Consider the following 288,358-nt stretch of genomic DNA (forward strand, 5'->3'; position numbering starts at 1 on the left):
GCGCAATAGACTGCAAGATCCGAAATTTCACTCTCGACCTACATGGCGATGTCCATTTTTGCCACCACTACCCCATGCAGCGCGGTACAGATGGGCCCAAGAACATGCCAAATGTACCGCTCATAATTGGCATCCTGTTCTCTTCACCGATGATTGTCGCATATGCCTTCAATCAGACAATCGACGGAGGCGTGTTTGGAGGCAACCCAGTCAGGCTGAAGGCCGAGTGTAGCTGTTTTGGGGTGGCATTATGTGGGGCCGACCTGCATCGCTGGTTGTCACGTAACGGCTGTACGATACAAGAATAGCATCCTCTGACCGATAGTGCAACCATATCAGCAGTATATTGGCGAGGCATTCGTCTTCATGGACCACAATTCGCGTCCCCGTCGTGCACATCTTGTGAATGACTTCCTTCAGGATAACAACATCGCTCAACTAGAGTAGCCAGCATTGTCTCCAGACATGAACCCTAGTAAACATGCCTGGGATAGATTGAAAACAGCTGTTTATGGACGACGTGACCCACCAACCACCCTGAGACATTTACGCCAAATCGCCGTTGAGGAGTGGGACAATCTGGACCAACAGTACCTTGATGAACTTATGGATAGTAAGCCACGACGAATACAGGCATGCAATAATACAAGAGGATGTGCTATTGGGTATTGGAGGTACCAGTGTTTACAGCAATCTAGACCGCCACCCTTGAAGGTGGCACAAATGTAATGTGTGGCTTTCATGAGCAATAAAAAGGACGGAAATGATGTTTATGATGATATCTATTCCAATTTTCTGTACAGGTTCCGGAACTTTCGGAACTGCGGTGATTGCAAAACTTTTTTTGTGTGTATATTATAAGTATGGCTTTACCATCGGCCACTTGAACCTAGGTAACTGAATTATGCTTGGCTTGTTTAAAATGGGTGGCTCAATGAAACTGTAGGGTGAATCCATATACATCTCCTTTCACACCCAGCAGCTAACTCACTGCAAATAACAACCTGTAGCTGTTATCCTGGAGTAAAATAATCTATGTGTTGGCTAGAGTTGCGATTTAATAAAATAATAAAAAATATCAAATAAAAGATAAATGAATAATAAATGAAAATGGTTCTACTATAACATCTGAAATTGATACATATGACACCAGAAATTCCGTTGAATAATGTTTATTCAAGAAAATAATCTCATATCAATGAAAAGTTGTCCTACGATTACCAATGATAATACTGACAGATGGATAACCTCATTAAAATACAATGATGTTGTGTTAAATGGATTACAAGAATGGTAGCGGCAAAATAGCCATGCTACAATGTCATCCAAGATGGATGAAAAACTAAGGTTCTTCTATGACCATACTACATGAAATATTCACCAGCTCAAAATAATTCAGAATATAGCACCCTTATTTACATCTCAACACATTAGGGATAATAAGTGGAAACTCATACTCCGTCTATTCTTACAAGGGAACCTCCCCATCGCACCCCCCTCAGATTTAGTTATAAGATGGCACAGTGGATAGGCCTTGAAAAACTGAAAACAGATCAATCGAGAAAACAGGAAGAAGCTGTGTGGAACTATGAAAAAAATAAGGAAAATATACCGACTGAGTAGTCCATGTGCAAGATAAGCAACATCAATAATTTAGCATCAGAGTGCGGTGGTCTCGTGGTTAGCGTGAGCAGCTGCGGAATGAGAGGTCGTTGGTTCAAGTCTTCCCTCAAGTGAAAATTTTAGTTTTTTATTTCCAGACAATCATCAAAGTTCAGGCTCTCACACATAATCAACTTCGCTCTCCAAAATTCCAAGTTCATGTTCAGATTTGCTTGGACATATGCAGGATTTGACGGTCTACACACAGAAAAATTTGAAAACGTTAAAAACATATGTTTTGACAGAGCACAGGGAAAAATGTGCGACTGTGAAACTGTTGCATTCATTTGTTGCAGTTTATGTGACAAACACGTATGTTTTCGTCACTTTTTTGGGAGTGATTATCACATTCACAAGAAAACCTAAATCGGGCAGGGTAGAAGAATCTTTTTACCCGTTTGCCAAGTGTACAAGTTAGGTGGGTCGACAACACATTTCTGTCATGTGACGCACATGCCGTCACAAGGGTCGTATACAATATATCAGACGTGTTTTCCTGTGGAGGAATCGGTTAACCTATGACCTTGTGATCAAACGTTTTCGGTTCCCATTGGAGAGGCATGTCCTTCCATCTACTAATCGCATGGTTTTGCGGTGCGGTCGCAAAACACAGACACTAAACTTATTACAGTGAACAGAGACGTCAATGAACGAACGGACAGACCATAACTTTGCGAAAATAAAGAAAGTAAACTTTTCACCCGAGGGATGACTTGAACCAAGGACCTCTCGTTCTGCAGCTGCTCACGCTAACCACGGGACCACAGCACTCTTTAGCTCATATTATCCTTGATGTTAGCTATATTGCACATGGACTACTCAGTTTGTATATTTTGATTATTTTTTTCATAGTTTCACACAACTTCTTCCCATTTTCTCGATTGATCTGTGTTAAGTTTTTTAAGGCCTATCCACTGTGCCAACTTATAACTAAATCTGAAGGGGGTGCGATGGGGAGGTTCCCTTGTTAGTTCCTTAGTGCCAGGGAAAAGTTATAGTTTTTCACTGGAACTCATTAAAACCTAGCAAAAGTAAAGTGCTTCAAAAGTTAAACTTTTCTTGTTGCCATTCACCACCCATAATCTATCACCCACATGACCGAACCTCATGTGTTGCCTCAGGCAGGTCTGCTTTCTTCCAGATCAAACATGAAAGTGTCTTGAAACACTCTCTTGAGTTCACCTCTCAAGAAGTGTTCTGCCACTGCCTACTTCTCCATTGGCTGAAGACTGTCACCACCTAAAATAGATCACTCTTGTGTTCTAGAGAAGTGATTTGACTTAGCTTGATCACTTTCTACACTAAACTGATACAGTATAACAATATTTAATGAAGAAATGCTATAACATTCCATAAACCACAGACCATTTACAATAAATACAATAAATAAGATAGCATTCTCGCTCAGGTGCATTCGTGTTAAATGGCAGCAAAATGTTGTTAAATAGTGTTTAAACAATTACATATGTCTGCTTGATAGATGTGTCTTTTTGCATTCTTTTCAGAGGTAGTGTCAGCTAACATATGCAATTTACCACCTTTATATCACCATGGTTTTTAACATCGACTGTAATCATAATTAAAGAAAATTAATGGCGAAATTAGTAACAGATTTCTTAGATACCTACATAAGTATGACAAGATACGAGGTATTCATGCTGCATTTGGTTGCTGTGTTATTTTGGAGGATATGATGTTCTGACAAACATTTGCATAATGAAAAAGATATAAATATATAATAAATCGATAAATAAAATAGATACAGATGTGTAGCTTTCAGGGTTGATATCTATAGCACAATGCTATCACCCAATTCATATGTTGAAATCATGTGAAGTGTTTGGAAACTGTTAATTTCAAGATTTATTGTGGATAACTTTGGTCACCAAAAAATATTAACTTCTGTAGTTTTTAAAATGTCGAAAATATTATTGTTTCATTGGGTGCACCTGTTTTTTCTAAGATCACAGATAAGATTTGCTTTAATACATAACTAGCTTATTATGTAACTGTGATTAATTATTGAATATCTTATAGTTATAAGTAGTAATATTTCTGATTGCCTTGCCATGAGGACAACCAACATCCAAATTTCCTGCTGTGGGCTTTATACATTTCCAGCCACTTGCAGCTTGCCATTGTACCTGAACTGACCAGTATTGGCTGCTCAGTCAGGTAACACACGCCGAGACCTGCTCTCTGTTGCTGCCAGTAGTGTTCAGCCAAACGAGCAAATTCATCCTGTCGCCTCCAATTCTAGGCAGATGAATAACTTGCATACTACTTGTAATGTTACATGCCCCCACTAAATGTGGCACATCATGTTGTTAACTTGACACATTAATTCCCACCAAATCTGACATACTTAAATAAAACAATAAGTAAAATACATTATATAATAAACTGAATACACTATTTGCGTGTCAAAACGAAAGTGTACGTATCTTTATGGTGGTGTGTAAAGCAATAAATGTCACCTAGGACATGTCATAACATGTTTTATCTGTAAACATTAATTCTAAATCGACAAAAATAATAAAATAATGGAATATTAAATAAATGCCCAAATAAACATAAAAGACATAAATTTAAGGAAACTTTTGGTCAACTCGACTTTTAACAAATGTTCTTAGTGCTGTTGCATTCATTTAATGCTTCCACTCTCGCAGGCATACGTTCAGTCAGGTGCTGAAAGGTTTCTTGGGGAATGGCAACGCATTCTTCACGGAGTGCTGCACTGAGGAGAGGTATGGATGTTGATCGTTGAGGCCTGACACGAAGTCGGCGTTCCAAAACATGCCAAACGTGTTTTATAGGACTCAGATTAGGACTCTCTGCAAGCCAGTCCATTACAGGGATGTTATTGTCATGTAACCACTCCGCCACAGGCCGTGCATTATGAACAGGTGCTCGATAGTGTTGAAAGATGCAATCGCCATCCCCAAATTGCTCTTCGACAGTGGGAAGTAAGAAGGTGCTTAAAACATCAATGTAGTCCTGCGCTGCGATAGTGCCACGCAAAACAACAAGGGGTGCAAGCCCCCTCTACGAAAACCACGACCACGCCATAACATCACCGCCTCCGAGCTTTACTGTTGGCACAACACAAGCTGGCAGATGACGTTCACCGGGTATTCGCCATATCCACACCCTGCCATCGGATCGCCACGTTGTGTACCGTGATTCGTTACTCCACACAGCTTTTTCCACTGTTCAATCGTCCAATGTTTAGCTCCTTACACCAAGCGAGGCATAGTTTGACATTTACCAGAGTGATGTGGGGCTTATGAGCAGTCGCTTAACCATGAAATCCAAGTTTTCTTACCTTCCACCTAAATGTCATAGTACTTGCAGTGGATCCTGATGCAATTTGGAATTACTGTGCGATGGTCTGGATAGGAGTTACTGTGCGATAGTCTGGATAAATGTCAGTCTATTACACTTTACGATCCTCATCAACTGTTGGCAGTATCTATCAGTCAACAGACGAGGTCGGCCTGTACGCTTTTGTGCTGTACGTGTGCCTTCACGTTTCCACTTAACTGTCATATCGGAAACAGTGGACCTAGGGATGTTTAGGAGTGCGGAAATCTTGCTTACAGACGTATGACACAAATGACACCCAATCACCTGACCACGTTCGAAGTCCGTGAGTTCTGCAGAGCGCTTCATTCTCCTCTCTCACGATGTCTAATGACTACTGAGATCGCTGATATGTACCTGGAAGTGGGAGTCAGCACTCTGCACTTAATATGAAAAACGTATGTTTTTGGGAATGTCTGAATACTTTTGATCACATAGGGAAGATATTTTAACACCTTACTCTCAACAATTTAGATTTACAGTTTAAAAAATCTATATTTACAAAACCTTTATAATCATACATTCTTAACCCACTTCCTTATGTGATTAGTGGGTCCTAAAACTTTATACAAAACATTGATTGCAACTAATTACAATTTTATAAAGTGAGCTAGAGCCAGAACTAATTAACAATGGGCAACTTATTTATTGTTAGTATTCCCTGTAGAAAGCCTACCTATAACTAGTCTCTACTGCCTGCAACGTCACAGGTGTGTCAACAATATACAAACCTACTTATGGAGCTTTGCTCATCGAGCTAACCACGATTAGCATGCCCCTGACACTGGGCAGGACAAGAATGTTTATCACTGCAGTTTCCTAACTAATTTTCCTAATTCTACGTTCTACTAACTAAGTCAGTTTTATGTCATATCCGTGATTGTCCTACGTCGGTTGTGTTGTACCCCCCTCCCCCTATTCCTGTATGTGGCGGATTCCAGACTGTAATGAAAGTTGGCCTGTCAATGCACGGGTGGTTATGGGAATAGGGCACTGGACTCAGTTGGTATTAGATATGCCTCAAATTGTTAATTAATTAATGTCCCTCAGGTATACTATCAACACTTTTCGTGATACCTCGTTAGCCAATTTCTTCAGAGCTTGAAAAGTGTCTTCTCATCTAAGTAAGTTGTAAGTGTCATGGTTGGGTAGTTGGTCTCGTAATGTAGGTGCTACATAACTGAAAAGGCGGCACTCGTAAACCACATGGTCGGGAGTACCCTCTGATGCACCACATTCACATGTGGGCATAGCCCTCTTCCCAAACCGACATAGATATGTTGGGTAGGGCCCATGACCAGTGAGAAAGTGAAATAATCCTCAGGATGGCTCAAAGTACTTCATGCTCAGTCATTCCCTAACATCCGGTAGAAATTCAAATGTTCTACGACCTTTTTCTTCTGTTTCCCACGATTCCTGCCACAACCGCTCACCTCTTCACCTTATCTCACCCTTATCCTCAACCCTAATGCCTAATATGTCCTCTGTTTTCGCAGTATTCCCTTTTTTGCCCCAGTACCACGGAGCCTGTTCTCTGATTTTGATGTCCATTATGACTAATAGGCTCGCCCTGGAGATGTCCTGTAGGCCCCCACAGATCTCAATATCATATTTCTCTGAACTCTTCTCACTCTCATGGTGGGCACTACCCTTGTGAGCCTGTGCGCCAAGACTCCTGAGCTGTAACCCACTATTGATGTCAGGATGCTAATTTTATGAGACGTGGGGGAAGATGAAATCTTTTATGTCCTATGGAGATGAGATTGTTTAATACTTGAAGGGCTGTCTAGGTTATGGTGTCAATGTGTTTCCCGAAGCTCCACCTTTCGTCAATGATGATTCCCAGGTACTGCGTCTCACGTCACCAAAGAACTGGTGAGTCCTCAATTCTCACAATTGGATTTCTTACCAGCTGTCCGCTTAGCAGAAGGTATGTGGATTTGTTTGGTGAAATTTTCATCTTTGTGTTTTGGCACCATAGTCGTAGTTTATCTAAAGCCCTTTCTATTTTGGGCTCTATGTTCTCTCAGATACAGCCACCAACCAACAGGAGGAGGTCATCCATGTATGCTACACCTCTATCACTTCTTTACTTTGTTGTAAGTTATCCAGTAACGGCTCCAATTGGATGTCCCAGAACAGGGGACCTAAAACAGAACCCTAGGGGCGACCCTTTCTTATTGATTTTCCCACTCTTCCGCTAGGGAGTGATAGCCAGATCTCCCGATCCTCGCAATAGCTCCTCAGACAACCATATAGTGGCTCTGCACACTCTTTTCCCTGCAAGCAGGAGAAGAGCAAAGGCCACTACAGGTTGTCAAAGGCACCACTGATATCCATCATGATGCCAACTACATACTTGTATGGGGTAGAGCCACAGACCTCAGCCGCCAGGGCGATTGCATCAGATGCCGATCGCCCAGGCCTGAAGCCGAACTGCCTGCTGCTCACCCACACAGCACTCGGTGTGCAGCCAATCTGTCAATCAGCAATTTCTTTAAAATCTTCCCAAGCAGGTCCAACAAATATATTGGTCTGTATGATTTCGTTTTTGCCAGGTCTTTGTCAGGTCCTTTTTTGATGATTACAATATTTGCGATTTTCCAGATCTTCGGGAACTTCCTCTGGCTGAGGCACTCATTAAATAGATGAGTCAGTGGTGCAATTAGCTGGGAGGCTAAGAATTGCACCACCTCCGCCACAACGCCGTCTGGCCCGGGAGCTTTACCTCTCTTCAGCGATCTTATGTGGGCAGCCACCTCCTCTTCAGAAAAGGTGTAGACTGCTGTCTTATTGTTACGTTCGCCAAGGTCATCATATCGTAGTTGTCGTTGTCTTTCAGTTCCCCAACCTTATTGTCGCCAAGCAACAGGGACTGGAGGAGGACCTCTGCAGTCTCCTGCCAAGACTCCGTCATCCTGTCCCCAAGCCTGACTGTTGACGATTCCATAGGAGAGCGGATTTTCTCTCTAACTTATAAGGTGTACCCCATGGGTCTAAAGCCAATTGATTCAGGACATAGCTCTCCCAGCTTCTTGTCATTATCGCTCGTAGTTCCTTTTGGAACCTCTGCTTGGACTCCCAATACTGCAGCAACCATCTTTGCCGTTCCAACCAGAAGGCATTGCGCTGGTAGTGCCTCCTCAGCCTTCTGACAGACTTGCGCATATCCTCCAGTTTGGCTGACCATGGTGATGGAGAGGCCGCCAAGGCCTTCCTCCTAGTTGGTACAGCTGGTTTCACCGCTCTAGTTATCACACTCACCAGTTCCTCAGTTCTCTCGTCCACGTCTATGTCCTAGTGTACATCACTCTCTGGCAAAGCAGGAATGTCGCACTCCCTCGCTAGGCGTTCCCAATCAGCTCTTTTATAATTACGAGGGCAGTTCAATAAGTAATGCAACACATTTTTTTTCTGAAACAGGGGTTGTTTTATTCAGCATTGAAATACACCAGGTTATTCCCCAATCTTTTAGCTACACAACACTATTTTTCAACGTAATCTCCATTCAATGCTACGGCCTTATGCCACCTTGAAATGAGGGCCTGTATGCCTGCAAGGTACCATTCCACTGGTCGATGTCGGAGCCAACGTCGTACTGCATCAATAACTTCTTCATCATCCGCGTAGTGCCTCCCATGGATTGCGTCCTTCATTGGGCCAAACATATGGAAATCCGACGGTGCGAGATCGGGGCTGTAGGGTGCATGAGGAAGAACAGTCCACTGAAGTTTTGTGAGCTCCTCTCGGGTGCGAAGACTTGTGTGAGGTCTTGCGTTGTCATGAAGAAGGAGAAGTTCGTTCAGATTTTTGTGCCTACGAACACGCTGAAGTCGTTTCTTCAATTTCTGAAGAGTAGCACAATACACTTCAGAGTTGATCGTTTGACCATGGGGAAGGACATCGAACAGAATAACCCCTTCAGCGTCCCAGAAGACTGGAACCATGTCTTTACCGGCTGAGGGTATGGCTTTAAACTTTTTCTTGGTAGGGGAGTGGGTGTGGCGCCACTCCATTGATTGCCGTTTTGTTTCAGGTTCGAAGTGATGAACCCATGTTTCATCGCCTGTAACAATCTTTGACAAGAAATTGTCACCCTCAGCCACATGACGAGCAAGCAATTCCGCACAGATGGTTCTCCTTTGCTCTTTATGGTGTTCGGTTAGACAACGAGGGACCCAGCGGGAACAAACCTTTGAATATCCCAACTGGTGAACAATTGTGACAGCACTACCAACAGAGATGTCAAGTTGAGCACTGAGTTGTTTGATGGTGATCCGTCGATCATCTCGAATGAGTGTGTTCGCACGCTCCGCCATTGCAGGAGTCACAGCTGTGCACGGCCGGCCCGCATGTGGGAGATCAGACAGTCTTGCTTGACCTTGCGGCGATGATGACACACGCTTTGCCCAACGACTCACCGTGCTTTTGTCCACTGCCAGATCACCGTAGACATTCTGCAAGCGCCTATGAATATCTGAGATGCCCTGGTTTTCCGCCAAAAGAAACTCGATCACTGCCCGTTGTTTGCAACGCACATCCGTTACAGACGCCATTTTAACAGCTCCGTACAGCGCTGCCACCTGTCGGAAGTCAATGAAACTATACGAGACGAAGCGGGAATGTTTGAAAATATTCCACAAGAAATTTCCGGTTTTTTCAACCAAAATTGGCCGAGAAAAAAAAGTGTTGCATTACTTATTGAACTGCCCTCGTAATTTGCACTTCCCACCCCATGGCCCAGCGGCACTCTCTGTCACCTAGGATGAAAGTTATAAGATTATGCTCGCTAGTGGTGGTATTTTCTTCAACATTCCAATGTTGGATGGTGTTGGCTGTATTTGGCGTGAATAAGGTCACATCAATGTTTGTGCCTTGTCCTCCTCCCGCTGCGTAGGTAGGAGGGTTGCTGGACTTGTTGGCCACAACTAGTTGATAAACTCTTCTACCTTTTCTCCGTTAGTGTCCGTTGTGCCGCTGTACCATAGGGGGCATTTTGCATAGATGTCAGCAGTTATTGTCATTTTTCACTCCTGTAACCCCGTGATTTCTGTAGTTAGGAGGTCAAGATGTCTCTCGGTGTTATCACTGTAGTGGAAGTACATGTTTACAAGTGTAATTACTCCTATGGGAGATTGCAACTCCACGACTTTGCAGTGACTAGTAGTGTACTGTGAGAGTACCGTAACCTCAGAACTTTGTTTGTTATTACTATCGCCGCTCTTGGGTCTTCCCCTCTGCTGACAACTTGCCATGTCGCGGCTGCAAATGCTATTTTCCCAGCTTGAGAATGCGGCTCCTGCAGGCAGAGCACGTCCAGTCTCTTCTCATCCACCTCCTTACGCAACTCCTGCATCACTAGTCTACTGTTGTGAGTATTAAGTTGGCCAATGGTAATTTCGGTCGTTATGGAAACTACGTATGGATGTGATCGTTTTGCCAAGTCTTACTCCAGTCGAAAGTAATTCGTCCATTTGCCAAAACTGATTGTTCGTAAATTCATCGAGGTCGAATTACTCGCCTTGTCTTTCAAAGACTTTCTTTAGTAAGTCCCGCAGGGCCCCGAAGTCGGTGGGGAGATTCATTGACTTTAGCTGTATTCTGTCTACAGCCTCCATAACCGAGAAGGTGACCCTTCTGCCGTTCCCATGTCCCACACGAACCACATGTCGTAAGGCAGTCGTCAGGGTAGTCGGCTGCTCCAGCGTCGCCAATTGCATGGTGTACTCAATATTAGGGTACACCCTAATCGGGTCAACAGGCGGTAGTCTGACACAGGGGTGTCTTGTGTGGTTAAATGTGCACTTGAGCTGGTTACTGTGCTTTCTTGGATTGGTTACTGCTCTGGTTTGCTCATTTCGCCTTTCGGGATTGCCACAGGTGGGGCCACTCCACAGGATGCCCTTGCCGCTGTTGGTCTTTGATTGGCCTCATTCCCCGCCTATGGGAGGAGGGAGCTGTGACCGTCAGGGGGAACTCAGTTTGAATACCTTCATCTGTCGTGGGGAACTCTGTTTGAATACCTTTGTCAACTGTTTCAATTTTGGTGGCGCCCACAAGTGACCTCAGAAGTTCTTTAAATTTATTTGCCCTCATGACATTCCTCCTCCTTTTGCTAGGGGATTTTCGCCTTGGCATCCTGTTCACTTTAACATACTCAGCCATAATCAGTCCTTGAAATCAGTCTTTGTTCGAGCATTCGATAGGTGGGGCAATTCCGTCCAGTGGCTCCACAAGATCTCTTGCCACGTCTGTTGCATGGTATACAGACTCCTGTTGCCCTTCAATCTTTCTGGGTGTGACCATCTTCACCACACTTGGAGCACGCCGACCCCCTGGTGCAGTGCCTCAGAATGTGATCTAAGTCACCACAGCTGTGGCAACGAGGTACCACGAGATAATTCCTTGTGTTGATTGCATGAAAACCTACGTATAATCTGCCCATTGTCATAACTTTTCTCCACATTGGTGTGGTAACCTCGGCAACGTGATGAACAACATCACTTTCCGAAGGCCCCGTTTTGGATCTCAACTTGAAACAATTTTTAAACTCCTCATCATTCATGTCCGCGAAGTTCTGTCCCCTTATTGTTTCATATAGTTCCTCATTTGTCATTATCGTGGGAACATCATATAGAATGATTAGGGGGTTTCTTTTTCTAGGTGGTTCACACTTGACCACCGAATTAAACTTTTGATTGTTTAGCAATTTTTCCTTTTTCTCCTCAGTGGCATCTTCTATAATCACCATGTTTCTACTGGTTTAACCCTGTTGATTTTAATTTTATCTTTTACAGGATCAATAGTCGTTGTCAGAAGTTCTTGAATCTTTTTAACGCTCATATCTTGGCTAGGCAGGGTCCTAAGGAAGACTGCCGTGTCTGGCCGCTTGGTAACTGTTGCAATTGTATCTTTCATGGTTTATGGCTTGATTGGCACTTGCGCAGCAGCCACTCCCGCCCAGGTCTTAGCTGGTTGCTTTCTCAACCTATCATTCTCTTTCTCCAATTCCTCGATGCAGCATCCAAGTTTAGCATTAGCAATAGCCTATGCAGCCAACTCATTTTTAATGATAGACAAAGCTGCTTGACTTAGCTTACCGCTTTTAATACTTTGTTCCAAGAGCATCATGATTTGCATGCCTCTGGGTAACAGTCTCGTCATCTGCCTGTCCAGCTCGTCCTATGGAGAGGGATCAGGAATCACAGATGCCCACTTAGATGCACTCGTATCACTCGTTTCAGATCCAGCCATGTTGATTACGAGTGCTAAAAAGGTGGGAGCCTGTGTCTTGCCCCGGACCGGGTCCTCTGGCATGGGGGGGGGGGGGGGAGGGCAGCTGCAGCTCGCCCACCGGTCTCGCCCCAAGGCCTAGGACACTCCTGAGCTCATGCCAACAAACGAGGTCGCCGGCATGCAGAGCATCTGCTGGTCTGTGCTCTGCGCAAAGAGAGGTATAGGAGCAGCAGCCGTCCAGCCCAGAGTGGTGAGCAACACCTCCCGCAGCCTAGCAGCCCCATGTCTCAACCCTCCCCCTCCCCCCCCCCCCCCCCCCCCCGCCCAGGGACAGATCTTTGGTCCCTCGACACAGCTCCCTCTGTGCCATGCATCCTTCGCTTTCGCATCGGGTTGGGTCGGAGCTCTCACTTTTGATGCAAGACAACGTTCAGATGGGCCCGAGAAATGCCGAGCTTGACGTCTGACACCACGGGAAGGCGGAAAGAGCCACTTGGGAAGGAGAGGCTGTATGAGACGCAACACTTCCCCTTGAGAGGCCTGTCGCGGCACGCCCGACTAGAAGCGATACGCCCTAGTGCGACATTCTGTGCCTTACAGCGCGCCAGCAATGGGCAGGGCCACACCAAGCGCACTGTCAAGAGGCTGAGGAACTGCAGGCTTGACCTGCGCTCGACTCCTTCGGCCTCACGCCAGACTAGAGCTACAGTTACAACTATCACGATTTCCATTAGATACGTACTGCTTCTTGTGATGCTGCTGGATGGCTTGGCTGGAGTATAGTGACCTTATCATTCGCGCCGGCTCCTGCTGCTGTTATCAAGCCCATAACCTTGGCTTTGTGTATGGACAGTGAAGCATGTCCTTGTGCCCACCATCTGCTCCATGTCAGCTGTGGTTCTGCTTGCCTGCTCCTCCTATCACTGCCGGTGACGCCACTTCTGCTGCCATCAGCCTTTACTTGCTGAGACCTCAAAACAGGATCTGTTCGAGCTGTGTTATCATGGAACAGGTTTATATCTGGTTGAAAGTTGTGAGTCGCGACAACTTCCTGCTGTGTGTCACAGACGCTGTAGTGAGCTCACTCAGTATACTTCCCAAAACCCCTTTTCCATAAACTTTTTGTGTACCCTTTTTCCATAGTCTCACACCTGGCACCAAAAAGAAATCCTATTTTGTTGTGCCCCTAACATGAGTGTTGTTGGGGATTGGGTTGAAGGGGCTCGCTAGGAGTGAATTAGCCGGTTGGCCTGTTTGATAGGGAGTCTTCAGCTAGGTATGTCTCCTTGCAAAATATGATAAGGACTGGACGGTAGCTTGAAATGATCTCCACAAGAAGTGCGTTACAATTCCTAGTTTATTTCTTAAAATGATTTCTATGCTGCTATGATTTCTATGCTGCTACTCTTACTTATTGGGCTTTTTACACACAAAGAGCAACTGACAGCTTCAATAATGGATAGGAAAGGTCATTCCCCTCCCCACCCCCCAGTGTTGTATGTATGAACATCACTGTTCTTCACGAATTGAGATGGATTATTTGTAACGAATTTCATTAGCGAATATATGTACTCTGATGGTGCAGTTAAAATACCTAACTCCTTGGAAAGTTGCCTACATGACGTCCTTGGGTGAACACCACTAATTATTCTCACTGCTCTCTTTTGTGCAATCAATACTTTATGTCTAAGTGGTAAGTTACCCCAGAAAATTATTCCATAACACATTATTGAGTGGAAATATGCAAAGTATGTTAGGAGGCTGATCTGTTTATTACCAAGATTAGCGATTATACGAAGAGTGAAAGAAACTGAACTTAGTTGTTTGAGAAGCTCAGTAATACGCTTCTTCCAGTTTAAGTTGTCATCAATGTGAACACTCAAAAATTTGGAGAAATCTACCCTGTTAACTGAGCCCTGTTCATATGCTACATCAATTATCAATGTGACTCTATTCAGTGTACAGAACTGGACATATTGAGTTTTTTCAAAATTAAGGAAGAGTCCATTTTCTGAGAACCACTTATTAATTCTTTGAAAGACATCCTTGACAATATCTTCAGCTGCTTTTTCTGGAATGGGATTTATTATAACACTCATGTCATCTGCAAAAAGTACTAGTTCCGCTTGCTGAACGTTAAGTGGGAGATCATTCACATGATAAATGAACAGTAGAGGACCTAAAATTGAACCCTGTGGGACTCCCTTTGTGATAACTCCCCATTCACTATAATTTACCACCCTCCAAACATTATTTGTGCTATTCAGCACAACGTTTTGCTTTCTGTTCATTAAGTATGATTCAAATCAGCTGTGTGTATAGCCTTCAATTCCATAAAACCTGAGTTTTTCTTAGAGTGTGACATGATCCACACAGACAGATGCCTTTGAAAGGCACTGGCGATAATTTGTTATTTAGGGCTTGTACTATGTGATGGGTATATGTGTAGATAGGATTCTCAGTCGACTAACCCTTCCGGAATCCGAACTGTGACATGCATAGTAAATTATTTTCACTTAAATGTGAGACTACTCTTGAATACATAACATTTTCGAATATTTTAGAAAATGAAGTCAGCAATGAGATTGATCTATAATTATTTAAGTCACTCTTGTCCCCTTTCGTACGAAGAGGTTTCATAATTGCGTATTTCAATCTGTCTGGAAAAATTCCCTGTGCCAGTGACGCATTAGATATATTGCTAAGGACTGCACTTATTAAATTAGAACAACACTTCAAAATTCTGTTAGAGACTCCATCAACACCAGATGAGCTCTTGTTTTTTAGTCTATTTATAATTCCCTTAATTTCAGTGGGAGATGTTGGTGCTATTTCTAAAGGACTAAAGTCCTGGGGAATGACGCTTTTAACATATTTTTTGCTTCTTCAACTGAACCCTTTAACCCTATTTCTGCTTCTACATTCAGAAAGTGATAGTTAAAAATATTTGCATCTTGTGAATTATCACTCACAACATCATCATTTAGCTTTATTGCTATGGTATGCTGTGCACTGTCAGGCTGCCCCATCTCCAATTTGACAATATACCATATAGTTTTAATCTTATTATTCGCATTATTAGTTTCTGTCATAACACATCAGCTTCTCGATTTCTTAATGACTTTCCTTAAAATATTACAGTATCTTTTGTAGTAAGCAAGAATGTCGGATCCTGACTTATTCTGACATGTCCATCCCTCTTTCTCTTATCTTGCTACTCCCTTGAGGAGTTCCATGCTCCTTTGATTTGTTCAGTTTTTCCCCTTTATCTTCATCTGTCTCTGTTATGTTCTGACTGGCTGTAATTTGCACTCATTCCAAGCCTGTCATTGGCTTTGCATGAAGTATATGTTCCCTTCCCAGACCACAGGTCCTCTTCTAGTCTTGTGCTTGCTGTTACTTAGGAATTCTTTCTGTCCTTTTACTTTGTAATGCTGTTGTGTTCACATCCCATCCTGTGGTCGCTGCCGACCTGGTGCCAGCTGTGCACTCACTGTTGCATGACAAAATGGTTCAAATGGCTCTGAGCACTATGGGACTTAACATCTATGGTCATCAGTCCCCTAGAACTTAGAACTACTTAAACCTAACTAACCTAAGGACATCACACAACACCCAGCCATCACGAGGCAGAGAAAATCCCTGACCCCGCCGGGAATCGAACCCGAGCGTGGGAAGCGAGAACGCTACCGCACGACCACGAGATGCGGGCTGTTGCATGACATCTGTCACCCCACTGATTCCTGCTAATGCACTAAATCTGACTTACTTTTTTCTTTACAAGACTTAGCCCTTATTTCTCTGTGGATACAACAGTACTTCTACTGAAAATAAACGCTGGTTGTAAATGCCCTCAGAGTTATTGGTACAAGTAAAGTCTAAATGCAGTGTTAAAAAAACCTGACTAATCATTTCCATTAATACAATTCTTGTTATGTCACAAAAACAAATGCACTTGATTGCTCAATTTACTATCATATGCAACCTATGGGAATGTGTTTTTGATTGTCAGTCTTTTATAACTGGAAATTTACAATTACACAAATCAGAGAAATTAATGAAGTAAATACTAAGTTCTGCACAAAATGTTATACCTACTGGGTAATGTACAACAAACTAATTATTGTTCTTAGGCAGGAACAATAAAATGGCAAATTGGGAATAAAGTAAATAGGCCCTATCGTAAGGAAGTGTGTGGCTGTGGAATGACATAGTTTCAGATTCTAATTCCAATATGTCTAAAGAAGTAAGACGTGAGAAACACCAAGAGTTTAAGATGTCACCACAATACATTAAATAATTGGCCTAAAATCCACTGATACATGTAGATTGTATTATTCCTGTAGTCACCAAAACACATACAAAGTGTTAAACACAAAGCAGTACCATGTAAACCTCTCCATCAGATCCTACAATTAACACAAGAGCAATCGAAGGATAAGTATCCCACATGAGCATTCTGAGCATTCATTGAACAACACATCACAACAAAATATATTAAGCATTTGATTTTGATGTCATGGAAGCAACATAAACTCAAAATAAAAGAATGTAAAACCTTCGCAGTAGTGCAAGCTTAGTGTGCAGTGGTTATGTACAAATAATATAGAACCCACAGAAATGAAATTCAAGATTAGCATTCCCAGAATTCTTTGAGATACGAGTAGTTTCAGTCTGCATGCAATATGTGAGAGGCGAAGTTATTATACAGTCTTTCAATTTACCATTTTGTACAAGAAATCCACAAATAGCAGTACACCAGTGACTGTAAATTGCTCATAATGGAAATGAAAAGAAAGCACCAAACTTCCTGTAAAACCCTGAAATATGTTTTTATGTCTGGCTTAGTGCAGCAGAGGCAAACGTGAAACTAATGAGAAGTGACCACATGGGTGGCGTGGCAGGGGGATGATACACTCGTGACACTGTTAAAACTGTAATGACCACATGGGAGGGCTAGCAGGGAAGGGGTATTCCTCGCATTTTAAGACATTGTGCATGAGGGGAGAGAGAGGAGGTGTAAAATGTGGCTCTGGGTGGCACAGAGCACTGTGTGGTGCAGAAGACTGGGAGTAGATGGAGGGAAAATGGTATTGCATGAGCAGTCATTGGACAGTGACTAAAAATCGGAAGTACATCTGGCACTCGTCTGAAATCGGAAAGCGGTCATGTGATGTCCATTGCTCGCTACTTTTGAGGTGCCAGATAAATCATATTTTGGTTGTTTCAGTATTATAACTTGCCTGTTGTGACAGTATGCCGTATTAATACAAAACCACAGAGAATTTGTATCACTCTAGGAGCGATTTATTACAATTATTTCGGTCACTGACATGCCTTCCTTACAAACCCAAGAAAACTTACTATAAACAGTTCTAAATCTACACTCTTCATATGTTTCCTATGGTCATGCGGTTGAAGATTTCAGTCGAGTGCCAGATGTACTTCCAATGTTTAATCACTCGTCTAGACAGATTAAAAACTTGAATACACATTACTGATGTTTCACAATAATATTTATTTAATATTCACTATGAACTGACTTTCGGTTTTCTAGCCTATTCTCAAATAACAAGGGTAGGTCACTCTCGCCGTCACAGCCCCATTACGTCACCGCACCATCACTTCAAGATGTATTCACACTGTCCGTCACGTCATGGAACACCAAGTCAATTCAAGTCATGTAGTCATGTGATCTCAACTTGCACAGCTGTCCTCAACTGTTCTTTTTGCGGGAACTGCAATCTTCGCAAGATCGTTTTCAAATGTTTTTATGCACGAAGTGCACATACACAACGAGGTAGCTAATGTATGTGGATGCTGGAGTCCACATCTGTACGAAAACGACATTAATGGGATCAAATGGTTTACGGCTTGCAGGGATAGCGAGTGTATTAGAGAAAGAAGTGCAAAACAACACAAAAAAGAGTGTGGGTCTGAAAAATGCCATTAATTTCACACACTATACAGACAGCTCAAGGAAGAGGACTCTTCACTTTATATTTTATGAAGTCGAAGCATCAGTTTTTTCATTTGTTACGTCAAATTTCACCCAGAATTACTAAAAGGAACACAGAGTTACGAGCTGCCATCACATCCCACGAAAAACTGGTTTGCTTATGCTCACGTTTAGTCCTGGTCCAGTGCAAATTTTTGTGCAATAGTCATGTCTCCCTCAATACCTTCCCTCTAAGATTTATACATTTTCTTTGCGTCTTGTATTTGGTTTTTATAGTTCAAGTGCTTATTTGTACTGGAGTCAGCTAGTGGAACGACATAAATACTGATCACTGATGCTTCACACAATGGAGACAGCTACTTAACAATAAATCAGCCTGTCTCAGAGATATATTTAAACAAACAGCTCGCAGTGTCTAAATGTTTCAGTCTACTTCTTTATGAAACAGCACAAATGCCTAGCAATATAAAAATAAATTCCACCTATTAATCAATCTGATTCTATGCACAGTACTTTTCGCACTTTAAATTGAAGCCATAGTGCAATAAATTTCATTGTAAGACATTAACTACCCAACTGGTATGCATTAAAATCCATTTTATATATGTAATAGAGAGCTGTTAACTTAGTACTTCCATGTGTGGCTGGATTGAAGAGTTTTTAGCAAACAGTACACAGCATGTTGTTCTCAATGGAGAGACGTCTACAGACGTTAAAGTAACCTCTGGCGTGCCACAGGGGAGTGTTATGGGACCGTTGCTTTTCACAATAAGTATAAATGACCTAGTAGATAGTGTCAGAAGTTGCATGCGGTTTTTCGTGGATGATGCTGTAGTATACAGAGAAGTTGCAGCATTAGAAAATTGCAGCGAAATGCAGGAAGATCTGCAGCGGATAGGGACTTGGTGCAGGGAGTGGCAACTGACCCTTAACATATACAAATGTAATGTATTACGAATACATTGAAAGAAGGATCGTTTACTGTATGATTATATGATAGCAGAACAAACATTGGTAGTGGAACGATTTGAAGTGGAATGATCATACAAAATTAATTGTTGATAAGGCGGGTGCCAGGTTGAGATACATTGGGAGAGTCCTTAGAAAATGTAGTCCATCGACAAAGGAGGTGGCTTACAAAACACTCGGTTGACCTATACTTGAGTATTGCTCATCAGTGTGGGATCCGTACCAGATCGGGTTGACTAAGGAAATAGAGAAGTTCCAACGAAGAGCGGCGCGTTTCGTCACAGGGTTATTTGGTAATCGTGATAGCGTTACGGAGACTCTGCAAGAGAGACGCTCTGCATCGCGGTGTAGCTTGCTGTCCAGGTTTCGAGAGAGTTCGTTTGTGGATAAGGTATCGAATATATTGCTTCCCCCTACTTATACCTCCCGAGGAGATCACGAATGTAAAATTAGAGACATTCAATCGCGCACGGAGACTTTCCGGCAGTCGTTCTTCCCGCGAACCATAAGCGACTCGAACAGGAAAGGGAGGTAATGACAGTGGCACGTAAAGTGCCCACCGCCACACACTGTTGGGTGGCTTGCGGAGTATAAATGTAGATGTATATGTAGATGTCATGCAACTCATTGCCTCACTGCTTCAATTAATTTTTCATCAAACTTTTACCTATTCTGGATTTGGAACACTGCGACTGTCTTGTTAAAGGTTTCAGGAATTACTGCAACCAATCGCCGTTTTTTCTTCCCTCTTTATTTATTCATGACCAGTTTCGAATCGCCTGGCGATTCATCATCAGGTGATACGATTTAGTTTGTAATATTTAGGGGGTCGTGCATTGTTTTTACTTTTGTGGCAGGCATTGCTCTGGAAAACATAATGTGTGCTTGCCAGTGTCGTTGAATATCGAGTGAAACAGGCACTTTTCCACTGATGGCGACTCCCACATACTTAACAAATATAAACAAACCAAACCTAGAATGGGCTTGAGGGCCACTTGAACAACAACGGGCAGATGATGTCAACTGGCAAAACGTTCTTCCTGAGATACATTGACCTTGATATAACGGGACGGGATGGCCAGTGTGGATGCCGCCATTTGAAATGCATTGCAGAAGGTTTTGATGGGATGACACATGACGTGACGTGATAGCCAGTGTGAATTGGCCTTATTGCAGTAATAAGTATCTGAGGATGGTCTACAAAGCCAAAAGCTTGTTCATAATGAACTATTATTATTTATTTAATAAAGGCCAGTTCACACTGGCCATCACGTCACATCACATTCCATCCTGTCAAAACATTGTGCAATGCATTTGAAATGGCGGTGTCTTCACTGGCTGTCCCATCACATCATGCACTATACCATTGAGGTTTCTTGGGAAGAAAGTTTTAACAGTTGACTTAATCTGTTTGTTGTTGATCAGTGACCTCCAAGCTTATTTCCTCCCAGTACATGGCTATGCTGAGATCTCCATCTTTCGTTTTGACATGGTTTTCGCTGTTGATATCAGTTGTTTAATATTTATTTTGAATTTTTTGTTTCGTTATTTCTTTCATTAAAATTTATAAGAAATGGCGAAAGATTAATTGAAACATTGAGATAGCAGTCTGAATTGTACGACACGAGCTTACTACATTCCTTGTCCTCTAATACATTTATAAAATGGAATTTTATACATATCGGTACCATATTTAATATTTTAATATAATATTTTTCCCCCCATGAACCATGGACCTTGCCGTTGGTGGGGAGGCTTGCGTGCCTCAGCGATACAGATAGCCGTACTGTAGGTGCAACCACAACAGGGGGGGGGGGGGTATCCGTTGAGAGACCAGACAAACGTGTGGTTGCTGAAAAGCGTAGCAGCCTTTTCAGTAGTTGCAGGGGCAACAGTCTGGATGATTGACTGATCTGGCCTTGTAACACTAACCAAAACGGCCTTGCTGTGCTGGTACTGCGAACGGCTGAAAGCAAGGGGAAACTACAGTCGTAATTTTTCCCAAGGATATGCAGCTTTACTGTATGGTAAAATGATGATGGCGTCCTCTTGGGTAAAATATTCTGGAGGTAAAATAGTCCCCCATTCGGATCTCCGGGCAGGGACTACTCAAGAGGATGTCGTTATCAGGAGAAAGAAAACTGATGTTCTACAGATCGGAGCGTGGAATGTCAGATCCCTTAATGGGGCAGGTAGGTTAGAAAATTTAAAAAGGGAAATGGATAGGTTAAAGTTAGATATAGTGGGAATTAGTGAAGTTCGGTGGCAGGAGGAACAAGACCACTGGTCAGGTGAATACAGGGTTATAAATACAAATTCAAATAGGGGTGATGCAGGAGTAGGTTTAATAATGAATAGGAAAATAGGAATGTGGGTAAACAACTACAAACAGCATAGTGAACGCATTATTGTGGCCAAGATAGATACAAAGCCCATGTCTACCACAGTAGTGCAAGTTTATATGCCAACTAGCTCCGCAGATGACTGAGAGATTGATGAAATGTGTGATGAGATACAAGAAATTATCCAGATAGTGAAAGGAGACGAAAATTTAATAGTCGTGGGTTACTGGAACTCGTTAGTAGGAAAAGGAAGAGAAGGAAACGTAGTAGATGAATATGGAATGGGAGTAAGTAATGAAAGAGGAAGCCGCCCGGTAGAATTTTGCACAGAGCATAACTTAATCACAGCTAACACTTGGTTCAAGAATCATAAACGAAGGATGTATACATGGAAGAAGCTTGGACTGACAGGTTTCAGATATATTAGATAGTGATAAGACAGAGATTTAGGAACCAGGTTTTAAATTGTAAGACATTTCCAGGGGCAGATGTGGACTCTGACCACAATCTATTGGTTATGAACCAACTCGTGGAGATAACATCTTGGACCTACTGATAACAAACAGACCCGAACTTTTCGATTCTGTAAGTGCAGAACAGGGAATCAGTGATCATAAGGCTGTTGCAGCATCCCTGAATATGGAAGTAAATAGGAATATACAAAAAGGGAGAAAGGTTTATCTGTTTAGCAAGAGTAATAGAAGGCAGATTTCAGACTACCTAACAGATCAAAACGAAAATTTCTGTTCCGACACTGACAATGTTGAGTGCTTATGGAAAAAGTTCAAGGCAATCGTAAAATGCGTTTTAGACAGGTACGTGCCGAGTAAAACTGTGAGGGACGGGAAAAACCCATCGTGGTTCAACAACAAAGTTAGGAAACTACTGCGAAAGCAAAGAGAGCTTCACTGCAAGTTTAAATGCAGCCAAAACCTCTCAGACAAACAGAAGCTAAACGATCTCAAAGTTAGCGTAAGGAGGGCCATGCGTGACGCGTTCAGTGAATTCGAAAGTAAAATTCTATGTACCGGCTTGACAGAAAATCTTAGGAAGTTCTGGTCTTACGTTAAATTAGTAAGTGGCTCGAAACAGCATACCCAGACACTCCGGGATGATGATGGCATTGAAACAGAGGATGACACGCGTAAAGCTGAAATACTAAACACCTTTCTTCAACGCTGTTTCACAGAGGAAGACTGCACTGCAGTTCCTTCTCTAAGCCCTCGCACAAACGAAAAAATGGCTGACATCGAAATAAGTGTCCAAGGAATAGAAAAGCAACTGAATCACTCAACAGAGGAAAGTCCACTGGGCCTGAATCGATACCAGTTCGATTCTACACAGAGTATGCGAAAGAACTTCTAACAGCCGTGTTCCGCAAATCTCTAGAGGAAGGGAAGGTTCCAAATGATTGGAAAAGAGCACAGGTAGTTTCAGTCTTCAAGAAGGGTCGTCGAGCAGATGCACAGGATTATAGACCTATATCTCTGACGTCGAGCAGTTGTAGAATTTTAGAACATGTTTTTTGCTCGCGTATCGTATCGTTTCTGGAAACCCAGAATCTACTCAGTAGGAACCAACATGGATTCCGGAAACAGCGATCGTGTGAGACCCAACTCGCCTTATATGTTCATAAGACCCAGAAAATATTAGATACAGGCTCCCAGGTAGATGCTATTAACCTTGACTTCCGGAAGGCGTTCGATACAGTTCCGCACTGTCGCCTGATAAACAAAGTGAGAGCCTACGGAATATCAGACCAGCTGTGTGGTTGGATTGAAGAGTTTTCAGCAAACAGAACACAGCATGTTGTTCTCAATGGAGAGACGTCTACAGACGTTAAAGTAACCTCTGGCGTGCCACAGGGGAGTGTTATGGGAGCATTGCTTTACACAATATATATAAATGACCTAGTAGATAGTGTCGGAAGTTCCATGCGGCTTTTCGCGGATGATGCTGTAGTATACAGAGAAGTTGCAGCATTAGAAAAGCCCGCATCTCGTGGTCGTGCGGTAGCGTTCTCGCTTCCCACGCTCGGGTTCCCGGGTTCGATTCCCGGCGGGGTCAGGGATTTTCTCTGCCTCGTGATGGCTGGGTGTTGTGTGCCGTCCTTAGGTTAGTTAGGTTTAAGTAGTTCTAAGTTCTAGGGGACTGATGACCACAGATGTTAAGTCCCATAGTGCTCAGAGCCATTTGAACCAAGCATTAGAAAATTGTAGCGAAATGTAGGAAGATCTGCAGCGGATAGGCACGTGGTGCAGGGAGTGGCAACTGACCCTTAACATAGACAAATGCAATGTATTGCGAATAGATAGAAAGAAGGATCCTTTATTGTATGATTATATGATAGCGGAACAAACACTGGTAGCAGTTCCTTCTGTAAAATATCTGGGAGTATGCATGAGGAACGATTTGAAGTGGAATGATCATATAAAATTAATTGTTGATAAGGCGGGTACCAGGTTGAGATTCATTGGGAGAGTCTTTAGAAAATGTAGTCCATCAACACAGGAGGTGGCTTACAAAACACTCGTTCGACCTATAATTGAGTATTGCTCATCAGTGTGGGATCCATACCAGATCGGGTTGACTGAGGGAATAGAGAAGATCCAAAGAAGAGCGGCGCATTTCGTCACAGGGTTATTTGGTAATCGCGATAGCGTTACGGAGATGTTTAGCAAACTCAAGTGGCACACTCTGCATCGCGGTGTAGCTTGCTGTCCAGGTTTCGAGAGGGTGCGTTTCTGGATGAAGTATCGAATATATTGCTTCCCCCTACTTATACCTCCCGAGGAGATCACGAATGTAAAATTAGAGAGATTCGAGCGCGCACGGAGACTTTCGGACAGTCGTTCTTCCCGCGGACCATACGCGACTGGAACAGGAAAGGGAGGTAACAACAGTGGCACGTTAAGTGCCCTCCGCCACACACCGTTGGGTGGCTTGCGGAGTATAAATGTAGATGTAGATTAAAACTGCAAAACGGAAAAAGGTTGGAATTTGAGGAGATGAGACCTGGATAAACTGAAAGAACTGGAGGTTGTAGAGAGCTTCAGGGAGAACATTAGGGAACGACTGACAAGAATGGGGGACAGAAATACAGTAGAAGAAGAATGGGTAGCTTTGAGAGATGAAAGACTGAGGGCAGCAGAGGATGAAGTAGGTAAAAAGATGAGGGCTAATAGAAATCCTTGGGGAACAGAAGAGATACTGAATTTAATTGATGAAAGGAGAAAATATAAAAATGCAGTAAATGAAGCAGGCAAAAGGGAATACAAACGTCTCAAAAATGAGATCGATAGGAAGTGCAAAGTGGCTAAGCAGGGATGGCTAGAGGACAAATGTAAGGATGTAGAAATTCATATCACTAGGGGTAAGATACATACTGCCTACAAGAAAATTAAAGAGACCTTTAGAGAAAAGAGAACCACTTGCACGAATATCAAGAGCTCAGATGGAAACCCAGTTCTAGGGAAAGAAAGGAAAGCAGAAAAGTGGAAGGAGTATATAGAGGGTCTATACAAGGGCGATGTTCTTGAGGACAATATTATAGAAATGGAAGAGAATGCAGTTGAATATGAAATAGGAAATGTGATACTGCGTGAAGAGTTTGACAGAGCACTAAAAGACCTAAGTCGAAACAAGGCCCCAGGAGTAGACAACATTTCATTAGAACTACTGACAGCCTTGGGAGAACCAGGCCTAACAAAACTCTACCATCCAGTGAGCAAGATGTATGAGACAGGCGAAATACCCTCAGACTTCAAGAAGAATATAATAATTCCAATCCCAAAGAAAGCAGGTGTTGACAGATGTGAAAATTACCGAACTATCAGTTTAAAAAGCCACAGCTGCAAAAAACTAACACGAATTCTTTGCAGACGAATGGAAAAACTGGTAGAAGCTGACCTAGGGGAAATACAGTTTGGATTCCGTAGAAATGTTGAAACACGTGAGGCAATACTGACCCTACCACTTATCTTAGAAGCTATATTAAGGAAAGGCAAATCTACGTTTCTAGCATTTGTAGACTTAGAGAAAGCTTTTGACAATGTTGACTGGAATACTCTCTTTCAAATTCTGCGGGTGGCAGGGGTAAAATACAGGGAAAGAAAGGCTATTTACAATTTGTACAGAAACCAGATGGCAGTTGTAACAGTCGAGGAGCATGAAAGGGAGGCAGTGGTTGGGAAGGGAGTGAGACATGTTGTAGCCTATCCCCGATGTTATTCAATCTGTATGTTGAGCAAGCAGTAAAGGAAACAAAAGAAAAACTCGGAGTAGGAAGTAAAATCCATGGAGAAGAAAAACTTTGAGGTTCACCGATGACATTGTAATTCTGCAAAGGACCCGGTAAGTGTGATAGCGTTACGGAGATGTTTAGCAAACTCAAGTGGCAGACTCTGCAAGAGAGGCGCTCTGCAACGCGGTGTAGCTTGCTGTCCAGGTTTCGAGAGGGCGCGTTTCTGGATGAGGTATCGAATATTTTGCTTCCCCCCGCTTATACCTCCCGTGGAGATCACGAATGTAAAATCAGAGAGATTCGAGCGCGCGCGGAGGCTTTCCGGCAGTCGTTCTTCCCGCAAACCATAAGCGACTGGAACAGGAAAGGGAGCTAATGACAGTGGCACGTAAAGTGCCCTCCGCCGCTTGCGGAGTATAAATGTAGATGTAGATGTAGAAGAGCAGCTGAACGGAATGGACAGTGTCTTGAACGGAGGATATAAAATGAACATCAACAAAAGCAAAACGAGGATAATGGAATGTAATCGAATTAAATCGGGTGATGCTGCGGGAATTAGATTAGGAAATGAGAAGCTTAAAGTAGTAAAGGAGATTTGCTATTTGAGGAGCAAAATAACTGATGATGGTCGAAGTAGAGAGGATATAAAATGTAGACTGACAATGACAAGGAAAGCGTTTCTGAAGAAGAGAAATTTGTTAACATCGAGTATAGATTTAAGTGTCAGGAAGTCATTTCTGAAAGTATTTGTATTTAGTGTAGTCATGTATAGAAGTTATACGTGTACGATAAAAAGTTTAGACAAGAAGAGAATAGAAGCTTTCGAAATGTGGTGCTACAGAAGATGGTTAGATCACATAATTAATGAGGAGGTATTGAATAGAATTGGAGAGAAGAGAAATTTGTGGCACAACGTGACTAGAAGGAGGGATCGGTTGGTAGGACATGTTCTGACACATCGAGGGATCACCAATTTAGTATTGAAAGGCAGCGTGGAGGGTAAAAATCGTAGAGGGAGACCAAGAGATGAATCCACTAAACAGATTCAGAAGGATGTAGGTTGCAGTAGGTACTGGGAGATGAAGAAGCTTGCACAGGATAGAGTAGCAAGGAGAGCTGCATCAAACCACTCACAGGACTGAAGACCACAACAACAACAACATTTAATATTTTACCGTGAAATGGACTGTAATGTGGCTAGAGCTTTAAGTGAAAAAGGTATTGTTAGTAGACTCAAATTCATTAGTTGGTCAAATTTATTTTAATGCTGTCATGCATTTGTAGTGTTTCATAAAGGAATGGACTGAAAATTCAGACACTGCAAGTTGTTTGTTGAAATATGTGTTTGTGGCAGGCTTATTTACCTAGTATCTCCCTGGAGAAACAGTTTTGGAAACATCAGTGGTCAATATTTATGTATTTCACTAGCTAACCCCAGTAGAATCAGGCACTTGAACTATTAAAAGATGTAAACAAAACTTATAAATCTTGGAAAGAAAGTTATTGAGGATAATATGATTACTACACAAAAGTTTGCACTGGACCAGGAACTAAACTTGAACAAACCGATGGCAGCTCGTAACACTGTGTTTCTTACTCTAGTCTTGGATGAAATTTAACGTAACAAATGAAAAATCCGATGCCTCGACTTCCAAAAAAATAAAATATAAAACGTTCTTCTTCGAGCTCTTTCTACTGCGTGTGAAATTCCTCATCTTTACCACATAACAACGTTTTTCCGACCTACACTCTTTTTAATGTTGTTTTGCACTTCTTTCTTCCTTCTCTAATATACAAGCACAACCACAAACCACTTGAGTCCAATAATTGTCATTTTTGTACAAATATGCACTTCAGCATTCACGTATATAAACTACTGCATTTCGCGTGTAAAAGAAGTTCGAAATCATCTTGCGAAGATTGCAGTTCCCGCGAAAAAAACAGCTGATTAAAGCTATTCGATTTGAGATCACGTGACTAGTACTGACTTGACCGGCCGTGATGTAGAGGTGCTGTGACGACCTGTTTGAATTGACCTTAGTTCATTACAAACCTGCTTTCTGGGTCAGCCTCGGATGATACAGTATTAATTTATCTGAAGATGGACTGGAAAGCAGAAAGCCTTCCTTAACGAACTATTAAGTAAATATTATTGTGGGAGATCAAACTGTTTATTGCGTAAAGATGGCCAGTAGCTATATAGATATATTATTTTGTAAAAAAAATAAGCAAATTATTTGTATACGTTGCGTAATTCGTAAGAGTTTAATAACATAGTTTGATAATTTTAAGCATGTGTCACTCGAAGATCACTGATTTCTATTAAGTTCAGCGATAATTAAGATTTCAGGTTTGCATAATATCTTTGGCAGCTTGTATTTATTTACTACATGCTGATCTGAGGCGGATGTAATGGTTAAGAACGAGAGTTCGTGATTATCCAGAAGCTATAAGAACAGTGGCTTTACAACTTTAAAAATGTTCCATAGATAATACTTCCGTTCCCGATTTTTAGATGTTTTGTCACGAAACAAAACTTATCCGACACCTGATTAATGAATTAAACTATTCTTTTTGAATAAAAATAAATGTTATTCCGTTTTTAATAATGACATATGAATCCGCTTAATTATGTAAACAAAATCGTAAAAATAAATAATTCGGATTTACCTTACAGACTCGTATGCCAAATACCCTGGCATTTTGCGATGCGAAAGTTGTGAGGTCTGCGCATGCGTAGGTCACGTGATACGATATGTTTTAACTTTTTTTGTAATTCCTGGAACGTGCAGATTGGTTGTGTCATATTTTCCAGGTACTGCTGGATAGAGAAAGTTTATTACTCATCAGACCAGGAAAAACGACAATTGCTTGAAAAGAGCAGTTGAACGTTTCGGTAAGTCTGTGTTGCAGTGTGATGGATACATTGACATCTTCTTTAGAAGAAAACATAACTTGAGCGTCCCACCGTCATCTAATCAAGCGCGTAGATACAGAGTACAGAAGGCGCAAAAGCTTGGTTGGGTTATGTTTTGAAATTTCAGTGAATAGTGACAAATTTGTGACTGTCTAAGGCATACTTAGAAATTATCATTGTATGATATGTATGATTTAAGCACATTTTGGTTTTCCGCCTGTGCAGTTGGGGAGTGCATTGTTTATATTTCTCGCTGAGGTCGAATGCCCGTTTTTTAATAATAATAAAGTATTTTTGCGATTCCGAATTCTTGTACAACCTTCGTCATGTCAGATGACAGTAATGAACGGCCTTCTTGTCGCTTTGAAGAGTCAAGTGAGTATACAGAACACAGTTTTCCTTGTGAGAGTGTTGTGAGCATTTTGAAGCTGAAGGGGTTGGGTATTTTTTTTAGATCGTTCATCGGACGACAGCTCCATGTCGTTGTGGACGAAAGCTCAGCAACTACAAGGCGATGCGCTCCTCCAGGTGCGCGCCGTTTATGGAGAACACTTTCCAATTGAAGTTCGACATTTTTTGGCAGCATGGTTAGAAGAGAAAATGTGGTAAGTTAATTGGTGTACCGTACCAAAATATCAGTTGTTCCTTTAGCATAAATTACCTCAAACAATTTTGATATGTACCATGTAGGATAACCAATTTTTGTTGTGCTAATGTACATGAACGACGCATCAGATACTTATGTATGAGAATGATGCAAGACCATTATGCCATCTGTTCAAACCATGTTTTTATTTCATGTGTTTTTTAATCAATGTAAATGGGGTTTATTTTGGTTAGGTTATATTTTTATGCTAATGGTTTCGTAATATGCATTTTTTCTCTAACATATAACACACAAAAACAGTAAGGCTCTCGGATGCAATCTTACGCTTTTCAGACATTTCTTAATTGTGTTCTGTTTGATACTCAGCATGATGTTGGTGTCTGGTGTTCTTGTTTGAGTATTTTCAATTTCCGTTGCTACCTTTGTTCAGACACATACAGTCTTTCATAGATCATAGCGTTAATGAGACCTTCTTGATATGGAGCGAGTTTGGGACTGCATTACTAAAGGAAATTAATTTTGTAATCTCTTTAGTGGTCGTAGTGTTCAAAATTGGGTCCATAGTGATGCATGGAGTGTTGTTTCTAGTGATTACAGTTCACTGGTATTTAAAGGTTAAGTTTTTGGCCAGCAATTTAAATCTTTCTTGGGGTGGTATCTACTACGAGATAAATTTAATTTGTTCCACAGCTTTCATTAGTATCCAGTTTAGTAAATCTTACTGTCACTTTGGTATTTGAGTTTTTATGGTGTTATTATTTGGTTAGATGGTGGTACATACCCTTTCATGTTATGGTAAATTGAGTTTTTGATGCTGTAGGTGTGGTTATGATTTGTTCTTTAAAGTAAGGAAATTAAGATTACAGTTCAGCTGTGAACTGGAGACCATTTTGCATTTGTTTTTACTTAAATGCCAGAGAGCAGCTATCTTCTTCAGCACTGTGTTAGGTTTGAGTAGCTAAGGGTAAATGTACTGTTTGCTAGGGTGATCATTTAGGAGTCCTTCATTCTGACCAACAGCGATCTAGCAACAACAATAAAAGCAGAGAAAATTGCTGTCAGTAGGAAGAGGAAAGAACCAGAGGCTGCTAGTCCATACAGTGATTAATTGGCTACTGTGGATTGCATTACACCTTCAAGGAATTAAACACAGAGAGAGAGAATGACCTGGCTGAAGTTAAGAATTGGGCAGTTGTGTTCCAGGACACTTTTCTGCTACTGATTGATGTTTGGATGCATCTTAGTTTTGTATAACCAATTAGAGGATATTTTTAATCATTGAGATGAAAGAAGTGGTACTCCATTAGTACTGGAATTGATGGCTTACAAATGTTGAATACGCCTCATGTGAGTGTGATGACTTTAGATTGGATTTGATGGCCTTGATGAAAGAAAGAAAAAAGAAAACAGTTCAGCAATGGTTGTTATAGGTTTTTTGTTCCCAAAAATATTACACAGCCCAGGGTTGTAGTTAGAGTGGGACATGATAGGCTGTTTTAAATTCAGCACTACGAAATACATCCTGTGCATGGTATTTTCTTTTTATACCTTCGTCACTTGAAACTGCATATCTAGCTTACTTGCATTCCTGTCATCTCATATTATATGTTTCTGGCAATATCCCTCAGAACATGTACATAACAACAGTGGTCCTGTCCTCAGCTATTACCAATGATTCTGGTAGATTGGGGGGGGGAGTCACTTCATTCCTTGGGTCAAGGGAGGTACACTTGGAGCTGGCTGTAGATGAACTGAGAAGTTGATAAGAAGCAATACAAGGTGAGGTACTGAGTACAGATAAGTAAGATGGGTCGACAGAAGTGTCCGATCCCACGTGTCGGCTTTGACCCGTGCCGTAAGGGTGTTGTCGTGTGTGACGTCATGACGACGCAGAGTTTGGTTTGTGAGTGTGGCGTGTTTGTAGATGTCGTCGTGTTGTGGTTTGTTGTGCTCTCTGGTGGTATGTTCAGGGTTTTCATTTGTGTGGTGTAATGGGCTCAGTTTGCTTTTGCTCATTATTCAGAATTGTTAAGAGTGTCGGCTGTGTTTGTAGTGGAATTCGTTTCAGTGAGTTAACGATTTTGCGTGAAGGTTAATTTAGTGTTATTCGCTGTACATCGTGTGGTAATTTCAGTAAAATTAATCGGTTGTTGTTTTTGTTCAGAAATGGATATGACGGATAAAATTAACAGTGCGCAGGTCAAGGGAAGTGTTTGATCCCAATGTGTGGCTGTGTATGTTGATATTGGTATCAGGAGATGTTTTTGAGCTATATAGGCCAAGGGAAATGTTTGATCCTAATTTATGGGATCGGGAGCTGCTGTTGAGCAATATAGGTCAAGGGAAGTGTCCGATTCCAGATGATATTGTGATTAGTGGTATTTGGGGAATTTTCTGATGTCTGTTTTTTCGTCGTTTTGTGTGGTTTTGTATGGGGGTGGGTGTCTAAATTTGTTTTTATTTAGTTTGCCCCCACCCAAAAACACCCCATTTCCCGCGCTTGTCCCGTTAGTGTCATTAGGCTTTTTGTGGAAAGTGTGTGTGTTTGTTTTTCGATGTATTTTCGTCCTCATAATGTGTACGTACCAACTTTATATGCGCCATATTGGAATCGTGGTTTATGGACGTTTCCGCCATATTTGTGACGTCATGGGTCAAAGCAGACGGGTGGGATTGGACGCTTCTGTATTTCCAGTAAGATGGAATGTGGAAAAAAAAAAATGGGGTTGGTAGAAGTGCCCAAATATGAAGGACGGAGAAGAAAGCAGAAATGTTTATGTGGAACATAAAAAGGATATGGGGTAAAAAGTAGGCAACAGCAGAAGGGAGACTGGAGTAAGTTTTAATTCCAGTGAATGCTGATGAAGCAAATTCCTACAAGAAAAGAGCAACTATTTTAGTTCACTTATGCATTTGTTCTAATTTGTTCATCAGACGCTCTGTTCGATAGTTATTTTTTAGGAAAGCATTGTGTCCTTAACACATCTGTTTTGCAAGACATACGACTGCTACCTCCCCATCTCCCCTTTCCATATTTCTGTACTGAACATCTAGGTAAAAGTGCACTTACAGTGTCAGCTGCTTTTCCGTTGTCTTGCTACTGGTAATAAATGATTTGCATGACGAATCACAGCAAGTAAACACAAGGAATTGTGAGTCAGTTGTAGGTAGCCAATGAGGCTTAACAGAAACGTCTGATTCCACCCGTCTGCTTTGGCCAATGACATCATCAATATGGCGGAAACTACCATTCATAACTACTCCCATATCGTGGTTATGACGTCATAATGTAAACATGACAACAAACACAAAAATAGATCGAAAAACCATCAAATACATATTCCTCCAAAAATATAATGAAACTAACGGGACAAACAAGGGAAACTGTGGGTTTTTGGGTGGGGACAAACTAAAAATAAACACACGCCACTAAAGCAAGTGATAAAATAAAACGGCCGCAGCCTTCTCAAAATCAACTAGCCTAAAAACAATATCCACTGGAATCGAACTCTTCCCTTGACCTATATAGGTCAAAAGAAAATACTCATACCAAATCATGAAACCCAAAACTACAACCACGTCCACAATCATCACTACCTCAAAAAGCTCAACAAAACAACAAAATTGGAATGGAACACTTCCCTTGACCTGTTATCCTCACGACATCTCCACATATGGCCATCCCTGATCCGAGATGCCGGAACTTTAGTAAGCCTCATTTCTTCATGACACACTGAACACTTCACGACTTCAGCCAACAGGCCGAATAGCTAAAGAAATATTATTAGAGACAACACAGTGTCTCCCATCATCACCGACAACTGAAAACTGTTGACCTTATCAGTCATATCCACACCTACCAAAGACATAAACAAAGCGATTTACCAAAATTCACACACGACGAACAGAAAAAAAAACTACAATAATGTCGACATAACAAAACCAAAATTGTTAACTCGCTAAAAAATATTCCACTGAAAGCACAGTCACCACCGACACCACACACGTGCAATGCTGCCACGCAAATCAACCCCATATGCCACACAACATGCTAACCATAAACACACCACCAGAGAGAACCACCGACCACAAGAATATGCCACCTATAAACACACCACACACGCAAACTAAACCAAAAACATCACCTAACACACAACACATAAACACACCACCAATCATATCAAAACGACACCTACAAACACGCCACTCTCACAAACTAAACTCCGCGCCGTCGTGATGTCACACAACACAAAAGCCTTATGTCATGGGTCAAAACTGACGGGTGGAATTGGGCACTTCGGTTAACCCGCCAATGAGATACGCCTTCATAACTTTCTATGATGTGTAATTAAAGTTAGTTGATATTTTGTATTGTTCAGTTGATATTTTGCACTGTTGACTTAGAATTTACCTACATAATCAGAATTTTTGGCTAAATTAAAAATAAGATGTATACGTGGGTTATTACAGTGATTAAAATGTATCATGGGCTATGTTACACATCCATCAATCGTGTCAGTTGTATTTTTGTGTTGAGATTTATTGGCTTCACCAGCTCACAAGGAAGTTCTCTTGTTACAACCTAACTTAGGTTTGGGCTATGCTACATGTCAGTTTGTCATACATCTAATTTTCTTCCATTCATATTTGTTGGCTTCGCCAACTTGCACCCAAATTATCATATTCCTACTAACCTAGGCTTCAGGCATCACAACAGGTCAGTCTCTCAGCTCATTTAGTTTTTCCAATGATAGAAGAGTACAAAAATCAGTAGTCACCTTAAAATTCATAGTAACCAGATCACAAAAACTTATTGTGGCATTCTCTGCATCAAAAGTAAAATTAATCAAATTTTGTCTCACACAAAAAAAAAGGTTCCATGATATTTTCATTGGATACTGTATACTATCACCCAAGTGGCTATGACCAATGTAAACAAATTGCCAAATTCAGCATGCTGTGCAGCAGCCATTGACACTGTAAGCGCACATTATCTGAGCACTTTGATGCTGATTAGAAACCTATTGAAAAACATTTCAATCTTTCGTGTTGTTCTAGTGTGATAGGTATCCACATACAGTCAAGCTGCACATAAAAATAGTACACAGTAAAATTTAACAGATGTCTCTCAACAACTCAGTGTGTTCAACATCATTTACTGAAAATCTCTATATTATTGCACTGAACAAAGACAGATGTACTTCATAAATTAATCTGTTTCTTCATGCAAGGAAAAAGGAAGCAACAATAAATTTTGGTTTTAAAAGTCTGTTCTGTTGTGTAAATGTTTGCTAACTTGGGCAGTGGCTGCTCTCACACCATGTTCTCCTCAAGATAAGCAACTTGAAAGAAATGCTGTTCAGTGGCAAACATTGTGTTTCATAGAAGGGTTCTGTACACCTGCCATACATTCTTTGTTGTACTTCCACCATGTAGAAAGTTTTGTTAGTTGGTAATTTTCAGTGCACTTATAAGCTGTAATCACTGCTATGTGTTGTGTAATATAGAGGATCTCATGCTATGGGTACAGCAACAGTTTATTCCAAGAAACTGAGATCAGAAAAAAAATGTGAGAAATTGTAAGCCTTTCTGTTGATAAGCACAGTGCAGAAATGTTCTAATTATTGTGACTGAAGCTAGCTGTAAAAAAAATTAAAAATGTTGATGTAGTTGCCTTTGTAAAATGTGAAAGTTGCGATGAAAGACATTTGAGATGGAAATAATGTTATCAGAAATAATCTGAGAAAATGTAAGCCTTACATTATTTTATTCTAAGCCTGATTAGTTGCTTCAATGTTTTGTAAGGCAGTTGGATCAGAATTGGCATTTTATGTATGACCAAAAAATCTCCACTTCCGGATTCTGTATCTCTTTATTTTAAAAAGTTTTTTTTCTAGGACTGACATAGACCCAGAAAATCCCCAACATGAGCAATATGTTGCCAGCCTTGTCAGTTCACTTATTCAAGAACTGGAAATGAAAGCAAACAGTATGACAACAGAAGAGCTGTTTCTCACAAAACTAAAGTTAATGGAGGCTGCAAATACATTTAGAGTAAGTATTAAGAACTTGCTGTATCTTTCTTGTAATTTATGACATAAGTTTTAAAACAGTAAGTTACTTACAGAAATAGTAAAGATTTGCTATATTATTGTTTAATTTATTTTTGTAGGAAAGATACATGCATAACCCCCGAAGGTTGTTTGAAATAATTCGAAATTGTCTCAACACCGAAATGAAGTTGGTGCAACAGGTAGGAAATGTAAGTCCTGTGTGTTGTAGTTAAGTTTCAGTATAGTTAAATATTTCTTAACCCTACATTATTACTGTTTGCTCTATCTTTATTTTCTTCAAATCATTTATCTATTTGTTTTAGGCTAGCCTGGGCCGGGACTTGATAATGCCATGTTTGCCATTTACCCCAGATCTTAATACTGAAATTGCTCAGCAGCTGGATTATTTGAGGAGACAGACCCACGAAACAGGAGAAGATCTGAGAAGGATTGAACAGGAGCAGGAAGCTTTTGCCCTGCAGTATCATGAATGCACGAAAGTAAATGGTACATACCCTCTACATGTTACATTTGATATGCAAATACATATAAGACAACAATTTCATATCTATGAAATAATGTGTAATAATCTGTGCTTTAAGTGATTTGAAGCTGTATATGATAAGCGGGCCTCGGGGAAGATCAGTTTGGATTCCGCAGAAATGTTGGAACACGTGAGGCAATACTGACCTTACGACTTATCTTAGAAGAAAGATTAAGGAAAGGCAAACCTACATTTCTAGCATTTGTAGACTTAGAGAAAGCTTTTGACAATGTTGACTGGAATATTCTCTTTCAAATTCTAAAGGTGGCAGGGGTAAAATACAGGGAGCGAAAGGCTATTTACAATTTGTACAGAAACCAGATGGCAGTTATAAGAGTCGAGGGACATGAAAGGGAAGCAGTGGTTGGGAAGCTAGTAAGACAGGGTTGTAGCCTCTCCCAGATGTTGTTCAATCTGTATATTGAGCAAGCAGTAAAGGAAATAAAAGAAAAATTTGGAGTAGGTATTAAAATTCATGGAGAAGAAATAAAAACTTTGAGGTTCGCCAATGACATTGTAATTCTGTCAGAGACAGCAAAGGACTTGGAAGAGCAGTTGAATGGAATGGACAGTGTCTTGAAAGGAGGATATAAGATGAACATCAACAAAAGCAAAACAAGGATAATGGAATGTAGTCTAATTAAGTCGGGTGATGCTGAGGGAATTAGATTAGGAAATGAGACACTTAAAGTAATAAAGGAGTTTTGCTATTTGGGGAGCAAAATAACTGATGATGGTCGAAGTAGAGAGGATATAAAATGTAGACTGGCAATGGCAAGGAAAGCGTTTCTGAAGAAGAGAAATTTGTTAACATCGAGTATAGATTTAAGTGTCAGGAAGTCATTTCTGAAAGTATTTGTATGGAGTGTAGCCATGTATGGAAGTGAAACATGGACGATAAATAGTTTGGACAAGAAGAGAATAGAAGCTTTTGAAATGTGGTGCTACAGAAGAATGCTGAAGATTAGGTAGGTAGATCACATAACTAATGAGGAAGTATTGAATAGGATTGGGGAGAAGAGAAGTTTGTGGCGCAACTTGACCAAAAGAAGGGATCGGTTGGTAGGACATGTTCTGAGGCATCAAGGGATCACCAATTTAGTATTGGAGGGCAGCGTGGAGGGTAAAAATCGTAGAGGGAGACCAAGAGATGAATACACTAAGCAGATTCAGAAGGATGTAGGTTGCAGTAGGTACTGGGAGATGAAAAAGCTTGCACAGGATAGAGTAGCATGGAGAGCTGCATCAAACCAGTCTCAGGACTGAAGACCACAACAACAACAACAATATGACTTCTCATTAACAGAAGAGTGGCACAACATTCTTATTAATGCTTTTGGGGTTTTAACCTCAGACATTCTCAGAATGCAGTCCCATGCACCTTTTTATGCTTCAGTTGAGCTATCTTAGTTATCACGTTCACTTACTTGTACACCCACCCACCCACTCACTTGCTCATTGTGTTCCATAGATCACACCATTTCAATTTAAAGAGGATGAGTCAGTAAGCAAGGTGACAGGACCTCTTACTGGTGTATAATTACATCTTGCGAATTAAATTCCATGTCTAGATAGAAGAGATGACCAGAGCTTTCAAACAGTGTCGGCAAATAAGAGATAACAGTGCTGTTGCACTTCAAAATAGTTTCAAGTTGGAGTTGTTGACAGGTACAGGGTTGGTGGTTGCAGTGCAAGTTTCTGTGTTTAAAGAAAATGACCTAGCAGCAAATCATCATTAACTAGTGGAATTTTATGAAGAGAGAGTGATGTCCCATAAAACATATTGTTTTGGTGTCTCAGTTGAGAGGTCATTTGGTTAGGTCTTTGCAGCAGACTGTATAGGAACACTGTCTGTACAACTTGGATCTTGCACCAAGTGATGTTTATTTCTTTGAACCATTAAAGAAGTAACTGTGAGTTCACCACTTCAGAACCAATGCTGATGATCTGAGGAGACTGCTGTTGTAGCTCCTAGACCTGTTGTTCCCAGCGGTTTGGTTTATTAATTGAAGAAATGCTGAGACAACTATGGGGATTGTGTGCAAAAGTAATATGTACCAAAGACTCACTAAATTTGTGTATCTCTTTAATTTTGTGACTAAACCTTTTCTTGCAAAGGACTTGTTACCTTGAATTTTGAGCCACCCTCGTGTTATCAAGTTTACTTAAGTGTACGTCTATTAATATCAGCTTGTGGTGCTATCAGTTCTTTAATGCCTGTTCAAACCTAAATAATATTAGTAATTATGAGATTAAGACTTAATCAGTTTGTTGTCGATCGGTTGTAAGCCTGTTCATCTTTCGTGAACTGTGGTTACTGATGTTGAGTTTGGACCCTCGATTAGCATTCTCGTGTCATCAGCAATTTACTACGTTTGAGCTGCCCTTCAGAGTTGTTGGAATGCCATTTCTGTAGGTTAAGAATAACAATGGATCCAGTATTGATCTTAGTTATACTCACCATTCTGAGGTTAGTTTCGTGTTTGTGACATCTGTTAATGAGGCCCTCTGCTATCTTTTATGGAAGTAAGACACCACAGACAAAAGAGGATTTCCATAATGCTTTAATTTGCCAAGTATAATTTTGTGATCTAGGTAGTCAAAGGTTTTGGCAGGATCAAAAAGTACACCAACAGGATAACTCCACCAGAACTTAATTTATGATGTCTTGTGTTGCTTTCTTGATAGAGAATCGTTTACGAAAGCCAAACTGCAAGCCAGTTAATAAATTCTGTTCAGATAACTGAGTCAGTACTTTATCAAAGGCCCTACAGAGCACGCATTGCTCCACAAACTGCCTCCATTCCTTTCTGGTTTGTGCTTGGTTTCTCCAGATGCCTTCAGACCCCAGAGCTGCCAGGTTGTCCATTCAGCACTGTCTTGGTCAAGCTATGATTTTGGTTTCCTCTTGAGTGCGTTCTTCGCCTGTCTTCTGGATACAGCTTACATGGCCAACCTATGGTATTCTTGTTCTTGTAAGCTTCTGTAGGATTGTTCATTGTTACACCAAGAGGTGGATTTCCTCATTATTCTTCCTCCTCCATTCACCTCTACCAAAGATTGGTCCCCATATCTTCCTCTTTATTTTTTTTATATTAACAGTTTTTTTCTTTTCTTGTTTAATCATGTTCCATGTTTCTGAACCATTCATGACTGCTGGGCGCATCACAGTGTTATATATTCTCATCTTAGTTTTGGATGATATGGACTTTGATGAGTGTCTCCAAGAGGGAATACATGCATTTTATTTCCACGGCTATTCTTTACTTGATGTCCATTTCTACACTTTTGTTACTGGTAAACCAAGTATTTTAAATGGTGAATGCTCAGGAACCTGATGCCATCTGTCTCGAGAAATTCTTCCTGCTCTTATTTTGTTCCTCGTTGCATAACTCTGTTTTGCCTTGATTCACCTTTAGCCCAACTTTCTGTGCATGGTTGTCCATTTTCTGGCACATGTCTTTCAACTCATAGTTTGATTCACTTTGTAGTACTATATCATGTGCATGTGCGAGACAATTGAAATTACCATCCATCTGTACTCCAGCCCACTCCTGGTGCCTACATTCCCTTCTTACTTTCTTGAAGATTGAACAGAATACATTTGAGAGTATCCCCTTCTCTAATACCTGGCTCAATCTTGACCATTTCTGATTTGGCCCCTTGGAAACGCACTGCTGCCCCCTGACCCATTCGTACAGGTTTGCACTGTTCTCACTAGCTTGTCAGGGAATCTGAAGTCACACAACTCATTGTACAGGCTATTCCTGTGGATGCTGTTGTATCCACATTGAAAATCACATTCCCAGTGTCCTAGTGTTTTGAATAATTGTCTTTTAGTAAAAATGTGACCTATTGTTGTTTGATTAGATTGAAGGTGGCTTGGTATTCCTGTGTGTTGTTTTCTATGAATGATTGTAATTTTTTGAGGGTAATGATAGAAAATTACAACTATTCATAGAGAACAACATGCAGTGACACCAAGCTGGCTTTTGACCAAACCTGTTGTCAATAGAACACATTTCCTCTCTAAGACTTTTGTTTGAAAAACGCTGGGAATATGTTGAAGATATTGACAGTCTCTTCATCAGTTTTCAACTTGCATATGACAGCCTAGACAATATACTGCATGACTTCAGAACCCCTGAGAAGTTCATGAGAATAGTGCAGACTTGTATGGATGGGTCAAGGACAGCACTTTGTTTTGGAGGGGTCAAATCAGAAGGCTACTTTGTCAAAAAACTTTCTGAAATACTGGAAGTAATGAAATAGGTCTGTATTTAGAGATGATTAGCTTATAATTAGTTTTATAGGTGGAGTACTACTACAACATATTTAAGGCTGTCAGGAAATACACCTCGAGTTGACTGGTAACAAAAACATGATCATACGTCAGTAGCATTACTACTACTTAGTAACCTGATGAATTTTGTTGTGTCTGTAGCGGTTGTTTTTTGAATCTAATCTTTGTTGATAATGCATTCAGTTTCTGCTCAAGTAAATGTAATGCTTCCTTATTGCTTGTTTATTAGTGGTGCATTGCTTGCTGCTGCTGCTATGAAGAAGTAGTAATTGAATTTGGTGGCTACGTGTGTCACCATATTTGCCAGAGCAATTTTCTGGGAAGCTTAACTTGCCTCTGTATTGCCAATTTTGTTTATTTGTCTTATGATGTTGCAAATCATCTTTAATTTATTGTAGAGGTATTTTATTTTTTATGTATAGTGCATAGTTTCAAATCACGCCTGTCTAAGGGTAACAGTTCCCTACAAGTTATTTTTATCTTGCAAGACTTTAAGGGCTAAATTTTAATTTACACCAGGTTTATACTATATAATAATTTACGAGGAAAATTTATAGGAACGGGTGATACAGTTATGATTTTAGAATATATTAAGCAACTGTTGCAACTGCACAGAAATGCCCCTGCTGTAGAACTGCAGAATTAACTTTTAGATTTTTTTAAAAGTATCCCTTTTAGGATCATTTTTATTGTCATTTTTGGCTTTTTATAATATACCATAATGCGCAAAGGTGGATAATGATCTGAAATATAGACCTGTATGTCAATATATAGCTGACTTTTTTTTTTTTTTTTTTTTTTCATTGTAATGTGCAGTTTTCAAAGAGAAAGGGAAATCAAGACAAAGTATGAACATCGAAGTATTTAACAACTTAAGTTTTACCATCACTTTACCACATGTCCTGTCAGTAGCAAAGAAATAAGATTAAACTGAAATTTTATTGTGAGTTGCACTTTGTAAGTGTTCAAGGTTTCTTGCTATTTAACCGACTACTGGGCCCTCCCGTGTATAAAATGTGCAATCCACAAACAAAATTGTTTTGCACCATCCCATTATTGTTTCAAGTTTCAGAGATCATACCTATTCCTTCTTTATTGCTTCAACTAACACAGGGACAAGTTGTATTGTCATACATCCAAATAAGCAGTATAAAATAAACATTGAGCTAGGTGCGAAAAAAATATACGTTCCCTGCAAGAAAATGATCCAGATCATGAGCTAGTAGCACAATCTGAGAATGAGACAATTGTCTATGAAATAATTGATAATCGAATAAGCAGTTGGCTGGGATATGATGCACCTGCACTGTTTAATGCATGAGTGAGTCATTACTGTGGGATAACAAATAATTATTGCAACAAAGTGATATAATGAAATGTTTACACATGTACACAGTACATCGCGTGCCTGCTCATGTTACGAAAAACAGCACTCCCGCTTGTATGTGTGTAATATTGCTGTGTTGCCTAAATGTGGAATGAAGCGTTCTGTAAGCTAAGTAAACTTTGTGTGACTTAAGACTTTTAAATTATTTAATTTATAAATTCTGTTCCATTTTCTTTACAGCGCACTTACAACACATACAAACACAGCAGAGAACTCCACAGATAATTGAAATGGAGAAAAAGTTAATGAAGCACAAAGAAACACTAGAGCAGTTACTAAATCAGAAGGTACTTGTAACATTTTTTGCAAGCATTGTGGCAGTGTGTTGAAAGCCTCTAGAGCTAACACTTTCTCTTAAGAAATCTTAATTATCGATGAGTGTATTGGTTTTCTTGTGTATTGTTTCGAAATACCATGTGTGTGGTGGGTAGGAAATGATGAAGAGTTTGCTGTATGAAAACAATTTCCAGTGGTTTGCAGAAATGAACATGCATTATGTGGAATAGAACTAATGTATCTGAGGCTGTATGTTATTTGGATAAAATGTTTTATTCACTATCCATCAGCCAGTATCAACTAACTGTCGTTTTCGAATTTGTTAGTATATAAGATTACTCATATCCTGTTAGCAGATCATAGATCAAGTTAAATATAATGTTGAAATTCCAAGACGTATTCCAAATACATTGCCAGTCCCGCTAAACAAAAATCACATTGCAACACTGTTGTGTCTATTTTAGTTATTTGGGACTAATTACTGTGTTATGTTAATAGGTGGCATCAATGATGCAATTAAGACTGACATTTGTAGATAAATTGAAGGACACGATAGAAAGTCACCTAACAAAAATGCAATCTAGAGTTCTGGATGAAGAACTAATTCGATGGAAAAGGGAGCAGCAGCTTCAAGGAAATGGGGCACATTTTAACAATAACTTAGACAGCATACAGGAGTGGTAAGTGTAAATAACTTCTTTCTTATAATTTTTGTGGGTGTTCATAACGTATACATAACTGTGCGCTGTTCAGGGAATCAGCAGCACTGTTACAGACACAATCTTTGTTGATTGTTCACTAGTTGGTGGGCATAGCCTAAGAAAAATTAGTAATGGCCTGTTATGTCATTATTCATACATAGTAGTAGTGAAAAGAAAGAAGGCAGTCACATCTCAAAGTAGTGAACAAATGATTTATACATAGGGGCCACTTGCAGTGCAGACATTTAAAGCGAAACTAGAAGGGCAATCATGGTAAGGTGTCTGCAACACCATACATCCTGAATGACAAATACAGGGTTAGCCAGCGAAACGGGCATATTGGAGATGGCCTTGACAGCTGGAATGTGAGTGGTGGGGGTAATGGTGGCCGGCTCCGTTCTACCTGCATGTCCTGCCATTTAGTTGCGATGGATCGTTTGACGGGTGAACATCATGGTTAAAGCATATTATACGAATGGTGAGAGTTTGGTGAAAACGCGACGTGCTTTTCGACCCCATTTCAACATACCGCGCAACAAGCCTGTTCCCTCGGATAACACAATTCGTTCGTGGATAAACAACCATGAACAAACTGGATCACAGTCTAAAAAACGAGGTGGGAGTGCAAAAACCGTTCAAACCTCTCAAAACATCGCTGCTATTCAACAGGCAGTGCTCAGAAGTCCACGCCGATCTGCCAAACAACATGCTCTGTCTTGGAATAAGTAACAATTCGGTGAGAAGGATTCTTCATCAAGCTTTATATTTTCACCTATACAAAATACAGATTGTGCAATCTCTCAAACCAAGTGACTATCAGAAATGATTACAATTTTGTGAGGAAATGGCCAGAAGACTTGAAGAAAATGACGACCAAGTAAACCACTTGTGGATGAGCGATGAGGTGCATTTCCACCTCTCTGGTTTTGTTAATAAACAAAACTTCAGATACTGATCGGAGGAAAACCCTGGCACACTTCATAAAAAACGCCTCTTCATGCTCAAAAAGTGATGGTTTGGTGTGCAATGTCGGCAAGAGGAATCATAGGCCCATTTTCCTTCTAGGATATCAATGGAAGTGCTGTGACTGTTAGCTCTGTGTGTTATGTTGCAATGATCCAGAACTTTCTTACACAAGGACTCGCCCGTTTTCCAGTGAATGAGCTCCGCATGGTAAAGTCGTCCACGGCCATATGGAACTCATCCTTGAGGAGCACGCATAGGGACTCAGTTGTTCTCTGCTGCCTCCGAATTGGACATACGCGGTTGACCCACAGCTATCTCCTTCGCCGTGAGAACCCACCCAAGTGTCGCTGTGATGCAGGGCTGACAGTGGTCCATCTTCTGATGGACTGCCCCCTTTTAGCCCCCTTGCGGCAGTCCTTTAATTTACCAGCTGCACTTCCTTCAATTCTAGGTGACGATGCCTCTATAGCTGACTCTGTTTTACGTTTTATCCGTGCAGCTGGGTTTTATCACTCACTCTAGTGTGGGCACTTTTTCATGATTTCTCAGGCTACACCCACTCCAGTGACTTTTAATTGTGATGTGGATACCAAAATAGTGTCTTTTATGGTAACAAGTTGTGTTGGTACCTCTATTAACACTTTCCAGCTGGAGGTTCTTCATTTGTAGTTGAGTGGTTGACCTTTTACCTGATCCATCAACCACTGTAGTCTGTTTTACTCTAGTTAACTATTTGCTCTGCTTCTTTTAAGTGTCCTATATTTTGTGTTATTGTGGTGTTCATTTTAGCTCTGTACCCCTTGGTGTTCTCTCCCTCTGGGTGCAGAGGTTATGCTTTTACTGTATAGACCTTTTACAAGTATGTCTGTCAGGAACGGGGACTGATGACCTCAATGTTTAGCCCCCCATCAAACCCCAAAACCATACCAAACCAGTGAATGAACAATGTTCCAACAAGCCACACTGCAAGAGTTGCCATGAATGCTGTGAATACTTTGTTTCCAGGTGGCATCATTTCCCAAAACGGGGATCTCTCTTGGCCCCCTCACTCTCCAGATTTGAGAACCTGTGACTTTTTTCTCTGAGGTGACTTAAAATCAAGAGTTTTTCAGAATGATCCACCCAGAACTATCCCAGCCCTAAAACAACAAATTTGGGATGAAATTGAAGGAATACCAGTCAGTATGCTGCAAAATGTCATGGGAAACTTCCAGGCCCGGCTGCAGAAGTACGCAGATTCCAGTGGATGACATTTGGCAGATGTTATATTCAAAAAATAATTTTTTCACAGTAAATGGCTACCTCTGTAATTTATATTTATAACCATTAAATTAAAAAAATAAATTTTCTTGACGAATTAGCTACTTATTTAACTCTTCCCGTTTCACTGGCTAACCCTGTGTAATAAATTTAAACAATGAAAATCCAGGATGGAATAATGACAATATTATGAAACGGTTAGATTAGTACTCATCATATAGTGGAAATGTTGAGTTGCATATAGGTGCAACAGAAGACTGCTATCCAAGTAAGCTTTCGGCCAAAAAGCCTTCTTTTGAATTAGACACACACACACACACACACACACACACACACACACACACACACACACAAGTGCAACTCTTTCACACAAAACTGCTGACTGTGGCTGCCAAAGCCAGACAACAGTAGCTAGATAATAACTATTATATTGTTGTACAGCCTGCACAGTATTGTTGTTATTGTTAGTGCAGTGGTCAGGCACAAAGCATATGCAACCTGAAGTCTTGCAGTTTTTATCAGTTCAGAAGTAAGGAGTCCAGCAATCGACTAATTTACAAACAGTATCTATAGTGCATGCATATTAACTTGGTTGATTTTAACTGGGGGTGCAGAGTTTGGGTGAAGCAAGTGTCACTAAGCAGAGGAATGGGACAGAGAGGGCATGTTTTGCAACAGATGTATATTCTTAGTGTGGGTAGTTAGCTTCCTTTAATGAGGATGATTGTAGATACCATTTGTGATGTGCTGAGAATTGTTTCATCATTCTATAAAATAGGTAAGCTGTTTCATTGATTCATTAGTTTGTGGTGTAATAAAATGCCTACTAAAACTAAAAATAATTTTGTCATTTTAAAAATAAAAGGCTTCAAAGAAAATTCTTTTTCATTCCAAAGTTTAGTTAGGTGCTAATGCTCATGACGACGCAGGAAAGGGGGAGGGTGTGGCAACTAATATCTGACTGCATTCAGAAAGGTTGGGAACCCCTCCTGTGGAAGTAGAGAGAACTGTACATACTGCACAAGGCTCTTCCTAGGTCTTGAAATTCTTATGCTAACTTCTGAGGACACTCACTCATCAATCGTATTTGTTGCTAATAACAAAAAGCACTTGCAGTTCAAATATGATTTTCACAATACAATACACAAAATAGTTTGCACCTACAATTTTCTGCCTCATCTGGTATTCAAAATGAAGGTGATCAGGTTAGATTGATTAGATTCAGATTTAATTCCATAGACCCAAAAATGAGGACTCTCATGGGTATGAAACAAGTCAGAAAATCTAAAAAACGAAAACATACAATATCTAAACATAACTCACTACCGTGATCATTTGTCAGGAGATTGTTAGAATATGTGAATACATTACAGTGAAATGGAACTGCTAATATTTACAGAATTAATACCCTGTTGGAATGAAACATAGTTACGCACTTATAATAAATGTGTCAAAGACAAAATACCTAATCTTGACTGTTGTGACCAAATGCTGTCAGAACTGAAATCTAACAGACATTTTTATTTAAGCTGATCTAACAGTCCCTGTTAAGATACTCATCAATAGAACAGAAGGAGATGCCTATCAAAAAGTCTTACAAGCTCTGTTTAAACTATACTTTATCTGAAACCACGTTTTTAGTGGTTGTTGGCAATTTATTGAAAATGTGTGTTCCTGAATATTGGACCCCTTTTTGGACCCAAGTAAGTGATTGTAGGTCTTTATGTAGATTGTTCTTATTCCTAGTATTGATACCATATATTGAGCTATCGGCTGGAAAGACACATATTACTGGTAACAAATTTCATTAAGGAATAAATATACTGAGAAACAGTGCTTAGGATACAAAGTTCCTTGAACAGATTTCTACCTGATTTTCTTGAATTTACCCCACAAATGAGTCTTATTACACACTTTTGCATGCTAAAAACTTTTGGTCAGTTTGACGAGTTACTTGCACTTCAGCAATGCTGTGATATGCCCTTCCCAGCTGAATTTGTTATCGAGTTGTTATCCCAGAAATTTAACAGTGTCAACCGATTCAATTTGTTGTGTCTTCATAATATATGCTGGAAGAAAATCTCTTAAAAGTTCTGAATTGCATATAATGGGTCTTTTCAAAGTTTAATGACAGTGAATTAGCTTTAAACCATTTATTAATGTCAGTGAAAATTTGATTACCTGCCATTTGTGAATCTGTACTTGACTTGCTACTTATTGCAATGTTTCTATCATCTGCAAACAAAACAAACTTTGCATGTGGCTATGTAACAGACAAGAGGTCATTAATGTACACAAGAAAAAGCAGTGGACCCAAGATGAAACATTTAGGAACGCCACGTGTAATTAGCCCAATCAGATGAAGATTGACTGCTTACTCCACAGATATTTTGCAGTGACCCACTTTGTTTCTTATTTGTTAGGTAAGACTTGAACCATTTCGGAGTACTGCCGGTGACACCATAATATTCTAATTTGTTTAAGAGATTGCTGTGATTCACACATTCAAAGGCTTTTGACAGATCACAGAAAAAGCCAGTAGCCTCTAATTTGTTATCTAATGGATTAAGGACTTTCTCACTCTACATGTCAATAGCCTTCTGTATATCAGATACCTTAAGGAACTTGGACAATACGTTATTTGCAGTCAGAATCTTAAGTAGAGGCTTTAACACACCCTTTTCCGATACTTTTGAAAAAGCCAGCAAAAATGAAACTGTTCGATAGTTTGACAGTGTCTCTTTATACCCTTTCTTGTAATGAGGCTTAACTTCAGCATATTTTAGCCAGTCTGGAAATGTTCCGCTGATAAGAGATTGTTTACACAAATAACTTAAGATAGATCTCAACTTGCATGAGCACTCCTTGATTAACTTAGTTTATATGTTATCATTCCTCTAGAATACTTTGATTTCAAGGATTTTATGATGGATGCCTCTTCTTTGGGAGATGCGAGTGTCATTTCCATTTTACTGAAATTATTTGTAAAAACTGGTCTCAGATACTCCATTGCACTGTTTACTGAACCTGTTAACCCCAAACTGTCAGTAACAGAAACAAAGTACTTGTTTAAGAGATTTGCAACACTATATGCACTTGTTATCAATGTCTCATTTATTTTTAGAGCTATTTGTTCCTCTTCCTTTTTGGCCCTACCTGTCTCTGTCTTCATTATATCCCATACAGTCTTTATTTTGTTGCCAGATGTAACTATCTTTTTCTCATAATAAAACTGCTTAGAATTCTGCATTACTTGCTTCAATATTTAGCAATATTCTTTGTAATGCATTACAGTGCTAACATCAGAGCTTTTCCCAGATAGTAGATACAGTCTCTTTTGTCCCACATGATATCTTTATTCCTCGTGTAATCCAAGGTTCATTTTGAGACTTCTGTTTGATTTATGCGTAGAGGAAAACAATTTTCAAAAGAGGACATAGCTTTATTAATGAATGCATTTGAGTCAAGTATTGGTAAACATCTATCCAGTTCATGTTTTTGAGCACTCTCCTAAAATTCTCACTTTTTGACTGATTTAGTACCCTCCTGTTCTTAGATTTTACAGATTTTTTTTCATCCTGGCAAGTTTCAGCATAATCAGATTGTCCGTTTACTATTAGTTTTGTGATATGTCTTTTTCCCTAGATTTGTCTATGAAGATACTGTCAATAGCCATCTCAGAGCATTTACGTACCCGAGATGCAAAGTTCACAGTAGGAATTAAATTTAATGACAATGTTTATGATTGCAATACAGTGGAACTTCAATTTTACAGTCTCCGATTTTATGTTTTTCGCAATTCTACACAATAAATTTGTAGCTCCTGTGATAAACCCATAAGATCAATGCTAAAAATTCCCCGATTTTACATTTCTTCCTAGGAAGGTTTACCTTGATTCTAAGTTCTTACTCAACATGGCTCTTGACTTCATGCAACTTTCTTCCTATTGATATTTGATGTGACTGAACAGGTCATAAGTGACATAAGACAGATGGTTCGCATCATAGGTAGAGACAGAGTTAAGGAAATATTTTAGGTCATTGTGGAGAGGGGAGATGCAAGAGAGGAAATGCTGTTGTAATTCACAATCAGTGTTGCTAACACGACTTGGAATATTTAGCTTGACCGTGTAATTATGATATAACTACTGCTAAATTGCAACAGTCAGAGAAAAAAAGTCAATCAACACAAAGTGTTACAGACCAAGCCAATACGTGACGGAGGGGCCCAGTCACCACATATTCTTGTGCCACATATGACTCAATCTCATCTTTTTATGTGTATTTCCGATGTACTGTATTCAGCAACAATATCAGTCTTCACCCTTTTTAATTCAAACACTGAGTCTCGAAGAATATGCTGGTCATAATCAAGGAAACGTCATCCATTGCCGGGTAGTGAACTATTATTGGCTGGCGACCCAGTAGCCAGCACAGCCAGCACACTACACTCACACACACAAAATGAGCTCGCCTACTGGATGCGTGGAGAGGGGGAGTGGCCCTATAGTGATGGTAGTGCTGGCAGGGGTGAAAGCATTTTGTGATGCTGTGAAAATACACTTTTAATACAGATGATGTACTATGACAGATTTCACATGGAAATAGAACAAGGGCTTCGCAATAGCTCATTTTAAAGACTTTCATGTTCAAATCTGACACGATGCAGTTGCAACTACTACGTACACTACTCGTGTATACTTTGCACTGCAGATCATAAAGATTGGCATCAGTGGTAGTGGACATGAAGTAAAGCTGTAGTACTCAAGCTTTCTTTCAAATTCACATTTTATACAGTGTACATAAATTCACCGAGCTGACTTCTAATAAGATTGTAATGTCAGTTGGGGAAGGTAACTCATATTTTCACATCTGTTTTTCTCATCAAGCGTAAAAGAACACTAATGGTGGTGAGCATATGAAGTGCAGCTCTTAAGAAAAGCATAAAACAATAATGGCAATGGTGACAAAGTATGTCATTAAGCAGATGTCTGTGTTTATGCATAAGGTTTAATCACTTAGCTGCTGAGATGTTTTTGGTTTAATTCAACATGTTCATAATTTTTGCTTTTTCCTGGGTGGGCACAAAGGGTGTGTGTTTTGAACGTATAATTTGTGATTGTAGCATGTCGGAAAACAGCTCGATTACCTTGTACCTGCATACCAATTTCAGTTTTTTTGGTGAGTTCTTACTTGCTGTTACACATCTGAAATTTTTTAAGAACTGATAAAATTCATTACCACACATTATTGTATAAACATTGTATTGTACATTTAATATCCTTCACTTGACAGATTTTATACAAAGTATTGGAGAGGAATGCTATTTTTAATCATATATGCCAATTACATATGTTTTTGCTCATGTTTTGGGTGGTTTTAACATTTTCCTCGATCGGGTTCTATTGAATCCTTGATTCTATATTTTCCTCAGTTTTGAGTTTTTTAAATATGGACGACTTGAAAATGTAAAATATGGGTTTCACTGTAATAGTTTACTGACAGATCTTTTCAGTGAATCAGTATTAAAATCACCATCAACCACTGTTTCCTTGTATTTTACTGTGAGAGGGGACAGCATGTTTTTTACTGTGAAATGGAACAGCAGTGTGTCCATATTTTTTATAAAGAGGTTAAAGTTTCCCGACAGTGCCCTATATATACTTATTATTAGAAAGGACTGTCCGCCCCCGGTAGCTGAGTGATCAGCGCGACAGAATGTCAATCCTAAGGGCTGGGGTTCAGTTCCCGGCTGGGTCGCAGATTTTCTCCGCTCAGGGACTGGGTGTTGTGTTGTCTTAATCATCATCATTTCATCTCCATCGACGCGCAAGTAGTCAAAGTGGCATCAAATCGAAAGACTTGCACCTGGCGAGCGGTGTACCCGATGGGAGACCCTAGTCACACGACATTATAAAGGACTTATCATGAAATACTACATTCTGCTGTGTAGTTCTTGAATGAGCCTCGGTTAGACAAAAAGAAGAATATTGGGAATCACAATTGTCTTATTATCTAAATTTAAGGATTAAAGATTCCTTATGGCTTAATGACAAATGATTAATATTCCTTCTAAACAGGCCTCTGTTCCTGTATTGTGCATGTAAATTTTCGATGATAAATATCAGTGTGGCTATGGAGATATCAGTTGGAAATAAACATTATCTGTTGGTGTAACCAAGAAAGTATCAACTTTTATTTGTACTTACTATTTTTTTTTCTTTTTTCTTTTTTTCAAAATAACAATGCAATGAAAAGGATAGTTGCTGCTCACCATGTAACAGAGATGCTGGGTCACAGAAAGGCGCAACAGAAAGAAGGCGCAACAGAAAGACTGTCACAAAATTTAGCTTTTGACCAACAAGGCATTTGTCAAAAATAGATAATGCGTGCGCCCGCATGCAGAGACACACACACACACACACACACACACACACACACACACTTGCGCGCGCAACCACAGTCTGGCAGCTGGAGCCAATAAATATTTTAAAATATATTTTTCAGTTGATGAGTTACTATGTAACATATTCAAATCATCTGAGGACTTGGTAATTAGAAACAACAGGTAATATCATCATTTGTGTGACCTGATGTTGAAATACTTAATAAAAAAGTTACAAGATGATCACCATATGTCCTTCAGACAGTATACTTAATTTGCATAACGGTTTGCCGCAGTTTAATGGTAGTTAATTATTAATACAGTTTCAAACAGCTGCTTTGTTTTGTTTAAGTGTAACTTAACTCATTCCGCCAAAAAGACTTGGACCTAATACCCAGCTGTTGCTGAAATAGAATTTGAGGGTTTGTCCAGAGCTAAGGTTGTACACAAGAGATGGTGTGTGTGTGTGTGTGTGTGTGTGTGTGTGTGTGTGTGTGTGTGTTGGGGGGGGGGGGGGGGGGGTAGACAACAGACCAAAATGATGCCTGCATGTCTCAGTTAGATTTGAAGCAAAGACTTTCATAGATAAATAAGGCAGATTGACATAGTTCTACCTTAAGATTTGGAATAGCTAGAAGGCTCTCCCCCATTATGGGAGTGCAGCAAAATACAAAGTATGTCAAGAAAATAATAAAATTATTTTTTTAAATCACTCTTGTTAGACTCATTGTATTCAGAGCAATGGAATTAAGTGGGTGAGGGGGAATCAATCTCTCTCCTTTCCATCAGTACCTAGTTCAGTCTGCTCCAGGAGCTCAGGGATTGCTGTTTACACGAACCTCCTGGTAGTACATGTGTCAGAGTATGCAGCAAAGTCAACTCTTGGTTGATGGCACTAAACTCAATAAGTTCTGCTGACACCTACTAGATAATTCGGCAAATTTACTGCTATTCTGTTGTGTTGTATTCTCAAGTTTCATGTTGGTGGGAGTCGTTCCTGGAAGGCTGGGAGAGGCGAGTTACGAATTACACTTTTGACAGCCATTGCCCAACGAAAATGATGAAAATGTGTTAGTTGCTCTTTATCGTTTGAACAATGACTGTCGAATGAGTGTGCATATGATAGCAAAGACTCTCGCTACTTCAAAAACTACTGTGGCTAACATACTTAACAACAACTTGGAACATTGGAAAGTGTGGGTCAAGATAGCCCCCAAACTGTTGATAAACAACCAGGTGGAGATTATGAATGAACTTTTGGAATGTGTGGAAAATGAACCTCATTTATTAGGCAGTATCATTACTGATGACATAACACAGCTGTTTGAGTACATTGGAGAGATGAAGCATCAAAGTTCCAAATGCACATCTCCAAGTTCCCACACCTCAAGAAGGCAAGAATAGGCAAACCGAAAGTGAAAGCCATGCTGATTGCCTTTTTCAGTGTCATTTGTGTGGTTGACCAAGAATTTGTATCGCAAGGGAAGACAGTCAATGCTGTCTACTACGTGAATATTAGAGAGATTAATGAGGAGGATTGTCAAGACAAAAGGAGATCATCAATACCTGGCAGTTGCACCATGACAATCTTCCCTGCCGAATCTCTGTATGCTTCTGGGAGTTTCTGACCAAGATAATAGTTTCAATACACTGCCTCAGTTCTCCTAAAGGCCTGATCTGATTTTGGTGATCTTTTTTATTTTTTTTCTACCGAAGATGTAAGATGGTTCTGAAAGGTTCAGGCTTGGGATTATCAAAATAGTCCAAACTGATGTGCCAGAATCTAAATGAGGTTCGTGGTGATGCATGCAGTCAATGGCTGAGTCTATGGGAAGACTTGTAGATGCCAAAGGGAACTATTGTGAAGAATTTCAACATTCTGAATATCTCAAGTGAAAAAATTTTATAGATGTTATTACATTACTCTGGACACACTTTGTAGAGGAAGAAGTGTTTGTAAGTTAAATTTGTTCCAGTGGCTGGATAGAACAGTACAATCATGAGGGTTCTCATTTTCCGTCAGGCAAGCATGATAGATTTTATGTTTGATGGAACATACATAATAAAGTTAGTTGTCCATAATAAAGATAGTTGTCCAAGAATTTGTTTCCAAAACATAGATTTGCAGTGGCTTTGTCATGTTACTCAGGATAGAAAAAGATAAGAGACAGCAGCAGCTGCACTGGTATGTGAGAAGGGCTGAATCACATTTTTGAAATTATGAGATTTCATTTTATTTGTCAGCCACTATATAAAGGTAGATGGAAACTTTCTTTAGGAAGAAGATATTTTTGTTGAAAGAGACTTAGTCCCAAAAGTCAGTCTGCATTGACCAAATTACTTGTTTTTATGATTTTCTGTAGATCCCAACGTGAAGAACTTTCATGGATATCGAAGGAGTCAAGCTATACATTAACATAAAGGTGCAGCTATTAGATACCAATTGAGTGCACTGTAATAATAAGAAACTATCAATACATTTCTATATACTACTACTTTTTGCATGTATTAAATTTAATCATAGTAAAATAGGCAGGAAAGCTGCTTTTTCAGTTGTTATTTACCTGCTTATCATCAATACTGCTTTCTTAATATTCGTGTAACAATTTTGAAGTTTATCAGATAACATTTATTCATATTTGTAATATGCGTCAAATTTTTTCGGAATGTAAGTTAAAACTTATTTTTATCACTCTTTCCATATTGTTAAATGTTAAGTAGAGTAGGGAACTAAAGGATAATAGAGTACATTAAGTGTTGTACAACTGAGTTCTTGCAATAAGTAAAAACAGGAAACAGCAACTTTTAATTGTCGTATTTATTAAAAACTACTGATATCACCTGCTTTGAACCAACATTGTGATCTTCTGATATTTGTTCACATTCATCTTATGTCATTTACATGGTACCAATCAAATGATGCCTGTTGGCAGCTATTATGAAAGTAGGTGTGATATTGCCACACAGAAAGGAGCAATATTAGAAAAAAGTATCATTTTATGTAAATGTTATGTGGAATGTTGGGTGAAATACAAATAATGAAAGGAGTAAAGATAGCGGTTCTCTGTGTAGTTGAGACTTTGAGTGGTTGATGTGAGATAAACAAGAATGAAAATTTTGCAAATCGTTTGGACCTGGTGAGGTGATCTGACCTGTCCACATTGTACAGAAAATGCAGTTTACCTCATTTTTATTTTTAACAACTCTAACAAAGAGCTAAAACAACCTAACTGGTATCTCAAGTAAATAATTTTGTGCTTAGGATGTAGAAAAGCCTGTGTTTTTGTGCAGCACTCCTGGTTCTACTATTGGGATATTAGTATTATACAGTTTCGCTGTAATGAATGGAAGAAACCTAGTTGTTTTTGAAATCTCAATGTCTTATGTTGTATCAAGTGGCTCATGTTTTTTATTCTTTAATGAATATGATAGTAAGATAAATAAGAGTGGCTGGTTGGAGTTTTTATTTTCCGTAAGAATTTCCCTGTATTTCCACACGGCTATGGTCTTATTATGTCACTTTTTGATACAAAAGCTATAACTTGTAACTTTCAGCCCTACTAGTGCTGAATGAAAGTCGTGTCAGCAAAATTATTTTTGTTTTGCAGTAAAGACGCCACAATAGCTGCAGATAAATTTTGTTGTTAAATGTTGTATTAATTTTAATTCTAGGTGTGAAAGTCTTGCTGAAATTATTTGGATGAATAGGCAACAAATAAAAGAAGCCGACAGGTTAAAGCAGAAGTTTGACTTCGATCCACCCGTGGTTTCTGAGAGACTGCTTCATCTGAACACAGTCATCACACAGCTTTTATCATCTTTAGTCACAAGGTAAAATATACTGGTACAGTCATTATCCAACATTGCTTACATACCATGCTGTTGAAGTTGAGACTAAAGACTTTGTTTAATAATTATATGCTTATGTGCCCAATAATTGTTTTCAACTTTAAGAGAAAGAGGAATTACGGCAGTTCTGTAAGTTATGTAATTGTGGAGGTAGGGCATTCTGAACACTGAGGCACTTTGATAATGTAAATGGTTACTTGCAGTTGGAAGCCAAATGAAGCAACCTGTGGATATTTTACAATCTATCGTTCATTACTCTTTGTTTTTAAGTCACTTTAATCACACATTGTTATTTGTGTGTTATTCATGCTTTCACATATTTTTTGTAGTGCTTCAGTTGTTGTTCGCTATATGACTGCATGAAAAAACAATGTTCCATAAGGTTTCCACTGGTTCCTACATCTTCACATTTTGTATTTAATGTACTCTTCTAATTAATCTTTTAATTGGTTTTTTCTTTTGATTGCCTGGCTAACAACTGCACTATCATTCGTGACTTTGCAGTAATAGTGTGTGAGACATTTTGTAGCTAATGGAAGAATGCATAAAATTTGTCTTTGGCCAGCAACAGTGGATAGTGGGAAGGCAGTGTTGTTTGATTTTGCCATGAGAGAAGTTGTGAATGGACTGTCAGTGAGAGACATTGTCTGTCTACGTGTATTGACAGTCTATAGTTTTGGAATGCTATCTGCTTTACTGTTAATGTAATTAGGATGAGTTTCTGCATGAAGATTCCAAAAAAACTTAAACTTTTAATGTGAAATGTGTGTTTGAATCTAGTAGCTTACTGCAGTATGCAGACTTATGTGAACTTTCTTCAGACTTTATTTCATTACAAATATGAAGTAATTGTGAACATGATATTGCAGTGCCTGTGATTTCCAAAGCATGATGTAATGCTTCATGTCTGAAGGAACATATCATTCTTCTGAACTGCACAGGTATGGCAATATCATATTTATCCAACGATACCAGGCAAGCAATTTTCAGTTGAAATATCTCCCCTGTACGGGAGTATACATAATGGATGTATGAGTGCAGGTTGTAGACGCATGGTTGATAGCATATAGAAATTTGGGTCTGGCCGTGAGGCGCACTTGGGTAACCTAATAATAAGACGCGATAAGCAGTAAACATGGATTCAAGTCCCAATCCGGCAGAAATTTTCATTGCCATTATTCCATTATGCAGCTGATGGTGGTCCATATTCGTAATTGTGGATAAATTTCATGTATAATTGTGATGTTTCTTATCTTAATTATCACTTCTGTCCATTTTAACCTTTACTTCTTACATCATTGTCCTTGAATGAACATTGTCATTAGTATAAAGGAAATAGAAGTATTTGTGTCTGAGATGTCTCCAGACACTTCTTCGGTATGAAATCTCATTGGCTGGAATAGAATTGTCTTCAGTGATGAATCCCACTTCAAATTGAGCCCAGATGACCAGCAAAGACATGTCTGGAGATGCCCTGGACAGTGGTGGAATGCCTGATTGGTGCCTGCGATGTGGTCCAACAACCAGGAGTAATGGTCTGTTGTGCCATTTCTTTCCATAGCAGGACCACTTTGGTTACCATCCACAGCACCTTCACAACACACCAGTATGTCGATGATATTGTATGCTCCGCTTTGTTACCTTCCATGGCAAACCATCCCGGGCTTGCATTTCAGCAAGATAATGCCCACTTACATACAACAAGAGATTCTATTTCGTGGCTCCGTGCGTACCCAACCCTATCTTCGCCAGCGAGGCCGCTAGATCTCTCCATAGTTGAGAATATTTGTAGAATTATGGGCAGAGCCCTGCAACCAGCTCAGGATTTTGATAATCTAATGCACCATTTGGACAGAATTTGGCACAATATCCTTCAGAAGGACATCCTACAACTCTGTCAGTCAGTGCTGAGTCAAATAACTGATTGCGTAAGGGCCAGGCATAGACCAGTGTATTATGATTTGGACAATTTGTGAAGCTCTTTCTCTTGAATATATCATCCAATTTTTTCTGAAATAGTAATAATTTGTTTGTCTGTATATGTACATCACATCTACCAGTTTCCACCTCGTTCGGATAATTTATTTGTGGTGAGTCATTTTATTTGTCTTAGTGTACATATGGCATTTGATGATGAACACATTTTCGTCTGTCTGCCACTTGACCTAATCACTGCTTCGTAGGCCAGTCTCTTAAAAATCTCCTCTGCATGTGAGCTTTCTGGAAAAGTGATAGTTATTAGATGCTGTGTTGGAATAGTGCTTGCCACATGGAAATCTACTTCATGTTGTATTGCTTTGCCATAGAACATTGTTGATTAGACATTTCTAGAGTATTTTTATGTGGTGTTAGTCTATGATGTAGGCAGTTATATGGAGGATAAAATTTCAAGAAGTACTGCCCTCAGATTTTTGACATTTTTACATATACAAGTGAAACATTCTAAATTTCATGACTTTTGTTAAAACCCATTTATGTTATTAAAAACCACCAGTTTCATATTATTTGTCACCTTATCATTTATGTCAAATTTCCATTTTCCGATGAATAACGGTATTAAAGAGAATGTAAAGTTGCATTTGCTTTTCACATTTCAATGCTGCCTTCTCTATTAGAAAAAAAAGAGGCTAAATAATCTAGACATGGTGTACCTATAATCTGAAATTTCACTTACTTTACCAATGAAAGAGCCCCTTACATAAAATTGTTACATTACTTTGTTTGTTCAAACTCTGGTGCTTTAATGTTAATTTGAGCAGCTGAATAATAAAGATAATCTCTTTGAACAATGGTAATTCTTAGTTTTGTACTGTATTTTTTCCTCATCTCTTACTTTGTGCATTAACTGTAACAAAACTTCCAAACTGCATCTATCATTAAGTCACCTGTCACTTCATTGTTTTCTACCTGCAAATTACTTATCTACATAATTTTCTCATTTAATTATTTTCTCCCCCCCCCCCCCCCCCCCTCCCCGTATGCTGCGAAGTTTGCGTGATTAGTGTCATAACTGCAATCTGCACATAAATGTTACCTTTTTACCTGGAATGTTCCTTTTTTACTTGAAATCACTGCATACAATTAATGAGATGTTACAGTAACACCCTTAAATCTGATTGCACTATTAGCTTTTGGTGATACACAGTTTATATCTGAATGGAGAAAAAAGTTGGTGGAAAAACTAATTCAGGACTAACTGGAGAAAGTGCTGAAGAAGAGACAGCGAGACACTACATTTGTGCATTATTACTGAATTGTCAGCAAACAAGGAGATTCTGTTGTGGAGGTCTTGATTACTGATGCTGATGGCAGAAAGCGTGCTTGTAATTCACATGGTGGTGTAGCATGTTTGCTGTCTATATCCTTTAAGGATTAAGGTTGTTGATAAAGCCAACAAAGGAACCTAACCAGAAGGTGCACACTGTCTGTTATGCATTGTGGATTAATTTGTATGTGGGGCTGATGTAGTTTGTGTTGGAAAGGTGCTTTGGACAAGTTTGTTTTCAACCAACCATTTGGAAATGTATTGAGAAGACCCCCAGTTAGACCATACACAGAGTACTTATTTCATTGTATTTCCGTATGAGAACACAAATTAAATAACAAATTAGAAAGTACTGGGATTGTCCTTGTATGCAGGAGCGCTTAATAAATGTGTATATGATGTCGAAGGCAGATTCATATTGTTAGATTCAAAATGTGTTACAGTGGGAGAAGTGTGAGCATTGAATAAAGACTGTGTTTGTAACTCCTAAAAATGTAGAGGTACGCATACCAAATGAGTAAGGAGATGTCATTGTAATATTTAGCTTCTCTGATTGGCACAATTATTAATGTCTACATTATAATATAATTGACAGACATATAGTTCTTATTTACCTTCTTTTCAAAAAGATATTTTATTTTTCAGCACATTCATAATAGAGAAACAACCACCACAAGTTATGAAGACAAACACACGTTTTACTTCTACAGTAAGGCTCCTCGTTGGAGGGAAGCTGAATGTCCATATGACCCCACCTCAGGTATGACTGGCACCGCATATGCATCAATGTGTTTGTTTGTTGCTTTGTAACAGTGGATCGTTTCTTGCACCTTTGCTTATTATATTTCTACAAACAGACCAAAAAATCTCATTTGTGGTGGCTGTAACACTGTCAGTTGGCTTTTAAGCAGTTTCAGTAATTCATACCTAATTCTTAAGAATAGTTTTCAGAATAGTCTTTCTGTTTCACATCAAAATATTTTATCAATAGCCTTAGTTGAAGTTCTGTGTAAAGATTCTCAATGCCGTATTGCATTGTAATTTATATAGTAGCTCACAAGGAGAGATCCTCAGCAGTGCGATCGACTTTTTGCAACTATCTATACGGTGACACAGGTCAAGATCCCAGGTATCAATCACTGCAGCCATTCACCCTTGTGAGCCCTCATTTGCGAATAACTGAGGAAAAAAATGTGTAGAAACTTCGTGTGACACTCAGTAGTGTTGCGTGGAAAAGGTTTAATTTTTTATTCTGATAGCTTGGTGTAATGAATAGGATACTTTGCATGCAGGAGGTTCTGGGGTCGAAACTCGTCAGGTGCACATTTTTTTTAATTTTTAAATCTTTATCAAAACTACTCCATCATTTTTATTCAAATAATTGATTTAAATGCAATTTTTTAATTCCATTCCTTTGTCACACAATTTTAATCATAATATCAACTTAACTTGCTCTCATTTTTCTTTGTATCATTCTTTCTGGACATGAAATTTTTGTCCATGTGTTTTTAATTGATTTTATGTGGTCTTTAAATATGTCTGCTTATGTCTGTATATGTGTGGATGGATATGTGTGTGTGTGCGAGTGTATACCCGTCCTTTTTTCCCCCTAAGGTAAGTCTTTCCTGATGAGGCAACAGTTTGTTGCGAAAGCTTGAATTTTGTGTGTATGTTTGTGTCTGTTTGTGTTTCTATCGACCTGCCAGCGCTTTCGTATGGTAAGTCACATCATCTTTGTTTTTAAATATATTTTTCCCGCGTGGAATGTTTCCCTCTATTATATTGATATCATTTTTTGTATTAATTTTGATTTAACTTCTTTTGTTTTGTCGCTTTGTTTTTTTAGTCCATATTTAGTGTTTATTATATCTATTTCTCATTTTGCTTGAATTTTGTGTTACTTATAAACCTGTCTTTTGTTTAACTTTTCACCTGTGGTTTTTTGTCCATAATTCAGTAGATATTTAGGTCATATTTTACATCATTGGGTAACAAAAATACATTTCTCACCACAAATACAAATAGATTATTTCATTTTTGTTTTTTAACTATAAGATCTGAATTTTCAAATACATAAATACGAGGTGCGGCTAGAAAAAAACCGGACTGATGCTGGAAAAAACATTTATTTACAATTATTTACAATTTCATGTTATCTCCTTCAATGTACTCTCCTCCTCAGTCTCTACACCGCTCCATACGAATTTTCCACTGTTCATAGCAATGCTGCAGATCATTTTCGGTAAGTCCGTACATTTCTTCCGTCGCTTTTTCTTTTACTGCTTCAACAGTCTCAAATCTAGTTCCTTTCAAAGCTGACTTGACTTTAGGGAAAAGAAAAAAGTCACAGGGGCCCAAATCAGGTGAGTAGGGCGGATGATCTAAGATGGGGATGTTGTGTTTTGCCAAAAACGTCTTCACTGACAACACACTGTGAGCTGGGGCATCGTCTTGGTGAAGGATCCATGACTTTTTTCTCCACAAATCGTTCCGTTTTCTCCGTACTCGCTCACGTAGGGTAGCCAGGACGCTAATGTAGTAATGCTGATTCACTGTTTGTCCCTCTGGTACCCAATCAATGTGCACAATCCCTTTGATGTCAAAAAAAAAACAATCATCATTGCCTTGAATTTCGATTTTGACATTCGTGGTTTTTTTTTGTCATGGAGAACCAGGAGTTTTCCAATGCATCGATTGGCGTTTAGTTTCGGGATCGTAAGTAAAAAATCACGATTCATCGCAAGTAATAACATTTTGTAAGAAGGTGGGATCACTTTCAATGTTTTCCAGGATGTCAGAACAAATCATTCTTCGGCGTTCCTTCTGTTCAATTGTGAGACACTTTGGAACCATTTTTGAACACACTTTGTTCATGTTGAAACTTTCATGAAGAATCTGCCTAACACTTTCCTTGTCAACTCCTGTTAGCTCAGACACTGCTCTGATCGTTAAACGGCGATCTTGTCGAACAAGTTTCCCGATTTTTTCAATGTTTGCATCAGTTTTTGCTGACAATGGTCTGCCAGTGCGAGTGTCATCACTGGCGTCTTCGCGGCCATCTTTAAATCGTTTAAACCACTCAAACACTTGTGTTCGCGATAAACAATCATCGCCGCACACTTGTTGTAACATTAAAAACGTTTCACTTGCAGATTTTCCTAGTTTGAAACAAAATTTGATGTTAACACGCTGTTCTTTCTGTGCACTCAACATTTTCTGACGCACAGACAAAACGTCAACTACTTAAAACAGACGCCACGGGCAGACTGAGTGCAGGAGGCAGATGAAACTCGAGCAGTAGGCGCAGCGAGAGTCATGTGACAGGCCACGCGACTTTCAGCCTTATTGCATTCGTTTTATTGTTTCACCAGTACTAGTCCGGTTTTTTTCTAGTCACACCTCGTATTATAATAGGTAAATATAATTAAATTCATATTCAAAAAAATTCTGTTTGGAAAAAAAGATAGATAGAAAAAATTACACAAATGAAAAAGCTCAAATGGTGATTGAACTGATGTGACAAAGGAATAGAAATAAAAATTATATTTAAACCAATTAATTGAATAAAAATAATAATTGAAGTAATTTTGATAAAGATTAAAAAAAAGTGTGCCTGATGACATTTGAAGCCACAATCTGCAAGCGAAGCTGTTATCCTATCCATTATACCACACAACTGGAATATATAATGCAAATTTTTTAATGCTATTGAGTATTACACAAAATTCTGAAATATTTTTCATGAGCTACTCGCAAATGAAGTCTCACCAGCGTGAATGGCTGCAATGTGTGACACCTGGGATCTTCATTTACATAACCATATAGATAGTTTCAAAAAGTTGTTTTGCGCCGCTGGGGACCTCTTCTTGACAGTAACATTTGTGTTCTAATTATACATATATAAATATGATACTACACTTTATCACTTTATGTAATAGATATCCTGTCAGTTAGCTGTTACATTTCCTCTTTGGAACTTTCTCAGTAATTTAAATTTTTATTCCGTACGCAGAAGACAGATTTGGTACAGCACTTGATGCTAGTATATTTGTGCTCGTCTCTGCATCTCTGCACAACTACTCCAAGACTCATGCACTTGACCTGCTTACTGTAGTCAAGCCTTGGTCTCCTCCTAGAATCCCTCCCTCCTTCCCTCAAGCCCCCCCCTCCCCAGTTTTCTCCATTACTAAATTAACTATTCCATGATGCCACAGGGAATGTCCATCAACCTAACCCTACTTTTAGTCAAGTTGTGTCGTAAATATATTTTCTCCCCATTCAATTCTGTACCTCTCCATCGTTTACCTAATCTATCCATTTAATCATCAGCAATCTTATGTATTGGTTCATTTCAAAAGCTACTATTGTCTTATTGAATTTACTGTTTATCATTCACATTTAACTTCCATAAAAGGCTGCACTCCTGACAAATACTTTCTGAAAAGACTTGCTGACATTTAAATATATGTTATAGCTTAACATATTTCTCTCTTTCAGAAAAGATTTTTCTCATGATTGCTAGTCTGCATTTGATATCTTCTTTACTTTTGCCACCATATCTTATCTTACTCTGAATAATGAAGCTCTTCTGTAACTTTCAGTGACATATTTCCAAATTAATTCTCTGAGCATCACCTAACTTACTTGGACTACTACTTTGTTTTATTGTTGCTGATGCTAATCTTATGACAGTTTTTCAAGACACTATTCATTCCGTTGTTGGACTGATCTTCCAAGTCCATGGCCGTCTATGACAGATTTACAATGTTACCAGCAAACCTCAAAGTTTTTCTTTCTTCTCCCTGAACTTTAATTTCCTTTCCAAGTGTCTCTTTCATTTGCTTTACTGTTTACTCAGTGTACAGGTTGAATAAAGTAGTCTACAACACGTATTTAACTACTGCCTCCCTTTTATCTCCTTCAATGGACTAACATTTGGGAGGATGTGTTTCAGATCCCCGTCTACTCGTCCAGATTTAGTTTTTCCATGATTTACTTAAATTCTACAGGCAAATGCCAAAATGGTTCCTTTGAACAGATTAAAGCCAATTTTCTTCTTCATCCATTTGTGATTCGAGCTTCTATGCCATCACTAATGATCATGCTGTCAATAGGATGTTAAACTCTAATCTTTCTTCTTCTATGTTCGTAATCTCTTATGACTGCAGTCTAGTTTCTGTACAAACTGTAGCTTTTTGCTCCCCTTATTTTATTCTTTATACCTTTAGAATTTCAAAGACAACTTATTCTAAATCTACAAATACAATGCTTGACATTGAAATCACACCTGCATTATGTATAGAAGGAAAGATTACACAACAAGTTTTGTATTTAGAAATCACATACGAACATGCATCGTTTGTGGGAAGACGACGTTAGGCCCAGTGTAAAGCTCGTCTCATGAGGAGTAAGATTCATTGTGACCTTAATGGCCTGTGTGGTGGCTTCCTGGCAGGCTCCATTGTCTGCTAGCTGGCTTTCGTGCAAGGAGCTTTACATGTTTTCCTTGATGGTTCTAGTGCTATTTTCCTTGTATGATACCCTGAAGGCTACCTATGGCAGCCCGTAAGAAATTCTAAAAGTTTGCAGTGAAAAACAGGGGTCACTATGAATTTGAACGTAGATCATATGTGAAGTAATGTAATTTTTAAAGCGCATTGATAACTGGCGAAACAAGAATTTCTGTGTTTTACAACAATATAGGTGAAGAAAATACATTTTCATTTTCATACCAAGAATAGACTTTTTCATAAACTTTTTACCTGCTATGTCCTCTATTGCAAGTTTAATAATACTCTGTTTTAGAATTCTGTAGTGATTAGAATGTTAGTAAAATGAATTTTTGTAAACTCTGCTGTGATTGGCAAAAGAAGCAAATGTTAAAATGGCAACAAGAGAGATTATGTATTACTCAAAACTCGTCACTGATGACATTTTTCTGAAGGACAAAAAAAGGAATAAAAAGTCCGTGGAAAATAAGTTGCTATGTCTATTGAAATTTCGACAGAATCCAATTCCACAGTGTATTTTTAACCCTTTTAGTGCCAAATACGATCTGATCGTGATCCAGATTTTCGGCGAAAAATGCCAGTAACGATCTGATCGTGATGCCTTTCTCATTCATTTTTTCCGCGCTTGAAGGCAAAGTTGTTAGTATTTCCTAGCGAATGAGAAAGGCATCACGATCAGATCGTTACTGGCATTTTTCGCCGAAAATCTGGATCACGATCAGATCGTATTTGGCACTAAAAGGGTTAATAATGGAATGAAATTGGCCAAAAGTCCACCCCTCCTAAGTGATATGAGAAATTGCAAAATTCTGTCACCTAGCCATCAAGTGGGAATGTATTATCAGTATATTTGATGAACTAAAATATATTTTAGGTGATAAAGTACAATCCTCTTCTCTGCATATAAACTGAAGGATGGTATACTAACTATGTGCTGTGATTTGTTTTCATATTTGTCATATACAGTGAGACCCTGCTTGTACACTTTTCAAGGGACTTCAGAAAAATGGTGTAAAATGTGGGTAAATGTGATATGTGGGGAAATAACATTTTCAGTTGTAAAACTTATGTATAGGATACCCTCTTGCATTTTCGCACTTTATGTATGATATATGTACATAACATGCATCAAAAGACTTGTCAGGGACTTGTGTATTATCTAACAAAGATTTATTATCTAATAAAACCATTGATGTAACTGGAACTGATAACTGTATGAGAAGTAAGAACATTTGCCTCAATTTCATACATCATCATCGATGGTTTTGAATGCCTGCAGCTGTCACTCATTATATTTATGCAATACTGCACTAATTAAATATTTTTTCATGCTTAGCACAACGCTTTTCGAGAATTTTTTCTTGTTGTCAAGTGCATATATGTGCATAAGCTTTTTGTGTGGTGTTTAAATATGTGTTATTCTGCGTCTCTTGCACTGTAGTTGTCCTTTTGAGGTTATCAGGTGTTGTGCCTCCTCAGTTATGTATAAAACCACACACATAACCAATCACTCACATTGTTTGTGTAACAACACAAAAAATACAGGGTTATTACAAATGATTGAAGCGGTTTCACAGCTCTACAATAACTTTATTATTTGAGATATTTTCACAATGCTTTGCACACACATACAAAAACTCAAAAAGTTTTTTTAGGCATTCAAAAATGTTCGATATGTGCCCCTTTAGTGATTCGGTAGACATCAAGCCAATAATCAAGTTCCTCCCACACTCGGCGCAGCATGTCCCTATCAATGAGTTCGAAAGGATCGTTGATGCGAGCTCGCAGTTCTGGCACGTTTCTTGGTAGAGGAGGTTTAAACACTGAATCTTTCACATAACCCCGCAGAAAGAAATAGCGTGGGGTTAAGTCGGGAGAGCGTGGAGGCCATGACATGAATTGCTGATCATGATCTCCACCACGACCGATCCATCAGTTTTCCAATCTCCTATTTAAGAAATGCCGAACATCATGATGGAAGTGCGGTGGAGCACCATCCTGTTGAAAGATGAAGTCGGCGCTGTCGGTCTCCATGAGCCAATTTTCCAGCAAGTCCACATACACATGTCCTGGTTTTTTTTTTTTTTTTTTTTTTTTTTTTTTTTTTTTTTTTTTTTTTTTTGCAGTAGAAAAAGGGGCTGTAAACTTTAAACCGTGAGATTGCACAAAACACGTTAACTTTTGGTGAATTGCGAATTTGCTGCACGAATGCGTGAGGATTCTCTACCGCCCAGATTCACACATTGTGTCTGTTCATTTCACCATTAAGAAAAAAATGTTGCTTCATCACTGAAAACAAGTTTCGCACTGAACGCATCCTCTTCCATGAGCTGTTGCAACCGCGTCGAAAATTCAAAGCATTTGACTTTGTCATCGGGTCTCAGGGCTTGTAGCAATTGTAAACGGTAAGGCTTCTGCTTTAGCCTTTTCCATAAGATTTTCCAATTCGTCGGCTGTGGCACGTTTAGCTCCCTGCTTGCTTTATTTGTCGACTTCCGCGGGCTACGCGTGAAACTTGCCCGCTCACTGCAGGCCGACCCGTTGATTTCCCCTTACAGAGGCTTCCAGAAGCTTTAAACTGCGCATACCACCGCCGAATGGAGTTAGCAGTTGGTGGATCTTTGTTGAACTTCGTCCTGAAGTGTCGTTGCACTGTTATGACTGACTGATGTGAGTGCATTTCAAGCACGACATACGCTTTCTCGGCTCCTGTCGCCATTTTGTCTCACTGCGCTCTCGAGCGCTCTGGTGGCAGAAACTTGAAGTGCGGCTTCAGCTGAACAAAACTTGATGAATTTTTCTACGTATCTGTAGTGTGTCGTGACCATATGCCAACGAATGGAGCTACAGTGAATTTATGAAATCGCTTCAGTCATTTGTAATAGCCCTGTACATACATAAATAATGCACTTTACATAGAGAATAAATTCTCAAAATATGTTTTTCTCAGCATGAAAAAAATATGTAACCGGTGCTGTGTTTAAACTAAAAACATTTGAACAACGCAAAGTGAATGATGGTGTCAACTAGCACTACAAGTGGCCAAATGCCAAAACACGCTAAATTGATTCTTTATCTAAAAACAAAGATGATGTGACTTACCAAATGAAAGTGCTGGCAGGTCGACAGACACACAAACAAACACAAACATACACACAAAATTCTAGCTTTCGCAACCAACGGTTGCTTCGTCAGGAAAGAGGGAAGGAGAGGGAAAGATGAAAGGATGTGGGTTTTAAGGGAGAGGGTAAGGAGTCATTCCAATCCCGGGAGCGGAAAGACTTACCTTGGGAGAAAAAAGGACGGGTATACACTCGCGCGCGCGCGCGCGCGCGCGCGCGCGCGCACACACACACACACACACACACATCCATCCGCACATACACAGACACGAGCAGACATAATCATATCATTAAATTGATTCTTTGTCGAAGATGTCATGTGGTCACAACAATCATGAAACTGTTTGCGCATTAGGGACTGTCTGGAAATGGTTGTGATTGGCCATAATATCTTTATTTGAATGAACCTAGTTACTCCTATCAGCCATCACGCCAAGTAGAGCTTGGCAGCGGCAGGAGATACGGCAAGAATTGTTCCAACTTTTACACATTTACCGGTTCAAACCCGCCGAGTAGTGTGCCCTGGTGTCAAGAAACTTAAACACGTAATATTTGTAAACACTAATGGACGGCCAACATCATGCCAGCATCATTTTTTCTCCACAAACACTTTTTGATAATGCATAAACCGTGGAAAAATTATAAACATGTTATCACAAAGTCGGGTGCAAATTATCATTGTGGACGTAGAAAATTTGACAGGAATGATACAAAATGTCATAGATGGTAGGAAAATGTTAATTCTGGGAACGTAAAAGCAGGGTTATATGTAATTGAGATAAAGAAATTAGATCCTTTAGCCATTTTCAGTAAAAACGTTTATAAGTTGCTGGCAGTTAAAATTGTAACACCAGGAAGGACAGCAAAAACAAAATTTTACTTATTGTGTATACACAGTATAGTAGGAAGGAGGCCTGATTACAATGGTAGGTGATTTGGGCATGTATAGGGCATGAAATTTAGTGCACAGATCTGCTTGTGCTGGCAGCAACAGTGTTTCTAAACCAGCTGGGCATCAGGCTGAACTAAACTTAAATGATATAATGTAATCAAACGGTCCCTTCCCTACGGCCTAGGTCTTCGTGGCAAACAAATCTGCTCCAGTCCGGAATCCCTGAACCATTACACCAACAACCTGATAACAGCTTTCGCATCCCGTAACTACCCTCCTGACCTGGTACAGAAGCAAATAACCAGAGCCACTTCCTCATCCCCTCAAACCCAGAACCTCCCACAGAAGAACCACAAAAGTGCCCCACTTGTGACAGGATACTTTCCGGGACTGGATCAGACTCTGAATGTGGCTCTCCAGCAGGGATACGACTTCCTCAAATCCTGCCCTGAAATGAGATCCATCCTTCATGAAATCCTCCCCACTCCACCAAGAGTGTCTTTCCGCCGTCCACCTAACCTTCGTAACCTCTTAGTTCATCCCTATGAAATCCCTAAACCACCTTCCCTACCCTCTGGCTCCTACCCTTGTAACCGCCCCCGGTGTAAAACCTGTCCCATGCAACCTCCCACCACCACCTACTCCAGTCCTGTAACCCGGAAGGTGTATACGATCAAAGGCAGAGCCACGTGTGAAAGCACCCATGTGATTTACCAACTGACCTGCCTACACTGTGACGCATTCTATGTGGGAATGACCAGCAACAAACTGTCCATTCGCATGAATGGACACAGGCAGACAGTGTTTGTTGGTAATGAGGATCACCCTGTGGCTAAACAGGCCTTGATGCACGGCCAGCACATCTTGGCACAGTGTTACACCGTCCGGGTTATCTGGATACTTCCTACTAACACCAACCTGTCAGAACTCCGGAGATGGGAACTTGCCCTTCAGTATATCCTCTCTTCTCGTTATCCGCCAGGCCTCAACCTCCGCTAATTTCAAGTTGCCGCCACTCATACCTCACCTGTCATTCAACAACATCTTTTCCTCTGCACTTCCGCCTCGACTGACATCTCTGCCCAAACTCTTTGCCTTTGAATATGTCTGCTTGTGTCTGTATATGTGTGGATGGATACGTGTGTGTGTGCGAGTGTATACCCGTCCTTCTTTCCCCCCTAAGGTAAGTCTTTCCACTCCCGGGATTAGAATGACTCCTTACCCTCTCCCTTAAAACCTACATCCTTTCGTCTTTCTCTCTCCTTCCCTCTTTCCTGACGAAGCAACCTTTGGTTGCGAAAGCTTGAATTTTGTGTGTGTGTTTGTGTTTGTTTGTGTGTCTATCGACCTGCCAGCGCTTTCTTTTGGTAAGTCACATCATCTTTGTTTTTAGATATATAATGTAATTGTATAGATAAAAAAATCTACTCACCAAGTGGTGGCAGAACACAGGCATAAAATGAGGTTATAATTAGGCAGACTTTCAGAGCCACAGGCAGAAAGGTTGAAGGGGAAGGAAGAGGGGCAAAGGAAAACATCTGGAGAGGTCTAGGAAAAGGGTTAAGTTCGAAAAAGCCACCCAGAACCGCAGATCAGGGGAGACTTACCGGATGGGATGAGTAGGAAAGATAAATTGTAGGGCACTGCACCAGACAAGATTTGAAAACCTGTGAGCTTAAAAGTGAAAGACAGGGTAATATGAAAGGTAGAGATTACTGCTAAAACATCATGTATGAGTTAATAAGAGTAAGAAGTGAAGTGCATTGTACGTAACTGAGGTGTGACAGAGATGGCAAAAAGTTGATAGGTAAGAAAATGAAAGACCTAGAAAACTAAAACGGAGTGAAGAAAGGATAATTTACTGTGAAGAAATGCTGAGACGGAAGAAGCTAAAGTAAATTATGGCCAGGTGGGGGGGCAAGAATCAAGGAAATGTTGTTGTGCTAGTTCACACCTGCGGAGTTCTGAGAAACTGGTGTCTGGGGACAGAATCCAGATGTTGAATCTGGTGAAACAGGCACTGAGGTCATGACTGTCATCTTGCAGAGTGTGCTCTTTCCTTCTGATCCCATCCGGTAAGTCCTCCCTGACCTATGGTTCTGAACTCTAGCTCTTTTCCTAGACTTTTCCAGACCTTTTCCTTCACCCACTTTCTTTCCCTTCAAACCTTCTACCTGAAGAATCATTATCTTCTATGAGTGTATTCTGCCGCTGATTGGTGAGTAGATTTTTTTGTCAGAGTTCATCAATCGTAGTGGGTGGTGAGTGATGGCAAGCCACTCTTGGTAACCCCTTGACCAGTTGTTTCCAGCGTTTGAGACTTCTGGAGAAAGTGATTGGTAGGCAACAATCGAACACCCTCTGTATGGAGGTAGGTCAAGACAGCTTGATAACAAAGGACAGACTATGTGAACTGGAGATGATTGTATTGTGTGTATGGTGGCACCCCATACCACCCAGCTAAGCACCAGTCCCATATGAAGATGACAAATGCAGTCTGGCAATGTTTGTTCTCCTCGGACCCTGCATTACAGATACACCCATCTTGATGTCGTATATAGAACAGAGATTTACTTGGGAATGTGTCGCAGTACTGCTTCTGTGTCCACTGTTGTTGTTGGACATTCCACTGCCTGTGCAACTGTCTGCTTCCACAACAATGACCACAGAAAGACTGTGGTGTACAGCTGTCTCACTGTTCAAGTGGATACTTATCTTACTGCAGATGAGCCCGTTTCTGGACTAAATCCTGCATGGTATTGACTATGGCCTTCCAAACTCCAACAATTCCACATTTGCATGACAGCCATGGAATCCTGACCAATACAAGCAGCAATATCGCACAACAATAAACTGCAGTCTTGATACCCCACGATGCTGCTGCAGTCAAACTCCAATGGCTGCCGGCAGATGTTTCTTCTTTTAAGCCCATCTCATATGGAGTTAGATTTGCAGAGTTTGGTAGGTGGTGCGCTTGACTTCTGACTTATAGGGAGGGGAGATGGCTAGCTCACATGACCAATTTCTCCTGTGGTGTAAGATTTAGCATGGAAGCCGCAGGTTCGCTTGACAGTCTGAATGAATGGTAATGTGCTCAAGCTGGCTGATCTGCAATCTTTCTCAAATGAATTTAAAGAAACTTTTCATTAAAAAAATCAGTTCATGTGCGTCTGGTAGCTTAATTTTTCAGCTTCATGATGAACTCTGCTTATCATTTTGTTAATTCTGAAATATGGTATGGTATGATACGAAACTAATCTTCTTAGAGGTTGTCCTCTACCAGTTTTTGCATTCTGATGTAAATAATTCCTATCAATATTTTGCAACCATGACTTATTAAACTGATGATTTGGTAATATTCAAAACTTTCAGCACGTGCCTTCTGGAGATCGGATGTATTACTTTCTTCTTGAACTTTGAGGATATTTCACCTGTCTCATATATCTCGTGTACCTTTTGTAATAAGTTTTTAATGGTTGGTTCTTCCAAAATTGTTAATAATTGTGAGGGAAAGTCAACCATATCTGCCGCCTTGTCTTGCTTAGGTCCTCCACGGCTGCATTACATTCTTATTGCAGTATCACATCCTTCCCCTCTCTTATGCATGAACTTTCTTTTCCATAATGTTGTCTTCAGCTGCTTCCCTTGTGTAGCCATTTGGTACATTCATTCCCTATTTTATACTTCCCTCCTTTGCTTGACACTGGCTTGCCACTTTAACTGTTAGTGGTCATACAGCTGCTTCTCTTTTCTCCAAAGTTTTCCTTTGTTTTTGTTTACTGGTACGCAATATGCATATTTCCTGTATTAGTGTGTGCTTGTATAGTCTAGTATTTCTACTCTAGCCTTTCTTGCTTTGCCAGTTTGCACCGTCTGTAAATTTATTTTTAGATATTTTCTGGAATATTGTTCTAGGAAAACATTGATTTCAGGTACATCAATAAAATTTGCTAAAAAAGGTCTTGATCGCAAGACTATTTGTAGCAAATTTTACTTTTTTTTTAGGCACCTGTGTTCCCTTTTGCCTACTTCATTTAGTACGTTTTTATGTTTCCACCTTTCATCAGTCAAATTTAAAATCTCACGTAAATATCCAAGAATATGTAATAGGCATTCTACCTTTGCTCAACTGTTCCTCTGCCACCTTCATTATTTCTTCCCTCAAAGATGCCCACTCATCTTTTCTTGTATTTGTTTTGCGTATTTCAGTTAGTCATTCCCCAATGTTCTGTTTTAAATTCTCAGTAAGCTCTTATTGTTGGAACTTGTCCAGGTCCCATATTTATCCTCTGGTATCTCCCATTCGCTTCCAAGTATATAATCTTTTGTTATAGTTTGAAACCAAATGTTTGCAGTGATTAAATTATACTTTGTGCAAAATTGTGTGAGGTGGCTTCTCATTTCATTTGTTTCTGCTGTCCATATTGTTCTGCAATTTATCCTTCTCTTCTTTTTCCTGCAGCTGGCTTGCTTCATGTACTGAATAATTTCTTTTATGTTGTCAAACATTTTTTTACAATCTCTTCATCATCTGCAGTTATTAGGCATATATATTTGTACTATTAGGGTGAGTTGTTGGGTTACTATAGTTAAGCTATCCGTATTTGTGTGTTGATCATGGCCAAAAATTCTGTTTGTCCCGCCGTTACATTTCACAAGTTTCACCTACTTCAGCTTGCTCATTCCCTCTTCATGTTCTCTAATGTATCTGCATGACCAAAAGATTCTACACTCAGACCCATAGAATTTCATTTTCTGATGACGTCCTTCTGAATAGCCCCTGGCTGGAGATACACATAATTGGGAGGGGAAAAGGAGGGGGGGGGGATTATTTTCCCCTATAGGAGGTCAACATTAGACTGTACAGTAGAGTTACATGTACTTGGTACATTTAATGGCTGTAGTTTCCCCTTGCTTTCAGTTGAGTTCCAATACCAGTACAGTCATGGTAACCCCGTGTCTCTGATGTTATGAGGAGATACCAGCCAATCTTCCAGACTGTTGTCCCCTGTAATTACTGAAAATTCTGTTGCCCTTCTTCAGGAGCCATATGTCAGTCTTGCTGTATACAGGCACCCTTCTAATGCAATTACTCCTATGGTATGACTATCTTTGTCTTTAAGACACACCAGCCTCCCCACTTTTTCAGGGATAGTGGCGAGTGAGTGGTTGTTTTGTGTTTGTGACATAAAACCATGCAGTCACCCATTTCGTTCCCTGTTTGTCTTTAATATCAGATGGATTTGAGATATCAGTCTGCCTATTGCTGCTTGGTTGTAGAAAGCAATATTTCTTACATTGTGGTAAATATCCCTTGCTCAGTCAATAGATATACCTTGCTGTTCATGGGAAATACTGCGCATCATTACAACAAATCAAATCAATTTTGATACAAGTTTTCAAGTTAGGTTCATAAAGAAAAAAAGAATAGCTGGATATACTCAAATATTTTTTGGGAGATTTGTAAGCAAAAATGAAGTCATCTGCGAGTTGACAATCTTCTCCTTAAGGGGATCCGGAATCGGATTTTGGGGAAAAAAAAAAAAAAAAAAAAAAAAAAAAAAAAAAAAAAAAAAAAAATTTCGTTTTATTGACATATTATATTCCGCCAAGTTCCCTCTTTAAAATGACGTATCATACATAGCTCTACTAAAATTAACAATTTTATTTTTATGGATTTGTGAGATCGGGTATTGTGCATTAATTATACATGTCTCTCATGGTTGACCACATAAACTTTTTGGCAGTACATTTATATGACTTCAATTCAAATATCCCACTTTCCAGCGACTCTTTAGAAACTATTTGTCCGAAAATGTTTCCCCTCTGGTTTCCTCAAATTACTCTTTGACTTTGTGACGGGATTGTTTGTAAACAGTGTGCTATGTGAAAGTTGTTGTTGTCGAGTTATTTTGTATTTAATGCTTCATTTTTCATAGTGAAAATGCTTAGAGGTAGAGCAAAAGTGTTTAAAAAGTGTGTGAACTGGCAAAAGAAAAGAAATGATGATTCATTAGCAAAGCAAAGCAGTTCATCATCATCACTGTTGGAAAATGAGAGTCCACTTACTACTGATCTGCCAAATGAACTTACTCCAAATGAAAACAGTGCTTCTCACAAAAAACCAAGAGATTTGGGAGAGAAATATAATTTACTTGATAAAGGGAAAGAAGTTTTTGAACTCATTGATACGAATATATTGTGCAAAGCTCTTGAAAACAGTGTGTGCTGCAAAAAAATGTCAAGGAAACGTTTCTCTGAAAGTAGAATCCCATGTTGGCCTGGCTGCCCAGTTTAACTTAATATGCAATGTTTGTAAGTACAGCTGTAAGTTTCCAAGTTCTGCTTCAGTAACTGTAAATAATGGATACAAGAAAACTGAACTTTATAGTGTAAATATTAGGTTAGTTTATGGATTTCGAGCAATTGGTAAGGGCAAAGCAGCTGGTGATATGCTATGTGGTGTTCTAAATCTTCAAAGTGTACCTTCAAAGTTTGATGGTTACAACTATGTACTAGGAGCTGCAGTTGAAGATGTAGCACAGAAGTCAATGCAATGAGCTGTGGAAGAAGTAGTGAAATAAAATGATGGCAATCGTGACCTCTCATAGCTTTTGATGGCACATGGCAAAAAAGGGGCCACACCTCCAAAAATGGTGTAACAGCAACTAGTGTTGACACTGGCAAAGTTATTGATGTTGCAATAATGTCTAAATACTGTAGATGCATAGACAGGCTGAAAATTGAACATAGTGATTACTCTGTTGCTGATTATTATGGTAGTAGTGGTGGCATGGAGGTTGCTGGGGTGAAAAAAATTTTTCGCCACTCTTCAGAGTGGTATAATGTTAGCTATGTCAAGTATCTGGGAGATGGTGACTCTAAAACATTCAAAGAAGTTTTGGAAAGCAAAGCATATGGGAACAGTGTAAATATAAGCAAACTTGGAAGTATAGGACTTGTGCAGAAGAGAATGGGAACCAGGCTGAGAAGGTTAAAATAAGTTCAGTTATGAAAGGGGAAAAAACTAGATGATGGGAAAGCCTTTCATGGCAAAGGAAGATTGACTGATTCCATAATAGACCACATTCAGAATTGCTATGGCCTTGCAATCAGGCAAAATACAGGCAATCTTGAAGAAATGAGGAAAGTTATATGGGCTTTGTATTTCCACACCGCATCCACAGATGAGCATCCAGAACATGGTTTGTGCCCCAAAGCTGGTGTAAATACAATTGGGGGCTAGCAACTGGAGAAAAATACATTCACCACCACAGTCTACCATTAGCCATCATGGAAGAAATAAAGACCATTTTCAGAGATCTGGCTGACAGAAGTCTTCTGATGAAATGTCTTCATGGAAAAACGCAGAACCCCAATGAGTGCTTGAATAGTGTGATATGGCATCGTCTCCCAAAAACAGTGTTTGTCGGAATTAATACACTACATTTTGGTATGTCTGATGCTGTGGCAACCTTCAATCTTGGGAATATAACTAAATGCCAGGTCCTTCAAAAGTTGAATTTGCATGTTGTTTCCTGCACAGTACGTGCTATGTTGACTTTAGATCAGCACAGACTAAGGCATGTTGACAATATAATCAAGACATTAGTGAAATAAGCAAGACAAGTGCAGAGGGGTGCCACAAGAAGACTTGAAGATGATTATGAAGACTGTGAAGGGGGTATTAACTATGGATCAGGAATGTTTTAGTCTTCTTTCTCCATTTCCCGTAAGTTTGCTTTTTTCTTCTTCTAGAAACATTATCTCAGGTACTGGTGAACCTAGAAGCCTGAAATTTTTATGACATATTCACATGGGTTTCTTTTACACGCGGAAACAACAATTTTTTTAATTACTTGATTTACAAAAGACTTAGGGGTGATAATCTAGTAGAAAGTGATGGAAAAAAATGTACTTAAAAATAAATGTAAAATATCTCTGTAAGAAAATACTTTGACAATAAACTGTTGTTTCAGGATTGTTATAACATATCAATGCACGTACAGTAAAAATTTTTATCTCTCTGTCTCCAATAGTTTGTGAGAAAATGTTGCCTGTAGTAGGCATATTTTAACATTGCAGGGATAGGCGATTCCGTATCCCCTTAAGGCACTTTCTCTGTTTATAGGATGTTTTCATTATTCTTGACCTTGTGGACCTAAACAGCTGTGGGGAAGTGCATCTGAATCACTCTTTCAGAGTCTGTAGCCATGATGTACACTTCTTCCTGCTGATATTTTCCGTATAACTTATCCTTGCATTATGAGTCTTGGAATATTGTACTTTTCTCCATGATGTGTTCTTCATTTTCTTGTTCTTATTGATTCATTTTAGAACTTTTTCATTGGTAATTCTTTGTGTCCTGGGAATTTTGACACTCATCGATATAACCACATCTTGAATGGCTCAATCTTCTTCATTGTTGCCTTATTAATTGCTCATGACTTTATTACATACAAGAGTACTGGGATTACGTAACATTTAATCAGTTGGAATCTAAGTTGCAAATTTAAAATACAGTTGGTGGAAAAGTCTCATCTTAAAAAAGGCAACTCTAGCTTATTCAAGTCTGCTGTCAATTTCCTGGGTCAGGTCAAATTTACTATTGATTTAAGTGCTGAGATATTTATATTTTGATACTCTTTCAGTGAATATGGTGTTAATAATAATCCAAACAATAGTTAAATATGAATGTTGACAGACCACACACTTGTCTTACTCCTTGCATTTTCTTAATATCTTCTAATGTTTCTCTGTTGCAACTGATAATAGCAGTCTGTTGCCAGTAAAAGTTTTTAATTATTCGAATGTACTGCTGGTCTATTTGATTTTTCATCCAATAGACTCCCAAAGTTATCATGTCTCATTTTTGTCAGAAACATTTTCATAATCAGTGAGCTCCAGCACTGCATCTTGATTCATATGTAGGCATTTTTGTATCAAAATACTCACTGCAAATAAGGCTTCTCTGGTTTCCATAGTGTTATGGATTCCAAACTGATTGCCACCCGGGGTCTGAGGCGCCTTGTCATGGTTCGCACGGCTGCTCCCGTCGGAGGTTCGAGTCTGTGTGTGTGTGTGTGTGTGTGTGTGTGTGTGTGTGTGTGTGTTGTCTTTAGCGTAAGTTGGCTTCAGTTAGATTAGGTAGTGTGTAAGCTTAGGAACCAATGATCTCAGCAGTTTGGTCCCATAGGACTTACCACAACTTTCCATTTTTTTTTTTCTCTCCCCAAACTGATTTTCACTTAAACGATTCTTAATCATTTAATCACTGTTTAAATAAATGGAGCTGTTATGCTTAATTTATATCTCTCTAATGACTAGTTGTGTGTGATGTTTTATGCCAGTATAGGTGTCTTGCACCAATATAGTTAAGTGTAATCAGACATAAGTATAGAAACACCCAGAAATCTGTGAAATTAATGTTAACTGAAGTGTGTGATTAATGTTGAAAAGTGGGAAACAACTAACTGTTTATATGTGCCGCTTCAGTTTCCCTCCCACCCCCCCTCCCCCCCCCTCCCCCATTGTTCCCTGTCCTGTGGTATTTCACTTAATGCATGTTTTAGCAGATTGTAATTTTATAAAACCAAAAGTGAATTATTTGTTCTTACTGTGAGTCCCCCAAATACCACAAAATAACATTAAACAAACTTATACCCACACATGATGATACCACAATCCAAGCAGTTAGAAGAAAAAAAATGGAGCATGGAGAAAGTGGTGGAAAACTAAAAATGACAAGGACCATAAAACATATATAGAGGAAAAGAAGAAGTGCAAAGAAATAGTGGAAACAGCAAAGAAATGGGCTACAAAAACAGGAACTTGAAGATGTGAAGAGGAATAAGGAAATGTTCTATAAAATGATGAAAAATAAAAGGAAGGCATCTGAAGTATCAGTAAAGATGGAAACAGAGGATGGCACTGTGATTGGAGATCCAGGGAATAAAGATCTCTGGAAAGATAATTTTAAGAAACTGTTAAATGCTGAGAAGCAGGTACACGAGGAAGCAATAAATGATGGAGAAATTGAGAGAAATTGGGAAGCAGAATGAGGACAAATTACATGGGAAGAAATGGAAATAGCTGTGAAGAAGATGAATTGAGGGGGGGGGGGGGGGGGAGCCTCAGGACCTGATGAAGTATCAGTGGACATGATGAGAGCAGCTGGTCCAGTGAGAATGCAGTGGCTGTATAGAGTACTATCAAGTGTGTGGAGAAATAGTACAATACCTGATATTGGAGAAGAGGAGACATTGTTCCCATCTTCAAAAAAGGCAATAATAGACTTTGTAAAAACTACAGAGGAATAACCCTTATGAGTCATACAGCCAAGATTTTTGAAAGAATTTTACTAAATCAAATAAGTGAAAAGATAGAAAAGGAGCTGAGTGAAGACCAGCATGGATTTAGGAAAGGAAGAAGCACAGTCAACCTGATATTTTCTATCCATCAACTGGTGGAAAAAAGTTGGGAATATAACAAAAGGGCGATAATAGTTTTTATAGACATAGAAAAGACATATGACTCAGTTAGCAGGGAAAGAGTCTGGGAAGAAATGAAGAAGACACATTAATGTAATAAAGATAATGTACAGAGGACACAATTGTAGAATTAGAACACCATTGGGGAACTTTGAATACTTCGAAATAAGACAGGGACTTAAACAAGGAAGTATTCTATCTCCTGCACTTTTTAATGTTGTGATGGAGGGAATGAATAGGCAGTTAAAGATATAGTAAAAGAAAAAGACAAAAAGATGATTTCTGCATATGATATGGTAATATGGGGCGATAAAGAGGTAGATGTACAGTTTTAACTTGATGCGTGGAAGGAAATAATGAAAAAGTATGGGTTACGAATAAATAAAGATAAGAGTGAAGTAATGGTATTTCGAAGAGACAAAAGAATCAACGGAAATATTACTTTGAATGGAGAACCCCTCAAAGTGGTAGACAGTTCCACTTATGTAGGGAGTGAAATATCTAGTGGTGGAAGAATAACCAATGAAATTAATAGTAGGTTACAGAAGGGAGGCAATTTCTACGAAACAATAAAACACCTGATTTGGAATAAGGAGGTTTCAGAAAAAGCAAAACTCCTTATGCATAAGAGTTATTACTTCCCAGTTGTCACATATGGACGATGACAGAAAGGGACTGGAGCAGACTGCAAGCAGGGGAAATGAAATTTCTCAGAGCAGTTAAGGGGGGAAAAAAAAGAATGGACAGAGTAAGGAATGTAGGTATTAGAAAGGACCATAAACAAAAAAGTATGAGAGAAGAAATTGGAAAAAAAAGAGATTAAGATGGTACGGGCATGTTAAGAGGATGTGTGGGTAGAGACTCCTCAAAATTACGGAAGAACTAAAGATGGATGGAAAAAGTCCTAGAGGGCGTCCAGGAACACAGTGGAAAACGGGAGTTGAGAATATCTGTAGAAAGGAGAACTGTGATCCGTCAGCAAGTGGAGGAAGAAAAGTGGTGGGAGAGGACTCATCAGCACCCAGACCTGGCAGTAGCTGGAGCAGGATCCGGACATAGATAGATAGATAGATAGATAGATAGATACATACATGGATACCCACACATCTTGTATTAAAATCATAAGCAGTGACTTTGTAGATACCAGTCTTAAATCTAAAAACTATGACACATTTCATAGTAAGTTATATTGATTGACAAATAGGCTTTGAGTGTAAGTAAAAAATGTTTCATGAATTTTAACCCTCTAAATACCTGTAATACTAAAGCAGGACACTACCATTCACGCTAAAAATAATTTTGACTTATCTGAAATATAGTCATTTTAAAGTTCCTCTCTCTTTCATATCCAGTTTTATTCTCATCAGTGTCAATTTATTGCATTGAACATTGTTTTTTCTCTCTCCCAGTCAGTTCCAGTTTCTATTAGCAATTATCTTCCACAGTGTGCTTTCCTGTGAGCTTTTATTAACTTCAGGTTCTTAAATTATTATTTGTCCACCAAATATCTTTCTCAATATAATAGAGGGAAACATTCCACGCGGGAAAAATATATTTAAAAACAAAGATGATGTGACTTACCATACGAAAGCGCTGGCAGGTTGATAGAAACACAAACAGACACATACATACACACAAAATTCAAGCTTTCGCAACAAACTGTTGCCTCATCAGGAAAGAGGGAAGGAGAGGGAAAGACGAAAGGAAGTGGGTTTTAATGGAGAGGGTAAGGAGTCATTCCAATCCCGGGAGCGGAAAGACTTACCTTAGGGGGAAAAAAGGACGTGTATACACTCGCACACACGCACACATATCCATCCACACATATGCAGACACAAGCAGACATATTTAAAGACAAAGAGTTTGGGCAGAGATGTCAGTCGAGGCCTCAATTGTATTTGGTAAGAATGAAATTGAAATCCATGTTTAGTCATCCTGATTCAGGTACTCTATGGTTTTATAAATAATAAGCAAATGCCAAGATGATTCCTTCAACAGATCCACAGCTGATTCCACCCCCACCCTCCCTCCTCTCCCATTCTTCTGTAATCCAAGCATGTACTCCATCTGTAATGCTCTTAACTGGATTGGGATATTAAACTCTATCCCTTCTTCCTTATCCACACTTGTCAGTCAATATAAGGCTGAAACTGAGAACAATGTTATTGATAACAACTTGGAAATATGACAGGAAGCTTATGTATTCATTTCACTAAATTTCCACCAAAAGCACTATAGTTGCATATTATTCAGACCTAGACTAACACCATATGATAAATGAAGTGAAACAGAAGATACAGTTCTTGAGTATCACGTGCAGTATTACTACTTTTATGTATATTGTAATTATAATATTCATATCTTAATGAATAATTTTGGCACTGCCCACAGAAGTTGTTATGATTGTGTATGTGAAGAGATACGATGGTTGTTTCAAAAATAAGGTTCCCACATTTTTTTTAAGACACAAGGAATTTTTTATTCGAAAAAACGATTACACCCTTGGAAACATTGATCTTTAAGCTATTTTTCCACATAGTCCCCATTTTTTTCTATGCATTTTTTCTGTCGAGTAATCCACTTTTGCATTACCACCTCAAAGAAGTCCGCCGCCCACCCGTTGAGAAACTTGGAAACTTCTTCTTGCAACTCCTTCACCGTCTGGAATTGTAGACCACCTAGGTGCTCCTTCAATTTCAGAAGCAGATGGAAATCGTTGGGTGCCAAATCGGGGCTGTAAGGGGGGGTGGTCAATGACATCCCAGCCATATTTCTCGATTAACTCCTTCGTTTGTTGTGACACATGTGGACAGGCCTTACGCCTTTGCTGAGTTTTCCCCTACAACGATTTTGGATTGCCCATCTGAGCTTTTTCAAGGACTCGCAATAACCTGTAGAGTTTATGGTGGTCCCTCTAGGCCAGGCTGATCCAACCGAGCTCCAGGGAGCCGGAGCGCTCACTGTGGCTGCTCGGAGCCCGTGTGGAGGGGGAAAGCGAACTGACTGCCCCCTGGCCGCATGCAGCCGCAACTGACGCAATAATCTGTGTTCAATCACAGCTATGACTAGCCGCGGGAACTCTGTACCTCTATTGGAGGATACCTTTCTATTCATTAAGAGGGATGGTCATCCGCAGTGTCTTGTATGTCATAAAATATTTAATTATGCGAAGAGGTACGAAGTACAGCGGCATTATACACGTCTTCACGCAGCGCACTACGATCAGGTAGAAAGCGTTGCACGCAGAGAACTGGTAGCCAGGCTTAAGAACGACATACCAGGAGGCGTAAGTTTAAAAACGGTTTCGTAATACGGAGGGTATCAAAACATGTGACATAACTCGTGTTCTGTAATGCGTTTATAATTTTCAGGTGAATGAGAGCGGAGAAAACACTACTGAATCTGCAATTCGAGCAAACTACAGGGTGGCTCACATCTATGCGACGAGTGGGAAGCTGTTTTTGGTGGTGCCACTTGTAAAATCGTGCATGATAGTAGTTGCAGAATGTTTGTTTCCAAGGGAGGTGCTGGCAATTGAAGGGGTTTGCCTGTCGAAACAAACAATTTCTCGTCGAACCCTGGACATGGTATCGGATTTAGAGGAACAGGAAAAAGGCGGAGAGCTTTGTTGCATTTTCGCTAGCGCTTGACGAAAGCACCGACATATCGGACTGTGTTCAGCTTGCAGTCTTTGTGCGTGGTGTCAACATGGAACTGCAAGTAACTGAAGAACTCTTGGATGTGGTACCACTCGATTACACCGCAACAGGACGTGACATTTTTGAAGCTGTTTGTGAATCAGTGGACAATATGAATTTGCCGTGGGATAAGCTCCATTCAGTAGCGACAGACGGTGCACCACAAATGATCGGGCGTCACCAACGTTTTGCTTCTCGTTTGAAAAACGATACCAGACCAGATCAAAGGGTTCATGGAAAAGTTGCGTTTATTTGAGAGGCAGATTAATGGACATTTAACGGTCTTCAATCGTTTTGCTTCTTAAAAACTACGTGAAGGTACTACCTTCGGCGATTACCAAGCAAAGTTAAAGCAGCTCATCACGTCGTTTGAAACACGATTCCGAGGCCTCACTAGTTTGGAAATGGAACTTAAGATGTTCAGCACTTCCTTTTCAGTTTCCCCCAATGACTTGTCATCGTAACTTCAATTGGAGATTATTGATTTGCAAAATTCAACTTTGTTGAATGAGAGGTACTACAACACGTTGGATTTTTCACGATGGTATCGTTCATTACAGCAAAAAACATTTCCCAAGCTGCACAACAATGCCGCTCAGATCATGTGCATGTTTGGATCTACGTATAGTTGTGAGCAGCTTTTCTCAGCAATGACAAGAGTAAAAAGTAAGGAACGATTGTTTCTTCAGGATGCAACAATGAAGGCCATCCTCCGCATAATCGCTGCGAACACTTTTACGCCTGATATTTCTGAGCTTGTAGTGAAAAGGAAATGTCAAGCTACAGAAGCCCAATAAATTTAGTATGCAATAACTTGTAAAACAGTTGTTTCTTATTTATTTACTGAACTTCGTATTTCCTGGTGTAGCATGTCACCACGTCTTAGCAGTTACGAGTATGAGGTTGTCTATCTTGTAAGACGCAGCTGGCACATCAAAACGCTTGCCTTGCCACCTGCCTCAGCCAGCCGTGCCACGTGCCCGCGTGCCGGCCCACTTGAATGGTCACAGCGACACGGCTCCCTGGAGCAGGGAGCGCTCCGCGGCTCACAACGGAGCCGACGAGCTGGAACAGACTGCTCTAGGCATAAAATCAATGAGCAGTACACCACGCTGGTCCCAAAACACCGATGTTGTGATTTTTCCTGCTGACAGCTGCTGTTTAAACTTCTTTGTTGGTGTCGATTCGGTGTATTTCCATTGGCGTGATTGTAGTTTTGCTTCCGGAGTAACGTAATGGCACCACGATTCATCCCTCATAACAATAGAATCAAGGAAGTCTTCCTTATTCTCATCGCATTCACTCCAGAACTTACAAGCAGTCTATCCGCTGCTGTTTGTGGACTTCTGAAAGCATGTGCGGCACCCAGCGTGCACACACCTTTTAGTAGCCTAGCTTTTCATTGAATATGCTGTCAATTGAAGCTTCAGAAGCCTCAGAAATTTGAGCAGCCAGTTGCCGCATGGTGATTCGCCGATCTTCGAGCAGGATTTGCTCAACTTTTGCCACAACTTCACTGGAGATCGACAGCCTCCCGCTTCGTTGTTAGTCGTGGACGTCCATATGGCCGTTGGCAAACTCTCTACAAAATTTGCGGACATGTTGAATGCTTATACATGTTTCCCCATACACTTCACTCAATTGCCGATGAATTTCTACAGGTGATAACTTTCTTGCGTGCAAAAATTGGATGACCGCACAAATTTCACACATGGCGGTGACGACGGGCTCCATGGCTTATGGCTGTCAGGCCGGTACTGACCATTGCAGGGCCACGCTGGTTGTTGGAATCGGTGGTGGGGGATCCAGCAAACATGGTGGTGTTGCCAGATTTCGCATTGCACCATGCATGGTAAGGGTACAGAGTTGGGAACTTTATTTGTGAAACAACCCTCGTACCTCTCCTTTTTAGTTAGATGTGGCATTGAGTAGTACACAGGCATCTATAATGGTATGTGACTAAGAAGGCTGCTGTGTAATGCATCTGCATGAAGAGAGAAGGAGCATGCTTTGTGGCTTTGCCAGTGTGGTCTTCGTCTCTGTCCCATGCCTTACACTCTAACCATTGCCTACTCCGGGAACTGGCAATGCTGGGGTAAGGTCCACACAGGGCTGGTGTTTCTGTTTCTGACTCTCCCTTCAAACATGTATATGCTCAGAAAACAGTTTCTGTCATTTCGTATAGAAATACATGTCTTGTTTTAGCTTTAGGCCAGGGGCATTCATAATGAACGCTACAGTGACTATTTACCTTTATCATACCCAAACTAACATGGAAATCAACACTAAAAGTTCTACACTAACCCCAAAGTGCATACTACAAACAGATACTGCAGAATGATGCTGTTGGCTGTTCCTTGCCACCACTGTGCATTGTGCCACCACCACCTATCTTATGCACACACCATTATAGGAATTGACAGTGAAGTGCATCTTCAGAGCTGAAAACTAAAAACTCCTTATCTCTCTCTCTCTCTCTCTCTCTCTCTCTCTCTCTCTCTCTCTCTCTCTCTAAAATGTGTGTTTGTGTGCGGGAGAGGGGGGGGGGGGGGGGGCGTGTTTTGAGAATTGTTACACGTGATGCAGCTAAGAAGTTGTGCAGTAGAACACAAGATATAATAGCAGAAAACATAGCTTTCGATTCTGACAAGAAAGAAGGTACATTTGCAATTGTTAGCAACACAGAAATGATTTTGTATGAAAGTGCAAAACAATTTTGCTATTATGCAGAGGTGATAGTAAAGTATGACCTTTTAACTAACTAGGAGAAGCAAGATAAAACATGTTACAAAACAGTGACTAGCGCTGTGACATCTACAGCAGCTAAATTATTAGATGTACATGCTTAGTTCTTAACAGCATACAAACAAGCCACTCTTGCAAGTGCTGTGAGATAAGAGGAAGAGAGGTTCAAAAGGATGAGTTTCTTCAACTGTCACTTACATACTTCTTTTTGTGTGGGAAACTAAATGTTTTAATTTCAGCCTGTAAATGAAAATACACATAATATGAGCTAATTTTGCACTTGAAAAGAGTTTTCTAAATACACTTACATTCAAACTCAATGTTCATAAAACCATTAATTTGGGATTCCTAATTTAATATGACATTGTCATAGTGCTTTGTCAGATGTGTTACAGATACATAAAATCGTTGTCAGTCAGTGCACAGTAGCACATTGTGAGGATTTCGTCATTCTGTGGGAACTCCATTGGATTTTCAAGTTTTGAGAGACTGTCCGTTGTCATAAAAAAAACTTGGGTTCTATGCATAATGCTGTGAGCCCTATGTCCTTCACATTTCTGTATAATTCAGCAAATTCATAAATGATACACTGAATGTATTCAATCCAGACTGATGACACCTTGTTCTGCCTGAATAGAATGACTGATTTGTAGACTGATTGAATCGGCTTGGTGTTTCATTACTAATGAGAGTTGCCTCTATTCCTGATGATCTGTGTCATTGCATCACTCTCTTATATCGCATCATATAGCTTTTTGTTTCAGCTGGCTTTATTTGACACTTGGGCTACTAATATTTTTTGAAGTAGAAGACACATAAATGATCTTAAAACAAAAAGGTGGAGCAGATCCAAAAATCCAAACAAAACATCACTAAATGTCAAGTCTTCATAACCAGATATTTCCTTTTTTTTTTAATGTAGAAAAGTAGTCTTCTTGGAAGTTTATCATTAGATGGAAAAATCACTATCATTCCTGGTCAAAGAAAGACACTGCAGTATAAGGGAGAATGGAATGGAATGCTAATTTAAACTGTTAGTGTGTTCTGTAGGTTTCTCTCCTTCTTCTGCTTCCCTTTCAATCATATCTCACTTCTCAACACTATTTCATGATTCTGTATATTTTACGGACTTTGTTCTGCTGTTTTTGTCCTTTATGTACACCTGCTCCTTACATTTCACTCCACGTAATACTCCAGGTATCCCCATTGTGGTGGATTACTTTTTATACTGAAATACTTTTCTTGACATCTGAGAAGTCTTGTTTTGTTTGTTTGTCATTGTTGTTACATTACCACTGTATATTGTCACTCTTCTGTGTTTCCGTTCAAGGTTAATAGGAATGCATTTCTTTTCTAAGCTTCTACAGCAATCAGGCTACTGTTACTTTTATAAGTTTCAGATTGAAGGATGTGATGTTACCTTTCATATAATTTTTGTAAGCAAAATACTTCATTATACTACTGATGTTCATTTTATTTTTAAAAAATCTGTTTGAGGCTCTTGGGTTAGGTGTTATACATACTAAATTTTCTTCTGTTTCATTTGCATGCAGTATTCCAGTTATTTCTTCAAATAGATTTTTCTTTAAATTAACACTGTAACTTTTTTGAAGGTGAGGGTGACAATAATAAGTGAAGCACAAGCCAATGCACTTTTAAAAAGTGATAAAGTTTCAAAAGGTGATGCTAGTGGTGAAATTCTGAACAACACTGGTACCATGGAGTACCATCAGGCTACGAGACAACTTTCTGTCAGCTTCAGGTAGGAGCAGTTTAAGAGATCCCTTACAAGTAAGAATAGTGAAATCATTCACTTTGTTCTCCATAATGAAATGTTACATTTATGGTGGCATCTTTCTGTATATTACTTTAGAAGTAGTTTTGGACAGTACCAAATAAATTTTCATTAAAATAACTTTGTAAATGACGTTTCACTGAGCCAAGTGGCAGGGGTTTGCTGCCAGCCAATCATAGTTGTTTCTTGAGTGCCATTTGCTTGCTGTGTTGTCTAATTTGGAGGTCATGCAAAGCCTTGTTTTGAGTGGCTGGCTGCAAGTCAACAACACTGCTCCTCAACTCCGCATCCTGTCAGTTACAAAATTATTTAATTTGAACAATACCAGCTACATAGTTTTGATTATAATTTTGTTCACTAACAGAAAATTCATCATTCTTTTGTTTAGAAATATGCAGCTTAAAAAAATAAAACGTGCGGAGAAGAAAGGTACAGAATCTGTAATGGATGAAAAGTTCTCATTGCTTTTCCAGTCACAGTTCTCAGTTGGTGGTGGAGAGCTTGTATTCCAGGTACTATGACATACACAGCTATGCTACTTGTCTTTGGTCCTGTTACATATTTTTGCTTACATATTCGTAAATTCATGTTTAGGTGTGGACTCTTTCGCTACCTGTTGTTGTGATTGTTCACGGTAATCAAGAACCTCATGCACATGCTACTGTTACTTGGGACAATGCTTTTGCTGAACCCGGAAGAATACCATTTGCAGTACCAGATAAAGTACCGTGGTCAAAAGTTTCAGATGCTCTCAATATGAAATTCAAAGCAGCTACAGGGCGTTTTTTGACAGAAGAGAATCTCAGATTTCTTGCAGAAAAAGCCTTCAGGTAAATACTTTATCACAGTCTCAAAAAGTTTCTCACAGGTATATATTTGCCTTTACTTTTAGAAATAAGAATGTATAAAGTATAAGGATTGTAAGGTGCTGTAGCCATTTTATAAAGTTTTGTTTTTATTTTTACTTGGAGTTCTTTTTTAAAGCAACTCGTGGATTCAGCATCAAATATTGCAATTCTTTTTGAATCTGTTCTATATGACACTGTTATAAATACATCAAGCTGCAGTCAACAGATTCTGACTAGAGACCCATAAAACTTGTGTGAACATCTTTTTCCCTCAACTGAAGCTGTGCACAAATGTGTCCAAACTCAGTTAGGTAAATCACTCCCATCACTATTGCTATAGGTCCATTTCGTCTCTGTCTTGATCAGGCGGATTAATTGTACATAAAGTATTTCCACCACCATTTTCTGTTGGAACTGTATACACATGAAGCTGTAGTGTATTCAGCTGATTGGGAATGCACGTCCTTCTTTTCTCCCTGTAAGTGATAGTGACTGTGTAAAGGTGGAGATGTTATGTTAGATACAGAACAATTGTTAATGAGTTATAGCGCTTCATTTATTTCTCTCACAGTTGCGGAAAGACACAAATAATTAAGAATTTTTTTAGCTATCGGAGCCATCTTCAAATTTGGAAAACACAAAAATGAAAAATATATAAAAAGAGCTGAATGTTTTACTGTATGATCACCTACATAACAGCGTCTAAAAAATGTCATACCTCAAATGGTCAATTATAGTGTAACACACAACATCCAATGACATGAATTGCTATGTTGGCATTAAAGTAATGGGCAGGTTAGTGTTCAGAACTAAGCTCTGCATAGTGAGGGGCCTGGGAGGAATAGGTGGTAGAGACGTGAGCTTAGACTGGGCAGCATGTTACAAGTGAGGAACATTTTTTACGTAAAAATGGGAAGTACAATTCAAAAATGCTCATTAGGAATAATATGAAAATTAAAATTAAATTAGCTGCTACCCTTTTAAAATTAAAGTAATTGGTTGGTTGTAAGACCTCTCCATAAAAACAGGTAGCTTTGTAACCTATGTTAAAATAATGTAAAATAATTAATATTTCAAGTTTGGTGTTGCTGGAGGGCCTTGTCCAAATTTAATGGAGTAAGCTGTTGTGTCAGTACTTACAGGACTCTTTGTGGCTCCAGCAGAAACTGTTTAAACTGTCTTCTTGCCCTGAAATGTATTCTGGTTGTAACTTATTACACAGATTTTTTGGTCTTTTTAATTTTTCTGGTGTTTTTGTGATGTACATTCACAAAATCAAATATTTAATGTTTTGCTGTTACAACAATTTTCAAAGTTTATTGGCAAACATTGATACTCAAAATTTTTTCTTGGACTATATACCATCTAGTAATGATCTTTAGATACTGATTTATCATTTCAGTTTCCACATATGACATTGAACACACGACATATGGTGGTGAAAGAAAGAAGGGATTTTTTTTTTGGGAAAGGGGGGGGGGGGATGAGTGAGTACAGGTTGGGTGATGGTAGAGGACATTGGAAAAATACTACTGCTGTTGCTTTGACCATGCTTACATGTAATGCATTTTGGCACCTGTGGGTCCCACATTAGGTGTACTTTGCTTCTTACATTATTTCCCATGCTTTTGGGTGATATTACATTTCAGGATGGGAAAGTGTATTCCATAGAAGGTGAAAGGTATATTTCTGAGGTTGTATTGGCACTTAGTGGAGAACAACAATTCACATTACTTCACTTGAAGTGCCTGCTTTAGCATAGATCAACACAGTTAATCCTCTTTGCCAGGGACAGCCAAAAACTCTGCATGCATGTGGACCTCTTCCATCCATGTGGATCTCTCTCACTTGATTGCAGTCTTGAGAGGGAAGTAGGGAAACTGCAAAATTTTCAGTATTATTTAAGCATTTTTGGTGTTCTGGCAACATAATAAATTTTATGTCTGGTACAAAAGAGTTGGCATGCAGCCATACAGAGTTTCTCAGATTTTCATCACTCGGGTTACTGTGTAATTTGTAACTTACTTTGTTTCGTAATAAGAACAAATGCCTTTCATGCATATATGTTGATCGAAACATTGATATCACATTTGCAACTCCCCCCAGGGGGTCCACAACTCTTTTGTGGATACGTGCGTGGCAAGCACGGGGCCCCGAGCCATTGCAGCCTTCTTTTTCTCCAGGGCTGCATTTCCTTTCCCTTCCCATCCTTTCCCCTCCTTGCTCCTTTCCCATCGCCCTCTCCTCTCCCTCTCTTGGTGTCCCTGCTTATGTTGGCCCCGCTATCCTCCTGGTTCTGTTGGTTTTCCAATTTGGCTTTGTTGCATAATCATCTCCTCCTTTTGGCATTCCTTGGTCCCCCTCTGGGGTTTGACCTTCATTACAAAATTTTTCCTCCGTAGTGTGAGCCATTTGGGGAAGAGCACCTTACCTAGTGTCTCCGACGTGCGCCCTCCTAGTACATTCCACCTTTTCTTTAACATCGTTGTCTGATACTAGGGTGCATAGCCAGCACGGTAGCCAGCCCGTGTGGTGGGGTCGCTATGTACCCTTTTGGTTGAGCCCCCTGAACACACAGGGATCACACTTCTGATACCTGAACTGTGACCTCCTCATGCATGACTTGGAGTGGTTGCTCGTCATCCTGGAGCATCGGAACTCTCGGCAATGGCCGCCGTGCCAGACGACCCTTGCTGTGGCTGGGTGGCGCCCGTGAGGAGAACCCCTGATCGGAGTGGGTGGTATCAGGGCGGACGCTATGCAAATGAAACGCATACAGGTCCAGAACTCTGGCCGTTCTTCTGCGGCCGTCTCTCTGCGTGGAACTGATTCCTCAAGTGCTGCTTCTCTTGCCCCTTCGGCCTTCCCTGGGAAGAGGGTCAGACCCGTCGTCTAGGGGCAAAACCTTTCCTCCGTTATCTAGTTTGCACCAGGACTGATGGAGATACTTTCACCAGTGTCAAACCTTTATTCTTTGTGGAACACATTGAAGACAAGTTTGGCGAAGTGGACTCCCTGAGCAAGATGCGGTCGGGTTCGTTGCTGATAAAAACTACTTCAGCTGCCCAATCTGCAGCCCTTCTTGCCTGTACCCATCTTGGCACAATTCCTGTGTCCATTACCCCCCCACCAGTCTCTAAATATGGGACAAGGTGTGATTTTTCACAGGGACCTCATCCTTCAAACTGATGAGGAACTTCGGGACAATCTCGGACGGTGGGGTGTTCACTTTGTTCGGGGTGTTCAGAAGGGTCCTAAAGACAATCGTATTGATACTGGTGCCTTTATCCTGGCCTTTGAAGGGGATACCCTCCCTGAGAAAGTTAAGATTATGGTCTATCGCTGTGATGTGAAGCCGTACATCCCACCACCTATGAGGTGTTTCAAGTGCTTGCGTTTTGGCCACATGTCTTCCCGCTGTTCCCAGGCCCCTCTCTGTGGTGACTGTGGACGTCCACTCCATGAGGGGAGTCCCTGTGTTCCCCCTCCTGTATGTGTAAATTGTCATGGTAGTCATTCTCCACGTTCACCAGATTGCCCAGTATATAAGAAGGAAAAAAAGATACAGGAGTATAAGTCCCTCGATCGTTTAACCTACACAGAGGACCCTTAGAAATATGCACGACTTCACCCTGTGTCCATGACATCTAGTTACGCCTTGGTTACACCTTCACCCCTTCCTCCCCCTTCCTTACCCCCATCCCGGACCCCTCTCCTCCGCCCCTCCCCTGCGGCTCCCACACCTTCTCCTATGGGTGCTGCTCCCCCTCCCCAGCTGGAGAAGTGTCCCACTCCTTTGGCGTCTGCCGGTCAAGGGCGCCTCTCCCGGGATGCCCCTTCCAGGCACCTTCCAGGCCAAAGGTCTGCTGCCGCACGACGACCGCGAGAGCCGCGGTCTGTCAGCCCCCAGGTCGCCCGGTCTCTTTCTGTTCCTGATCTTGCTGCAGGTGGCTCCTTTATGCCACACAGCCCTCCTCAATCTCAGCCTGAAAAGAAGAAGAAACATAAGTCCCGGGACAAAGAGCCTCTGGTGTCACCGGAGGTCCCTCCCCCGACTTCACAACCGGATTCTGACCTGTCGTTCATGGATGTCGCCCCCTTCTTGTCGGTGACAGGTGGGGACCCGGCAGTATGACTGGATTTAGTGTGTTCAGCCCCCATTTAACCCATCGTTCTGTGGTTCTCCAATGGAATTGTAATGGATACTATTGTCACATTCCGGAATTGAAATCCCTTCTTTCGTCCTACTCTGCAGCTTGTGTGGTTCTCCAGGAATCCCATTTTACTGATGCTCACTCACCGACCCTCCGTCGGTTCCGTGTTTTCTGTCGAAATCGGGTCGGACCCCTTCGGGCTTCTGGTGGCGTTTGTACATTGGTCCGTACAGACATTGCTAGCACATGGATTCCTCTTCAAACTACATTGGAAGCGGTTGCTGTTAGGGTCCACCTAGACTCTGCAGTCACAGTTTGCAATCTTTATCTCCCTCCTGACAGGACTCTTACACCTGCTGTCTTAACCGCCCTTCTTCAGCAACTTCCTCCTCCCTTCCTCCTCCTTGGGGATTTTAATGCTCATCATCCTTTGTGGGGCAGTGCCTTTCCATCTAGACGAGGTCTTCTTATAGACCAATTTATTGCTGACCATGACCTGTGCCTTCTTAATGATGGCTTCCCTACTCATTTCAGTGCCGGTCTTGGTACCTTTTCTGCCATTGATCTTTCTCTTTCTTCTCCCTCTCTCCTCCCTTCATTACACTGGTCGCCACACGACGACCTTTGTGATAGTGACCATTTCCCTTTGATTATCACGCTCCCTTCCCGCTCCCCGATGGACAGGTTACCTCGTTGGTCTTTCCAACGCGCCGATTGGCCTCTATACACTGCACAGGTCGTGTTTTCTCCCTCTTTGTCAGGTTGTATTGATGACGTCCTACATGACATGTCTGACGCGATTGTTCGCGTTGCTAGCCTTGCTGTCCCGCACTCATCTGGACCATTTCGTCGTCAGCAAGTCCCGTGGTGGAGTACGCCCATTGCCATTGCCATCCGTGATCGCCGTCGAGCTTTGCAACACTTTAAGAGGCACCCATCCGTAGCCAGCCTTACTACCTTTAAACGCCTTCGCGCTAAAGCTCGTTATTTAATCAAACAGAGCAAGCGGATATGTTGGAAACGATTTGTTTTTTCCCTTAGTTCTACTGTCCCTCTGTCACGGGTATGTGACAGAACATCTTGCGACCCATTTTGCAGTGGCATCAGCACCAGCCTCCTATCCAGCTGCTTTCCGTCATCAAAAACAGCGGGCTGAAGCTCCCACCTTATGTTTCACCACTTGTGAGTCAGAATCTTACAACGAACCATTTACTGAATGGGAATTTCTTTCTGCTCTATCTTCTTCTCATGATACGGCCCCTGGCCCAGATTCCATTCATAACCAACTGCTTCAACATCTCAGTGCTCCACAACGGCACCACCTTCTTCGGGTGTTTAACCGTATCTGGCTCCAGGGTGACTTCCCTTCTCAGTGGAGGGATAGCAGTGTGGTTCCTGTCCTTAAGCCTGGTAAGAACCCCCTATCTGTTGACAGCTATCGGCCAATTAGTTTGACCAATGTTGTTTGTAAGTTACTTGAACGGATGGTAGCCCGTCGGCTCAATTGGATCCTCGAATCTCGGGATCTATTGTCCCCTTACCAGTGTAGCTTTCGAGAGGGACGATCTCCAATCGATCATTTACTTCGCTTGGAATCCGCAGTTCGGCAGGCTTTTTCCCAGCGCCGCCATTTGGTTGCAGTGCTTTTTGACCTTCGCAAGGCCTATGACACGGCCTGGCACCATCACATCTTACTTCCCCTTCATCAGTGGGGTCTTCGGGGCCCACTCCCACCATTTCCTGATCCATCGGTCATTCAGAGTTCGAGTTGGTACTGCTTTTAGTTCTCCACGGACCCAGGAGACGGGCATCCCACAGGGTTCTGTCTTGAGTGTCCTTCTTTTCCTCATTGCTATCGATGGACTTGTGGCCTCTGTCGGTCCCTTGGTCGCCCCTGCCCTGTATGTGGATGATTTCTGCATTTGGGTTAGTTCCTCCTCGATGGCATCTGCAGAACGGCAGCTCCAGATGACTATACGACGTGCCTCTGCATGGACCCTCTCACACGGGTTTCAATTCTCTCCTTTAAAATCGCGAGTGGTCCACTTCTGTCGCCGTACTACTATCCACCCTGATCCAGAGCTCTATCTCGCTGCACAACGATTGCCTGTGGTCCCACAGTTTTGTTTCCTGGGTCTTCTTTTCGACAACAAGCTCACTTGGCTGCCCCATATCAGACTCCTGAAGGTAGGATGTTTCCGTAAACTCAATGTCCTTCGCTTCCTTGCCCACTCCTCTTGGGGTGCGGACCATTCCCTCCTCCTCTGTCTTTATCGTGCTCTAGTTCTGTCTCGCTTGGACTATGGTTGTCAAGTTTATGGTTCAGCTGCTCCTTAAACATTGCACGTGCTGGATCCAGTCCACCATCGTGGTATCTGTTTGGCCACCGGTGCCTTCCCTACTAGCCCTGTTGATAGTGTCCTGGTTGAAGCTGGGATTCCCCCCCCCCCCCCCCCCCTTTCTGTTCGGCGGTCCCAGCTTCTGGTGTCTTATGCACTCACTATCCGTTCCTCTCCCACTCATCCTTCCTATTCTATCCTGTTCCCAGGCCATGGACGTCGCCCACCCGACTCCCACCCTCGAGCGGGTTTACCGGTTGGGCTGCGTCTTTCGTCCCTTTGCCGTGATTTTCAGCTTCCTTCTTTGTCCTGTCTTCCTCGCTCCCTCCCCTCCACTCCTCCTTGGTTAGTTCCTAGGCCTCGAATTCGGATGGATCTCCGCCGAGGTCCAAAAGATTCCATCCCCCCCCAGTGGTGTTCCGTTCCTTTTTCCGCCAAATTTTATGGGAGTTTCGGGATGCTGTTGTTTTTTACACTGATGGCTCTAAATCTGCTGATCATGTTGGGTATGCCTTCACGTCCTCTGTTGGAACGGAAAGTCATCTGCTGCCACCCACAAGTGGGGTGTTTACTGCGGAATTGATGGCAATTTCCCAGGCCCTTACCTTTATTAAACAATCCCAACACAACTGCGTTTTGTTATGTACGGACTCGATGAGTGGCCGCCTTGCTATTGACCGGTGTTTTTCGCGCCATCCCTTGGTCTCTGCCATCCATGACCATCTCGCTGATATTCACCATGCTGCTTGTTCCATTGACTTCCTTTGGGTCCCTGGCCATGTGGGTATCCCGGGTAATGAGCTCGCTGATCGTTTGGCTGGGGGAGCAGTTACTTACCCCCCATTTTCTGTAACCCCTCCTGCAGCGGATTTACGGCTTCACATCAAATCCCACTTCACACAGTCATGGGCCAATTCTTGGGAGGCTACTCCCCTGTCTAATAAACTTCGTGCAATTAAGGTGACGCCAGGCCCGTGGCGTTCTTCCTTTCGCCTCTCCCGAAAGGACTCGGCCACACTGTGTCGGCTCCGCATTGGCCATACCAGGCTGACCCATGGTTTTCTTTTGCGTGATGAGCCACCCCCACTATGTGGTTGTGGAGCCTTCCAGTCAGTAGTTCACATTTTGGTTGAATGCCCCCTTCTTTTGGCTCTGCGTGCTAAGTACAGACTCCCCCACACTTTACCTTTGATGTTGGCTGACGATTCCCGGATGTTCTCTCTGGTTCTCGGTTTCCTCCGGGAAAGTGGTTTTTATTCTCAGTTGTGAGGTTTTTAATCTCTCTGGTGTTGGGGCAGGGCGGTGAGTGGGTGTCTCCCACTGTAGGCAGTGTTCGGAGATTCCCAATTCACCTCCCTGACCTAAATCCTCTTTTCTTCCCCTTTTTCTCTGTTTTTACCCCCCCCCCCCCCCCCCTTTTTTTAATTTTTTTTTTTTTAAAGGCTTGGTTAGTCTTTCTATTCCCATACGTACCTTCTACATTATAGCAGTTGTACCTTTTAAGTCACAGGTGGTCTTGCCTATGCTGCTTCAGCGTAGCGTTGGGTTCGTTCTCTTGCCAACTTCCCTCATTTTGTTTTTTTACCAGTGACAACGTGACTGCCCTTTTACGTTTTTCCCTTTTTCCGTTTCATTGTTCTGACTTTACTGAGATGTCCCATTAGCGGAATGGAGCATATTTGAAACAAGGGACTGATGAGCTTGCTGTTTGGTCCCTTAAACCTCAAACAACCAACCAACCAACCAACATTTGCAACTTCGTTAAGGAAACTCTTCCCAGGGAAAACATTGTAGAACTCCTGGACAGCTTTAATGTGAAAGTAGTAGTCTTTTAAATGGGAGTTACATGGCAGATTGATGAATTTCATCTGGACTTGCATAGGGGCACTTTAAACTGAAACGGCAAATGGCCTCAAAAACAGATGTAAGATTGGCAGTATCATCGAAATATTTAGAAAACTGTTCCTGTAATGCTTTCAACACCATATTAATGAATTCTTTAAAATTTGCATTTTCCTTAATGCCAGTGAGCTTAGGGTTTATCAGAAGTTATCCCTTCCACAATGTGACTCTTTTTAAATGTGCCCACTTTCAATAAAAGCAGAAATATGTTACTTTTAGTCTTGCAACCTCTTGCTGAGGGCAATCTGCAGTCAGCATCATCTAAAATGCAAGGTCTTCAATCCATTCCAGATCTTCTAATTTTCTTTCCTGCTTTCCTTTCTCCTTCAGAGATTCAACAGCAGTGGGTCTTAAATTGAAAAATGGTTCCAGGCATTCATCTTGACTGATCCAATGTACTTCACAGTGGTATATAATGTGTCCACGCTCTTCATTCAGTTCCTTCAAAAATGATTGCAAATGATAGTTTAATAATGCAAGTAAATTCAGAATAATATTTGTACCACCAATTTCATCACATGCACCATGCCTGAAAATTTAGCACAAAATGCTTCTTGATGTCCAGAACAATGAATCCTGTACAATTGTTTATCAGTCATAATTTTTTAGTTTTTCATGGCCAACTAAGTCTTTAAATTCTTTCTGCATGGTGTTGTAAAACCATTCCACACTAAATTTGTTGTTCTTGTCGATGGTGCGACTGTATAATAGGTATTGAAAATTCAACTTTTTCTCTTCTGTAATTGCCATTCATTTGTAAAGGCTTATGATGATAGATTGCTAGACAGCCTCTCTTCGTGCAGGTAAGAAGTAGATCTGTGGACTTACTTTATACCACAAACAAATAGTGAAGGATGAGCAGTGTTGGCACCACAATTCTGCCAAACTGAAGAAAGTAGTGCCCACAAAAAAGACACACCAAATACCATAAGAAACAGTGCCACATCATGCTGCTAAATCAAATGTCGCATTGTACCAAGTAGTTCCAAAAAGGACTGAGCAAAACCAAGATGTATTAAGCAGTGCTGAGACAGACTGAGGCTCAGAGTACATGTGTGCAGCACATTATGCGTGTGTGCAGTTTGGCACACCGTTGCCAACCGTGATCTATACCATCTCTACTGCTACTTATTTTCTACACCGAGCGGGATAGCGCAGTGGTTAGCACACAGGTCTCGCTTTTGGGAGGCCAATAGTTCAAACCTTTGTCAGACCTTCCTGATATAGGTTTTCTATGATTTTTCTAAAGTACTTAAGTCTAATGCTGGGGTGTTTTCCTGGTTAGGGTATGGTTGCTTTCCTTCTCCATTCTTCCCCAATCCGAACTTGTGCTCTGGCTTTGATGACTTCATTGTTCATGGGACGTTAAACGCTAATCTCCTCTTCCTCCACTTACTCTCCACATCAGGTTGGTACAGTGACATTTGGTCACTGATTACAATTTTGAATATCAGTAGTGTGGGTCGGTGGCTCAGTCATTGAGTGTCAGACTATGGTCTGTGGTCGGATTTGTGGTCAGTCCTTGTATTTTTATTTGTCCCTTATCTTTTCTGTTACCTCTGGCAATGTTCATAAAGCTTAAAATGCTGAGCTGGGCTGCGGTTCAGAGTATTCGTTTGGCTGTAGGTCCCCTCATAACTGGCTAGATAAGTCAGCCAAAGGTCAGAGCAAGCCAAGGGCATACCACTTCCAACAGGACCATTCCTAATGAAGCGTCATGTTTGTTAATTGACTGCTTTATTATTTTTACCTATTGAACATAGATACTTCAATCATTTCCTTCTGGTACTGTACCTGTTGTTCTTGTAATATAATTGCAGGATGAACTCTATTAAAACTCATTGTGTGTAACAAATGCACTCTTGGCTGCAGTGAATATCCTCTTCAATCATTCTGTAAACATAAAATTCTTTTTCTTTGCCAGTAACTGTTGGAGGCAGGCATTGCAACTTTCATGTTAAATAGAATTTGTTTTGCATCTGAATTAATTTAACTAATGAAATTCTGGGACGATGCAAACTGTGGTCATTCATGTTACTAATTCAGGTTTGAACCGCGTTTCAGAATCGAAAAAAGGTCTTTCACAAACGTGTTGCTCGAAATATTATAGCACTTTCACAACCTCATTATGGACATGTGGAAACACTTATCTGAAGAAAACAATGTAGACATCTGAAGAAAACAATGTAGACATTCTGAACATTTTTAATGTAAAAGGATTTGCCTTTCAAATGGAAATTACACTGCAGATCAATCAGTTACACCTGCACATGCCCAGGGACACTGTCTACTGAAATGGCAAATGGTCTAGAAGACAGCTTGAAAACAGATGTAGGATTGGCACAATGCCTTCAAAACGTTTAGAAAACTATTCTTGTAATTCTTTTGAGGCCACAATGAATTCTTCAAACCTAGCATTTTCTTTAACGCCAGTGAACTTAGGGAAATGGACTGTGTTTGTCAGTATTTGTCCCTTCTGTAGTGCGATTTTCTTTGTAAATGCATTCCCATCAAATGAGAAATAAGTTGTTTCTTAATTTGAAATTTGGTACTGTAGGCATGGTGCAGTCAAGTCTACTTAAAATGCTTGGTTTGCAATCCAATTCCAGATGATCCTGCCCTCCTTCTTCCTTTATAAATTCAGCAATAGCAGGTATTAAATTGAAAAATTGTTACAAATGTGCTCAGTGATTTAATCAATGTTCTTTGCTGTAATATATAAAATCTCTATACTCTTCTTTCAGTTCCATCAAAAACTATTGCAACTGACAAAGGAATAATGTGTGTGACTTCAGAAATTTTACTATTCGTACCACCAGTTTCTTCATGTGGTCCATGCCTGCAAATTTAGCACAAAGTGCTTCTTGATGTACAGAACAATGAATTCCGTCTGTAGATTGTTGTAATTTTTTGCTCTTTCATTGTCAGCTAAGTCTAAATTCTTTCCGTATGCTACTGTATTGTCATTTCATAGCAGATTTGCAGTATCCATCATACAATTTTAGTATATAATTTGCAATATGTATTACTATATAAAGGCAAGTTATTCTTTAAAAAAGTAGTTAGCAAAAATCTCAAAGTTCTTCCCCAACCTACTTCAAACTTTTACATTATACTCTAGTAAATGAAGGGGCAGCATTGTTAGCAAAAATCATGAAAAGTTCTTGACCAATTTACTTGAAATTTTTGCATGATACTCTAATTAATATTTGGACAGACATAGACTATATATATTTTTTTAAACAACGATGTACAGGTTCTGTTAAAACCCGTTGAGATACATAAAAATACAAATTCTGTGACAATGTTCTCCATAGAAGACAGGCATGAGGGTAATTAATGTCTAGAGAAGGTAAGGTGCAAATTTACTGGAGTAAGGGGTTTGCATTGTATAGGGAGAAAAGTAAGTTTATGAGTCAGTTTCACTATTTATCCTTCAAGGTTTTCTGCATATGAATTTCTTACCCATACCTATTGCTTCATTTGCATGTTTGTTTGGTAATTAAAATTATTCAATGGTTAGAGCTTGCTTAATTGTGTGGATGCTAAATTAAAAAAGAAGTAATGTTTTGCTATGTCAACAGAACTGTGATTTAAATATACTCTTTTCATTCTTTACTTGGAGGTGTTTTGTTGGAAAATGTCACTTTTAAATGATTTAATCTTTCACTTTTCTATTTTCCATACTAGGAATCCCCAAGTGGCAGACTACAGTGGTATGCTGCTTAGTTGGTCACAATTCTGCAAGGAACCACTTCCAGACAGAAACTTCACTTTTTGGGAATGGTTCTTCGCTGTGATGAAACTAACAAAGGAACATTTAAGAGGCCCATGGATGGATGAGTAAGATGCATTTTATTGCCTGCACCATTAACTCATTTGATAGTGTAGAGCTGTTACACAGATACATATCTTTCAGAATGAAATGTTGCATAGATACTGTGTAGAGTTATCCAATTCAAAACTATGTGGTGGAAGAAGAAACATATTCTCACTTTGGAGACCAAGTCCAAGCATAGCTCGGGTCACAACTTAGTGTTAAAAAGACCATGCCCAAATATAGGTTGGGCTGCAGTTTTCTCGGCATGCAAGCCACCTATCATTCAAAAAGGGACTCATTCATATGAAAACACAACCTGCCCCTTGACTGATACTGCCTTCTGTTGTCAGTTTCTCTAGTTGTTAAGAGGGGAAAAAAATTAGCGAACATAACAGCTGTTGTTGTGTCATGAATGGCTGAGCCAGAATGATCGCATTGACATAATTCAACGTTTTTTTCTCATTAGATTTTTCAGTTTGATGTAATTCTGCTGCAAATACATCAGGTTTATTGAGTGAGCAAGAAATTTTGGAAGCTCAAGAGTAAGAATTGCGTAATAACTCGCATCATAGTTTTTTGTTGGGAGGATAATAATACTTTCTGTTTTCATTATTTTAAAATTTGTAATGTGTCTAGGAAGTACAATAAATATGAAAAATAAAACATGAAGCCTGCCCATTTTTAGTATGTATTGCTCTTGATGCTACGTCAATTGAATATGTGCCAGTAATGCTTTAAATAACAGCATAAACGGCCAGTTCCTAGGCGTGGTATTCTTCTTAAGTGGCTGGTCTTCAAAGTGTTAAACACTGTTCACTAATGTAAAAATATGTGACTGGGCTTCCAGATTGGAATAATTGAACAGAAACTCATAAACTTCACTTCTCTAAGCAAAATAGGCAGTATAATTTAAACTTTTAAATGTTTTCATATGGAGTATCCACACTATTAGGGAGCAATGAAAGTGATGGCTGGTGGGGTGGGGAGGGGGGGGGGCAGCTAACCAGCCCATTGTCTTCCCTCTGTTTCTGGTGTCAGTGAGAAACCTTTTGGCCCAGTCCAGCTTGGCCAGTGTATCTAAGCGTACATTGTTGCCACAGTTTCATTTCTGCCACAAGTGCTGTCCAGGTAGCATCATAAGAAGGAACGACACCTGAAAGAACATCTGTCATAAAAGGGGTTTATTTAAGGGGTTGATATGGCAACACTGCTCTTAATTCATATTACCCTTAGCACAGCTCAGCTATAGTTTGCCTGGTTTGGCTTTTTGTGCAAGTGGAAGTCTTCTACCTTGTGACAACTGAAGTATAAGCTGAGAAAATTAATGGGGGAAGCATTCATTGTAAAAGATTGTTAGCCTACACATCCCTTTTCTGTGCAAAATTGTATAAAATACTACCATCTGCTATACATGATTGCATTTGTTGATAATATTTGCCGTGGTGCCATGGAACAACAGCAGGTTAACAAGGAATATGATACATAATACACAGTCTCACTTGCATATTATAATTTATTGAAGACCAAGTTTGGATGACAGTTATCCTTTATCAAGTTTGAAAGTTAATAGTGTATGTTTGCTGTCCGTAACTGGATGTAAATAAATTGTTACGTGCAAGTAAGACAGTGTGCCAAGTACTGCATTCATTGATACCAAGGTGAAGACAAACTATCTTCTCTACCAATGGCGGTAATGCCACATGACATTAAACAAATTTCTTCTTACTATAAGTGTTTGCATATTATTTTTGTGTAGCAGTATTATGCTGGGAAAAAGACGGGAGGGGTAGTGAGAGAGAGCCAGAAAAAATGTATTAAAATCTGTTTCAACTTTTATTTTTGGAGGTGAGGAAGAATGTATGCAGAGAATGGAAAGAATGACCTTCAATATGAGAAGAAAAGATGTAGTTAGTTGTAAGAACAGGCAGGATGGTTAATTTTTCGTGGCACGATGGCAGCATGGTGCTAATTAAATATAACATTTACAAGTATACTGTAAATTTAATATGGAAGGATGAGGATAGATCCTCAGCCAAATTTCACATACCATTTTCCAGTTCCGTTTGATTTCCTTAGAACTGCTTATAGGTTATATGTAAAGTGTGTGGATGATATTTTAATATTCAACGTTTTGTGTTTGTTGTGTTACAGTATATACATTTTGTAGATTCTCTGCTGAAAGCAATAAAATGTGTACACTCAGAAAAAAATTTGAACATAGTACTGTGTGGAATTCTTTGCTTCCATTAAATTTGTTTGAAAAGATTCATGTTATAACTCTGCCCGAACAGGCAGTAGGTATCACCTACTGTCGTGTCATCCTCTACCGATAGGCACAACTGGATGCAGATATGGAGTGGCATTTGGTCGGCAAACCTATCTCACGGCCATTGTCAATTTACTTCTCAGTCAGGTAACTACCCAGTTGGCATCACAAGGGCTGAGCGCACACCATTTGCCAACAGTGCTTGACAGATCCGGACAGTGATCTATCAAAGTTCTAGCCAAGCCCAGCAGGACTTGAATTTGGTGACCTGATGGGTATTGGTATTACCATTGCAGCATGGCTGTTGACAATGTTATAATGAGTTATACTAAACAGGCAGTGCATTGTAAATGAAAATTCACATTTGTGGGACTCATCACTGCAATTTATCTCTTAGTTAAATGTGGGAATTTCTGCAAATCATATTTACCCATTAGGTTTAGTTCATCAGAACTGGATTAAATGTATGAAGTGGGGTTAGAGATCAGTTGCAATTTGATAGTTGGAAAAGAGTTTACTATTTGGAGAAATCCAAAAAATAAGTAAAATTAATCCTAAAACTACAAGACGCATCACATCTCCATCATCAGTCTCACAAATGGTTTGCAGCTATCCACCTAGATCTATTAATTTATGCATAATCAGATACCCTTGCACCATGTGCAGCGTGATCTAAAAGTGCCACTCTTGGTCAAACTATCTTCTCTTGTAATGTTCCCTCTAAGACATTCACAAGGAACAGGTTGTGTCGTAGTATGTGACCAGTTCATTTGTGTCTCCCTTGCTCTGTTGTTCTCCTAAATGACTTTTCTTCCCACTTTTTTGCAGGACTTTCTGGTTGGTGGTTTTATCTGTCCACTTTATGTGTAACAGACACGTCTGGCATCACACCCCAAATGCTTCGAGAGGTTACATTTCATTTTTGCCTGTTGTCCACGTTTCACAACTATGCAGTGCTGGTGAAGGCTATGTAATGGAATAAAATGTTTTTCTTAGACAATGCAGTATCAGCTGTAGGAATATAAGTGTAAACAGTTTCGTGTATGCAAGGTAGACAGGCATAGTCAGCACTGATGAAATTGTATAACTAAAATCAGGATAGGAGTGAAACTTAACAGTTTTTCAGTCAGTGAGGCAACAATCAAAATTGGTGTGTAATCCAGCTATGAAGGGTATGTAGTGTGTTACATAAAAGTAATTAATTGAGCAAAATTGGAGTCCAATAGAAAAATTAATTATCCATTGTAATCATCCAGAATTATCTCCATTATGTAAATTTCAGTATAATTTTCTTCCAGATCGTTGTAAAAAATTGTTAAATATGATTAACTTTTGATTGGTCTTTCAAAAACAACTTTCTTCTAACACATTTTTCAATCCTTTGTGTGTGAAAATTAAACACTGTCGGTACAATACAGTAACTATTTTTCACATTACATCCAGTCTGTGAGCTGTCACACACAACCTCCTCTCATCCTATTCCTCCTCCAAGACCCACCCTGCTGGTCTGGGGGTTAGAATAGGCCCGAGGTATCCCTGCCTGTTATAAGAGGCGACTATTTTCGGCCCTATAAATTCAGGTCCCATTTTATGGTTTGACCTGCTATTTTCCAAATTCTACAGAAGTGCGGGCCTTATGGAGAAGGAAGCCTTACGTGGTGCATGAGTTATCCATAGTGCCCTTATACAATCTCCTGAACCTTTTGTCATGGCTTTGCATCTCCACCTGCAATTCAACTATTTGGATGAAGACACTTTCCGGGGTATGTCGTATTCTTCTGTTGTCTCCTGTGCTGTTTTGCCCCCATGACAGTCTTGGATTTCTCTGCACGCAGTATCCAGCATGGTAGTCAGTCCGTTGTGGTGGGGCCATCATGTACCCATTCACTGCTGACGCCTGAGTTGTGAACTCCCCACGTATGGCAAGGAGTAGATGCCTGCCTCCCTGGGGCATCAGGACTCCCGGCAACTCCCATCATTCCAGATGACCTTTGCTGTGGCTGGGTGGCGCCCGTGGGGAGAGCACCTGATTGGAGTGGGTGGCATCAGAGTGGATGACCTGCAATGAAGTGGACTAAGTCATCTCTTTCTGGTGACCATACGGTGCCAGCAGTCTCTAAGAAGGGCAAGATTGAGTACAATGCTGACAGATATGACCTTAAATCATTTCCCTCCCTCGCTACATCATGGGAGGAACATAGGGTTACAGAAAGAAGAGAGCCATATTTGCCTCGGTATTTAGTCTGTAGTGAAACCAGAAAATCTGAAAAGGGAGATGCAAAGGCTCAATCTAGATATAGTAGGGGTCATTGAAGTGAAGTGGAAGGAAGACAAGGATTTCTGGTCAGATGAGTATCGGGTAATATCAACAGCAGCAGAAAATGGTATATCAGGTGTAGGATTCGTTATCAATAGGAAGTAGGGCAGAGGGTGTGTTACTGTGAACAGTTCAGTGACCGGGTTGTTCTAATCAGAATCGACAGCAGACCAACACCGACAACGATAGTTCAGGTATACATGCCGACGTCGCAAGCTGAAGATGAACAGATAGAGAAAGGGTATGAGGATATTGAAAGGGTAATGCAGTATGTAAAGGGGGACGAAAATCTAATAGTCATGGGCAACTGGAATGCAGTTGTAGGGGAAGGAGTAGAAGAAAAGGTTACAGGAGAATATGGGCTTGGGACAAGGAATGAAAGAGGAGAAAGACTAGTTGAGTTCTGTAACAAGTTTCAGCTAGTAATAGCGAATACCCTGTTCAAGAATCACAAGAGGAACAGGTATACTTGGAAAATGCCGGGAGATACGGGAAGATTTCAATTAGATTACATCATGGTCAGACAGAGATTCCGAAATCAGATACTGGATTGTAAGGCGTACCCAGGAGCAGATATAGACTCAGATCACAATATAGTAGTGATGAAGAGTAGGCTGAAGTTCAAGACATTAGTCAGGAAGAATCAATACGCAAATAAGTGGGATACGGAAGTACTAAGGAATGACGAGATATGTTTGAAGTTCTCTAACACTATAGATACAGCAATAAGGAATAGCACAGTAGGAAGTACAGTTGAAGAGGAATGGACATCTCTAAAAAGGGCCATCGCAGAAGTTGGGAAGGAAAACATGGGTACAAAGAAGGTAGCTGCGAAGAAACCATGGGTAACAGAAGAAATACTTCAGTTGATTGATGAAAGGAGGAAGTACAAACATGTTCCGGGAAAATCAGGAATACAGAAATACAAGTCGCTGAGGAATGAAATAAATAGGAAGTGCAGGGAAGCTAAGACAAAATGGCTGCAGGAAAAATGTGAAGACATGGAAAAAGACATGATTGTCGGAAGGACAGACTCAGCATACAGGAAAGTCAAAACAACCTTTGGTGACATTAAAAGCAACGGTGGTAACATTAAAAGTGCAACGGGAATTCCACTGTTAAATGCAGAGGAGAGAGCAGATAGGTGGAACGAATACATTGAAAGCCTCTATGAGGGTGAAGATTTGTCTGATGTGATAGAAGAAGAAACAGGAGTCGATTTAGAAGAGATTGGGGATCCAGTATTAGAATCGGAATTTAAAAGAGCTTTGGACAACTTACGGTCAAATAAGGCAGAAGGGATAGATAACATTCCATCAGAATTTCTAAAATCATTGGGGGAAGTGGCAACAAAACGACTATTCACGTTGGTGTGTAGAATATATGAGCCTGGCGATATACCATCTGACTTTCGGAAAAGCGTCATCCACACAATTCCGAAGACGGCAAGAGCTGACAAGTGCAAGAATTATTGCACAATCAGCTTAACAGCTCATGCATCGAAGCTACTTACAAGAATAATATACAGAAGAATGGAAAAGAAAATTGAGAATGCGCTAGGTGACAATCAGTTTGGCTTCAGGAAAAGTAAAGGGACGAGAGGGGCAATTCTGACGTTACGGCTAATAATGGAAGCAAGGATAAAGAAAAATCGGGACACTTTCATAGGATTTGTCGACCTGGAAAAAGCGTTCGACAATATAAAATGGTGCAAGCTGTTCGAGATTCTGAAAAAAGTAGGGGTAAGCTATAGAGAGAGACGGGTCATGTACAATATGTACAACAACCAAGAGGGAATAATAAGAGTGGACGATCAAGAACGAAGTGCTCGTATTAAGAAGGGTGTAAGACAAGGCTGTAGCCTTTCGCCCCTACTCTTCAATCTGTACATCGAGGAAGCAATGATGGAAATAAAAGAAAGGTTCAGGAGTGGAATTAAAATACAAGGTGAAAGGATATCAATGATAAGATTCGCTGATGACATTACTATCCTGAGTGAAAGTGAAGAAGAATTAAATGATCTGCTGAACGGAATGAACAGTCCAATGAGTACACAGTATGGTTTGAGAGTAAATCGGAGAGACGAAGGTAATGAGAAGTAGTAGAAATGAGAACAGCGAGAAACTTAACATCAGGATTGATGGTCACGAAGTCAATGAAGTTAAGGAATTCTGCTACCTAGGCAGTAAAATAACCAATGACGGACGGAGCAAGGAGGACATCAAAAGCAGACTCGCTATGGCAAAAAAGGCATTTCTGGCCAAGAGAAGTCTACTAATATCAAATACCGGCCTTAATTTGAAGAAGAAATTTCTGAGGATATACGTCTGGAGTACAGCATTGTATGGTATAGTTGAATTCTTTTATCTTGGTGGCTCGCGCATGCCCGCCCAGACACGGGAGAGTGCTGCGTTGCCAGTTGCACACGACGCACGCGCCAATAGAAGCAGCGCCATAGTATAGCTAGTTTGCAAGCTTACGTTTAGGGGGGAGCGTGCAGTTCATGAAGTAAAGCCACCACGGCCGCATTAACCCTTTTGCTGTTACAAAGACGTGCTCCCTGCATTCCGCGCTGTGCGCGATTTTGTCACTGCACTGCTCGCCTGTGCAGACACACGGTGTTCCCACTGCTTTGACACACTTATCATTCGATTCCACAAATACTATTTGGCCCAAAAATTAGATTTTTACATGTCTTCTTGACTGATACCTTCCCCCCATAAATGATTTAATTTTGTTTCGATGTTCAACGCAGTTATTATGCAGCATTAAATGTAGTAAACCATTGCACGGAATTTTGAAGAGTTTGCAGAGGTAGAAGTCCGTAGCGTATATTTCCGTATGGTCGATTTTAGTTGCCACAATGTTGAGAATGAAATGTGGACAAGATACCTAAATTTCATATAAAATTTACTGTATAACAATATCTCATTTAAGTACCACATAGGTGTCGTACGTAATATTGAGAAATATTCCGTCTTTCGCGACTGTAACAAAAGTTTTATTTACACTGAGCATGTTTGGCTTTATTTTAAAGCACTTCAATGAATCCAAAGGAAGTAGACAAAATACATTAAACAAAACTGTGGACTTACAAAAACATTAGGACTTGAATATACCGTCTATCAGTGAAGTGCTCTGAGCTATGTCAAATATAATTTTTGTGTGTGGTACACACAAACATAATTTATTTGCTAAAACACTGATCTGCCAACACAAACGTTGAATATTGTGTTACCGCAGCACAAAACTACGAAAGGTGACTTGGCAATGGAGGAGACAAAATACTGTCCACTGAAGATGCTTCAAAAGCGAGAAACGCGTCTGGTCTAAATAAGTCGCTTATTACAGTTGCAGAAGAGGAATATATTTCAGTACCATAGGTGAAACTGCGACTGTGGAACAAAAACAAGAAAGAGAACATGAGTACCATTGTGTATGTGCCATACCTTTCATTGATTGAAGTGCTTTAAAATAAAGCCAAACGCGTCCGGTGTAAATAAAACTTTTATTACAGTCGCGAAAGACGGAATATTTCTCAATATTACATACGACACCTATGTGGTTCAAATGGCTCTGAGCACTATGGGACTTAACTGCTGTGGTCATCAGTCCCCTAGAACTTAGAACTACCTAAACCTGACTAACCTAAGGACATCACACACATCCACGCCCGATGCAGGATTCGAACCTGCGACCGCAGCGGTCGCGCGGTTCCAGACTGTAGCGACCTATGTGGTACTTAAATTATATGAGATATTGTTATACAGTAAATTTTATATGAAATTTAGGTATCTTGTCCACATTTCATTCTCAAGATTGTGGCAACTGAAATAGACCGTACGGAAAGTATACGCTATGGACTTTTACCTCTGCAAACTCTTCAAAATTTCGTGCAGTGGTTTACTACATTTAATGCTGCACAATAGCTGCGTTGAACATCGAAACAAAATTAAGTCATTTATGGGGGGAAGGTATCAGTCAAGACGACGTGTAAAAATCAAATTTTTGGGCCAAATAGTTTTTGTGAAATCGAATGATAAGTGTGTCAAAGCAGTGGGAACAGCATGTGTCTGCACAGGCGAGCAGTGCAGTGACGACAAAATTGCGCACAGCGCGGAATGCGGGGAGCACGTGTCTGCAGCAGCGAAAGAGTTAATGAAGAGACAAAGCACTAGAAATTTCAAAAAATTGCATTCAAACGAATATAATTCATGAAGTAAGGCACTTCGATATTGTTTTTAAATAATTAAAAAAATTAAGTTCCGCACAAGGTTTGAACTCATAACCTTTCACATAGAAGTCCAGCACCTTAACCATTACGCTAACGCAGATCGTTTGCCTACAGTACACAGTGAGGAGTCTAACACGTTACGCAAAACACTGACAAACACTTTTGGTATGACTATGAATTACTCACGCTTCGCCGAAGTACAATAGGAAATAAACAATTACTGCTCTTCTTTAGTGCGAAAAAGCGGTTCGTGAGATTGATACAAACACCTTTCCTTCCTATCGCCTGAATTAGGAGTCTTATTGCTTGTTTGGTTTAATTAATTAATAGAATATGAAGCAATTGGTATAAGGAACGCTTTTTCCAAACTTTCTATAAAAGAAAGTCTGCTATCAAGACATTGCTTTTGTTCTATTACTTTATTTATGACTGAACGTTTCTAATACTGAAGACACTCATCCATGCTATGCACTCCAGTCGAGATCTGGCAACGTCATTCTCTGTTCATTGGCTGACTGTGTTTTGTGACGTCAGATGCGCAGAACGAACCTAAACTCGGCCGCCAACATAAATGACGCGCACTTTAGTGAAACATGGACTGTGGGAAAACCGGAACAGAAGAGAATCGAAGCATTTGAGACGTGGTGCTATAGACGAATGTTGAAAATGAGGTGGACTGATAAGGTGAGGAATGAGGAGGTTCTACGCAGAATCAGAGAGGAAAGGAATATGTGGAAAACACTGATAAGGAGATGGGACAGGATGATAGGACATCTGCTAAGACATGAGGGAATGACTTCCATGGTACTAGAGGGAGCTGTAGAGGGCAAAAACTGTAGAGGAAGACAGAGATTGGAATACGTCAAGCAAATAATTGAGGACGTAGGTTGCAAGTGCTACTCTGAGATGAAGAGGTTAGCACAGGAAAGGAATTCGTGGCGGGCCGCATCAAACCAGTCAGTAGACTGATGACAAAAAAAAAAAAAAAAAAAAAAAAATTATTAGTCTGTAGCAGAAAAGATGGGGACTCGTTTCTACCTATGAAGACTCAATTTTTTGTTGAACATCGTGAGGGTAAGTTTTGGGGAAGTGAAAGCAGTGCAGTCTTGATTCAGAGAGCATCCCCAGCCCAATCCCGGGTGTTACTCGCTTGTGACTGGCTGATATTCCTGTATCTGTCACTCCCCGTAAAAGCCTCAACATGGTCCAGTGGATTATTTTCCATCACAACCTCCTCTTGCAGTCTGACAACGAGCTCCACACCAATATAGAACAGTGGGGTGTTCATTTCATCGGGTGCGTTTACAGGGGACTAAAAGACAACAGGGTTGCTACCAGTGCTTTCATCTTGACCCTTGAGGGTGATTCATTGCCTGAAAAGGTCAAGGTGATGGTTTACTGCTGTGATGTTAAACCATACATCCCTCCCCCTATGTGATGCTTTAAGTGCTGGAAATTTGGGAACATGTCTTTCCGCTGCACTCCCAATGCCACATGTCAAGACTGCGGATGTCCACTGCATCCAGATACTCCCTGTGCGCCTCCTCCCACTTGCATCGACTGCAGAGAGCAGCACTCCTCCTGCTCGCCAGACTGCACAGTACTCCAAAAGGAGCGAAAAATCATGTAGTACTAGACCCTGGACCAGTTGACTTACCAAGAGGCTAAACGTAAATTTGAACGTTTACACCCGTTCGGTTGACGTCCACATATGCTGCAGCTATATTACCATCGCCATCAAAAATACCAGTCGTACCACATTCTATGCCACAAACAGTGGGCCCTCTGTGCCTCCAGAATACATCCACCTCCATGGTGGTAGGGGGCAAACGTTGCTCCCAAAGTACCTACTTCGGGAGCTACGCCCCCACAAATGCAGGGGACATTGGTCCTCCCCTCCACCCATCTGGAGAAGCAACAGCCTCCTCCGGCTCCTCTGATGTGGAAAGCGTCTCTTGGGACCCTTTCTCCCGAGGTCTGCACTAATGTCACAGCAGACACTCACCAGTGGCTAAAGGAGCCAAAAACCGCTGGACAAAGAGCTTCACGGTCTTCCTTCGTGCCTGAAGCTACTTAGGAGAAGTCCTCCCAGCAAGTCCCTAAAGAGAAGTGAGAGGGCAAGCAAACAAAGAAGTCTGCTAAGAAAAAGGACCCTCTGGTGGCCCCAACACCACCACTCCCTACCAGTTCTACACCTGCGGATGAGGTGGAGGTCTCAGCGTCCCCTGAGGACCTGGATCTCACTGATGCCTCATCAACAATAGGAATGGATACAAATACTCAGTTGGTGGTGGCAGGTGATCCTGAGGTGTAACCTGCCTCCTTGCGTGCTTCATGCCTTCCCATACTCATGATAACGTCATCCTCCAGTGGAATTGCTGTCGCTTTTTCCACCACCTGGCTGAGCTACGCAGCTGTTCAGCTTTACACCTGCTTTGCATTGCCCACCAGGAAACCTGGTTCCCGGCAATGCCGACCCCTGTCCTTCGTTTCTGTAGAGGATATTAAAAGAACTATAGCGACTATAATAGAGTGTCAGAGGGAGTTTGTGTCTATGTCCTGAACTCAGTATGCATTGAACCTGTGCCCCTTCAAACCCCTCTTGAAGCTGTGGCTGTCAGAATAAGGACGGCACAGGAAATAACTGTCTGCAATGTATATCTTCCTCCAGATGGTGCATATCCCTGAATGCATTGGCTGCACTGATTCATCAACTCCCTAAACCTTTCCTACTTTTGGGAGATTTTAACACTCATAACCCCTTGTGGGGTGGTACTGTGTTCGACTTCTGCCTCTTAAATACTGGGGTCCCCACACATTTCAGTCTGGCTCATGGCGTGTACTTGGCCATTGATTTATCCCTCTGCAGCCCAGGACTTCTCCCATCTGTCCACTGGAGAGCCCACGATGACTTGTGTGGTAGTGACCACTTTCCCATCTTCTTGTCACTTCCCCAGTGCCATTCCCCCGGACGTTTACCGAGATGGGCTTTAACCAAGGCAGACTGGGAAGCTTTCACCTCTGTTGTCACCGTTGAATCTCCCTCACATGGTACTATTGATGTGGTAGTTGAGCAGGTCACTAGAATGGTCATTTCTGTGGCAGAAAACACGATCCCTTGTTCTTTAGGGTGCACCCGACGAAAGTCAGTACCTTGGTGGTCGCCAGAAATCACTGAGGCCATTAAAGAGCATCGGCGAGCTCTACAGCAATACAAGCATCACCCTTCCCTAGAGAGCACCTTAGCTTTTAAATGGCTCCGTGCCCGCATTCGGCAGCTAATAGAAAGGTGGAGACAGGAGTGTTGGGAGCGGTACGTCTCGACCATTGGGTGCCATACGTCATCTTCCCAAGTCTGATGAAGATCAGATGTGTTTGTGGATACCAGACCACAACAGGTGTTACTGGCAATAACATCAATGGCGTGTTATCTACCGATGCAAACGCAATTGCCGAGCACTTTGCTGAGCACTGTGTTGAGCCTGCGCGTCCGAGAATTATCACCCAGCATTTCGCATCCTCAAACGATGGATGGAAAGGAAAGCCCTCTCGTTTGCTGAACATCACAGTGCTCCATTTACAGAGTGGGAGCTCCTCAGCGTCCTTGCACATTGCCCCGACACAGCTCGTGGTCCAGATTTGATCCACAGTCAGATGGTCAAACATCTCTCGTCCGACTACAAGTGACATCTCCTCATCTTCAACCGGATCTGGTGCGATGGCTTCTTTCCATTGCAATGGCAGGAGAGCACCATCATTCCAGTGCTCAGACCTGGTAAAAACCCGCTTGATGTGGATAGCTATCGGCCTATCAGCCTCACCAATGTTATTTGTAAGCTGTTAGAATGTATGGTAAGTCGGCGATTGTGTTTGGTCCTCGAGTCACATGGCCTACTGGCTCCAGGCCAGGGCGGTTTCCGCCAGGGTCGCTCTACCATTGATAATCTAGTTTCCCTCAAGTCTGCCATCCGAACAGCCTTTTCCAGATGCCAACACCTGGTTGCTGTCTTTTTTGATTTACGAAAAGCTTACAACACGACCTGGCGACGTCGTATCTTTGCCACATTATATGAGTGGGATCTCTGGGGCCCGTTCCTGATTTTTATCCAAAATTTCATATCGCTCCATACTTTCCATGTCCAAGTTGGTGCCCCCCATATCCAGGAGAATGAGGTCCTGCAGGGCTCTGTATTCAGTGTATCTCTATTTTTAGTGTCCATTAATGGTCTAGCAGCAGCTGTCAGGCCGTCGGTCTCACCTTCTTTGTATGCAGACGACTTCTGCATTTTGTACTGCTCCACCAGTACTGGTGTTGCTGAGCAGCGCCTACAGGGAGCCATTCACAAGACGCAGTCTTGGGCACTAGCCCATGGCTTCCAGTTTTCAGCCATGATGTCGTGTGTCATGCACTTCTATTGGTGTCATACCATTCATCCGGAACCAAAATTTTACCTTAATGGCATTCCACTCACTGTAGTGGAGATATGTCGATTCTAGTGGCAACAGGAGCTTTTAGGACAAGTCCGGTGACCAGCGTCCTGGTGGAGGCCGGAGTCCCTCCATTGAAGGTTAGGCGCGCACAACTGCTTGCCAGTTACGTTGCACACATTCGTAGTTCTCCTGAGCATCTGAATTACGGTCTCCTTTTCCCGTCCACAGCAGTTCATCTCGCACATTGGAGGCCCAGGTCAGGGCTTACGATTGCAGTTCGCGTCCGATCTCTTCTGTTTGAAGTGGTATCCTTGCCTTTACCACCTATACTTGATGTCCATTCATGTACACCACCATGGTGTACACTGAGGCCGAAGCTTCACCTGGCACTAAGGACTCTAGTTAACCCCCATTGCTCTCCGCTGTCACTTCCTATTGATTCTTGACATGTAGGGACCATGAAGTGGTTTACGCTGACGGCTCTATGAATGGTGGTCACGTTAGCTTCGCGTATGTTCATGGATGACATATGGAATAGCACCCCTTGTCATATGGCTGCAGTGTTTTCACTGCAGAGCTGGCGGCCATTTTTTGTGCTCTTGAGCACATCCGCTCATGCCCTGGTGAGTCATTTCTTCTCTGTGCTGACTCCTTGAACAGCTTACAAGCTATCGATCAGTGCTACCCCCACCATCCTTTGGTAACAATCATCCAGCATCTATGCCCTGGAATGGTCCAGTCATTCCGTAGCATTTGTGTGGACCCCAGGCCACGTCGAAATCCCAGGAAATGAACTTGCAGACAGGCTGGCCAAACAGGCTACATGGAAACCACTTCTGGAGATTGGCATCCCTGTAACTGACCTGCAGTCATTATTACTCCACAAGGTCTTTCAGCTTTGGGAGACGGAATGGCATAATCTCAGTATGCACAACAAACTGCGTGCCCTTAAGAAGACTATGAATGTGTGGAAGACCTCCATGTGGGCCTCTCGCAGGGACTCTGTTGTTTTCTGCTGGCTCCGCATTGGCCATATGTGGCTAACACATGGCTACCTCCTCCGTCGCAAGGATGCACTTCGGTGTCACTGTGGCTCACATATGACTGTCGTCCACATCGTGCTGGACTGACCACTGTTAGCCACTCTGCGGCAGACTTTTAACCTTCCCAGCACCTCACCTTCAGTATTGGGTGACAATGCCTCAACAGCAGATTTAGTTTTACGTTTTTTGTGAGAGGGTTTTTTATCATACCACCTGAGGGTGGGCATTTAGCCTTCTCTCTGAGGTCGCCAACCTCGTCTTCTTCCCTACGCGTGTTCACCTAGCCTTGTATTTTTGTGGTGGACATTTTAATGTGTTGCCGAGTAGCTGAGTAGTTGGCTCATCCTCTTTTATTATTGTGATCAGCCAGGCCAGATGATCTGCTCTATGGTTTTAATACCTTCTTCTACTTTTCCTTGTGGAGTATGTTTTCCCTGTTTTTTGTTCGTTCCATTCGTTTTCTTTTTAGGTGTGGTGTTGGGTGTTTTTATACCTTGAGCCTTGCTTGCACCGGGAAAAAGGAACTGATGGCCCTGTAGTTTGGTCCCAAACCAATCAACCCTCCAAGAGCTAAAAAACAAAACATGTCAGTTGAAGTTGCCATGAAAATAAAGTTCATAGATATTAAACACCAGGTGAACATAGATATTAAACTTAAAAATTGGTCTGTAAAATACGCTGATTTTTATTACAACTAAGGTTTTTTTTTCCAGAGTAGTTTTCAGTAAATCATTGCCTTTCCTTTGGCAATGGATATTTTTGGTTGTGTGTTTATAGACTTCGAATTGATGAGTTTTATAGTTATAAATGTGTTTTGAATAGGGTGTTTGAATGTTTTCTGGAAATTGTCTTGAATGATTAATTATGCCAGTTTACGCTCCTAACATGCTTTTTTCCCTCGTGAATTTCAGTATGCTTCTATAAAAATGGAAAATCAAATTCAAATATTTGAAAGCCCACTAAAATGCTCCATTCAAGTCCTGTGTTGTCACTGGCTAATTCACTGCTCTTGCTGTCATAGAGCTCATTCACAGTGATGTCTTTTTTGAATTTACGTTTCGGAAAAGGGTTACAAATGGTGTATAGTATCGTACCGTACAAACACATCTGTAAAAACTCCTGAAAAGTTGTTTTGAGTGTTCCAGAGAATGAGAAGGTGCATAAAATGTAGTTGCACAGTGCCAGCAGATTGCCACCACATCACCGCACAAGCTCACAAATTTAATTAAAAATGTGTTGCACTATGAAGTTGACATTAATTTACCTTTGAGATATGTTTTCCCAATTTCCAAGGAAGCATAGCTTCATTCAGTGAAATTAAACTATTAGTGAAAATTGTCAAACCTACCTACATTATTTTGTAGCTTAGTTTTTAGAGCGGTAGACCGTTGAATGGTGTTCAGAGATCCCTGGTTTGAATCCAACCCGAAAGAATATTTTAACTTATTTGTAAAACGACTCAACAGTCCTGTCATGTGAAAACCAAATCACAATTATAAAACTATACCACACCGATCAGAAACATAATGTTATTGTGTTTTCCTTGCTGTTTACATGCGCTTACAATGGCAAATGTTGTTCGCACATTTCGTGATATTTTATAGTTAATGTGAACAAACACTTTTTACTTTATTAGAAACAATGTCCTTTTCATCTTCATACTATCCAACTAGGATCGTTATTGTATAAACTTTTGAAGTTTCACCGTCTTGCTTAAAGATGAAGTAAATCTGCCACAGACACTGATGTTAGTTTGCGCCCACAAACATCACAGCTTTCACGTTTATGGTAATGCATGTTGTACATGCTTTATATATCTCTGTATGGAAATCTAAGCGTCAGACACTTCATTTTTCTGTGGGAGTACGGTTATATCTTCACTATTAGCATTATTTCCAAAGAAGTGAATTGTTTGTTTGCAAAGTAAATTAATTTTTCCTCTGTTGTCCATTTCTCAGACTAGGATTAATGTGAAGCTATATATAAAATATATCACCATCGAAACAACTATTACAATCAGTTCTTGCAAACGCTATTCTCGTGTTTTGTGTAAAATTTTTAAAAATATATGACCCTTCCAGGAATCGAACGCACAACCTCTTTAGTTTCTATTCATTACGCCAGCAAGTGCATGTTCGGCACATTGTCTCTGCTAAGTGTCTTCTATAGAGGAAATCAGCACTGAGGTTTGCCAAGAATAATTTTATTGTGCTTTTGGTCATAGCAAGAAACAGTGTAGGTAGTGCAGTGGTGCCAGTTGAGTCTATCAGTAGATCGGGTTTGACTAGGCATGGCCTACACCTCAATAAGTATGGGAGGGGGAGGCTGGCAAAGCTTATAGGTGTCAGTGTGATGGGTAGTGGTGGGATCACTCATGGAAAAATTCCTGTAGTAATTGGTGTTAGAGCTGCACCTTTTCAGATTGAAGTCAGCTGATAAGTATACCTGCTTAAAGGAAGTCCCTCTAACTAAGGGCTCACATTCAGATGATGTCATGTTTCCAAGCAGAGAAGAAATTAGCATATTTCATCAAAATATAAGAGGTGTTAGAGATAAAGTTAGTGAACTGCTTATAGTTGTTGACTCTGTAATTATTGGTATATTGGAGCACCACTTAAATAATTTGACAATTCAGAGACTTCCTTTACCAGGATATAGATTAGCTGGCTATTTTTCAAGGAGTTCTGTGTGGCGTGGGGGAGTGGCCATGTACGTAAAAAAACAGTATTCCATTTGAGTCCATAGACATATCATGGCACTGCACTGAACAGATATTTGAATGTTGTGCAGGGGAAGTTGAATTTAGTGAAACTAAACTTCTAATTTTTGTTGTTTGTAGGTCCCCTAACTCTTGACTTCAGAGCATTTCTGCTCAAGCTATAGAGGTTTCTTGATTCACTTTATGGGAAGTACCAGAAATTAGTTATATGTGGTGACTTCAATATAAATTTTGTTTATGATGTTGCAAGAAAAATGATCTTGGTAGATCTCCTACATTCATATGATCTGATGCGGACTCTGTTTTTTCCAACTAGGATGCAGGGGAACAGTAGCAAAGCCATAGACAATAATTTTTATTCATTCTTCATTTCAATTTGGGCATTCTGTTAGTAAAAAGGTGAATGGCTTTTCAAACCACAATGTACAAATTTTAACACTAAAAGGCTTTTGTACTCAAACAAATGTCACATATAATTACAAACTATTAGGAAAGTTAATCCAGCAGCAATAGAGAGTTTTTCAAACCTTATCAAGGAACAAGAGTGGCAGGATTTTTATAGTGCCGATAACATAGATGACAAATATAATGCTTTCCTTAACGCATTTCTCATGCTCTTTGAGTATTTCTTCCCATTAGAACATTCTAAATGGGGTACTAGTAGTAAAAGGCAGCCTGGGTGGCTGACTAGTGGGATAAGGATATTATGTGGAAGAAAAGGGGAATTATGTCAAACTGTTAGAAGTAGTCACAATCAAGCTACAGTAGCCCGTTACAAACAGTACTGTAAGGTGCTTAAAAATGTTATTAGGAAGGCAAAGAGTATGTGGTACACAAATAAAATAGCTAATTCATAGAATGAAATTAAACCCATATGGTCAGTTGTGAAGGAATAGTCTAGTGAGCACAAGGGTGACGATATAAAGTCAGTTCGTAGTAAAAACATTTCTGTTACTGATCAGTTAGTTATATGTACAATACTTAACAATATTTTCTGAACATTGTTGGCGAATTAAATAAAAATTAACTTTCTCCAGGGAATCGTGTATGTCTCTTGGCAAATGACTTTCGAGATTGTCTGAAATGCTCCTCTGTGATACAGACAAGGGGGAGATTGAATCAACAATTAAATCACTAAAGGCTCTCATGGATATGATGGAGTTCCTAGCAGAATATTGAAGTATTGTGCTACACATTTTAGCACTGTATTTACCCATATTTGTAATTTTTTCTTTAGGAATGGTCAGTTTCCTGAATGATCAAAGTACTCAGTAGAAAAGCTGCCTTATAAAAAGGGAGAAAGGAATAACCTAGACAGTTTTAGATCTACTTCTATACCATCAGTGTTTGCTAAAGTTATTGAAGAGGCTGTGTATGTAAGGATAAGTGATCATTTTATATCACCCGATTTGCTATCAAATGTACAGTTCGCCTTTAGAAGTTGTTTAACATCTGAAAATGCTATATTCTCTTTTGTCTGTGATGTACTGGATGGGTTAAAAAAAAGGTTTCGAATGCTGGGCATATTTTTTGATTTAACTAAGCTGTTTCAATGTGTTGTTCACAAAATATTGCTCCAGAAGTTGGACCATTACAGAATACGAGGATTAGCTCACAATTGGTTCACCTCTTACTTTAGCATCAGACAGCAAAAGGTCATTATTCACAGTGTAGTGTAGAGATTGGCTGTGATCTGGGGTCTGAGTGGGGTACAGTCAAATGGGGGGGGGGGGGGGGGGGCAGGGATCAGTGTTGGGGCCACTCCTGTTCCTTATTTGGATAAATGATACACCCTCAAGTATTACGGGTAACTCTAAAATATTTCTGTTTGCTGATAACACTAGCTTGGTAGTAAAGGAAGTTGTGTGAAAAAACCTGACACTATAATTTCACGGAATGGGCATATGATTAGTGAAGCTGAACAGTTTGAATTTCTAGGTGTTCACATAGATAGTAAACTGTAGTGGAAAGCCCACATTCAGGATCTTGTTCAAAGACTTAATGCTGCCATTTTTACTATTTGAACGGTTTCTGAAGTAAGTTATAGTTTGACACCAAAAGTTCTACTTTGCTTATTTTCATTCGTATATGTCGTTTGGTATTATATTTTGGGGTAACTCTTCCCATTCTAAAAGGATATTTTTGGCTCAGAAATGGGCAGTTCGAGCAATAAATGGTGTAAGTTCGTGAACCTCTTGTTGACCCCTTTCACAAGTCTGGGTATTTTGACATTGGCCCCTCTCTCTCTCTCTCTCTCTCTCTCTCTCTCTCTCTCTCTCTCTCTCTCTCTCTCTATATATATATATATATATATATATATATATATATATATATATATATATAATGGAAGGAAACATTCCACGTGGGAAAAATTATATATAAAAACAAAGATGAGGTGACTTACCGAACAAAAGCGCTGGCAGGTCGATAGACACACAAACAAACTGTTTGTGTGTCTATCGACCTGCCAGCGCTTTTGTTCGGTAAGTCACCTCATCTTTGTTTTTATATATATATATATATATATATATATATATATATTCTGCTTGTGTCTTTATATGTGTGGATGGATATGTGTGTGTGTGCGAGTGTATACCCATCCTTTTTTCCCCCTAAGGTAAGTCCTTCCGCTCCCGGGATTGGAATGACTCCTTACCATCTCCCTTAAAACCCACATCCTTTCGTCTTTCCCTCTCCTTCCCTCTTTCCTGATGAGGCAACAGTTTGTTGCGAAGCTTGAATTTTGTGTGTATGTTTGTGTTTGCTTGTGTGTCTATCGACGTGCCAGCGCTTTCGTTTGGTAAGTCACATCATCTTTGTTTATATATATATATATATTCCTTACTATTATTTCTTGTTAACAATATCAGTTTCCTCATGGGTCACTCCTTCTATTCTGTTGAGGATTTCCTTGAAAAATTAAGCTGATTCCTATTGTATTGTTGATTGCTCTTATGGCTTGACTTTTTTCGGGTTCATAAACATTTTATTTTTATCTGTTATTACTTTTACATTGTAATTTCATGTACTGCCACGTTCGCTATGGAACTTGACGTGTAAATAAATAAATAATAAACAAATAAGTGAAGGACTGTCATTCTGCCATCGAGAGAAATCGGTATGATGTGATTCACTGATGACACAGCAGTAGTGATTGCAGAAATTGAACAGAAATATAAGGCAGAACAGTATGCTAGTTGCCCAAATGTTAAATTTGGCCAAGAGTCTCTTGAAGAGATGATGAATTTTGCTACCTTGGAAGTCAAATACAGGAGGAGGAAGATACAATGAGAAGTAGCTGGTACTACACAACACAAAAGAGCTTTTAAAAAAAGCTCATAATGTCTAAAAAATAAATAAATATTGAGAACAGGAAAAGATTCTGGAAAGTTAAATTTGAAGCACAGCTCTGTGTGGGTGTGCAAAATGTGGACCGTGGGGAAGGTAGAAATAAAACAATTAGGAGCCTTTGAAATGTGTGGAAGATTGTATGAGTTGATTGAATAATGAATTAATAAGTTCTGTAAAGAGAAAAGCAGAGGAAAAAATGCCGAATAGGGACCATGAGAGAGACAGAATGGTTGGACACACATTATGACAAAGTCTTGGCTGAAAACTGTAGTTGATAGGATCTTGAAAGGAACGAATTGCAGGGGTAGACATAGGTAGGAGTTGGTTGATGATTCCATTAAAAAAGGCTCTAGCAAAAAGACAGATTGAGTGCATAAAACTAACTCTCTCTCTCTCTCTCTCTCTCTCTCTCTCTCTCTCTCTCTCTCTCTCTCTCTTTCTCTTTGTGTGTGTGTGTGGGGGGGGGGGGGGGGGGGGGGCATTTGCAGGAGGAGAGAGAGAGCATTTGAGTGAGGCTGAACTATATTGTTTATGTGCCTGTCTACCATTCAACGTCTCAACCATATGGCGGGTTAACATTTTACCTTCTGTTATGAAGTGGGCTGTGAATGAGTAAATCATGTTGATTTGATTTGAACATTCTCCTTTATCACTGGTTCAGTTTAATCACAGAATGTGTGAACTATTAAGATTTTTTGATGAAATAGAACATTTCACTTCAAACGCTTACTTTGTTCACTCTCTTAACAGACAAGCTGAAGTCTTGTGAATGGAGCAAGCGTTGTTCAAATCCCTATCTGACTATACAAATTTAAGTTCTCTAAATGTCTCCCTTGAATATGTCATTACCGATTTCTGTGTGTTTGACTGTCTTGATGTCAAAAGGACAATAAACACTAACCATCCTTTCTCTCCTTTTTTCTTTGCTAGACATATAATACAGTCAACATCTAATCTTTCATGAGACATTGATAATTACACTTCCATTGTATATGTTATGGACCTATTTGACAGATTCTTTGCACCCCTTCTCAGTATTTTAATTGTGTTTGCTATGTGTTAGATTATACTGATATATTTAACGGATTTTCCAGTTTTACACACAAAGTCAGTTGAACATTGACCATAGTGCTAAAATGTAAAAATGTGTTTTCATTGTTGCTACAATTATGGTGGCATTTAACATTTACTTATGTTCTCAGAACATGTGTGCTATGTGTTACCTGATGTATTTTTGTTTCTTTTTTATTGTAGAACTATATTAGGTTTTATTCGGAAAAGACAAGCAGAAGAAATGCTTGCTGGACGTCCCAGTGGCACCTTCCTTTTACGCTTCTCAGACTCGGAACTTGGGGGTGTAACAATTGCTTGGGTTGCAGGTAATAATCTATTTTCATAAACAGTTTCCATTTTGGCATTAACTCAAAGATTAAAAACATGTGTACAAAGTCAGATTAAAAAAGAAATTCATGAGAACCCTGAATGCTGAGATAATGGCTTTTGATTATTTTTAGTTAATGTTTGTTCTCATTTCTTTATTGTGACAGTTATTTTGATTTCATTGTATGTATTATTTGCAAAGTGATTTCAGAAATAACTTTAATGAGGTGTGCTTCAGGCAAGTGTAATAAAACCATTAGTGTTCATGCTATATGTAATGACATAGTAGATAATGTTAGTTGCAGTCTTAAGACTTTTTTTTCAGATGGTGCAGTTATCTAGGAGGGAATTGTCGCTGATGTAAGTTTTAGTAATATCCTGTTAAATCTTGAAAAATGTTTCTCTCTCTCTCTCTCTCTCTCTCTCTCTCTCTCTTTCTCTCTCTCTCTCTACATTTACATAGTTATTTTGCAATTCAACTTAATTGCCTGGCAGAGGATTCATAGAACCATTTTCATACCACTTCTCTACTATTCCACTCTCGAATGGAGTGTGGGAAAAAGGAACACCTAAATCTTTCCGTTCAAGCTCTGATTTCTCTTATTTTATTATGATGATCATTTCTCCCTACGTAGATGGGTGTCAACAAAATATTATCGCATTCGGAAGGGAAAGTTGGTGATTGAAATTTTGTAAATAGATCTTGCCACAAAGAAAACCACCTTTGTGTTCTCTCTCTTTGTCTATCTATCTATCTATCTATCTATCTAATCCAGGCTGGAATAACAACAATATGAAAAGGCTAGATTGCCACTCGCCACATATGGGAGACATCAAGTGGCAGTCAGGTACACACAGGTACAATGAAAAAAAGACTGCTAGATATTGGACTAAGTCCTTCATCAGATGTAAAAAAAAAACACGCACACACACACACACACACACACACAAAAAGAGGCCCCAGGGACATGGCCACTGTCGTTGCCAGACACTAAGGCTTGACTGCGTCTGAGAAGAACAGTTGTCTTTGCTTGAGTGGGTAGTGGAGGTGCAGAAGAGATGTGGAATGGGGAAGAGAAGGGAATGCAGTGTCGTGGTGGGGGAAGATGCTAGTGTTACCTGTGGGAACATGCAGAGGCATTATGGAGAACAGATGCATGCTGCTAGGTATGCTATCGGGAAACACTGAATGGGATAAGAGGAGGGCAGAGCGGAGAGGAGAGAAGTAGATAAGGGGAAAGGACTACGCAGGTGCATTGATGGGATAGAAGGCACGTATAGAGTTGAGTGGGAGGAGGCAAGGGTGCCCATACCTTGGGCAAGGGGGGAGGGGGAAGGGTGAAACACATCTCACCCTGCCATACCACCAGCTCTCAAGGATAGGAAAATATATATGAAGGCAGGTGTTTTTCTTTCAAGAAAATTATTTAGAAGTCGGCATTGAGCAAGTTTTAACATGTGTGGAATGGAACCTTTTTATGGGTATTTACAAGTCAACATTCATCTTCGAAAATATTAAAAATACTCCATACCCCCATCCTCCCCCCTCCCCCCCCCCCCTTACTAATTGGGAAGAGGGGAAGGGGATAGGTTGGTGAACGACAGGGACCAGCTAATATCATGAGGTTGGGGGAGGTTAAAGGGAACACACAATATATTTCCAGAATGAATTTTTCACTCTTTATAAGAGGGTGTGTGTTCATATAAAACTTCCTTTCAGATTAAAAGTGTGTGATGGACTGAGAATTAGACTGGGGACCTTTGCCTTTAGTGTGAAAGTGCTGTACCAACTGAGCTACCCAACCACAACTCACAACCCATCCTCACAGCCTTACTTTCACCAGTACCTCATCTCCTACTGTCCAATAAGGATATGTTGCATGGAGAGTTCCTACCTGCATGGTTCTGAAAAGCTGGTGTTGGTGGGAGGAATCCAAATGGCACAGGCTCTGAAGCAATTGTTGATATCAAACACTTGGTGTTGGACGGTGCACTCAGTGACTGGGTCTCCAATTTGGTAGGGCCATTCAAATGGAGATACAGCAGGCACAACATGTGGCACAGAGGTTGGAATTAAGTTGGTAGATTGTAACGGTGGTTTCACAGGCCTTTGATGGAAGTGGGATTTGGCTTTGACAGAACTGGAATAAGTGATAGTGGGAGGATGTGTGGGACAAGTCTTGCATCTAGGTCTATTGTGGAGATATGAGCCATGTGGTAAGATGTTTGGTGCAACAGTGAAATGGGGACTGACAAGGCTATTGCTGAGATTCTGTGGATGGTAGGGTACCACTGTGGGAGGGATGGGGAGGATACTTCTCATTTCAGGCCACGCGGAGAGGTAATTGAAACCCTGGCAGAGAACATGATTCAGTTGCTCTAGTCCTGGGCAGTATTGAGTCACAAGGGAGGTGCTCTTTAGTGGCTGTAGGGACTAGTACATGACAGGGGAGAGAAGGCACAAGAGATCTGTTACAGACCAAGATGGGGAGAACAATTTTGGCTTGTGACGGCCTCAGTGGGACCCTTGGCATATTTGCTGGCTGCTGTGGCCGAGTGGTTCTAGGCACTTCAGTCCGGAACCGCGCTGCTGCTACGGTTGCAGGTTTGAATCCTGCCTCCGGAATGGAAGTGTGTGATGTCCTTAGGTTAGTTAGGTGTAAGTAGTTCTAAGTCTAGGGGACTGATGACCTCAGATGTTAAGACCCATAGTGCTTAGAGCCATTTGAACCTTGACATATCTGGTGAGGTACTATTCATCATTACACATGCGATGACCACAGATGACTAGGCTGTGTGGGAGGGAATTCTTGGTGTGGAATGGGTGACATCACTCCAAGGGAAGTATTGTTGGTAGTAGGTAAGTTTGATGTGGCTAGAGGTACTGATGTCAGGGTTGCCACACGTTCTGGAAATCAAGGAATTTCAAACATGTCAGGGAAATCTGAGAAATTCCAAAAAAAAAAACCTCTGAAAAAATCTTAGTTTTGTTTCAGGAGATGAAGTAGTTTGTTTACTGAGATGTCATGCATCGTCACTGGCTGGGCGCAGCTTAGTATGTGTGCCGCTTCCCTACTCCCTCATTCCTAGTGCTTCTTCCCTTCCTACCACTCCCCTCAGCTTGAGTCAGTGCTGCCACCACTTCTTGCCATTAGCGTAGGAGCTGCTGATGACAGGCAGGGAGCCATGAGGAGTGTTTTGTTTGGATCTGATTCTCAGAGATTGTTGAAGCAGTGGCCGGAGACAGGGGTCATGTGTGCACGAGTTGTGTCTGAGTGATTGCATGAATGTGTGTGTGCTCTCTGTTTCTGACAAAGGCTATGGCTGAAAATTTAGTTCTGGAAGTGTGATCGTCTTTTCTACATGCCTGTGTGTGGCTCAGCGGTCATTATTATGCCGAGTTGCTGCCTTTCCACTTTACTATTGATTCTCAGAGTATTTGTGTGAGTTATTTGTTTCATGGGTTGATAACTGCAGTCTTATTTCATCAACATGGTGTATGTGACACTTGAATAGCTGACCACACAAGTGGATTTCCACAATGGGCCAAAACCGCAGGTCATTTGTGAAGAAGGTATCTCCAACAGATTGGGCCTGCCAGTCTGAAGCCCTTTGTTTCCCACTAATGTACAAGCCCTGCCCATTGGATCTAGTCTCACCAATCTGTCCACAGGCCAGGTCTGTCTGTCTGTATGGTGTAATGCAGTGGATGTTCATGGTTTATCCATGGACCCAGGACAGTGGTGCTCCTTGGCAGGCCAGAGGCCGTGGGCGATGGATTTAAAGAATCGTGACTGTGTCACCACAAGTACATTGTACAGTGTGGCATTTTATATACATTTTATTTATTGTACATTTTGGCTCTTCAGAAATAGTTTTATGTATTAGAAAGTATGGACGATAAGAAGAAGAAAATTGCAGCATTCGCTAGTGGTTTATACGCTGTGTACTCTTCTACTTCGCGAAAGAAAAATCACACTACACAGTGGGTAATAACTGACAATAACGAACATAGTCGAACCAACATCTTATCAGTGGTCACTTACAGTGTTAATGTACACTTCTTTAAAGAGGCCTAATTTTTTCTGAGGTTATTTCTGAAAACAGAAATCTGTCTTGCGACTCCAAGAAAATGTGTGTTTTTGCACCAAATGTGTTTCATTTTATTGAAATTAAATAACAGTGGCCTTAATGAAACACACATACCATTTTGCTTGCTTTCTCCATCTAAAAACAGATCATTACAAAAGATATTGATGTTAGAACTAAGATTTTTGCACAGACAGGGGAGAAATTCGGAAGTCCTTACATATTTTTGAGATCTTAAAATATTTTAGGGGAAAATGCTATGTCTGGGAATCAGGAAAATATCAGGTAATTTCGTTTGTGAAAACTCGTGGCAACCCTGGATGTAGTCGTCCTGGAGGTGGAGGTCGACGTTGAGGAAGATTGCTTATTGGGCTGAGGAGGTGTTGAGGTTTTGGAGAAATGGGGATAAGGTGTACTCACTCTAAGTCCAGATCATTAAGATGTAATTCAGTGAATCTGAATGAAGAGAGATGTTTGGGATCCTGGGTGGTTAGGAATGATTTCTCTAGAAGGCCCATGAACATGTTGGCAAAGGATTTAGCTATGTGTGTGCCCATTTCTGTACCATTAATTTCTTTGTAGGTGATGCCTTCAAAGGAGAAGTAATAGTGAGGATATACACACAGTGCACCAATAAGTAATGAGACAGCTAGCATTACTGAGAAATTTATTTTAGTTTCGGAGTTACATGGATTCAAGATAATAGGCATTTGACTGTTTTCTGAAAATCCTCTTAAATGGTTAATTATGTCATTTTATACTCATAACATGCTTTTTTCCCTTATGCTCCTACTGTCGTAAAGCTTATTCACAGTGATATCTTGTTTTGGAATTTACGTTTCAGAAAGTGGGTTGCAAATGATTTGTAGTACCACAGCGTATCACAGTATGGATTGCAAATGGTGTGTAGTGCCACATTGTACAAAAAGAAAATCTATAAAAACTAATGAATAATTATTTTTGTGTGTTCCAAAGAATGAGAAGATGCATAAAATGTGGTTGCAGCTCACTCAACAAGTTCTAAATGAGATAGTGGTCACTACTTGTATTTATTTCTGTGAGGATGTTTACCATTAGTAAACTCTTCATCTGACCATACTGTCCCTTGCATCATAAATGTAGTGTGTTGGACCCATCATGCTGAGTTCACAAGATCAATCCTCATTTGGAGTTTAAAAAAAAAATTTTCTTTTGTTCTCTTCACTTCATGTTGCCATCCTCTTAAGTTTACTTAAGTTAGGTAAGAGGTTTAAATGATATATCCTATTACATTTTAATATCTCATTTCATTTGTTAGCTTCATTTTACACCTGATCAATCAGAGATGGTGATAAGAAACTATTTTTCCTGCCCAGTTCTGAAGAATCTGAGAAATCTTTAAAAATTTCCAACCACATTATTCTTCCCAAACAATTCACTGAAAACAATAATTTGCCACTTCCAGCTGTCTCCACTGAGCCTGTTGTAAAGCTGTATGATCTTGACAAAGAGAAAAATTGGACATTGCTTGGAACCTACGAGGAGAGATCTGAGCCTGTTGTAAAGCTGTATGATCTTGACAAAGAGAAAAATTGGACATTGCTTGGAACCTACGAGGAGAGATGATAATACCATGGCATTACAGTACTATGAAAGTTAGCCTCACTTAAGCACTGTTAAATTGTAGTGTTTCAGCAGCAGGTAAATATGCAGTAGAACAATAGATCCTTTAACGTTCCACTGCACTAACTGCATATTTTATAGACATAATTTACCAGTGTCTTCAGTTAATGATCTGGAGGAACAAAAAACAGCAATTTGTAAAGTTGTTGAAGGAAGACATGATGGTGCTATGCAGTTCCCCACTAGTGTTATAACACTGTCTGAAAATTTTAAAATTGAGAAAAGAGGTACGTGGAAAACAGAAGTAATTCTGGCATCAATCACAGCAGTTAACAATCAGAATTATATTTTGAATGAAACAGTTTACACTGTGTTTTATTGTGCAGGCATTCACAAGTTGCTCTGGAAAATCTTTACAGCATGGTCTGAGCAATTAATTCCCCTTATTTTCTGTGATCACTGAAGAGGTTTTCCAGGGCAACATGGGAAAGCCTGCACAATAAAACACAGTGAAAACGTTTTCATTCAGAAGATAATTGTGACTTAATTGCTGTGGTTGTTGTTGGAACTACTACTGTTTTCCAGGTACCACTTTTCTTAATTTTCAGATTTTTGGACAGTGTAATAATGCTAGTGGGGAACTGCAGTGCATCATTGTGTTTGTCATCAACAACTTTACAAATTGCAATTCTTTTGTTACTCCAGGTCATTAACTCAAAGCAGTGGAAAGTTATGTCCATAAAATATGCAGTTGACGCAGCAGAACCTTAACGTAGGTTCCAAGCAGTGCCCTATTTTTCTCTTTGTCAGAATCATACAGCTTCACAACAGGTCAATGGAAACAGTTGGTAGTGAACAAATTATTATCTTCAGTGATTTGCTTGGGAAGAATAATGTGATTGGAAATTGTTAAAAGATTTCTCTAATCCTTCAGAATCGGGCATGAAATACAATTTCTTAACACGATACTTGTCATTCATCTCAAATTGGCAGGTGTAAAATGAAGCTAATAAATGAAGAGAGAGATTAAAATGTAGTATGATATATATAATTTACAGCTCTTACATAACTGTATTACAAATAAAGTAATCTTAAAATTATGTCCATAAAATATGCAGTTGATAAGTCAGAACCTTAATGTAATTTTGCTCCAAAAGAGGATCAATCTTGTGAACTCCATAAAAAGAGCAGAGACTAGTAAAGATTAAGGCCACAGGGGTTAAAGAAGGGAATGAAGGGTATGTTGCAGGTATGGTTCCCACCTGTGCAATTCCAAAAAGTTGGTTTTGGCAGGAACGATCCAGATGGCACATGCTAAGAAGAAGGCACACACTAAGTAGAAGTAAAGTGCCTGGTGTTTGGTATCACACTTGGCTACCAGGTATCCAGCTGTCTCTTGGCCATATTTTGGCAGTGGCCATTCATTTGGACAGACAGGTTGTTAGTGGTCAGGCAAGAGTAAAATGTGGCTCAGTGGCTGCAATTAGGTTGTTAGATCAGAACAATGCTTTCTCAGGTGGGCGTTAGGAAGATGTATGGGAGAGGTCTTCCATCTAGGTCTGCTGCAAGAGGTTGGGATTGGTCGTGGAACAGGAATAGACTTAGATATTCTGTAGGGTGTGTTGGTGGTGGAATACCACTGTGCAAATGGTGGAGAGGATATTTTTCATTTTAGGCCAGAAGGAGAGGTAGTTGAAACCCTGGTGGAGTACCCGATTCTGTTGCTCTAGTCCTAGTTGGTACTGGGCCAGGAGTAGGGCGCTCTTTTGTGACCAGATAGTTGGCATGTGAGGGATGGTATGTGACTGTGGAAACGAGGCACAAGAGATCTGGTACTGGACAAGGTGGTGAGGGTAATTTTAGTCTGTGGTGGCCTCATAAGACCCTTGCCATATGGAGGGGGCTGTTCATCACTACAGATGCAATGACTAGGCTGTATGAAAGGGGCTTCTTGGTGTGGAAGGGGTGGCAGCAGTCAAAGTGGAGCTATTGTTGGTGTAGGTAGGTAGGTTTGATGAGGATGGAGGTACTGATGTAGCCATCCACGAGGTGGAGATCAATGTTGAGGAAGACAGCTTGTTGGGATGAGTAGAACCATGTGAAGCAAATGAGGGAGAAGGTGTTCAGGATCTGGGGGAATTCTTGGTCCAGATCATGAAGATGATGACAGTGAATACGAACCAAGTGAGGGTTTTGGGATTCTGGGTGGTTGGGAAGGATTCAGCTAGATGGCCCATGAATAGATTGGCACAGGATGGTGTTATGTGTGTGTCCTTCACTGTACCACAGATTTCTTTGTAGGTGATGCCATCAAGGGAGAAGTAAAGTGGATTTCTGTGTAGGTGATCCTTCAATGGATAAGTAATTTTGGTTGAGGGTATAGCTGGTCATGGTGCCAGGTAGGTTTGGAGTCAGTCAGACAGCATTGACAGTGAGGAACGGGGTGTCAGGTGGTAACAGGAACTGTGGAAAGCTTGTAGAAAAAATGGTTAGTGTCTTTCGTTTAGAGTATTAGAATACAGGTAATAGGCTGAAGGTGTTGGTCTGCAAAGGCATGCAGCGTAGTTGGGTTTGTGTGTTTTAGGAAGCATGTAGAATGTAGGAGTGCGAAGAGTGGAAGGAGTGGGGAGGGAGGTGCACTCAGGTGAAGAGTTCTGGTGGATCTAGGGAACTGAGGATGGACCCAAGATCTTGCTGGAGCTCTAAAATAGGATCAGTGTGTCAGAACGTGTAGATCGACATACAGTATAACCCCACTTTTATGTTCCCAGAATTAACATTTTCCTGCCATTTACCACATTTTTTTATTGCTCCTGTCAGATTTTCTGTGTTCTCAGTGTTAATTCACTCTCAATTTTTCATTAACGTATTTATAATTTTCCTGTAATTTGCACTTCATGAAACAATGTTCGTGGAGAAGAAAGTGTCTTAATGGATATAAAATTATGCTGATTTAGCATTGGCCTTCAAGTAGTGTTTATAACCGTTACATGGTTAATTTTCTTGACACCAGGGTGCTCTGTTCTACACATATGAATCGGTAAGAGTCAGAAGAATTTGTGCTTTATATCTCTTGCCACTACCAAGCTCCATTCAGTATGGTGGTGGATGGGAGTAACTAGGTTCATTCGAATGATGACAGGCTAGAATTTTCAAACTGTTTCTTCTATGCCACAGTTTCATGATCGTCATGAGGTTTCGAAAGCATATTTATTGTGTTTCACTGTTTGACAACTTGAAGTGCTAATTGACACTTTTGTCCTTTTTCTGTTGCTCAAATGTTCCTGGTTTAAGTAATGAAACACTGCACCATTTATGTATTTTTTCATCCTTAGCAAAATGTCTTTTGAGAATTTATTCTCATTGTTAAGTGCAAATGTTTACGTAAGGACTTTTTGTGATGCTTCACTCACAATCAATGTGTGTGTGTGTGTGTGTGTGTGTGTGTGTGTGTGTGTGTGTGTTTGAGAGAGAGAGAGAGAGAGAGAGAGACACAGACACAGACACAGACAGAGACAGAGACAGGAGAGGAGGAGGAGGGGGGGGGGGGGTCTGCATAAAGGAGTCACCACAATACCTTAGAACCTGAAAACATGAATACAATGAAAGTGGCACATGACTTGCACATATGCAAACATCACACAAAGTCTTACAGAAATACTTCCACTTGACAATGAGAATAAATTCTGAGAATTGTTGTACTAAGCATGAAAAAATTGTAAGTGGTGCAGTGTTTCATTCCTAAATAATGAATGAATGACACAACTGCAGGCTTTCCAAAACCATTGATAATGATGAATGAAATTAAATCAAATATTTCTACTTGCCAGACAGTTCCAGTGACACCAACAGCTAAAGATAGTACAAAGTTAAGATAACCTTCTTGGATAATAAACAAATCCGTGATGATGAGTATTTTGATGCCTATTACGTACACATATCATACATAAACCACAAAAATGCAAGGGGGGATGATATATGTAACTTTTACCACGTAACAAGTTATTTTCGCCATTTTACACTTTCCTGCATTTTATGTCAGTTTTTTAGAATATGGCATCTGGCGGAGTCTCTCTACCAGGTAATCCTTGTGCTTCATGACCAAAGTAATGTAATCTTCTCAGCAGGCAGGATTATAAGGTCAGGATTAGTTTTGAGGTGGTGATTTGTTATTATTTCTGCAGATGAGAGATTGGTTTTCATGTTGAGGGATTTAGGTGATGCTAGTGAGGCAAGATTTGAGGATAGGAAGTTCTGTTTGGTTAACAGAGCATGATTTATGGATAGCAAGTGCGGATTGTGGTTAGATGGAGTATATTGAGTAAAGCAGGGTTCAGTATTTGTTTTGGATTGAGTCCAATTTGTAGGGTTAGTGGCTGAATAATTTTTCCATTGTAAGTACGAGGAAAAGGAGAGAAGATCTTTAACAAACCCAGCATGGTCGAAATTGGAAGTCGGGCAAAAGGTAAAATCCATGAAAAGGCGTGATACGTCTGTGGGACTGAGGCTTTTTGAGGATGGCAGGAGGGAATTTCTGAGGATGTGGCAAATTTAGTATGTCTGCAGGATGGGTTTGGCAGTTGCAGGGTGCAGGAGAAGTTTGATGGAGGCCCTTGTAGTAATGGGGGAGAGTAGTAATTAAAGGTGGGAGTGTGATGAGAATAGATTGACAGTTTTTTTGGGCAGAACAAACTTAGATATCGGGAATCTTGCATCCGGAAGCTGGTACTAGATAATGCAAGATGCCCACATCACATGACAACTGCCTTCTTGTTCACAGTTCTGTAATGGAATGTACATTTGCATCCACAGTATTGGATAAATGATGAAGCACTGTAACAAGTGTGGACTTGTGTATGTTGGGTGGGATGGGGCAACATTCCAATGTACAGAAGATACAAATGCATCATACTGTGACAGACATGGTCTGCAGCTTTACAGTGCTGTCAAAACTGAAATCTAACAGCTGGCTTTAACAGTCTCTTTAAAAGTCTTTCAGACTGCATTTAAACTGTGCTTTATCTGAAACCAAGTTTTTAATGGTTGCTGGCAATTTATTGAAAATGTGTGTTCCTGAATATTGGACCCCTTTTTGGTCCAAGGTAACTGAGTTTAGGTCTTAATGTAGATTGTTCTTATTCCTACTATGTATTGAGCTATTGGTTGGAAATAGAGATGTATTACTTGCAACAAATTTCATTAAGGAATAAATATACTGAGAAGCAGTGGTTAGTATACAAAGTTTCTTGAACAGGTTTCTACATGATGTTCTTGGAATTTACACAACAAATGATTCTTATCACACACTTTTGCTACCTAAAACCTTTTGCTTGGTTTGATGAGTTGCACCAGAATATGATCCCGTATGACATAATAGAATAAAAGTATGCAAAGTATCCAAGCTTTTTATATTTATATCTCCTACATCTGACATCATTCTCACTGAAAATACAGACTTGTTTAGGCACTTAAGCAATTCTGTGGTATGCCCTCCCCAACCAAATTTGTTATCGAGTTGTAATCCCAGAAATTTAACCCTGCCAACCTCTTCGATCTGCATGTCTTTATATGTTACACATATGCTGGAAGGAAATCTCTTACAGGTTCTGAACTGCATATAGTGGGTCTTCTCGAAGTTTAGTGAGAGTGAATTAGCTTTAAACCACTTATTAATGTCAGTGAAAATTTGATTAGCATCTATTTCTAAATCTGTACTTGGCATGCTACTTATTGCAATGTTTGTATCATCTGGAAACAAAACAAACTTAGCATGTGGCAATGTAACAGATGAGAGGTCACTAATTTACACAAGAAAAACCAGTGGACCTAAGATGGAACCTTGAGGAACACCACATGTAATTAATTCCCAGTTGGATGAAGACTGACTGCTTACTGCACAGGTATTTTGCAGTGACCCCTTCGTTTCCTGTTAGATAGATAAGACTCGAATCATTTCGCAGCATTGCCAGTGACACCATAATTTTCAAATTACCTGAGAGAATGCTGTGGTTCATACAGTCTAGGGCATTTGACAGGTCACAGAAAATGCCAGTAGCTTCTAATTTGTTGTCTAAAGAATTAAGTACATTCTCACTGTAAGTGTAAATAGCTTTCTCTATATCAAAACACTTAAGAAATCCAAAATGTGACTTGGCCAATATATTATTTGCAGTCAGATGCTTAAGGAGACACTTGAACACAACCTTTACAAATACTTTTGAGAGAGCCGACAAAAGTGAAATTGGTTAATAGTTTGATGGTATCTCTTTATCCCCCTTCTTGTAAAGAGGCTCAGCATATTTTAGCCAGTCTGGAAATGTTCCGCTGATAAGAGATTGATTACACAAATAATTAAGATAGAATTCAACTTGCGTGAGCACTCTTTGATTAACTTCATTGATATGTTATCATACCTGCTGGAATACTTATATGTTAAGAATTTTATGATGGATGCCTCTACTTTGGGAGATGAGTGTGTCATTTCCATTTTACTGAAGTTATTTTTAAATACTGGTCTCAGATACTCCATTGCACTGTTCACTTCGCCTGATAACCCCAAGCTGTCAGTAAAAGAAATGAAGTACTTGTTTAAAAGGATTGCAACACTATATGACTTGTTACCAAAGTCTCATTTATTTTTAGAGCTATCTGTTCGTCTTCCTTTTTGGCCCCACCTTTCCCATACAGTTTTTATTTTGTTGCCCGATGTAATTATCTTTTTCTCATAATAAAGCTGCTTTGATTTCTGAATAATTTGATTCAATATTTTGCTGTATTATTTGTAATGCATTACAATTGTAACATCAGAGCTGTTCGTAGATAGTAGATACAGTCTCCTTTTTGTCCCCCATGGTATCTTTATTCCTTGTATAATCCACAGTTTATTTTTTGACTTCTGTGTGATTTTAGTTACCTTTAGGGGAAAACGATTTTCGAAAGTGGAGATAACTTTATTAATGAATGCTTTGTATTATCCATTTGAGTCAGAAGTATTGTAAACATCTATCCAGTTCATGTCTTTGATCAGTTTCCTGAATTTCTCAATTTTTGACTCATTTATTACCCTCCTGTAGTAAAATTTAAAATTTTCTTTATCCTGACAAGTTTCAACATTTAACACAAGATCCTGCATGTCAATATCAGATAGCCCATTTACTATTGGATATGTGATACAACCTCTTTCCCTAGATTTGTCTACAAAGATATTATGAATAACAGTCTTGGAGCATTTGCATATCCTAGTAGCAAAGTTCACAGTAGGAACTAAATTGAACATGAGATGGGATAGCAGAGCTTCCAGATTTTTTATGAAGAGGTTGAAATTTCCTGAAGGTGATCTGTATATACCTACTATTATAAAGGACTTATTATGAAATACTACTTTTGTTGCACAAGCTTCTAAGTGCTGCTCTGAGCAAAATTTATTAATATCAATATTCTTGAAGTCAAAACAGTTTCTGGGTAATATGGCAACACCTCCTTTCTCCTTATTTTCTCTACAGAAGTAAAAAGCTAACTTGAATCCTGTAACATTTAACATATCTGTACTAGTGGTCACATGGTGTTCGGATAGGCAGATTATATCAACTGGTTTGCTCAACTCTAATTCTTCAACCCAAATAAGCAACTCATTAAGCTTACCGCTCAGTCCTCAGACATTCTGTTGCAATAATGATAACTGATTTTGTGCACTGGCTGAATTACAACTGGATGAATCTAATTTTCCTGCCAATTTTGTAGCATCTCTAGTTTTATCAGTGTGAATGTCATTTTCAGCCTGTCTCTGAACATCTTTTGTTTCTGCCCTACCTCTACCTAACCTAAAAAACCTACTGATCTGTCAAGTCACATGTAACCACTGGTACTTTACCACTTGTGACAGCCCCCCCCCCCCCCCCTCGTGCCTCCCCCTCATGCCCCCCTCCCCCCCCCCAAGTTATTTGCAGTTAGCCCGAACAGTTTTGCCTTTCCTGTTGAGGTGGAGGTCATGCCTAGTGTAGTCCCACCTGCTGATAGAGTCAACAGGAACCACACTGATATGACACCCCATATCTGATCGAAGCAGCCATTCCACCTCTAAATTAACTCTCCTGACAGAAGAGTTTAAACGAGGCTAGTCATGGTCATACACCAGTATGTCTCCTTGCTGAAGCTATCTTTACCAGGTCACTCTCAATTGAAGAATTAGGGTTCCTATCTATGCTGTTGCCTACCCCACCCACTATTACCACGGTGTCTTCCTTTGTGAAGTCTTTGCAAAGCCTCTCACATGACACAGACTTATACTAGGTTTAAAAAATCTTGTGACCTGGTAACCTGACCCTACTTCATCCTGCACCAGCTGGCCAATGCTTCTCGCATGTGAACTACCTAACAACAAAACTTTCTTCTTCACAGCTTTTTCTGACTTCTTACATTTCAAACACATTTTGAAAGTTTGTTGTGTCCTGTCTACTCCTACATCAATTTGTGGCTCATTAGTTTCCAACTGTGACAACAGATCAAACCTGTTTTCCACATTCACAACCATACTGTCTGAGAATGTTCTATTCCTATTTCTTCTATAACCTGTTGTCACTTCCCACCTCTCTTTTCCCTTCTCCCCCCTTAACCTTTCCAGATATTGTTTTGTTTTATCTAGTTGTATCCGAAGGGCAGTAATATTCTCGTCCTGTTCCACTATCTTCCTATCTCTACAGCAAATCCTACACAACCAATGAGCCTTGTTTATTTCCCTAATTCCCATGCCACTACAGTTACCCACATGAAAGAAACCGCAACAACTCTCACACAGCACCCCAGAACTAACAATCCTACGGCAAGTTATACACTTCTCACTCATGGCAAACAAATTTTAGCTTTAGTCTAAGTTAAAACAAGAATAACTTCGTAGACTACTCAATTAATACATTAAATTTCTATGAAAGTTTAGGCCTAAAGTTCGGATACTAATTCAAAACTTCTGGAGAAACAAAAAGATATAACTTGTATTTTTTACGCGATGAAACGAAAAGCAAACAAAGAACTGAGCCTACACTATATAAACTTTTCACTTATGGATAGTGTATAAGAATACTCTAATTACATAAACTTTACTTTATTGAAATAATCACGTAACTTGTAGTATATAAAAACATAAACAAATCCTAGCCCAAAATTCGCGCCTATGAAAGGTTTTCTATTTTCAGAAAATACGCCAAAAAATGTGAAGCCTTCAATTGACAGCTTACAGTAGGTATTAATTTACTTAATTATGATGTAATACTGCCTTAATTAATTGTTATTTCTCAATTAAACACTTATCTTTACAAGAGCTGTGAATGTGCACAACTCGTCAACCAAAGATGCTAGTAAAAATCATTACTTGATATGTAGCTAAAACAACTTCTTCGTACTTGAATTTAGATATGCAGGTAATTCGTAGAAAGAGTGGCCAATTATGTATGTTGGTAATTTTTTGTTGAATTGGTTGAGATTCCCAATTTCTTGCGTTGGACGTATGTTGAATGAGAAAATTAAGTGGATGCAGGTTTCTGATTCTATTTGTCCTACAGCGAGGACTGCTGCATTTGTGTAAACACTACTGCCCTGACTATATTGTTAAGTGGCATAGTGGCGAACACCAAGATGGATGGGTTGAGGCTCCAGTTAATACAAAATGTAACGTCAACTGCTGCATATTGAGGGCAATTTCGACGGCTTTCAAGCATTCATTCATTCATGTTACAAAGAGCCCAGTAAGGAAAGAATCTGCAAGGATGTGGAACTAGCCATGCTATAAATTAATCAAGAAGCAAACAAATCGCAGAAATTTAATTTTACACTGTATTAAGAGTAAAGAATCACTGTCCTGCTCAATGTATTTATGCTTGTGCCAGTAAAATTCACTAAGTAGATTAGAAAGAGAGTTGCTTACTTGAAAAAAGCTGTTGTCTTCTCAGTTGTACTAAGTAGCTGCTGTTTATTTCATGTTGATAAGTTTATATTTAATTGATTACATTGGAATTCTGTAAAGAAAATAGTTAAACCTGCATCCGTAAACACAGAGTCCTGTTACTAGTTTATAACTACACTATGTGATCAAAAGTATCTGGACACCTAGCTGAAAATGACTTAAAAGTTCATGGCGCCCTCCATCAGTAATGCTTGAATTCAATATGGTGTTGGCCCACCCTTAGCCTCGACGACAGCTTCCACTCTCGCAGGCAAGTGTTCAATCAGGTGCTGGAAGGTTTCTTGGGGAATGGCAGCCCATTCTTCATGGAGTGCTGCGCTGAGGAGAGGTATTGATGTCGTTCAGTGAGGCCTGGCAAGAAGTCGGCATTCCAAAACATTCCAAAGGTGTTTGTATGATTCAGGTCAGGACTCTGTGCAGCTCAGTCCATTACAGGGAGGTTATTGTCATGTAACCACTCTGCGCTGAGGAGAGGTATTGATGTCGTTCAGTGAGGCCTGGCAAGAAGTCGGCATTCCAAAACATTCCAAAGGTGTTTGTATGATTCAGGTCAGGACTCTGTGCAGCTCAGTCCATTACAGGGAGGTTATTGTCATGTAACCACTCTGCCACAGGCTGTGCATTATAAACAGGTGCTCAACCGTGTTGAAAGATGAAATCCCCATCCCCTGATTGCTCTTCAACAGTGGGAAGCAAGAAGGTGCTTAAAACATCAATGTAGGCTTGTGCTGTGATAGTACCACGCAAAACAACGAGGAGTGCAAGCCCCCTCCATGAAAAACATGACCACACCATAACACCGCCGCCTCCGAATTTTGCTGTTTGCACTACGCATGCTGGCAGATGACTTTCACTGGGCACTCGCCATACCCACGCCCTGCATTCAGATCGCCACATTGTGTACCATGATTCGTCACTCCACACAACATTTTTCCATTGTTCAATTGTCCAATGTTTACACTACTTACACCAAGTTAGGCGTCGTTTGGCATTTACCAGCATGATGTGCGGCTTATGAGCAGACACTCGACCATGAAATCAAAGTTTACTCACCTTCCACCCAACCATCATAGTTCTGGCAGGGGATCCTTATGCAGTTTGGAATTCCTGTATAATGATCTGGATAGATGTCTGCCTATTACACATTACAAGCCTCTTCAACTGTCGACAGTCTCTGTCAGTCAACAGACAACGTTGGCCTGTATGATTTTGTGTGTACGTGTCCCTTCACGTTTCTACTTCACTGCCACATCGGAAACAGTGGACCTAGGGATGTTTAGGAGTGTATGACACAAGTGACACTCAATCACCTGACAATGTTCGAAGTCCGTGAGTTCCGCGGAGCGCCCCATTCTGCTCTCTCACCATGTCTAATGACTACTGAGGTCGCTGATATGGAGTATCTGGCAGTCGGTGGCAGTACAATGCACCTAATATGGAAAAAGTATGTTTTTTGGGGTGTCCGGATACTTTTGATCACTTAGTGTATGTGGCTTGCAGCTTCGCAGATAAACCAATACTTGATATGTAACTAAAACAACTTTTCAGTATTTGAATTTAGATGTCAGATAATTTGCAGAGAGAGTGGCTAATTAGATATGTTTATAATTTTTAGCTGAATTGGTTGAGATTCCTAATTTCGTGTGTTCTGTTGTATGAGAGCATAATGAATACCTTTGCGCCACAGTGTAAGAACTCCACTCTAAATGCTAGACAAGGAGGCAAAGTGTACATCAAAATTGTTACTGTCTGATGTTGTATTTATGTAAACCAAGGTTCTGCTGAAACCGATTTTTTATTGTCAGCAACAAATCCATTAAGAAATAAATATATTGGGGAGCCAAGTGTAAGTATTCAAAGATCCTCAAAAAGGCTTCTGCAGGATTTGCGGTGGAGTAATTTTAACAGTATTCTTAATGGTTCCTTCTGCAGTATAAAGACAGTGTGACAAAATAAAACTAGTCTGTAAAATATGTATAAGTCTGATGCAAATTATCCTTGTTAATGAACTGGAGAACTGGCTATTACAGAAAATGCTGTAATCATGATTTGGTGCACCAATCTGTCCCGAGTGCTTTTTTGTTACATTTGAGTGAGTGAGAGGAGCAGACGTGTTCAGTGACCAGCTGAATTCAACACAAAATGGTGCTTACAGTAAAATAATGTGTGCTCATTGTTGAGTGTTTTGTGAAGCACAATTTGTGGAAAATGTGTTTGGCATTGTTTGCATAACAGTTTAGGACTAGAAGTGGTTTGACAAAACTTGCAGCAGAGTCTGCAATGCAAAACTTAGTGGAAAAATGGCACGAAACATACTCAGTAGTGAATAGAAATCACAACTATCCGGAAATAGGCCAAATACCTGGAAACATTGCTTGAATGAAGGAAAGTTTGCACAAAGTCTGATGAACTCTGTGCTGTTTATTCCTACCAGTGGGAAGTAACAGATCATCATGTAAAATAGTTATAAAATATGACCTGCATTTGCACCTGTATCTTTACAAATTTACTGTTTGGCATGAGTAAAAGCACCCAGTTTTGCTTTGGCATCTGCAGTTATGCCAGTGGTTTCTAAGTGAACTGGAATCAGGACTTTCGGACCCTCAATTTTTCAAGTCTTCAGATGAGGCCTCGTTCAGTCTGTCAGGGTATGTGAACTCGGAGCACATGTGCCATTAATGCATCACAATATCCCCACCAGTGCCTGAAGAGCTGTTGCATAATCTCAAGACTGGTGTTTGCATGATAATAGGGTTCTTTCATGGAACTGTTAATGCTAACTTGTACATCCAGAGACTGTTTAATTCATACGTGGATCAACACAGAGATGATGAACAACTGTATGGATATTTTCAGCAAAACAGAACAGCTCACACTGCCTTGACAGCCTTCTCACAAGTGCCAAGGTGTTCAGTGAGGAGAGGACAATCACATTGGTCACCTGATCTCTCTGTGATTGTTACCTGTTGGATTGAATTGAAGGGTCAGATGTTCTCAGATAATCTTCACACATAGGAAGAGTTACAGCAAAAAATTGAAAATGCTGTTGCTGCTCTCCCTGAGGCAGAGCTGACACACGAGTCTCATAGTTTGATAAATCTAGATCAAGGATCAGCAGCGGCAGTGTCCAACATCTTCAAGTTTTTGCATTTTAATCCTGTGTCAATCTTATTGTAAATATTTTAAAGCCAGTTTTATTTTGCCCACTCTGTATTTATTTACCCATAACTATATTGCTCCAGATGTAATACTGTAAGACAAACAAGGAGTGAAAATATGCAGAATAACGCAGCACCTCTGTATTTACATCAACATAGTGAGAGAAGCTTTTAAGGGCAAACATGCTGAATTAAGCTACTTGTTCAGTTTATCTTTGTTGACTCCATTTTAATTTGTTGTACCACTGGGCCTCAAGGAATTCTACATCCATTGTTTTATTTAGTGCATGACCATTAATGCCTACTTCTGGTACTAGCAGGTAATTTATTAGTTTATGAAAACACATAGGAGTGAGATTAAGGCCTAAAATAGTTAGCTGTGAAGCAGCTGTAGGCCTGTTCACCTGTCATGTGATCTGTCTTTTGTAAGGTTGAGTATGGCCCCTTCATTATAGCACACATACGTCATCAGCAGTTTTTGAACCACCTTTTAACGGCACTGGAAGATCATTTTGGAACGTTAAGAAAAGATTGCACCCAGTACCGATCCATGTGGGACACCACATAACGCTGCATAGTTGCGAGGTTAGTTTCACACCTGTAACATAGTCTGTCGTAAGACCTTTCCGCTTTTTACTATGAAGGTATGGTTCCATCTAAGTGAGGGGGTACTTTTGATGCTATAATGCTTCATTTTGCCAAGTAAAATTTGTGATATACACACAGCATACCAACAAGATATTTTTTCTTGTTTGGCTATTGTAGGAATTTGTAACTGAGATCAGGTGTAAAGTTCTGTGTAGATAATTGAGTCAGCGTTCTGATCTAGGCCATTTTGTAAAAAAGCGTTTCAAAAGACTGGAAGGAGTGAAATAGGTCTGCGATTAGAGTTGGTTTACATATTGCTTGTGTTGTAGATATGTTACTGTAACATATTTGAGGCTGTCAGGAAATATGCTCCAAGCTATTGATTGAATACCAAGAAAACTTCAGGGTAATCCTGTAAAGCCAGCACAGGATTGTGTTACCATGTTATTACCATGTTAAAACACCATCATAGACAGCAGTCCCCCTCCCCAGATTTAGTGGAGTCTTATCTTCATAACAGAAGGTGGAGAGTGTTATTGATGGATTGTGTCAAGGAAGGAATTAATCATTGAATTTTGTGCCCAGTGATATGAACTAGTCGCCATTTATGGTAGAACAATTTTCTGGAGGCCCAGTATTTCAGAAGAATTTTCAGTTACATAGCTTATTTTGAACGGCTGCTGTAGGTGAATAAGCACCAGTGTGGCTTTATCACTATTGCAGTGCTAAACAACGAGATCTAGTAGTGACTGTTCTGTTCCCCCAGTTAGTCTCCTGCACGTATCTCCATTATGCTCTGTGGAGTCGTAATCTTGAGATTTCAGTGAACCATCCACATTATGGATATTTTTTTCTGTGAGAAATTCATCCATGAGAGCAATTTGACAGAGCATAGTTAACTGCCTGTTTAGAGGAACTTTGATCCTACTATAAATCTTAAAAATTGTACCTGTTTTTGCATTTTATAGCTCTTGGTGTTAACAAAATTACTTCAGGCATCAACATAACTGGGAAGCTTTTTTACACTGATTCAACATGATGATACCTCCTCACACCACAAAGCTACCATTGCCCAATTTTCTTCTTTCTGGATGTTCCTGTATTTTTACAGGTTTAAACTTTTGAGGGAGACCAAGAGATGAGTACACTAAGCAGATTCAGAAGGATGTAGGCTGCAGTAAGTACTGGGAGATGAAGAAGCTTGCAAAGGATAGAGTAGCATGGAGAACTGCATCAAACCAGTCTCAGGACTGAAGACCACAACAACAAACTTTTGCTCCAGATAAGTGTGTGATGGGAATCATTTTGCAGAGTGATGTGAGATTAATATGTGAAGAGTGTACTCCTTCATCTGTTCAAGCTTGAGTCTTGGTGCTGAGAATCTGCCAGAAAGAGATCTGCCTCTGTTCTACTAGGAGTGAGATACGCACTGCCAGGGGCGCCGACTTATAAAAGATATGGGGGGGAGGGGGCGGCATACTGGGGATTTTGCTCTGGAAAACTTTTTTAATTTGTAGATGAAAAATAGTGAGTTTGAAAGTTTTTGAAGCATTTTAGAGTCATATGATCAACATTAGAACCCTGGAAACTGGGCTCTCAATAACTTGACACTCTGGGAAACTCCACAAGCCTGACATTTTTTGGTAAAAAGGTAATTTAATTTACAGTAATAATCATGCTTATAGACTATTACAGAGCAGTGAATATATAGCTCTGAAAAGACTGAAATTATATTTAAATAAATCCTAAACTATCATTAAAGGAATAAAGCATAAAATATTGCTGTCACACAGTAATAGCACTTAGATTAATAAGTGAAATAGCTAATTTAAGCTTGCTTTGAATGAGGCTTAGGGTTCATTAAATAAAAACAATATCTCAAAGTTAATGATTTTATAAAGTTAATACAGTATGCCTAATACTTTGTCTAAAAGTATGTAAACAGCAGGTTTTAATTGGATCTTACACCCTAAAAATATTTAAGTATTTGAAAATAACTAATACAGTACTGTAGTAATACAGCACTAAACTAGTACTAATATTTCAAAACTGAAAATTTAACATTATGTATGCATTTAATTCTCTATTTTAATAAAGATTTTTAATGTTGCTCTAAATGCCATTATTAGGGCTAGAGTGTGTTTAAAAAGGTGCAAATGTCGACTGTCTGACTGGATTACTGAATATGAAGTCGTTGATGACTGGTCAGATATCCAATTCATCCAAAACATCTCAGTGGGCATGAAGAGCAACCAAGTTGTTCAGACGTCTAAGGGTGCTAAGTGACCATTCTGCTGTTGCTGTCATGATTGGAATTACTTGGAGAAGCTTAATGCACTTCACTACTTCTCACATTATTTCTCCAACGGCACGCTCTTGTGTAATGTACTTTCTTACATCACACGTTTTTTAAGACCAGTTGTTTTTTATTAGTGATATCGGTTAACATATTAAAGTGTAAGCACAGACTCTGTGTCTAGGTCATTTTTTAAAAATTCAGTTGATTTTTCCAAATTTGTTTCACCTCTGTTTACTAAAAGCAGGCACTCGTGTTCAACTGCAATGATCTGTGCGAGTCCAGTTGAAGCAAACCACTCAGTAATGCAAGATTGCACCGCTTCACAAACTTCGATGTAAATAGCTTTGTAGTATTCCTTTGGGGTTTTGAAGGTGTGCAGTGAGCTGGCTTCATTGTTTTCATACTTTGTAGGTATACTTCGATTCCGAGGAAGTGAAGGATCAATAACTTGTGAATGTTTTTCTTTTAAACACAATTCCCAAAAATTGTTCAAAACTATCATGCTTTCCATTCAATATACAAATCAAGCCCTCATATATTTTTTCCAGATCAGCAACACTTAGATGAGGGCATTGAATTTTTTTGTTGACATTCTCTACTGTGTTCATTGCATGGCAATAAAGACGTAAAAAGAAATAAGTCTTGAATTGCAACATTGACTCAAGGAAGCCTGCACATTTGTAACTTGCCTCTGTTTTGTCCTCTGCAGAAAATGTTTAAAAAAACTCTTAAAAGTTCTTCAAAGTTTTTCAATATTCTCAAGATACTAGAAGCTTGCATAGTACGAGTCGGGCAAAGGGGTCATAGACCAGCTTGGTCGTTGGTGCTCTCACAGCGTATGCTTCTGAAAAATCCCATCCTTTTGTTGGATTCCCTTACGGTGTTTATTAAGTCCTTGACTAAAGCCATAATATCCCTCATAGATGTAAGATGGCGGAGACTGTCCACAACTGCCAAGTCTTAAACTGTGAGCAGTGCAGTGCACTAACGTGCTTTTGATTGTATATCCAAAACTAACTTTTTTAGTCCTTTGAACTTACCTCTCATATTCGAGGCACCATCATAGCACCGTCCTCTTAAGTTATCCATTGACAAATGAAGACGAGCAAAAACGTATTTTAAAATACTAAACAGAGTTTGTGATTCAATGTTGGGGATCTCATATAAGCCAATAAAGTCTTCGTTGATGATTAAGGAATCATTGACAATTCGAATACAAAATGACACTTGTTCGTGAAGTGCATTCTCATTGTTTCATCAACCGTAATAGAAAAAAAATAAATAAGGGGGCAGATTATAAGTGTGCCCGCAGCACCGTAACACTATCATGATTCACCCTGCTCGTTTTCAGTTAACATGCTTACTACCGTAATAATTATTTGTTTTAACTCGTTACTGTCTGTATTTTAAAAGGTAAGTATCGTCAAACAAGGAAAATAAATTCCAACATAATTTTGTGATTTTACAAAGCATAATATAAGTAATAATTTCCTTAAATTATTGGGGGGGGGGTCTGCCCTCCCCCCCACCCCCACCCCCACATGAATTTTTGAGGGGGCTCGGGCCTCCTCAGGCTCCATGGTGTGGGCGCCTGTGCGCACTGCAGATGTGTGTCTTTAGATCTCGGGGCACAGCTTGTCAAGGGACTTTTAATACAATACTCAGAAGTCATGAATGGAATACAAAATATAGCTCTAAGGATAGCAACATGCTGCATAGTTGAGATCTTAGTGGTAGACAGGCAGTATAGTTATGTTGCTGTTGTTATTAGCTACTAATGCAGCAGCAGCTGCTGCTGTTGAAGACATTTGTTTGTTAACTCTGGAGAAAAGACATTGTTCAGAAGTTTAGTTACAAATTCAGTCCGATTATGTACCTGTATACTGCCCACCATCTCAACTATTGCCTTTCTTCTCACCATTGTTTGTCATAAAACTTCAACTCTTGAGAAAGCTGTGACATCCACAGTCAGTTGTCTCACAGTTGAGGCTAGATCTTGGTCCGTTTAATAGTGCACATTCTTGGTACTAGCTTACAAAAAAAGAGTTCCAGGACATGCAGACTGTTCTTTTGTTGGTCAGTAAAAGGGCAACCAAGAGTGTTAAAGCTATAAAATCACGCCTCAATTGTCACTCAAACTGCAACCTGTGTATGGTTAGCTTTAAAGTATCCATGGTTTCTGCCTCTCAGTATGAATACAAGACATATCTTTGTGAGATTACATTATCAACATACCCAAAAATTACATTCTGTTTACAATTAAATTGCAGACATGGTTAAAATGTGTTTAATGCACGGTTTTTGTTGTTGCATCGTTTTTATTGTTGCCAATCTGAAGCAGGAGCTCTACCAAACAGGTAGCATATTTATAGTTCACGGGGAAAATTGTGAAAATTATATATGATTATTTTTCACTTTTTCCACACAATTTTCTATATTCCAAATAATACCTAATTTTTGGAGACTAGTTCATAAAGAGAGAATTGTCTCTAAAAATGAACAGGAAATGGTAGACAGTCAAGCACCCTCTGTACATTCATTACTCAGTTATACAGTCTCTGCTAGGACACCACTTCAGAAGGCTTGCCAAGAACGAAAAGCTTTGTAAATCTAGATACCCTTGCTTTATCATGTCACGAAAGAAAGAACTGCATTGTGTCATCGGTTACATTTTTACAGATGGAAAATTGTACTAATGTCCATCTGAATGTTTATTATAGTATCATGCAAAAATTTGAGGATGCAAATTGGTAGAGAACTTTTTGAAATTTTTGATAACAACATTAAACAACACTTCGTCCTATGTGGTAATGTAGCAGTGTGTGGGTATAAGAAATTATAGATTTCTAATACTCGCACAGTGCCCTTCTTCAACCAGTAAAGCCATTTGTGGGAACTACAAATACGGTTGCAAGATCATACTGCAGAAATTTACCTTGTGCCTCTTTGTCACTTATGTATGGATTTTTTGTGACCATTTGAAAGCATTTTTAAGTATGGACCAACAAATTCTACTCCAGAAAATAGTATATCACACATGGTGAAAATAACATTTTACGCATACCTCTGAATTTATTGTGCCTCAAACTATATACTTTGGAAGATATCTTACATCTTCAGATGTGCTTAGGTTTAATATATAGGTTATTCTATTGATTGCATTGTCAAGTTACTTGGCTGTTGACAACATTTTGGCATCACAAGGTGTGACACTATCTGAAATATGTGATTATGTGAATATTGTCAGTGATGACATACCTCAACAGTGCATTAATGGGGATGGTCTAAAAACTTCACCTAACTGCATCTGAAGAGGGAAGATTCTTCCTAAACACACAGTGTAAGGAATAAATCAGTTCATTCGCAAATTTTGAACATTTTACTACTGCTAACCCAGGTTGCCATGGTCATCACTATTCCATCTAAGGAGATGGATAAGTGTAAAATATAATGTAAATGACATCCCTTTAGCATGAGTGGAGTCTTATTGTCACATACAAAATATGGCTTCACATTAGCAATGTACACACTGGGGAATAGAATAGGGAACATAGAATATTGAATCTCTCAGTATGTGGGACTGTGCCTATTTTTGTTCCTGAACTATCTAAATGACGTTCCAAAGGCTGTAAAGGTCTGTTCAAAATTTGCCAAGTCTGATGGTGATACAAGCAAACTTATCAAGGACCAAACCATCAATATGTCAGACATGGGTATGTCAGAAGTAGGAAGAAATCAGTGAATGGATCACAGCAAACATTTGATGTCTTAACCTTTTACCTCAACATGATTCACATTGTGCAGTTACAGGCAATACTATTCTGGAATAATGCAGCTATTTTCAGTTAAGTTCAGCAGTTCTTAGGTTCTTGACTAGTGATCAGAATGGAGTTGTGTGCTGTGATTGAAAGGTCATGTCACCAACAGACAAAAGGCGAGAAATTACAAATCCTTGCAAATTCAACATAAAATTCAAAGCTGACATATTATCGACTTCTTTTATTAGTTATTTAAGTATCTGGATTTGGTCATGGAAAACATCTGTTAATGCCATTGCAAACAACAGTGTAAATTGTAGATTGAGACTATAAAAACCGTGTAGGTGTGTACCAGTAGATGTTTGTTTACACATATGTACTACGAAGTAAAAGATAAATAGTAGTTAATTACTCTAAATATGAAAGCAACAACATCTTTGAAATGTTCACTTTTTTACCATAAGCAGCAGGTCTTTTTCCAGCATGACAATTTTCCTGCTAATTTTATTTTGTCCCTTTATAGCCTTTGTACACACAGACAGATTATTACACATTAGTGGTACTTAATAGTTAATACATAGTGAAGAAGCACTTTTTGACAGCTGTTAGCTGCTGCTATTTTATACTGTAATTCATTCAACTTCATTGAAGGTTATCCACTGTGAATCGGTGCGCAGAACATGACGAATGCGTGGACATCTTTTATATTTTACTATATGCTGAGATCATCTATTTAAATGTTATTCCTTCTGATTTCAGATCAAAATGATGTCTTTATGCTACAACCCTTCACCAGCAAAGACTTTGCAATACGCAGTCTCGCAGATAGAATTTCTGATTTGCAGCATCTTGTATATTTGTATCCTGACATTCCTAAGGACCAGGCATTTGGAAAATATTACACACCTTTTACAGGTGAGTTTAATTTTAATAGGATGAGAGTGTTTACAGAGGACACACAATTTCTCAACTTCCAGCGTGGTATGATTCTCATAATTCATAGCCTACATTAAAACTGTGAGAATTACCAAGCAAGATATATCGAAATATTTTAGGGACATACAGCTTCAGTATTAGAATTAATTGATGCTGAGAAGAATAATGACTTGTAAATGCATGAGTTAGGTATTCAATGTTCTGTGGATAATAATTCTGACCTCTTGCTATGATATTGAATGAGTAGTCAGTGTTGCTGTTATAATCAGTGGAAAATGCGGTAACATGCTGATCATTTACATGATTTTTTTTAAAGTGCTTTGTTGGTTTGTCATGCAGTGATTTATACTTAACAGTGTTCAATTATTTTATATACCTCACTTTAAACAAACAAACACGCGCACACACACACACACACACACACACACACACACACACACACACACTGTATTACTTTATTATTCAGTCTGTGTTTTGTGGAACTCTTGATAGAGGAGACGAAGATGATGGTAGTGACTTCAGGTGGATTCCTCTCATCCGAGGGTCTAAGTGACCTACACTTCATTTTTATCCATATTGAACCTGTCCCTACCTCCTATTAGTTCTGAAATGTCTGGTTAACTTCAACTTCTTAAAAACTCCAGATCATTAGGTGATCAGTATCTTTTCCAACTCTTTCTGCCACATTCTGTATTAATTTATGTTACCCATGACAACCACAAAAAAGGGGTAAAAGTGCACTTCTTTGTTCTAAACCCAACGAATTATCCGATCTGTTGACTCACCTCTTGCATTACTACATCTTTTACTTCCATGACATCTCTCTTTCACCATAGTAATTGCTTATTTTTGTGTGTCTTCCTTAACGTTTCCCTTGTAGTTGCCTTACTGCAAATATAAAGTATGTTGTTTTTCTGGCCTGAAGCCTCTGCATTATTCTTTAATTTTCTTCACAATTTTGTCCCTTACTCTCTTCCCTAGAATGTCTTCAAATATTTTGGCCCAATGCCAGTGTCACTTTTCTATAGCTCCTAAATTCTCTCTCGTTTCCTTTTTTGAAGACAAGGACAGTTATTCCTTTCTTCCAGTCTTCTGAGTTTGTCTTTCTGTCCAAACTACCCTCGTCACATGGCATAGCCATTACTTCCTAAGACTCCAGCAACTCTTACCATTGCTGCTGTCATCTCATTTACACCTGATACCCCCTCTTCTTTTCATAGTATACATAACTTACTGTACGTATGCTCAGGTCAAATCCTTGATTGCTGTTCAGCACTTCATTGGGTCTCTCCTCATTGGCTGTCCAGTCCCCATTTTAACGATCTTTGAAGTGTCTTTTCAACATTACTTTTTGTATTCATCATCATTTCATTACCATTTACATCCAGTTTTCACTCACACCTTACCTCTTTCCCTTTATCATACCATACAGTTAATGATTTATGTATTCCACAGATTGTAATTATGACCACTTATGATTATGCACAACAAATCAGCATTACAAACTATCCCATACAGTTAATGATTTGTGTGTTCAGCAGATTGTAATCATGATCACTCATGACGATATACAACAAATCAGTATTATAATATTAATACACTTCCTAGTGACAATTATGGTAGCATTACATGTTTGTCTTAAATTATGGTGTATCCTTATTTTGTTATTAACAATTAATGATTTACAATAGCTTTGTGCAATTCATTTTGGAGTGGAAGGAGACTTGAAGCAAATGTGATTCCTGTTCGGTTTTAAGTTAATTTTAGTATCTATTAAATTCTGTACATCACTAGGTTGGTGGTCAAAGATTTTTGTGGCTGAATACCTCACTCCTTTATATAACAATGAAAATAATCAATTATTGATAATATAATGTAACTGGATAGATAAAATATCTACTCACCAAGCAGCGGCAGTAGAATACATACACACAAAAAGGTTTAATTTGTGCAAGCTTCCGGAGCCAGTGCCTCCTTCTGGAAGGAAGAGGGGCGAAGGAAAAGGACTGGAGAGGTTTAGGAAAAGGGGTACTGTTTATTAGGTCTCCCCTGACTCGGGGTTCTGGTTGACTTTTCCGAACAGCACCCCTTTTCCTAAACCTTCCAGTCCTTTTCCTTTACCCCTCTACCTTTCCCTTCAACTCTTCTGCCAGAAGAAGAAGCCACTGGCTCCAAAAGCTGGCATAAGTGAAACTGTTTTGTATGTAAGCCCTCCTGCTGCCACTTGGCAAGTAGATTTTTTTACCTGTCCAGTTACATTATATTGTCACTCCTTTCTGTTCCACACTAAGGCTAAGTAATGGATAGGATGAGCCATTTCTCTTGCAAGTATTATTTTGTTTTCAACCTGTGATTGAGTGTTGACAACAAATTTCATAAGGGAATAACTGTACAATGAGGCTACCTGTTTAAGGAGCTGTTGACAAGAGACTCTGGAGTGAATACAGATAACAGCGGCGACACGTCATGGCAAGGAAATAATGAATCATTGGTAGATCGCTGGAGGGAATTGGTGCCACATCAGCACACACGTCACCTAATTCCCGTAAATTAGGGTGGGGGCAATGCACTCTGATGCCATGTTCCATCGCATCCCAGATATGTTCAATTGATTTCAGACCTGGAAGTTGAGGGTCCCAGCACATCAATTGGAGCATGCCACTGTGTTCCTTGAACCACTCCATCACACTCCTGATCTTGTGACATGGTGCATTATCTTGTTGAAAAATGCCACTGTCATTGGGAAACTTGATCATCCCAAAGGGGTATACATGGCCTGCAACAAATGTACGAGACTCCTGGGCCGTCATGGTGCCTTGCACGAACTCCACTGGACCCATAGATACACATGTAATGTTCCCCAGAGCATAATGGAGCCTCTGACAGCTTATTTCTGTCCTTCAGTACAGATGTCAAGGAGCTGTTCACCTGGAAGATAACAGATTCGTGCCCTCCCATCAGCAAGGTGAAGAAGGTATTGGGATTCATGAGACCATGCAGCACACTAACACTGCAGGAACGTCTATTGCCGATACTCATATGCCCGTTTCAGTCGTATTTGCTGATGTCATTGTGTTAACATTGGCACATGCATGGGCCGTCGGCTGCAGAGGCCCATCTTCAGGAGTGTTCAGTGCCCTGTGTTTTCAGACACACTTGTATTCTGCCTGGCATTAAAGTCTGTTTTAGTTCCACTGCTGTTCACTGTCTGTGCTGTTCTATCAGTCTGTCCAGCCTACTACGTCTGACATCTGTAGTGAGGGGTGACCACCCAACCCTATGATGTCTGGACGTGATTTCATGTTGGTTTCACCATGTGTTGAAGACACTCACCATGGCAGTCCTCAAACACGTAACAAGTCCTGCAGTTTCCGAAACGCTCGTGCCCGGCTTCCAGGCCATCACAATCTGCCCTCCGTCAAACTCAGATGAGTTACGCACTTTCCCCATTCTACAGGTGGACAGAATGCTCACTGATACTGCATGCACTGTGCTTATGTGTGACTAACAGTCATTCCTCACCAGATTACACTGCTGTTGCCTGGACAGGTTTATGCTGATAGTAGGTTGGTGTTTATAATGTTCTGACTGGTCAGTGTATTATCCTTATTACTTGCTGCTTCGCAACAAACTTTTTTCCCTGTCTGTCAAATTGCCCCAGAATATGATGTCATAAGAGATTAGTGAAGGAAAATAGAAAAGTAGGTAACTGTTTTGACATTTTCATCTCCAAAATCTAATATTATTCATGATGCAAAACTTACAGAGCTTAAACGTTGAAAAGTTCCATAACATGTGATATCCATTTCAGGTTCATATCAATATAAACACTTGAGAATAACAATAATGGAAAATTTGTGGATCAAAAATTACATAAAATAACACAGAAACTAATAGATGACAGCTAACACTAGCTTTTGAGCTCTTGCTTTTTTTTGAGTAACAGTACATGCATTTTTTTCACACAACCACACAGACACCAAAATGAACATACTCATGGTAGTGGCAATATTGATCAGTGTGTGTGAATGTGTGTACTCTTACTAGAAAAAGAGCAAGAGTTCAAAAATTGCAGTAGAGTTGGCACATGCTGATCCTTGAAAATTGCAGTAGGCTGGACTCAACAGCTTCATGTGTGTATTGCAACCAGTCATGTAAAGTGATTTTGTAAACATCTCTATGGCAATGACTCAGTGTTGTTGCAGCTCTATAGACAACCACTCTGTTCACCTGCAGTTGTTTGAGCTTCTCACCTGAAAGGTGGCAGCAGCACTGCCAGTTACCAGGGATTTGCTTAAGCTTCTTTGACTGTAGTGTTAACTGTCGTCTATTACGTGTTTCCGTGTGTCATGCACCATATTGAAGTATTCGGATGTATTATTTCTAGTTGTGGGGGCAGGCTTTGTGCAGTACTCAGTTGTGTGTATTTTGTTTTATCAGGCTTCAGTGACAGTGCATTTGCTGAGAAACTAATTAGTTTTCAGTAAAATATTCTTAATGTTTTCAAGTGTTGAAGTTTCTCCATTAGATTTGGTTTACAATAATTAAATTGTCAACAAAAAGAACTACATTGCTTCGTGGATATATGATGTTGGATCATTTATATGTAACAAAAACAACAGTGAACCCTCTTGTGGGTATTATTCTCCATTCTGAAAACGCTATTTTATTTTGTATCCTCGTTGGATTTCTTAATGTGCCACTCTTCATTCATTTAATTAGGTAGAGTGAAAACGAGTTACCAATAAAACCTCTGATATCATAATATTTGAGCTTCTTTAGGAGACTATTGTTAACAATCAAATGCTCTGATAAGTCACAGAAAACATCAACTGGCAAAATTTTGTCACTTACATTTTGTGTGATCTGATTTGTGAACTGAAGAATAGCATTTGAAATCTAAACTGGGACTAAACAAAATATTCATTTTTTGAAAATATGATGTAATTGGATAGATAAAAATCTACTCACCAAGCACAGCAGCTGGAGGGAACACATACAAAGGCTAAAGAAACATGCAAGCTTACAGAGCCAGTGGCTCCTTCTTCTGGCAGTATGGTTGAAGGGGAAGAAAGTGGAATGAAGGAAAAGGGGGGGGCTGGTTAGGAAATCAGGAGAGTTCAGGAAAGTCACGTGGAACCCTGTGTCAGGAGAGACTTCCTTCTCTTCCCATACAGTGAGTCTACTTTGACCCAAGGTTCTGTGCGATTTTCCTGAATTCTCCCCATTTCCTAAAACTCGCCATTCCTTTTCCTTCATCCCTCTTCTTTCCTGTCAACCTTTCTCCTGGCAGGAGCCACTGGCTCCGAAAAATTGAAACTAAGTTTCTCTTTCATTGAGAGAGGTGCACTGTGATTCTCGCATACATAATCTTTCCCAATACTTGTGAGGAGGAGGTAAGTGGTAGTACCAGTTGGTATTTATTAATATATGTTCTTACTTCTTTTCTTATAAATGGGTCTGATATCTTCAGTCTGTCTGGAAATAGCATCTATGACAACTATGTATTCCATGTGTGACTGAATACATTCCAAAGAACTGGATTTTAGTGCTATGAGATATTATTAATTCTTGGTTTTTAGTTTTAAGTAAGTTAATTACATTATTAATTTATTAGGCAGAGCATGTATATTAGATTGCATCCTGCATGTGTTGTATTGCTTTATCCCATGAATTGTCCGTGCCAATCTTCTGAGCTACTTCCAGGAAGTTATTGTGAAATATGTTGGCTACCTGACTGCTATCATATTTCATTTGACTGTTTTCTTAATCTTACATTCCTTAACTGATTTCTCAGTTTTCCTTTTAACTATTTGCCATATAGATTTAATTTAGTTACCTGAATCATTAATTTCAGACATTATGCATATTTTTTTAATTTTGTAATCACTTCCCTTAAGGCAGCACAACATTTCCTTTAAAATGGAATTGGCCCTACTTCTTTATTTGTCCTGACCATTTCACACAGTTCTCTTTATGTTGCACATATATTTTGACTAGTGACCCATCCCGGCTTCCCATGGGTAGCGCTAAACTCTGTGGCTGAGTGATTTGTGTGTTGTTGTGGGCAATAATAATGTACACAAAGTTTCCTCATGAATCTATCTATTAGTGAAAACCATACCAAAATCCTTAGAGATATTCCTGAGATTTGCCTCAACACACAGACAGAAACTGCTGCATGGTACTTTAATTTATGATATGTGTATAAATATCTTATTAATCCTGTACTGCATTATTGTCCTGGGAAGGAAGGTATTCAAGATTACTAGAAATCCAAATGCAAATACATTAAATTTGGGGTTGACATCTGTTGCATTTTATACATTCCTCGTGTCAACTTCCTGTAATGCGACAGTGAAACATTCTGTTTATTATTCATTAATTACACTGTTTACCATGACACCACATCATTACTGTGAGGTAAGTTATTTAGTATGACCACTTGTGCATCATGGTTAGAGATGGCATTCACTACTGGTTAACATTTATATCATTGATTAAGTATGCACCTACAAAAATGTTTATTACTGTACTGCTTTCCTATGTAGTTCTGGTAGGAAAATTGACAACACTACTTTTCTGTTGCTGTTGTATCCCTCCTCTGTATATTGGATAGCAGTTAAAATTGTGAAAATGTTCATGGGGAGAATTTTTTAATAGCTGAATGGAATGCAGTACAATATCATTGAAAAGTGACTTCCATAGAATTAGAAATATAGTAGTGCTGTAAATGCCAAATAGCCTGTGTAAATGGATGAATGTGGAATTATGTAAAACCGTTTGCTTGCAGAGAACCAACAACAGTCAATTAATGGATATGTGAAACCTCTGTTGGTGACTCATGTCCCTGGTTGGGGTGGACCTGGTTCTGTAGGCAGCTACCCAGCAACACCACAGATGTACCCACATTCTCCAGACCCCAGCATCCCCCGAGATACACCATCAGTTGCCAGCGCTACCAGTGAGTCAGTCAGTAGGTAAGTAAACAAAACAGTTGCATAGTAAAACATTTGAGGTGTGTGTGTGTGTGTGTGTGTGGATGGGTACTCGCATGCGTGATTGCAATAGTCCATTCAATGTTGTTTGTTATTCGTTAACAAGAAAGAGGCATGGAACTGCATCATATAGGAATTTTATGGTATAGTGTTTCCAACCAAAATCATCATAGAAATCCGTGTTTTGTGCTATTACCTGGCTGTATTTCGCAATGTATATAAATTTTCTCTTCTTCTTGATAATTTTAATTTCACACTATTATACATTTGATCTGTTTTGGCCCTCATTCCTGCTCATTCTTTGTGGAAGTATCAGCAGTCATGATTGTATGTATTGTATCTCTTTGGAAGATCATCTGATAACTTGAGAAGTTACATTTGTATCAAAAAAAAAAAATTCTGTTACTTGATCTAAAATTTGTCTTTGAACAGACTACACTAGTGTAGCTCTGTAGACCTGCTAAATTTATTTTCTCAACTCAGAACGTGAACAAATACCATTGAGTTCTTGATGAATATTTATGTTTATGCTGTCACAACAATGGGACACTTTGCTTATCTCCAGAGTGATTTGCTGTTGTACTAGTATAAAACACAATATCTTTGTGCATATTTCGCTTAAACTTCATAATATTTTTCGACTTCATAGTTGTCACTATGTCACAGCGTGAGTAGTAAGAATAATGGAATATTACTACGGAAACAAGAGTGCAGTTTACTCGTTGGAGGATAACTACTTGTACCATTCGTATTATATGTCACTCTGAAATTGAAAAGACACACCTCAACAAAAGTTTGGAATATCATATGTAGAGCTTACTACAATGACTTCTTATAGCACACCCATTGAGGTTTGTACTATACCTTATTAGCGAAATAAACATAATATGCTCGGTTGTGCCAGCCCATAAGTTTGATTGATTTTGCATCTTGGAAGATTAGAGACACTGCTAGAATACAGTGTGGTCTTGCATTGTCATCAACTAGGATAAAGTTGTCACTGACTTCAAGTCAGTAGGTCCATACAGTCATTTGTAGGACCTCTTACAGTTATTGGGGAACAGTCAAATTGCCATAGATGAGAATCAGAGGGGTCCACCATCCCATCACTATTGCCACCCAGAATATTACTCATTCACCTGCAAACAGATGAACTTCTTGAACATATTGACATTCCTGGTGTCGTGTCATGCTCTTCCAAACCGGTTACAAATTGGGCCTGGTCTCATCAGTAAACATCACAGTACTCCATTCTGCAATGGTCCAATGTTGATGTGCAGGAGCCCAGGTCCTTCAAATGTGTTGGTTCCGTTGGTTGAGTGCAAAACTTCTCATAGGTCTTCTGGAATGAAGACCACACTGATGCAATCTACTAAACACTGTTTGGTCTGAGATACAAGTCCCTATGGCTTGGTACAAGTCATTTCCAATATTTCTGGCAGTTGATGTTGAGCGCCTGCAAACCGACAGTTGGAGGAAACGGTCCTGCATTGGTCCTTGTATGCAAGGATGATCCCTATGAGGTATGTCGTTCACATTTACCATCTCTCTGTACTTTCACCACACCTCAGATGCACCACATTGAGTGACATGTAACTGATCAGCAACATCTTGCTGTGTATGACCTGCTGAAACTAAAGCCACTATCCTGACTCTATCAAAGTGTTAAACGTCTCTATGTGTCATGTTACTGCAGTGTTGAGCACAAACTGAATGAAGCTGTTGTTGATACTGAACTGCTCGCTGTGTGACGCTTTTCTTGTCATTGTGTAGGGCTTTTAATCCATGTGGAATGCAGTCTTGTTCAACATGGTTACATAACTACAGTTGGAAATCACATTCATTGTGTGGTTGTTGTCATCGGTTTGAAGGATCTGATCTTTCAGTAAGTATTTACCTGGTCCCTAAATTCCCCACAGACCAGTGAAAACTATGGGGTCACTTTGAACACTGAGTCCACTGGATGAATCCTATACCATCCTCCCTTCATATATGGGAATAATTGTAGGCTATATGGTTCCAGATATCTGTGAAAACCTATCAGTGTTTGACTGTGGTGCCTTGAGCCTTGGCAGCTGCAGTGTGTGCTCAGGATACTAGTAGTACAAGACTGATACTCAACAATATGTAGAAGAGACAACCATGTATTTTGAGAGCCTGGTGCAAATTTTTATTCTCTTGGCTCAGGTATGAGATTGATATCATTGGGATGGGGTTGATATCATTGGACTTTTGGTTTCAGTTTATTGTGGTATATTGTTTGATAATATAAGTAATGTGTCAATTATTGAATCATTTTTGGGCCACCTGCTTATCTATGAATATGTGTCAACTTAGATTAAATGGCAGCAGATAGTGAAAGAATAAGCACAGAATAACTTTATTGTGAAATAAAAATGTAAGAGTTACCAAAATAAAGGCAGTTTATCCAAAAGTGCACATCTTTGCACTTCTGTGAAATCAAAATCTAATGCAGGATAACACTGAATACCAATTAGCTCCACCAGGAGCACTGCAACATGCTTGAATCATTCTCGTTGTGCTGTCAATAAGTGGTCAGCACATTGCTGCTAAAATGTGTACCACTCCTTGACGTTGACCTTCCTGAGACCATCCAGTGTGAATGTGGCACGTGTTCTTATCAGCAATTACCACAAGCCATCTCAATTATTTGATTGCTGCAGGAGGCATGGCATTGGTGAGGTATGCTTGTAAATTATCATATAGAAAGATCATTCCATCATCAAAGTTTTGGCTATAGAGCTGGAAATTAGATTTCAGGATTCAGTTCCAACCCGACAAAACCGTGAAATAACCCTCAATAGTGATGAGCCATGTTTGATATGTGCACGATACCACAGTGTAACAATTAGAAAGTTTTATTCCAGTTTCATTAGGCTTATTATTTGTAAACAGTGGTGTTTCCTCAATGTTTGAATGAAGCTAATGGAAGTCTACAACAGGTTATTCCACTGTCTTATTATATATTTATTATGTTGGACAGATAAAGGTCAAAAAGTCATAATGTATAGCTTCTTCTAGTGCTTAAATTAATGAAATAAAATGTTCTTACATGTTACTTTAATAAAGTGTGTGCAAATACAAGAACACATTAAAAACAGTATTATGTATTGCTGAATAGAGCCCCTACAGTCCATCACTGCTACTGGCCACAGCGATCTTCAACTAGCTTCAGAGTTTTGTCTCTCATGGTAGCATTCATTGTTCAAATGATGTCAATGTAGTGTACGCCAACTTGGTGGAGAGCTTCCCATGCTGTCTGTCTCTGTTGCTGTGCTGCTGACTGTCCTTATTGCTGTGCTGTGATGACATGCACATGGTGTAACCTAGAAATGTCCCCATGAGGTATGTTGACAGTGTGAACAGTGTGTGCATTTTTCTGTTCATGACTGGAGATTGCACACACTGCTGAACTACACTGCAAATGGATGTTTTCTTTTATCTCCATTACATTCGTTGCTCTACACAATAATTTCCTATGGTCAAAAGAGTATGAGGAGATCTGTGAAATGGGGTGGGTGGTGTAGGAACAATGTAAGTCATCAAGATTTTGTGGGTCTACAATTCCTGCGAAAAGTTAAACAGCAATGAAAGTAGCCATTGGAAGCTGATAGCACTGCACCAAAAAGTTAATTTTTTTTCATCTGCTGGGTACAGAACGAATATTTCTCTTTGATTACCATGCAAAGAGTAAAACAATAACTGGTTCAATCTTTGAAAGTTTTGTGGCCCAAGTAAATGCAAAAATGTGTCAGAAGAGGGCTGGGTTGTGGGGAAAATCATGTTTCATCTAAAAGGGCCCACACATTTTGGTAATTATTGTTCAGATTTCTTGTCATTAGATATTAGACAACTATCAGAACTGATCTACTAATTTCTTTGTTATGGCTGGAATTTCTTACATACCTGGAGTTGAGCACGGACACTACATAGTTTTAAACTGCCAAGAATTTTGATTTGTGTGTTTTCTTTCACTTACAGTTAAATTCTTTGGTTAGAGTTGTTTTTATCTTTTTTCCATTGCCCTATAATACTTCCATTTTGTAACATTGTGCTTTTTACAGGGCCTTTTTTTATCATTCAGTTTTTACTGTGTCTGATGTTAGCTATTTGGTTATGAAATAAATTACAGAAAGCTTTCCAAATGCAGCATTCTGATATTTTGCTTTTTTATTTAACACCAGTTTACATACTGTGATGGATTTATAAAAGGATGTTTGCCAGTTTTACATCCATGACATCAAACACACAGTGCAGCTGGCAAGGAGTGATTGTGTAGTGGCATAGACTGAAGTGTCGCCAAGAGAATTCCGTAAATTATTTTAGGATTAACTGCTGGATGACATAGTGGTGATGCAGTTGGACATTTTATGCATCTGAATTGTTTTGTTGCATTTAAATTTTAACTTTTATATTAAAATATTTTGTAGAGTAGTAAAATGTTCATCTTGTCATCAGTTTTTATACCATTTTTCCTTTTTTCCTCATTTTTCAAAAAGGCCTTTGTGTATACATTTTATGACATTAAATTTTCATTCCCAGTTTGAAAAGATCTCTTATTACTGTATTAACTGATGATTGTATTAGAAGTTCCTAAAATGAATCTGGGGACTGATGCTTGTAAATAACCCACTTTTGAACATATTTTGTCTACTTACATGTACTAATGAAACATTGTCATTACTGAGAAGTAATCAAACTTACTGTGTTAAATGTTGTGCATGATTTTGCAGCCTAAATTTTCTGCATTTGTATTCATACTACGTGTTTACCAGCCACCAGAATTTTGGGTTAGTTTAGAAATATTCCTTTGAGTCATTAACGATCGGGAAGTAATTTGTTGACAGCGGCTGGAATTTTGATAGCTGTGAAGACAGACTTTTTTTATTGTTACAAGACAGCGGTCCAGCTCTCATGATGTAGGCGTTTTTTTTTTTGAGAGAGTGTAGGACAATGCAGTTCTTTCAGCACTGTAGAAATTGTCTCAGTTCTCAAAATGAGGAATCACCCTGTCCTACATTTCTGTTTATCACACCGTCCAAAAATAATGTTCATTCTGATTCCATTAATAAACATACAGATTTTCCTCTGTCAGTTTTTCTTTATGACTTTGCTCCAAATATGTTGCAGTAACATTTTTTACCATTTCCCACCATATTACATTATCTTCATAAATGTCAGATTTTTTTTGTGTTAAATGACTCCTCTCTCTGAGAAATAGTGTATGTCATGTGTTGTGGTAGTATGCAATAATTTTAAGGAGGCCTTCTCTCTTTAATATTATTCAGAACTGGTATCAGATGTGATGTTTAAAGGTTAGATCTAATTGTTTGTGTCAGTAAAAAAATAAAATCATGCCCATTCTCTGCCTATTTACATTTTGCACAACATGAATCAAACCTGATTTGTTGTTCAGAGTAGTGCTGCTTCAGATATATTTGAAGTTGCATGTTTGGTTTTTCAGTGCTGTGGATAAGAGACGAATAGTTTTGGTTTCATAATCGTTCAGAAGTATGTTGTAAAAACTGAAAATTTGTATTGTTTCAACATTTGAAAGGGTAAGAGTAGGCGTATCTGCTAGATATATATATAAAAGTAATCTTGCCTGTTGATACATGATGTTTGAATCATGTTGTGTGAAATGAACTGATAAAATGGTTACAGTTGTTTTTGATTGTCATAGTGTCTTCTCATTGTGTATGTCTATAAGATGTAATGTTGTGCTGTCACTGACATTTTCATAAACATTATTCTATATTGTGTAAATATTTTTGTAACTATAGAATGTTTAATGTGCGTTGTTTTGTTGTGAGTTGATAGTTGTAACTTGTCAGGTATCAGTGATACCTCAGAAGTTTTAACAAAATTTTATAAAAGAAAAGATGCAAAACAGAAAAATATAGAAAAAAAGAGAACAGGGTAAGTGCGGGAGCAAAACATGTATTGTACTTAGAATTTTTATTATTATATTGTTTATAATAATAATGTTTATCGAATGATATATGGCAGTAGAAGAAAGATGTGTAGCTTAGGTATATTTGTCTTTCATGAAATTTTTGAAAATTTTAAAAGAAAATAAAATAATACTTTAATCACATCAGTATTTGTGGAGCATTTAAAGTAATATTGACAGTGTTTATATTCTATTTCAAATTGAATTCTGAGAAAGCTAACTTTGCAGGAATGTGTGTACTGTCTTTAATAACTGGGGTGTGTTTCATGTGTGAGGAGGTAAATAATTAATGCTTAGTTTAATATAGTTGATGATTTTCACAAATTAAATATCAAATTCTTTTGCATCGATGTAATGTGAACTTGTCAATTCTCACTAGCACCTAACAGCTGTATTATGTAATAAAGACTTTCTTTTTCGTATGTCAAGAAGTACAACCACATAGGAGAGGTCACTGTTCCCACAAGAATAATTGAGTATATGAATATTTCCACGATTATTTAGGTTCCTTGAGCGGTAATCTAATGTATGTATGGTGTCAGAAATAGCCGTTCTTTTACTCTCCATCAAGCTACATGTGAATTTACTTGTTGCCTTCCACTACCCTACCACTCTGTCCACACACACACACACACACACACACACACACACACACACACACACACACACCATCTTCTTCCTTGCCCTTGTTTGGAACACCCCCTCTCTCTCTCTCTCTCTCTCTCTCTCTCTCTCTCTCTCTCTCTAGCCTCTTTAGTTGCAGTATTCAAAGTGCTGTACAAGGTTCAACATGCATTAATTGAAACTTTCCAATAGACCCAGGTTCTCCTCGGAATGTGATGGGAAACTGAATGCAATTTTTGAAGAGAGTTTGAAACTTTGCTTTCTGCTCTCTGTATAAATTTTGCTACCTTTTAACTAATATATTTCTTCGTACTTTGTGCATGACAACAAATAAATAGTCTGGTGACCAGTGAGTGCAAGATGTATGCAATATTCATAACTTGTTAGCAGTGGTTTTCTTTTCATAAGCTGCTTTTAGTTCTGTTGAAGTTGTTTCTGAGAAGACAGTTGAAGACTGTATATATGCCTGTGCTGAGTTTTTCCTATTTCTATGATGCTGTGATGATGCAGTATAATTATAATGTAGTTTGCAGTAATTACACAGGGATTTAAGCACTGGCTGCTGCTTTCCTTATACTTTAAGAATGCTTGATACACGTGCTATGAACATACAGATTGTTAAATTCCACATGAAGTTTAATGGCCTGTTGAGGTGAACATCCTAATTGGATAAGTTGTTGAAGAAACTGTATTCACTATAGTAACAACATTAACATCTCAGGTGATTTCTTCAGGTGCAACTGCTGGTATCCTGAAACACTGGTTACTTACATTGTTAATGGTAGTCCATTAGTGGATTAGATTTCTTTGAGTGGACAAGTGGGTTTCTTAAAATGAGATACTATTGTCTGATGTGGCTGAAGTAGGTACCACACAATTGAAACTGAAAGGAGAATCAATTTGTAAAAGTTGTGCAAGACCACATGATGTCTCATTCAGGTGGCATCAACTTATGATCATAACTAGTTTTTTTATTGTAATTTTGGAGCATATCTACAAAGCTGCTCTCGGTCATTGCTCCTTTGTGTGATACATATACTTTGTTTATTTCAGATTGTGGAAGTATGGGTTTAATTTTGTCCTTTGATTGGATGCACTTGTTGTAATCAGTAAATGAAGATTTTTTGGACCTTCATATAAGTGTTTGCATGCTTTCAGTTTCTCTTTGCTGATGCAGTGCATATGGGAAGACAATATATATTATTGAGTAATTGGAATTGTGAATTCATATTGCAAAAACACAATGAGTATTTCAGGAGAACTTATATTTTGTGTGTTGTAGTGAACCTAAATTCATTTGCTTCAGGATTCCTTTCTCTGTACACATTTATTTGTGCTCTCTAACAAATTCTTACATTGCTCGTCGTCATAATCGTGTTTTATCATACTCGTGTTTCATCATTACTTATGTCTCCCATCAGAGTGATGAATAAAGCCCTTTCATTTTTTGAGTTTGTTGATCTTGATAATAGGACATTATTCCTTTAACATGTGGAGTGCTTTGCCACAGATAGGGCTATTAATTAGTCTTTGGATTGAGACTAGATATGCAAGTAATAAGATGAATGATTTCACTGATGATTTTTATGTGTCATTGGTACTTAAAAATGTTCGTTTAGATGCTTTTAGATAAGAGAACCACAGAGAACTATAAATGGAAAGGTCATTTTACCAGTGATTAGTGTTTGGTGTAATTATGTTGCATATGATAAAAAATATGTCTCTCACTGTTTCATAGTGTGAGTAGCAGCTTACAGAAAAACATTCCGTATCTTGTACACCTACTGGATGTTGATCCCTCTGTTGGACTTGCATAGTAGGAAAGGGACCCCCTCCCCTTTTTGTTATATAAATTATGGCAGGAATTATTTTTCTTGAAATAGATGAACCAAATTCTCAGAAACATTTCCTGTCAAACTTTCTAATTATGATCTAGATATTCTTTAACAACAACCCATAGGAACTAAGTACTGCATTTTTAGTATCTGGACAGTCTTAAAATAGTTTAGTGGAATTGCAGACTAATTTTTAAAGTAAGATCCTCGCAGTGCTGTCTTTATTAATATCAAAACATTTTATGAAAACTCTATGCTCCAAGAGCTGTAGTTTCCCAGAATGTATTTCTAGTAGAAGTTTGACAACTGCACAGTTAATGATGTTCTGCCCGGCATTGATGGACCTTCCATATTTGTTTATCTTTTAAGATATATAATCACCTTATTTTTAATGATTCCCATTATTGTGTTGTACAGAATTACTCATGAATGTAACTTTTGAAATGTGCTATTAATATTCCATCCATGTTGACTTAACTATGTAGAAATGTTAGATAAATGTAATAGATATGCCTCAGGTATTTGGCTCTGGAAATGCAATTTAAGAAAACCTGAAATTCTCCATGATTAACAGCAAAGTATTTACAGAGCCTGACTTGTCAGATACAAATTTTACAGTGTGTTGCTATTACATAACAGACTTTAAGGCTGACTCTTTGACAAAATGTAACATATCTTTTTATATACTTTTCAGTTTTTTAACACTTCAGGTTTCAGATATATCTTGAGAGTTATTAACTGAAACTTTTGTAATAAATATATTATTAATATGATGTTACTGGTTCGTCAGAATGTTTTTAATTTTTCCAGTCAAAAATGTAAAGTCTCCATTTGTGATGTTTGTGATTTCAGTGTATACTATAAATAAAATGTTAATAAATGTCAATTGCTGTCATACGTTTCAATGTTTTTCTCTGACACTAGTTACTTCTTCACATCATCCCAGAATTATACTTGCAGAGTGAATCACAAAGTAGATACCAAAGCTATTACAGCATTAGCTCATTATCAACTGCATGAAAGATAAAACAAAACATATTAGCCACTAGAAAGTATTGATCCAAAAAGCTAACCATTGTATTTATTTGCTATAGGCATATTTTTCATTAAATTTGACTGTAACAGAGGTATATCAATATTAAATAGCAAATCTGTAGTTATTAATTTAACTCCTTTTCAATGTTTTGTACAGTTAGTGATTTGAATAGTAATTTTCTTTGACAGATGCTGCAAGTTGTTAACTGATTTATTTCTACCATTAGAAGATCATGAACTTGATATTTATCAAGCTTATGTATTTATACTAAGTTAATCACGTTTTGTTTCTGTGTTCTATCTTAAGAAAGTAATGGACTGACTTAATCTTGGATGGGCATAATGTGTGGATGATAACAGATTTAATATATAACTGTGTGTTCTGACTTTGCATAACAAACGGTAGCTAATTTATGTAGCCACACGTTCTCAATGATTGAAGTAAAAGATAATGGTTGTTTACTTAAAGTATTTCTGTATTTCTACTTCATTCTGTAAGAAACAAGTATTGATACTTTTAAAAAAGTCAACTGTGCGGACAATTTTGAATTCTAAGTAAAAAAATGGTAATAGTTTTTTATACTTCCACTTGAAATATGGCATTTTTTTTATGCAGTTTTAACAGGCACTGGAAGAACCACGTATGAAATCTGTTCTTATTTTCCAGTGTTCTACTAGAAGGAAAATTTTCTTACAATAAATCCTTGTTTAAAATGACCATAGTTAAGAAAATTGAAAAATAACAATTTAACATGTTTTTAAGTTGAACTATGAGTTCGTTCCTCTGGGAAGAAAGAGGGATATGTCTGCCATCATCCTCACAACTTGAGGGTCCCTCTCATAGTGGGCTCTTTGTCAGTAACGATTCTCAACTCCACGAGGAAGGAACTAATAGTTCCCAAAGCAGATAGAGTTTCCTGTATTTTTATGTGTCTGTCTCAGCAGTACTAAAAAATTAGTCTCTTAATGGGAAGTATTGCCGCAGCAATTTTGTCCTAAAACAAGGATTGTATCATTATCATGGAATTCTTTAAATTTCATTTAAAATCAAAGCTCTAGGTGAGAAAAAATAGATCTTTCACGTGCGTACATTACTTGAATTTCAAAATCTGTCAACAGCTACCATAGTTGAATGAAGATTACTGCTAATGTGGAATGTTTTCACACGAACTTAATTTGGAGAATTATGGATTCTAAAAGTACATAATGCATTAGAATATTCCTTGCAATATTTTTCCCACTAAAGGCAGCAACTGGAACCATTTCTGGAATATTTAAAAGATGTTCTCTGCCCTCACCCCTCTGCTGCACTTCTGTGATATAGCTCACAAACATGTGGCATGCTACAGTATTTGCAATAAAAGTGATTTAATAAGCTCTCCAAATGAAGATGGATATGGATGCAAATACAAATGTTCAAAACGGGGGGGATCTTATGTCTGTTTGAAGAGAGGAAATGGTTAAAGATAGCAAGACTGTCTGATAAGTAGCAAAGACACTGGGAAATTTGTCTCAGTGGAGATTTAGTAGGCTTTTTGCATAACCCTATCAAAAGTGTAGATTGGTAATCACCATATACAGGAGATGTTGGGTCACTGTCAGGCACAACAAAAAGACTGCTAAACATGTGAACTTGTGGCCTAACGACCTACTTCTAAAGTAGACAAAACACACACACACACACACACACACACACACACACACACACAAAATTCACACATGGGAGCATTCCTTGTGGGAGCATACAGGGATATGGTGGGGACAGGGTAGGCCAGCTAAGTGCAGTTGGGAGGTTTGCACTTCACTGCCCCCACCCCTACCCTGGTATCCCTACCCCTCCCCACCACTTCTCCTCCTTACCCCCACTACCCAGATTGCTTCTCTCATTGTGCACAGTTGCTCACTTTGCGGCCTTGGTGGCCACAGACAGTGATCGTTGTGTATGAGTTGTGTGTGTGTGTGTGTGTGTGTGTGTGTGTGTGTGTGTGTGTGTGTGTGTCTTCACTTTAGAAGAAGGCCTTTTGGGCAAAAGCTCACATCTTTAGCAGTCTTTATGTTGTGCTTGTCTGCAACTCAGCATCTCCTCTATATGGTGAGTAGCAATCTATCCTTTTCATAATATTGTCATTATTCGGTCCTGGATTTTCCATTGTTTGGTTTTACATAGATAAATTTTAAGATGGTATTTATGCATGCTGCTACTTAGAAAGGAAAACCTTTTTTGTTTTTATTTCATTTGATGTGACTAAGTCCAAGATGACCAGCATAGGAAGAGAGATTTACGTAAGTGCTATCTTATTTGGTTTTTTTATTAATTGTACCAGTATACAACAAAATCCAGTTCGTTGTTTCATGAAGTTGCAGCATATTTGATAAGCACATGTTTCAGTATTTGGAAGCTGCAGAGCAGCTGCAAGCTGGGAGATGTGGGTGAGAAAACCATGGAGCACTGCAGGAATTCTCCATGAAACCAAAGACTAGGGAATACAGGCTGTTATGTTCAAATCATTTCATTCATTTATTTTAGCTGTAGTAAAGTACCTAGTTTCCATGTAAATTGAACACCATATGTGGTGAACAATAATTGTGTAGGCTTTATGAGGAGGATTGTCTTTGTTCTGATTCCCATAATTTCTGACTCCTAGTTACATTCCCTCAGATGACCACATTATCACATACCATTGATTTCTTAAGGAAAATAAGAAATAAGAAAAAAGATGACAACTAACCTTTGTGATGAAGTAAGAAATGATACACGCATAAAAAGTAGCCATGTCAGATGGGCTTCTATAATTTCAGTCTCCTTCAAGGCAGAGAGGAAGTTTGCACTTATAGATACATAAACGATACCATAACCTAACTGCTGCAAGTGTCTCATATCCTCTTGCATCCTCCCCGTATTCATTGCTGATCGCTCTAAACAATCACACAAATTGTGGTGGTGCATGAAAAGTGTCAGTTTGTCTGGATAAATTTCTTTTCTGCTCAGAAAAAGGAGCCAATTTACAAAAATCTGGTAGTTGATGATATTTCTTTATTATGCACCTATTTGGCACTTATCACTTCCACCTTGAGGTGAATGGAGGTCTGTCCTATTAGTCCTGAGCAAGTTGGTGCAGTAGCTAAGACACTGGACTCACTTTAACAGATGTATTTCCTCATCCAGCTACACAGATGCAGGTTTGCATGCTTTCTCAAAACCACCTAAGGCAAATAGGAGGACAAATCATTCGGGGAGGGGGGGGGGGGGGGAGGAAACAGCCAACTTACATCCCCTTCTGTTGTTCTACTTTGCCTTGTAAGTAGTTGAGTACATCTGGAGAGTAGCTTTCTGTGCTTCATAAATGCTGACAGCTAGTCATTTGTAGCACGTTCAGACTCATTCGAACAAAACTGAATTTTAATTTGAATGATCTACTGAAATGGTAGTTTCCTTACATCTTTTGCAGAATGACTGTAATAAAGCTTTGATGCACATTTTAATACTGTTCGTTTGAGAAGACGTGGCAAATTTTTATAGAGTTACATACCTCAGTTGGTAAAAAGGGAACCCTTACAGGATCACTTTGGCTGGCTGGCTGGCCAATTGTTAACAAGCTTTTTTCTCAGGAACTGGTAAACATATCAAGTTGAAATTTATGTTGTGTATTTAGGTCCATAGTCCCGTGATGATGTAAAAAAATGTAAGTTTCTACATATTATAGTAAAAAAAAAATATGGCCTTTTATGCAATATATTTTGATAGTCGCAAACTCGCTCATCAAAACCTATAGCATACTTCCCAATGATCTAGAATCGTGACATTTGGCAAGAGCAAGGTTTCACAGTATCTGAAAATTTTAATTTGTTATTATTTCACATGGAAAAAAATATTTCTTTAGTCATTTGTTACCTGTCTGTCTGTTAGGACCCCTTTTTCTCCTCTACGGAGGATCAACAAGCTCAACTGCTGCTCATGCAAAAGGGTATGTCATCTGGTGACGTCACATGTCCAATGTTTGTCATCCACTTGTGAGGTATTTCTTGACATTTACAGCCTCGTATTACCTGTATCAGCATCATCTACATCACTTCAGGTGTTCTTAAATGTTAATAATCTATATCCAGCAGTTGCCTTATATAGATCTGGCTATGATAAAAGAGTAATACATGTCTCTGTGAACCTCTCCATTCAAAGGCGCAAAGAGATTATATCAGAATTGTATTTAACATAGTTTTATATATTGATTTATTGTGAAAGAAAACAATAATTTAAAGACTTAATTCATATTCAGATGTTCAGTAAATTTTAATATCAGTAAATTCTAATAAAATGATGCAGTCATAACCAGTTAATTAAACTGTAGAGTGAAGTATAACAGTAAATATTATTACCAGTGGAAGCAATTATCATTTTTCTACAAAGTGTCTAATATCATGAAATTTAGTCCTTATTTGTTTGCAACTGTCCCCAATGGAGAACAAGTCCTTACTTCTTTTGCCACTTCATAATAGTTTATATTGTGTTGTACCTCTAACTTCTTTCTGTAATTTCTCGTATTATTTGAGCAAAGGAAACCTATGATTGAAGATTGCACTAAAGATGGGATAGGTTATTACAGTATATCTACAAGTCCCAGTCAAACTTAAAATAAATATCTCCATATATTTCCGTTTATATCCTGGTCCAGTTGAGTATCAGTATTCATTTTCAGAAAAAGTTTTAATGTGTTATTTTTTCCTGAAGTTAATTGTTCCTGTGATGTTTGAATTTAGGTCACTTAGAGAATGGCAGTGTTGCTGACAAGAAATCACTTAGATAAAAATTTAAAGATTAAAATCAAAGCAACAATTTTCTTGTGTAATGTTCCCAGTTCTGAAACTATTACGTGGTGCTATCATATGTCTCAAGGGTTTTTTCCTTCTACCAGTGTTTAATTCAATTCAATAGTAACTCGTAACTCCATGTAACATGTAGCTCTAGTCTCCAGTGCACATTTTTAGAATGTCTGTGATTGCTAAATTGCAGAATAGTTCAGATTGTATGTGAAAATTTAGATTCTTCCATAGCTGCCTGGAAAGAACTATTTTTGGAGAAGGTAAATCCATATCACCACTGCCAGTAGAACAATAATTAGGCGTTCATGCCAAGTTTATGGTAGATGACTGTTGTTGTACTTTATTTACATATTGGTGCAGTGTTCCAGAATGCATGTTCCAGATGTGCTGTTGCTTTCCTCTTTACATTATGGCTAGGTCCATTCCATTGACAAAGAAAATGACTATATCGTAACCAGTTTCTTCCTCTTTGCTAAATTTTCATGAACCATGCCTTTCCAAAACTGACAATCAGTGATGAAGATAGAAGGCTAATAATAATGCAAGACAAGAGTTCAAATCCCAGTCTTGCTACCATGATTTAGGGTTCTCCATAGTTTCTTCTAAATCATGGCATGCTTTTGTTGGGATAGTTTTTTCGACAATGCAATAAGTTCTTTTTCCCATTCTTATCCATCTGAGCTAGTATTCCATCTCCATACCATTTTAAATTATTATTCTCTCTCTCTCCCCTTCAGAAAGGTTTCTACTGTGTTTCCTTGTAAGCATCTAAAATCCATACCATATGGGGTCATTCCAGATGGTGGCCATGTATCACAACCATCCCTCAATATAATTGGAAAATCCTTACAAATTCTAATGTAGCATTATATACAACTTCGAAAAAAAATCTCTGTGGATAAGGATTTGCAACATAAGTGGTGTAAACTCCAATGGGATGTGAAAATTATGGGACTGATGTACAAGTTTGTGGAAAACAACATGCAGAAATGTATTCAGCAGTGGAGGCATAAAATACAGATGTTTATTGATCCAAATGGACTCTGATTGAACGTATGTGGTATATACCTAAATTTGCAGCTCCCCCAACCTCCCTCCCCTCCCCCCTCCTCTCTCTTTCTCTCCCCCCCCCTCTCTTTCTCTCCCCCCCTCTCCCTTTCCCCCCCCCCCCCCCCCACTTTCTCCTCCTTTCACTTACGAAATTTGTTATTAACAATCCAAACAAATTCAAAATTAATAGCAGTGTACATAGCTACAACACTAGGAGAAAGGATGATCTTCACTAATCAAGGTTAAATCTAACTTTGGCTCAGAAAGGGGTAAATTATGCTGCCACAAAAGTCTTTGGTCACTTACCTAATAGCATCAAAAGTTTGACAGATAGCCATATAGCATTTGAAGGGAATTAAAAGAATTTCTGAACGGCAACTCCTCCTACTCATTAGATGAATTTTTGGATGTAGTAAGTGGGAAATTCCCCCCCACCCAAAAAAGAAGAAAAAATATTAAGTGTCATGTAATATGTTGTGTCTTGTATAGACACTTTTATTAACCTGATAACCTAACACGTTCCACATCATTATGAAGTGTCATATTCACGATCTATGCAACAAGTACTAATCTAATCCTCTTTTTCTCCTCCTTTTAGGCGTCTTCTATAGTTCTGAGAGGAACACAACATGTCCAGTTTTATGAAACTTGTCATATTGTAGAGCAAAATTAAAGACCAAAAAACGTTTTTTCACGCCATCATAAAAAGTACCTTAGTAATGCGATCAGTCTTGTTTTATCTTACTGTTTCCATCAAATGTAATTGCCTTTTTCAATGTAGAAGCCTACTTTGCCAGTTGTCTGCATTCTGACTTGGCTGCCATCTCTCATTCTTAATAAATTTTTTGGTGATGAAAAAAAAATCCTCCTTTGTTGTATTGGCTTCTAAATGGTAATAAAATAGTTCATGAAGATTCTTTTAACAGTCTCCATTGAAGTATTTACTTCTTCTTTTATATCAATTTTTACTTTATCCTTAGTCTTTCAAATGGGCGAGTGGGCAGTTTATTTTTATAATTTTAATTCTGTTCCTTGCCTGTCTTTGGTCGGAACAGCAGTTTACTGTACTTTTTTCATTATCAGCAAGTTTCTCACTAGGTCTGGTTTTTGGGACACATTCCCCAACATATCAAGGTTATTAAAGGTGAATTGATCAAGAAAATACATGAATTTAACTTCAAGTATTTTTCCATTTTTTACAATTGAATACCTGTTAGGAAAAGTGTTGTAACTGTGAATATGCAAATTTTTCAGGAGAGAAGAAAGACAAATAAACAAGCCAAATATTTGTGAATGCTTCTTCTGCCATTGGTAATCAGTTTAAATGAGTTTAACAATTATTAATGTACAATAATTTTCACAGTGTGCAACTTTAAAAACCAAGATATGAGACAAGATTTTTGGATGTTCATGCAAAAACATTGTCATTCCAATGGAAGTAGATGATTTTTCAGTTTACAATGTTTATGTCACTGAAAGTATTTAGCTTTTAAGCTATTTCTTGGTTTTATTTTGTATAAAAATAATGAAACAGAAACCATACTTGTAATTCACATTACTCGTTGTTAGAGCTTCCCATTGTTTAACAGAATTCACTGAAGGCTATAAATATCGTTGCAAAAGAATGTTCTGCAGTGATTAAACATCACATTGGGTGGGCTATTCAATTCAGTGGGAATGTAATGTTTTTACCCCTGCATAGTTTTGCTAAGTTTGCAGAGTATTAAGGTTGCAAATATTTGTGACTCTTGTGGCACTGAAGTACTGTCAGAGAGTCTGAGGCTATCTTCATCCAAACATAATCTGTCATTTCGCATTTTGGGTCTTTGTGGATTTGCTTTTCAGTAGTGCACAGATCAATGAAATCTCCTTGCTTCTTGTATCAAAACAAAAATTAGTTCTTTGGTCTTGCTTGTTTGTAACCTTCTCTGTATGACTGTGCAGTCTTGAATGTGCTGCTTCCATCTGAAAATGGTGCAGTTTGACCTCTTTTTCAGTTTTCTTTCTGTTTCATTTTCACTGTTAACTAACTGAAGAAACAGTCTGTCATGATACCCATGAGTCAGAATGTGGTACTCCTAAGTGTAAATTACATTCTCCCCAGAAAATAGCTCAAATTAATTAACATTCAGTGTGGAACTCAGGCAGAGCTTTTCATTTTTATGTCTTGAGTAGTTGCTTTCTTGTTTTGGTAGCTTCTCAGTGTGTTTTTTTAGAAAATCCTACAGGTCACCCTGCAGTTTGTTTAGACATTTAGACAGTTTTCATGCTTACCCCTTCTGGCTTCAAAAGGACCTGCCACATTTTATCTCTGTCGTAGCATTTTCCGAGTTCTAGCAGTGACTGTATATACCATGCACAAGCTTTTTCAACAAACCTGAATTTGTTCTGAATTTCATCTCAAAAAGTACTAATTGTGCGGTGCCTGCACAAAATGGCCTCCTCGGTTTCCTTGCATTTGATATCTGCTATTTCAGTGCATAATGAAGCTAATGTCTTGATTTTGCATTATAGTCTTAAGTTGCAGAATTCCTCAAACAGCAGTTTGTTGACCTCCAAAACTTAGTGTACTATATTGGTATTTAATTTTGCAATTAAAAAGAGAGCAATTCATATTTATAAGTAAAGTTATTTATAATACAGGCAACAATAAGGGCTCTGATTATGCATTAAAATGTAATATATGCAATTAATCTTATGAGTCTTCCATTAAATACATTGGTTTTGTTAGACCGGCTTACAACATTTTTGAACCACCTGTTTGGCAGAGATTTTCCCAGGCACTGGTTTTTTGTTGTGGGCCATATATTGTTGCCCCAAATTCTGTTTGTATTTCTTCCCATTCCTCCTCCATTTATTATACTTAATTTTGCATTTCTGTCCCCTGTTTATATCTTTGCACATACTCCAGCCTAGCAACACTGACTTTCCTACTCCACTGTTACCCCGTTTCAGCACCCTAGTGACCCACTGAGAAATTAAATAAAAGAAAAAAAGGGTTCTTAATGTACATTTTTGCCAACACACCTTTATACACAACTCATTCTTACTGCATAACTTTTATATGTGTAAACCCAGCATTCTAGAAAAGTGGGTTTGCTGGAAGATATTCATTTGTGCTGTGTTATATGTCTTTGTGCACTTGGTAAGTTATTTACTGTTACTAAAAAGCAAAAATTTCTATTTTTACTACTAATGGAAATGGCAATAAATTGCTTGGTTTCAGTTGCATTAATTATTCTCTTTGTCAGATTGTGGATTTAGAAACATTATTCTGCATAACAATCTCAAATTATGTCGTAATAAAGGAATGTGGGCAGCATTATGCTTGAGGATAGAGAGAGGGAGAGAATATGATACTGATACAGACACAGAGAGAGAGACATGCACGAACTCACCTGGAGTCAACTAGAGAAATTAAAGCTCACTGAGGAATAAAATTGTTTAAAAAAAACTGATTTCCTGTCGTTGAATAATACAGTGACTGCCAACTAATGATTTAGTTGGGAACTGACATAAATGCAGTTAAATGTGATGTGACCTGTCCAGATGCTGATCTGGCATTTCCTGGAGGCTAGCAATCATTTTTTAGCACACTGGCTAGATTACAGTAAAAGGTAGCATCACATCATTATGCACACTTTTATACAGTTCTGCCCTCTTCATATCAATGTTTTCACCTTTCTTATAAGGCACTCCTTGCCACAGTGCAGTTTTATCAGGGCACATTTTGTAAAATGAGATAATGACAGTATTTCTTTCTATCCTTAAGCTCAGCAAGCATACTGCTGCTTCATTCCCCTGTTGACTAGAGGTGAAACCTTGTACATAACAGACATCACTCTGGAGTTTCATTTGTTCATGTCACTTCAGTAGTGTCTGTAATGTCTTAGGTAGCGCAATAAATATAGTCAGCAGTGAATTTGTTTTGCATGAAATTGAAGTGGCATGATTTTAAAACTCCAGAGAGGTAAATGTTGTGAACAAGAGTGAAAGTGTCTGTCTCTCTGTGTGCAGCTACCCTGGGGTTTCGAGTGGTGGTGATGTCGACTATGATACAATGGCATACATGGATCTCAGTAGTATTGATGATGTCGCCTTCGACTTGAATAACCTGAACTTGCCCGAACTGATGCGGTCATTAAGACAGTGAAGATACTGGATAAGGTATGGAGCCAGGCATATATATGAAATTAGTCATTTGGTAGCCTTTTGACAGCTTCATTAACTTTAATACTATCAGCTTGTTGCACCTGGTCCTATTGTTTGATACTTTCATCTTATGATAGTTTTCTTTTTTTTTTTAATAAGACTGTTACTCCTAGGTTAACACCATAACTGGTATTTGTGCTTTTTGAAATATATTTTTGTGTTGTAAGTGGTGTAATGCCTAGGAAATGGTGCAAACTAATAGACTGTGGATTGTTAACATTACATAGCCTTTGATAAAATATGGAAAAGTTGGAAAGTGTATGTGGTGTTTTATGCGTGAAAATTTAGTGCTCTGGATGTTCTCATGTTTGCATTATATTGATGACAAGGAAGCTTTATTGTCAGTATCTCCTTTACAAGCATCTTTGTGTAAAAGAACTTAAGTCAAAACATAAAAGAATTTTTCCTTGTCAGAAGAATGTTTTTGTGTACAAAAGTGAGAAAGTATATTTTTAATTGATTATTAAGGCTCGTATGAAAGGAAACTGTAAATCGTGAATAAGTTGTTATTATTACATACAAACCTGGTGACTGCCAAAATACTTCTGTAAATATGATGTTTTATTGTTGATGGTGTAATTGGAAATAGGTCAAGTATTAATCTTTTGTTGTATTACACAGCTACTTCAATTTATAACTTATTGTAGAAATTTTAGTGTTTATATGTGCCATAAAATTACCTGTATTTGCTGTTAATGATCACTGTTAGAGAGTGATGTGAAGGGATATTTACCTTGCTGTGATTTCTTATGTGTTATATCAGTTGTGGAAGTTTCATAGTTTATTAATGAATGTTTGTTGACATTGGATGTGAAGAGTGACACGCTGACAATCATGTAAACTGAAAGAACAGTCATGAATTGTTTGTGGCTGTGACTAACGTAGATAAGTGATAGAACCCATTTTAAACAGAATTTAGAGTTTGGATAATATCAAACAATGCAAATAGAAAGAGTTCATGGAAACACCTCTTTAGTTGTAGGGTAAAAGAAAAATTTAAATTTAAGCCTGCTTGACTCTTTAGTCACTGTAGGTACAACATACCTTTGTCAGTACAGTTCCTCAAATTATGTACTAACCAACATGCACTTAGACAAATAGCAATTATCATACAAGTCTTTCTATTGCCCATATTCATTTCATGTTAGCTTTGTATACTCTTCATGCTGAATGGAACTAAGTTGAATACGGGCAAAGATAATGGCATTGAACTACTTCACCATGGCTCACGCCATTCAAGCACTTGTAATGAAACACTGAAATTTTTAATGTCAGTACCAGTATATTTTTACATCAGGTAAGAGTTCAGTTCGACAGTTAAAACAAGATCTACTATATTTAGATTACTGTATGTTATTGTGCTAATCTAATATACAAAATGCCATATTGGTAACAATGATTTTGACTGCAGTCCCCCATGCTCTGATTTGTTTGGAGTTAGATCTTTACTCGCACAATGAATATACATAACAATTATACAGTAACTTGAAATACAAACATCAGGGCACGTAAAATCAACTGCCCTTTGTATGCCTATATTCAGACATTGTGCAGTTGAAAGGCAAGTAAACAAAATGTTGAAACCATAGTAGACACCCCTTCCTTAAACTCTTACTTCATTCTGGTCTCTTTTCCACACCATTAGTGAAATTTGTAAATGTGTGAACACTCTTCTGTTTTCTCAATACTCTTCTTCTATTCTGTGCCTCTTACCTCAGATGCACGTGGACTACTTCCTGCCAGACACCACTTGTCGGACATTCATGTGTGGGTTACCACATTTACCTGGCTGTTCCAGAACAATTCTTTCATCCCCTTTCCATTAATATGTTATGTTGAATGTTTTAAAAAGTTCTTGGGGTATTAACTGAATATTTGTCTGGAAGAGAAGACAAGGACTACCCCCTACATTAGTTACAGAGCTCTTTCTTTATTGGAAATACTTGTAACAATCCACCTGTTTCATTTGTTCCCTCACTTTATCAGATAACTTTCTCCAGGATTTGCAGTGCACAAGAAACAATAAGTGCCATCTAATAAGACAGCGTATGATTTTCCTCAGACTGCTTTTTGTTTTTGGATCAAAATTGTAGGTAAGATGCAATATTGGTGCTGTTAAGTACATGCATTGTGGTACATAGGTATGGTTTAAAATGAACAAGTTTGCTTCGAGGTACAGGTTTTAGTGGAGTTCCACTGAGTTAATTGAGATTGTGAATCCTTGTAGTAAAGTTTGCATATGGCTTGGCTGTTGTGGGATATGCTTTCTGAACATAGAATAAATTTTGTTTTTCTATATGAAGGAGGGGGGGGGGGGGGGGGGGAGCTTCAGCAAGTTACATCTGGTTCTGAGAGTAAAGTGTTTCAGTATCCATGTAAAGGAATTATGAGCATCATATTAAGTATTGTTTGCCATTTGTCTGTGCTTTACGTGTATTCAATCATCTGTTTATATACCTCATGTCTTTGTCTCATGTATTCTGGAAGTATAATTTTCTCACCAGTTTTCCCTTTATACTCTCACTTATTTTAAGCTGTGCTTATCATCCATGTTCCACCTTGCTCTGTGCTCAGTGGAATACTTACCTGCCAGTTATTGTCTGATACATACTCTTCATATTCATTTGTTTATTGTATATAGACATCTTTGTCAAGCATTTAATATCAGTCCTTGTTCGATAGCTTTAAGAATACCTGCTCTCAGTAGAGTGTTTTATGTTTACCGTGTTGTCTCAGAATGGTTGTAAACTACCATATGCCCGTAACAGCAGATCTATGTATTAGCATCAGTTGAAAAATGTGCCTTCATTAAGCTGAACACTTTGCCATATTTGCATATAAACATTGCATTGTTGGATTGCATAAAATTGTAAAAAAAAAAAAAAATGTATTAGCCACACTACACAGTTAATAGTTTTCCTAAAACAGGATGATAAGTAAAATAAATAGTACTTTCAATGTTACAGATAATTAGATTTCATTTATTATTGGTATTTAGCCCATGCCTAAGCTTTGTAATGAGATGAAAGTATAGTTCTGTTTATATGCTAAAAGAAACTCATGGTTTGTGTTAGTGAAAGTTCCTTTCAGTAAAAAAGGAGTGCTGAATGTTTTTCCCGAGGAGAAATTTATATAACATGAATGAACAAATGGTAGTCAAATAACTAAACTAAAATTGTGTTTGTCAGGAAATGCATTTTCAGTATTGCAAATACTAAACTTTCAGTTGTAGATTATCCGAACAGTTATTTGTATGTCTGTGTTATTGCAATGACAGCTTGCTCAGTATTTTGTGAAGTGAAGAAACCAGAAGGGACAACCCTCTTATAACAAATCTCCTTGCAGAGAGTTGTTTTATTTACTTGACTCATTTTACACATCAGGTAAGTTTTTGAAATTTTAAATAAAGCACCATCTTCATCTGGTTGCAATAGCCTTAACTTTGTAGCTGAATTTTATTAAACCACTGTGATGTATGCCTTTATATGCAACTGCAGCTGTAAAGTGGATAAGGACATACAGTGATTTTGTTCTATCACACAGTTATGTTCTATAATGTAATTCAAAAAGTACAAATAAAAAGATGTTGTCAATTTTTGGAAATATGTGTTGCGATTGATGGCTGTAAATAAACAATCAATATGTTGTACAAATCAATATTTGAATAAATCAGTGTCTACAGTTATTGGTATGTAATGTGATTGACAGTGTACTTAATTCGTCCAAATACTACCTCTGTTTTTTAACAGTCTGTAAGATATCAAGTGAATGTGTGTTATGAAACAGCATGAACAATGTTATCGCTTACTTATTGAACAGGTGTGGTAATATTGATTTTTGTATGGCCATGTCCAAAATTTGTAATAAATGAAAGTATACACACATTTTCCTCCTCCAAAGGAATAATTGTTGTTCTAGTACTGTTGGCTGTGGTTCATAAGAAGAGGAAACTGGTGGCTTCATTGGGGCTACAGGCTGTGCACACCGAGCGAGGTGGCGCAGTGGTTAGACACTGGACTCGCATTCGGGAGGACGACGGTTCAATCCCGTGTCCGGCCATCCTGATTTAGGTTTTCCGTGATTTCCCTAAATCACTCCAGGCAAATGCCGGGATGGTTCCTCTGAAAGGGCACGGCCAACTTCCTTCCCTAATCCGATGAGACCGATGACCACGCTGTCTAGTCTCCTTCCCCAAAACCAACCCCCAACCCCAGGCTGTGCATTCAATCCATTTTCCTATATTCTACACTTTATCAAAATATGTTTAATGATGTTTATTGCAGAGTTCACTCATCTCCAGTGTATTTGTGAAAAGTTGTGTTTGCTGTTTCAGTATAGTAGTTTCCACATAACAAGGCTAATATTTTATAAAAGAGCTGCACAGAATTTTATGTTGAGAGCTGACCAGTGGAGAAAGGATAAAGGAAGGAAAGAGACAAGATGTTTTAACATCTGCTCCAAGAATTAATTGATCTGTTTCTGGCTTTGGAAGGAGTGACTATTCAGCATTTTACTGTACGTGATTGTGAGACTGCCAGCCATTAACTAATTGTGTGGTTGTCAAGTTATTTGTTTGATCTTCAATTCAAAGACTGGTTTGATTGCACCTCTTCACACTAGTTTATTCTAGATAAACGTCGATATATCTAAATAAGTACTGCAATATATATCCATCTGAAATCTACTTATTGTACTCATGCCTAGGTGTCTCTCTACACTTTTTTACCCCCACACTGGTAACCCCTGTTATCAAATTGACTCTTCCATGACGCTTCAGGTTGTGTTCTATTAATCAGCCCCATCTTTTATTCAATTTGTGCCATAAATTTGTTCTTTACCCAGCTTGATTTAGTACCACCTCATTAGTTAATCTACCCACATAATATTCTGTAGCATCACATTTCAAAAGCTCCTATTGTCTGAACAACCTAATGTCCATGTTTAACTTCTGTATGACACTACACTCCATACAAATACTGTCAAAAGACTTCTTAATACTCAAATTTATATTAGGTATGAACAGATTTCTCCATTTCAGAAATGCTGTTCTTACCACAGCCAGTCCACATTTTATATCCTCTTTACTTTGGCCATCATCAGTTATTTTTACTGCCCAAATAGCAAAACTCAATACTAATTTTAGTGTCTTATTTTGTAATCTAATTCCCACAGTATCACTTATTTAATCCGACCACATTCCATAACCTTTGTTTTACTTTTGTTGATAGCCACGTCTGACAGAATTACAATGTCATCAGGTAGCCTCAAACTTTTATTTCTTATCCCTGTACTTGAAATACTCCCTTGCCAAATTTCTCCTTTTTTCCGTTCCCACCTGCTCAATTTACATATTAAATAACATGAGGATATTCCCCACTCTTCTGTAAATAAATTGTGTCTACATTTTGCAACCAGAACTTATTAAATTGATGTTTCATTGGTATTCACAAATGTCAGCATCTTGCCTTCTTTTGAATTTGAATTATTACTTTCTTCTTGAAATCTGAGGGTATTTCCACTGTCTCATTTATCTAGGACACCAAGTGGAATAGTTCTCGTATGGCTTTTGTTCACAAAGATCTCAAAAATTCTGTGGGGAATTTTGTCTATTCCTGGGGCCTTATTTCCACTTAGATCTTTCAGTGCTGCTTCAAATTCTTCCCCCATATCATCTTCACGTACTTCCTCTTCCCTTTCTACGGTACTTTTTCCAAGTCTGTTTCGCTTATACAGACACTCTACACATTCCTTCCATCCTTCTTTGCTTAGTAACTGACTTGTCATCTGAACTCTTGATATGCAAACAGTTGATTCTCTTTTCCAAAAGCCTCGAAATTTTTCATGTCAACAGCATCTATCTTTCCCATAGTCATACATGTTCCTGCAGCCTTCCATTTTTCCTGCTGCTTAACCATTTTGCATTTTCTCACTTTTAGATGTCTGTATTCCCCTTTGCATGCTTAATTTGCTTCATTTTTATACTTTCTTCTCTCCTCAGTGAAATTCAATATTACCTGTGTTATCCACGGATTTCTACTAGCTGTGACTTTTTACGTCTATGATCCTCTGCTGCCTTCACTATTTCATCCCTCAAAGCTATCCATTTCACTTCAGTTGTGTACCTTTCTCTTGCTTTAGTGTAATGTTTCCTATTATTCCTTCTGAAACTCTCAACCGCCTCCGGTTTTTTCAATTTATCCACGCCATGTCTCCTTAATTTCCCACCTTCTTGCAATTTCTTCAGTTTTAATCTGCAGTTCGTAACCAATAAGTTAGGATTGGATCCACATATGACCCTGGAAATATCTTACAATTTAGTATTTGGTTTTGAAATCTCTGTCTTGCCATTATACGATCAATCTGGAACCTTAAAATGCCCTCCATTTTCTTCCACATATAAAACATTTGTTCATGATTCTTAGCAATGACTACATTATGCTCTGTGCAAAAATTTTACCAGGTGGCTTCCTCTTTCATTCTTTTCCCCCCACTACAGGATTACAGTTACCCATCCAAATTAATCATCTTATTTAACTATCTCCATAACTTCCTGTATGCTGTCTTATATTCTTGCACTCTCTTCTTCATCTGCAAAGCTTGTTGGCATACAGTTGTGGTGGTGCGTGTTGGCTTTGTGTCTGTCTTTGCTGTGACAGTGCAGTTATTATGCTGTTCATACTAGCTAACCCACATTGTTATTAGACTTATTCCTGCATTGCCCCTATCTGATCTTGCATTGATAACCCTGCTCTTCCTGCCACCAAACTTCACTAATTTAGTCCCCCTACATCTAACTTCTACCTATGCATTTCCCTTTTTAAATTCTCTAAGCTATGTATCTCATTAAGGAAACGAACATTTTACGCTCCAGCCTGTGGAATGCCAGTTTTCTTTTTCTAGATGACGACATCCTTCTGAGTATGGGAGACTATTTTACCTCTGTATTATTTTATCCAAGAAGATGCCATCATTATTAAACGGTACAGTAGAACTGCATGCAGTTGGGGGAGGGGGCAGATAATGGATATAGTTTCCCCTTGTTCAGCTGTTTACAGTATAAGCACAGCAAATGTTACAAGACCATAAGTCATCCAGTCTGTTGCCCCTGCTACTACTAAAAAGGCTATTCTCCTTCTTCAGGCTGCATGGATTAACTTTGCCTCCCCACTGTAGCTGCACCTAGAGTATGGTGTCTGTATCATAGATGTGCTAAGGCGGGACACTGCGCATTTAGAAAATGAAAAAGACGCGTAATATCCCGATCGCCAAAGCAAGTAAAGCACGGAGCTGGGAGCACAGGACTAGCATGATCAAGGAAGAAAGAAGCGAAAAGGTGATAAATACAACGAATGGAACAAACCGCGGCAATAAAAGCAGTTTCAGTGTCCTACCTACAATAAACGAGTGCTCTGAAGTGGATATAGGCCTAAAGGCAGAAACAACAAGGCAACAAATGTTTACTAGGCCAAAAAGGGTTGGTCGTGTGAAACCCAGTGACTGTAGAATTCCTGTGGTAACAAAAAACAGTTTTCATGCACTAGATTCAGATATAAATGTGGAATCCACGGAAAACTTTCACGACAACAACACGTCGAATCTATATAGTGACAAGCACATGAGCAGAAACTTCCACAATAAACGTGAAGAAAAACTCGAAGTGAAAATATTCTCTGATAGCCATGGACATGAAATTGCAAAAATACTACATTACAGTCATTGTATACAAGCAACTAGTATTGTCAAACCAGGTGCACCCATCCAAGAACTCATTAGAAACATAGAAACTGAAAATGATCGTCATAGCTGGAGCCAATAATGTATATAAAAACGATCTCCACAGTGCAACACAAAACCTTACGGCAATACTGAATTCAACAGAAATCAGTTTTTGTAGTCAGAATTCCACATAGGCATGACCTTTCGGAATGGTCATGTGTGAACGTGGAAATCATAAAAGCAAACAGGCAATACTCAAAGATTTGCAGGGCCTACCAAAATGCATATTTTATAAGTATGGACTGCAAAGAGACTTACACGAGACATGGCATGCACCTTAATAACAGAGGCAAGAAGATTCTGTGCCAAAAATCAGCATGATACTGAAAGCAACTGGCAACCAAAAAGTAATTGCTGCTCTTCCAGTTCCTTGCTTGACGCAAGCAGAGCCTGAAGAAATCGTTACTTCTATAGCAGCAGTAGAGGTGGAAGCAGCAATTGTACCTACACACATAACAAATGCTGCAGCAGCAGTACCTACCACACTTCATCTACGGGATTCAACAGCATACAAATCTCCACTGTCACCAGTTGCCACAACAATGTCTACAGCAGCAGCAGCAGCAGGAGCAATACCTATCACATTTCATTAGCAAGATTCAACAGCAGCAGCAGAAGAAGAAGAAGAAGCAACAACCTTATCTCCTCAGTCGTCAGATGGCTCAACAGTGCCTCCATGTACCATAACAGCAGTTCCATCAATTCCTGTAGTACCAGCCTCATCTACAATATCATCACAAGGAGGGAAGAGTAGGCATGCAATAGTAGATGTGCTACCACCCCAAGTGAACAATTTTTTAGTAAAAGGCAACAAGAGGCAGAAATCCAAAAGATAAGCCTTGTAAAAGGTTTGAAAACCAATCACCATAGTGTTCAGTGTGTGAGCAATAAGAGCATGGATCTTAAAATATGTGATCTTAACATTCAAGGACTGAAAGATAAAGAACTTATCATAAATGAGTTTGGTCTTGATAACCAGTTTGATATTTTTTTGTCTGAACACTGGGCTAATGAGAATGAACTTGCAGTTACCAAATTTGACAATTTTAGTATAGTAAATAGCAACTGTAGGAAAGAGCACATTAGAGGTGGTGTGCCAATTTATTCCAACCAATCACTCAATTGTACAATAACCAAACTAGACCTAAATTCCTTGTGTGATGAACAGCACTTTGAAGTTACGGGTATAATCATTAATAGTCATAAGCTAATAGTAGTATCCATGTACAGATCACTAAAGGGAAGCATTAACATATTTTTTAGGAAAATGGACATGCTACTGAGTGAATTAAGTAATTAAATGGCTACACTATGATATTGCAATAGGAGGTGATTTAAATGCTGATTTTGATGTAGTGTTGCAGATCTGGAAAACTTACTAAGACAACAGACCCACAAGAAACAAAGCATGTTTAGATAACATCTTTGTAAACTTCAAGACCACTGAAAACACATGCGAAGTTGTAGTGTTCCCATTCTCTGACCATGACTCTGTACTCTAAATTATGCAAGTAAAATTCCCCTCAATAGGAGCAATGCAAACAGACCTGTCCCAACAGTTGTGATTACCAGACCCATAACTGAGGATAAAATTAATACATTTCGTAATTCCCTTGCTGACAGAGACTGGTTTAGCCATTGTAGTGTCGATGGACATTACACATCAAGTAATGACCTGCCAGCCAAAATAATATTTGATAGATTTTTTAATGCATTCTTGACCCTATTTAACCGTAGTATTCCCATAAAGAAAATCAAAATAATGGACAGCAGCCACAAATCCAGATCTCAAAACAGACAAAATAAATGGTACACTAAAGAGCTGACAGATCTAAAGAAACAAGTTTTGTTACTGTACAACATATACAATAGTATGAAGTCTGACTATGCCAAACCAGCCTATGTGGAATGCAGGAATGAATACAAAAAAGCCATCCTGCAAGCCAAAAAAACCTACAATGCCAACAGCATACATAATTCAACCAATAAATGCAAAACCACTTGGAAAGTAATTAACATTGCAGCCACAGATACTAAAAAAGACAAAATTAATATCCCACCTCAAACACTCAATGAATTTTTTATTAATTCAGTGAAAGAAATAGGAGACACAATTGTCAAACCAGACATTAGCCCATCAGAGTTACTCTCCCAAAATTGGGATAGACAGTCACTAAATACAAGCATACTAACCTTCTACGAAGTATCGCCTAGATTTGTACAAGGAGTCATAAAACAATTGAAATCATCTGATAGCTTAGATATATATGGCATATCATGCAACCTGCTAAAAAAAGTGTGTAATTGCATTCTGTACCCTTTAACCCATTGCATAAACAAGTGCTTACTTGAGGGATATTTCCCTGATGAGTTAAACTTGTCTAGGATCATCCCAGTATACAAAAAGGGAGATACTCTCCATCTAGTTACAGGCCTATTTCAATAGTACCCACATTCTCCAAGGTAATAGAATGCATCATGTACCAACAATTATCATCTCACTTTGAGAATCTAGAAATAATTAATGCTACACAATACGGGTTGAGGAAGAATCTGTCGACCATTGATGCAATCAACACGGTAGTCAGTTACATCCTCAAAGTCTTTGAGAACAAAGGCTTTGTTCAGGTCTCATTCTGTGACCTAAGCAAGGCCTTCAACTGTGTTGAGGACACGTCACTACTACAGAAACTAGAATTCTACGGCATCAAAGGAAACAGTCTCAGACTATTAAAAGCTTACCTCAACAACTGTGAGCAGGTAGTTTGTGTTGGTAAGGAAATGTCAAACATGGAAAATGTTAAAGTAGGTGTGCCTCAGGGATCTGTACTGGGCCCCTTCCTGTTTCTGATAATGATCAATGACCTCCCCTCGTTTATTAGATCCACCACTGTATTGTATGCAGATGATACGACTTTTCTTCATAGCAGTAACGATCTTAATGATCTTAAAACCTGTGCTGAAAACACTCACTCACACAGCATATTGGTACAGAGCAAATAGTTTCCTGTTGAATGAAAATAAAACTCAGTAGACAATCTTCACTGTAAGAGACAAGCCACAATCTGATGACCTAGTTCTGTTTAATTCCTGGGAGTTTATTTAGATGAAAAGTTATCCTGGGGCCAACATGTAAACTATATTAGTAGTAAGCTTTCTAGAGTAATTTATTTATTAAAACAACTCAGAAATTGTGTACCTGAAACATACATCAGATCATCTTATTTTGTATTTTTCCGAAGTATAATATCCTATGGCATTTTCTTGTGGGGTAACTAGTCATATACATGACCTATTATTGCAGAAGAAAGCCATTAGGATAATTACAAATTCTTCACAGAAGGCTCACTGCAAACCTTTATTTACTAAGCAAAAAAATATGACAGTAATAAACCTCTATATATACAATGTCTTAATCTTTACGAAGAAGAACCTACAAGATGTGAAACGTAGAGAAAATGTACATTGTTACAACACAAGAAGCATCAAACGCATATACACGCCTTACCACAGATTATCAAAATCAATAAATAGCTATGAAGTCACAGGGCACAAACTATTTAATAAGCTGCCACATGCTATACAGGATCTTCCTGAACATATATTCTAAGAAAGACTACATGAATGGTTTATTGCCCACCCGTTCTATGATATCAATGAATTCTTCAACTGTAAAATGCAGTAATCCAACAGATGACCCACTGTACATTTATTGTAATATGAGCTAAAATATTTCAGTAGTCAATACCTTATCACACTGTATTATAAATTGTATCTTCATTTGATGTTGTCAATTGCTGTAATGGCCTAAAGACAACAAAATCTTTATTATTATTAAACACAAGCCACCACAGCTCAGAAATGTCAGTGGTTCTTGGGGGGATGGGACCAAGTTAGTATCTACATTATGTGAGACAAGTTTGTTCTTTTTATGTGTGTATATTTGTCAGTAATGACCTCTTAAACTTGGCATGTCCTAATTCAACACATTCATTTTCTCCCCAATAAGCAGACATCGAATATAATGTCTAGCTCCTGTAAAATATTTTACTGTGTATCAGAGTTATTCAAAATAAATAAACTATCGTGCTTTGAATGGTGTAGGAACACTGTGTATGGTAACCCAACTCTGAACTAAATGGCATTTAAATATCTGTGTGTCTAAATTAAGTGTGTGTCAGAAATAAGCAGTGTGGTGTCACCAGTACACATAGCTCTGCTCATTCTAAAGTCATACATCTGGCACAAAATATTATTATCTCACAGATATCGTACAGGCTTCAGGTTTGGTCTTTCAACAGGCCATTCCAGCAGCTTCAACAGATTCTCTAAGAAACATGACACAAAGATCCTTGGTTTGTGGACAGGGCACTATCATCCTGGTAGACAAAATATCAGACTCCCAACTACAATCTTGTACATCTTGGTTTGAGAATCATGCTGTTGTGGGGAGGGAGGGGGGGGGGGGGGAGCGCAGCAAAATAAACAAATATAGAATGTCTTTATCACCCACAGTACAGCACTCAGGTAAATGCCTTAGGAAAGTTCATAGACTTGTATACACTGATCAGCCAGAACATTATGACCACCTACCTGATAGCCAGTATATCCACCTCTGGCACAGATAACAGCAGCACCATGTCATGTCATGGAAGCAGTGAGGCGTTGGTCAGTGGAGGGACTTGGCACCACATCTTTACACACATCACCTGATTCCCTTAAATTCTGGGGAGGGTAGCAATGAGCTCTGAATCTATGTTCAATAACATCCCAGACGGGATCATTCAGGTTCAGATCTGGTGAGTTAGGGGTCCAACTCATCAATTGGAACGTGACTGTGTTCCTCGAACCACTCCATCACTCATGGACTTGTGACATGGCGCATTATCTTGTTGAAAAATGCCACTGTTGTTTGGAAACATGATCGTCATGAATGAGAGTACATGGTCTGCAAACCAGTGTATGATACTCCTTGGCCATCATGGTGCCTTGCATGAGCTCCACTGGAACCATGGATGCCCTTGTGAATGTTCCCAAGAGCATAACGGCGCCACTGTCAGCTCATCTCCATCCTGCTGCACAGGTGTCGAGGAGATCTTCACCTGGAAGATGACGGATTTGCTCCCCCATCGTCATGATGAAGAAGGTATTGGGATTCATCAGACCATGCAATGCTCTGCCATTGCGCCAGCATCCAGTGATGGTGGTCACATGCCCATTTGTGTTCAGACACACTTGTGCTCTGCCCAGTATTAAAGCCTGATGATGTTAGTTCTGCCACAGTTCGCTGGCAGTCCTGTTTTTCGAATCTGCCCAGCATACAAAGTCAGACATTTGTAATGAGGGGTGGCCGCCCAACCTCACGTCGAAATGGTTTCACCTTGGTTTTGCCACATGTTGGAAGACACTTCTTTAACACTCAACAAGTTATGCTGTTTTCAAAATGCTTGTGCTGAGCCTCCAGACTACCACAATCTGCCCTTGGTCAAGTTCAAATAGATTGTGCGCCTTCACGATTCTACATACGGACAGCATTCTCACTGATACTACATGCACCTTGCATGTAACTGACTAACAGTCATTCCTTATTAGGTGGTGCTACTATTGCCCGTATGGGTTTATATTGATAGTAGATCGGTGGTCATAATGTTCCAAGCTGATCAGCGAATGTGTGCTACATCGTTTACTATAATCCTTTACTACACATCCTAACCATGGCATTGTTGGCACCACAATAAGTGACTTAGACTAATTGTTCATGTGATCATTGGCTTCTCAACAGCAGTCATCAGGTGCAGTCTCTACCAGATTTTAATGTCATTGAACTATGTGCGAAGCTACATCAGCAGGTCACTGCAGTATTCACAAGGATAAGAAGTGAATATCTCCTACGGTGTTCTGCTTGGTTTCCTTATTGTTGTCAGTTAATTCTGAGGCCTAGCAAAGAGATAATTAAGTTAACTGTTCCCTTATGTTTCCTTCCTTTGTTTGATCCATTCATATAGAAAGAAGAACTAAGAAGCTGATGCTTTCGCCTGTGCTGTACATGCATGTATGAGTGTGTTTTTACTAAGAACACCCAGATTTTGTTTTACCTTGCATATACTGCCAAGAGAACAGATATGATAGGTCAAGTATTTGGAATTTATAAACAAACTGCATTAAAAATTTGGAAGATTTATAAACTATTGCATGATCTCTAGACACAATTTTCGACAATAGAATGGACACAGCTGCCCACTTCAAGTGGTAAATGAGTAATGATAAAGCATGCATTACATAAAAATTAATAAATGATAAACTGAGATGAGAATCAGTTGTACCTAAATGACATCCATTGCAGCATGTTAGCACTTAAAATAGTAATGGGTTGTATGTTTGAGCAATCCAACATGGTAATCAGAAAGATGAGGTTACTCATAACATAGCCTTGTGTCAAATAATACTCTAATGGTCTGATTTTTCTGAAAGTAGTGCTTGTTAATGACTTCTTTTTTAAAGAATGGCTTACTATTATCAACAATAACGGAAAAGTTAAAATGCTACTTACCATAAAGAAGACACACAAGTTGCAGAGAGGGACAGTTAAATTTAATTATGTTTTCTTTACAGTAAATTTAATTGTGCCTGTCCTCAGTGTGTCTTCTTTATAGCAAGTAGAAATCTATCGTTTCCTACATTGTTTGTATTCCTATATGAAACTTCCATTGTTTAATTACTACCATCAGTTCTGAATGCCAGACTGGTTATTCTTCTTTTACATTTCTGAAACTGATAGCAGATAGGCTGCATCTACTCTAAATTTTTCAGCCATGTCTGAGGGTGTCGCACTGCCCCTTCTCTTATACTACGCGGCAGCTGTTTTTACCTAATGCTTCAAAACTATTTACTTTAGACAGGCCACTATCAGCTGTCTATTTGTTGACAGAAACAAGGTATATTTAGTGCAAACATCACAGTTCTGTAGAATTCTTGTCCAACTCTAAATATTTTGATAACTTGTGTATTAGGGGTAAACTTTCGACTAACACAGCCTTCATTGTTCCTAAATGTACATGCAGTGCATAGGGAAATTTAAAGAACCATATAATATCAAACTACTTTTTGTTGTGCCTTTCTGGGACTCAGCATCACCGCTACATGGTAAGTAGCAACTATCCTTTTCATTCTGAAGTTCCATTTACAAATTTCTAGGACTGTTTAATCTCTCAATTGGTATCAATCTTCAGCAGTAGCCCATGTCCTTTCTCTAACTAAAATACAATTACAATAATTAAGTTTTATGTTTTCTGTAGAATTTACATTTTTGCATTTAATGATAAACAATGACTTGATTAGTGTTTAAGAGAGAAATTACATGAAAAATGTTAGGAGAAATGCATAAAGCAAACAGTGTTGATGCGAAATTTAAATATTTCTTAAAGATATTCCTACAGGACTTGTGAGTTTTGTTTTCCCTTAAAACAAATAAGGGGAAAATCAAACAGATGACTTGTGGGATTAAAGAATCTAGTGCTACCAGAATGAAATTTTCACTTAGCGGTGGAGTGTGCCCTGATACAAACCTCGCTGGCAGATTAAAACTGTATGCTGGACCGAGACACGAACTCGGGATGCAAGTGTTCTGCTGACTAAGCTACCCAAGCACAACTCGCAACCCATCCTCACAGCTTTATTTCCATCAGTACCTTGTCCCCTACCTTCCAAATTTCACAGAAGTTCTCTTGTGAACCTTACAAAACTAGCACTCCTGGAAGAAAGGGTATTGCGGAGACATAGTGCTAGGAAGAGGAAGGGTTTTGTTATTCAGATGACCAGTGGTACTCAAGAGTTGAAAACTCCATTAATACCAGTACTGTGGAACCCTCCAGTCATTGAAAAGCGAAACTTGTGTACTTTGCTTAAAAAGAATTAGGCAAAAACTACTTGGAACACTATTAAACATGAAACAAACAAAAAAATTGAGCCCTCACTCAGCAAAAAGCTCTGGAAGAAACACGGACATTTTCAAATAACTGGCCACCAAATGGAATTATTGTTTCTTCATACTGGCAAAGAATGCTGCAACACTAATAAACAACCAAGTACAGATGCATTAGATTTACATGTGCAGACAGTTGATGTACCACCAACAGATATGTTCAGAAACCACTGGGAGGATTGCAAAATTCACCAGGTTGCTTCAGAGCAGTAAAATGGTGCCTAACATGACATTTTTAGTATACTATTAAAATCCTGTGCTGACTTAACAAGACTGGCATAAGTTATCTTTGTAATAAATCATTCACAGTAAATTTCCTGACAGACTTAAATTAAGCCGTAGTAACTTTCTTCTGTAAATCTAAGAGGTAAGCAAACCACATCTAGTCCTAGCTATTTTTCACTCCTTCCTTCCTCTTCAAAAGTGTTTGAGGAAGTGACTTTGATAGCATACTGACTCACTTTATCTGAACAGAACATGTGAACTGCTGCTCAGTTTCGCGTTCATAAAGGATTCTCTACACAGAAAGCTTGAGCTCACAAATAAACTGCAAGCAGAGACATTGTCATCGCCTTTGTGTGGATCAAAAAATCCTACTTTGCAAAGTAAATTGCTGTGGCGTCCCTCGTGCGAAGGATGTCATCTTACCGTCATAACAGAAAGCAGATGGTCTCGTGGGCAGACTGTGTCATAGCCATGAAACTAACCTGAGATTGCAAAATTACTTTGGAGCTCAGTTGGATAACAAGTTAAAACAGAACCAACATGTATATAAACTAATCAAGCAGCTTACAGGCAATGTCATTGTGTTGACACAAAGACAGGCACCTTGGCTTATTATCTGTTGCCTTGTGGAATTATATTTTGGGGCAATGTACCTAAAGTAAATGAAGTGTGTATTCAGCAGAAATGAAAAGCGAGAATACCGTTTGAAGTAGATAACTGCACAGTGCAGGCTGGTATCGTGCTTCAGCACACTGTAAATATCACACTAAAATTACACCATCACTCTTCAATGCAAGTTGGAAATGAAATTAAAATTATGCCCTCTCTCTTCCAATGCATGCTGGTATGCAAATAAAAAGGATGAAAACTTGTTTTGTAGCACTTTGTCTGTAGTAACTAGAAACCAATGTAGAGTGCTGAAATGGTCAGCCACATTATGACGAACTCAGCCAAGGGGGCTCTGATGTGACATCATACCCTCCAGCACTATGAGTGCTACATTGCTCAGAGCACCAGGTCAGTACTTTTCTTTGAAATTGTGCATAGTGTATTGTGCAAGTATACTGCATGAGGGATTTTTTAAGGAGTTATTGTCACAACTGCAGTGTAGCTGATTACTTTAATGCATAGTCTGGCAATTCGTGGACATGGGTTCAATTCCCACTGTTACCAAATTTTTTAATTTCTCTCCCTTGCTATGTTAAAACTATTAATTGCACAACTTAAATTTAAACAGTTCAGTTTTATACACACAATTTAGTTGTGATATAAGTCAAAAGGCTAGAGGCCATCACATTGCTAAAATTTTGCAAGGCCTGCCACCATAATCACACACCTTGCAGGAGATTTTTGAGGATCTTGGAATTCTTACACTCTCCCACCCCAGTACATTTACTTCTTAATGGTTTTGTTGCTACAATAAGAAAATAATTTCAGCAGATCTGTGATCCATACAAGTAGAGTATTAAAAAGTAGTAATTTTTTGATGTAAACTTTGCCTCCTTGACCAAGGTTCAGGGTGGAGTTACGACTCTGGTGCAAAGGTATCAATATGTCATTATGCTCTCATACAACAAAACACAAGAAACAGAATATCAACCTATTCGACAAAAAATTATAAACATATATAATTAGCCATGCTCTACAAATTACCTGGATACCTAAATTCAAGCACTGAAAAGTTGTTTTAGAGACATATCAAATAATAGTGTTAACTGTCAAGCCGCAGGCCAAGTAGTTACGCAGTTGAAACAGGATCCTGTATTTACAGATGAAGGTTTAACTATATTCATTTCAAAATTCGTGTTATCAGTTAAATATTACATTACCAATAGGAGATAAAGAGCAACAGTATCATGAGAAGGAAAGTTGCTACTCACCATAAAATGGAAATGCTGAGCTGCAGATGGGCACAACAAAAAGACTGTCACAACTGCAGCCTCTCGCAGCCGAAGCCACAGGTAAGGTGCAGTTACTTAGTACAACAGCTTTTTCCAGAGTAGCAACTTTTTGTTAAATTACAAAATTCAAGCATGCAGCAGTACAGCGATTGTTTATTGTTAATATAGTGTAAAACTTAAATTCCTATGATTTGCTTGCCTCTCAACTAATTTATATCTTGCCTAGTTGTACATCCTCCCAAGGTATCCACCTAAGTAGAAGAAAGCTTTCCAGACTGCTCTTAATATATCAGTTGATGACATAGATAATCATACATCCTGCAGAAGCTTTCTTGTTAAGGATCTTTGAACTCTTACACTCAATTCTCAATATGTTTACTCCTTAATGGTTTTCTTTACTGGTGATAAAAATCTGTTTAATGAGAAATACAGTTTATACGGTACACTGCAAGACACAAAAATAATTTATTTGTAGACCTTGCCTCCTTGTCTAGGGTTCAGTGTGGCGTTACATACTGTGATGGGAAAATAGTTAATTAACTCCTATCTAATATAAAGCAAGAAATCAGGTATCTTAATCAGTTTTTAAAAAATGAACTATGTGCTTCATTAGCCACTATTTATCAAAATTTTCTAGATTCTGGGATTGAAAAGTTTGTTAGCTACATGGCAAGTAGTAATTTATTATATACAGGACTCTTTTCTTTGTAAAAGACCATTATAATGAAGTAGCTATCAATAGCAGTTAAACAGCAACTGTGTGGTACAACTGAGACAGTGTTTTGTTTTTTTAAGCAGTAGCTTTCTATCTAATATACTCAAATTTAACTGTCTTGAGTGTGACTAGCATTAAGTAGATCTACACAGTATCAAGTTTCTGTGATTTCCTTATCCTCTGTTAATGTAAGCCATTACACATTCCACAAACCTAAAGTTTATCCTCCTTGATGAGACCTACAGAACACAATGAATGAAGAACATAGCATGCCACCAAATCCAACAGAAACAATAAAGCTTACATCATGTGACAAAAGTAAATGGATGTTATGTACCTGCTGCTGTAACTGTAGCTGTTAGGTCATTTCCTACTGCCTTGCCAATTAGTAGATTCACAATGTATGCTGGTGCAAAATACAATGGAACTGTGCTACTCAGTTTGCCCCCCACTTATAATGACCTAGACATCATGAATAGTAATATCTGTGTGCTTATCTTGCACTGTATACATAAATCTATTTTAAAAAATAAGTGTGTGTGTGTGTGTGTGTGTGTGTGTGTGTGTGTGAGAGAGAGAGAGAGAGAGAGAGAGAGAGAGAGAGAGAGAGAGAGAGAGATTGATTCTTTAAGTTCCTGTCAAATTCACCTTTCCTCCTCACGTGTAAATTGTCATATGTTGATTTTATTTCACAACTAGCCTTTTCCCCCCAAAGGCTCTCTCATAAACATGTTTGACGCACAGAGCGCACATCTCATCTCCTGCCCCCCCCCCCCCCCCCAATCCCTCTCCTGTCTCCACCTATTCCTCTGTCAGTCTCTGTCCAATTCATTCTCCCACCTCTGTCCCTTTCTCACTCCATCTCATCCTCCTCTCTCTGTTCATCTCAAATTGTTCCAACCTCTCTCTCTGTCCACATCATCCTCCTCACTCTTTCCCTCATTATCTCCTCATTCCCCCTCTTTATGTACATCATCATCTCCCTCTCTCCCTATTCATCTCCTCCTGCCCCTTCTGTCTGTACATCCCTTCTATATTGAATTCAGCCTTGCACCTACTTGTGTCGTCCTGCAAGTGTACCCATTCTGCAAGTGTACCCATTGCAAAACTGGTTGATGAAGCAGGACGATACTACTCCCATAACACACCTGTCGTGCAGGGCAACCTATTTGTCTGGGACTCAGAAACCGTTTTCTGCTCAACGAGTAGGCTGCCCTGCCATGCAAGACAGCCTACTCGTTGGGGACTGGAACTATATCTTGCCCCTGCCACAAGATTGCCTTGCAAAGCAGGTTGATACTATTCCTACACAACACCTCTGTCCTTCAGGCCAGCCTGTAAGGCAGGGATTGCCCATATCTCTGCTCCTATTGGAGCTAGGTGGTTATCAAATCCACTTATAATACTTGTGAGGCCTGCTGTTTCTACGCCTAATTTGGTTGAAAAATATATATAGTGGCACAGTTAAAAGTAGCCTACCTCCCCTTTGAATGGGAATTCATTATTTCAACTTCTGAAGTAGAGTAAACAGCTACAACAACAGACAGTTTTATAAAATAATAGATTGTTAGCATTCTTCCATCAGCATTTTATTTTATTTCATCAGTGAAGTCAAGACGTTCCTCTTTGCAGTCTGCATAGTGACTTTCACAATAGATGAAAGAATTGAAATTGTGGAAGCATATGTGAAAACAGGTTTCATTAAGGAAACTCACAAAATTTTTGGGGTCAAGTATCCAGATAGACTGCCAGCACACCTACAGATCTATGTACAATGACAAAGAATTCCTTCAGTTTTCACACCAGAAATTATTGCAGAAATTTTCCAAAGAATTATTCAGTGCCCAAAGAAATCTACGGTAAATTACAGCGCTTGGCTTGTGAATAACATCAATGATGGTTTGTTAGACCCTTTCCATTTCGTTAGGAGCAGACAGCATTCCACTAGAACTACTGACGGCCTTGGGAGAGCCAGTCCTGACAAAACTCTACCATCTGGTGAGCAAGATGTATGAGACAGGCGAAATACCCTCAGACTTCAAGAAGACTATAATAATTCCAATCCCAAAGAAAGCAGGTGTTGACAGTTGTGAAAATTACCGAACTATCAGTTTAATAAGTCACAGCTGCAAACTACTAACGCGAATTCTTTACCTAAGAATGGAAAAACTCGTAGAAGCCGACCTCGGGGAAGATCAGTTTGGATTCTGTAGAAATGTTGGAACACATGAGGCAATACTGACCCTACGACTTATCTTAGAAGCTAGATTAAGGAAAGCCAAACCTACATTTCTGGCATTTGTAGACTTTGAGAAAGCTTTTGACAATGTTGATTGGAATACTCTCTTTCAAATTCTGAAGGTGGCAGGGGTAAAATACAGGGAGCGAAAGGCTATTTACAATTTGTATAGAAACCAGATGGCAGTTATAAGAGTCGAGGGACATGAAAGGGAAGCAGTGGTTGGGAAGGGTGTGAGACAGGGTTGTGGCCTATCCCTGATGTTATTTAATCTGTATATTGAGCAAGCAGTGAAGGAAACAAAAGAAAAATTCAGAGTAGGTATTAAAATCCATGGAGAAGAAATAAAAAATTTGAGGCTCGCCGATGACATTGTTCTTTCTGTCAGAGACAGCAAAGGACTTGGAAGAGCAGTTCAACAGAATGGACAGTGTCTTCAAAGGAGGATATAAGATGAACATCAACAAAAGCAAAACAAAGGTAATGGAATGTAGTCAAATTAAATCGGGAGATGCTGAGGGAATTAGATTAGGAAACGAGACATGTAAAGTAGTTTTGCTATTTGGGGAGCAAAATAACTGATGATGGTCGAAGTAGAGAGGATATAAAATGTAGATTGGCAATGGCAAGGAGCGTTTCTGAAGAAGAGAAATTTGTTAACGTCGAGTACAGATTTAAGTGTCAAGAAGTCGTTTCTGAAAGTATTTGTATGGAGTGTAGCCATGTATGGAAGTGAAATATGGACGATAAATAGTTTGGACAAGAAGAGAATAGAAGCTTTCAAAATATGGTGCTACAGAAGAATGCTGAAGATTATTTGGGTAGATCACGTAACTAATGAGGAAATATTGAACAGGATTGGGGGAGGAGTTTGTGGCACAACTTGACTAGAAGGGATTGGTTGTTAGGACATGTTCTGAGGCATCAATGGATCACCAATTTAGTATTGGAGGGCAGCGTGGAGGGTAAAAATCGTAGAGGGAGGCCAAGAGATGAATATAACAAGCAGATACAGAAAGATGTAGGTTGTGGTAGGTACTGGGAGAGGAAGAAGCTTGCACAGGATAGAGTAGCATGGAGAACTGCATCAAACCAGTCTCAGGACTGAAGACCACAACAACAATGAATGATGAAGCATGGTTTCATCTTTATGGTCAGGTGAATTCATAGAACACAAGGTACTGGACAATGCAGAACCCTAACTCAGTGTTAGCAACCATTCCATGATGAAAAAATCTGTGCTTGGTGCAGTGCAACAGGAAAGTGTATTATTGGACCAATATTTTTTTGACACCACCCTCAAAATTGTTCCATGTATGCAAATTTTTGATACATTTTGTACTCAACTCACTTCCTCCAGCAGTAAGCACACTGTAGGTGCTTCACAGACACACACCATTCATTTCTGGCAATCTTTTTCTGAGCAGTAATAATTTTTTTATATCAGTAAATTGCCCCAGGTGAGCGTTTCTTAACTAAACAAAACCAAAGCAAACGGAGTGTAATTGAGAATTGTCTCCAACTAATGTAAATGAAAAACCTTAGCATCCCTGTTGCAGTGCAGTATGCATGGTGTTTCAGAGATAAGATATTAGTTTACTCACTGACCTGTAATGGATCGTGGTTTCCACAGCTTTTGATCTTAGATTTTAAGGAAATTGCCGTCAGTAGTTAGAAGCTCCACATATGGAGTATGGAACATACCACCACATAATTAGATGGATTATGGCAAATATTTGTTGCTTGAAATCTTGTACACGTATTTGGATAGAATGAAGTTTTTGGTAGATGTGCATTAATAACACAGAAAACAACACATGACAAATCACTCCAGGCAAATTTTGTAAATTACACCAAAAAGGTATCAAGGTAATCTCTTCATTTTGCACAAAATATAAGGCTTTTCATTTTTATTTACACATCCTGCCTTCTTTGTGTAAATTTAACTGTAACCCGGTGTGAATGAGGTCGGGTACATCATACCCAAGGTGTTTTGAAGTGCTGATTATTGAATGTCATTGTCACCACACAAATATGTCTGCTTGTGTCTGTATGTGTGGATGGATATGTGCGTGTGTGCGAGTGTATACCTGTCCTTTTTTCCCCCTAAGGTAAGTCTTTCCGCTCCCGGGATTGGAATGACTCCTTACCCTCTCCCTTAAAACCCACTTCCTTTCGTCTTCCCCTCTCCTTCCCTCTTTCCTGATGAGGCAACAGTTTGTTGCGAAAGCTTGAATTTTGTGTGTATGTTTGTGTTTGTTTGTGTGTCTATCGACCTGCCAGCGCTTTCGTTCGGTAAGTCACCTCATCTTTGATTTTTTATATATATATATATATATCCAGATAATTTGTTCCTGTACCATACAAAAATGTGTTTGATATAATATTTTAAGTGGCTGAATAGTCAAGTTATTGAAATCCAAAATAAAAAAATGAAAATATCAAACAACAGAAAGGCGAAGTGAGAGAGACAGAAAAATAACTACTTACCTGAAACCGCTGTAAGTAAAGTAGGTAGGTTAAAGCAGTATGGAAGTTGGGAGATCATACCACGGTTTAGGGGAGGGGGATGGAGCATTAACGTACCAGTGGAAGAGGGGGAAAAAGGCTTGGCTAAATTGTATTTTTTGCGAACAGTTAGTGATAAATGACAACTTTAACTGCATTATAATTATTGCAAAGTTTGTCTTCATACAGCAACATATCTGCTTGCAACATTCATTTGTTAACAGATGCAATACAGTAGCATATCTTAAGAAAAAAAGTATTTTTTTCCCTAATCTGCTGAAGATATAAACCAGTGCATGATGATGATGATGTCCCATACTCCGAGGAGCGTAAGGGACGATGCTGGAGATCTGCACCACTGTACTAGGCAAGGTCCTAGCGGAGGTGGTTTGTCATTGCCTTCCTCCAACTGTAATGGGGATGAATGATGATGAAAACGACAACACCCAGTCTTAACAAGACAGGAAAAATCCCCGACCCCACTGGGAATCGAACCTGGGACCCCGTGCGCGTGAAGTGAGAATGCTACCGCAAGACGCGGACATATTGTTTCCAAACCTAGCTAAAATAAACATGAGCAAAATATGAAAAATAACAGTTCATCACCAGAAGCGGATTTCTTTATTTTTTTTAGAATAGTTCTGAAGAGGAAAGCTGTTGCTTCATATACTAAATTCTCTGCAGTAAGTATTCTCAGATGGGCATGTTTGATATCTGTAGTGGAATATCACCCTTCTTCACATCTTTGAACAGTAGTAGTACAAAATCAAATGCTAAAATGTGGATGAACAGAAAATTACACTGAATAATGGAGAAGAATTTTGTTGTACTCAAGCAAATAATATTTAACTGTGCTCCACAGATATGCCACATTAAAACCTCTGTATTCACACAGTTAAATAGTTTCATGCTTATAACAGTAGTTTACTAGTAAAACCACACTGAAAAAAAAAAAAAAAAAAAAAAAAAAAAAAAAAAAAAAAAAAAAAAAAAAAAAAAGAGTTCTACAAAACTGTGAGAACCACTGCTCTACTGCTGAACTGGGTGAGAGTTTGACGATTTAAAGTTTTCCATTACCAAAGCATCTGAGACAATCAAGGAAATACAAACACAACTATTACTGCTGATGAGACCAAAGCCAAATTACAATTAAAATTTCAAACTGTGCTAATCACCACTATCTAAATAGTCATTTGACAGCCAAACAACTATAGTTACACTAGCTTTCAGTATCAGTTTGGAGGTCACATTACATGAATTTCTCTCTCCTGTTTCATAGATAAAATAAAACCAACACACAAATACTAAGAGAACTCCTTGTTAAGCAGTGTTTGTTTAGAAGCTACTTGATTGTGAAATTACTGTCCATGTAATATATGTTTTAATATTCTGTACCGAGCCCAATTTCATCAGGGACCTTTTTTTTTGTGTGTGTGTGTGTGTGGGGGGGGGGGATACAGTTACATGCTTTGTGAACCTTCCGACATATCAGAAAAGGCAAATATTCATGAAAGGGTCTCTCACTTTTGGCACCAAATATTCGTTCAGAAGGATTGTACGAACAACAAAACACCAGGTTCCTCTTCAAACAGTAATCAACCAAGAAATCTATCATGAAGTTATTTAATGTAGAATTAATCTGAGTCTATCTGTTGCTGTTCACTTCTCAATATCCTTTGAGATTTTACATTGTACTGGACATCTGTAACTAATCCTCCAATGTTTTACCAAACTGATTTGCACTACATTCCATTGGAGTAAGTCGATATCTATTCAATCTTATACTATGCCATACTTTGGATAAAGCTCCAGCATGAGTCAACAGAACTTTCCTGTTGAGTATTTAGAAATATCCTGGATTAAATTTTGTACCTACATAGGCCATTCCTTCATCTGTGAACAAACACATTAGTGACTTTTCAAATGAAGGAAAATAACAGCTATCACTCAAAAGGACAAGCATATAGTCTGTAAGTTCTTTCTAGTAATAAACTACACCAAATGAATTTACAGTCTCTGCAGAAATTACCTTTTTATATTGCAAATTCACACCAGTAATGCACACTGACTGAATAGAGATGCCAATTAAGTGAAACCTGCACTTGAAAATCCAAACTACAAAATTATTTTTTATATCTCTCTCTCTCTCTCTCTCTCTCTCTCTCTCTCTCTCTCTCTCTCTCTCACACACACACACACACACACACACACACACACACACACACACACACAGGTTTATATATCAAAAGATGATGTGACTTACCATACGAAAGCGCTGGCAGGTCGATAGAAACACAGACAGACACATACATACACACAAAATTCTAGCTTTCGCAACCAACGGTTGCTTCGTCAGGAAAGAGGGAAGGAGAGGGAAAGACGAAAGGATGTGGATTTTAAAGGAGAGGGTAAGGAGTCATTCCAATCCCGGGAGCGGAAAGACTTACCTTGGGGGGGGAAAAAAGGACGGGTATACACTTGCGCGCGCACACACGCACGCGCGCACACACACACACACACACACACACACACACACACACACACACACACACACACACACACATATATCCATCCACACATATACAGACACAAGCTTGTGTGTGTGTGTGTGTGTGTGTGTGTGTGTGTGTGTGTGTGTGCGCGCGCGCGCGCGAGAGAGTGTATACCCGTCCTTTCCCCCCCCCCAAGGTAAGTCTTTCCGCTCCCGGGATTGGAATGACTCCTTACCCTCTCCTTTAAAACCCACATCCTTTCGTCTTTCCCTCTTTCCTGACGAAGCAACCGTTGGTGCGAAAGCTAGAATTTTGTGTGTATATATGTGTCTGTTTGTGTTTCTATCGACCTGCCAGCACTTTCGTATGGTAAGTCACATCATCATTTGTTTTTAAATATATTTTACCGGCGTGGAATGTTTCCCTATTATATATATATATATATATATATATAAAACCATTGCAGTATAAAGCTTCAGGCATACACATTATTAGTAAGATGGAAATACGTGAAAACATCTACTGGACAGTTCTTACAGGTTGATCAAGTGCATACACATTTGAGCCCATGCATGATAGTGAAAACTTAAGGGGACATCATATGATTTTGTAACATTAATAAAACAATGTATCAGCGAACACTTTATTCATAAGTACAAATTGAGACATCACTCATAAAAAAGATTACACAAAAGATAAGAGCTTTTTTGCATCTTATTTATGAATACAATAATGAGACTCCCTTTGTTTATATAGCAATCTCACTATATGCGCAACCATATATAGCACTTCATCCACTACAGTTCATACTGAGATGTAAGCAGGCTACATATAAACTGAAAATATTGGCATATCCATTAGTTTTAGTCCTATAATCTATGGAATACTTTTTAAAAATTTAGATTTGAGCACAGGTGTGTTAAATGCATGAAGTAAACTTCCTGTAAATTATTCTGCACAATCTAAATGAACTGCCTCAATAACTTTCCACAGATATAAATTTCACCCTACTTCTATAAAAAATATTGGAACTTTGTGGCATTATTATTAAAAATACTGTAAATTCTAAACACAGAAGTAAGAACAGAAATTACTGAATGTGAAAATATAAAATTCACAGCCACACTGTAAGCTCAAATTAGATTTAAACATTGAAAACATGAGAAAATATCTGGTTGAATTTAGAACCAAATAATACAATAACTTAATTTGGGAGTGTGTAACGAACATAGGGAACTTCAACATCATTACCACTATCATCATTACAACACAATTCAAATATCAGAGCTTTAACATGTGGCTCAATTTTCTTTTTTGAGACTTTCATTACAACTTCAGACATTGGAAGTCCCATGCGTTCTGCACACTTTGATCTAGACATGAAAAATGAGTAAAGCATACAAACACCTTGGGACAACATTGTGATTTCCAGATTATATTTAGTTCTGAAGTAATCAAGGAACTCTTTGAGAGTGAGTTCTCCCACTACTTCAAACCGGTCCCATAATGTCCATTCCGTGTCATAATACTTATTTTTTGGAGCTGAAATTGGCTCAGAAAAGCTGATGAACGGTAAGGCCAAGTTAATAAAACCATTCTTGAAGACATCAATATTTTTAAAGCCCTGTGCTAATTTGTATAGCTCAAGACACGCAAGGCCACCAACTACTGATGTAGTTGTAGCAATAGCAGGAATAATCTTACCAGCAATAAGCTTACTCTTGTGACGATCTGCTATTGGGATACCGTAATTTTCAGCACGCAGATTAGAAGCAGCAACAATAAAGTCCATATGCATATTGGTGTCATCGTCCTTTTCAAATTCCAACGGCTTTATCTGAAGATTACCCAGCTCACTGATACCAGGCAACTCCTTCTGCAATTGTATTATGCGATCATGATCAACAGCACCAGTTCCATTAGACATCTGATCCTGTGAATCAGTTACTGATATTTTAACACCTTGTTTTGGAACGAAAACTGGTACTTGCACCCTCGCAGCAATTCGAGCAACAGCTTCACGATCACGGTTCTGTGGAATACCATACACCTCTGCTTTCAAATTAGCAGCAGCAACAATGTAATCCAAATGAAGAGAATTGTCAACTGAAAATTCAAGGGGTTTTGGGCATCTTTTTGGTCCTGACCAAAATGGCTGTCCACTTGATGTAAGCTGATCTGGAGGGAAATTAAACAAAAGTTGGCGAATTTGGTCATTATATTGCTCTTGCCAATAGCACCGGGCCCATGCAACACAATCATCAAAACTTAATGGTCGCTGATCAACTAAAGCTTTCTTAAGTGACTCCAGAATTTCCAATGGCTGCACTCCTGGAAGCTTCATTGTTCGGTCTATGAATGATGGGTCTGAGAGGTACTGAGCAGCATTTTCAGCTGCTTGGTGAAACAGACCTTCAAATGAATCTCTTGCCCACTGTAGTGTGTGCTCAATTGCATTGGGGAAATTCTTTAGGGTACATATTGGAATGCTTTTCTCAGGTGGATCTTGTGACGAACTGTACGATTCTGTCAAAAATGGAACAACTACCTGAGTATTGCCCTTTGTTCCTAAAGTCCCTGATTCCAGAAGTGGTTTGCGATAATATACACATCGACGATCCATATATATGCGGGCATCAACATTATCCAAAGCATTTGCAACACCATCAAGACCTTCAAAGAAATTATCATCGTACACTTTCTCAGACTCTGGACCAACACGATTTTCATGAGCCTCAATATTTAAATACGGATTCATCTGCTTAACAACTCTAGCAGCAGTTATAGACTTCGGGCGCTGGACATCATGTGGTCGAAACAAGAACTGCCGATTGAGGTTTGACTTCTCAATGAGGTCCATGTCTGTCACAATAACTTTACCACCCTCACCTGCTCCAACACCCATCATAGCAAAGTTCTTTAGAAGTTCACATCCAATGGCACCTGCACCAACAATGAAGTAATTAAGTTTACCCAGTTTATCTTGGAATTCCTTTCCAAATACAGCAATCTGCCCATCATAACGACTGCCTGTTGGCATATAATTTTCAGGATTTTCTGCAGTGAGATCTTTAGGTAAACATTCCAAGGCATCAAAGTAAAGCCATTGATAAATTGGAGTAAATTTTCCACTGCAAGCTTTCATTACTTCTTGAGCAACTATTCCACCAACGGCTGCATTCAATGGGCTAACATCTCCTCTACATATTTTCGGAAAAACCTCTAGAAGATCACTACCAACCTCATAGTCACTTCCACCATTCACACTCAATTTCTTGCAAAGTGACTTGAAAGCAGCTGCATCATCATTGTTCCAAAGCCTTGGATAGTCCCCATTCTGCTCATGGTACTTGTGGAGAGCTTGGAAAGCCAAATGCAGCTGTGGAGCTCTCTCAAATTTTGAAAAATCTGTTATTACAAATTCTGGTTCCTTAAGGGCCTCTTTCAATGGTTTGAACTGCACAACAGTTGGAACTTTGACCTGGGTGACTATACCACCACTCACATACTTTGAATAACTACTTGTATCACCAATGCTAAACGTATAAGGACCCAGAACTTTAATTTTTATTGGTTCACAGCCATTCAGTTCTGTCATTCCAACAATCTCCGAGAAAGTAACGTAATCGCCGTCCTCTAGCCCGTGACGAGTATCGTCCAGACATGTAACAACTCCCTCAATGTCATTGGATATGCTGGCTATCATCGCAGTTAAGGGCGCCTCGCCATTTGTGTCCACGACAGTAAATTCATCACCAAAGTCACAGAACACCTGTGAAAATAGTCCTTTATTGTCTGCAATTATAAGTGCGATATTGAAGGCACGTGCGGTTTCCGCGATTCTCAGCTGCTCGTCGAGTTTACTATTTGTTAAAACAATAACTCTGAATTGTTTCAAAAAATCCTCAGTCAGTGGACCGGTATACGCCTGAGTACGAACGTAATTATTCAACTCAGACAGTTGTTTGAGACTGGCTTCCGCCCTATTTTTTCCTAATGAAGCTTCAGATAAGTAAAACTGTGAGCACAAATCTGACATTGTACAAGCAACTTCATCATGTAGCGTGACAGCTCTGACACCACCAAGAATCACATTTTTGGCCACTTCGACTCCCAAGCCGCCGAGACCAGATATTAAAACATTCGAGGACGCCATGCGTCGCATGGCATCATGACCAAGTACATACAACTGCCTTGAATAAAGTCCTTCGTCGATCTCGGGGGCACAGTTGGATGATCCCGGTTGCTCCATTTCTGCAGAGCGCGAGGAGCAAGAGGACGCTACTACTGAGTCTCCTGTAGCAACTTTTCTCTTCTTGGCTGCAGGATCTACGGAACTATCGAGCACACGAGAACTAGACATCGGGCACACACAAAGTTTTCACTATGAAGGCGTATACTCCAATGTTTCGATCACAAATCAACACTGTCTTTTCGTTAAAAGACAATTGCATAGTTCATAACACTGTAATAATCTTTGTTACCTTCAACTGCTCCCAAAGACACTAATGGAAAGCTCTAATGCCCTCTTCAAAGAGCAATTTCAAAGATACTACAACCAAGAAAACAAATGCTACGTCGTTTATCGATTCAGTAACAAAGATTCTTTTATTCGAACGAAATTTCTTTCATAATTTAATTGTATTATATTTTAGCGATCCGAAAAAGAAGTGAATTACTCCACTTGCATGCGACTACTCATGAGAGGGCAGTTCGTAAAAAATTATTTAACTTGTGGTTCTTGGCTGGAAACAGGATTTCCACATGTAACTAAAGTAATGTCACTGCAAAGTGATGCGATGAGTCAGGCTGCAGTGGCAGCGTGAACTACCTCCGTACAAGCTGCAGTCAAGATAATGATGGCAGTTTTTAATATTGACTGAATGATTTTTATCTGGTCCCATCTGACTACAATATACATAGTTTCTTCACAACATCCCCACCGACTTTTCAAGGAGTGAGGAGGAACGGAAGTCGCGAGTTACTCCTACCAAAAGCTAACACAGGACAGTTGCTGAGCGATCAAGCTGCACTTTCATCATGTAGTTCTAGCACTACACATGTGATTTCTGGATTGCCGCGACACAGCACGACAGTTACTTCGTAACGTCTATGGTACACACACCTACTCTATTGTCCGCTATGCTGCGTTGGCAGCGGCCGGAGACCAAACACTCATAGCTCGAAACCGATTGAATTGTACTGGTCATTTTAACTGTTTCAGCTGTGGATTACTGGTGAAACATTCTATGTTGTACTAACTAAAAGAAACACTTTTTGCCTTCGTTCAAAGAAACTTTATCATTTTTGTACGACCTAGGTTTCGGGTTAAGAGCGAGTCGCACCTGCCGTATCGTCATGTTAAAACATTCCACAATGCATTTCAAATGGTAACATCCACTTAAACAGTAGCCATCACTTCAAGTCACCATCAAGATTTCTCGGGGAGAAAATTTTGACAGTGACGTTGGTTGTGGTGGGAGAGGGATGGTGGGGGGAGGAGAACCTGCGCCGTCGTCTGCTAAGATCGCAAGCTAATGTACTTTCGCCGCTCTCACTCATGTTATAGTAGTGGATCCTGTGCTTTTGTATTTTCTTAACCTTTAATTTCTTTTTTTTTTTTTTAATTATTTGGTTTAGTTTCATTGCAAATGTTCCATCAGCACTTGACTGTTTTATTTATTGAGTGTTCTTTCTGAAGCGAGGCAAAATATTTGTAAAGGTTTCTTTATCAAATAACAGCAGTGATGCCTGCACTGTGTGCAAATAAGAACATGAGTAGATGTATTACGAAAAAAGTCAGATCTATTGAAGGAGAGAAACAGTTATTTATGACGACATTTGCTACGTAAGGAAAACAACATAACTCGTAAGGTAAACAATCTGTACATATTTCCTTATAAATATTGTTCAGTATGTTCATATTTTTGCTAACAAATAAATGTGGAAGTTTTGAAATGGTATTTCACTCCTCAGCATTCTGCCACACAAAATTAATCAAGGACATCTTTTATGAAGTCTTCATTGGCCATTAATAACCTTTATCGTTGTTAGTTCCTCAATTCCGACACACTACTCCCTGTTTCTGTACCATGGATGCTAACTCACAACCTCAGAAACACGGTTCAGTACTGGATTAAGTGAGCTGATTTGAGGTATCATCCAGTGTGTACGGCGTGACGATGTCATGATGTGAGATGACATGACGGTCCGTTGACGTCTAGTGTGACTCGGTCTTTAGAAACCCATTTTCTAGTAGACAACTGATTCCAAAGCTAACATCAAAGCAAAGATAAACATGTTACTCTCTTAATCTATCAATTCTCGACTCAAACGTACATCACCTAGCTGGAAAGGCTGAACAAGTGCGAGAACTAGAAGTTGTGATTTCAGAGAGAAGTGGCGAAGGTTAACAGCTGACTTGTGTTGTATCAACAAAGAGTTGTGTATAAAAAACTCGCTGGGCTATGTGATCGTTATGAGGTTGTTATTTATGTACACAGAAATCATACCATACGTTTTTTTCTGTGAGGCTAACGCAACATAATATACGTTTATGCAGTTCCAACTTCATTATGGTTATGAAACATTGTGTACCCAAAAAGTAATGGTTATTATACAGTAGGAAACAAGGTTCACATGTACAAGTGTCCTAAAGACAATTTAATGATACAGAAGTGATTCCATTGAATTCCATGGCAGGATCTCGTGGTTAGTAATTATTCAGTGGTGAATTTTGTTTTGAACGTAATTTAGTAATGCATGTTTTATATTATGTCATGTTATTGTTTGTCGGATCACTTGGCTTCAGTATATTATGATTAATATACTTCAGTGCCCATTTTCAGGTGTGTCACAAGCATTTAAAAGCAAGTGGCATTATCTGGGAAGAATCTGCCACAGATGGAAAAATCATAACTGCTTCACTTTGAAAACCATGACTTGATTCAAATGCCATCGTAGCCATTTTTCCGATCTTTCCAGCTTACCTATCTTCAGATGCAGGACCATCCAGAGAGCAACCAGAAGTAAAAACACATTGTAGGCAGCAGTAATACAGGAAAGTGTCAAGATTAGTGTAGCTAGCCAGAACGTGGATTTAACAAAAAATTTCATAGACCAGCCTTCAGGAACTGAAAGATAAAGTTGATGCGCTATCTTAACAGCAAAAAAATCGGTGAAAATGGTGAAAGAAGAGTGTATTAATTTTTATGTGTGTCGATTTATCTGTGCAGTCCTGTTATTTAGTGCATATTGTGACTGATAATCATTAGAAAGTGGAGCTCTATCCAAAAGGAGGTCTGTAAAATAAAATTCTTGTCATTCAATTTGACATGAAGTTGTATTGGTAGCAGAAAATAGTGTGATATGCATGCCTTTGTGCTTAAGTTTATAAATGTTGTTTTAATGAGCTACTACTGTTGGCTCAAAAATACTTCAAATGTTCCTAACATTTCATACACACAAAATGAACGTATTTTTTCAAAGTCATCAGTATATTTCTTTATAAACTTGCTAGACATGTTGTACACAGATTTGACATAACTTATGTAATATCGATGTACTCATACACAGATGGCAATAGTGTTGCATACACAAGGTATAAAAGAGCAGTGCATTGGTGGAGCTGTCATTTGTACTCAAGTGATTCATCAGTAAAGATTTCTGAGGTGATTATGACCACATGATAGGAATTAACAGACATTGATTGCGGAGTGGTAACTGGAGATAGATGGATGGGACATTAGATTTTGGAAATTGGTGGGGGATTCAATATTCTGAGATTCACCGAGTCAAGAGTGTGCCAAGAATACCAAATTTCAAGCATTACCTCTCATCACAGACAATGCAGTTGCTGACAGCCTTCACTTAACGATCGAGAACAACAATGCCTGTCTAGAGTTGTCAGTGTTAACAGACAAGCAATACTGTGTGAAATAACCACAGAAATCAATGTTGAACATGCAACAAATGTATCTGGTAAGATAGTATGGCGAAATTTGGTGTTAATGGCGTATGGCAGCAGATGACCAATGCAATTGCGTTTGCTAACAGCACATCACCTGCAGTGCATCTCCTGGGCTGGTGACCATATCAGTTGGACCCTAGACGAATGAAAAACCGTGGCATGGTCATACGAGTTCCAATGTCAGTTGGTAGGAGCAGATGGTAGGGTTCGAGAGTGGTGCAGACCCCATAGAGCCATGGACCCAAGATGTCAACAAGGCATTGTGCAACGTGGTGGTGGCTCCATAATGGGCGTCCTCTGGTCTAGCTGACTGGAAATGGTTATGTTTAGCTACTTGGAGACCATTTGCAACCTTCACAGGCTTCACGTTCCCAAACAACATTGATATTTTTATGGATGCCAATGCATCATGCCACCAGATCATAATTCATCACGACTGGTTTGAAGAACATTATGGACGATTCAAGTGAATGATTTGCCACCCAGGTCGCATGACATGAATTCCATTGAACATGTATGGGACATAATTGAGAGGTCGGTTTGTGCATAAAATCCTGGACTAGCAACACTTTCGCAATTATGGACGGCTATAGGGGCGGCACAGCTCAATATTTCTGCAGAAGACTTCCAACAGTTTGTTGAATCTATGCGATGTCTAGTTGCTGCACTACGGCAGGCAAAAGAAGGTTCGTTACGATTTTAGGACTATTTTGTCAGTTCAGTTTATATGCTATGCACAATATTAATCGAAGGTATACATTGTAAATTATTGCTGCCTCATGTCCACATAAATAACTATATATGTCCTCTCTGCTAACCATTTTTATTTTGGTATTGGCTGCTATGATTATGATCACTACTTGGCTATGACATCACAATAGGGTTGTTTGCCGTTGTTTCTAGGTGATATTGCTTAAACTATAAAATTTGTACAGCATTATGACCTTTATTAGGGTAGTGTTATAATAACTATGAATAAATGTACACTGGAGTGGAACTATGTGCACAGGAGTGGGTAGTTGTATGATTATCTATTTATGAATGAAGTTCTAAGATTGTCTAAAATGTGTGAATAATTCAATTTGGTCTCTCATTCAACTGAAAATGTGGAGCTACACAACTCTCTTTTCCCTTTTTTAATTTCTATCATTTCTAAAGGCCAGTTCACATCGGACTTCAACAAACTGACACTTCATGTTATCTCACATCGCATCACTGTTACATCAGGGTCTATTCACACTGAATGTCACATCACATCAATATGCTTAAGACCAGAATCGAATGATGAGAGTGAAGCTATGAGGTATCATCTTTGGTACAAACAGTTGAAATATGTTACTGGAATGAAAGAACTAACAACAACAGAGTTTATTAATATACAAAGGAATTACAGACGTTGGCTGCAAGTCGGCATTGATTGAAATTAGTGGGGAATATTGAAAATTTGTGCTGAACCAGGATTCAGACCTGGGTCTCCTGCTTACAAGGAAGATGCTCTGACCACTAAGCCATCCAGACATAGCAGTTATTGCAACTGCAAGGACTGTCCTAGTTCACCTCCCATCAACTAATGTTGTGACCCTTGCCCATTATCCTCATTGCTCGCAACATTTCACCGATTCCCATATGTCTCACTTACTCTGGCACCTCAAATATCTCTGTAACAACAATAGATATTCAAAAACGGTTTTCGTCGGGATGAACGTACTATGCGAAAATTTAAAATGTTAATAAATACTATTTTCAACACAAACTTGTGTATTTTTAAATGGCCACCCCCTATTATTTCGTATGCAATCAACAGCATAAAAAATCACAAAAATAAAGGCGTTGGTTGCATCGCAATACGTCAATTACATCCCAAGAAATTGCGAAGTGAAGTTGACGCTTGAAATAAATGCAGCGCTCAGCAAGCGCACAGCCTGAGACTCAAGTGTGCACCTCACACTGCCTGGGTCAGGGGCTCACACATTAGGAAGGTACGCACAATCCACAAAAATAAACAAGTAAACGCCCAATTGCAAAGTTACATTTTTCAAATTGTAAATGTATGTTTATTCTAGTGAAATGACAACTAGAGTTACAATTAGAGATACACTTGAATTCACCTTGCTAAATACATTTACCAGTGCCCTGTCACCCACAGAATTGTATTGTTGTGCATTACATCCAGCATAGAAAATACACCCACATCCTGACCAATGAAACTGTGTCACATCAACATATGTTCGAAGTGCCCTCCATTTGCATCAATACACGTTTGCAGACGAGTAACAGGAGAGTGTTGCACAGATTGTAGAGTTTCTACAGATATTGCCGCACACGAGGCAGTAATACGATGTTTTATATCGTCTGCTGCCGTTGGAGGTTCTTGATACACTCTGTCTCTCACTGCGCCCCAGAGAAATAAGTCTAATGGCGTCAAGTAGAGGGAACGTGCTGGCCATCGCACAGTACCTCCCCACCCCATCTACCTATTTGGAAATGTCGCATCTAGAATGTCTTTGGCAACTCTTGCATTGTGTGCAGGACATCCATCCTGTTGGAACCACACTGATAGACGAGTTTCCAATCCTAGATCCTCCATGAGAAGCGCTAATGGGTGTTGAAGAAATGATGCATATCGCTGTCCATTCAATGTTCCACAGTAAAAATAGGGTCCTACAATACAGTTATCAATGATATTGCATCAAACATTGACATTCCACTGTCGTTGATGAGCGACTTAGCGAATCCAGTGGGGATTTTGCATGGACCAGTAGTCCATGTACTGCAGATTCACATTACCATGATTTGTAAATGAAGCCTCATCCATAAACAATGTATTGCTTAGGAATACTGGATTACCTTGCAACTGCTGAAGTGCAAAACGACAGAATGTAATGCAGGATTCAAAGTCATTCCTGTACATTTCTTGGGGGAGTAAGATATGGAACGGATGAAACCGATGCCGATTATGCAAGATTCTGCACACACTACTGTGGCTTATTCCTACACCTCATGCAATTTCTCGTACACCTACCTGACGATTGTGCGCTACAGCAGTCAGAACAGCAATTTCGTTTCTATTGCCAATCGCTGGCGTTGTACGTCGACGTTTGGTGGGAGCCCAGCTTCCTGTTTCCGTGAGTGTCTTCCACATGTTGCCAATGGTTCGATGTGATGGACACCGCCGATCTGGATAGCGTTCAGGATATAGTGTCACAGCTGCGGTTGCATTTTTGTGACATTCACCATAAATTAAAATAATATCTAGTTTTTCTTCATTACCGAAGGCCAGCATATCGACTAGATTACGGCAAATGTAACAAGCTACAAGAAAACAGGTTTAATATGGCAGTGTATGTGAATTAGGTTACAGTATGAGAGCAGTTCAGCACACTGATGGTAGAGCATGCCTTGGTGAAATCGGTATGTTTACAGCAGGATACAGGCGCCAGTGCAGGCAACTCCCGTTCTGAGCACAGTAGTATATATGATATATTACATCAGAAGCTGTGACACTGTTGCTATCTTTTACAAGCCACATATTCAGAACTTATGAGGTTTAGAAACGTGACACCAAGTGTGTTACCACTGATTGTACCTTTAGTTGTCATTTCGAAACAATAAGCGTTATGTGCAGAACATCCATCATTCTGATACTGCATTATTTGCAACATTATAAGAGGTTGCAGCTCAGGTACAGCTCAAGAAGGGGCTAAACTATCCCCCTTTAGGAGTGCCATCAACGAAATATGGGCCAATGATATGTTGTCATACAATACCACACCATACATTAGCACTCCACTGATGTAGTACGTAAATTGCATCAGGATTACCAGCAGCGTGAGGTGTATGCATGAGTCTCAGGACGTGCGCTAGCTGTGCACTTATTTTATTTCAAGCGTCAACTTTGCTTCGCAATTTCTCGGGATTTAATTGACATATTGCGATGCAACCAACGCCATTATTTTTGTGATTTTTGAAGCTATTGATTGCATACTAAATAATAAGGGGCGTCCATTTAAAAATACAAAAGTTTGTGTTGGAAATAGCATTTGTTTACGTTTTAAAATTTCGAATAGTATTTGGTTTCCTAAGCCCCTGCCGTCCGTTCATGCTGATGAAACCGTTTTTGAATATCTATCGCTCTTCCAGAGATATTTGAAGTGGCACCGTTTTTGAATATGTATTGCTCTTCCAGAGATACTTGAAGTGGCAAAGTTAGGTGATACACCCTGTATATATAAAGTTTACTAATGTTCAAAGTTAACTTCATGGCTTACGTTCTTGATCAGTATAGTGTAGTGAAGTGCTGAGAAGTGAAGCAACATTTCAAAACATCGATGTATATTTCCTAGGGAAAATTTATACATACAAATGCATCAAACAATATTTACAAGGGAATAAATGAGGTTGTATACCCTACCCATTGTGTTTCTTTCCTTACATGACTAATAAAGTCATAAACAACTGTACTTTCTCTTTCAGCCGAGCTGAGGGAAAGTTGCTTCACAGTCTGTTCTGTTACTGTTTTTCGCTTTCAGATAGCTTACCTAGTTTATGGAAGAACTCTCCATGGAAATATCGTCGAAATCACCTTGAAGCATTTGCATTTTGCTACGAAAATAAATCAAAATAATAAAATGAAGATTAAGTAGAAACAAAATCCCGAATGCCGCTATTATATCATGAGTCAGAGTGGTGAGAAAACATCAACTTCCTATCTTAGCAGATGACGACGCCGTCAAAACTTTCTTCCCGAGAAGACTTGGCGTGACATGACAGGACGGTCCATTAATGGTCTATATGGATGTTGCCATTTGAAGGGCATTGTGGAACGTTTTGAAATGATGTGATGTATATCTCTCTCTCTCTCTCTGTGTGTGTGTGTGTGTGTGTGTGTGTGTGTGTGTGTGTGTGTGTGTGTGTGTGTGTGAGTGTGTGTGTGTGTGTGCGTTTGTGGTTTCACAAAAGAATAAGTTTCTTCAATCTCTGGGTTTGGTGGTGTTCCCTGAGCCTAGTGCAGTTTGACCTCCCAGTCTGTTCTATTTAACAGGACTTTCACTCTTGGCAAACACAAGTCTCACTTTTGATGATAGCCAATAGTGCACATATTTCTACTCTAGTGTGCATTTGTGTTTTACATATTGAATTGCTGTCCTAATGAAGGTCATAAAGTTGTACAATATGAATGCAACTTTGTTAGAATACTCAACAAGGACGACTTTTATAGTTTAAGCCAAGAATTGATAGATTGCGAAGGCAATATATTTATATTCACTTGTTTGTCATCTTTGGAAGCCTCTGTGTACCAGAAAATGGACTTATAACTCGAAACCTACATCATATAAAGATAATACAGTTTTATGAAACAAGATAAAAAGTATTTCATTTAGTTAATATGAATTCCAATGGATTCAGACGATCCAGAACTAGGGAGTCTTCATTCAGGACATTTGAACAAATTGTACACTGTGCATACTTGTAATATGGAACATGACAGCTTAAACAGGACTATAGAATTGAGTGAAATATTTCAAGAATATCATCGTGGAAGTTAAAGCGTTAAAGCCATGCTGAAAAGCAAATAAGAAGAAAAGAAAACGCAAATGAAAGTAGATGTTGCTCGAGTATAATATGAGACATTAAACATACTTTTTAAAAGACATAGCACTTGAACATTATAACTTTTTCATTGCCTCTATTAAGTATTGAGTTTTAACACATAAAGCATTTCCACCAAAACGAGATATCTTTGCTAATTCTGTTATTAAATGCACCCCAATACATATAGTTGATGTATGGATTTTTGGGCCTCTTTAATAATAACTGTAATCTCTGTTGGTCTTCTGATCATTTTGCACAGTTATATGGTTAAGTCACTTCTAAATAGGCATAATAGGTATATAATAGCCATGGTGCATTTAATACCACTTGTAAACAGATTTCTGTATCATAAATAAATACAAATATAATAAAAACCTAATGCTTTATTTATTCCACACATCTCATCACTACTATAGTCATACACACACACTGTTACACCACTTGACACATTGAACATCATTCCTTTTCATCAGACTTACAATTACAACTTGCTGGGTACCTGACTGCACTAAAACAATCAAAGCAGGGAATCAGCTGCAGAAATATTATTTATGTGAAATGATACAAATACTTGAACAGTGAGTTAGATTTCTTTCAAGTGAATTATTTACATATTCCTCAAGACTATCGTGGCTATTACATTATAGAATATTTTTCAACTTTTTCATAAAAACAATAATTTTTTAAAGTGCTTTGTACCTGCAGGCAATGCACGGGGTTCGCATAGTATACTTTCCTTATATAGGTCTTTGCCGTGTATTTATGTATGAAAATCATTCCCATTTTAGCTTCATAATTGTGAACATAACTGCTTGATGGTCAAAATACATTTTGTGATTTCAGATAAGAACATACACACACACACACGCAAGTACCCAGAAGACATGGTTGGATTTCCGTATAACTTCATACATGTGCACATCACAATGAGGTTGTAAATGATTATACTGGAATTGTCTCTGAAAGGTAGAGCAGACCACTAGTGTTTGTTAGTGTTGTTCATGTTTACTGTTGTTACCAGGTCTGGTAGGGTACATAATGGGCATGAACAGAATCAGATACTGAGTGATCTCTGTGAAGGACATGGAAATGCTGCATACTCATATGAGACAGCATTATCAACACCTTCATTTGGCTGGCTAGTCCAATCACGCAATAACCAGACCTTTGGGCCAATGTGGCAGTGGTTGATGTTGGACTGCATGGGAATGTGAAGGCAGGGATAATCATGGTCAAGGTTTTGGTCGACCACATCTGAACATCGCAAGGGAGAATCGGCATACTGTGCACCAAGGACAACACTTTTATCCCAACATTATTTTAAAAGTCTATCCCATGATTGGTCAGTCAGATCAGCACGTGAACTGTGGAATTTTCCAGCAAACTGTTGTTCAAATTTTTTATGTTGTGAGGTTTGAGTAATAGGTACTGGCATTCTTAGCTGCCACCAGACTGGACGAAGCATTTGGCTTGCAGGGCTGCTATTTTGTGATGATTGGCTGTCTACCACCACAACTCAGAGGTGTTGCATAAGGCAAAAGAGTTTGGGAAATTTTGGAAAGTTTCGTGATTTCTTAGTAGTGGTTTGACTGTGGTGAGCAACATGTACTGCTTTCCAGAACACGTTTCATAAAACATTTTGGTTGGAATTGCAGTTTGTCAATTCTTTTTGTAATGTAGATAATTTATGCAGTAGTTAAATTCAGTTATCGAGAGAATAAAGCGACTAAATTTTGCGCGTGTAAATTTTAGCGATTTTGGACTTAGTTTTTGGAAGGGCGACTTGTTTTTACTACCCAGCCATATTAGGATTTCTCCATGGTGCACTGCAGATTTTCTTGAGTGGAATTAACGGTCACAAGCCAGATTTGACAGTAACCATTCAAAAATTGTAGGAATAATTAACATTTCCTTTGACTGACGAAATTATCTTCCAGTATCTGCCTTTCCCAGCTGTTAAAATTGTTTGAGTTTTAACGAATTCGCAAGAACAGACATGACTTATCTTTCCAATGATACGATCCTTTGCTGCTGGCCAGTGTGGCCGAGCGGTTCTAGGCGCTTCATTCTGGAACCGCGCGACCGCTACTGTCGCAGGTTCCTTAGGTTAGTTAGGTTTAAGTAGTTCTAAATTCTAGGGGACTGATGACCTCAGATGTTAAGTCCCATAGTGCTCAGGGCCATTTGAACCAATTTGCACAATTCGTTGCTGAGAAAATAATGTTTGGAGAGTTTGTTAAGAAATCAACCATCATAAGTAACGACAATATTAAGATGGTTTTTGCTTTTTTAAATGACTGCTTCAATGGGAGTAGAAATACCTGATTGTTAATAAATGTCGCTTTTCATTGAGTATAGTTCAATAGTCCAGTCTAGCCTCTGTGCTGGGCACAACATAAGACGACGCACTTTGTGACTTCAGACAGTGTTTGCATATCCACCCAAGAGGCCGTAGCCTACTCCCGCTGATGCATCTATGGATTCTGAAATGTAGGTAAACGTCTGTTGTTTGGTGTGGGCTGAATACCCTGTGACAGTAGAGTACACAACTTTCTACCTATAGCAAGGTTCCATTTATAAATGGGAGGTTTCTGGTCTCTTTGTCCTCTGGAATGCAACACTGTCACATGTATTTCTAAAGCATTATCCACTCCTCAGTGTTAGAAGAACTGCACCAACTGACTTGGCCATTACGGCCACACTCTACAATGTCACAGTTGAAGAGAGAACCTTCAAAATTCAAGTGAATCACAGGTCAGATTTCCATAACGATACGTCAGCTAGGTGAGCACATCTCCCACGAAATTATTCATCAAAAGGCAACGACAGCTTATGTAATTTCTCTAGGTACACACCATGGTGTTTAGTCGTATCATTCGTCGATTCTGTGTGACACACAATTTTGTCAGGTTTCGTGGGGGTACAGCGCACTATGTGTTTACGAAATTTCCGTCACATTCCATGTTGGTGATTGTGACTTTTTCAGATTTTCATAAATAATTCATATAATCTCGAAAACCTCACTGGACGTCAGTGAAATGTTTTTTCTTCATGAGCCACACAGGAAGCAGAACGGATGGAAATTAATATAGCTTGTGATGTTCTGATACATGGCAGTGCTATCCATTGAATTATTATATTAGGTTGTTCCCATTTCTGACACAGACCCAAAACCACAACTACTAGTAGCATTTTAAAACGAAAGAACTCTGCTACCACCAGGGAGAGCGTGTAGCCCCACCTAGCGACTAAATATTGAGCTCAGAGGTCCAGAATGCTATACTCCATACAGTGTAAGAACGATCCCAATGTAAACAAACACATGTGTGGCGATAGGCCAGTGATTATAGCATATACCCTAAATATGTATTAAATATTTTGAGTTATGCTACTGTTAATGAAACTTTAAGGCTTTCTGAAGCATTAACATACAGCAGTGGGTTTGCTGATCAGTATGCTAAATGCTCAAGCCATCTACAAGTATTTCTTATTTCAATTATCATATTGCCCAGAACAGTTTTGTGCATGACGTTATGGATAGGCCTGATCAGTATATGTCGGCTTCGTTTGTAAATACACTCTCAATTTCCCCTTTGGCCATGAACTGTCGAAATGCTTACGATTTCAGCTTCTTTTTAATAAATTTGATAAATGTGCTATGATGTCATTAATGGTAAAAATAATCATCAAATCTATGAAGTTGTAGTAGTGTAGTGGGTAAAGTAACTGACTTGTATAGGCAACACTAAGTTAATTTTTTTTACTTTTATTGAAATGACGTCATGTGTTGTACACTTGAGATTAAATGGAGTGTGTGGAGAAAAACCAAGCTTTGTGTGAGACAATGCAGAGCTCACCATTCCTCAGTTTCTAAGTAAGCTGTCAACTCTAGGAAAGGCAAGAAAACATCAATCATGTGTTTCAGGAAAATGTGGCAATTTCGTTAAAAATGCTGTGCAGTCAAAGGTGCACGAATTTTTCTTCAGGGACAAAGCACCTATAGTAAACAAGGCACTTGAAGTGGTAAATAACAACGATCACTTGCTTACCAAAAAAAAAAATTTCATAAACTGATAAAGGAATTCAGTTTTCAATTACAAAGTAGGAAACATAATAATGTCATTATAGCTAGAGATGATATTGCTTTGTGGAGGAGGTGTTATCTCTGGCAGATTCAATAGTTCAGAAGCAAGAAAGAAAAAAATTATTAGCTTCACGAAGCATGAGTTAGTGAATGGAAAGTGACAGAAAAAGTGTGGACTAACAAAACGGTGACAGCTAAGAGACAAACTTCTGTTGCAGGTCTGTCACAGGAGGTTAAAAAATCCGATGGGAAAAGGAAAAAGGATAATTATAGTACATATATGAAGCAATTGTTGTTTTTTGGAAAGCACTGAATTGATTTTTGAATCAAAAAAGAGTGGAGATTATCATGAAGCCATGAATAATGAAGTGTTCCTAAACCAGTTCAAAGGTACTGTACCCAAATTAGAGCCCAACGGCGTTATGATTACAGACAATGCTTCATAACATAGTGTTAATGTTGAGTATAGGCCACAAAAATCTCGGAGGAAGGAAGATAATGTAAACTGGCTGATGGAAAAAGGAGCATATGTCAATCCTACTGCAATTAAGCTTGGAGTACTCATACAGGTTGAAGCTTATGTTGCAGATCAGCACATTATTAATGAAATGGCATAGTCTGTGAGAAATGTTGTTGATACCACTTCCATACCACTGCAATTTCGTATAACTTGTTTGAAGCGAAGTTAGAGGATATGTTGCAAAAAAAACCATGACATTTAAGGTATCAGATGCACCTAAATTAATGCACGAAGTTCTGTCGCAAGTCAGTGCCGAATACTGGTAAGATCCAGAACAATGCATAAAAAAAATAAGAAGACAAAATGTAGCACTTAGATGGATTCATAGATTGTGTTGTTTATTGGCTACTCTTCAATGTTGAAGGTACTTGTTCCACTAATGAAACGTCTTCTTCATATTCAGATTCGTAGTTGGAAAGAGTTCAGAGGTTACCACATGACTGAGGTTAGTAATATCTTAAGTGACTTCAGTATTTCATTATACACTAAAATTTTTGCAATACACTCTTAAAATCACACATTACTCTCACAGATAAACTAGACAGTGTTTATTCAAAGTATTTTTGATGCATTTTTTCTAAGTTAGAATATGATTTCCACCTGGTCCATTAAGAAGCATATTACCGGAGTAGTAATCTATATTAATTTATCTCTTTTAAAATTTAAATGGCATTTTGAGTTCTATTATTTGTCTGCTGTCTGTCGATTTTATTAATTATCCACAGGCGTAATGTTTGGTCTAATCTAATTTCGAACCTTTTATTTTAATACTTTTGACATTAATGTTTTCAGTGTGCCATCACTTTCAAATACCTATCTGTCAGAAGTGTGAAAACAAAATAACTGGAAACAGATTAAATGAAAAAGTATTTACATTCAGTTGTGGAATGTCAAATAGAAGCAAATAAGTTTTCATACGATTATGTGCAGTTGTTCATATCACTGCAGGCTTGATGGACTGGCTTACCTGTTTAAATTTGCCAGTATGGTGTTATGTAGAGTCATCGTCGCTGAGCACTATGGGCGAAATGTAAGATTATTATTGTATGCAACTAGACACAGCTGAAGCTCCTTGAGAAATAAAATCCAATGAGATGGTAGCAAATGTGGAAGAATACACAACAGGATTGTTCTTATGATGAACTGACTATAGCTCCATTTCACAATAACACAGCCTTATAAAAACACATTATTAAGTTGTGATTCACATAGCCAGCCACAACACCTTTGCTGGCTCGGCCCGATTACATTCGATAATGTTGTATACATCCCTTAAGATGCCCTAATGTATTGTTCTTCTTTATAGCTATCTATGAGTGTATAGTACTTATTAACAAAATAAAAATTCGAAAGAAGTGCAGTGATACAATGTATTGTTTATGTGTTTCCAATGAATGTTCTTGGAAATTAACAGAAATCTGATGATTCAGATCACCATTTCTTCATCTCGTACGATGTAAATATAATACAATGGAATTTATAATGAGACAGTCAGATGAATGGAAGGCATCAGAGCAATTCAGAGACGTGTGAACGTTTATTTCACTAAACATTAATGTGAATGCAGGTTCTGTAACCTGCATTTGCGACATGCAGCAGAATGACTCACATCTCGTGAAGAACCTCGCAAAGAATTGTTACTCGAACGTTTGATACATTTTCCAAGAGTATAACAACATCAGATGTTTCCACCGGATTTCTAAGACAGATGTCGAAATATCACAATCGAAGTAGTATCATTTCTACAGAAATCAGAAAACATGTGAGCTTTAATAACAGTTCTTTAAAAATGGGGATGGCTTATGGACACCATATTAATATCCATTACAGCATCAATTCTGTGTTACACAAGACGAGAATTTTGCTAATGACATTGATCCATCGGGAATTTGCAACAAAAAACGGAGAATCCATTACTTTAAAGTGTTATATTGTCCAATAAGACTAGTAATTTAGAAAATCAAAGAACGCTGGCACTGTAACTAGGAAAGGTTTACATCATCTGAGCATAATCGTTTTATAAGATATGAGACTTCTATTTGATGTCAAGGGAATGTTTCTGACAAGTTTTCAAGGCAAACTGATGTGTAAAATATTTAAGACTGATTGATGAGCAAACAAGATCCTGATGTCCTCCTTTGTTCGGCCATGACAATGCGAGAGTGTAGCACTTCGATTTCACTGATGATGGTTAGAGAAATGTATGCATAGCACTGACAGAATTTCACCATTTCTTGTCACTGACTCTGAACCGCTACAATTATGAAACCAAACAATTCGATATATGTCCAAGGTATCTACAAGAATAGATGTGATAGAAAGAGTCTTTGTACAGCATTGCACAGTAGGTCATGCCCTGTAATTCACAGAACACAGCTCTTTATACAGAACTGTGAATGTCCCACATCTCATTATACATAAAGGACAGATATAGAGATCAAATGTTTCAGAGTGATTTCAATACCATTTTTGCAAATAGCATTAGTTTCATTGACAACATATCTTTCAAATGTTTATTAAGTCTCAAGAATGCTTATTCATCTCAACTACATAGGTTTTTCAAACATGCTTTTGCTATTAACGATCGCTGACTGTCAACTACCAGCATTTCACAGTTCGTGCCTACAAAAAACCGACGATATGCATCTCATTAGCCAACACAATGAAAGCAATCTCCTTGGTGGAAATAGACAAATACAAGGCATCAACGTTTGAAATCCGAAGTTAAACAGTTTGCTCCACTAACGTGGTGAACTGAAAGGAACATGAGATCACCATATTCTCTCTGTCTCACAATAACTGTCAAGCAAATGACTAGAGAAACGTATGCATATAGCTGACAGAACCTCAACACATTCTGTGACTTATTTATAGTAGGTACTGCTATGAGACTAAAAGACTCGATTTACATCTAAGAAGTGACAAGGAGATAGTGTACTCCACATCCCCCCACATGCATCTTCCTTCGACATACAATAAAGTCTAGGGGATATTTTCCAATTTTGAGTCGGAAATAAGAAATTTTATTTTGAAATAGGTTTTCCAGTGGATTGTTTCTAACCCAACGCAGTCGTAGTCCACATAATCCCTTTTCTAAGATTTCATTTTGTAGTTTAGGAGAAGTAACACTTGTACTTACAAGTGTAGCAAATAGTTCTAAGCATAGCATAGTAACCATTTTGATCTCAGTACACATAAACCACTAAACTAGACATCAAACGTTTCCAAGAGGTTTCTAAATAATTTATGGTGGGTTATAAGGATGACTGTATAGTTAAATGTGCTATAATAGACGTGTGGTCTATGTGGCTCAGCTGATAGAGTACTAGTGGTAGTAGTAGTAGTAGTAGTAGTAGTACTATCTTCGTTCAATAGCTTCAAACAGTAGGTCACATGGTGAATTCAGTAAAGTGATTGCAGCGGATTCATGTTATAGGTTACAATGGGCTCCCAATCAGCTGCAGTAGATTGTTCATAACCATAGATTCTCAACTAGCTGCACCATAAGCACCAAACATCTTTTTATAGCAGTATAACTCTGCAACTAACACTGATATTCCAGTTCCGTTCAACTTGTAACGCCGGAAACGCATATCCTCCTATTTTCATCTATTGTACTATAAATTTTTTTCCTTATTTTGTTACCGGAAGATATGACATTTCTGTATCTTTATACACTCCTGGAAATTGAAATAAGAACACCGTGAATTCATTGTCCCAGGAAGGGGAAACTTTATTGACACATTCCTGGGGTCAGATACATCACATGATCACACTGACAGAACCACAGGCACATAGACACAGGCAACAGAGCATGCACAATGTCGGCACTAGTACAGTGTATATCCACCTTTCGCAGCAATGCAGGCTGCTATTCTCCCATGGAGACGATCGTAGAGATGCTGGATGTAGTCCTGTGGAACGGCTTGCCATGCCATTTCCACCTGGCGCCTCAGTTGGACCAGCATTCGTGCTGGACGTGCAGACCGCGTGAGACGACGCTTCATCCAGTCCCAAACATGCTCAATGGGGGACAGATCCGGAGATCTTGCTGGCCAGGGTAGTTGACTTACACCTTCTAGAGCACGTTGGGTGGCACGGGATACATGCGGACGTGCATTGTCCTGTTGGAACAGCAAGTTCCCTTGCCGGTCTAGGAATGGTAGAACGATGGGTTCGATGATGGTTTGGATGTACCGTGCACTATTCAGTGTCCCCTCGACGATCACCAGTGGTGTACGGCCAGAGTAGGAGATCGCTCCCCACACCATGATACCGGGTGTTGGCCCTGTGTGCCTCGGTCGTATGCAGTCCTGATTGTGGCGCTCACCTGCACGGCGCCAAACACGAATACGACCATCATTGGCACCAAGGCAGAAGCGACTCTCATCGCTGAAGACGACACGTCTCCATTCGTCCCTCCATTCACGCCTGTCGCGACACCACTGGAGGTGGGCTGCACGATGTTGGGGCGTGAGCGGAAGACGGCCTAACGGTGTGCGGGACCGTAGCCCAGCTTCATGGAGACGGTTGCGAATGGTCCTCGCCGATACCCCCGGAGCAACAGTGTCCCTAATTTGCCGGGAAGTGGCGGTGCGGTCCCCTACGGCACTGCGTAGGATCCTACGGTCTTGGCGTGCATCCGTGCGTCGCTGCGGTCCGGTCCCAGGTCGACGGGCACGTGCACCTTCCGTCGACCACTGGCGACAACATCGATGTACTGTGGAGACCTCACGCCCCACGTGTTGAGCAATTCGGCGGTACGTCCACCCGGCCTCCCGCATGCCCACTATACGCCCTCGCTCAAAGTCCGTCAACTGCACATACGGTTCACGTCCACGCTGTCGCGGCATGCTACCAGTGTTAAAGACTGCGATGGAGCTCCGTATGCCACGGCAAACTGGCTGACACTGACGGCGGCGGTGCACAAATGCTGCGCAGCTAGCGCCATTCGACGGCCAACACCGCGGTTCCTGGTGTGTCCGCTGTGCCGTGCTTGTGATCATTGCTTGTACAGCCCTCTCGCAGTGTCCGGAGCAAGTATGGTGGGTCTGACACAACGGTGTCAATGTGTTCTTTTTTCCATTTCCAGGAGTGTATATTGTAATTGTTTTACTATTTGTATATATATATATATATATATATATATATATATATATATATATATATATATATATATATATATGCATTTATTTCGATATATAATTGGTTTCTTTGTAAATATTATACATATTTTTACGCTGGGCCTGGCCTAGGGAAAACTATGCTATCGAACGATTACATCGATAGGTCGTGTGGAGAACCAAAGTGTTGAGGATCTTTGGTAGAGTTAACTCTGCTGCATGGAGCGTGGGCAGAGGAAGTCTGGCTGGAGTAGGGCGGTGGAGCAAGTGTGTAGTGTGACACTTCCTCGAGTCGCCGTGCTTTTGGGGTTTGGCAGCACGTAATTGTGCTCGGCTTGCTATGATAGTTTCTGACATGGTGTCGCAGACGGGAAGCATTAGCTGGCGCACATTAAGAGCCCATTTCACCTGGTGATCGTGTCGAGAAGAAGGCGTGCCAACATCCAGCTTCTACAACAGCGACGGCCAACAATGAGTGACTGTCGCCACCTCCCCGATCGACGACTGCAAACCTTCAATCACTCAACAAGGAAGACTAAAAGCACGTGAAGTTTTAGAATGGTATGGCAAACCTCAGCTTTTCAAACTGTTGCATCACGAAAATACAGCAACTTAGCATGAACCTTTGTTGCTCATTGTCCCAATTGCATTACTAAGCAGGGTCCCTTCCTTTTCTGGAATGAACCCGAGTGTCACTGAAATTCATACGCCAGCACTAAAGTAATATAATTCCATTTCACTGCTTTAATTTCAAAGTTCAGTTAAAGTGTTCATAGCTGGCTACAATATTTAGATTATACAAGTAGAAATTAAGAGTGCAAGTTTTGTTACCATATTTTAGCTTAGCTGTGACTGCATCTCAGCTTGGTACATACTACATTTTACTATTGTTAATTGTTCAGAATCATTTAATTCAAGTTCAAAGTTAAATCTCTTATTTCTAAATTGCATAGATTCAAGTAGCTTTTGAAATGATTGTTGAGGTAGCCCAAGACTAACCTTATTTTATTAAATTTCGTAGTGCTTCAGAAACAAAGTTCACTATTAATTTCAGTCACTAAATTAACTTTCAATTGTCCGGTTTTATTAATTCTTTTGCTAAATTAATTCAGAGTGTAGCGAAATTTATTACTTCTGACAAGCATTCAGTTTTCACATAACACGTGTCAACCTTCAGTTGCCATGCTTTTAGTGCTAATTATATGTGCATTAATCTTTCATTTTCAGTTATTATAGTAGTTGTCCATAGGATTGGCGACCATAATTTTCCCCAAATTTCAAATATCTAATAACGCCAATTTATTGTTAACGTAGCGACCGCACATTTACTTTCTTTATTGATTTTACCCTTTTCTCAAAATTAATTTTCACAAATTTCATTTGCATTTTTTCTTTCATTTAGATGTACCCCTTTCCTCCGTCTGTGCCGACAAATTAACTTCGGTGACGATTGCTTTTCCCAAATTTCCATTAGATGAACGCGGTTTAATTTTTCACTGTCATTAAGGTCGATAAGTGAGGGAGAGGTTACACGTGGCGACCTGGTGACGGGACAATCTGAGTTGGTTCTGGACACGAATTTTGCATTGTGCAAGTCACCTAACAAAGTACTGGTTATGAACAGGTCGTTACATCAGCGAGAATAAGTAGTGGGAGGAGTCCTAATTAGATTTGAGATTTGGCATTTATATTGAAAATTATTAAAATGAGTGAAGGCAACAATTACCAAAATTTGGTACACTTGGACACGGAACAATCGGTCGAACAGTGGGGAACCCGCACCGCGGAACCCATTGTCCATGAGCAGGCGGCTAGCATGAAAGACGAGACCACCGAAACGCAACAAAGAGCAGAAATGGAATTCCAAAATTAGTAAATGTTTCGGAATCGGAAGTGAAAATCAAATCTGAACCCCTTGATGACGAATACTGGGGGACAATTAAAGAGGCACCCACTACGGAAGTAAAACCGCTGGTTTCCGGGAATTTAACAGATTTATTGAATGTTTTGATTAACGAAATCAAGGCTCAGTCTAGCAAGATAGAAACTCAATCGGTAGAAATTAAAGCTCAGTCTGCCAAGCAAGAAGCTCAGTCTGCTAAGCAAGAAGGTTAGTCTGAAAAAATTGACAGGAAGCTAGACAATCAGAACAATTGTTAACAACAATGTTGGAGTTGTTAACACAAAAGTTGATAAAATCAAATAAGGTATTGTTTTAATTAATACAGAAATCAGTAATCTTAAACAGGAAATGAAAGGCGTTCAGGCGGAAATTGCGAGCATAAATACTCGTTTTGATTCCGAAAGTAGCAGAACCGAGAAAAGTGTAGGAGAAGCAGTTGCTCCGATCATCGAGAATAAGGAGACGGAACAAATTCAATTAGTGAAAAAAAGAGGATCAACAGAAGGTAGAAACTTTAAAGGCTTTTGTGTCCGAAGTAGATACTAAAGTGAGGAAGCAGGCTAATACCTGCGAAGAGAAAAAGAGGGAAGTGGAAACGCTTGCGACAACCACTTGCCAAGTAATTACGAGAGTGTCGGAATTAGAAAAGAAACTTGACGAAAAACAGAGCTATGTGCCAATCCGTGCACATAGTTCGGAATTGTTGACGAAAGAGGAGCGGTTCGACCCCTTGAGAAAAGGCGGTATACACGCGACGGATTTCATTAAAAATTGTGACAGAGTTTTACCCTGATCATGGACTAATGAGATAAAAATTAATGCGGTTATTGACGTGTTGGCTGGTAATGCCAAGCGTTGGGGCTTAAACCTCAGCATTACGAGCCTGACTTTTGACGAGTTTAAAAATTTTTTTCTGGCTGAAGACTGGTCAGAGCAAAAACAACGAAGTGTCTGGCGCGAATTTGTCGTGTCGAGGCCTTTCGATGCGAATTCGCGTGGCTCGATGAAGGACTTTCGTGAGGGCTGGATCCGCAAGTTGGAATATTTGCGTGATCGCCGTACGGAATCCGAAATAGTCTGGGAACTCTACAAGAAGCTTCCAGATGATACAAAACGCTACGTAGAAAGCAATTACAAGACAATCAATGATTTCCTGGGAAGAGCTGAGGACGAGGACAATTGGCGCAATAATCGCGACAGTGGTAGAGGCCGTGGTAACAACAACGGGTACCACAACAACCACAACAACGATAACCATGGGAATAATGCATACCGCAACCATTGCAGCAATAACAATAATGGTTCGGACCGTAATAACAATCGGTACAATGCAAATAATAACAGGAATGACGGAAACCATTATCATACTAACGTGATACGGGCTTCACAGAATACTAATAACGCCAGAGGGTGTGATTAGCCGCCTCAGCAGCATCCGGGGAGCGGATCTGCTGGGACGACACAGGGAAACCATTAGCCGCGCCGGTGAGGGGCCGACCGAGCGTGGAGAAATTTTGGCGCCCAAATAACAGGAGAAAACCCAGGTGTCGTCGTTCATAAATTCCGTATGGAATAATCAACGGCGGGAGAGTGTGCCAGTGTTAAGAGAAAGGAGTGCGCCCACAAGTAGTAGATCAGCTGTAGAAACGGCAGTAGAATATACATTCACTGTCAGTGAGAACAATTTAAGTAGTGTTCCGGAAATCGATTATAAAGTGGCAGCTGTAACACCCACAGCGGAACTAGAGTTTGAGTTTAAGAATGATTCGCAATTGTTGAGAGAAGATCAGATGTCGGATGACACGTCCGTCATCGAGCGAGGGGATGCAGAGAGGGATGAGGTCTGGTTAAGGCAGTTCGGTCGCTTATACGACGAACTAAAAGATTATAGGAGCCTGTGTTTATAGGAGAAGTGTTTATGGGGAGCGCGAGCAGGATTTGCCGCGTCTCGTCCCGCGGGAAGATAGTGTTTGTGAAGTGATAGGAAGTTCTGGCTCTAACCGACAGACTTTACCAGAAATAGTTGATGTTAATGGGGAGCACGAGCAAGATTCGTCGTGTTTCGTCCCGCAGGAATTGGATGTTGAAGTAGTAACGGTAAGTTCTGGCCCTAACCGGCAGACCTTACCGAAAGTTATAGTGGTAGAAGTAGCCGACCCATCCGACGCAAAACTCCAGTTTAAACATTGCGAGAGTATTAAGGAGAAAGATTACGAAAATTTTAGTGATAGCCGGACACGATTGGTAGAAAAGCACGTAGATTACAGCGTGTATGACGTTAGAGCTGACGTTATACGGTCGGACGGTAGCAGTGTGGGTTGCGCAGATCCAGAGGAAGTAATTGCAGATACTACTGGGCACATTCCTCCAGGTAGATTGGCAGATGAGATCAATCTGACCAAAGAGGAATCAACGAAGGTGACAATTAGTGAATTGATAGCAAAGCAACACTCACTAGTTGACGAGTTACAGGAAAAGGTTTCGGTATTGGAGGCGAAGCTACAGACTAAGCCTCAGGACAAACGTGTTGAAATTAAAACTGTATGTGAACAGAGGCTGAAAAAGCCGCCAGATAAGCCGGATTTAGGATCAAAGCCGGATGGTTTTTTCTGGAATGACCTGGATATATAGACGAAGATTTATTGTGGGAAAATAAAGAAACAGTCGAGGACAAGTGTAGACAGATAGTAGTGTCTGTTAATATGCACGACCTACAACTAAACGTGTTGATTGACACCGGTGCAGAATTGAGTGCTGTATCTGGGAAAATATTTGAGTTACTGAAAGACAGACCTGGCATCGTAGTTATGCCAGTAACAGGAGTGAAAATTATCGGTGCTACTGGGAAGGCCAGTCAGCCGGTCACAAAAACAGATTTTTGTCAACTTCGAGATGTGTGGGACACGATTTTAAAAAGAGTTTGTCTTCGTGCCAGACTCAACTACGGAAGTAATTATCAGGCTAGATTGGCTATTAAAGTACCATGCAGTGATTAATTGCGAAAGCAAAAATTTGACATGTGCGTTACAAGATAAAACAATAGTAGTTAGTCTTGACGAGGCAGGAGACGGTGTGCATAGGCAATACCAGCCTATACACATTGTTAACTGGCCGGATGCCATTGATGTAGGCATGAATTTGAAATACTGTAACGTGAGGAATCTCGGCATTGACAATAGTGTAGAAAGTGAATTGGAAAGTATTGTAGACGGTGTGTCAAACGTAACACACGAACAAAGACGAGGCCTGTATGAAATAATAATGAGGAATAAGAGTGTATTTTCAGACAAACCGTGTATTGATGTGAAAAAAGATCGTTTGCGAGAAATAATTAAGCTAAAAGCCGATGCTCGCATACATCGTCCTGAAGCTAAAGCGCCTTTTGCTAAGTTTGCAATCGGAGACTTAGTACTTGTAAAAGCTCATGAGGAATCGAGCGAGATAGACAATGAAATCTCTAAATTTAAGTTTGTTTATAATGGACCATATAAAGTCATTGGTATACCTAACACAAATGCTTGTTCCTTAGAGGATACAAGCTCTGGAAAACTATTAGGTATACAGAACATTGTAGACTTGAAATTGTACCAAACTAGGATTGATTAATACCATAGAATGGGTAATTTGTACAGTATGTAAATATAGAGTGTAAGATTTAACGATTTGCTAGATTGCCATGCTTTTGCCTGACCAAGAGGACATTAAAGAAGTTGTAAGTAATAAGTAATTAATTTTGACTAAATGATCAAGAGTAACTGATTATTAATCAATTGAAAACTCCAAACTGCTAGTTTAAGTTCAAAATGGTTCAAATGGCTCTGAGCACTATGGGACTTAACATCTATAGTCATCAGTCCCCTAGAACTTAGAACTACTTAAACCCAACTAACCTAAGGACGTCACACAACACCCAGTCATCACGAGGCAGAGAAACGCTAGTTTAATTTTTCACCTGAGTCACAGTAGACTAAGGAATGTAAATATGATTTTGTTACTAGCTGTAAGATTTCATAAATATGTGATTTACTAGTCATTGCCGATGTACTTAGACGCTGTTTTAAGTTTCAGGCTAGTACATGCATGTGATGTGGACAGTGTTGAGTCATCCACTGTGATAGCGTTAATGGACTCCTTGAGATTACTCAGGAGTGAGTTTTTTCGAAAGAATTCAGTGAAACGGATGTTCTGGAAATGCCGTTACCCAGGCGAGTGAGATCAAGCGTGCCGCACAGGCGGGCGCAACAATAGTGGCGAAGCGGAGCCGCAGTCGGCTCTTATGCTGCTCTCGGCATTCTTTGTACTTGCAGGTACGGAAGGCGGAGTTGTTTTTCTTTCCGGATAGCTGATGTGAAAGAATTTTGCTGTCAATATTTTTTTTTTCTTTTTGATCTGCTGTCTATTATTTTCTTGTTTAGCGTTAAGTGGACTCTCGTGACGAGAATATTAACTATGAAAAGGTTACATAAAAAGGTGTATTCTATGTAATTAATTATTGATTTGCGTATTTTGATATACCTGTTATTTATGACCAAGCACTCTGGTTAATTTTGTAAATAGTATTCCATTTCTTGATACTGTTAGGAATTTTGCTGATTTAGAATAGCTGAACCATTTTCTATGTTTTCTATGAATTTTAATACGTTGCCAACCTGTTTTCTTTTGTGTAAGACGACAGACTGGAATAAGGTTAGGAGTGCCACCACTCAATTATTATGTTCTAAAAATTGGTTTATGGTTAATTAGCCGAATGCTAAATTTTCTTGATATTTTGAGCATATGCACTTCCGCTGCTTTTTTTCCTTTTTGGGACATTTTCTGAGTCTGTTTAGGTTATATGAACATCATCAGACAATGTGGGGCACATGTAATGCCGGAAATGCATATCTTCCTATTTCCATCTATTGTTCTATAAATATTTTTCCTTGTTTTGTTACCTGAAAATATGACATTTCTGTATCTTTATATATTGTAATTGTTCTACTATTTATATATATATATATATATATATATATATATATATATATATATATGTGCATTTATGTCGATATATAATTGGTTTGTTTTGCAAATATTATAAGTATTTTTACGCTGGGTCTGGCCTAGGGAAAACTATGCTATCGAATGATTACATCGATAGGTCGTGTGGAGAACCAAAGTGTTTAGGATCTTTGGTGGTGTTAACTCTGCCGTATGGAGCACGGGCAGAGGGAGTCTGGCTGGAGTAGGGCAGTGGAGCAAGTGTGTTGTGTGACGCCCCCGCGTAAGCTAACCTAACCTAACCAACTTGCTATGCTAGTTTCTGACACGGTGTCACGGACGGGAAGCATTAGCTGGTGTACATCAAGAGCCCGTTTCACCTGGTGACCGTGTCGAGAAGAAGGCGCGCCAGCATCCAGCTTCCTCAACAGTGACAGCCGTCAATGAGTGACTGTTGCCACCTCCCCGATCGACGACTTGCTCCACTGCCCTACTTCAGCCAGACTCCCTCTGCCTGTGCTCCATACGGCAGAGTTAACACCACCAAAGATCCTAAACACTTTGGTTCTCCACACGACCAACAAGGAAGACTAAAAGCATGTGAAGTTTTAGAATGGTATGGCAGACCTCAGCTTTTCAAACTGTTGCATCACGAAAATACAGCAACTTAGCATGAACCTTTGTTGCTCATTGTCCCAATTGCATTACCAAGCAGGGTCCCTTCCTTTTCTGGAATGAACCCAAGTGTCACTGAAATTCATACGCCAGCATAAAAGTAATATAATTCCATTTCACTGCTTTAATTTCAAAGTTCAGTTAAAGTGTTCATAGCTGACTACAATATTTAGATTACACAAGCAGAAATTAAGAGTGCAAGTTTTGTTACCATATTTTAGCTTAGCTGTGACTGCAGCTCAGCTTGGTACGTACCAAATTTTACTATTGTTAATTGTTCAGAATCGTTTAATTCAAGTTCAAAGTTAAATCTCTTATTTCTAAATTTCGTAGATTCAAGTAGCTTTTGAAATGATTGTTGAGGTAGCCCAAGACTAACCTTATTTTATTAAATTTCGTAGTGCTTCAGAAACAAAGTTCACTATTAATTTCAGTCACTAAATTAACTTTCAATTGTCCGGTTTTATTAATTCTTTTGCTAAATTAATTCAGAGTGTAGCGAAATTTATTACTTCTGACAAGCATTCAGTTTTCACACAATACATGTCAACCTTCAGTTGCCATGCTTTTAGTGCTAATTATATGTGCATTAAACTTTCATTTTCAGGTATTATAGTAGTTGTCCATAGGATTGGCGACCATAATTTTCCCCAAGTCTCAAATATCTAATTAACGCCAATTAATTGTTAACGTAACTACCACACATTTACTTTCTTTATTGATTTGACCCTTTTCTCAAAATTAATTTCCACCAATTTCATTTGCATTTTTCCTTTTCTTTAGATGTAACCCTTTCCTCCGTCTGTACCAACAAAGTAACTTCAGTGACGATTGCTTTTCCCAAATTTCCATTAGATACACGCAGTTTAATTTTTCACTGTCATTAAGGTCGATAAGTGAGGGGGAGGTTACAAACTCAATACAAATTCAACTCATTCTCAACTAGCTGCTGCACTCTATTGATAGGTGATAGTACTGTCCTTTAACTAACACTGATCTTCGCTTTAGGTATGCCTTGGTGTGATGTAAATTTGATATCAGTGTATACAATCATCTTCCCTATAAACAGAAAGCGGTCTGATGTCCAGGTTATCATTGTCTTTTTAGGTGATTTTTCACACAAATAGTAAGTGTTCCATATCATGAATAAGACTGTTATGTTTCCAATGAGTATCTAAATGCTGGAATTGAGGAATCTGAGGACTGAGTGAATTGTGAGACATGTTCATAGCCAACTGGCAGGATAGTGCTATTAGTAAGCTTACATGCTGCCACAGTATTTCTAAATGCAATTTGACAAATGCCTGTATGATACCTTCAACTGAAGCAGTACCGTTAGTACACTCGAATTAAACCATTTGCAGGTCAGTGGTGTTAGGTGTCACTAGATCAATTGACATGATACTCTGTGGCAGAAAGTGAATTTTTTATTTTAATACTCATGAAATGTGGCCTTTGGATATGAGAATAAATCCATTAATGTTTTATTTTAATGTGTTACAGTTCCCATTTCCAGTCTATACCCTTCCATGAGTGTGTGACTGTATTAAGCCTGAATGTGATGGGGTATAGAAAGGTGAGGGACCAGCCAAAGATAGTGGACTTTGTCAAAGTATTCTTTAACCTATGGGAAAGCTAATCACATTGCCTGTAGGTTACGGAAAATATCGACAGAGTCGAGAGTAGAGGATGCCGGTTGGCTGCAGCGTATAGGAGAAGTTCTCCTCTGGGCCATTCAAACAAGGAAACACTGTCTCCGGAAGTCTGCCATGCTTGGGCATTGGTAGACAAGCTACCCTGAGGTGCAGACTCTATTGTGGAGCTCTTGCTGGTATGGTGAATAACAGGTATAAAAATAAGTTACATCGTTGTGGATGACGTTCACAGTGTATTGCTTATAATCAATGTAGTCAGGGTAGTGTTAGAAGACACTTTGATTATCATAATTTTGGTGGAACAAAGTAAGTGGTAAATCGAGTCATGATCATTGAGTATGAGTGGTGACCATCTGCTCTGCACTCTGTTTGGTGTATAATTGTGGGTAAAATTTGTTCAATTGAGAGAACATGTCGACCTGTTGCATAATTACCAAAGGTTTGTGGGATGAAGTCGAATTTCATACAAGTTTCTTTGTGACAGGGTAATGAGCACACATTCATGTAAAATCTGTGAGTGCAGATTAACAACTGGAAATTCAATGTTTTGTAGATGGTTAATAATCTTAAGTATTTGCCAAAGAAAGTAGAAATCTTGCCAGAGTATTTTCATTTAGTTATTACATCAGTTTTGAACAGGTTCTTTGTGGCTTGTACTGGAGCTAGAGTGCTCACCACATGGGCGCGTAGAATTTGTTCAAAGTCCATGTAAGGTATCAGAGTGTGCTACAGCCTTGATTTTTAGTAAAAGTGATTCTCTGGAATTTGATATCCTTCTTGTGACGATTTTCGTTCGATTTTAACTTATTTCTTTGTAATTCAGGTCTGCCCAAGCATCTAGCAATATCTCACATGGTACCTAAATTGAGAATGGTTCAGTTGTTGTTTAGAGTCTTGCAATATAATATAATGATTTTGATGCCACTCAGTTACGTCTTACATAATAATTTGGTAATTTTGGTGCTTAGTTGTCTTTGTGAATGCTAATGGATCCCATGTGTTTCTGCCATCGTGTGCTCGCTATTCCCTTTCTGTCTCACCGGCTGCTTCAGTCCCTTGGTCTGGAATAATAGCCCAGCCGAACTACATTCATTAATTTATATCAAATTTTCAGCTTCGTCATGGATTTCGTTTGTTGAGCCAGTCCACCACTTCCTGTTTTGCTAAAACGATATAAGATATGGTGTGTATCCTGATACTGTGTAACAAATTTGTGTATTTGTAAATATGTAGTTTTATGAAGCACTACAGATATCTTTATTTCCTTGCACTTTCCGACAGTACAAGTGGGCATAATTAATCAGTATACCAGGCATATGCACCCTCCCCCCTTTTCTGTAGTTTTTATGTGTACATGTTTGAGTGTTCTGTTGCATGCTGCTACTACGAATAACACAGAATTTAACCCATGTCGCTAGGCTAGAGCATGACCGAAATCCTTTTTGTATGTAGTAGACCAGATAAGGTAAAATTTTTAACTTCTGTCATTAAATAAAACTTTGAATATGTTACAATAATCATTGTTAAATATAACCTAATACTGAAAACAATGTTTTAGAGCAATAAATGTAGATAATTGTAAAGAACCACATTTTGAGTTCGTTATAAGCAGATCACCACTTCCTTTCCTTAGTTAATGCAGATTGTGTTACACCCCACTGCAAGGAACGATTTGAAAAATGAAGTAAAAGATAGTAGGAAAAATGATGAAAGCCTGAATGGAAGAGAAGTCAGTAATAGTTAAACTATGGTCATGATAAAACAAATGGTTACCATCCTCTGTACTGTATGCATAGGTTCGAGGTACAGTTAGCATTATCCTTTGTGTTGTTAAATTGATTAGATTTCAGGTTCCTTGTAGAACCAGTAAATGTATAATTAAAATAAGGCCATTGTTGTTAAGTAAAATCACTGTACAAAGAACACCAGCATACAGTAAGAGGTTGAGATGTGCGCAGGAATTATCAGAGAATAGATAAAAGTGAACTGTGAATTTGAAAAATTACTTAAGTCCACATATCCATGGTTTTGAGTTATGGTCACAGCAATGTTCCAACACCCAACTCATATCGCTTAAATCCAAAATGTCTTTAGCCTGTAAATTCTGTACATTACTTCCAGTAACAGAAGATTTGTTTTTAACAGCAAAACAGCCTTAGTCCAGGACTTAAGTTGGTTTGCTTGTCAAGTAACGAAAATTATTAACAGATTCAAGTATAGCTTTAAGTTGGTAAAATGACTATATTACTTTTGTTTGTGTGCTAGACCTGCAACACATAATTTGGAAACAAAAATGGAGTATAGCAGCAGTGCTTTATTTTTGTTATTGTTGAAAATGAAGAAAATAATGACCAAACAACGATGAAAGGAATTAAAAGGGGTGCAGAATACAAAAGAGCTACAATAAAATGTGCTAAGGTTAAAAGTTTGGAGCATGTAAATCATGTGGAGAAGTTAGTTTCACCTATGCAAACAGGACCTGCTTGCACGTAAGAAATTTGGATTTAATTTCGTTTCACAATATTGTCATACACAATGTTCTTGTACACATCACTGTAGCTATCTGAGACTGATAATGACATAGGAAACAACGTTTCCACTTGATTTCCGAAAATTCATCATTAGAAGCAGTTAATTATATGACAGATTTTGAAACTAAGAACGAACAAGATGTGTTCTCAGATGGACAAATTGAAAGTACTGCCATAAAAATATGTAGAAGAAGAAAAGGCGAGACTGGTAGTGGAGCAGCTATGTTCAAATATTTTTTAAAGATTCAGACAAGCGGACAAACGTATGTAAGAAAGCCTTCCTCAGTGTTTATTGTGTTACCGAATCCAGGATGAAGAGACTGTGTAACTTGCTGCTTAGTGGAAGTCTGCTGAAGACCACTGTGGAAAACACAAACCAGGGAACGCAAAAGAGGCTTCTATTGCATCATTTCCAACTAAACACACTCACTATGAAAACATGATGTTTTCTAATTGTACATTGAACTCTAAAAACAATGCATGAAATGTTCCTTGTCAAATATCCTGACAGTAATGTGTCTTACCACTATTATGACAGATATTCCAATAACCATTTCCATTTGAGACTTGGTAGGCCCAGTGTAGTTACATGCATTATGTATGAAGAACTGAGTGTAAAGTGAAAAGCAGTACACTTAATGATTGTTCTTAACTTGTAGCTGCGGCAGACCTCCTAGTTCACAAATGTCACAGCAAAAAGTTCTACAAAACACTGGAAGATGCAACCAAGTTACACATTGAGAGAGATGATTTTCTTGCTGACTACATGCAAAATGTATGCTTGCCTAAGATACCAGTTCAGGCCTTATATTATTATCATCAACTGACAGTTCCCAGTTTTCTCTGTGCAAAACATGAAAACTAACTAAGTATCCTTCTATATCTAGGATGAGGGGTAAGTTAAGATAACTCCAAATAAAGTATGCAGTTTTCTCCTCCATTATTTCAATGCCTGTGTCTCATCAAGTATTAAACAACTCAGGTTGTTTTGTGAGACCTGTCCAGGCAGAATAAGAACAACACATTCACATCAGGATTTTAATGGCTATAAGTGCTCAGAGGCGTGTTTTGAACATCAGACGTGTTTTCCCCATCAGAGGACACTCCTTTCTGCCAAATGATAGGGACTCTGCAGTAGTGAAAAGACGACTGTGATCTGTGGACGGACTACACACAATGAAAGACGTGTGTGAACCCATAACCTACTCTAGTGCTAAAAGCAATTTTACAGTTACTATCGTTGAAAGTGAGTATGTTTATGATTACATAAACTTATGGCCATATCATCACAAAAGAAATGCCAGTTCCATAGAGACATCTGTTAAGGATGTTACTAGAGATACATAAGTACCTTTCACTGTTTCAATTTTTATGGAGTTCTGCTTTTCTGCAGAACAGGTCGTAATTGTTGTGGAAAACCATTCATAGGAGGAATAATCCAACATTCTTTCATCCTTGGGCCAACATATCCACATATCCCAGAACTAACACACAGACATACTTATCCAAACGGTGTGTGCCCAATCAGTGAAAATAAAATTAAACATATATGCAAAATGCTCAAGTACATTCCCAACTATAATGAATCCAAATCATTTTATGAGAAAACTGCAGATTGGGAAACAAAGACAAATGAGCCAAATCGCTCAAATTGGGAAGTTTATTCTGTATATTTGTTTCCATGGATGATTTACTGTTCTATGTATTGTGAAAGTGTTTTTCAATAAAGAAAATATATTTTTCTGTGTTCATATTTCAGAATTTTATTACGTAAGAAGCACAATTGGAGTAATTTGAAAAACGACTTAGGTCCTTCGTTTTTAAAACAAAATTTGAACATGAAGGGAGTACAAGACCTCGCTTTTATGATGATATTTTATGTAATTCGATGTATGTAACATAATGCACAATAATTTAGTGCAATATTTGCTTCATTAAAGTAATAGTTTTTTATTGTTTTTGAAAATATACCCCTGGATACTTAAGTCGTTTGGAAGATTGACAGTTCAAGTATTGTCCCACGTTACATAGGCTTGAATACAGAGCATAATGTCACAGAATAGGAGAGTATTAGCAATACATGCATTATAGTAACATTCTATCCCAATAACAGTAACCTTGCATAACATGGGCACCTGTAAGGAGGTCTTTCTTCTAATCACTCTAGCAAGTGGCAGGAGGGAGATGTGATGTGATATGACCATGCATACGGTTAGGAAGGGCTGAGGGAAGAGTTCTACAAACATGCAAGTTTGTAAGACATTGAATTATGTGTGACTGTAACGAAATTCTTCTGCCAATAATCGAAATTTATAATTTTCTAGGTCACCAGGAGTCCTATTTTATGGAGGTTACTCTGAACAACGTAGGATAAAACAGTCTGTATGGTGAGCAATACAAGATAGTGATCCTGAGGCTACTGGCACAGTCTGTGTGCTTCTAAGTTTAGAATTCAAGATTTGGATCCAAGGTTGTGATCCATGACTTCATCAATGATTTTAGAATTCAGATTGGCGATCCAAGAAAGATGGATCTGGGGATTCAGGTGCTGCCTGCCATGTCAGCAGTACAAAATAATTGTTCCATTTTCCATGGCACTGTAGTTGTCTACCTACACCATTCAACTTCAACATCCAGTCTCGCTAGCCATCAAGTGGACACAGCACTTTTGCTCCATACTCCATTCAGCATTATGAAGAGTCATCAGAGTGTGGCACTTCCATAGAGAAAAAATGACTCATATAGTTGACAGCAAGTATTAACCTATTACTTTCTTTAATTGTTTTTCATTCATTATACGTGTATGTGTTTGTATGTGTTTTTTGTGGTTTTACTTTGTTTCCCCATTACCACAACAGCTGTCTGACATATCTGATGTAGTGCTTGGTGAATCTGATTAGCAGCAGAAATCATGTTAGCACACAGACTGACTCTATGATGCAATACACAATATATCAGAACAGGACACAGAACAGGTTCTAGCCTTCGTGTTTCCAATACATCCAACATACATACCGGTCATCAAATCACCAGCATTCCATACTGTAGCTGATACATCTGACCAGAAATCAATTCAGCATGTAGAATTGTTTCAAGACTTCAAATTTTCTTTATCACCAATGTCTGCACCACTTGTTGAGCTTTTACCACGGTTTAATTCAACTATAAAAGCGCTGTTATTTGCTATATAATTTGAATGCAAATGACAGTAAACGCGTAGTTATAAGCATCTCTACAGATCATGAGTTGAACGTAATGGTAATTTTTGAATATCCACGATTTAGTACCAAGAGAGTAGCTGTTTCAGACTACGAATGGTATCAATTATTTCAGAATTTCACACGTATAACTGCAGAGATCAATACTCAAATGTCTTTATTGTTAATAGATTGTCATACAGTAAGTTCTGGGGAATATTCAAGAACAATGAAAATATGCAACAACAAGAATAACACACAATGTATTCACTTTCAGGAATCTACGTTCAGAAACATTTCAGCCATCCAGAGTGCAGTACATGGGCATGCTGTATGGTGCTCATTTGTATATGGATTTTTTTGGTGACATCTGGCATGCAGTTGCAAAGCTTACACGTCAGAGTACTTCAGAGGAAGTCTTGGCTACGAATTTCCAAGTGTGTTGTGCTTCAGCATGCAGCATATAGAATGCATCAACATCATCACTACCTGATGTTGTTCAGAATTATGTATGTATCTATATTCTTTGTTTATTCCACTGTGCTATACCAAGTAACAAAAAATGAAGACAAGTGAGTATTTATCTCTATAAACTGTCTTTCATTTCACCAAAAACCTCAAATATGTTGAATAAAATATACAGTTAAGATTACCGAAGTACAAATGACAACTAAAATTCTTTAACATTCATTAATCTAGATAAAGAGACAGTCGAGACATGTCCTGCAAGCAGCCAGAAAGATTTTGGTATGGGCAGGAGCATGTAGAAGAGGTGGAGCTCATGATTAAGCGACTATTTGTCCATGCGCAGGATACACATACATCCAGAAGAAAACTTCTTAATATAATAGCCACAAATTTACAGTCCAGTTATTGCTACAGCAAAGAGACTTACGAGGAGAGGTCCCCAGTCACAAGATCAACTTTTTGAAACCTCCCCATGAACCATGGACCTTGCCGTTGATGGGGAGGCTTGCGTGCCTCAGCGATACAGATAGCCGTACCGTAGGTGCAACCACAACGGAGGGGTATCTGTTGAGAGGCCAGACAAACGTGTGGTTCCTGAAGAGGGGCAGCAGCCTTTTCAGTAGTTGCAAGGGCAACAGTCTAGATGATTGACTGATCTGGCCTTGTAACAATAACCAAAACGGCCTTGCTGTGCTGGTGCTGCGAACGGCTGAAAGCAAGGGGAAACTACAGCCGTAATTTTTCCCGAGGGCATGCAGCTTTACTGTATGATTAAATGATGATGGCGCCCTCTTGGGTAAAATATTCCGGAGGTAAAATAGTCCCCCATTCGTATCTCCGGGCGGGGACTACTCAAGAGGATGTTATCAGGAGAAAGAAAACTGGCGTTCTACAAATCGGAGCGTGGAATGTCAGATCCCTTAATCAGGCAGGTAGGTTAGAAAATTTAAAAAGGGAAATGGATAGGTTAAAGTTAGATATAGTGGGAATCAGTGAAGTTCGGTGGCTGGAGGAACAAGACTTCTGGTCAGGTGACTACAGGGTTATAAACACAAAATCAAATAGGGGTAATGCAGGAGTAGGTTTAATAATGAATAGGAAAATAGGAATGCGGGTAAGCTACTACAAACAGCATAGTGAACGCATTATTGTGGCCAAGATAGATACAAAGCCCACACCTACTACAGTAGTACAAGTTTATATGCCAACTAGCTCTGGAGATGACGAAGAAATTGAAGAAATGTATGATGAAATAAAAGAAATTATTCAGATAGTGAAGGGTGACGAAAATTTAATAGTCATGGGTGACTGGAATTTGAGAGTAGGAAAAGGGAGTGAAGGAAACGTAGTGGGTGAATATGGATTGGGGGAGATAAATGAAAGAGGAAGCCGTCTGGTAGAATTTTGCACAGAGCACAACATAATCATAGCTAACACTTGGTTTAAGAACCATGATAGAAGGCTGTATACATAGAAGAACCCTGGAGATACTAAAAGGTATCAGATAGATTATATAATGGTAAGACAGAGATTTAGGAACCAGGTTTTAAATTGTAAGACATTTCCAGGAGCAGATGTGGACTCTGACCACAATCTATTGGTTATGAACTGTAGATTAAAACTGAAGAAACTGCAAAAAGGTGGGAATTTAAGGAGATGGGACCTGGATAAACTGAAAGAACCAGAGGTTGTACAGAGTTTCAGGGAGAGCATAAGGGAACAATCGACAGGAATGGGGGAAAGAAATACAGTACAAGAGGAATTGGTAGCTTTGAGGGATGAAGTAGTGAAGGCAGCAGAGGATCAAGTAGGTAAAAACACGAGGGCTAGTAGAAATCCTTGGGTAACAGAAGAAATATTGTATTTAATTGATGAAAGGAGAAAATATAAAAATGCAGTAAATGAAGCAGGCAAAAAGGAATACAAACGTCTCAAAAATGAGATCGTCAGGAAGTGCAAAATGGCTAAGCAGGGATGGCTAGAGGACAAATGTAAGGATGTAGAGACTTATCTCACTAGGGGTAAGATAGATACTGCCTACAGGAAAATTAAAGAGACCTTTGGAGATAAGAGAACGACTTGTATGAATGTCAAGAGCTCAGATGGAAACCCAGTTCTAAGCAAAGAAGGGAAAGCAGAAAGGTGGAAGGAGTATATAGAGGGTCTATACAAGGGCGATGCACTTGAGAACAATATTATTGAAATGGAACAGGACGTAGATGAAGATGAAATGGGAGATACGATACTGCGTGAAGAGTTTGACAGAGCTCTGAAAGACATGAGTCGAAACAAGGCCCCGGGAGTAGACAACTTTCCTTTGGAACTACTGACGGCCTTGGGAGAGCCACTCCTGACAAAACTCTACCATCTGGTGAGCAAGATATATGAAACAGGCGAAATACCCTCAGACTTCAAGAAGAATATAATAATTCCAATCCCAAAGAAAGCAGGTGTTGACAGATGTGAAAATTACCGAACAATCAGTTTAATAAGCCACAGCTGCAAAATACTAACACGAATTCTTTACAGACGAATGAAAAAACTAGTAGAAGCCGACCTTGGGGAAGATCAGTTTGGATTCCGTAGAAATACTGGAACACGTGAGGCAATACTGACCTTACGACTTATCTTAGAAGAAAGATTAAGGAAAGGCAAACCTACATTTCTAGCATTTGTAGACTTAGAGAAAGCTTTTGACAATGTTGACTGGAATACTCTCTTTCAAACTCTAAAGGTGGCAGGGGTAAAATACAGGGAGCGAAAGGCTATTTACAATTTGTACAGAAACCAGATGGCAGTTATAAGAGTCGAGGGACATGAAAGGGAAGCTGTGGTTGGGAAGGGAGTAAGACAGGGTTGTAGTCTCCCCCCGATGTTATTCAATCTGTATATTGAGCAAGCAGTAAAGGAAACAAAAGAAAAATTCGGAGTAGGTATTAAAATCCATGGAGAAGAAATAAAAACTTTGAGGTTCGCCGATGACATTGTAATTCTGTCAGAGACAGCAAAGGACTTGGAAGAGCAGTTGAATGGAATTGACAGTGTCTTGAAAGGAGGATATAAGATGAACATCAACAAAAGCAAAACGAGGATAATGGAATGTAGTCGAATTAAGTCGGGTGATGCTGAGGGAATTAGATTAGGAAATGAGACACTTAAAGTAGTAAAGGAGTTTTGCTATTTGGGGAGCAAAATAACTGATGATGGTCGAAGTAGAGAGGATATAAAATGTAGACTGGCAATGGCAAGGAAAGCGTTTCTGAAGAAGAGAAATTTGTTAACATCAAGTATAGATTTAAGTGTCAGGAAGTCATTTCTGAAAGTATTTGTATGGAGTGTAGCCATGTATGGAAGTGAAACATGGACGATAAATAGTTTGGACAAGAAGAGAATAGAAGCTTTCGAAATGTGGTGCTACAGAAGAATGCTGAAGATTAGATGGGTAGACCACATAACTAATGAGGAAGTATTGAATAGGATTGGGGAGAAGAGAAGTTTGTGGCACAGCTTGACCAGAAGAAGGGATCGGTTGGTAGGACATGTTCTGAGGCATCAAGGGATCACCAATTTAGTATTGGAGGGCAGCGTGGAGGGTAAAAATCGTAGAGGGAGACCAAGAGATGAATACACTAAGCAGATTCAGAAGGATGTAGGTTGCAGTAGGTACTGGGAGATGAAGAGGCTTGCACAGGATAGAGTAGCATGGAGAGCTGCATCAAACCAGTCTCAGGACTGGAGGCCACAACAACAACAACAACTATACAATTATGTATGCTAAGATCCCACGTATCACATACTGCAGCCTCTCACCCTGGTGGGCCCTCATTTCTGAGTAACTGACAAAAAAAGTTTGGAATTTTGTGTGATGCTCAATAATGTTAGGAAAGGTGGGTGGCATGGCTGGTTGTGTGATGAAATGGATAGGATGATAGCTACCCCTGCAAAGAGATCTGGGTTCAGAACTTGCCAGATCCAGTAGTTCCTTTTTATTTTTAAATGTTTATCAAAATGAATTTGATCATCACTTTTATTCAATCAACTGATTTAAATGTAATTTTTTATTTGTATTTCTTTGTCACAATTTTAATCATAATATCGATTTCTTCATTTGCTCTCAATTTTCTACCTATCATTTTTTTTCCTATTGAAATCTTTGTTCATTTCCTTTTAATTAATTTTATTTGTTAATTTTCATTTAATTTATTTTGTTTTACCACCCTGTTTTTTCGTCCATATTATTGTATTCATTATATCTATTTCTCATTTTGCTTGAATTTCGTTTTACTTGTAAACCCTTTTTTCATTTAAATCTTCATCTCTGTTATTTTGCCCATAGTGTAATAGGTATTTATGTTATGTTTTAAATGTCTGTATGATGATTACCATGCAAAAGCATTGCACATCTGGTAACGAATACGTCATTTTCACACCATTGCACAGTCATTATAAATAGATTATTTTGTCTTTTATTTTCTAACTGACACATTGCAATTTTCAAATAACTGAATACTGCAGTAGACAAGTATAATTAAATTCATATTCAAAAAAATTCTGTTGGAAAAAGAATGATACAAAGAAAAAATTAAACAAATGAAAAAGTTCATGTGATGATAAAAATGATGTGACAAAGGGATAGAAATATAAAATTACAGTTACACAAATTAACTGTATAAAATAATGATGAAAGTTGTTTTGATAAAGATTTAAAAGTAAAGAAAACTTATTACTTTTGATGAGATTCATATCCATAACCTCCTGCATGCAAATCTACTAACCTATCCACTACATCTAGCAACATGTCTATGTAATAGGACTTTTTGAACATTAGTGAGTATCACGCAATATTCCGAAATTGTTTTTCGTGAATTACTTGCAAATGGAGCGGTTCTAGGCGCTACAGGCTGGAACTGCACGACCGCTATGGTCGCAGGTTCGAATCCTGCCTTGGGCATGCATGTGTGTGATGTCCTTAGGTTAGTTAGGTTTAAGTAGTTCTAGGTACTAGGGGACTGATGACCTCAGAAGTTAAGTCTCATAGTGCTCAGAGCCATTTGAACCATTTGAACTCGCAAGTGATGGCTCACCGGGTTGAATTAACCTGCACTACCATACATTTGGTTTCAAAACTGTAATACCATCGCTGGGGGCCTCTCGTTATTAGCACATTTTCACTTGATATAAAAGTTAATGGCTGAGCTATTACAGTGTCAGAGTGGAAAGAAGAGAGAGACTCAACAGCTGTGACAAAAAAATGCCCAATCTCACAATAAAGTTACAACAAAATACTCCATGTCAAATCACAAACTGTAGTGAACCACCAATCAAAATACAATAATGTTTTATAGCTTTACATAGAGAACTCCCAAAACTTTGAACCTCAGACAACCCATGCAGAATATGTGTAAAGACATAAGGCTATAACCAGAGAGGGACTTTACAGTCCAAATTGTTCATATATCAAAGAGACTTAGCACATTTCACACAAGATCAGACTTCACAGAGAGAGATTTAACAGTTATATACATTTTCAGTTGTTGCTGCTGTATCAGAGAGAAACTCAGCAGTTCATGCATTTTAGTCTGTCTCTCTCACTCTCTGAGACTGTGACAGCTTAACTATTAAGTTTCCTTCACTATAGATATAAACAGACTATAAAGTTTTGGCATTTCATCTCAGGAACAGTCCGCCCCGGTAGCTGAGTGGTCAGCGTGACAGACTGTTAATCCTAAGGGCCCGGGTTCGATTCCCGGCTGGGTCGGAGATTTTTATCCGCTCAGGGACTGGTTGTTGTGTTGTCCTAATCATCATCATTTCATCCCCATCGACGCGCAGGTCGCCGAAGTGGCATCAACTTGAAAGACCTGCAGCAGGTGAACGGTCTGCCCGACGGGAGGCCCTAGCCACACGACATTTCCATTTATTTATCTCAGGAACTATTCTACTAGGTAGGTATAAATCCTGTGCATGGACAACTATTTGTTTGAACTTGAGCTACAGTTCTACACAGTTCTGACCATAGGTAAATGTTTCCAGCTACCCTTTGAGAGGTATGTCTCAATGGCCTCATTATCTATGTTACTGAACATGTAAGGAATTTTAGTTGGTATTTGTACTTTAGTAATCTTAACTGTATATTTAATTCAATGGGTTTGAAATTTTTGAAGAAATGAACACAGTTTAGAGAAATAAATACTCAGTTACTTATATTTCTTGTAACTTGGTATAACATATAAGGATACGCAAAACAAGATAAATATGCATGTAATTCTCTAGCAGTTTCAGCTAGAGATGATGCTCAAGCACAACACACACCGAAATTCATAACAAAAACTTCCTCTGAAGAGTTCTGATGTGTACGCCAGACATTTCCAAAAAATCTATGTACATATGGTTACTATTCGACACACTCATACACCTTTCTCTGGATGGCCTAAATAGCACACTTCGAATTTCTGAACGTAGATTCCTGGAAGTGAATGTGCTGTGTTGTATTGTCGTTGTTGAATACGTTCACTGTGCCTTCAGTAGCAAAATGTTGGGGGACAATGCGACTGAAGCTGTCAGACTCACAAGAAGGTCGGTGTCCTCCCCAGTGACAATGCAGAGTGTCGAGCAACATACAGCAGTAGCTACATTTACAGTATTGGCGCCCTTAGCAGATTAGCGCTCTCCCTCAAGTTATGCAGTCAGTAAAGAAGTGGGGCGCTATTTATTTTGTTCGTTCAACGGAAACAAATCTTTTATCCTGTTTACTGACATTGCTTCATCAAACGTGACAGTTGGTGCAATTTTTTTGATGGCTCCACCCAGCCGCTCAGCTGATTTCGTGCTCCTTTCGTTTGTCATACCATGGTATCGATAACATGGTTGTGACCTTTCTGCCATAACAACGCTTGATGTAATCTACATATTTTGTAATTACAGAAAAAAATACTTCTTTTTGCACCAGAAATCCTCCACCTACAGTGAACTCTGCCTTGTCGAAGTCCATTGGGTCAGGCATCAAACAGCTTGTGAAACACAGCTCGTTTGTGTTTCCCACGTACCTACATAGGTAGAAAATAAATGTACTGAAAAGTAAACGAACAAGAATGAACATAGGAAGAAACGATTCGACTGAAAGTGGAAAGTTAATGCTGGCCATTAATCATATGGTTCAGATATACAGTAATTAAATAATACCGATATTTACTTACCAGCTTTCTTTTACTTTTTGAAAGACAATTTGATGCTCTACAGCTTTTCTCCTATAAAATTTTGCGTCCAATTGTCTAATTATGACATACTGTACATTTTTAGCGACGAAGTGAGTTCTTTCTAAAGCTGTGAAAAATTACTGTTTCTTACGTAGTTTATTTATAGGAAAATTTAATAAAAGAGCAAAATTTTGATACTCTGTCGATGCAGAATTTAATGCACAACATTATTGGTAACCTTGACGTTTTCGATTAAACGCTTCATTTCGAAGAAATTTCGAAGAAAAAACAGAACAAGTCCGAAATTTTGGTGATTTTCTTTTCATCATGGCTGGAGCTCCATTCAGAAATCGAAGCAATCTCAGATTATTCATACCATAGCCCTACTTGAGTGATTAAAACAGTTTCCAGAATTCCACTAAATAATGTGGTTTTAAGCTGTGGTTTATAACGATGAAATGGATTGTTTGAGTTTGGCTGTGTGGAGGCTGGTCTGAATGTATTGTTGACACGCATCACATTTCTGAAAGTGGCTGTATTTTGTGTATTCTCGTTGTTGATATTCACTGCTCTTAGGCGGTCCTCACACATATTGCATGTAATCCAGTAACAGTGTTAGAGTGAGTTGAACATTGCATTTATTTGCGCTGAATTCTGACATTATTGATATCACCCATAATTTCACATCATCACTTTCATGTCTACAAATCGTTGATTTTCAAATTTTTACATGGACATTGAATTCTCGATCTAAAGACAATCCTACAGTTACAGATTTAGAGTTGCAGAGTAACACCACATATACTGATGCACTGTGCAATGTTAAATCATACAGATATTGTGAATAGTGGAAACTAAAATGTATCATGGAGCTTGTTTGGATGCATTTCTGTGTGCCGCTCCAATTTATTTTTGATGGTTAGTAAGAATGGACGCTGAGGATAAATGGTGGTCAGAAATTTGCTGAGAATGTTGGATGCCTTATGTAATGTAACCATAATTTATGTAAGGAATGGTATAAAATCACTTAAAGATGCAGTGCTACCCTGTTCATTAGATTGCATTCTGTTTGTAAAAGGTATGGATGTAGTTTAAGGATTCGTTTGCATCAATATCAAATTTCCATCACACCAAGGCAGACATACAGTGAAAATTAGTGTTAGTTAACGAATAATACTGTCACCCATCAAAAGAGTGTCTAGGTGCTGTGGTACAAATGGTTGAGAACCTATGATTATGAATCTACTATTACTATGATATTACTACAGCTATTTGGGAACATATTGAACTCTACAGCGTGGATCTGCCGCTACTACCTGACTAAATTCGCCATTGGACCTACTGTTTGAATCTATGACACGAATGTAAAACAAGTGCTCTACCAACTGAAGCACAGTGACCACACACTAAGAACTACAATAGCGCGTTTTGCTCTAAAAGCGACACCACAGTTGACAGTGATTAGAGGAGCATGCCTTAGCCATCAAATTCATCTGAGCTGAGTGTTTCTGGAACACTGTTGGATGTCAGGTCTATATCTGTAATTTACAGGAGTTGTACATAAACATGCAATGTCAAGTACTTCAGGATGAAACCGTTAAAGAACTAATTCGTCTATACTTGAAATTTGTCAACAGTCGTAAGCTTTCCTACGTGAATGTAACGTCAGTGTTAACAACAGACTTCTCTGTCATGACCATCCACAACTTTGACTGGCAAAAATCTTCCAGGGCAAGTTTGTTGTTGAAAGAGTCAGACCCACATTCTTCAGAAATAATTCAGAAATTCTGTGGAAATGTTTGATGTTTGTGTCTGTTGTTTATGCATATAGAGATATGGGACATTCGTAGCCCAGTGTAAAGAACTGTGTTCTGTCTTCCAGCAGGACGTATGTTGTGGTACTAGGGCTAACCGTGTTATGTTGTTTTGACGGAATAATACAAACAGTTCTCTAGCTATGTTCTTGGCATTTATTTTGAGAGATAGAGAGAGATCACCGTGCTCTAATGTTCTGTTCTGTTAGTGATGTTACTACAATATCAGAAGCATACTGTTAAGTTCAAACATCAGACACTACCAGTGTTGATGTCTTAGCCATCAAATTCGTCTCACCCGAATCCAAGTGGAGGTGTTATTGGGTGTCTACTTTGCAGCCTCAATTTACGAGAGATATGTAAACTTGTAATGTCAGATACCGCTACAAATCTGGAAGAACTGCTGTAGAATGTTTGCTCCATCAACAACCCTAAACGTTCTAGGGACTGATGACCTCCGCAGTTTAGTCCCGTCAGACCTTACGACAAATTTCCAATTTTCCTAAACTTTCAGGTTGAGAGTAGTGTAAGTTGTAACAGTAGCAGTTTAAGACCCTAAGCTGGGCTTTATCCGATATGAAAGGATATATTTCTTGGCAGTGAATGTAGTTCCATCAGGTAATCTCCCTTACAAAGACACTGCACAATGTTATGTAGAGAGAACATGGAGCAAACTTGGGATTGTTGTTTATTCGGTTCTTTGACACATTCCCATATACCGAAGACACCTAGAAATTAATATAAATGAACGTCAAAGCATTTTCCATGTTCCAAGGCAAGAATATTTGCATACAAAATTATCTGTACATTATTTCCCTACTTACAGATGCCGCGGCCAGGGCGTGTGTGATGGGACATGCTGGCTGAACGAGGCTTTTTTTCCTAGTAAGGTCGACTTAAAAATGTTTAATGCACAGGAGACTGCTAGCACGCAGATTGTTAATAACACGTCACTACTGTAAAAAATCTCGGTATTTAGAGAGAGAGAGAGAGAGAGAGAGAGAGAGAGAGAGAGATGTAATAAATGTTTTTAGATCGGTAGCATACTTTGTGTTTTCTGCTGGCCGCTAGTGTTCTCTCAGCTGCTTTTGTGCCAGGCAGTGCAGTGACAACGCATAACTGGTATGTATTTGTTGCAGTGTGTTATTTGTTGATGCCCAACGCTTTAAACCTGATGGAAGTGTCTAAGGCATCTTAATAGTGATGTTACATCTTAGAATGGAAACAGATGACAAAGACATTAATCGGAAGAAAACCCTTGCCAAGTTAAAAGCAAATACTTATGTGGGAAGTCTTGATCAGGCACATAAGCGCCCAATGGCGTATACTGGGTGGTTGTAATTAAACTGACGGTGTTCTGTCCCCACAGATTTAGTAGTAAGATGGCCCAGTGAATAAACTGTCAAAAACTGAACACAGATCAAGCTTGAAAACAGGAAGAAGGTGTATTGAACTATGAAAAAAGAAGCAAAATGGAAACAGTGAACGGGTCAAGAACAAGAAGTACAAGACTGAACGAGGAATAAGAGTCGTGGCGTCCTGGGTAAGTGGTAACGCTATGGGACTGCGAGCTGGGTGCTAAACTCCCTAGTGCCGTTTATTTTTACTTTTTTTCACAACTTTTATGAACTGTCCATCTGATCATTGAAATGTTTGTTCTCTTTCTGTAATCTTGGCAGTTGCCATACTATACATTGGTTATAGAATACGGGTCATGTGGTAAGAACTACATTACTGTCGCAAGTAAATGTGATGAATAGTGAGAGCACATATACGTCTCACAGAAATGAAAGCAACAAATAAACGGCTGTGAAGTACGTTACCACAAAGGAATTCAAGAATCAGAACTTACAAATCGGAACGTAACTTCTTAAATGTTAAAAACATATGTTTGACAGAGCACAGAGAAACAGTGACTGTGAAACTGTTGCGTTCATTTATTGCAGATTATGTGACATTCTGTTATGTTTTCATCGCTTCCTTGGGAGTGATAACATTCCCGTTCATACGAACAACTAAATCGGACAAGGAGACATATCTCGCTCACCCACTAGGTGTACAAATTAGGTCATTTCATATGACACACGAACTGTCACTAATGCCGTGTATGATACACCAGTCATGTTTTTCGGTGGAGGATTCGGCTGACTTGTCGCCTTGTCATCAAACGCTTGCGGTTCCTATACGAAAACCACTTCCTTTCGGCTGCTAATAGAGTAGCTGTGCAGAATGAACTTTCATTATAGATCCCTTCCTTACACTTCACTGTTACAAACGGAAACTACACCACGACCCAAATATGAGGGGAATTCCCAAAAACAAGGTCTCCTATTTTTTTTATAAGTACAGAACTCTGTTTGTGTGGCAGTTGGTCGCACTGTTATGAAGAGTGCTTCCCGCGCTGTGTGTAAACATGCGCACGCCGCGCTGAGGCGCTCAGTCTTGGCTTGGCAGCCGTTGAGAATGGAGATCCTGTTGGATGTTACCACCAAGTGCGAATTGCGCGCAGTTATTCGGTTTTTGAACGCAAAAGGCACAGCGCCGATTGAAATCCATCGCCAATTGACGGAAGTGTATGGTGAGTCGTGCATGGATGTCAAAAATGTTCGTAAGTGGTGTAGAGAGTTTGCAGCTGGTCGGACCGAAATCCACGACGAACAAAGGAGCGAGAGACCGTCACTTCAGGACGAGACAGTGTTGAAGGTTGAGCAAAGCATGCGTGAAGATCGGCGGATCACCCTGGATGATCACTGCACGTTGGTTCCTGAGGTTTCCCGAAGCACTATTCACAGAATTTTAACGGAAACATTGGACTACCGGGAGGTGTGCGCAAGATGAGTGCCACGCATGCTGACTAAGGACCACATGTGGCAACGAGTTGATGCTTCCCGCGCATTTCTTCACCGCCTTTAAGACGAACAGGACAACTTTCTGGACTCAATTGTCATGGGTGACTAAACCTGGGCATATCACTTTACACCTGAGACCAAGCAACAATCACGCCAGTTCATAACTTTCTGAACAGCATGGCGGCGAGCTGGTATGACATGGGCATACAAAAACTGCCACAGTGTCTACAAAAATGCATCGACAGAAATGATGATTATTTCGAAAAATACCTAAAAATTCAAGCTGTAAACTGATGTAAACCATTGTAGAAATAAACAGGTCTATGTAGTTGTTGTTGTGGTCTTCAGCCCTGAGACTGGTTTGATGCAGCTCTCCATGCTACTCTATCCTGTGCCAGCTTCTTCATCTCCCAGTACTTACTGCAACCTATATCCTTCTGAATCTGCTTAGTGTATTCATCTCTTGGTCTCCCTCTACGATTTTTACCCTCCACGCTGCCCTCCAATACTAAATTGGTGATCCCTTGATGCCTCAGAACATGTCCTACCAACCGATCCCTTCTTCTGGTCAAGCTGTGCCACAAACTTCTCTTCTCCCCAATCCTATTCAATACTTCCTCATTAGTTATGTGGTCTACCCATCTAATCTTCAGCATTCTTCTGTAGCACCACATTTCGAAAGCTTCTATTCTCTTCTTGTCCAAACTATTTATCGTCCATGTTTCACTTCCATACATGGCTACACTCCATACAAATACTTTCAGAAATGACTTCCTGACACTTAAATCTATACTTGATGTTAACAAATTTCTCTTCTTCAGAAACGCTTTCCTTGCCATTGCCAGTCTACATTTTATATCCTCTCTACTTCGACCATCATCAGTTATTTTGCTCCCCAAATAGCAAAACTCCTTTACTACTTTAAGTGTCTCATTTCCTAATCTAATTCCCTCAGCATCACCCGACTTAATTCGACTACATTCCATTATCCTCGTTTTGCTTTTGTTGATGTTCATCTTATATCCTCCTTTCAAGACACTGTCAATTCCATTCAACTGCTCTTCCAAGTCCTTTGCTGTCTCTGACAGAATTACAATGTCATCGGCGAACCTCAAAGTTTTTATTTCTTCTCCATGGATTTTAATACCTACTCCGAATTTTTCTTTTGTTTCCTTTACTGCTTGCTCAATATACAGATTGAATAACATCGGGGGGAGACTACAACCCTGTCTTACTCCCTTCCCAACCACAGCTTCCCTTTCATGTCCCTCGACTCTTATAACTGCCATCTGGTTTCTGTACAAATTGTAAATAGCCTTTCGCTCCCTGTATTTTACCCCTGCCACCTTTAGAATTTGAAAGAGAGTATTCCAATCAACATTGTCAAAAGCTTTCTCTAAGTCTACAAATGCTAGAAACGTAGGTTTGCCTTTTCTTAATCTTTCTTCTAAGATAAGTCGTAAGGTTAGTATTGCCTCACGTGTTCCAGTATTTCTACGGAATCCAAACTGATCTTCCCCAAGGTTGGCCTCTACCAGTTTTTCCATTCGTTTGTAAAGAATTCGTGTTAGTATTTTGCAGCTGTGGCTTATTAAACTGATAGTTCGGTAATTTTCACATCTGTCAACACCTGCTTTCTTTGGGATTGGGATTATTACATTCTTCTTGAAGTCTGAGGGTATTTCGTCTGTCTCATACATCTTGCTCGCCAGATGGTAGAGTTTTGTCAGGAGTGGCTCTCCCAAGGCCGTCAGTAGTTCCAATGGATTGTGTCTACTCCGGGGGCCTTGTTTCGACTCAGGTCTTTCAGTGCTCTGTCAAACTCTTCACTCAGTATCGTATCTCCCATTTCATCTTCATCTACATCCTCTTCCGTTTCCATAATATTGTCCTCAAGTACATCGCCCTTGCGTAGACTATCTATATACTCCTTCCACCTTTCTGCTTTCCCTTCTTTGCTTAGAACTGTGTTTCCATCTGAGCTCTTGATGTTCATACAAGTCGTTCTTTTATCTCCAAAGGTCTCTTTAATTTTCCTGTAGGCAGTATCTATCTTACCCCTAGTGAGATAAGCCTCTACATCCTTACATTTGTCCTCTAGCCATCCCTGCTTAGCCATTTTGCACTTCCTGACGATCTCATTTTTGAGACGTTTGTATTCCTTTTTGCCTGCTTCATTTACTGCATTTTTATATTTTCTCCTTTCATCAATTAAATTCAATATTTCTTCTGTTACCCAAGGATGTCTACTAGCCCTCGTGTTTTTACCTACTTGATCCTCTGCTGCCTTCACTACTTCATCCCTCAAAGCTACCCATTCTTCTTCTACTGTATTTCTTTCCCCCATTCCTGTCAATTGTTCCTTATGCTCTCCCTGAAACTCTGTACAACCTCTGGTTCTTTCAGTTTATCCAGGTCCCATCTCCTTAAATTCCCACCTTTTTGCAGTTTCTTCAGTTTTAATCTACAGGTCATAACCAATAGATTGTAGTCAGAGTCCACATCTGCCCCTGGAAATGTCTTACAATTTAAAACCTGGTTCCTAAATCTCTGTCTTACCATTATATAATCTATCTGATACCTTTTAGTATCTCCAGGGTTCTTCCATGTATACAACCTTCTTTCATGATTCTTAAACCAAGTGTTAGCTATGATTATGTTGTGCTCTGTGCAAAATTCTACCAGGTGGCTTCCTCTTTCATTCCTTAGCCCCAATCCATATTCACCTACTACGTTTCCATCTCTCCCTTTTCCTACTACCGAATTCCAGTCACCCATGACTTAAATTTTCGTCACCCTTCACTATCTGAATAATTTCTTTTATTTCATCATACATTTCTTCAATTTCTTCGTCATCTCCAGAGCTAGTTGGCATATAAACTTGTACTACTGTAGTAGGTGTGGGCTTCGTATCTATCTTGGCCACAATAATGCGTTCACTATGCTGTTTGTAGTAGCTTACCCGCATTCCTATTTTCCTATTCATTATTAAACCTACTCCTGCATTACCCCTATTTGATTTTGTGTTTATAACCCTGTAGTCACCTGACCAGAAGTCTTGTTCCTCCAGCCACCGAACTTCACTAATTCCCACTATATCTAACTTTAACCTATCCATTTCCCTTTTTAAATTTTCTAACCTACCTGCCCGATTAAGTGATCTGACATTCCACACTCCGATCCGTAGAACGTCAGTTTTCTTTCTGCTGATAACGATATCCTCTTGAGTAGTCCCCGCCCGGAGATCTGAATGGGGGACTATTTTACCTCCGGAATATTTTACCCAAGAGGACGCCATCATCATTTATCCATACAGTAAAGCTGCATGCCCTCGGGAAAAATTACGGACGTTGTTTCCCCTTGCTTTCAGCTGTTCGCAGTACCAGCACAGCAAGGCCGTTTTTGGTTATTGTTACAAGGTCAGATCAGTCAATCATCCAGACTGTTGCCCTTGCAACTACTGAAAAGGCTGCTGCCCCTCTTCAGAAACCACACGTTTGTCTGGCCTCTCAACAGATACCCCTCCACTGTGGTTGCACCTACGGCACGGCTACCTGTATCGCTGAGGCACGCAAGCCTCCGCACCAACGGCAAGGTCCGTGGTTCATGGGGGGAGGAAACACCTCTATGTACTTATGAAAAACTAGGAGACCTTACTTTTGGGATTCACCTCGTATGACTACAGTGATCAGCGAAAAAAAAAAAAGGAAAGGGCAAGAGCGAGATTAGAACATGGCTAGGCCACTTTGTAGCCAACACCTTGACCACTTGACCACAACGCCATCACGTATGCTGATCACTTTTTTTCTAACAGTTGTGTATACCTTCTTCCTGTTTTCATGCTTCATCTGTGCTCAGTTTTTGACTCGCCATCCACTGGACCCGCTTACCACTAAATCCGGGTGGGATGCGAGGGGGGACTTTTTCCTTTAGAATGCTGCAGTCCATGCTGTATACAGGGTGACAAATATTGAACCATATGAAAGAAGGTAAATTAATAACAAACTACAGCATGCAGCATGTAAAAGTCATTACAGATCTTCGGGTTTAGGTTATGACATGTTCGATGTGCTTGCCATCATTGGCGATGATGTGGCACAGACGAATAGCGAAATTCTGCACGATCCACTGAAGCGTCGGAACATCGATGCTGTTGATGACCTCGTGAATGGCTGTTTTCAGCTCAGCAATGGTTTTGCGGTTACTGCTGCACATCTTGTATTTAATACAGACCCACAAAAAGGAGTCGCATGTGTTCAAATCTGGAGAATACGGCGGCCAATTGAGGCCCATGCCAGTGGGCTCTTGGTACTCCAGAGCCAGAATGCGAACCCCAAATTGCTTCTCCAGGACATCAAACCACTCTCCTGCTTCGATGGTGTCGAGCTCCATCTCGTATGAACCACCGTTTGTCGAAATCAGGTTCACTTTGGATAGTGGGGATGAAATCATCTTCCAAAAGCTTCACATAGCATTCGGTAGTCAACGTGCCATCAAGTAATATCGCACCGATTATTCCGTGGTTGGGCAATGCACACTACACAGTCACTTGTTGAGGGTGAAGGGACTTTTAGATTGCGAAATGAGGATTCTCAGTCCCTCAAATGCGCCAGTTTTCCTCATTGACGAATCCATCGAAATGAAAATGGGCTTCATCGCTAAACCAAACCATACAGCGCATACTAATTCTCATGATGCCTCATGACCGACCGTGCAGTTTGAACGTCCTAACGCAAACCGATAATTGTCACCCAGTACATTGCAGGATGATGAAACCACTTTCTGCCACCCTGTGAAAATATGGTACTGTAAGCTGTCAGAATGTAGTGTGAATGTAGGAAAAGTGGAGGAACATGAACCAAATGATAACGGTGGTTCTGGCACGTTTATTAGGATGTGATCACAAGTTACAACATGTGTTCGATATGGTCTCCTGACTCAGCAGCATGCTGCATCCATAACATGACATAGTTGTCAGCTGCTCACAGCACATCGAGTATAATTAGAGTTTTATGCCATTGTATGCAGTTCTTAAGAACAGGAAGTTTCCGGACACATCAGTGTTAGACATGATCTTTCAGATGTCCCCATAACCAGAAGAAACATGGATTTAGGTTGCCGGCCGGGGTGGCCGAGCGGTTCTAGGCGCTACAGTCTGGAACCGCGAGACCGCTACAGTCGCAGGTTCGAATCCTGCCTCGGGCATGGATGTGTGTGATGTCCTTAGGTTAGTTAGGTTTAAGTAGTTCTAAGTTCTAGGGGACTGATGACCTCAGAAGTTAAGCCCCATAGTGCTCAGAGCCATTTGAACCATTTGATTTAGGTTGGGGTATATGGACTGTCTCACATCTTGAAATTGCCTAAAGATGATGTGGCTGTTACCAAAGCTGTCTCAAAGCAAACTTTTGCCCTGACAAGCGACATGTTGCGTCACTCCATCTTGCATGAAAATACTGATGTGGACACAGATACGTTCTTAGTAATCTGGAATCACATGTTGTGCAAGGAGGTCCTTATAATGTGGAGACCTCATTGTATGCCTAACAGGCCCATGAGGTGTCATCTTGAAGAAAATCGGGCGAAGAATTAAGGAGCTTGTGAAACCAGATCACACAGTCACATAAGCTAAGTGTAATGTATGTTCCTGCACAACGTGTGTTAGAGTAGAACTCTGTATGCGATAGTTCTCTGTATTCACAGCACAGTGCAAAGTAAAATGTATCTACCCAAAGAATATTCCCTAATCATATGTCATCCATTTCCATGCATGCCAGAAAACTAAGGGCATAGTCAAGGTGTTGTAGCATATCTCGGGGCTTCATTCGGCGTACATTCTAAATCTTGTAGGGATACCAATATAAAATGCGCCACAAAATTTTGTAAACTATTGACTATGGGAGAGACAATTCCAGCGACATAGATTAGGCACTGGCTGCAGAAGTTGAAGCATGTGCTGCACGGTCAGCTATAGTTATAGCAACTTAATCAGCAACTGTCGTGGGAGTGGGCCACCTATCTCTCGCTGCTGCACCACCAATTTACCCGTTTCTTCAAATTTCTTAATCATATTCTTTAGCCCATTTATTGTCAAGGGGCCTCTTCCCAGCTGTTTCTGTAGATGATATTCCCACGACGCAGCTCTGCTATAGCTGCTGTTTTGATAAAAAAAAACTTTATCCACAGTGCACAGTCTTTCTTCTCAATAGCCACTACATTTCATATGCAAACCTTCTATCTTCTTTACCGTTTACACCAACAATCACTTCACAAAAGAAATCGACAGGCATCTCCAAGTGAGATATAGCATACTGACTTCAAAACAGGAAATATTTCTCATTCACACGCCTTGCAGCGCCATCTTTTCATCTGGTGAAAGAAAATGGAACTACATGTTATTTTTTCAGCATACTCCACGAGTGCAGCAGTTAATGAAGATACCTAAGAAGTTTCAGGAGCTTGCAATGTATACGGCTCACATTGCAGCACTCGGAACACCATCAATTTAATTATAACAACGCTGTATGATTTAATCATGACACAATCATGCAACCACAAAATAAAAAATACATCCTGCCAGCACTGTAGTATGGTTGACACACACCCATACAGCTAAAACATCTGAAATTAATGTACGAGTATATTGGCAAATGTTTAATGCACAGGAGACCTTCACTAGCATGCAGATTGTTAGTAACACTTCATTATTGGAAATATTCTCAGTATTTAGAAAGAAAAACGTATAATAATTATTTTTAGATTGCCTGCATACAGTGTATGTGCAACTTCCGACAAAATGAAACCTGCTAGCGCTAGTTATCTCAGCTGATTCCTGTCAGGCGGTACCTCAGTACATATTTCTTACAGAAATAATGCTGCCATGTATCGAATAGACATAGCTAGGTTACTGTGACTCGGATATTAGCTGATTGGCGCTTATTCAACGACACGGTCATAGACATGATGTTGTTGGAACTCCTACTGCTCTAACGATGTATGACAAACAGGGTATGAGAGCTTTGCTGGTATGTGGAACGTGAATAACACTTTATTTCAGGGTATATTCCTGGTATGTTCAAGAGAGGGCGAACATATAATAACAGATGTCTATGTAATTTGGTAATGATGTCAGGTAGTGACAGTAGACCACACACACTGCGTGCATAAGCACAATACCCATCAACATTCAACGTCAAGACGTCCTCTGAAGCATTCTGATGGGTGAATTCTGTAAGTGCATACTAGCACCACCTGGGATGTTCATTCACAGCACTCTGAATGGTTGAGCTAGCACACACGAGGGTTTTTCCTAAATGTTGACTCATCAATGTGATTGCAGTCGTCAGTATTCCAGTTGCTATATATGTCTTAAATGTTCTCAGGTAGTCACCAACACATACTGTGTGGTTATCCAGTAACACAGGAGGTAGTTGACCATTCAACAGTGCACATATATACCTGAGAAATTCTGACATAATGCATGTAATTCTTTGTGTTAAAACATGGTAGTCACACCATTATATTGAGGATTTTCTATCTTTACCATAATGTTGAAACCGCAATTTGAGGATAAACCTATAGCTACACATATTTATACTATGTGTTATGCATAACAACATCACCATAATAGGTGATATATGTCATGGTAGCAGTCTCACAGATGTTGCTGATGTTGGTGGTAATAGGGGCTTAACATTCAGGAACAGTTGCTGTATATCAGATAGGCCACCACTGTGCTGGCATATATATGCCAGCTGCTTTTTCTCATTAAGTTATGTGCTGTGGTGAACAGCATATGAATAGCTGTTATTTGTAGCACTAGTTTCAAATGCTGCAATGTCCTTGTTGTGCAGCCTCATATTTTTATTTGCATCTTTACAATACCATTTAAACATTTAGGTAAAAATAACGTAATATTCACATGTAATGGGTGGACATACTTGGAATTTCCATCGTTTATTATACTAATAATGATAGATCAAGAACTGCCTGCAAACTGCTGTTGCTGTGGTGGTGTAATTGCTGGTCAGAGGTGCATTGTGCTGCTGGAAAGAAATAACAAAACTCAATTGTAAACGATTATATTCGTCAATAAGTATTACTATCATTAATTGATGGAGAAATACTTATTTTCAAATCTGACTGCGTTCTTCTGCTTTTTATTCGGTCAGAAGGTAACAGTAGCACCTTGTTGATGGTGCTTCAGGTGATCCTTTATCTGTGACAGACTGTGCTTGGATGAGAGGCAACTGGATTTTAAAAAGAGAGAAGGGAGGGGGAGGTTGGTTCCTATTGGCCAAGAGTAGTATAGTGCAATTGGCTGAGAGAAAAGTGAAGGAGGGGAGGTTAGTGGAGGATGGGGAAGGAGAGGAGTGGAGGGGAGGCAGTAGGAGGAGAGATGAGGTGCTATTATTGAATATAATAAGAATTAACTCAGCTGTAATCTGAGAAACAGTTATAACTAGATCATCAGTAGAATTCTCACTGCTCTCTTACTGAGATCACACAGATTACAAAACCATTTACAACAGAAAAAGATTACCACAGCATATATTTCTCATTACTATCCTGCACAAAATCCTGTAGTGAGGACAATGCAGGAGCTTGGGAAGACGATTTGCTTGCAGTGTCATGCATAGTGCAGGAACTGGGGTATCTTCTTGGAAGATTTCCACAGAGTAGTTTATTACTTGCCACATGGGACAATGAGGGTGACCACCATCTTAGTTTTGAAGAACAAATGGCCAGCTGATAAGATCAGGGATGTAGTTAATTTTACAATCACAGGGAGAGATAGATACACCATAGTAGTATGAATGGCAATTAAGCAAATACAAAGAGCCATTGAAAGATAAAAAGTAAATCACAAGGGAGCACTTCATGGCATATGTTTGACAGCAGTATATAAGATTTTGATTAATGCTCATTGGTATGCAAAAAACGTATGTTACTCTGTAATAAGTTCTTTAATGCGGGCTGTTTCGAATATGCAGAGGCCTTCATCCAATTGTGGTTGACGTGGAGACGCTTTTCATGAAAAGATCACATGGCATACATCATACAATAGATATCAAGAAATGATGGGAATAGCCTGATGAGATAGACTCTGGTTGGTGAGTTTCTAAAATAGGTATATCATTTACAGCTATAAAAAGAAAGAGTATATTGCAAGGAAAGAAAGGTGCTTCGATAATCTACAGCCAGGTGTGTGTTAGTATGTCTATATCAGCCATAGACTTTTATTATTGAGTTTATTATTTTATTTTGTGTTAACCATGTAGCAGTTTGTTCTGAGTGTTCACAGTTCCAAGAGAAAAAGATGTATCAGGTGATTACAGAGCAAGAAGGAAAAGTCATTACAGTGGATACAGTGTTTTCACTTACATTTTATTTGTGTAGCTTTTAGTGTTGTCCAGTAGTGATAGCTATGATTTGTTTTTGATTGATTTGTAGATTATGAGTCACCATCTGTGTAGTTAGGTAAGTCTGTTAGTTGTTAATTTAGTTTATCTGGCAGAGGATAAAGAATTAATTGTAGCATATTGTACAGCTGGTGAAGTAGTGTCTGATCACACATTAGTGTAAAAGTTATAATGAAAAGATTACCTGCTGCTGTATTAACAGATGTCAAGTAACATGTTATGATAGAGTCTGTTCGTAGTTTTGTTGTCCTGTGTTTTTTCTCTTTTATGATGTTAGTAATGTAATAGTGTTTATTTTATTACTTGCAAATGCCCCATTTTTGTCCTAATTAGGGCCTCATTATCCTGGGTACTGATATGTTTGTTTGTGTAAAAAATAGCTTTAGTAATATAATGGAAAATTTCACTTGTAAAAGTAACATTTGTAAACAGTTAAACATAAGTGTGTTTCAGATATGTGTCATACTGAGAGAGAGGGAAGACAGGCCACTCAAATATAAATTGTAAAAAGAAACATTGTAATTTTTTTGGTTTATGATGATGAATGGTTAGAATACTCTGTGTAAAGATATCTTTTTGTACATAAACTAGGTGTTGTTTTTGTATGTTTAGTAGTATGTCATATCACAACAGGGAAGTGGCAAAGATGTCTGGGATAACAGCAGCAGAGGTACACTCAGAGCCCACCTCAGCTGTGTATGGGCAGGCATAGGAACATGGCTGACATGGTAAGTGCTGCAGCCTCGCCAGCATGGAGGTTACTCACGCCTCACCCATGCGGCAGTTTTGCTGCTCTTAACAGCACACGTGTAGTCTTCCTTGCAGTCAATTGTTTCAAAATGGACCTTGCCGGTGAGATGCCAGTAGCCTGAAGACTGTTCCTGCAGCCTTGAGCCACTGTGACGTGTGTCGCTCGGATCCCTGCGCCAAGGTATACTCACAATGCGCAGACTCCCTAATGGAACAACTTCCATGCCACACTCCTGGTGAACGACCATGCCTTAACGCTGTCTACGACGCAAGCGGGTCCGCAGTGTTAGTCATGTCACCAAGAACTGCTTTGCAAATGATTTGATGTGACGTGACAAATATTTACAAATAAGGCTGGGGCAGGAGATATCTGTATTGATTTTGTGGCAGTACGCAACTCTACCCACATTTTAGTGTGAGCATTGATGTGTGTAATAAGAACTCCAATTCACTGTCCGAGTCGTCAATTTCTGATCATATGAGTTTAGATCATTAAACATGTAGAGACGTTAAATCAAATCAAGAATGCTAATGACCGCGTTGCAGAGCTTATACAGAGGAAGTAGTGCTAGTCCATTCATGAACTCTTTTATATAGAAGTCATGGAGACAACTGTAGCGAGTGGTAGTAGTGTGGAAACTCTGAGGACGCTGTACATTGCAAGATTGGAGTCTTTTATAATCAGTAATTAATGAAATAATATCAAGTGATGGTAGAGAGAGTTGAAAGACAGCAAGATATGGTTGATAAAAGAATGCCTTCGAGCTCGTGTGACCTGTCAGTGGCTTTCCACAGGACTAAAGAGACAGACTGTGTGAAAACCACGTCTTCATGTCGTTTTTCATTCTCTGCATAACAGCATTCGCAGTTTTCACGATAAGCAGAGCCATGAAACCAGATGAGCCTTGTCCGACGTCCCTCCCCAATACAAGTCTGTGATATATGTGTGACAGATATTGTGTTGTAAGGAGACTAGGGCATAAACTGCAGTGTGCCTCAGAATGATTGTAGAAATTATGTCGATTTTGTTATTACAATCGCCATGAACTAATGCTGTATATTTAGGTAAAATTGTCGAATCTTCTGTAATGATCGATTTTTACTTATTTGTCTTCTATGTTATAATGAGATTGAATCATGATTTACCTCGCCCATTAAAATGTGTTTTACAGTGAGACGCGCTAGTGTACTTAGACACACAACACATTGATACATGGTCCAATATCTAGCCTTATGTAGATAATCGGATTACTTGTTTTGGTTTTACATGATAAGGCATCTTTTGTTACTAGGAACAATGAGTCTCTGCTTTGAATCGACAGATCAAGTGCATGCCTCTTTGTGAGAATGATGATTGAATTCTTATTTTGTAAACTTATGAAATTAGTAACTAATCTTCTTTGGGGAATATTTCATGTAAAGTTGTTGTAATCATCTGATTCTGGATATTTTTGTTCCTGATAATATACTATGTGATCAAAAGTATCCGGACACCCCCAAAAACATACGTTTTTCATATTAGGCGCATTGTGCTGTCACCTACTGCCAGGTACTCCATATCAGCGACCTCAGTAGTCATTAGACATCGTGAGAGAGCAGAATGGGGTGCTCTGGGGAACTCACGGACGTCGAACATGGTCAGGTGATTGGGTGTCACTTGTGTCATACATCTGCACGCGAGATTTCCACACTCCTAAACATCCATAGGTCCACTGTTTCCAATGTGATAGTGAAGTGGAAACGTGAAGGGACACGTAGAGAACAAAAGCGTACAGGCCAACGTCGTCTGGTGACTGACAGAGACCGCCAACAGTTGAAGAGGTTCGTAATGTGTAATAGGCTGACATCTAACCAGACCATCATACAGGTATTCCAAACTGCATCACGATCCACTGCAAGTACTATGACAGTTAGGCGGGTGGTGATAAAACTTGGATTTCAAGGTCGAGCGGCTGCTCATAAGTCATACATCACGCCGGTAAATGCCAAATGACGCCTCGCTTGGTGTAAGGAGCGTAAACATTGGACGATTGAACAGTGGAAAAACTTTGTTTGGAGTGATGAATCACGGTACACAATGTGGCGATCCGATGTCAGGGTGTGGGTATGGCGAATGTCCGGTGAACGTCATCTGCCAGCATGTGTAGTGCCAACAGTAAAATTCGGAGGCGGTGGTGTTATGGTCTGGTCGTGCTTTTAGTGGAGGGGGATCGCACCACAGCACACTCCTGCATTAATGTTCCAAGCACCTTCTTGCTTCCCACTGTTGAAAGGCAATTTGGGGATGGCGACTGCATCTTGCAACACGATAGAGCACCTGCTCATAATGCACGGCCTGTAGCGGAGTGATTACACGACAATAACATCAGTGTAATGGACTGGCCTGCACAAAGTCCTCACGTAAATCCTATATAACACCTTTGGGATCTTTTGGAACGCCGGCTTCGTGCGTGCCAGGCCTCACCGACCGACATCGATACCTCTCCTCAGTGCAGCACTGCGTGAAGAATGGGGAACATATGCCTGCGAGAGTGGAAGCTGTCATCAAGGCATATTGAATTCCAGCATTACCGATGGAGAGCGCCACGAACTTATAAGTCGTTTTCAGCCAGGTGTCCGGATACTTTTGATCACGTAGTGTATTTATGCTGTTAAAATAATAATTGAAAGTTTTGTAGTAGTCCATTAAGGTTAAGGTTCTTCCTTAGGCACTCATCGCTGTGTCAGTGCGAATAACTAAAACAAAAAAAAAAAAAAAAAAAAATCGCTAGAGCCTGATATTATGAGATAATAACAAGTCTTGCGCGATTTTTCTTCTTGTCACTGGAATATTGAAAGGCATCTACCTCAGCTATCATCCATGAAATCATTATTTGTAGGGATTAACTGGGCTTCACCTAGCTCACCAGACTCCTTTCCTTCTATTTGTTTACCATACAGCCATGCCTGGAGAAGGATAGCGTAGGGAACAAACTTTATTGATTTTATTTCCTCTTATTTCGTATCAGCGTTCTTTGTTAGCCTTTCTCCATAACGTAACCACGGTTAACCCTATGATGTATAGGCCTAATGCTGGTAGATGGAAGTGCAAGTGTTGTCACAGAGTCAGAGACCTTTCTTATTTCTCTTTGTAGAAGCGTGGGAATGTCTGTTGAACTTTAGCTTTCAAAGCTGGCTTGTGGCTTGACCGACGGAGAAAACAGGTTTGTCCCAGTCTCTTTTAAACGTTCGCCTAGCGATTGGCCAATCAGACCAGTGCGCAAATTGTGAAATTTTCCACCAAATTTCTGGTCAAGTTTTGTACGCTAAGCTGTTTGAAGGTTTGAATAAAAGGTTCTGAAGTTTTTAGTATTTACTTGATTGGGGGAAGCGTTTGGCACCATTGCGCCTCACCACAGTGTCTGGGAAATTTTAGGAAGTTTCGTGATCTCTTAGTTATGGTATAACCTCATGCCTGAGTAATATGCGCTGCTTCTGAGCATGTTTAAGATACCACACTTTGATTGGGATTCCAGTCAGACGATTCGTTTTGTAATGCAGCTTGAACGTGCAGAATTAATTTAAATTTCCAAGAGTATTACGTGGCTAAATTTTGCGTGTGGAAATGTTAACGGTTTACGACTTAGTTTTGGGAAGGGCGACTTGTTTTCGCTAGCCACACACGATGGAGTTGCTTCACTGTAGTCTGCAGGTTTTCTTGAGCGGAATTAATGGTCACAATCCAGGTTTGACGACAACCGCCCGCAGTTCATAAGAATAATTAAGATTTTATTTAATTGGTGAACTTATCTTCTAGCAATTTTCTTTCCCAGCTATAGCGAATATTTGAGTTTTAGTGTGTTCATAAGACCAACCAAGTCAAAACCTTCCGATGACACGGTCCTTTGCTGTCAGAATAATATCCAGAGAGTTTGTTAAGGGATCACCCCTCGAAAGGAACGTAATTATTAAGATGATTTTTTCTTTGTTAAATGATTGCTACAGCTCGAGAAGCGAATACCTCATTTAATAAATGTCCTTATTCATGGAATATAGTCCACTAGTCTTTCCGCCTGTGTGCATTCTATCATTCCCATCCATGTCCTGTGGTTAGCGAGAATATCCGTCTTGCTCGAGGCATGTCCATTTAGATTATCAATGAAATTCATTCCCTGATAAACCACGCTGAATGTTTATCAGATTCTGTTGCGCATTGTCTTACCGACCTCAACGGCATTGCACTCAGTGGAACGTATGACTAGAGACACGTTCCCTACTACTGATAAGAAGCAGAGTAGCTTCCTAAAGTCCCTTACATATGACGAAAGATATATCATCTGGATATTTCAGTAGGACTAATGTTCACCATTAAACAGTATCAGATGACCAGATGATCGATAGCATCGGTGCTTAAGGTTCAACCCACTAGAAAGAGTATCAGGCATCTTTTTACGGCTGCAATCCAAATGCAGCCATTAGTGGTTTGATGTTAATGGCAGCGCACTCATGGGATAGTAATATCCCAGTCCGGCTGCTTCTACCCTCTCACCTATTCTATGGCATCTGCTTCTACCCTCTCACCTATTCTATGGCATGACAGAGAATGCTGGATGGTGTCCATTATTTGTTCTTGTATGGTAGGCACAAATGTGAAGAGGTTACGATGTGCCTGGTGCACAATATGGCGAATCTTCCTTGTGGTGGCCAGACGTGGTCGATCAGCACCTTGACGATGGGTATGCCTGCTTTCGCATTCCCATGCAGTCCAACATAGTCCCACTGTCACATCCGAATGCTTTACAAAACTGGATATTGCACGATTCGATCTGACAGTCAATTGGAGACCCACAATGAGACACATTTCAAACTCTGTCAGGTGCTGATAATGCTGACTCGTACGAGTACGCTGCTTCTCTGTGTTCTTCTCACTGACCACTCAACATCTGATGCTGTTCACGCCCCTTACAGACCCTACCAGGCCAACACTAACGCGCTCTTGTGACAGTTCTGCCTGCATTAGAGAACTGCAACTCTAATCATTTATCTATCCAGTTATAAAGTGTACATGTACGAAGTTACATTGGCATCTGATCATGTAGTCTGGGTGCTCACACCTTTTGTCAGGCAATCTATTTACATTTTTCACTTGGTGATGATACCAAGCTAAGGTATTGAAGTCAGTTACAATTTACATTTTTCACACACACATATACACACATACAATTGCACTACAATCAGTTACAAAATCACATTTTACATTTTTCTCACATATACAATAAAATCAATCACCATCATGTTTTCACATTGTTCACACATACACATCACACTCACACATACACATCACACATTATTATCATCATTTTGCTGCTGATAGTGGCCCCAAGCTAATGTATTCGCTTTATTTGGAAGCATAAAATATTTATCATACTATACTCATAGTGTGTGCTGTATAACAGTAGAAACTACATGGTACTTTGTTTGAATTATATACCATACTGTTCTCTTAACATCAAAAGCCAACAAACATTTCCTGTAATCATCTATGGTCAGCTGTCAACAGAATACTGTTTCACACACTCTTTGTTCTGCACATTATGGCCCCTGAATCGATCTTGAGCGCATACATTTTAGCTCGTAGACCAGCAAACTTGGTAACAAGTTCACCATTCACTTCGTTTCCCATTAATCCACACTCGTTTTTCATTCAGAAACGGAATACTGTATCTGTTATTTACAGGGCAACCTGAAGAATCAACCAACATATCGACATCACTCCTGATATTTTCGTAAACATTGAGTTTTCATGTGGTAAACTAAGCTGTCACTTCCTGTGTAACACACTTTTAGGTGATTTACCGAAAACCTGTTTAGTATATATCCATAAAAATTCTATAAGAAGGGTTTTTAAAATATCCAAAATAGCTATTCATACTCCAATGGATGTAGTCGTCAACAAAGGAAAATTAGGGGGAAAATCGTGTATTCGCAAATTTTTATGCAGGGGTAAGAGGGAATACCATGAACAAAATATCAAAAATCCCCACTTGTGGATTGTGAGGGTGAATATGGGGTTGGGAATGGGGGGTGGGGCAGTTCACTTTTTATGTTTTTCTTGAATAAGATGGAAACCACAGGTTTTAGTCAAAATCTTTCTGAGTGTAAAATTAAACAAAAATTTCCTACAAAACTGACCTACTGATTTTTTCTGTACAACCAATAGTTCCCGCATTGCAGGAGATCAGAAAATGCCAAATTATCAAAAACAATTTTTTAATGGTGTGAAATTGTTGTTTACTGTTAAATGAATTGGTTAAAAACAAATATTAAGTATGTGTATCGTGTCTAAGTGCAATAGAGCCGTATTAAGGGATAAATTGTGACCTGGGGATGGGGGTGGGGGTGGGGTGTAGCAGGATGGAGGAGAGGTGAGGTTAGGAGCAGGGGGGGGGGGGCTTGGAAGCACAAGGCAGTATCAGTGGCCGGACTGTAGTCATGAATTTCTCTTCATCATAGATCTGCGAACTGAAGAGAGTGAGCAGGTGATACCCCACTCTATCCACCGACCTTCGTCAGAAGAAGCAACTACAGGGTGTTTCACAAAGTTGTAGCGACATTCTGCAGCACGTTTTATGAATCACTGGCGACGCAATGCACAGACGTGCCTAAGGGTATTTATATAGTTCACCATTGCTCTGAAATTTTGACACAATTTGCATATCAATTAGTGCATTTTTGTATACTTGCTGGAGCACTGTCTTGTAATGTATAGAAAAGCACTTGACTGCTTTACTTCAGATTTTTGTTCGATACTCTAGTGAAAATTCTGACTTAGACAGTAGGTAGGCTAGGGCAGTTCTGGCACAAGTGCATTGTTGCCAGATTCCCTCTCCCCTCCCCCTATGATGTCATACATTGTTGCCCAATTTCTTCTAATAGGCCAGTTGCCCTATGTATAAAAAAGTGGGAAATTCAAAAATTGGTGTCAAATTCAAAATAGCCCAGTTGTGCTTCAGGCCCCCCCCCCATACACACACACACTTATGACACCACATTGGGTGTAGTATTGTTGGCCTAAGCATAAACTGGCGCGAAGTTAAAGAACCCAAGACGGCACTTTGTCATTCTGAAACTTAAGACAGCTACCTGGACTACCGATAAAGCTCAATGAAGTCAGAATCCAAGATTATGAACAATTATGTCTGACCTGGAATACCGGCACAGTCTCCATGATATCAGATTTCCTGGGTTTTCCCCTGAGACAAAGGATAGGATGTTTTTGTTTCCCTTACAGGTTCAGGTTCTGTGGTTCTGGAACAGAAGACACGGACACCCCCCCCCCTCACCCCCCCCCCCCCCAACCAAAATTCCCTGCACCAGGTCTGCGACAAAAGGTGTTTGTTTCCCTTGCAGATTCTATCCTGCCTGTTAGACAAAGAATACCACTCTTAGCCTCTGGATTTGTAAACAAGTTCTTCGCCCTACTGCGAGTAATCTATCTCCTGACTTATCTTTAGCGACTTGAAAAACCGTTTAGCATGTTTTCCTCAAGCTGCTATTCACACAGACGTGCACTGACCTGCAGTCATGGTTGTCAGACAATTCCCCTGACCCCCCCCCCCTAACACCATAGTTTAAACAGTTCATTCCCCTCTGACATTATCATAAGTTTGGATTTGACTTTTCCTAAGTTTAAGTCCACCTGTGCTACGCTTAAACAACTGCTGGAATAGGATAGTAACAATTGCATTTTTATTTAAACAAACACGCCACTGTAGAGAAGCCCCTTTCTGTGGTAGCTATGTCCATACTTGCTGGACCAGATGACAAGTCAGTAGCTGACCCATCCAAGGTAGCACACTAAAAGAGCAAGCTCACAGTACACCACAGCAGCCACCAGAATGTCTGGCGTAGCTGAGACATCAGTTGCCAGGCCGCTTAAAACATACGAGTTCTGCATCTGGGAGTCAGCCCACCATCCGCTAGTGATAGCAATGTGTAAAAATATGCATAATACCAATTCAGTAACCTAACGCGAAATGGAGGATAGTAGTTTTAATTCTCAACGCTACAATGCTGTTGTGATGGTGCTATATCACCTCTAACACCACAGCCTGCATGATCCGAATTAAAATAAGAGGAAACATGAAACATGTAACCCACACACATATTCTTATATTGCCTGGAAACTGAATAATCAAGAAACACACATTCATCCTCCTGGAGGCAGGCACTTGGTGCAGCCAAAAAAAAGTTCAGGAACTAAATGTGTGAAATTCTCCACAAAAATTTGTCTATGAACAGATGGTGACTATTTCACTGGCAGTAACATAGCCAATCACCACTAAGCTGTGAATTGTGTGAAACTTACACATACTGGGCACTTGAGAGCAAAAGGTGTTTTTGTGAAGTCACGAGGTGAACTGTAACCACCAGAATCGCAGTAAATACATATTATGGGAAAAACGGAATTTTTACGAGAGTAGCAAAAATGGTTCAAATGGCTCTGAGCACTATGGGACTTAACATCCCCTAGAACTTACAACTACTTAAACCTAACTAACCTAAGCACATCACACACATCCATGCCCGAGGCAGGATTCGAACCTGCGACCGTAGCGGTCACGCGGTTCCGGACTGCAGCGCCTAGAACCGCTCGGCCACTCTGGCCGGCCGAGAGTAGCAGTCTGCAACCAATTTGCGTGAGATACTTCATCACGGAAATTGAACTACCTTCAAGAAAGAGTCGAGCGCCAATTGATGGCAGATGGCAGTAGCTAACGCCAGCAACATAGCATGTTCCCTTCTACTGAGCGAATGCTGAACGAAGAGGTCCGGTGACAGACATTAGAGCTCATCCCTTCCATAAACACTGCTAAGGGTATAGGTAGCTGCCACTTGCGGCTCACATTAGTACCCACCAAGACCTTAGGTCGCCAGCTACTGGCCAACTACTGCTACATTCTGCCTGCCAGTTTATGAAAGGTTTCCACAAACGTAAACGATTGGTGCAGATTATCACATTCCGACAGTCCTTAGATCTTCACGTTAAAGTAAAATCGCCGGCCGGAGTGGCCGAGCGGTTCTGGGCACTTCAGTCTGGAACCGCGCGACCGCTACGGTCGCAGGTTCGAATCCTGCCTCGGGTATGGATGTGTGTGATGTCCTTAGATTACTTAGGTTTAAGTAGTTCTAAGTTCTAGGGGATGGTTCAAATGGCTCTGAGCACTACGGGACTTAACTTCTTAGGTAATCAGTCCCCTAGAACTTAGAACTACTTAAACATAACTAAGAACAGCACACACATCCATGACCGAGGCAGGATTCGAACCTGCGTCCGTAGCGATCGCGCGGTTCCAGACTGTAGCGCCTAGAACCGCTCGGCCACCTAAGTTCTAGGGGACTGATTACCTCAGATGTTAAGTCCCATAGTGCTCAGAGCCCTTTTTTTAAAAAGTAAAATCACCCAGACCACAATACACAGATCTGCTGAAGGCGCTACTATAGCAAGGCATGAAAGTATTTTCAAATACAAACTTCCCTCTATGTGAAGAACAACACGGTATTTGCGAGTAACTCTCCAACCCAATCACAAATCTGGTTTGATATTCCACATTTTATTCATGTGAAGACGGCTTGGATTGTATGACAACACAATACCAACATATACACATCTAACGTCATCCAGGTTCCTGAACGAACAGAGTAAGTTTCCCCACCATTAAGAACAATATGCTGTTTGCTAGGATCCCTTCAATTCAGTCATAAATTCTACCTGATATTCTGTATCTTGTTCATTTGGTGGCATCTCAGAACTGTACTATACACTGACCATAAGTCAGGGACATGAATTTCTGCTATGTTATTCACATTTGACATTCCAACTCAGTAAACCACTTGGACGAAGCATGCTATGTAGTCTACATTCCCCTATACCGCTGCCCTACAGGTAAATGGAGGTAGATGATATATACTATTTGATCAAAAGTATATGGACACCTAGCTGAAAAAGACTCACAAGTTCATGGCGCACTCCATCGGTAATGCTGGAATTCTGTATGGCGTTGGCCCACCCTTAGCCTTGACGACAGCTTTCAGTCTCGCAGGCATATGTTCAGTCAGATGTTGGAAGGTTTCTTATGGAATGACAGCCCAGGTTAGGTTAGTGTTGTTTAACGTCCCGTCGACAACGAAGTCATTAGAGACGGAGCGCAAGCTCGGGTTAGGGAAGGATGGGGGAGGAAATCGGCCGCGCCCTTTCAAAGGAACCATCCCGGCATTTGCCTGAAACGATTTAGGGAAATCACGGAAAACCTAAATCAGGATGGCTGGAGACGGGATTGAACCGTCGTCCTCCCGAATGCGTGTCCAGTGTGCTAACCACTGCGGCACCTCACTCGGTTGAATGACAGCCCATTCTTCATGAAGTGCTGCACTGGGGAGAGGGATCGATGTCGGTCGGTCAGGCCTGACATGAATTTGGGGTTCCAAAACATCCCAGAGATGTGCTATATGATTCAGGTCAGCACTCTGTGCAGGCCAGTCCATTACAGGGATGTTATTAACGTGTAACCACTCCTTCATAGGCCGTGCGTTTATAACGGGTGGTCGATCGTGTTGAAAGATGCAATCGCCATCCCCGAATTGCTCTTCAACAGTGGGAAGCAAGAAACTGCTTAAAGCATCAATGTACGCCTGTTCTGGGATAGTGCCACGCAAAAAAACAAGGGGGTGCAAGCCCCTCCATGAAAAACACGACCAGATCGTAACACCATCGCCTCCGAATTTTACTGTTGGCACTACACACGCTGGCAGGTGACGTTCACTGGGCTTTCGCCATACCCACACCCAGACATCGGGTCGCCACATTGTGTACCGTGAATCGTCACTCCACACAACGGGTTTCCACGGTTCAATAGTCCAATGTTTACGCTCTTTACACCAAGCGAGACGCCGTTTGGAATTTACCGGTGTCATGTGTGGCTTATGAGCAGCCGCTCGACCATGAAATCCAAGTTTTCGCACCTCCCATCTAAGTCATAGTACTTGCAGTGGATCCTGATACAGTTTGGAATTCCTGTGTGATGGTCTGATGGTCTACCTATTACACATTACGAACCTCTTCAACTGTCGGCGCTCTGTGTCAGTCAACAGACGAGGTCGGCCTGTACGCTTTTGTGCTGTATGTGTCCCTTCACGTTTCCATTTCAGAAACATGAGCAACAGTGGGCCTAGAGATTTTTCGGAGTGTGTAAATCTCGCGTAGAGACATATGACACAAGTGACACCCAATCTCCTGACCACGATCGAAGTCCGTGAGGTCCGCAGAGCGCCCTATTCTGCTCTCTCACCATGTCTAATGATTACTGAGGTCGCTGGTATGGAGTACCTGGCAGTAGGTGACAGCACAACGCAAAAACGTATGTTTTTGGTGTGTCCGGATACTTTTGATCACATAGTGTACATACAATACATAATCAAGACTGGATTAAGAACGGAAATGACTTGCAATGATATAAAATATACTCCACCGTGCATTTTATGAAGGCTTGCAGGGTATACATAGTCACTTTTCTATAGTCGAAGACTTAGCACAAGCAGCGTGTCTTTAGCTTGCAATAATATGGTAAATTCGTATGTTTAGTGGTACGTTAAACTCTAGTCATCCCCTCTATAAAAAAAAGCAATCTATTATTCAAGTAATTTTCGTAATGCTTTACATTGTACATATGGTAGGACAGGCTACATCTCCAGTCGATTTCTTATGGTACTGTTTTCTAGAGTTTAACATCATGCAGACCTAAGATCCATTGAGCTCTATGTTATTTTAAGGAAGATGAACGTAGGTACGTCAAGGACAGACATTGCAAGAGTAGATCTGTAGTATTGTCTCCTGCCTGACTCGACTGATGTTTATTTCGTTTTCGACGAGAATTACACTCCTGGAAATGGAAAAAAGAACACATTGACACCGGTGTGTCAGACCCACCATACTTGCTCCGGACACTGCGAGAGGGCTGTACAAGCAATGATCACACGCACGGCACAGCGGACACACCAGGAACCGCGGTGTTGGCCGTCGAATGGCGCTAGCTGCGCAGCATTTGTGCACCGCCGCCGTCAGTGTCAGCCAATTTGCCGTGTGGACGTACCGCCGAATTGCTCAACACGTGGGGCGTGAGGTCTCCACAGTACATCGATGTTGTCGCCAGTGGTCGGCGGAAGGTGCACGTGCCCGTCGACCTGGGACCGGACTGCAGCGACGCACGGATGCACGCCAAGACCGTAGGATCCTACGCAGTGCCGTAGGGGACCGCACCGCCACTTCCCAGCAAATTAGGGACACTGTTGCTCCTGGGGTATCGGCGAGGACCATTCGCAACCGTCTCCATGAAGCTGGGCTACGGTCCCGCACACCGTTAGGCCGTCTTCCGCTCACGCCCCAACACCGTGCAGCCCGCCTCCAGTGGTGTCGCGACAGGCGTGAGTGGAGGGACGAATGGAGACGTGTCGTCTTCAGCGATGAGAGTCGCTTCTGCCTTGGTGCCAATGATGGTCGTATGCGTGTTTGGCGCCGTGCAGGTGAGCGCCACAATCAGGACTGCATACGACCGAGGCACACAGGGCCAACACCCGGCATCATGGTGTGGGGAGCGATCTCCTACTCTGGCCGTACACCACTGGTGATCGTCGAGGGGACACTGAATAGTGCACGGTACATCCAAACCGTCATCGAACCCATCGTTCTACCATTCCTAGACCGGCAAGGGAACTTGCTGTTCCAACAGGACAATGCACGTCCGCATGTATCCCGTGCCACCCAACGTGCTCTAGAAGGTGTAAGTCAACTACCCTGGCCAGCAAGATCTCCGGATCCGTCCCGCATTGAGCATGTTTGGGACTGGATGAAGCGTCGTCTCACGCGGTCTGCACGTCCAGCACGAACGCTGGTCCAACTGAGGCGCCAGGTGGAAATGGCATGGCAAGCCGTTCCACAGGACTACATCCAGCATCTCTACGATCGTCTCCATGGGAGAATAGCAGCCTGCATTGCTGCGAAAGGTGGATATACACTGTACTAGTGCCGACATTGTGCATGCTCTGTTGCCTGTGTCTATGTGCCTGTGGTTCTGTCAGTGTGATCATGTGATGTATCTGACCCCAGGAATGTGTCAATAAAGTTTCCCCTTCCTGGGACAATGAATTCACGGTGTTCTTATTTCAATTTCCAGGAGTGTATTAACAGAGTTACACTGAAAATAGCACTAGATTCGTTGCTGACGTATGCTTCAAATCTCTATGAATGTCAAGGACGGTACTTCATCTCAACTACATAGGTTTTTCAAACAAGGTTTCGTTTTAACACTTTTCAACAGTAAACAACGAGCTTTTCACTGTTAGTTTCCAGTTACACTTGCAAAACCAAGTATTATCAATGTACATTTCATTCGCCAACGTGAAGATAGCAAGCTCCTTGGTGGAAATAGACAAATACAAGGCATCAACATTTGACATCTGAGCTTAAGCTGAATGCTGCGCTATCAAGAACAAGAACAGAACATAACACTATATCACCACAGTCTGTCTCTCTAACACACAATAATTGTCGTTCATATAGCTAGAGAAACATATGCATTGGGCTGTCAGAACCTCACCAATGGCTATCACGGAGTTATAATCGCTACAAGTGTAAAACTGTATGACTCGATCTGTAGCCAAGAAGTGACAGGGAATGACGTACTTATCATCATCCCACATTCATCTTCGTTTGATGGACTCTAACGTCCAGGGGGGATGCAACTTGACTTTTCAGTTTTGCGTCAGAAAAAAGCAATTATACTTTGAGATTAGTTTTCCATCACTTGTATCTAAACTAAAGCAATCGCGGTCCACGTAGCTACTTTTCTAAGATTTCTGATTGTAGTTCAGCAGAAATAGCGTGGAAGTCTCGTACATACAAGTGTTTCAAATTGTTTGAGACATGGCACATTTGCCATTTTGATTTGAATTGCGATTGTCGTACATTTCAATATACGTAAACGAGTGACATATACATCAAACTTTTGGAAGGGAATTCTAAATCATTTCTGATGAATTTTAAGGATGCCTGTAGAGAAAAATTTGCTGTAAAAGTTCACACAAATGTGTGAATCACTGTGGCTCTGTTGGTTGAGTACTAGTGGCTGTAACAGCAGTAGTAGTAGATTCAATAGATACAAACAGTAGGTCCCATGGCGAATACAATAACGCAGATGCATACTACAGATTGCAATAGGTTCTCAACTAGCTTCATAGTACATTCACAACCATCGATTCTGAGCAATCTGTACCACAGTACCGTGACAACATTGTTTTTAAATAACCACTGTAGGTACGCCTTGGTGTGATGGAAAGTTAATATTGATGTAGACGAAACATTAAACTCCAACCATCCTTACTATAAACAGAATGCGATTTTATGTCTTGGCTATCACTGCATTTTTAAAAGATTCCTTACATAAGTTATAAGTGTTTCACGTTTTACATAGGACATTTAACATATCCAGCAGATTTCTATCCGCCATGCACTCCTAATGTCCAGGCTTACTAGCCATCAAGAACATACTGCAGCAGCATGCAGAACTATTTCCAGACAAGCACCACAGTACACAGAATTGTCTCCAGATATTGGGTTTCCACTATCTCCAATGTCTACAGTACTAGCGTCACGTAGCAACGAATGTGGTGTTACTCTTTGCAATATTAAACCTGTTGTTATAGGACTTTCTTCAGATCAGTTCAGTGTAGCGCTAATTTATGAACTTGAGCTACAGTTCTTCTACAGGCTTCTGCCATAAGTAAATGTTCTTCCTTGCAAGATATGTTTCGATTACTAATCTGGATTACTGGACATGTGAACAAATTTTCTTGTCATTTTTACTTTGTTAATACTCACTGCATATTTTATTCAACAAGTTTGAGGTTTTTAGATGAAATTACACACAGTTTAGAGAGATAACTGCACATTTATTTCAACTTTTTAAAATTTCGTTTATCTTAATACAATACACAAATAAATTTAAATATGCACGTAATTCTCTAGCAACATCAGGTGATAGTGATGGAGATGTATTGTGCATACTGCAAACTGAAGCAAAGCATGCATCGAAATTTGTAGCAAAGACTTCTCCTGGAGTATTTTAATGAGTAAGCTTTCTAGGCGCATGCCAGACATGTCCAAGAAATCTGTGTACATATGCTCCCCATCTGACATGCTCTTGAACTACACTGTGGAGGGCTGAAATGTCGCACATCGAGTTTCTGAACATAGATTCCTAAAAGTGAATGCACTGTGTGGTATTATCTTGTTGTATATTTTCGCTGTGCTTGTATGACAATCTAGTATCAGTGCAGGCATTTGAACATTGAACATAGCAGTTACTTACATTAAATTCTGACATAAATGGTGCCACTCATAGTCTGAAACCACTACTTTCACGTAACTAAATCATGGATTTTCAAAATTTATCGTTACGTTTAACTCAGGATGTGAGGTAATATCTACAACTATGTCTTTACTGTCACCCACATTCAACTTGTTCGTTGCAGTAAATAACACCACTTTCACAATTGCATTAAACCGTGGAAGTGCCTTGACGAGTCGTTCAGACGCTGGTGATAGCCGAAACTCGAAGTCTGGAAGAAATTCCACATGCTGAGTTGATTTCTGCTTGGATGTATCAGGCGCACTATACAATGCTATTGGCTTGCCAATCACTGTATACACTGAATGTAGTGAAACTCGAAATCTGGGAACAATTATGTGTCCTGCTCTGATATATCAGGCATTGCATCATGGAGTTAGTCTACATGCTGACTTGATTTCTAATGCTGCTCAGATGTATCAAACACTGCATCTGATATGTCAGGCAGCTATTGTTCTGTGGGTGAAGTAAAAGAAAACTTTAAACAACACATATATACACATACAACGAATTATAAGCACTGAGAGAGGGGGGGGGGGATGGTTTAATACTTGCAATCGACTGTCTGAGGTGGTACACCTTTGATAACGCTTCATGATGATGATCATCGTTTCACTGTGGTCTACAGAGCGCAAGTAGTGGGCCCACTTGATGGCTAGTAGGTCTGGATGCTGAGTATGAGTAGTGTGGATGGATGAGGGCAGTGCCACAGAAAATGGAAGAACTATTTTGGGTTGACAACGTTGCAGACTATCTTGGATCGACTTCTTGGATTCTAAACTTAGAACCATGCAAGTTAGTACTTATAGAATGATGTCATAGAAATATTGTTATTTTACTCAGTCGTTTACTGTGTCGAAATGTCACACATGAATAACATACTAGAAATTCATAGCAGAGACTCCTTCTGAAGTGTTCTGATGGGTGAACTCTATAAGGTTTGGCCAGAGAATTCCATAAAATGTATATACATAATGATGCCACAGGTTGTATGGTTATGCTGTCATGCAGCATGTTTCTGAAACTGAGTGTATTATATGATATTCCCATTTTCGATATATATTTTCACTGTTCTTGGGTGGTTCTTACACACTGTAATCCAGTAAAACTGTTAGCACTTGAGACATGAACACTGGAGTTATTTGTGCTGTGTTCTATGTAATTGATATCAATCATAATCTCACAGCTCTAATTTCATGTCAGCCAATTTAGTAATTTCATAAATTAACACTACATTGACCTGGTCTGACGATGATACTATAACAGGAAATTCGTTGGTGTGCTATGTAACACTAGTGCTGTAGACATTGGAGATAGTGGAAACTGAAAGTCTGGAGACAATTCTCTGTATTGTGGAACATATCTGGAAACAGCTCTGCATGCTGCTCCAGTATCCTCTTGATGACTAGTAAGCCTGGACGCTAGGAGTGAGTGGTGGATAGAAACCTGATAGGAACATTAGATTTTGTGTGTGCAACATACAGCATGTGTAACATATTTGAGGAAGTATTTAAAATGCAGTTATTGCCAGAACATTAGACCACATTCTGTTTATAGGAAGGATGATTGGAGTTTTACACTTTGTCTATATCAGCAACAAATATCAGTCACATCAAGGAGTACCTACACCAAAAACCAACGTTGGTTAAAAATAATGCTGTCGCCCACAAAAAGAGTGTGTGGCAGTGAGGTCAGTTGGCTGAGTGTCCATGGTTATGAATGTACTACTATAGCTAGTCACGAACCTATTGCAATCTATAGTATGGATCTACATTAATGAATTCGCCATGGGACTATGTGTGCTCTGGAAGCCTTCACACAATGCCTTGTGGAGTATATCTTCTATCACTGCTAGTCATTCCCTTTCCATTTCCACTCGCAAATGGAGCAATGTGTGAACGATTATGTGCGGTATTTATGTCGGCTTTTCTATTTACCTGTGGGGTGACAGTACAGGGCAATGCAGACTACAAACAGGATACTTCGTCTAAGTGGTTTACCGTGTTGGAATGTTACATATGAACAACACAGTAGAGATTCATGTCCCTGAATTGCGGTCAGTGTTCAGTACACTTCCAAGATGTCACCACATGAACAAAATACATACTACCAGACGGCATATACGATTGAACTGAAGTGTTTCTAGCAAGTTGCTTATTGCGCTTAACGGTGGGGAAACTCATTCTGTTCATCCACGACCCAGGATCATGTTAAATACATGTGTCTATATCGGTCCTGTGTTCAATACAGTCCCATGCTGTCGTCATATGAATAGAATACAGACTATCAAACCAGATTTGTGATTGGGTTGGAAAGTTACTAGCAAATAGCATGTCGTTCCCCACACAGAAGGAAGTTTGCACATGAATGTAGTTATGTGCATTGCTTCAGTGTAGTCTCTGACAGACCTGTGTGGTATTATCTGGGTGAAACTTTCACAAACTGGCAGGCAGAGTGCAGTGGTGGCAGGCTGGTGGCCGGCAACGTAAGGCCTGTGGTGGGCCCAAACGTGAGCTGTGAGTGTCGACTGTCATTAAACCTGGAAGCGTTTATGACCGCTGCTGGAGCTCCTTCTTTGACATTCAGTCAGAAGATGGGAGTATGCTGTGTTGCTGGCGATAGCTACTGTCATCTGCCATCAGTTGGTGCTTCACTCTGTCTTGAAAGCAGTTGAGTCTTTTGGTCATGAAATATCTCATTCAAACTGGTTACAGGCTGCTGCTACTCATTAAAATTGCGTTCTTTCGCATTATATGTATTTACCTCGATTTTGATGCTTACGACTCATCTTGTCATTTCATAAAAACACCTTTAGCTCCAAAATGCCTGGTATGTATAAGTTTCATATGATTCACAGCTGTGTGGTCACTCGCTATGTTACTGCCAATGAAATAGCCACCATTTGTTCCACTGACCACTTTTTTTTTTTTTTTTTTTTTTTTTGCCTGCAAAAGTGTCTGCCGGCAGGAGGATGAAAGTGTGTCTCTTGATTTTTTAATTTCCAAGGAGAATACACAGGGTGAAGAAAAGATGCTGCACTTGAAGGTCGAGACGCGATTCCTCATCCATGACAAAAGGCCATCTAGCAATATCAGATCAGGTGCATTTTGAAACCACATGTATGAAAATAAGGACTAGGCAATACTGTCACCGACATTCTATTAAACCTACTGGCGGGACCAAGTTTTTCTAGATAAGCTATAGTCTTGAATTGGGATGAGGAATCTCATACTGATCGCCAAATGCGGCATTTTTTCTCTTTTTTCACCCTGTTCTTGTGAGTTATGTGTGTCGTGTTTGCTGTTGGCTCAAGCAGGCTGTGTTGTTGGAGGTGGTGCAGCGCCATCACAACAGCCTACTAGTGTTGGGAATTAGAACTTCTATTCTCCATTTCACGTTAGATTTTCGAATCGGTAATATGCATCTCTTTACGCAGAACTGTCTGGCGGATAGTGAAGTAAAAGTGTGTTTAAATTATTTATAAAATTATTACTGGTCATAATTCGCAATGTCTGCTGACACTGACTGGCGAGGTTCCTGCTCTGGCACAGACATCCAATTTTCAGAGCGTTAAGATAGATAACACTTGCTGCTGTGAGTTCGAAGAGTAAATACACTTGCGAGGCAGTCATCGAACACTTGCTGTCAGACGAGATTTGCTGTCTTGTAGAGGGGTGTCTTCACTTTCGTACTGAATACAAAGGGTGACGTGGTCTCAGAATTTCAGCTGTTACTGTTGCCGTCTTCCACTCTCATACTGCATGTGTATGGCAAGAATGAGCTGATGTCGCAACGACCCACTTGGCAGGAGTACGATGTTAGTTAACGCCCATCAGGGGATAACTGCATCGGTTTAACGTTTTGATCAGTCAGCTAGTTGCTTCCATGATTCTCTATGCACTTTGGCGTTCTTACTGGTGTTCGTACTTATTTTCCAGGTCTTTTCTTTAATCGACTAACCATTCTTGCGGTCATTCGCTGTATCCGCGATTTATTCTTATAATTATGCTTTTATCATTCCCACCCACCTATTACAAGGTTAGATTTCACAATTTTAATCCATTGTCCGTTTATTAAATGTCCATTTGCTTATCTCATTGGGTAATTCATCTGTTGATACTCTATGATAATAAACGTAATTGTTATAGTGACCGCTTTTTCCTGCTGTAGGCAGACGAGCCTATCTCTTACCAATATATCCATGTGTGGTGTGTTCTTCTTCGTTTCGGGCCACCCGTATTAATTATCATTCAATAAACAATTCCGTCGCATGACACTGTTATCTGTTTAAAACTGCATGAGCATATGGGGAGGTTCCCTTTCCTGTAGGTCGCCAGGGATCAGACTTCTAGCATCTTAGGGGTACACTAGACAGCTAAACTGTCACTCCACATAGGAATTTGGTAACCGTTAGCCACAATTTTCGAAGCCGGAACCCTCTGATTTTGGTAGTCAGATTTTCTTTTGATTGGTCGAATTTTAACAGAAAAATGGTGGACACTTAACCATAAAATAACACCAAGAATTAAAAATAGTTGTGTAGTTGTGAGTGCTGCGCTTTTTCTTACTTGTACTTCTTTATGGAAACATGGATGAGTAAAACCCCGTTGTCGTCCGCATGTGAAATCAGCACACACTCGCTGCAGAGTGAATATTCACTCTGGAAACATCCCTCAAGTTGTGGTTAAGGCATGTCTCTACAATATCCTTTCCTTTAGGAGTGACAGTATTGCAAGTTATACAGGGGGACTTTTATGAAGTTTGGAAGGTAGGAGATGAGGAACTGGCCGAAGTATAGCTGTGAGGGTGGGTCCTGAGATATATTTGGCCAGCTTAATCATTAGAGCACTTGTCAATGAAAGGCAAAGGTCCTGAGTTCAAGTTTCAGTCTCGCACAAAGTGTTAATCTAGCAGAGAATTTCATATCCTATTGAGTATTAAAAGTTTTGGTAAAACGTTATTTCTCAACTAATTCTTAAGTTTATTACAGTACTGTTGTTATCTTTTCATATGTTGCATGATTGTTTATATTTCATAGTTATTTGCTAATCAAAGTTTACTCAACTCATTTCACTACAGATACAAGTGAATAGTTTGATCAGTAGTCTCTTCAGTATAGCTCAAACAAAAGATAATTACATATTATTTCAAAAATCATTTCTTACCCTTAGCATCCTTTTGCTTAGTTAAGCACATGATTTATGTTAACAAGTCAGTCTTGAAGTTATTTATTCGAGTTTGCATTTTGTGGTCTCTAACACTATCGTTTTACGATATTGTTATGAAGTTTCATAGTTTTAGCTGTTAACATAATGATCACTTCGTATTATACATTACTTCCTCATGTGATATTTAATCATGCATTTTTGCTTTAAAAGTAAGTAAAAGAAAGTTTCAGACTGACTCACGAAATGTAATTCAAATTAAGCTATTCCATTGCACACAGACAATAGAAAAACTCTAGCTTAAAGAGCAGGAGGAAGCTAAAAGACATTACCCATCACATTTATGTACATTATTTTTTCAATTTACAAGAATAGATACGATTTATGTTAGATATACTGAAAGGGTAGTCACTAGCAAAATTTATAGAGTACACAGAAGTTTGCTTTTACATCACATTTTGGTTATCTAATTCGTTATGTTTCTGATGCGCGATTCTCGACCAATATAGTTTTGATTATTCACACAACTCTCAATTTCTGATCATATTGTTATGTTGAATATTCGTGTTTGCATTTATTATACACATCCCAAGTCATACGTGGATGCTAGCTTCAACTTTGTTACATATGTCAGAAGTAACATATATTAGAATAGTGGTCCATATGAACAACAATACAATGATCATGTAGAACACAGTAGAACTGTTTTTCACTTCAGACTTTCTATTCCTGCTTCACAAATTACTTTTCAATCTGTTATGTGTTCTGAATTGTTAAATTCTGCGCTTATTCACACAGATTATTCACTGTAGATTCTATAGTGGATTGTGCTGTTCACACCGTTTTTATTTTAGTGCTGAGTTTGCCTAAAATTTGGATTGTGTTTATATACTTGTTTTTATGTACTTGTTTCAACTGGGTAATTTCTGTCAGAATATTCTCAAAAAGCGTTTTTATCTGCCAGACTGTTGCTTCGCCGAATAATCCAATCTCTTTCTTTTATGTCCCTAATGTATTTTATCTAAGTGTTCAGAAATCTCTTTGGCTTGTTCTTTTTGTGTTTCACAGAATTTTCTTAACATTTTTTATACATTCCTCTTCGTTTTTATCTAAGTATTTTAAACCTGCTTTTGTATGCTTCTCCTGTTTTTATCTGAGTTTTCGGAAATCTCTTCAGACAGTACTGCTTGTTGTATGGGAAAGTTTTCTAGTAATTCCTTGTCGCGATCCTGAAGGTTTAGAAAAAGCTCTGCAAAAGGATCTGACACAGATTTAGTTACCAATAAGGTCTCATAAGGTCCTGCATCCATTTCTACTTAATTTGAAACTGAGCAAATATTTTCGATTTTCATGTAAGTAGGACTTTCCTCATCGACCAATTGTTCGCTATGAATATCTGCTGGTGATTCCATTTTCCCATCTCCACCTGTCTTTCACACAGCATAAAAACAGTCGCATTCACAAAAAAACATGTCTTTCACTTTATAAATTATTTATGAAAATAAAAAAAAGAAATGCGATGATTCAACAATCACTGTTCGCTACCCGTTCCATTTTCGTAGGACAAGAACGTGGGTCTGCCACTTTGTGAAGGCTGCATATGTCGATCTTGTAACAATTTTCAATTTCCGACCATTTGCTAAAGCACTTTGAGTCATGAATTTTCCGTTAAAGATTATTTTTCAGGGACGATTCTCAAACAAAGAGCGCTTAGCACCGATCTCCTTAGCTTTACTGGATGCAACCTTACATAATCGGAAATTTATATGTTCTTGAAATCCGTTGTAAAAGCTCAATTTCCATGTCTTATTACTTTCTCAATACTATTTCACCTTTAAATGCATTCATCTTCTCGCTCGTTGTAGCACATGAAACAGAAATTACAATTATTTCAAACAAAAAGTACAAAGCTCACGTATACTTAATTTAAGTTTCTACAAATTCTTTGCATCTCTGTTCCGGTGCCACATATAACTTACCCCCACGTAGCCTCCATAAACGAAATGCAAAAATATTAAGAAATGCTTTCGATAATACTGCGAGGGGAATAGTTATATATGGTATTCTAACTTGAAAAATTACTGATATTGTTATTCAGTATGATATTTAGATTGTTGACTAATGACTGCATATTGTTTTTTATTTCTGAATCATTAGATATTTAACAATTTCGTTTCTCTCTTCTGTACAAAATTAATGGAAGTGTTGGGCTAGTTCTGCCACCGCTGTCACCGTTATCCATCTCAGCAGGCAGCCACAGGCCGGGCCGCCACCCTTCACCCTCACCTACATGGTGGGCCAAGTTGCCTCACTGGCGACTTCTCTCATTGCCACAGCCACGTCAGTCAATTTGACGACTACCCTCCCCTCTTACTGACAGCCATCCAGAAAAGACTGGCATGTGGTCTGATCACCATCATGCTCACTTTGCAGCAACAAAAGCAGCAGTTCAACACCAGCCCATCCTTTCAATAGTGACTGTCAGGTTAGGGGTTAGCCACACACTTGCGCTAACTTACTTGGTGATAGCTCGCACTTTTAGGAAATTGAACTCCTATGCCCACATAGATAACTCTACTGCTGGGTATGGGGATCCTACCTCTTTCCTCAATGCATGTTTGCCTATTTTGGAAAGGGAACCTCCTAGATTCGTTAGAAAAACATAATATCCCGCCTTTACGTGTTGTGCAATTCTGTACTGTGAACTCTGTTTTCACCACAGAAAAAGATAGCACCAGTGTTGTTGATGAGACAGACGTTGCCTACATTTCAGGGGGGAAATGGCGCGATATCGCTGGGTGACTCAATCGCAGATCGGTTCAGCACTTTTATTTCGAGCATCGTATTGGGCCAATTTTCCAAAATGCAGGAAAGAGGATCCAGTAATGCACACAGTAGTGTCCTCCACCTCGACGTGCACTCATATACCTATGACCCAGTGAATGGTGGGTCCAGCTTCTTACATCTTCCAAAAGATATAGCCACTAAAATGTCTGTATCAGTGTCGAAAATACTGCTAAGGGAGACTACTTTTCTTCATCTGGTCGCTTCTAGCTACTGACAAAAACTATGAGAAGCATGCTGAACGTAATGCTAAATACTAAATGAATAATGTCTGTGGGCATTATAACTTCAGTGGTACATCACTCCCCATCGAACTCCAGGACCCACCAAAATTTGAGAGGTAGAACCCAGATGATTCTGTACACGTTTATGGCATGGACGAAGACAAAGCAGAAGAAGGAAATTAGCACACTGTACAGAAAAAGAATATGGATGTGAAGCATGAAGTAGTTGGACCCCTCTATTTTTCAAAAGTAGCCAGTCATGAGCACACGGTACAGAAAAAGAATAAGGACGTGATGCATAAAGTAGTTGGACCTCCCTATTTTTCGAAAGTAGCCAGTCATGAGCACACGGTACAGAAAAAGAATAAGGACGTGATGCATAAAGTAGTTGGACCTCCCTATTTTTCGAAAGTAGTTAGTCAGTACCCCAAACATGTTGACTTACTGATAATTCCCGAAGGGACAGACATTCCTACGTCTGGACCAAGAGCATGTCCCATCCCTTTTTCCACGCAGTTGTCCAAGGAGAAAGGGCAAGGCATTTTTGTCAGGGGCGTCTCAACTCATTTACTTTAAGCAAGTGTTTACCTAAACATCTGATTGATTGTTCATCCCATGTTGACATGCTACCGTTTTTTCGAACGAGGGATTCGTGGGGAGCTCTGCCAGAGGGTGTACAGGTACATCAAGGGGAATAACCCGCGAATGAATTAAGTGGGGGGGGGGGGGGGGGGGGGCGAGTGCAAGCCTTCTGATGATGAACTGAGTTATATCCACTACACTCTCGCTTCCCACGCCCGGGTTCCCGGGTTCGATTCCCGGCGGGGTCAGGGATTTTCTCTGCCTCGTGACGACTGGGTGTTGTGTGCTGTCCTTAGGTTAGTTAGGTGTAAGTAGCTCTAAGTTCTAGGGGACTGATGGCCATAGATGTTAAGTCCCATAGTGCTCAGAGCCATTTGAACCATATCCACTACTTGGATGTAAATAGCTTATACAGATATGCCAGCCAATTGGAGGGCTCCAGTGGATATCCGATGAAAATGAACTCATTACAGTAGAGAAAGAGATTAAAGGTGGCTCCCTGATTGGAGATTCAAATGGTTCAAATGGCTCTGAGAACTATGGGACTTAACAGTTGAGGTCATCAGTCCCCTAGAACTTAGAACTACTTAAACCTAACTAACCTAAGGACATCACACACATCCATGCCCGAGGCAGGATTCGAACCTCCGACAGTAGTAGTCGCGGGTTCCAGATTGAATCGCCTAGAACCGCTCGCCCACACCGGCCGGCTCTGATTGAACGAGTATGATTTACATACTGAAAAGAGTGGTCCCGCAATGTGTGATTTTGAAGAAGTATTTTTTCAAATTAATGCAGAACGCGATTTTCGCGAAAACTATGAAAAATGTTAGAGAATAACACGACATCCGATTACTTTACCATTGCGAAGGCCGTCATGGCGCACAAGACTATATCGCTAGGCCAAATTTCAAGGGAGCCACAATCTTCAATAAAGGACTACTCACTCTGGAGATGGCTGAGGTTTCAGTGCAGTACCTGAAGCCTATCTATGTCGGTAGGAGTGTGGTGGATCTCTCCAAACTCCAATTGTACCGCTTTCATTACAAATTCACTAAGCAGCGCTTTGTTAATCCAAAGTTAATTTACAAGGATACAGAGTTTCGACTAATAGGAGCATGGTTGTGGCCCATATGAAGTATTTAGGTACCATCCCAAAGACTTAAACACGTCTGGAGTCACACAGTAATCTTACATACAGTAGTTCACACAGTAATCTCGACAATTCTTACAGTATAATACCACAAAACAATGATGTTATCGCTCTTATGAAAGTTGAAACAAATTCTTCACAGATCGTGGAGTTTGTAGGGCTACAATCCCAGACGCACACATTCGTATGGATACAGGCGCATCCAAAGGTGGGCTAAGGATGTGCAGCATGCGACCTCAATGTCCCTAACGACTGAGGACTACAAGACATGTGTTTTAGATGGCTTTGGTAGTGCTTCACCTAAGCCACCACATATGGTGCAACAAGTAGTATTTCTATCTGAAGAACTTGTGGTACATACCGCATCATAACTGATAGTTGGGCTGTCACATAATGACGACAAACAATTCATCTGTGATGATGGGATTGGAACCTTACCATTCTTACACTATTCACTTGAATGTGATTGGATGTCTCTCTCTCTTTCTCTCTCTCTCTCTCTCTCTCTCTCTCTCTCTCTGTCTGTGTGTGTGTGTGTGTGTGTGTGTGTGTGCGTGTGTGTGTGTGAATGAGGTACTTATTTGTAAATACAGATGGAAGTGTTTGCATGAGTGTATGCAGAATACTAGTAGTGAAATTGCTTGTCACAGATACTTGTGAATGTGTGTGTAAATACTCTTTTGTCTGCACACAGTGTGTGCTTACATACAAAGTATCTGCATGTTTGTATCGTTTTCCTCCTGCTGCTGGTGTTAATGTTGCAAATAATTTCACGACTCTGTCTCTATTAGTAAAAAGTGCATTTCATATAAATATCTGCACACATATTGTAAATAATTTTTGTAAAAATATATATGGCAAATATAAAATAAAAATGTTGTAAATATGAATAATAAAAATTGTGAGTCGTTTTTCATAAAACTGTACTTCCTCATTTATGAAATATCCTCTAGGGCTGCAAGTTTTTTATACTGGTGTTAGGAGACAGAAAAGAAAAAAAAAGGCATTTTTTGAATAGAATACTTTTTAGTATCGTTTCACATATATACATACATACTCATGCCCAAACATTTCACGTTTATATGTCATGAATTCGGCTTGTATAACATTTAATCATATTGGGGCAATTGCATACATCGATATCCCATCAGTATATTCAGTGTCCACACTCACAGAATCAACTTTTAAAGATTGCAGCACATGTGGAATATAGATCTACGTCTACATCTACATTTATACTCCGCAAGCCACCCAACGGTGTGTGGCGGAGGGCACTTTACGTGCCACTGTCATTACTTCCTTTCTCTGTTCCAGTCGCGTATGGTTCGCGGGAAGAACGACTGCCAGAAATCTTCGGTGCGCACTCGAATCTCTCTAATTTTACATTCGTGATCTCCTCGGGAGGTATAAGTAGGGGGAAGGAATATATCCGATACCTCATCCAGAAACGCACCCTCTCGAAACCTAGACAGCAAGCTACACTGCGATGCAGAGCGCCTCTCTGGCAGAGTCTGCCATTTGAGTTTGCTAAACATCTTACCAAATAACCCTGTGGCGAAACGCGCCACTCTTCTTTGGATCATCTCTATTTCCTCTGTCAACCCGACCTGGTACGGATCCCACACTGATGAGCAATACTCAAGTATAGGTCGAACGAGTGTTTTGTAAGCCATCTCCTTTGTTGATGGACTACATTTTCTGATGACTCTCCCAATGAATCTCAACCTGGCACCCGCCTTACCAACAATTAATTTTATTCGATCATTCCACTTCAAATCGATCCGTACGCATACTCCCAGATATTTGGCAGGAGTAAATGCTACCAGTGTTTGTTCCACTATCATATAATCGTACAACAAAGGATCCTTCTTTCTATGTATTCACAATAAATTACATTTGTCTATGTTAAGGGTCAGTTGCCAGTCACTGCACCAAGTGCCTATCCGCTGCAGATCTTCCTGCATTTCGCTGCAATTTTCTAATTCTGCAACTTCTCTGTATACTACAGCATCATATTAATGCACTGATCCATCAGGTCCAACTTCACTTTGTTGGTGTGCAAACACATAATAAAGTCATAGAATATTACTATAACATGTCGTGCCAGTGACGCAGTT

The 288,358-nt window shown here is 39.5% G+C and overlaps 2 protein-coding genes across 6 annotated transcripts; one reads left to right on the forward strand and one right to left on the reverse strand.

Annotated features, from left to right (window-relative positions):
• Nucleotides 1–28,186: 28,186 nt before the first annotated feature.
• LOC124613193 (signal transducer and activator of transcription 5B) lies at nucleotides 28,187–174,687 on the forward strand. 5 transcript variants are annotated; one of them, XM_047141849.1, is made up of 18 exons: nucleotides 28,187–28,670; nucleotides 28,917–29,066; nucleotides 29,146–29,296; nucleotides 35,184–35,352; nucleotides 35,471–35,551; nucleotides 35,675–35,858; nucleotides 41,766–41,872; nucleotides 42,360–42,541; nucleotides 54,846–55,004; nucleotides 58,933–59,047; nucleotides 86,358–86,506; nucleotides 86,928–87,051; nucleotides 87,134–87,369; nucleotides 99,473–99,625; nucleotides 121,218–121,342; nucleotides 147,552–147,707; nucleotides 154,522–154,708; nucleotides 174,080–174,687. In XM_047141849.1, the coding sequence occupies exons 2-18, from the start codon at nucleotides 29,018–29,020 to the stop codon at nucleotides 174,213–174,215; spliced, it is 2,463 nt and encodes an 820-aa protein (XP_046997805.1). In that variant the 5' UTR covers nucleotides 28,187–28,670; nucleotides 28,917–29,017; the 3' UTR covers nucleotides 174,216–174,687. The 5 variants fall into 5 exon arrangements, with proteins under 5 accessions (XP_046997805.1, XP_046997804.1, XP_046997809.1 ...); XM_047141848.1 differs by having other exon boundaries at nucleotides 28,343–28,670; nucleotides 35,471–35,560; XM_047141853.1 differs by lacking the exon at nucleotides 174,080–174,687 and adding an exon at nucleotides 158,932–159,553 and having other exon boundaries at nucleotides 28,352–28,670; nucleotides 35,471–35,560.
• Nucleotides 174,688–200,740: 26,053 nt separating this feature from the next.
• On the reverse strand, nucleotides 200,741–204,648 carry LOC124612572 (ubiquitin-like modifier-activating enzyme 1). Its single transcript, XM_047140857.1, has one exon. The coding sequence runs from the start codon at nucleotides 204,472–204,474 to the stop codon at nucleotides 201,316–201,318; it is 3,159 nt and encodes a 1,052-aa protein (XP_046996813.1). The 5' UTR covers nucleotides 204,475–204,648; the 3' UTR covers nucleotides 200,741–201,315.
• Nucleotides 204,649–288,358: the final 83,710 nt, after the last annotated feature.

This window comes from Schistocerca americana, chromosome 4, assembly GCF_021461395.2.
Source record: "Schistocerca americana isolate TAMUIC-IGC-003095 chromosome 4, iqSchAmer2.1, whole genome shotgun sequence".
Lineage (NCBI taxonomy): Eukaryota > Metazoa > Arthropoda > Insecta > Orthoptera > Acrididae > Schistocerca > Schistocerca americana.

Bases quoted from the DNA above. Each gene is read 5' to 3' on its own strand.
- LOC124613193 (XM_047141848.1), top strand. From the start codon at position 29,018: ATGTCAGATGACAGTAATGAACGGCCTTCTTGTCGCTTTGAAGAGTCA. The intron at 35,561-35,674 runs GTAAGTCCTGTG...TATTTGTTTTAG, and splicing joins TGGTGCAACAGGTAGGAAAT to GCTAGCCTGGGCCGGGACTT. The intron at 59,048-86,357 runs GTATGACTGGCA...ACTTTTTTGAAG, and splicing joins TCCATATGACCCCACCTCAG to GTGAGGGTGACAATAATAAG.
- LOC124612572 (XM_047140857.1), bottom strand. From the start codon at position 204,474: ATGTCTAGTTCTCGTGTGCTCGATAGTTCCGTAGATCCTGCAGCCAAG.